Source organism: Neospora caninum, chromosome IX (genome assembly GCF_000208865.1).
Source record: "Neospora caninum Liverpool complete genome, chromosome IX".
NCBI classification, from domain to species: domain Eukaryota; phylum Apicomplexa; class Conoidasida; order Eucoccidiorida; family Sarcocystidae; genus Neospora; species Neospora caninum.
Window position 1 is genome coordinate 2,017,294 of NC_018390.1, and position 239,833 is coordinate 2,257,126.

The 239,833-nt window shown below is 54.7% G+C and overlaps 33 protein-coding genes and 1 non-coding gene across 34 annotated transcripts; 14 read left to right on the forward strand and 20 right to left on the reverse strand.

Annotated features, from left to right (window-relative positions):
• Positions 1-2,150: 2,150 nt before the first annotated feature.
• On the reverse strand, positions 2,151-11,975 carry NCLIV_040910 (conserved hypothetical protein; the record flags this gene model as incomplete). Its single annotated transcript, XM_003881000.1, has 7 exons — positions 2,151-3,524; positions 3,929-3,984; positions 4,519-4,596; positions 5,216-5,284; positions 5,587-5,668; positions 6,057-6,133; positions 6,977-11,975. 7 exons carry the CDS (start codon positions 11,973-11,975, stop codon positions 2,151-2,153), a joined length of 6,735 nt encoding a protein of 2,244 aa, XP_003881049.1.
• A 4,117-nt stretch (positions 11,976-16,092) lies between these two features.
• On the reverse strand, positions 16,093-17,268 carry NCLIV_040920 (conserved hypothetical protein; the record flags this gene model as incomplete). Its single annotated transcript, XM_003881001.1, has 1 exon — positions 16,093-17,268. The coding sequence occupies one exon, from the start codon at positions 17,266-17,268 to the stop codon at positions 16,093-16,095; it is 1,176 nt and encodes a 391-aa protein (XP_003881050.1).
• A 5,720-nt stretch (positions 17,269-22,988) lies between these two features.
• Positions 22,989-37,498, reverse strand: NCLIV_040930 (putative NEK kinase; the record flags this gene model as incomplete). The annotated part of the gene is made up of 10 exons (XM_003881002.1): positions 22,989-23,403; positions 24,697-28,173; positions 28,697-29,235; positions 29,576-29,697; positions 30,491-30,565; positions 31,150-31,161; positions 31,276-31,398; positions 31,752-31,911; positions 32,329-35,076; positions 36,092-37,498. The coding sequence occupies 10 exons, from the start codon at positions 37,496-37,498 to the stop codon at positions 22,989-22,991; spliced, it is 9,078 nt and encodes a 3,025-aa protein (XP_003881051.1).
• A 2,733-nt stretch (positions 37,499-40,231) lies between these two features.
• NCLIV_040940 (putative aldehyde dehydrogenase) lies at positions 40,232-45,674 on the forward strand (the record flags this gene model as incomplete). The annotated part of the gene is made up of 9 exons (XM_003881003.1): positions 40,232-40,450; positions 40,850-41,047; positions 41,556-41,680; positions 42,090-42,239; positions 42,564-42,943; positions 43,485-43,648; positions 44,069-44,257; positions 44,654-44,922; positions 45,614-45,674. The coding sequence occupies 9 exons, from the start codon at positions 40,232-40,234 to the stop codon at positions 45,672-45,674; spliced, it is 1,755 nt and encodes a 584-aa protein (XP_003881052.1).
• A 3,258-nt stretch (positions 45,675-48,932) lies between these two features.
• NCLIV_040950 (conserved hypothetical protein) lies at positions 48,933-61,052 on the forward strand (the record flags this gene model as incomplete). The annotated part of the gene is made up of 15 exons (XM_003881004.1): positions 48,933-49,888; positions 50,401-50,686; positions 51,306-51,371; positions 51,986-52,663; positions 53,113-53,885; positions 54,309-54,522; positions 54,922-55,277; positions 55,607-55,934; positions 56,536-57,030; positions 57,315-57,902; positions 58,470-58,588; positions 58,912-59,154; positions 59,427-59,535; positions 60,189-60,314; positions 60,921-61,052. 15 exons carry the CDS (start codon positions 48,933-48,935, stop codon positions 61,050-61,052), a joined length of 5,469 nt encoding a protein of 1,822 aa, XP_003881053.1.
• Positions 61,053-63,675: 2,623 nt separating this feature from the next.
• On the forward strand, positions 63,676-68,328 carry NCLIV_040960 (conserved hypothetical protein; the record flags this gene model as incomplete). The annotated part of the gene is made up of 1 exon (XM_003881005.1): positions 63,676-68,328. One exon carries the CDS (start codon positions 63,676-63,678, stop codon positions 68,326-68,328), a length of 4,653 nt encoding a protein of 1,550 aa, XP_003881054.1.
• Positions 68,329-71,414: 3,086 nt separating this feature from the next.
• Positions 71,415-75,639, reverse strand: NCLIV_040970 (putative malate:quinone oxidoreductase; the record flags this gene model as incomplete). The annotated part of the gene is made up of 7 exons (XM_003881006.1): positions 71,415-71,578; positions 72,051-72,183; positions 72,627-73,040; positions 73,301-73,387; positions 73,723-73,884; positions 74,164-74,483; positions 75,264-75,639. 7 exons carry the CDS (start codon positions 75,637-75,639, stop codon positions 71,415-71,417), a joined length of 1,656 nt encoding a protein of 551 aa, XP_003881055.1.
• A 2,791-nt stretch (positions 75,640-78,430) lies between these two features.
• NCLIV_040980 (conserved hypothetical protein) lies at positions 78,431-82,929 on the reverse strand (the record flags this gene model as incomplete). Its single annotated transcript, XM_003881007.1, has 7 exons — positions 78,431-78,555; positions 79,072-79,206; positions 80,160-80,532; positions 80,808-81,487; positions 81,542-81,611; positions 82,350-82,555; positions 82,908-82,929. 7 exons carry the CDS (start codon positions 82,927-82,929, stop codon positions 78,431-78,433), a joined length of 1,611 nt encoding a protein of 536 aa, XP_003881056.1.
• Positions 82,930-88,016: 5,087 nt separating this feature from the next.
• NCLIV_040990 (cell division cycle protein, related) lies at positions 88,017-89,956 on the reverse strand (the record flags this gene model as incomplete). Its single annotated transcript, XM_003881008.1, has 8 exons — positions 88,017-88,169; positions 88,245-88,347; positions 88,410-88,441; positions 88,497-88,571; positions 88,632-88,738; positions 88,809-89,165; positions 89,224-89,272; positions 89,330-89,956. The coding sequence occupies 8 exons, from the start codon at positions 89,954-89,956 to the stop codon at positions 88,017-88,019; spliced, it is 1,503 nt and encodes a 500-aa protein (XP_003881057.1).
• Positions 89,957-91,083: 1,127 nt separating this feature from the next.
• On the forward strand, positions 91,084-96,782 carry NCLIV_041000 (ribosomal RNA small subunit methyltransferase F (RRNA(Cytosine-C)), related; the record flags this gene model as incomplete). The annotated part of the gene is made up of 12 exons (XM_003881009.1): positions 91,084-91,506; positions 91,992-92,142; positions 92,340-92,641; positions 93,195-93,286; positions 93,621-93,811; positions 93,945-94,083; positions 94,343-94,478; positions 94,657-94,781; positions 95,215-95,288; positions 95,584-95,780; positions 95,935-96,030; positions 96,297-96,782. 12 exons carry the CDS (start codon positions 91,084-91,086, stop codon positions 96,780-96,782), a joined length of 2,412 nt encoding a protein of 803 aa, XP_003881058.1.
• Positions 96,783-99,186: 2,404 nt separating this feature from the next.
• Positions 99,187-101,895, forward strand: NCLIV_041010 (conserved hypothetical protein; the record flags this gene model as incomplete). Its single annotated transcript, XM_003881010.1, has 2 exons — positions 99,187-99,994; positions 100,604-101,895. 2 exons carry the CDS (start codon positions 99,187-99,189, stop codon positions 101,893-101,895), a joined length of 2,100 nt encoding a protein of 699 aa, XP_003881059.1.
• Positions 101,896-102,813: 918 nt separating this feature from the next.
• NCLIV_041020 (conserved hypothetical protein) lies at positions 102,814-105,960 on the reverse strand (the record flags this gene model as incomplete). The annotated part of the gene is made up of 4 exons (XM_003881011.1): positions 102,814-103,718; positions 104,193-104,304; positions 104,909-105,059; positions 105,848-105,960. The coding sequence occupies 4 exons, from the start codon at positions 105,958-105,960 to the stop codon at positions 102,814-102,816; spliced, it is 1,281 nt and encodes a 426-aa protein (XP_003881060.1).
• Positions 105,961-109,537: 3,577 nt separating this feature from the next.
• NCLIV_041030 (conserved hypothetical protein) lies at positions 109,538-111,460 on the forward strand (the record flags this gene model as incomplete). The annotated part of the gene is made up of 4 exons (XM_003881012.1): positions 109,538-109,574; positions 110,053-110,127; positions 110,343-110,419; positions 110,570-111,460. The coding sequence occupies 4 exons, from the start codon at positions 109,538-109,540 to the stop codon at positions 111,458-111,460; spliced, it is 1,080 nt and encodes a 359-aa protein (XP_003881061.1).
• A 3,924-nt stretch (positions 111,461-115,384) lies between these two features.
• On the reverse strand, positions 115,385-117,631 carry NCLIV_041040 (conserved hypothetical protein; the record flags this gene model as incomplete). The annotated part of the gene is made up of 6 exons (XM_003881013.1): positions 115,385-115,477; positions 115,710-115,900; positions 116,122-116,282; positions 116,430-116,802; positions 116,940-117,348; positions 117,626-117,631. 6 exons carry the CDS (start codon positions 117,629-117,631, stop codon positions 115,385-115,387), a joined length of 1,233 nt encoding a protein of 410 aa, XP_003881062.1.
• Positions 117,632-118,386: 755 nt separating this feature from the next.
• NCLIV_041050 (histone methylation DOT1 family protein (Precursor), related) lies at positions 118,387-119,709 on the forward strand (the record flags this gene model as incomplete). The annotated part of the gene is made up of 6 exons (XM_003881014.1): positions 118,387-118,502; positions 118,602-118,664; positions 118,749-118,761; positions 118,870-118,928; positions 119,042-119,100; positions 119,195-119,709. 6 exons carry the CDS (start codon positions 118,387-118,389, stop codon positions 119,707-119,709), a joined length of 825 nt encoding a protein of 274 aa, XP_003881063.1.
• Positions 119,710-119,993: 284 nt separating this feature from the next.
• NCLIV_041060 (hypothetical protein) lies at positions 119,994-120,927 on the reverse strand (the record flags this gene model as incomplete). Its single annotated transcript, XM_003881015.1, has 3 exons — positions 119,994-120,182; positions 120,420-120,448; positions 120,810-120,927. The coding sequence occupies 3 exons, from the start codon at positions 120,925-120,927 to the stop codon at positions 119,994-119,996; spliced, it is 336 nt and encodes a 111-aa protein (XP_003881064.1).
• A 1,097-nt stretch (positions 120,928-122,024) lies between these two features.
• Positions 122,025-124,383, reverse strand: NCLIV_041070 (hypothetical protein; the record flags this gene model as incomplete). Its single annotated transcript, XM_003881016.1, has 3 exons — positions 122,025-122,102; positions 122,211-122,477; positions 123,505-124,383. The coding sequence occupies 3 exons, from the start codon at positions 124,381-124,383 to the stop codon at positions 122,025-122,027; spliced, it is 1,224 nt and encodes a 407-aa protein (XP_003881065.1).
• Positions 124,384-130,200: 5,817 nt separating this feature from the next.
• On the forward strand, positions 130,201-131,748 carry NCLIV_041080 (putative ribosomal protein L21; the record flags this gene model as incomplete). The annotated part of the gene is made up of 3 exons (XM_003881017.1): positions 130,201-130,446; positions 130,865-131,077; positions 131,530-131,748. 3 exons carry the CDS (start codon positions 130,201-130,203, stop codon positions 131,746-131,748), a joined length of 678 nt encoding a protein of 225 aa, XP_003881066.1.
• Positions 131,749-133,539: 1,791 nt separating this feature from the next.
• NCLIV_041090 (hypothetical protein) lies at positions 133,540-135,163 on the reverse strand (the record flags this gene model as incomplete). Its single annotated transcript, XM_003881018.1, has 3 exons — positions 133,540-133,701; positions 134,110-134,208; positions 134,801-135,163. 3 exons carry the CDS (start codon positions 135,161-135,163, stop codon positions 133,540-133,542), a joined length of 624 nt encoding a protein of 207 aa, XP_003881067.1.
• A 1,878-nt stretch (positions 135,164-137,041) lies between these two features.
• NCLIV_041100 (novel protein (Zgc:66430), related) lies at positions 137,042-138,345 on the forward strand (the record flags this gene model as incomplete). The annotated part of the gene is made up of 2 exons (XM_003881019.1): positions 137,042-137,461; positions 137,926-138,345. The coding sequence occupies 2 exons, from the start codon at positions 137,042-137,044 to the stop codon at positions 138,343-138,345; spliced, it is 840 nt and encodes a 279-aa protein (XP_003881068.1).
• Positions 138,346-145,236: 6,891 nt separating this feature from the next.
• NCLIV_041110 (putative radical SAM domain containing protein) lies at positions 145,237-149,633 on the forward strand (the record flags this gene model as incomplete). The annotated part of the gene is made up of 5 exons (XM_003881020.1): positions 145,237-145,723; positions 145,979-146,203; positions 146,759-147,053; positions 147,912-148,151; positions 148,403-149,633. 5 exons carry the CDS (start codon positions 145,237-145,239, stop codon positions 149,631-149,633), a joined length of 2,478 nt encoding a protein of 825 aa, XP_003881069.1.
• An 847-nt stretch (positions 149,634-150,480) lies between these two features.
• Positions 150,481-152,202, reverse strand: NCLIV_041120 (conserved hypothetical protein; the record flags this gene model as incomplete). Its single annotated transcript, XM_003881021.1, has 3 exons — positions 150,481-150,901; positions 151,070-151,426; positions 151,814-152,202. The coding sequence occupies 3 exons, from the start codon at positions 152,200-152,202 to the stop codon at positions 150,481-150,483; spliced, it is 1,167 nt and encodes a 388-aa protein (XP_003881070.1).
• Positions 152,203-154,442: 2,240 nt separating this feature from the next.
• On the reverse strand, positions 154,443-158,773 carry NCLIV_041130 (conserved hypothetical protein; the record flags this gene model as incomplete). Its single annotated transcript, XM_003881022.1, has 3 exons — positions 154,443-155,753; positions 155,965-157,007; positions 157,339-158,773. The coding sequence occupies 3 exons, from the start codon at positions 158,771-158,773 to the stop codon at positions 154,443-154,445; spliced, it is 3,789 nt and encodes a 1,262-aa protein (XP_003881071.1).
• A 3,025-nt stretch (positions 158,774-161,798) lies between these two features.
• Positions 161,799-166,349, reverse strand: NCLIV_041140 (putative endonuclease V; the record flags this gene model as incomplete). Its single annotated transcript, XM_003881023.1, has 8 exons — positions 161,799-161,973; positions 162,409-162,538; positions 162,866-162,905; positions 163,297-163,434; positions 164,050-164,460; positions 164,721-164,776; positions 165,045-165,797; positions 166,283-166,349. 8 exons carry the CDS (start codon positions 166,347-166,349, stop codon positions 161,799-161,801), a joined length of 1,770 nt encoding a protein of 589 aa, XP_003881072.1.
• Positions 166,350-169,506: 3,157 nt separating this feature from the next.
• NCLIV_041150 (putative DNAJ domain-containing protein) lies at positions 169,507-172,903 on the forward strand (the record flags this gene model as incomplete). Its single annotated transcript, XM_003881024.1, has 7 exons — positions 169,507-169,788; positions 170,555-170,631; positions 170,868-170,964; positions 171,739-171,807; positions 172,207-172,262; positions 172,436-172,496; positions 172,814-172,903. The coding sequence occupies 7 exons, from the start codon at positions 169,507-169,509 to the stop codon at positions 172,901-172,903; spliced, it is 732 nt and encodes a 243-aa protein (XP_003881073.1).
• Positions 172,904-177,531: 4,628 nt separating this feature from the next.
• Positions 177,532-189,924, forward strand: NCLIV_041160 (xenopus 14s cohesin smc1 subunit, related; the record flags this gene model as incomplete). Its single annotated transcript, XM_003881025.1, has 16 exons — positions 177,532-178,342; positions 178,840-179,029; positions 179,588-179,872; positions 179,989-180,154; positions 180,477-180,710; positions 181,648-181,986; positions 182,650-182,814; positions 183,796-184,068; positions 184,647-184,865; positions 185,127-185,393; positions 185,964-186,179; positions 186,593-186,982; positions 187,461-187,919; positions 188,227-188,660; positions 188,946-189,200; positions 189,669-189,924. The coding sequence occupies 16 exons, from the start codon at positions 177,532-177,534 to the stop codon at positions 189,922-189,924; spliced, it is 4,959 nt and encodes a 1,652-aa protein (XP_003881074.1).
• Positions 189,925-191,731: 1,807 nt separating this feature from the next.
• On the reverse strand, positions 191,732-195,589 carry NCLIV_041170 (conserved hypothetical protein; the record flags this gene model as incomplete). Its single annotated transcript, XM_003881026.1, has 7 exons — positions 191,732-192,034; positions 192,606-192,849; positions 193,450-193,632; positions 193,928-194,021; positions 194,325-194,429; positions 194,815-194,890; positions 195,404-195,589. The coding sequence occupies 7 exons, from the start codon at positions 195,587-195,589 to the stop codon at positions 191,732-191,734; spliced, it is 1,191 nt and encodes a 396-aa protein (XP_003881075.1).
• A 2,629-nt stretch (positions 195,590-198,218) lies between these two features.
• On the reverse strand, positions 198,219-200,701 carry NCLIV_041180 (60s ribosomal protein L10, related; the record flags this gene model as incomplete). The annotated part of the gene is made up of 4 exons (XM_003881027.1): positions 198,219-198,461; positions 198,786-198,889; positions 199,454-199,550; positions 200,480-200,701. 4 exons carry the CDS (start codon positions 200,699-200,701, stop codon positions 198,219-198,221), a joined length of 666 nt encoding a protein of 221 aa, XP_003881076.1.
• A 1,917-nt stretch (positions 200,702-202,618) lies between these two features.
• Positions 202,619-207,134, forward strand: NCLIV_041190 (conserved hypothetical protein; the record flags this gene model as incomplete). Its single annotated transcript, XM_003881028.1, has 3 exons — positions 202,619-204,882; positions 205,202-205,455; positions 206,278-207,134. The coding sequence occupies 3 exons, from the start codon at positions 202,619-202,621 to the stop codon at positions 207,132-207,134; spliced, it is 3,375 nt and encodes a 1,124-aa protein (XP_003881077.1).
• Positions 207,135-209,146: 2,012 nt separating this feature from the next.
• NCLIV_041200 (putative asparaginase) lies at positions 209,147-211,563 on the reverse strand (the record flags this gene model as incomplete). The annotated part of the gene is made up of 2 exons (XM_003881029.1): positions 209,147-209,418; positions 209,838-211,563. The coding sequence occupies 2 exons, from the start codon at positions 211,561-211,563 to the stop codon at positions 209,147-209,149; spliced, it is 1,998 nt and encodes a 665-aa protein (XP_003881078.1).
• A 3,152-nt stretch (positions 211,564-214,715) lies between these two features.
• NCLIV_041210 (putative Ubiquinol-cytochrome c reductase complex 14 kDa protein) lies at positions 214,716-216,884 on the forward strand (the record flags this gene model as incomplete). The annotated part of the gene is made up of 4 exons (XM_003881030.1): positions 214,716-214,932; positions 215,679-215,828; positions 216,110-216,229; positions 216,661-216,884. 4 exons carry the CDS (start codon positions 214,716-214,718, stop codon positions 216,882-216,884), a joined length of 711 nt encoding a protein of 236 aa, XP_003881079.1.
• Positions 216,885-218,960: 2,076 nt separating this feature from the next.
• Positions 218,961-219,031, reverse strand: NCLIV_t110002. Its single transcript has one exon. It is a non-coding gene; the product is annotated as a tRNA-Gly (tRNA).
• Positions 219,032-221,182: 2,151 nt separating this feature from the next.
• NCLIV_041220 (hypothetical protein) lies at positions 221,183-228,561 on the reverse strand (the record flags this gene model as incomplete). The annotated part of the gene is made up of 10 exons (XM_003881031.1): positions 221,183-221,210; positions 221,532-221,652; positions 222,102-222,198; positions 222,942-223,166; positions 223,721-223,806; positions 224,077-224,227; positions 224,504-224,604; positions 225,859-225,990; positions 226,376-226,797; positions 227,351-228,561. The coding sequence occupies 10 exons, from the start codon at positions 228,559-228,561 to the stop codon at positions 221,183-221,185; spliced, it is 2,574 nt and encodes an 857-aa protein (XP_003881080.1).
• Positions 228,562-234,423: 5,862 nt separating this feature from the next.
• Positions 234,424-236,835, reverse strand: NCLIV_041230 (hypothetical protein; the record flags this gene model as incomplete). The annotated part of the gene is made up of 1 exon (XM_003881032.1): positions 234,424-236,835. One exon carries the CDS (start codon positions 236,833-236,835, stop codon positions 234,424-234,426), a length of 2,412 nt encoding a protein of 803 aa, XP_003881081.1.
• Positions 236,836-239,833: the final 2,998 nt, after the last annotated feature.

The window sequence follows — 239,833 nt, forward strand, 5'->3', positions numbered from 1 at the left end:
GGGGGGGGCTCGCTAGACTGAGACGAGGTCGTGAAGGATAGAGCCGACTTTGAAATGAGAAGAAAGGAAACTTGAGAAGGAAAGGAGCACAAGCGAACGCAAACACTCCGCAGGAAGACTGAAACATGCAAAAGCGAAAACCAAAGTGCTTCTCTCCCTTTCTACGTCCTACCGCGCTTCCTACGCTGCCGTGTACGCCTGCAACGATTTGTGCTGCATCGCGTGTTCTCTCCCTCTCTCTTTTTGTCTTTCTCTCTCTGTGCCTCTCTCTATCGGCCTTCCCCTTCTCTTCCTGTAGTTTTCGCCTCTCTTTTTCTCTCTCTGTATCTGTCGACGGGCCCCGCAGCGCCGTCCTCTCGTTGCTCTTGACTCATGTTGCTTCATGGTGCTTCAACTTGTTCTCTAGAGCGCTCCGACCTCACTCCGGTACTCCCCTCAGCCCCTTTTTCTCTTCTCTCTGAACTGAACATTCAATAGAACATGCGCACCCAACATGTGTATATGCAAGCATCTCCGGTCGCCTTGTGTGAAAACTGGATCAAGTCGATCCTACGAACGCACTTGTCGCGTTGGTAAAAAAAAGATTCCGAAACCACACACCTGCTTCTCGGAGAAGGTTGAGTACGTCTTCAGGCTCTTCCCACTGAGAGACTCTCCTGCAAAGACAATTTTAGAAAAGTGAGAATATTAGTTTTAACAACCGACGCCACCCGACCCCCCCCCCCTCCTTCGGCACTACACCAGGACAGAAACGAAAACGGGAAAACCTGCCCTGCGCATCTGTGGAGTATGGCCTTTCTCTGTTTGGCTTCGTGTATATAGAAGTATATATATATATATATATATATATATATGTAAATTTCATATACATACCGATATCTACTTATTCATCTTGTTCGTGTGTCTCGGATGGCGGTGAAAAGCTGAGCGTTACTGTGAAAACTTCCGCTCTCTACCCATCTCCACATGCATCCATCTCGCTCTCCCCGTGAACGTCCCGTTGCGTGTCTATTTCTCTGCGTCTGCTCTCTGCTTCATTTCCTTTTAGACTCCGCCCTTTCATCTTCGGTCTGTCAGGGGATTTCCAAGAGAAAAAACGGAAAAGACGCCGGCAAAAGGCGCCGCCGAAGGCAGAAACGCCTACTCAACAGCCGCGTTGCGGCGGAAGACTCGAACTCAGATCTGAAGCATCCGGTTTTCTCTTTGAAAAATAGACAAAAAATTCGCAACGAAGACGGCAAGAGGGGAGAGGCAGGGGACAAGTCACTCAGCGCGGCGCGGCCTTCGCGTAAAGAGAGTCAAATCGGCGAAGGATTCGACAGGAGACATCGCGACATTCCATCTGGACAAAATATATGACAGCGTATATACTCCTCGTGGTTCAATGCGGAACCAGATACACAGCTGTCCCTACTACGGTGGAAAGACCGGAAAAGACTTGAGGGAAGAGCGGAAAAAATTCAGGAGCGTCGTGGTCTCCTCTTTGTCGCATTCAGTAACGAAAAAATCCAGATAAGTCCCCCCCAAAACGTATACAGAAAAACCGACGGATCCCCGTCGCGCCTCCCGGTGTATGTACAGTCTAGCGAATTGGATCTACGGACGGCTACGAACACGGTTCCTTTTCGGTCAACGACGAAACGATCGAGGCGCCCTCGACGCACTGCGTCGCCTGCTTCGGGCGTCTTCGTCTCGAAACTTCCGGCTGGACCTCGGCGGCACAGGAGACGGCAAAACCTGACTCTCCGCCACACAAGCCTGCAGAGAAGCGTACGTGTTTTTGGGGTGCATTCGCACCGGGCTCCGTCTTCCGCAACTCCCCTCCTATATCGAGGAGAAACCTCTCCGCGGGGAACCTTTCAGCGGCTCCGCTCTCCGACGGATGCCAGAAGGAGAAGAAATGGGACTCACTTCATCTCCTTTCTCCTCTCACACGCCATATCTCCATACAAATACACGATCAGGTACAAGGTTTTACGCATTCATATGCATGTACATCGCATATAGAGATACACAGAATACACACATCTACAGATATCGATAGAAACTAGGGGTGACGCGTTTCTGTATGTACACACGTGTATCCCTTTTTCCGTTTCGTTGCCTTGCAACTCCTGTTTCGCCACCAAAGCTCGCAGTCTCTTCACGGTTTAAAAGCCTTGAAATCCCGAGACGGCCGCAGGGGAGACGAGAGATCCGCGGCGGTAGACTCGCTGGCCCAGGGGACTGATGTAGAATTGCACAGGCGCTTCGTTTCCTCTTCGCACAGAGCCGTGATCTGTTCCTGCGAGCTTATCGAAACCGTTTCGTTCCCCCCCCTTTTCGCTCGCTCGCCCCACACCCGCGTCGGTCTGCTCCAACGCTTTGTTGCGGCTGCCATTCACCATTCCGTTCTCGCGGTTCTCGTCGCCGTCCACGTTCTCGCTTCCGGTGTACGTACACCCCCCCTTCTCGTTTCCAGCTGCCTTGGGAAGGTGAGAACCGGAGAAGGCCGAAAGCCGCCCACCCCCCGCAAGCGCGCTCGAGGCGGCGCGCGACGCCTGCGTCTGCAGGGAACTTTCTCTCCCGTTTCTCTTCTCCGAAATCGCCTTTGTCTCCACGCGGCCGGGCGAGGCTCCGAGCCCACCGAGACCCGCAAAGGGCGAAGACGCTGCGGAGGCCGACGGCTTCTGCATGCGCACCGAGGGCGCCTGTTGCTGGTTTCGCAAGTGCGCGTCCCGAAACGCCTTGAATGAGGGGACGGTTGAGACGACTCCCCTCGACGGAAATGTTGGCTTCCCAAATACGCTCGACCTCTCATGCCTTGAGAAAGCTCCGGGGCACGAAGACGCACAGGGCGAGACGGACGACGCCAGGGAAGTCGCGGAGCCTCCAGAGACAGCTGAAGGATCTGAGCCGTGAAGGAGCTTGAACGACGGAGAGGTTGTGAACGGCAACTTGCTTTGGGTCGCGACGGCGGAAGAGAATGGGCTGTCTTCGTTTCTTCTCCAGTCGACTTTGCCGGAGTCCTTTACGCCGGGAGGCATCGGCTGCTTGCTCTTCCCAGGCGAGTTGAGAGGGTGCGAGAGCGAAGCGCCTGGAGACGGCGCGTCCCCGAGTCGGGGCCCAGCCAGAGGCGCCTCCTGACGAGAGGAGAAAGAGAAGAAGTCGCCGGAGATACCAGAGGAATAGGGGGGAGTAGACGCCGAGACGCCCCAGCTTGCCGCATGCGGTTTCTGAGCCGGCGGTGGAGGCGTCGAGAACTCTGCCGACTGCGGAAAGGGACAAAATGCCTGAGCGGCTGCGTCGTTGCCGCCCTGATTCTCCTTCTCTTCGTCCTCGTCTTGTCGCTCCGTCGTTCCCTCGTCACTCTCGGCGTATACGTCGAATCGGGAAGACGAGGAAGAGAAAGGCGAGAACGACGCAAGCGCGTTCTCTCGCTGCCTCTCCAGAATCATCAGCTGTTGCTGTTCGTTCTGGAAAGACCTCTGCGCAGCCTCTTCTTTGCTTTGCCTCTCCGTCTCGTCGAGCGTGTACAATTGCACCTGCGCAAAGCGAACGGAGAGAGAACGCAAACCGCATGCCTGACGCACGCAAAGACAGAAAAAAAAAGACAGATCCTCGCGGTACACAGAACCAACTGCTTCCCCACGTCACACTTTCTCAGGCAACCTGGACCACCTACATATCTACATACGGAATGAATACAGATACACATAGGCAGATAGATCTTCTTGTGAGTGTAGATCGGAGAGCGTTGGAAACGAAGGCGGACGGAGGAGGTCGTGGACGGGAGCTTTGTCGGAGACACCGGAAGCGCGGGCACAGACGAGGCTAGGTTGATTGTGTACACCGCGGAACACCGAAAGTACCGAAGAAACGAAAGAGGGAAAAGGCGACAAGGCAGCGACTCGGGGAAACATTCAATGTCAACGGCTGTCTCCCTCACTTTATTGAAAGGCGAAAACGATATCCTGCGTCGCTTCAGTCTCTCTTGGTTGTCGCCTGAAAGCACACACGTGCAAAGAAGCGAAACGGGACGAAAGCGGCAAAACGATGACGACACGGTTCCTGCGCAGGCAATTCCCCGCTCCGGACGGTCGTCTTCCTCGTCCCTTCTCCATCTTCGCCTTCCTCTTCTTTTTACTGTCGCTCCTGTTTCTCCTCTTGCCGCTTTCTTCCCTTTCTGCGTCCGTGTCGAGATTCCACACGATAGCTGCAAGTGTAGCAGTCGGGTTTCTGGTCCACGTACAGACAGAGAAGAGACGAGGCAGGGAACAGACGAGGCAGGGAACAGGCGAGGCAGGGAAGAGACGAGGCACAGAACGAGGAGGGAGAACAAGCAAAAAAGCACGAGAGGGGAAGATCCGGTTTCAAAAGAGACTCTTGAAACTGAGAGCAACTGCGGAGTGTGGAGGAAACTGCGGATGGACAGAAGCGGCACCCTGCCGCGTCCTTTAGCATGCAAGAGGGGACGGTGGACTCCGTGAGAAGAGCGGGAGAACGAGCGCAGCACGAATCGGATTTTCTCGTCCTCACCTTGTCTTCCGTCGAGCAACGCGCTGCTGCTGCTCCGAAGAATGGAATGCCGTCGCCTCTCCTTCGGCAGTACCTTGCCTAGAAAATCGACGAAATCAAGAGACAAACGCGAAGCAAATCAGCAAATGTCAAATGCGACACATTTGATATTCGCTTAGACGCCTGTAGCGCCACCCGGCGCCAGAGGCACGGAAGGCCCACCGAAATGCAGAGAAATGCGCGGTACACGACGAGCCCTACACTTCATCGCTTCGTGCTTCTGAGGCACGACAGAGTCCTGTTGCCTCTCTGCATGCGTATGTCATTTCTCAGATACGGGTCTATCAATACACTTGTAATACGTAAAGAAACACATCTACACCACCGCAGGTAAAAACAGATAGCTGGGAGCATCGGCAGAAGCTTACACGAGCATTTACCTAGACAGATGCCACTGCCTACCTATATATATATTATGTATGTATATATGCATAAGATAGATAGATATCTGGGAGGGGGTGGCCTAGGCAGATGTAGTGGGTCTCAGGGACGCTTGTAGAGTTGCAAACAAGTGCCCTCTTCCCCTTTCCAGAAGAATGCCAGCATTGCCCTGCTCGATACGGCCCTCGAAGCCCCGCCTTCTCACTCCTCGGAGGCACCTTTTTTCATTTTCTTTTTCGTCGACGGCGACGGCTTTGCTGATGACCAGCAGGCCTACCTTGGAACCGTCGTGCCGCTTGAGGGACGAAGCGCTCGCCGACATTCGCAAAGTTCATTCGGGAACTCGCTGAAGAAAAAATACTCGGATTTCCCGTTCTCGATTGCATGCTGGGGAGGACGGCAACATCAGCTGTGTCTTGGCCAAGTTAGTCTGACTCACGGGCAGAAAAAAAATTTTCCAGCCTCCGTCCCAGACGCTAACGAAGGAAACGTGCACCATTCAATGGGCCTCTTCTTGCTCTTGATCGCCAGGACTTTATGTGTCTTGCCACCGCTCCTCGCTTTTCCCTTTCCTTGTCCGTTGTTTCTTTCTCGTCCTCTCTGTACTGTATCCCTTTCCAGTTTCCAAGTATCCTTCACGAAACTTACGAACACCGGTCGACGTGTGGGTTTGAAGACTCCACGCCTTCGCCATGTACAGCAGCGCCTCTCGCGACTTCCCGTGGAGGTCCTGAAGAAAAAAGTGAAACACGTTCCCAGTTCTTCCGTTCGTCCTTTTCCACGAGAAAACCACGGAAGATCTGAAAAACCAGAACTTTGCCGACCCGCCGCTGTACAGAGCCGCCGTCCCCCCTCGAAGCTCGCGTTCGCGAGAAGCCAAAGGCTGTGTAGGCACGGGGCCGGTTTCTCGCCCTTGAAACGGTCGAAGCGGAACGCTCCACTCGAACTTGTACTTCGACGCCGCCCAGCCACCAACCAGGCACGAGTGAGAATACCCCATTCTCTCTTACAACACAAGTGATTCCCTTTCTCTCTGCTGATCCTGTCCTGTCCCTCTTTCTCGTGACCGGAAACGGGGGGCGATACTAAGCGAAACTCGACGTCGAAAGGAGACGTACGCCGGTGATGATGGTGGACAGGTACGTGCGCAGCTGCTGCGTAGTCAGAAGTTTCTCATCCGCCTCGTCCACGAGAACTGCACGCGCGAAACAGAAGCGATAGAGCACACAATGCAGCCCAGAAAAAAGATGAAGAGCACAGGAGGTACATGGAGCGTCGCGGCATGCGCCACAAGGAAACTCTCAACGGCAGAGAGCGATCTTTCGTCGCACAAAACAACATGCGCTGAAAGCCACGCAGTTTCAACCTCCACTGTTGGATGTCTCCTTACACTACGTTCTATTCATGGCTCTTGCGAGACGCAGAATACCACTCTCTTCCTCTCAGACAGTCCCATCTCCTATAAGGAAATTGGCAAATCTCTCGCCTGTTGTCGAAAGGCGAAAAATCCTGTCGCTTCCCCCCAAGTGATCGATGCCCACACGTGCCCGTACAGCACCAGGGCGTGAGCGAGACATTGGTCAACTTCATTCTCGCACGCTAGACCCCCCCCCCCCCCAGGCGAGCATAACTCCGCACATTCAACTCTTCACAGTATACATGCACCTCTAGCGTATACGCATGCATGTATATATATTATATATATATATATATATATATATAAAGGCAGAGACGCCGGGGGTGCGGAGAACAAGACTGTTTTGGAGGCCCATCGCCCGTGGCGCATTCCAGAGAGACGCGAAGTCGTTCTCGTGCGAATCCGGGAGAGAACAGGGAACGGAGACGAAGAAATGTATGTGTGCATCTCTTTATGCATGCACGTGTGTAGAGATTGTATCGTGGCACCTTTTCTCGAGAGCCGGCGTCGAGAGCGCGAGTCCAGAGTATCGGCTAGGAACCTGCGGACGGTCTCACACCGTCGCTTTCCTCCGTTTTTTCTCAACGGTCCGACTGCTTCACCAAATATCGCTTGTCTTACACGGGTCAAGAGCGAGGAAACTCGGCGTGTCCATCGAGAGGTCCGCGCGTCTTGAGGCGATCTCTGCATCGTCACTGTCGTCTCTCTTCCGCTTCCTTTCCTTCCTCGAGGCATCGTCGCCTTCGGGGCCATCACTCCCTCCCACCCTGCCGCCTGCGCCCCGCGATTGCCGCATGCGTTCCACCTGAGCTTCCAGATCGTCGTCGAGCGCTTGCTGGAGGTCTCGTGCATGTTTCGCTTCCTCCTCGGCGCGCTTCTTTTCCCACTCAAAGACAACGGGCGTTTCTCTGGAGCCGCCGGCCGCGCCGCCCTGGCCTGCGTGCGCACTCGCTGCAGACGACGCCGAGAACCGAGGGCTCCGCAGAAGCGAGGGCGCCGAAGAGAGACAGCTGCTGCGCGCACTGACGGAGCGGGCGTCGAGGGAGGCCTCCGAGGAGGCTCGAGGACGCGAGGCAGAGAGATGCGACGCAGGCGACGCCGAGAGGAACGAGCGCTCTGTCGAGGCATCGGAGGAGGCGCGCCGCCGAAAGGGCGAGGCAAAGCAAGACACCCCAGACAGCAAGCCCAGGGAAGAGAGCGTCGACGCAGTCAACGGGCGCCGTGGTTGACGCGGCGAGGGACCACCTCGCTCCGACTCCGACGAGCCTCGAGGGGCCGAAACAGCAGACGACTCCTTTTCTTGCTTCGGGCTCTTCCTCTCTCCAACTGCAGCGTTTTCGAGACCTTCGCCCTTCTCCTCTTCCTTCGCTTCCGCTGCTGCGTGCGTTCCAGAGACGCCTCGGGAGCGTTCGGACCGTACCGCCGGTGCCTGCTTCTTGCCTACCTCTCGGCCTTCCTCCCGCGGGGCTTGTCCTTCACTGCCCGTCGCGTTCTCCTTCTCGCCAATTCCGGAGACCGCATCGCACGACGAAAGCGAGGTATCGCGAGATTCCGCTGCACTCGGAAGAGACTGCCCAGCCGGCGGGGTCTCTGCGGGCTTTTCCTTCGCCGCCGGCTCTTCCTCCGCCTCCCCGTTAGAGAGGCATTCTTCCTCGCCTGTCACCCGGTCTCCGCCCTCAATCTGTGCCTTGTCTCCCTCCGAGCTCCTGCTGACCGGGTGTCTCACGGACACGCTCTGTTGGCCCCCTTCCTTCGCCCCTCTCCCACTCAAGCCCTCTTTCCCGCGGGTCGAGTTGGCGGCGCCTGCGCGAACCCGAGTTGCCAGAGGACGTGAAAAACGCGAACTGGAAGGATTGCGATCGTGGCGTCGCGCCTGCAAATGTGCAGAACGCAACGCCCGAGGCGGCACAGAATCAGCAGGCGACACTGCCGACAACGGCATCCCTGCGTGGCGTTTCGGAGCTGGTCGCCTCCCAGAGACAGACGAACGATCTTGACAAGGGGAAGCAGTCGCTGTGGCAGGAGAGAGAACGGTTCGGAGTTTTTTCGTCGCGCGATTCTCCTTTTCGCCGGTGTCGGTCTGAGGCGATCCAGAAAGCGCGCTCCGGAAGGAGGAACAGGAGGACACAGACGCGTTGTTCGGTTCCGTTTCTTTCGTCTGGTCCTTGGTTTTTTCCTTGCCGCGGCTTCCTTCTTTCCCTTTCGTCTTGGAACCTCCGCCGCACGGTCGCTTCTTCGGCAAGGCTCTGCCTCGGCTCGCCTCTGTTCCCTGAACCCGAGCAGTTTGCGTCTTTTCGTGCGCAGGGGCGGCTGCTGCTTCTTCCTTCTTTGGCGAAGAAGAGACAATCGCGCGGCCTGGCGTCGGTCTCGGAGACGTCGAGACCGACGCCGCTGAGCCTGCAGGTCGCTGAGCGCCGAGCAGCGAAGCGCGACGGGGCGAAGCAGCGGCTTGTGGAGAGGGAGACGACGGGGACTGAAACGGCAACTGAGAAGAAGAGGCGAAGAGACGGGGAGATCGACGAAGAGGAAGCGTGGAGGGAGAGCCAAACGGTGTGGCAGGTTCCGGGGTTCTCTCGACTCGTTCTTTTTCGCGGGAAGCAGACCGAGGAGAGGAACACGACGAGAGAGAAGGCGGCGGAGACAAAACGGGACAAGGCGAGCGGAACGCCCCTGGCACGCGAGGCGGAGACGACGGAGACATGACTTCAGCCAGCGGGACGCTCCAGGCTCCCGAGACTCTCGGGGGGGAGGCCCTCGCGAGCGCAGGTGCACAGGACAGAGGGAAGGAGAGAGACAGACTCGACTCTGAAGAACACGAGGCTCGGCGTGTCGGCGAACGGCGTGGCGAGGCCAACTCCGGTCGCAGGGGCGAGAGAGACGAGACACAAGTCAAACGCGAGGAGACACGGGACTCGGACGCTCGAGGCTTCTTTGCGTCGCTCTTCAGACTCGCAGACGAGGCACTCCCCGAAGAGGCAAAGGCACAAGAAACGGAAGAGGACCGGGTCGGGCCCAAAAGACCGCGACCGCTCTGGACAGCGTCGGCTCGGCCTCCCTCGGGTGGGTCTCGATCCTGTTTGTCCTCGCGCCGTCCACTCTCCCTTTCGAGCACCCTCCCCCGTCGGCTCCGCTCGCCCCGGTCCACCTGGAGATCGTTCGACGGCCGTCTTCTCTCTCGTCCCGTTTGCACACGTTCTTCCGGCGTCGCTTTCTCTCTCTCGGCGGACGCGTCGCCTCGCGTCTCCTCTGCCTGGCCGTCCGCACTCACACTGCGGCTGCTGCTTCGGCGGCGCCTGCCTCGCCCCCGAGACACACCAGAGAAACAAATGGTCTGCGAGGAGACCGCCTGTGAAGCCAGGGCCTGCGAAGAAAGGGCCGAGAGCGACGCGACGCCTCTGCCGTGCTCCTGCAGACGGTGGAGCACGGTCACAGAGCTGCGGCGGCGGCGCGCGCGCGTCAGCACATGTTCTTCGTCCGTGCAGAACGGGGCCATCCACTTTAGGGCTTGGCGGTCGACGATGTAAATTTCGTCTTTGTCACTCGAGACGCGCTTCGCTTCGCTCCTCGAAGCGTCTTCGCTCTCGTCAGCCTCCTTCCTTTCTTCCTCACGAGGTCCCCTCTCACAACACGCCGTTCCAGCCGCGCGCTCCTCTCCCGCAACCTTCACGGGAAACACGGGAGAAGAGGGACAAGACTTCCGCGGCGACGAGACGTACCCCAGCGACCGGTCTCGTGGCGCCTTCGGAGACAGCAATCCCCTCTCCCACAGATCCGTGACAGCGTCAAAACAGGCGGCTTCATTTGCGCGGTCTCCTAGGCGAGCACGCGGCTTCGGAGATGTCAGATGCTCAGCGTCTCTCTCGTCTACGTCCTTTGCGGATGCAAACGCTCCGGTGGGTCTTCGCTCCTGCAGCGTTGCCTTTCTGCCTTCGGCGCCCGCCTGTCCTCGAGTGTCCCCAAATTCCAGAGGCTTCCTTCTCTTGGGTGTCCCTCGTCCTTCGTTCTCTCTCGCGTCTGCTTGCTGCGCACCCTCTCGGCTCTTTTTCCCTCCTCCCTCTTCTCTGTCTTTCTCAGGATTCTCTTCGCCCTCCTCTTGTCGATTATTCTCTTTTTCCTCTTCTCCCAGCTGCGTTCGCGATTCTGCCTCGCGCTCTCCCCGCCGATGAAAAAGCCAGGAGACTTTGGGCGCTCGCGAGCCAGGACTTCTTCCCCTCTCGAGGCTCTTCTCGGCCTGGGGCTCTCGCTCTCTCTGCACCATTGTCTCCACGGCCGCCTTTGGGTTCGAAGCACTGTAGAACAAGAGTGGCGACATCGACGTTCCCGGCGGTTTCCCGTCCGCGCCGCTGCGCCTCTCCCGGCCGGACAGCCCCTCCTTCTTCGCCCGCTCTTCCATCTCCTTCTCGAACGGGCGCGGCGCGAAAACGGGCGAGAGGAAACTCCGTTTCTCCTCCTTCCCCAGCGGGCAACCCGGCCCCGCACTCCCTCCGCTCTCTGGAGACGAGAAGGCGAGACGCTTCCGACTGAGGCTCTCGCTGGCGCGTTGGATACGCAAGGAAAGGTAGTCTCTCTCGCGCCTCTGGGGAGACGCAGCGAAAGACGGCGGCAGAGTTAAACGCGCGAGGTGCTCGGCATCTCGCTCTTCTTCGAACGGCGCGCGCGGCGTCCGATACCGCGACGGACAGAGAGGGACCAGGACGGACGAGATGGAAGAAAACAAGGACTGGTCGTCAGGCCCTCCGCCCACACCGTCGCTGAGAGCTCGACTCCACTGTCTCTCTCGCGCCCGGAGAGAAGAGGGCCCACAAGGCAAGGCGCAGGGATCCATCGAGGTCTGTGGAAACGGAGCCGGGGAGGAAAACGAGGCGCGGAGAACGGGCGAGGACGGCAAAGACGTTTGCGAGCGCTTCTCTCCACGGCCGTCGTCGGCGCGCGCTCCTGCGTCTTGACACGCGACTTCATTGGCGACTGCTCGCGAGGACAGCGAGCGAGGCACACAAGACAAGAGCCTCTCTCGACAGGCTCTGCCGACACTGGCGGGCCAGGACTCGCGGTGAGGGACGTCAAGTCTGCGGGAAGGCGACAATAGCGCAGCCAAAGGAACCGGAGGCCGCTCTTTCGCACCGTTTCCGCGCACGGGCGAGGCAAAGGGCGAAGGCGCCGACCCGCGCGCCTCCGAGAGACACGCGTTGCCGTCAAACTGTGACGAAGACAGAAGGGGTAGGCAAGACCCGGAAGAGCCAGACAGCGAGATGGGAACCGAAGAGAAACAAGACGAAGCAGACGAGGCAGAGGAGACTGACGCCAGAGAGGAAGGCTGAGAGGAAGGATGTGCACGACGGAGAGGCTCGGAAAAAGGCGGTGTCTCTCGCGCGGTCGCTTCCCTTGGACTGCTCTCAGCTGCCGTGGAGAGCTCGAAGCGCGACAGCCCTACAGGGTTCTTGCGTGGCCGTTCGGAGGAAGACGAAGAGGACGAGGAGGCGAGCGAGGGAGACGAAGAGGGAGGCGCAGAAGGCGGGCCAGGAGCGGAAGGCTGAGACGTTCCCTCCCGGCCTTCCGGCGAGGAAGATACAGACGACTGCACTGCATTCTTCCGTCTGTTGCGAAGAGACGCGCGGGGCATTGTCGCCTCGAGAGTTCGAGAGAAGGGCGTCGCCGTGGAAAATCCGGAACGTGGAGAAGGGAAATGTGACGCCGGCGAAGGGAAACAAAACCAGAGCGGGGCGGATCTGAGACAAGAGACGAAGCCACGGAAGGTTGCGCGTCTGAAGGAAATCAGGTTGACTGAAACAAACGAAGGAGAGCAAAAAAGGTGCGCGACCGGAGGCCACGGGGGGTGATCGGGAAGAAGCGCAGTGACGCAGAGCAGGGAGAGAACAGGCAATGAAAGGGAAACCAGAAAAAGAGTACACAAACAAGACAGATCCCGAGACGCGTTCTTCGTCGAGGAGAACCTGCGTCTGCTAACGGATTTGCATTTGGGAGGACGGTGGAACGGGATTCCTGATCTCCCTTTGTCTCGATTCGTACGTCAGATTTCCCGCTTCCGTGTGCCCTTGCCGTTTCTTGGTTGTTTCCACCTTTTTCTCTCTTTCGTCGTCCACCACTCTCGTTTCGACTGCTTTCTTCTCTCGCGCCTCTCCCCGTCTCGCTGGCCTTCTGTCTTGTGTGGTCCTTGTCAAAAATTGGCTCGTACTGTCGCCTCTCTTACCTGGCCTTGTCTTCTACTGCCCCGTGCAGAAATTCAGTTCTTTGCTTCTTCGGTGTCTCCTGGCGTCTTTCTCTAGCCGGAAAGCCGTCTCGCTGCTTTGTTTCACGCAGTCCTCGCGTTCTCGCCTTCTTTCTCTTCCTTCTTGCCCATTCGCTGCTTGCTCTCTCGCGCGCTTGATTGTCACCAGGTAGGAGGTCGGCGGTGGTGTGTCTGGCGTCGAGACTCTCCGGCAGATCGCTGGTTGCTTTCTACCGGGAAAAACGCGTCTTATTCGCGGTTCGTCTTCACATGGCCGCAGTTTCGACAAACGCCTACCGGCGGAAGAAGCGGGTGTTCCCGAAACGTGGGAGGTAACCGCGCAGGTGGACAGAAGACAACACCTGGAGCTTGTTGAGCTGTGAAAAAGACAAAACGCAATCTCCACTCTGCCGGTTTTAATGGCACCATCAACCACCCCCACCAGCTGGGGGGGAGGGTGCTCGATTCGAGTGCCCAAACACGGAGGAAAAGGCGCTTTTCCTCGACAGGCCGGCCGCTTTGGCACTTGTGCCCAAGCCAAGAAGACGAGAATCTCCACGGAAAAGACAAAAAGAGGAAGGAAAGACGAGAAAAGGCTAGGTCTCAAGTTCCCCCAGCCGCCCATCTGTATATACACTCGCGCGCTCGAGTGAGAGCTCGCTCTCAGCTACGTGTGAAGTCGAGGGGGTGAAGCGTGTGTGTTCAGTTGTGCGTTTTTCGAGGTCGAGAGTGAGAAGGCGCCGGAAACGCGGCCAGCAGGAAGGTAGCAGCTTTCGGATGCCAGAGCGCGTCACGGGGGGAGTGTCTGTTTCGAAGGTAGAAAAGAAAAGCGGGAAAATTGGAGAAAGTGAAAGACTGTGAAACCTACATATCTCCTTTTTCGTAGACAGTCACTCACTCCCACCCTCACCCCGGGTAGTGGCCTTCGAAAGGGTCACTTTCTCCCCTCGACGCCCTCTGTCTCTCGCAGCACGCGCACTTGCTTATCAGTGCCCTCCACCGCGTTGTACGCCTTCCCCAGTTGAGCAGCAAAAGAAGGAAAGGAAAGAACACAAAAAGGGGAAGAAAACACAGAAAAGAAGAAAGCCTAACAGGGCACGGTATGGGCGGTTTTCAAGGGAATGTCGCGTTTCTTCTCACAGGGGTGTCGGTCGATTCTCTCGGATTCCCTCCGCAACTGTACGGCCGTTCCTCGCGCCTCATACAAATCGTCCGGGCATGGAAACTTTTCTTCTCTCTTCTCTCATCATCGGCCTTCGCTACTCTCTTTTGCTCTCCCCACACTAATATGTGTGTACGGATATATGTATATAACAACGCGATAAACGCGCTTTCCTAGAGTGAACATATGTCAATAGATGCAACAGGTGCTTTATGAGGTAATCTGTCACACAAACTGCCACCGCAAGCTTCCCACCGCCACGCAAAACCCTATGTCAGCGTAAGGTAAAGAAAATGTTTCTCTACTGGAAACATTCTCAGCCAGTTTTGAGGGAGTGCAGACCGTGTGTCAGAAGTTTTGTTTCGTCTCGGAAGAAATCTGTACTTTGAACCCTGGAAGTCGCTGGTGCCTGAATGCAGTGCCTTGTCGTTCGACCGTTTCACAATGGAGATAGGCCACAGGTCTTTACCCGGGGACTCCTCTTAACGGCGGACGGGAATGTATGGGAGGTTCAGTGGCACACGAGTGCGAAGTATTCCTGTCTTTGGAGAAAGAACGACAGACGAAGAAGAGACTAGAGCGGGAGCATAGCCGACTGTGTCGTTAGACACCTGTGGAAAGAGGACATAGGAATGTAGAGAGAGGATCAGACGCTTAAAAGAAGGCAAGAAAAAAATGGGCGTTGGTTCTATTCACGAAAGTTATCTCTGCAGTGCGGTGTTTACAAGTCGACACGAAACAGCAGACCGTTGCACACACAGCAGACCGTTGCACACACAGCAGACCGTTGCACACACAGCAGAGACCACCGGGAACACCGTGAACTCTGTTACGGCGGCAGAGAGAAGAAACACAGAGAGGCTGCGAGAGAATCCACACTACGCGGAGGCGAGGGAAGACCTAGAACACGGCAGTGGCTAAGTGACACACCGCGGTGGGTTCGCACGACAAAATGGAGATGCCCGTGAAAGAGCATCGATACCGAGGGGGAAAAAGACAGTGGAGCCTCTTACGTTTAACGGGAGGTGAGCCTCTCCGAATTTTTTCACAGCTTTTCCTCCAAGTCGGAGCAGACGGCCAATTTAGCTACGGACACTGGATGGGACACATGGGGGCTCTGGCTCCTCTCTCAACTCGCTTTTTCGACGATGCAAAAGTAGCTACTGTAGCAAGTTGTTCGTCGATGTCAAACGAACATGTGTATATTTCTGTCCATATGGATATATATATATATATATGTCTGGGCTGAGTTCTAAAATAGGTGCAGAGAGTCGCTAGTTCCAGCTACAGGGGTGGAACCACCCAGAAAACCACAAGTGGCCGTTCTAGGAACTGTGCATCTGGACATTCTTTATGCCCAGGTCTTGACAATACAAGTTTGTGGATGGTGACTGGAATCGCCGCCCTTCTTCCACAGAGGCATAGCCTTGTGACTCCAATCTTCTTTCGTAAAAAGCGTCAGGTGGTCTTCGCTCCGGCAGGTTGGTTCGAGACTCCCACATCATTCGACAGTCGAACACACGCATGTGCCGCTGTGAAGCGAATTGCGAACCTTTCCCCCTTTTCGTACCGGGCTCCGTTCGATAGAGGCGGGTTCGGTTCACAAGTACACACACATTTTCGACTTGTTCGTGGGCAAACAGGAGATAGAGGCGTGCTGTTGTAGGCCTACGATATTTCCTCACCGCAAGCTGGCCACGTTTTATTCATACCTTCCTCAGCAGGAATGCCTCAAAGAGCGTCCCGTGTTTTGAGGCAGGTGTTCTGAAAGGCACGCGTACAACACATGAACCGTTTCACCCGTATCACTCGGATGTCCAACGCGGGACTGTTCTTCGTATTCGGAATCAAAACGCAAATCAGTTATTTGTCGACCTCCACGGTTATAGATTCGCATTCGGGTTGAACGCAATCTCCAGAGTCAACCACATCATCAAGCGTCATTGAGTTCATTTCACGTGTTACTTTCCTCCTCATCTCGACTTTTCACTGTAGGATTCACGAACCCTCCGCCTGTCGTACGTCAACTTCAGTGACTTGTGATAGCCTCTGTCTTTCCTTCTTCTCTGATGTCGCTCTCTCGGTGTCCGTGGCTTATCGACACTTGATTCCCTGCCTTCATGTTCTCGCGCTGATGGTTTCCCCGGCTCCGTCGAGGATAAAAGTTTCCTTTCGTTCCTAGTCCATGGCCTCTCAGCACTGTACACGTAAAACGTACCGTGTGGCCGGGTGGAAAGAGTTTCCCTCTCCTTCTCTATACGTTTCGGTTGTGTCTCTGTCGTTTTGCTCGCCATCGCTCTCCGGTTTTCTTTCACATCATTCGGGTGCGTCTCCGAAAAACCTCGTGTATCAGCCGATGAGTGCTTTGTCCTCGTACTCCGTCCACTCTAGTGTCCCCTGGAATGCGTGTTCAATTAGGGTTTGTGCGAATAAAGGGGAGACTGGATCTCCTGTGTGGCGTAGGATCCAACCTAACAGGCCAAGCTCTCTGTCTCTGCGTTCTTGGTGGTGGTGGCCTCCTCTTGCGCAGCTTGGCGACACACGTCCTGCTCGTCCTTTCTCCCCTTCTTTCCATGCGCCTTTCCCTCGTATGCACATGCCGCTGCACTCGCTCTCCGTTACTTCCCGTCTCTTTTGTTCAACGTTCTCATGCCAGAGGCGCCACACATTCGGTCCCCTTAAGCCCAGAAGGTACGGTGCCCAATCGTTGCCGTTGTTTCCGAAGGAAGTTTGGTTCCCAGTTGTTTGTCTGTGCCCGCGGATCGAAGCACACTGCCAGCAGCGCCGACACTCACATGTTTGCGCTGCCTTCCTCTCGTTTTCCCTCTCACGAAAATGCATACACTTGCCGCACATGCGGCGACACTTTATTCTCGTCTCTTCGTTTTTGCGAAGCCCGTTTCTCTCGTTTTCCTCCCCTTCCGTGAGACCTCCATCGAGAGTCCAGTTCCCGTGAGTCATCTCGTCACATCGCATTCTTTTCCCCCGACGCTTCAGTTCCCTCCCTGTCGCTCCGTTTTCGTCTGCGCGGCCCTCGCTGCCTCCGCCTCGACTGCGGGGTTTCGTTCGCGGTGTAGAACCCTTGGACGGCGAGCAAACAGATGGCACGGATCGATCTTTCTCCTTTTTTGGCGACAAAGAACAGGCCAGAGAACCAACTGACCCGGACGGCCGCGAACGGGAAAAGGAAGACGAGGCCGAGGAAGGCAGAGGGCCGACAGCGGCTGGACATGGCTGCAGGGAGAGGGCTGGGGAACGAGACAAACGTGGCAGGAGGCCCTGGAATAGAGTGGCTGCTGGAGAAGAGAAGTGCGTCAGAGCCTCCCACAGAGGCGGCGAACTCGGGGAGAGAAGACGAAGAGGTGGACAAGCAAACGAGGGGCCAGAAGCGAGGTGCGAAGACCAGCCTGACAATGCCGATCCGCGAAGCGAGTCTCCGTACTCGGCAGACAAGAGAGGAAGAGGAGACGAAAACTGAGAGTACCGAGTCAAATACGCGGGCAGCGTAATAGACCGTTCCGACATGCGAACGGTGGCGCGAAACAGGCGCCGGGTTAAGGCCGTCAACTGCCGGTCGCACGTGTGCCTAAAATCGCAAACGGCAAAAACACAAAGGGTACCTTTTAAAGATTTCGTACGATCTGTGAATCTCAATCACTTCGTTTCAAGTGTCGCCCCAAATGCCCAACGCCGCGCTTTCTACAAAAGCAAGATGCTATCCCGGGAGACAGGTCACAACAAAAAAATACACATGGTGGAGTTCAACGCCGACGACCACGCATTAAATCGGGTATTCATATCCGACTGCCCCCGGCGATCTACTGGCCTCTATGTACATGTCAATTCCTCCACACGAAAAAACGTAAATGGATACGTACATAGCTAAGCGTACGTACGGATGTATGGATATGTGCACTTTCAGATGACCAGAACGAGATGCACAAAAAGATATAAATAATGAGCGATATTTTGCTGTCAAGCAGCCACAGGGCCCCCGTCGTCTCTCTCCACGAGCGACAAACGTTAGGATAAGACCGGAGAGAGCCATGGCTCGAAAAGAACAAACAGCACTGTCACCGTTACAACGCGAGACGGGGCATCCCAAAACCGAACTGACACTCAGACACACAAGTACAAACAGACGAAAAAGCGAAGACACAGTTGGGTCTCCACTTACGGAAGGAAAATGGTCAGCGGGCAAAAGGGAGCGAATTCGTGAAGAAGTGTAGCCGCTCGCGGGTCCAGCACCTGCCACACAAAAGCCAAGGCACCCAACCACGCGAACAAGTCAAAGAATCTCCACAACAGTCTGAAACTCTAACTTCTCTTTCCGAACACAAACGCGTGTACCATTCGTGCTGAAGCTGCGAGACGATGCTATGTATGTGATATTCGTGGGAGTGCAAGGCAGCTTCTCTCATCTGACTTCTTCGCCCTGCAACGCCTCGGGGACTGAAATCGATACAGTGTATACATAATTATAGACGCGCCGGTGTTTAACCTGAACCCTTCTCTCCACTCGCTGCAGATGTCACCCTAAAATGGGCCTTCTGCAGCGATCTTGACATTCCGGTTTCTCACCTGCGGTCGGCCCCCACTCCGGCGCTCACACATATGCATATATATATATATATATATATACGTATATGTATATACTACAGGTTTATATGCATGCATGCATGCAATCGTACGATTATGTGCATCAATATATGTATACAAGCGTAGACTGCCCACGTAGATATTCATGTATGCGTGGATATATTTTTCACAATTTTCGCGTTGTGTGTGTTTGTCGGCTGGGGTTTCTCGCTGCCACTGAATTCCTTTCTCGCGCATACGCTCACCCTCTGTGCCAGTACGTGCCAAATGTACGGCGCCCACGGCCTGTGTCTGTCGCATTCATCCAGTGCGGCCTCCTGTTCTCCGCCTTCGTCACTTTTCTTGTCCTCTTCATGCGTTTCGTCTCTCTTCGTCTCGTCTTGTTGTGTGTTTTCCCTATTCGTGTCCCCAGTGAAAGAGACTCCACCGTGAGGAAGGTTACCCAAGATAGGACACGAGGGGAACGCGCAGGGCGAACAAAATGCAGGCGTCTGTGGAACGGGGCTTGCGGATGGTTCCTCTCTTTTCGCAATAGGCGGTAAAAGGAAGAGGCGCTCGAGAATGGCAGAGGACGAGAGGTCCTGTCCTGCGATACGGTAGACAGGAACAGCCTTTCGCCTGCAAAGCAAAGAAACCACTCGAGGCAATAACGTGACAAACGCAGCAATACCCACGTGACAAACACACCACGCAGACAGCTGGAATGCGCCGTCATGAACGGCCGCCTTTTGCCACTCTCTTTTGCCTCAAATTGCTTCTCAGCAACCACCCCTGATCAAACCCTGCCCTTAAGCCGCACGCACATTTCCTTTAGATTTGCATGTAACCACATCCGTCACAGGGATGCTGAACACCGTCGCCCGTCCAGTTAACGGTCCCTGCTAAGCAGACAGGAAAAGTTCCTTTTCGCTCTGGTAAACGCTGTTCCTTCTCCATCCCCTCGCCACTGCAAATCTGTCGATACAACTCGAGCCCTGTTCTTCCCGTTCATTCCCTTCCTTCTCTCTTTTCCCGCCTCCCTCCATCTTTCGCTTTCCTCTCCCTTTCCTCTGTCTCCCTCCCTGGCGGTTTCGTCTTACACGTACCGGTGAGAACGCGTTTCCTCTGTCTTTCCTTCGCTCGCTCCCTTTCGCGGTCCGTCTCCCCTTGTTCCGCGTGTGTTTGGTTTCCCCTCGCCTCGCGTCCCTGCTGGGTCTTGGTCGGCTCGCCCCACTGCGGCAAACAGTCGGCGAAGACACCACAGACGCCTTTCTCCGGGATAGCGACGCGCCCCCTCGCAGCGTCTGTCTTGGTTTTTATTTGTGCTCTTGAGTCTTTCGCTCGCGCCATGCTTAGAGCCTGCATGCACTGCGGCGACGCCCTTCCCCCTCGTCGTGTCATGCGTGCCTGACGCAGGAGGCAGAGCGCCCGCAGACCCGAAACAGAGGAGCGAAAGGAGAAACAACGCTGCAGCAGAAACCGTGAATGCGACGGGAAACGAGAAAAGGAACAAGGCGAAAAAGATAAGGAGAGAACAGGAGTTTTCGCGGGCAAAGCACTCGAAGCGCTCTAGAGTTTCACCTCCAAGGGAAGAACTTCTGAAACAGATTGAACTGCCGACGCTCGCGGGGCGCCCTGCGTTTCCGTTCGCTTGTCCTCCCCTCTGCCCCCCCTGCGGCGTCCATCCGGCCGGTAGCCTGTCTTCTGTCCCTGCCCGCATGTCTCTGCCAGCTCCTTGCACGTGGAGACTGGGCCGGTAGACTGCCGAGGGAGAACACCACGACCCTGCAGATGAGGGCGACGCCCAGCGCGGCCGAGCAAGAAAACTCTTTTCGGGCGCGGTGTGTGAGGTAGCGTCCAGGATCCAGGCCCTCTGGGGTTTTCTGCTGTTTTCTGCTTCCCCCGTTCTGAGGGACTCAACAGGAGACCGCAGCAGTCCCTTCATAAACCCCTCAGCTGGAGGCGCCGACACATCGGCGGGGCCAGAGGAGACAGAGGAAGATCTTCGCGACACTCGGGAAGGAACGGAGACGGGTCCCAAAGAGCTCTGGGGGGCGGAAGTGCACAACGTCAAGAGAGCCTCGTGGCGCCGCAGCAGTTGAGCAATGTTGAGGAAGAAGGCTTTCCGCTCTTCAGAGGAGAGGCGAAGAAGAGACACAACAGGCAGAGTTGCCAAAGCAGCTACTTGCGCTTCGAACCTGCGAGCAAGAAAAAGGCGGAGAACGATCTCTGCTGTAGCCTGAGACGCGCGCTCTGATACGGCATGATCCTGCCATCACTCCTGGTCGCTCTACTCTTCAGCAGTTCACGCAAATATGCATTTTAATCTCGGATTGTGACACCATGCAAGTGGCGCGCACACACACTTGCTCATATACAGAGAGAAAGAGAAATGTAAAGTAATACAGAGACCACGCCTTAAAAAAAAATATGCAGCTACCGCCCACGCGTTTTGAGTCACGTGACCAGCTGTGTGTGAATTCTCACAAGCATATATTCACCTGTTTTGCGAACCGAGCCATTCCGTGTATATACATAGTATACATTTGCACGTAGCAATCTGTATGTATTTCGATACTTTTAGGTTGGTGAAAAAATGAATAACGGCTTTACACTTACGCTCCAAAAGCGTCTCCTGCACGGATGGCTGCTAGGTCGGTTCCCAGCGTCTCAGGCGGGCAACACCAAACAGCAAACTGCGAGCCTCCCCTATCTCGCCCGTTCTTCGTTTTCGTGTTTTCGCGGCCCGGCCTTCGGTCTGCCTCTTCCAGAGGGGGGCTGGAGGAGCGTGTTCGCTCCCTCAAAGAACCCGAGGACGAAGAAGCGTACAGGGACGGGAAAGGCAGTCTCGATGGGTTAGTGGCGACGTGCTTACAAGGCAAGTACACCAGTGGCGAAGCAAGGGCACTCTGACACGGTGGCGCCGTGGAGAGAGGTGAATCACCGAAGATGGAGAGGTATGCATCGAGGAGGCGAACGGACAGCTGGAGAGAGCAGGAATGAAATCCGACAGGGACACGTGAGCATCTTAAACTGTTTCCCCCTGGTTGTCCACGGCATCCGTCAAGGAGTACGACACCTCGATGCAAAGGCGAAACAAAGAACACCTGTGAGATGCTTGCATGTGAGTTCACTCTAGTGGAGTTTGCAATGTGCCTGCTTTGTCTCGCAGTCGTCGCACCCCTTCCTTACCTCGACAGGATGTATTTTTGAACTATCTGCAGCTGCGGAGAGCAACTCGCTCGGATGTTGCACGGTCATCTGGGGGCGCCGTGGTTCGCACGATTCTCGCCTGGGTGCTTCGTCGCTTGTTTGCGAATGGTTTTCTGCATCTCCGTTTCCAGCGTTCGCTGGCGACTCGCCGTTGGCATGTTTCGACGTAGTGCTTGCCTTCACTTCGTTCCCTCCCGTCGCGTGAGAGAGGTCCGCCGCAGGATCAGGAGTCGAGAGAGAGAGAAAAGAGAAAAGCAGCCTTTTTTCTTCCTGCTGGCGGAGGGCGTAGCCGCTGCAGAGACGCGACAGTAACGAACGGCGGAGGTTCAGCGGAACTGCGGACGCTGCCCATGGAAAGCAAATGAAAGTTCGGTAACTGTCCAGATGGAGAGGCGGAAGCGAGCCTGACGGGGAGGAGTCGCCACAGGAGGAGATCGACGATGCGCAGGGTGAGGCTGAAGGATCTTGCAGGGCCGATAAAGATGATTTGTCCACAGAAGCGGCGAGACGACGGTTCGGAGACGAAGAGAAGAAGGAAGATGGGAGAGGATGTGAGAGAAAGGAAAGGTCAGAAAACAAGTGAGAACACAACGCGGCGGGCATGCATTCGGGACAGCACGGAGCCGGTCCAACGTCGGCACGCGATGCCGCGCATATTTTGGACTCCAACAAACCTGAAAACTCAGACAAGCAAACAAAGAAAACGTCTCGGCGCCTGGAGCGGATTCGTTCTGCCGGACTTCCAACGGCTGCGTACATACAGATAGAAGGGCAGATGAACCTACAAAGCCGTTGACGCGCTCCGAACATATATATATATATATATATATATATATATGTATATGTATGTATTCAGGCATATACACTCAGGTGGACACGTTCAGAAAGGAAAGCAACCAAATATATGCACGCATATGTTTATATCTGTATACACACCTTTAGTTCTACACTTGAAGAAGAGATTGGCTACGCGGGTTCCGACGCATTTATCAATGAAGCAGTTTAAATGCCACAACATCGCCGAGACTCCCGAAACGTATCTATTCCTACCGATGAGAACATCTATCGCTGCTGGCCGACTAATGTCGAGCGTCGCTTGAAGGAGGTCGAGGACAACCGGCGCTTCCATGCCACATAGCTGCAAGGCATCGTGGCCACAACAAAATGGTAGATAGTATGCAATGAAATGGAAAGTATCCACGCTGGCAAGCACACTCACCGATACATCGCACACCGATTGTTGAGCACTCCATCGGCATTCCTTCATTCCTTCGCTGATAGAACATAAAAAAGTGTGTGAGCCCTTCTGACCAAAGCTATCCACAACTACACAGATTCACGCATGTGTCGGAATAGAGGGATTCACGAACATTCAGTGATCGGCTCACAGGTTTGTGTCCACATGCGGCGTTTTTCGCCACCTCAGCCACACACAGACACACACACAGGCATATCTATATCCATTGTTGGCGTCGGAAAAATCGGATCCTTACGTTCGCCTCGACCTGGCGACCTGCCGCCCGGCTGCCTCTGTCGTCTGGATCCTTCTCCGCCTCCGCGTCACCCCAGTCACCCGTGAGATGTTTTCGTTTCTCTCCACATCCTCCGTCGCTGCCGGTGAGCCATGCGCGGGCGCACCACAGAAACAGAAGAAACGTGCAAAACCACTCGAAGCGAAAGGAGCTTCCCTCTTCTACAGATGTGTCTTCTCCGTCACTGTCTCCATTCTGCTCGCGTCCCTCGCCACGCATCGTGTCGAGTTTCGCGTGCGCGCCGTCGCCGCTTGCGTCTCCAATCCCTCGATGGTTTGCGACCGGAAGAGAGACAAGTCGAGATTCGCCTCTCGCCTCTCGGTCCCCCGTCGCTCCGCTGCGAGACCAGTAACCCGGAGATGCAGACGCGGAGAAGAAGCGCGACAAAGTAGACAGAAACAGACAGAGGCTATTTGGGGCCTCCCCGCCGTGCGTTGAGTAGCTCCTAGTCGGCGTGCGTCGCCTGTGCCTGGCAGCCACTCGCCGGAGGGGCGGAGCAAGGCGCAAAGTGTGCAGGAAAGGCGAGAAAGAGTCACACGGTGGAGGCGAGGTATGAGACGAACTGGAGAGCGGCGGAAGAGATGATGGGGAAGGAGTGCGCGAAGAGGCATCCCAGGAGGACCACTGAAACGAGCACGCGTTCGACACATCGTCTGAACCACAGGGAAACTGGGGCGGGCTGGGGAGTGATGACAGGAGCGAAGCGAGGAGAAAGACAAGCACGCAACACGTGAACATTGTCGGCAGGCAGTGCCAGCTTCGATGCATTTCGCACGTCCGGCTTCCCCATCGGTGCAGCGTCCACCGGAAATAATTCGAGATCCGCGCGACGCGAGTCGGTTTATCGTTCCAGAATCCTCGCGTCAACGGAGAGCGAACAGATGGAGACAGCAGAGTTGGCCGTGGAGAGCTGCGATGCAGTTGAAAACAGGGAGTCTTTCTACCTTCCTCTCGTTCACGTTTTAAGGCCTCGTGAGACCCGCGCAGAGCTGGCAAAGGTACTGGGATCAAGGACGGGAACGGTCCCGCGGACGAGGGAAGAAACACAGGATTCTCAGGGAAGACACTGCGGATACAGATGGCGGCGCGTTCCAGTGTCTGTGCACTTCGAAGCGTGTCATGGCACACTCCGTTTGCTTGCACGAACACTGGACTTTCTGAACCCCATACCACGCCACCGCCCAGTGTCTCCTGGCCTCTGGAGGTTTCCAGTGGTTCCCCATCTCTGGAGCGGCGTCTGCAGTCTTTGCTGAGCGCGCCTCGAAGCCGCCCCGACCCCGGCAGCAGCGACCGTTTTGCCGCGTTTCCTCCACTGTCGTTTCCTTCCTCTCGTCGTCCTTCTCCATCGTTTCCCCTTTGCTCAGAGGCCCAGGCCTCCCGGTCTCTCTGACTGTTGTTTCGCCCAGGGGACATGGAAGCCGGAGACGAGAGAGAAAACACGCGTCGCTGGGAAACCGAGCCACAAAAAACAAGACTTGATTGTGGGACCAGATCTGCTTTGCTTGTCTCAGTCGACCCCTTGCTGATGTCGCGACTGCCACCGTCGCCACCGTCTTCCGCAGTTGTCCTATCCTCTCGGCCAGCGACCTCGTCACGCCAGTTCACTATTCTCGTTTGTGGAACGACCCACTTCGCGTTCGACCCTTCCACCGCTTCTGCGTCGGCGCGCCCGCTTCGTCGATCCTTCCAGTTTTCGCGTTTCAAGTCGGGGAGCGTCTCAGCTCGCTCTGTCGCTTCGGAGGGTCTGCCGGGGAAGGCCGACGCGAGGAGGCGCGGCCGCGCGAGAGCCGACGAGGAAGCCGAGAAGGCGGCAGAAGAGGCAAACCTCGCGAGGAGACAGAGAGCCGAAGAAGCGCGAGGCGGAACCGAGAAAGAATCACGCGCGAATGGACGAGCAGTAGCACGCCCGGGCGACGCAAATGAAGAGCATGATGCAGACAAACTGTGGAAACATCCCGCTGGGCCTTTGTTCCCAGGCGCGAGAGCCATTCCGCCTGTAGGGCGACGATCCGCGCATTTGCGCATCCAACACAATGACGCCCGCGCAGCTTTTTCCCTCACGCCTGAACGGCAATCGCCCTCCGGATCGCTTCCCGCACCGCGCCACCGTTGCTCCGCGCCTTGCCTGTCTAGTTGGTCCAGTCTTTCCTCTTCTTGCCGCCGCACCACGGCTTCCTCAGGATCCCCTGGATCCCTCTCGCCACTGCTGCACTTGCCCGTTCGCCGCCGGCAGTCCAGCCCTTTGTCTCGGCGCCGCTCGCTCCCGTTCGCCTTTTGGGGCCCGCCCTCGGGGTGGCTTTCTCCGCCGCGTTCCGCCTCTAGGCGCTCCAGTGTCTCCTTCCGCTGGCGGCGGCTGGGCCGCCGGAGCCGCGTAATGCGTCGGATGGCGTGGGCGATTGCTGCGCGCGATGTCGAGCTCTTCACGCAGCAAAGCCGAGTCTCGCGCCGTGGTTTGCGGGCTACCCAGGATGCGCCGCTGCTTCGGCGCTGGGAAGGCGAAGGTGGACTTCCGGCAAGATGAGGCTGGCCTCGAGCCCTCAGGAGGGAGCCCGCGGTCTCTGCCTTCAGCCGCCCTTCGCCAAATCCGCGAAGAGGAGCTGGAAAGCCTCCGGCACTTCGCGTGAGTCCTAGGCTCGGAACGAGCTTCTTGAGAGGCAGCCCAGGAGACGACTGCGTGCTGAGCGAGGCAACGGGGGAAGCAGGGGACGTCAGACACGGATCTGGCGTCGAGCCCTGCGAGAAATGCACGGGAGAGGAAAGGGAGGAAACGGCAGCCGCAGGCGACAAGCACGCGGCAGACGAAACGGACGCAGGCGACGCAGGACACAAGGAAGAAGGAACCAGAGGAGGCTCGGGCGACTCGATGTAGTTGGACAAGGTGTGTGCAGCTGAAGCACGACCAGGGAGGATGGACGAGCCCGACGAAGCGTGAGAGAGGCGAGGAGCATCGTTGCAAGAGGATGAACCTGGGGGCGATGCAAGGGCTGTGAGACGAAGACGAGAACACGACCGATGAGAACAGAGAGGGACCATCCAGCGTGAGGAAGGCGACGGACCCACGGGTGGGGAAAGAAGCAGATCCCGACTATCCGTCTTCGGAGTCGGCTTGTCGTCGCTTGGAAAATTTGTTACGTTTGAGCGTGTGCCGTTTCCCGGTGCCGCTGATGGTTCGTTCTCCCGTTCCGAGCGTCGCTCAAGCACGTCCGGGACTCGGCCGCCTCTTTCAGTGTTTTCAGCGCTGTCACCACCAACCAGCTCTTCCGCTGCGTTTGGCTTCCTCCCCACTTCCAGTTCCCTCTTTTCGGAGTCATTGATGCCTGCAGAAAACGATCGGTGTTCTCTCGCTACCGCCTCTCCCCTGTCGTTTCCTCGTCTGTCGCTGCGGTCTTCTTTGCGTCTTCGCCTGCTGTCAACATCTTGCCCCTCCCCGGCTGGAGCGAGGTCTGACGAGCAAGTGCGTCCCACAGGTAAATAAGCAAGAGCAGTCACAGAAGGCCCCTGCAGGCACACAGATCCCGCTGGACCTTCTCCAGGCTCTCGCGTCCCTTCACCGCCTCCCCGTAGTTCCGCAAATCGCCCCTCTTCCTGTTTCGCGTTATCGCGGGAAGGCACCCAATCGGTCCCAGGGTCCAGCGGGAGTTCCTCCCCTGTTTGCATGTCCGTCCTGCCGGGTTGACTACGCGCGCAACGGATGCCTCGGCGAAGGGGACAAGGCTTCGATGCATGTGAAAAACATGCATGCATCGAACGCGAAGGTGACCGCGGTGAGGAATCCAGAGTAGAGGAAAGCGCTGACGAGGGCGAGGGGCCGCCAGCTCGGTGCGCTCCGGGGGCGGCGCGCTGATGAAAAAGCAGGCTGGCCCCCTCGAGAGACGAAGAAGACAAAGACGCAGAGGAAGAAGACAAAGAGGAAGATGAGGACAATAAACATGGGGAAGAGGAAGCAAATGGCAGCAGGGGCCGAGACGAAGTACCGTGCTGAATCTCGACGCCAGCGTCACGTTCCCCATAGTCTCTCAGGGGCTCCTGCTTGGCGTCGGAAAACTTAGGATGGACACACACGGCTGCATCGTCCTCGCGCCCTGTGTCGCCGTCCTTCGCCGCCAAAGGTAGGCAAGGCAACAATGCCAGAGACGACGAAAGACCGCCTGCAATCGCTCCTGAATGGCGACTTGGATCCAGTCCTGCAGGTTGTGCATACACCCGCTCGAGGGTCCCTGTGTGTCCCTCACACAAAGTGTCACCAGAAGATTCCTTCCGTCCTTCTTCACTCAACACTGGCGGCGGATTCTTGCCAGCTTCCGCTTCTCCCACGGCCGCCCCTCTCAGCCGTTCCCTATCTCGTTGGCCCGTTTCGCTTCCCTCTTCTTCTTCCTCAATGCCGACTTCCCTTCTCACCGTCCTCGCACGCGTTTCGTCGCCCGCCTCTTCCACGTTCTCTTCGTGCTCGTCGCCTTTGTCCTCTTCATCTTCTTCCTCTTCTCCCTCGTCCACTACATACAGCTCTCCAGGCCCCCGACGCGTGTTGACGGTATTGCCTCCCGCAAAGTATTTCGGGCGTTTTGCGGAAGGCGTCAAATGAGGATAGAATTCCATGACGGACGTGGAAGCGTTGCCTCTTTTCCCATCGCCCCCCTTTACTCTGCTGTGTTCGACCTGCCGTCCCTCTCTCTCGCAATGTGCGCATTCGCCTCCTGTCTCCTCGTCGCTTCTTGCGCCACCGCCACTCATCCCTCGACCTGCCATCTGAAGGCTTTCTTCTCTCGCTTTCTGCGCGCCGCCGCTCGCAGAAGCCACCATCCTGCTTTCATCTTTTTCGACGCGTCTTTCCGCGCTTGCCGGTGACACCGTGTCAGTCAGAGGTCTCGCCGGCGACGCCCGGTGAGGCAGCGCCCGTAACCGGCCCCCTGTGCTCGCTGGTGAAACTTCGGAAAACGCGAGAGAGCAAGGACGGGACGCGTCGGAACGAAGAGGGCTTGGAGACGCCGTGCTTCGCTCGCGTGCACGGTGAGCCTCCAGGAGGCGCAGAAAGTGGCCCGCGTCGCTCCGGCGGTGGTTACGAAGAAACGCGCACACGTCCGCATACAGGACTGAGCTGGTGCACATGCTGAAGACAGACACACCAGGAAAGAGACCCGATGGCGACACGCGAGGAGACAGGAACGGCGTCCGCACACAGAACGAGGGACGACCGTTGCGAGACCACAGAGAAGCCAAAGGCGACACAGAAGGCGTGATGGATGCAGCGCCCACGGGGGCAGAAGAAACTACGACGAACGTGACAGCACGCCAGGTACCCGACAAGCCGACACAACGTCCCTACGCGGCACAAACAGTTTCGAAGAGCGATATACAACCCCTTTTCGCTGTTATCTCGCCGCTAGTGCAACTTCTGGACTGCCACATACGACGACTGAGAGAGCGATGGGAGCATCTTCAAAAGGGAAGTTTTTAACGTGGACCACTAGAGAGAACGTCGGACGATCCTCGTAAACGGAGGCGTATCGGCGGCTGCCTGTGTTTCTAGTTGGAACTGTCGAAGGCCACCTCGTGTGCACAGGTCACTTGGCACTGAGACTCAGCCTTGTGTTTCTATCAAGCGCCTAGGAAAAAGAGTTTGGCTTTCGTACTCGAGTGCAGAAGGGCGTTCGGCTGGGTCCTTCTTTAGGAGCCTCCGGCAGAGTTTCTTCAATGCTTCTCGATCATCCAATGGTTCTTCCTCGTTCGTGCCTCCGCGCCCTGCATCTGTCTCAGTCTTCCTTCGTCCATCTCTCGCGTTCACGTTCACCGCCCTTGTAACTTGCTCCTGTTGCCACGCCTCGTCCATCAGCTGCCCGTCCCACCCCCGTTTCCGTCCCTCTCTTCCTGGCTCTGTTCTGCATTCGTCCTCTCGTTTCGCGCCTTCATCTTCTCTCTCTCTCTTCCTTTCGCTCTCCACCTCTGGATCCAGTACGGGGACTGGGCGGACCGGCCGGCGCGCCAAGAGACCGCCGCGAGCCTGCTCGGTGACGCCCGTCGGTAGCGGATGCGCTTCGCGACCCTTCAGAGTCTCGCACGCTGCCCCAAGACACTTTGCAAGCTCTCCGCCCTCAGAAGGCCACCTCTGTGCGGAATTGTCCTCGTGCTCCTCGAAGGAAGAACGGAAGCTGAGCCCTTCCGTCTGAATCGCCTGAGATTCCGGGAGCGAACAGGCGAGCAACGAAACCACGAGGTGAATCCCAGCGAGGAGGCCCATACAGAGGGACGTGCGCGCATACAGGTCGAATACCATTTTTCGTTGTCCTGCTGGACATTCCGCATGTATTCGTGTCAGCCATGTTCACGCATGCCGCTCTGCGTTGTTGCTCTCTTTCCGCGACACGGTCATCGCCTTCTGTGGTTCCATTTTAACTATGAGAGGTTGTCCACAGGATGGACAAGTGCTGGCTGTGTGCATGTCTGCGACCGGTGTTCGTGTCGCGCATGCACAGCAGCCTTCGTGCTCGTGTCAGGCTCCTGCCTGGCCTTACCCAGAATAAAGAGTGAAGGGAATCGCCGCCAAATGGCCGCCGCAACTCAAGCATCTCGAACAGGATTACTCCCAGCGCCCAGGCGTCACTCGACGCGTTGTAGGGCTTGCCCTGACAGAGCTCTGCGACGAAAAACGTAGGAAATGTGGTTGACTCTATTGGCAGTCACATGCGCCCTTGTAAGCGGTTCGACATCATGGACTGCAACATTAAACTACAGAAAAAAGGGGCCTGGATCTCGGGGAATCTGCCCGCATAAGCGAAGTCACACATCCCACAAACACGCCGTCGCTTTCGCCCAGCACTTTGAGCGATGCCGGGCCCAGCCGAGATAGCTATGGTTCACTTTGTGCCCACCTTCCTATCAATGTACACGCACCGACCAGCCAAAGTACAAATAAATATAAATAAATATATAAATATATATATATATATATATGTATGCATGAATATGTACATGCATGTGCACTCTCCCGTCAACCTGTGCATGTTCACATATCGCCACCGGCATCGATCCTTTCACACGGTTTTCTTTCCCGATCTCATTTGGGCACGTTCGAAGTTCCACCTGTCATATTGTTGGTGATACGTATCTTGCGACGGTGTTTCATGCAAATTCAAGCGCACGAGTATTTGTGAGGAGGCCGCGCTGCACGCCCCTGTGGGCAGCTCACCACTCGCGTAGGTCAATGCATGACGACGTGAATCTTCTCTTATTCAACGATACGCATGTTCCTCTATTCACGTCCACGTTCCAGAGGTCCCATGCTCGACATGCGAAGCAAGAGTCACAGGCGGGAAGAGACCAAGAAACACACCTAGGGAAAGACAGGTGTTTTCACCGTTTCGCCGCTACCTCATGCCGTTCACCTCCGCAGACACGTGCAGGCTGATGTGGGCGTTCGGGCAACCTACCAGGGCTCATGATGAACGGCGTGCCAACGGCTGTCTCAGCCATCTCTTCAGCGGACGTCAAACTCCGGCTGATTCCTGCACGCCGACAGGGAGACGGACGCGAACGCGAGAGGCCACAAACGGCAGTTGTGACGACATGCCTGGGCGCGAGTGCCTTCCTCCGTAATCCTCAGACGCGCGCCAGAAGTTGCGCTTTTCCCCCTACTGTTTCCTCACGTCTCAGCCAGCATCCCCGCGGAGCAACACAGGTTTAGTCTTGAGATGTCTAAAGAGGTCGAGCCCTCCCGACGGCGAACGCCCCTCATGGGGAGACGTGACACATTGCCACAACCGTACAGCCGCAAATATCCACGTCGAACGAGAAACGGAAGCACAACGACGTGCGTGTAATGTGGTAATTGATTTTCCCTTTTCGGAAGGGGAAAACGCTCACGCCGCTTCACGGCACGATTCGTCTCAAGCTACTCGCGCTCTGAGCATGCAGCAGACACAGCGAAGCAGACGTATCAAGAGGCAGGAGAACACACCGGATGCACGCCTAAAAACGTCAGTCGGTCCTGGAGGTCAGATGCACCCGAGTGCAAAGCAGATCGAGAGGGAGAGAGACGAGAATGAGGAAGCAAATTGTTGGCCGAGACGAGAAGGCCAAGGAAACTCACCAGAGAATCGGACTGATGAAATCACCAGAGCAACGAGACACACAAAGAAAGCAGACGACGAACAGGAACAGGTGAAGGCAAACACAGTCACACTCCTCAAACGGGAACACACTCGCCTCGCCGTACCGAAATCGCAGAGCCGGACGTCGAGGTCTTCTGTGAGCATGATGTTGCTCGGCTTCAAATCCCGATGAAGAATACGGAGATCGTGGAGAACCAAAAGCCCGACAGAAATCTGAGCTGTCCACTCTACAGAGGTGCATGGATACACGCAAAGCGAAACAACAAAAGTGGCCTGGCGGTCCCTCGCCTACGATGATATCCCCAAGTGTCTCCTAGCGTTGAATCCATGTACGTACATACAGGGCTCATCTGAAGATGCAGATACCTGTACTCCGTCATTTCGATGTATCATTGTATCGATACGGTTAGAAGGCTATGTATATTGGTACCTATACGCTTGTATGTCACAGGTGATATTTGATGCGCTTTTCGAATTGGCATGGATTTCCCTCCCCTGACGCTGTTCCCTCCCGATGTTTCGGCGACTTTCTCTTCGCCGCTTCTTCCCCACGAGTCGCATGTCCGTCCACAATCCTTACTTCGGACCAGCGGAGTGGGCACAGGGGTGCCGCCGAGTTTTGCTCTCTCGAGGTACGTCTGCAGGCTGCCGCCTGGCGCATATTCAATGATTATATTCAGCGTATGCCCGGGTTCGATCCAGCTGTCCACATAGGCAATCATTGGCGGATCTTTGACAGCCTGCAGTCCACAGCCGCCGAACAAACAAAAATGAAGTAACGCGGAAACTAGGCAATCAATCTCTACCTAGCACGGGGCAACACCGTCGCAGCTGTTACCAGGATTCAAGGGCCCGCCTTTACCCCGCGCGCACGGTTCCGCAAGTGGACTCGCGTTCTAGGTCGGTGCCTGTCTGCATTCGACTCGTCACGCTCGTGAATGTATCACCTTGCTGGAGTATGAAGTTCCATCCTTCAGCCCCGCCAGCCGCTTTGAGGCGTCAGAGATCCCGCGCCCATCTTGACGGAATGCCAACGAAGCAACGCACCCGAGACAACACTTGGCACGAATGAAAAGCTTCCCTAACCTCTCTCCTCGTGTACGTCGAATTTCGTGTCTTTGCCTTCGTTGGTTCCCCACAAGTAACAGTGGACCTACCTTGAGGACCCGAACCTCATTCTTGGCGAGGTCCTGTTCTGCTGGGGTCATGCATTCGAGAAGGATTTCCTTGTGAGCAAAGGCCTTCATATCCGGGAGGCGCTTCACGAGGTGCACGTTGCTTGTTGCACCCCTGTCAATCATCGACACTCTCTCGTACACGCAGAATCCCTTTCCCTCTTCTTCAGACAGTGACGCGTCTTCCCCGTCCGACTCATCATCGCTTTCTTCCTCGCTGTCGAGGCTTCTCCTCGTCCTCTCGTCTGTGTCGGTCCCCACGCGATGCTCCCCAAGCTCTCGGCCAGTGTGAAGTCCGTCCTCGTCTGTTGTCGGTCCCCTTGGTTGCACGCGTTGTCTCTCATCTCTGCTTTCCCCGTCGCTTCCGCTCTCCTCCGCATGCTGTTCCGGGGTCCTCGAACTCGGCCCCATCGCCTCCAGTGGCTTCCGTGCCTCTCCTTGTAAATGGACTGACTGAGGTAACACAGGCGACGGGGACGCAACGGCCCCAGCCGCACGGACCACTTCAAGCTCTCTTTGCCTCGAGACATTGGCGGTGTCCGTGCGACTTCTCACGGGCTGTGGCAACAAAGCTTGCTTTGCAAGAAGTGCTGCTGATACGACTCTTCGGGCTGTTTTTTCATCTTCGCGAGGCTCCCAGGAAGGCGCCTCCCTGACACTGTCAGTCACAGAGTTGTCACTGCGGCCGAACGAACTCTCGCCACCCGACAGCCTGTGTTGAGATAAAATGCGGACGCGTGGCGTGCGATCCATACCATGGAGTAGCGACGAAATGGAGGAATGCCATGTCTCCTCAACTCGCTTTTGTCGAGTGTAGAGGAGGGAAATGCGAGACGCCGGAGTCTCACTTTCAGCATGGGGTGCTCCTGCAGCTGACGGCAGGAGGCGGGCTCGAGGAGAACGGAGGCGAGGCGCGAGAGACGCGTCCAGAATCCGTTCACGCTCTCGTCGCGGTTCGAGCTCCTGGAACAATGCTGCACAGAATCCGTTCTTGATTTCGAACGACGAGCTGACCGACGGCTGGTGTGTACGCACTCCGCAGGAGGAGGGTGACGTGGCCGACGATTGACTCCGAAAATCCTTGACGTTCGCCTCGCGGCCTGCAATTGTATCGCAGTATAGGTTTAGTATTCTGTCAGGGATGGAGCACGGGAGCACCTGTCGGCATGCCATTCCTTCACGCAGATTCACACTTGGTTTTTCCGCTGCCACGGACTCTCTGTCGTGCCATTCGCCACTGTATCTTCCGTCACCCCCGTGTTTCTTCGCTCCGCCTTCCGCTCTCTTCCAGCGAACCAAGGGCCCCTTTGGACCTCTCTCTGCGGTGTCCCGGTCCATGCACGGTGCGCCCATCTGATGTCTTTGCCTCTCGCCCTCCCCTCGTTCCCCTCCGAAGCCAAGCGGAGGCGCACAACGGAGATCGAGGGAGCGGAGCAGGTGGGCGGGAGGAAGCACGCGCCGATCGCAACGAGACGCATAGCTCTCGGATAGTGACGATATGTCCTGTGGGGAGCTGCCTTCGTATTCAAAATTGCTCTCACTGTCGTCTTCTTCATGTCTGGGGTAGACGAACTGGAGAGAACGTGCGGACAAGCGGAGAGCGGACAGCGATATGACAACACTTGGAGATTTCTCTGGCTCACAACATCCTGCTTGCCTCCCCGAGGAAGCCAGTGGCTCCTCGCGATACTGAGCGTCCTCGGGTCTGGATGACAACCCTTCCTCTATCCTCGGGATGGTCTTTCGCCTTGCATTCTGCTCATATCCAGGAGCGGATGACGCATAGCATCCGTGTAACCACTTTGGATGCTCCTTTTCCCCACGGCAACAAACAGATTCGCCTGCATCCCGTTCTATAGGGTGGTGTTCGTTGCGCCTACGCGCGTCTTCGGCCTCATGCTTCTCACGCCCTCTCTTCGCGACACAGAGGCCACCCGCGTCAGTTAAAAGGCACGCCCTGTGTTTGTGGGTGGAGATACACACAGAGGGAGGAAGCGACGACGAGGACGAGGAGGACGAGGAAAGGCGACCCGCCGTCCAGAGAAAAGCGGACTGGTCAGAATGAGGCAACGAACCCTCACGACAATCTCGGCGCTTCCAATCAGGCTCACGGACCCCAAGGTTCCTCGGTGGGGGCGAATAAGGAGAGGAAGCTGACGTGGACAGTGGACTTGATGCAGCTGTGTCGGAAGTTGTGAGAGACACTGGATCTAGACAGGCTCCCCGGAGCCTTGATGAGCAGACGACGTCCCGTCGTCGATGTCTTGAGTCGCTCACTCTTTCGTGAGATGCACAGTCCCATTGTTCTTTCTCTTCGCGTTCTTGTTCCACAGGCTTCGTCTCCCAGTAGCCATCATTCCCCTCTTCCTCACTGTGCACGTCTCGCTCAATTTCTCCCCTGTAGGCGGCGTCGTCGTCATCATCTCCTGGCTTTCGCTGGGCTGTTGCCTCCGAGCAGCTGCAGCGGGCAGATGAAAGACGCCCGTTCTCGTGACTATATGATATGACCGTATGGGACGCCGGTGAAGACTGGTTGCTCTGGAAGGAGTTTTCGTTGCAGCCTCGGATGTCCACATCACCGCTGAAATCCGCTCGGCTTGTGGACGGCAACCCGGACAGCGTGGGCGTGCGTCCAACATCCGAGGAAGACTTCTTCTTACTTTTCCGCGAACTACGCTTCGAGACGTTGAAGAACGTAAACAAGGTCTTGATCACAGGAAGTGTCAAGGGCTTTTGAAGACAGGCGCGAGCTCCCAAAGACATACACCTGGAAAACGTGGAGACAAAAGAAGTCGTTTACACAAGCCTCGCTAGACAGGCATCGACTGCCCAGGAAGGCAGACAACCGTGTACATGCGATAGGCATTGTATTGTGCAATCCACTATGTGCAACGTGAACACGAACAAACGTTTTCTCAGGAGTCCCACACAGTTCGTGAAACGCATGTAGATTTGCATGTCTGGATGTAGGCAAATAAGTTTATATGTTTGAGGTATGAATCAAAGCCATGCTATATTTGTTCACATACACGCATCTGCTCGGAAGTATAAAGTCACTGCATAGATAATGGAGACCACTTGCGACCAACCTTGCAGTAACGAGTGTTAAGACGGACCGGAGTGCGTTCAGTGGTACGCTGCGAAGATCTGATACAAAACCCGATCTACCGCGCCGCAGCTACACGGTTCCAGAGGTGAAGGAATCTCGACATGTGTACCAGAGAGATGACCCGAAAAGGGCAAAGGGGCAACATTCGCATACGCGACCGGAATACACAAACGTCAGATGATGGGATAAGCTGCAGCGGCCAGTACCACTTACATGGCGCGTGTTGCCTCATCAAGCGATGCTCCAATGACGACCACCGGAAGAGATGCCAGCCACGGATCTTTGTTGCCGCAAATGAAACGAAGAAATCCGAAGTCCTCCTGAACCATACACACGTCACGTTTAGTTCCATGATCTGGTATATGCAGGAACCTGTGTGCTGCATACGGCATTCTGGCAACCAACGGGGGTTGTTGGGGAGACGTTTGCCGGTGGAACAAGTAGCGAACCTCCCATAGTAGTGGAGTAGGATCCAACGCCGGCGTCAACATTATGTTCAAAGCGCACTCTTACGCTCCTGCGACACTAGAGCGTTGAAGCATGCACAGAAAAACGTCCGCACACGCAAGTACTCTGCGGTTTCACGACTAGAATGCGTGGCTCATAAAGCGTCGACTTCTATATCTCGCCCCCTACCATTCCAGGCGCATTTCGGTCGCACAGCAGGAGCTCGACAGTTTCCTCGGATCTTATTTTTAGCCCGTCTTCTTGCTCAGCTTCCTCCCGTTTTTCTCCCGGTAATGCGAGGTCGGAGTCGTTTTCTCCTGTGCGACTCGTGTCTCGATTGGAAATGCCCTCTACCTGTGGGGCTGTCTCTTGACCCTTCCGGTTCTGTTTCGTCACCTCCCCAGCGCGTCTGCCTTCTGCGCTTGCCGGCTCCCTGCAGGTACATGCATTTTCCTTGCTGCGTCCCATAATGCTGTCCAGACACAGAACCTGACAACCCAGTCTGCTGCGCCGACGATGACCTGCATCCATGCACAGGCCTTCATTTGGTGGCTCTGAAGTGGTATCCTGCAGCATTGCCTTGGCTTTCCACCCACGAAGCCCGGCCGTTGCTTGCTGCATACCGAAATCGTGAGCGGACAAATTCATCATCGAGTCCTGAAGACCGTCCATGTGGTTCGCTGTTTGTGCGTTAGCAGAAAAAGGTGAAAATGGCGACACAGAACTGTTCTTAGCGTAGTCGGGGCAACGGCTGACATCATAGGCTGACGAAGCGTCCACTGTCTGCGCGCCCTCTCTGCGGGGTTCCCCATGTCTCCCGTCATCACTCGACCTGTGACAGTTGTTTTCTGCCACAGCAAAGGATGTGGCAACAGGAGAGAGCAGATCTCGCTTCACGCTTGCTTGGGGAGGGCCGAAATACTCTCGCGGATGTGCACCGCGAGGCGCGAGAGAGAGGCGGTGAACGCCGGACGGGTCACCCTCCTGTGTGAGAATCGAAACACCGCTCTCTGGGTTGAATGCAGTCGAACCGGTGACAAACGGATTCCCCTGGTCAGCAGTGTGGACGGTGCCTCCTGCGTCACCAGGCATAGAACGGTGGATTGGACAAGAGGAAAGAGGCAGCAATCCCGTATGGGTCCTCGCTTCCCCAGATGGTCGCGCATGACCATCGTTATCTGTCGAGAGACTCTCCAAAAGGCCAGCGGTTTCGTCTCGACTGTTGCTCGGCGGATTAAGCGATCCCGTCTCTCTGTGTTCACTTCGAACCGAGAGCGGTGAAGCATCACAGTGAGATGTGTGGGGTGGCTCTGGAGTGCCGTACTGAGACGGGGGCTTTGACGTCCCGGTAGAAGCAGCGGAAGGGTTGTCCAATGGAAAATGCTGGGAATGTTTTTGCAGTCTTCGGCGAGAGTTGGAAGGCGGCAGAGATGCGGAGACGCTGATGAGATACGCCTCCGCTTTCTGTGTTGTTTCAAAGGCTACACAATTATATTGGCAAAGAGTCAAAATGTCAACTAGCGCGAGACGCTGAAACATGTTGCCTTCAATGAGGACAACTTTGGACCTCGTTGCTCCAGGGAAGATCAGCGGCATTTTGATCAGTGACGTGGCATCAAGTGTACGCTCTCAAACACGCGATGAAAAAAAGAAATTGACCGATGACGAGGTCAACGGATATTCACAGAAGATGACACATCGAACTCGTTGTCGCCAGTCTCTCACTGCCCATTGATCACCCTATATAATCTCCGAAGCACGTGGCTTCCGGAGGCGCTTTTCCCCAGCGTGGTACTCGGACGCAAACGCACTGTGGTTTCCGAATAATAAAAGCATATGCACATGTAAACATGCACACACGGGTAACGTTTTGACCTTACAGCGTTACGCGTTGGGCAAGACTAAAAAGTGTACCGCAAGTCCACATGAGAGATGACGGTCATGACAATGAACAAATTCCGAGAAGAGATTCTCTCATCTATAGGCGAGCGGAAGGCGCAACTACCGGTTCACGCCCCCATCCAGAATGTGTACCCCTCGAGACACAAAAAGCACGACAGTTGGACGCAACGCCGTTGACAACACGGTGACTCGACATAAATGGCCTCACTTACTGACGCGGTGAAAGGATACCACGGTGCGAAAACTAATTTTTTTCCTTGTGTGAATGGGAGCCGTCTGTGGGTACAGGGTCTTAGCTGTTTTTGCGCATAAATGTTTATAGAGAGAAAATAGGTCCCATGCGTATTTACGCATATTCGGAAGGCAGCACGTGGTACGCGATCGGCAGCATACGGATCCTAAAAGCGTAGCTGACGGGGCAGCCATCCGAAGATGAGGACAACTAACGCAGTAGAAGCCGGCACACCGACGGCGAGCAGTGAGCGTCAGGGCTTCAAGAAATGTCCATTCCAGCAGGCGGATGTACCTGAGGCTCTCTGCAGGCCAACGGGTTCTCTACCTGTTTTACCAATTCTCGCAGACGGGTATAGCGATGCGCGAGACATATTGCAGCCAGCGGTCGGAAAGTGTATCGAGGCAAATTAGTTCGCAGAAATCAACTAACCCCCGTGACACAGAACTCTAGGCGACCTCCGATAAAATGAAAAACGGAGGAAATATTGGCACTCAAATGGCGTAACGCAGAGGGGGGAGAAAACAGATATTCATGTCTCTCCCAGACACCGACACTCTCAATGGTGCCAACCGGCCACAGATATGCGAAAGCGTGCAGATAGCCCGAAGATTTACTTCCGATAGGGGAGCCTTTGTGCAGGCTCACGCCCATCCACTCACAAGGAGGTGACAGACACAAGGCTTAATATACATGAGAAATACGGCAAAGAATGTTGGGGATCGGGCGTTCCCAATGAGTTTGGAGAACCCCGGTTGATGGGGTCTTGGGAGAATGGAGTAGCGGCCGACTACCTGTTCATTTCTTACTTTACAGAGCACAGCCATGACGAAATCCCATGCGAAAGACACCACACGGAAAAGCCGTCTCCCGTTCCCTACACTAGGTCGCCGCGAAGTGAAAAAACTGTGAAGGGTTAGCAGAAATCATCATGTCCACAGAAAGGAGAGGGACGCTAGTCTCTCGCCCGGTGGTGAGTTATCTAGACAGACCGGTGGTCTCCACTCACGGCCGGCCTTTGCTCGTGTTTTTGCTCAGCCGCAGGTCCCCACGCGAATCAGACTCATTCTACTAGTCAGGTATTAAATCCCACTAAACCGAAGAGCGGCCAGTTGCACGTGTCTTTGCATGAGCTTTCGCGTTCTTGAAACGTGACCCCAATTACCAACTAGGCCGCACGGCCTTATACGCAGACCTCACCGAAGGCTTCTACCCGTGACCAGCGAGCACCCGGGTGGCACTCTTTCGACTCAACAACGGCGGAAGTACGAGTGGCTCAAGCACCGGCATCTGATCCTCTACCGGGCAGGCAAGACACAGAATACTCTTGCACGAGAGAGGGAGGCGTTACTTAGCGGAACAACGTTCCGCACAGAACAAAGGGTTCTTTGATGCACTTCAGCTTTCTGTCGCATCCGCGCGGAAAAACAGCCGCGACTCACTCCCTCTGAGCCTGGCCCAAGAGGCCTACTCTTGGCAACCGTCTCCTTTCCGCCTGACGCGATCAAGGTCACTTGCGCGTGCGACGTTGATTTTTCGTCGCGCAACAACGCTGCGTGCCCCAGGCTTATCATCCCCAGCTACCACCAGCTAGCGACATGTGCACATTGAGAGAGATTCGCTGCCGTATTGCACGTGCTGCTGGTGTTTTGTGTGTCATGTGTTCCTGTTGTTTTTAATTTCTCCCGACTCTAAAGGGATGTCTAGAATCGTGGCATGCGTCAATCATCTGCCGGGACGCGATCTTAGCGCGCGATTGAGGTGGACGGTGTGCTGTCAATAGAGAGTCCCGTTCACGTGCAGTTGCCACCAGTTTTTTTCTGTCACACGCGTGTCGAAATTCTCCTACCACGTCTGATCTGGATCCTCATTTTCCCGTCTCTCGAGGATATTTCGCCTCCTTCCTTGTCCGCCCCTGCTGCACGGTCAAGATGACGAGGAATTTTTGTTCAGCTGTCTCGGCGGTGGCGATCCGGCTAACTGGACTTCACCGGACACTCCGTCTCAGTTGTGGTTCGCCACAACGAAGCAAAATCTCTGCGGACGAAGACGTATTCCGTTGTTCACGCTCCATTTGTCACCTGGTTTCCTCTGCCATCCCTTTTCGATGCGATAATGGCGTGCAATCTGTCCCATGGTTGTCGTTGGGTTCCTCTCCGCACCATATCGGGTCTCCGTCCAGCGCGTGTGCGCCGATGTTTTGGACGGGCGTGAGAGGGGGCGGGCGAGCATTGAGCTCTAGTTCCTCGAGTGTCGTCAGAGCGTTTGCAAACGTGGACACGGAGAAGCTGAGCGGAGCTTCGCCCCACACTGTCCGCAATCTCGTAAACGGCAAATGGTCGGGGACCCGTGAGACCTACGACGTGGTCGATCCGTTGAACGGTGAAGTCTTCATCAAAAGCCCATGTACGAAAGTAAGGAAGCCCCACACCTTGTTGCTGGGCAGAAAACGGAGTGGAGAAACCTGCGACAGAAGTACATAGTTCATGTCCTAAAAATGCAGCGTGGTGGCCTCGGGGATAGAAGGCTCATGACGTCGGAAAGGCCTACAGGGGTGCATCGCGCCTCTTGGGTAATTTCATATTGCAGTCAGCGTCCGAGGCATCACAGCGGGGATGCTGGGAAGGCTACTTACATAACTTCAGCAGAGGCAGTGAAGAACAGGAAAGGGGGTCCCGAGTGGTTGTCCCCAACGCACGACATAAGAGACTCCGAATTCGTTCCCAGCCCCTGACTGACAAGCCTAAGAGCGCCAATCGCGACGCACAGCCTTCTGTCGCTTACGGGCCGTACCGATCTCTTTGTTGTCGCAGGGCGATGAGCTCGAGCCGTTCATTGCGTCACTGAAAGCGGTGCCGAAAAGCGGTCTGCATAACCCACTGAAGAATCCGGAGCGCTACGTCCTCTATGGCCAGGTCCTTCAGAAGACTGCCGCCATGTTGCACGACGAGAGAGTCTTTGACTTCTTTACGAGATGTATTATGCGCACCTTTCCCAAGAGCTACGCACAGGTACGGCAAAGAAGCAAGGGAGTCGGTAGGAAAACAGGACCAAAGGGTTCCGCTCATTGATGATCGTCTCCAAGGCGATACGTGTACGAGGTTTGGACACTGATACACGAAGACGTCTGGAAAGTAATGTTTCCACCTATGCCGCCCTCCTGTTGCCCGAGAGAACGGAGAGATGGGGAAGATGGCACACATCGATCGACATATCCGGATCTGCATGTCGTGCATCTGTAATCAGTGCGGATATCGCGTGAATGCGTATAAATGTACGGTTGTGTTTGCTCACACGGGTATTCCACGATACGCATACTGAGCGTGTAGAATAGAATGAACCTTGAATCACTGCACGTCCAACCGCATGCGTCCCCTGTAGCCTGGGCCCATGCCCACGTCGAGGAGAGACTCTTCTGAGTTGCCCCCGTGCTTCGGCATTTCGCTCACAGACCCCTAATCCCTTGCAGCGAAGGGCGCCTTTACAATGTTGGTTTTTTTTTGTAGGTTTCCTTTTCAGGCTGCCGGTGAAGTGCGTGTTGTGCGGGCCTTCTGCGAGAATTTTTCCGGCGACGGGATCCGATTCGTCGCTAGGGGGTTCAGTGTGCCTGGCGACCATCACGGCCAGATATCAAACGGCTTTAGGTGCGTCTTGGCACTTCTTGTCCGCAGAAAGAGTCGGGCAACTGGCGATGCAGATCCAGCACACGCACGTACGAATAGTAATTCCTGGTTCTGCCTTGGCAGGCATACTGTTCTCTCCATCTGTTGGTGGGTCCACATCCGTGTGTCTACATGTATGGAAACATATAGAGCATATTCACATGTTGTGTATTTGAAATCGTCTTTGGGTTTCTTGTCCGGGGCACCCACGGACTGCGGTTCTCCCTGGCCTCGCTGTGCTCAGGTGCGAAATTCGCGCCGCCGCTGTGTTCGGTTCGTTCTCTCATCTCTTCACGCGAACCCACTGGAGAACGCAGCAGGCAAGAGCCAAACCGAGCACCTTCAGATAACGGATGCGATTTATCACACACTTGCGTTCATTTCCTCGTAGGTGGCCATTCGGTCCGGTTGCCGTGGTCAGCCCGTTCAACTTCCCTCTGGAGATTCCGGTGATGCAGTTCCTCGCTGCTGTCATGATGGGAAATAAACCTTTTGTGAAGACAGAGGCTACTCAAGCGCTTCCTGTAGAACAACTCCTCAGGTGTGTCCCCTGTGGCTGGCGCCTTAAACTCCTCGCCCTGCTCCTTTCCTCACTCCCTGGTGACGGATCCGGGAGCACGGAGGATCGCTGCGTTCTTTTGGCTGCTGCTGTTCCCACTTGCTGTTGCCCACTGTCGCGTCTACGTATCTCTTCTTTTGCCTGCAGTTTCACTCTTTATCTCTACCGTTTCTGCCTCTCTCTCTGTTTTCCTCTTCTGGCTATCCCTGCGCCGCTTCTGCCTTCTGTCCCTTGCCTCCTTCTGGTCCGTATTTGGATGCGAATCTGAATGAAGGCGCGAGGGTTCGAATTTGGTACTTTTTTCAGACTCCTGCATTACTGCGGGATGCCAATGCAAGATGTCGACTTCCTAAACACGCGCGGGCCTATTGTCTCCGAGCTGCTCACCAAGGCGCCAGTCCGTCTGCTTCAGTTCACGGGTAGAGTGGCGAGCAAACGTGATGCCGGGTTTGCGGCTGCTGAAACAAAGGCTGGCAAGAAACATGAGAGTATGAGGTCTCTGCCTGGTGAATGCGGTTTTTTCACAGGAGGATCGGCGACAGCGGAGCACCTCATTCGCCTCATGAAAGGCCGCGTTAAAGTCGAAGACGCAGGCTTCGACTGGAAGATCCTCGGACCAGATGCGAAGCCTCAAGATCTCGACTACGTCGCTTGGCAATGCGACCAGGATGCCTACGCGCTGTCAGGTACGACCTCAGTTTTGCATGCGAAACGAAACTCGCTGCCACCCAGTGGCCTTTCACCCTGTTCGCTGCAACTGCAGGGAACATGTTTGGTGTCACGTTGTTTTTCATAAAGCTTATTCACCACCTGGTGACGGGGAAGGCGGTGCAAAGAACACGCTTCTTCCTGTGCGTCCCCGCAGGTGGAAAATGGGCTTGCAAATGCTCCGATTCTTCGGATCGCCCCTACCCCCTGCCTATCGCCAGAATGTCATTTATGTGCGTCTAGGTCACCGTATCCCTCCAGCACCGCATCTTTGTCGCCCCGTCTCTATATATTCAACACACTGGGTTCGCGCTCACACATACTAGTGGATCTACGCATATATGTATGTGTGTGTTTCAGTATCTATATTTGTGGACACGTATAGGGATGTGTTTGTATATTTGTCACGGTGTATGCCAGCGCGTTGGCGTCGCCCCGTGAATTTTTGAAGGGAAGACCAGTCTACGACGTCAAGAGGACGCAGGAAAAAATTTGTCTATTGTAACCGCTCCTGCGCAGGGCAGAAGTGTTCGGCGCAATCTCTGCTAGCTGTCCATACGTCCTGGAAGGAGCTCGGTTTGCTGGAAAAGCTCAGGAGCCTGGCAAGCAGACGGAGCTACGAGGATCTCACTCTAAGCCCCGTTATGTCGCATTCCAATGAAGGAATCCAGAAACATGTGGATGTACGTATGCCAAAGGCCTGTCCGGTGGAGTTGCTGTTCCAGTTAATGCGCCAGAAATGTCTGAAAGAACGGATTTTGTGCTGGGCGGAGGTTGCTCTTCACCTTAGATTTCGTTTGTCATGACCTCGCTTGTTGCGCGTTGCATGACGGCAGTCTTGGTCTGCGGTTTCTGTCTTCTTTTTGCACAACCTGTAGACCCAGCCGGTCTGTTCGGGACATTCGCTGAACGACCAACACACTCAAACCGGGACAGGGTTTTGCCTTCTTACCCTGCTTCGTTTCCGTAGTGCTTTCCTCGCCTTTTTTGGTGCCCCTATCGAAGTTGTGGAGGCCTTTCACCCTCTCAGCGTTGTTGGTTCGTCTCTTTCCTATATTTGGCTATCCGCGCTTCTCCCCTCCACCCTTTGGCGCGTTTGTCAGGCCCTTCTGAAGCTGCCAAACGCCTCACTTCTGTTTGGAGGAAAAGCCGTAAAGACAGCTCAGACTTCCTCCATTCCGTGCAAGTATGGGGCGTACGAACCGACTGCGGTGTTTGTTCCTCTTACGTCGATGCTGCTGAGCCAAGAAAACTTGGACCTGGCGACAACAGAGCTCTTCGGACCTGTGCAAGTGAGTGCTTGAAGGATGGATATGCGCGTGTCTGTGTTTACCTTCAACTCCACCATCCACAGGCAGCAGTGCGCATCTACAGAAACTCACGGCCACATGGATTTCTGAACCGGCAAACTCGACACAGAGTAGTGGCTAGTCCAGGCGCACCATGGTGATTCGCGCGTCCTCTTCCAAACGCGATTCATCGCATAGCGTCACCTCCCTCTCCCTCTCACTCTCTCAGACCCTCTCTGCTGTCTGTGTTTCTCCTCTGTCGTCCGTACCCTCTCTGGCACTCAGTCGCATTCTCATCTGCCTTTCCGCTTCCTCTCCTTCCCCCCCTTTGGCCGTCCCTAACTTTTGTTCGGCCTTTCGCCTCTGGTGTCTGCGCCGTATGCGCTGTGGGCCTTTTAGGTCGTGACGGAGTGGCGAACGGGAGACGAAAAGGATCTGCTCCGTCTGATGGAAGGCATGAAGCTCCACCTGACAGCTGCTGTCGTCGCGAGAGACGTCGAGTTCCAGAACCGAATCCTCGCCAACACCGTCAACGGCACCACCTACGCAGGCATCCGCGCGCGTACCACGGGCGCACCGCAGAATCACTGGTTCGGACCGGCAGGCGATCCTCTCGCTGCCGGAATCGGAAGCCCTGAAGCTGTTCTTTGCACGTGGACATGTCATCGGTAGGCCACGCTTCCTCATGGAAATGCGTGTCTCCGGAGCAGAGAAAACGACTCATTTCGCCACCACACACCACACGCGTCTCGCTCTAGTCTCGCTAGGTGTATCGGGCGTGTCGTGTTTGTTTAAGAGTGTAAAAACACTTGGAGACAAACGTATGGCTCTGCATGCAAGCTGACGATACTCTCCGGTTGCGGCCACTGTCCGGCGGTTGGAGAAGGGTCTGGCTACTACTTGGTTGGCTTGAGTGTATTGCGGTGGTCCCACATATTTGTATGCAGCCACACCTCGACGATGGGATATACCTACACGTATCCTGTTACAGAAGTCGACACGCACCTTCCCGCAGGCACATAATCCCTTGTTCATTATTCTTTATTCCGTGCGCCGATCGCTGGAAGCCTAAAATGGACGATCCCTCAAGATATAGACACGTATGTGGGCATCTTTTTTACGTAATTATGTGTACAGGCGTATCCGCGTGTGGATGAATATATTTATATATGAATATAATAATATGTATATACGAATATCTGTGCGGATGTGTAAGCATATGTGTTATATATATATATATATGGATGTAGACCCCAGGCGTATTTTTTTCTGCAGTTGTAAGGGGCTTGCGCGAGCCTGGATAACGGCGAGAGGGGCTTTCCTCATTTCGTGCTCACTCTGGCTTTGCTCATTACGCAGGGAAATTGTTTTCGATCACGGGCAGATCCCGGAGTTTTGGACAACTCCGCCACCATCCTAACTGCGCAAAATTGAATCATTTGTGACCGAGGAAGGAGGCAACCTTTCCAGTCACCTCTCCTTTCGGCGAAGGCCACATCTCGGCAGCCAAAGCATAGAATACAGTGACACGAAACGAATGGGAAAAGTAACTCTATTCTGGGGATCCGTTTGGCATCTGGTGTGACGTTACACGTCGCATTTAGAGAGCTTTCGTTAACTCGAAAACCGTCACATCTCAGAAGGGTGCGAACAAAGGTAACGGAAACGGACTTTTCTACCGTGGTGCGTTCCCGCGCCCGGGCAAATATTTTAAACTGACAAACCTGGCCTCAGATGAACAGAGCGAGAGACACTTTCCGAAAAGCAGACTCAGCTTGACCTCTCGTCGTGTTCTTTCTCTCGCATCTTTGAGGTACCGACTGGCAGCATCTACCCTTTGAGAGAGGAGAGAGAACGGAACTGATTCTTCGGCGTTCCGTTTGTCCCCGCTGCCTCTAAGCAAGCGCTGAAACAGTCGATAATATAGAATGCTCCCCACCGTATATCGCTGCCCACCAGGAGACGCCACAGCTCAAGGTTGAGAGTGCCGATTTTGCTACGTTTGCTGTAGAAGCCTTTGGCACTTCATGTAAGATGCACCACGCCTCAACCACGAAGCCACGTTGTTCTGCCGAGCAGCAGCTTTGCCTACGACCATTTGTCTCCCTCTCTTGTTTTCGGGTTCTACGGTGGAAGCGCAGTCCGCTTTATCTGCGGTGTTGTCAACACCGGGAGGTTTACCTGTCAATAATGCGCTACATATCGCTCCAATGCAGGAAAGTATGGCAAAACGGTGTCATGTCAAAAGCTGGATGCCGTCTCACTGCCCTCTTGTCGCTTGAGCTTCTCTTTCTCCAAGCCTACTAGTTCCGGTAGCAGGCGGAAAACTTTCATGCTTTTCCTTGACCCTAGCCACAGCTCTCTTCCCTCTCTTCTCGTGAAGGGCGTTCGATTCTAGGAAGCTAGAGGGGGGTTTGCGTCTGTGTCGAGTGTCTAAACGGAGCGATTCGGAGAGAGGAAGAGACAGAACATCTGAGGACGGTGAATTGTTTCGGGCAGCAGACGGCTGACGGTAAGTAGTTTCAATATTTTCACGTGAGTACACGAAGAGAACAAATAAAGCGAGGAAGCCCCTTCGTGCCTACCAAACCAAACGAATCGCTCTCGAAAGAGAGACGTTTAGGCGGTTGATTCGAGTAATACGGGAGTGTGGAGCATATGGACTCTTAAAGGACTCTTTCCACCTGCAACCCTACCTCACACGGTTATCTTCTTCAAGCAGCGTGAAGGTCGATACGGATAGGAGCCAGACCACTGATACTTGTCGGCGGCTGCACATTTACATAATGCACGCACATACAGGATGATACGTATGGAGAGCATGTGCATGTAAATACAAAAGGCCAGTGAGTGCGTGTTGGTTGTGATCTTCGTGTTCTGTGGATTTTATCTTGTGGAAATCGCAGGCCAAGCTGGCAGCTCATGATGTCGGCAAGAGGCACGAAAGGCGAAGCACACCGACATACATTAACACACGACACCAATGATAAACGGTACACACACAAACACACACTGTTTATATATATATATATATATATATATATACAGATATGTATATATGCATGAATGGGTTATTATACATTCATAAATCGAAATATTTGAAAGAGTTTATATTCATACATGCACACACACAGAACGACACGATCTGCTGCAGCATGTATATATACCAAGTCAGTAGCTCCCGTCATTCCCCGCGTTGACCTTCGGAGAGAAAATGTTGGGCAGAGCGATCGAAGCCCCGCTGTCCGCGCGATTTTCCGTACTCGACTGTTTCGGACGAGCTGGAAAAGCTCCCTCACACCCTAAACGCATCCTAGGATTCGCGCCAGAAAATTGCCGCCATACAACAGGTCACCTTCCCGTGCTGGGCTTTCCCCTCCTCTTCCCCTTTCCCATTTCTTTTTCTGGCCGACATCTTTGAACTGACGAACCGAAAAGGGTAAAGGAAGGAGGTGTCGACACACCGTGTCACCGCGCCTTCTGCATGCAGTCGCGGAGAGCGCTCGGACAAGCAGACACGCTTTTCCCTCCCTCTGAGTCTACAGTTTGATACGCTGCGCAGCGACACGGTCTTTTCGACTGCCGAATCCACTTTTTTTCCCGAAGAAAGCGGAGGGAGAGCTGCGTTCTGTACTTGGTTGCTGGTTTCCACCCTCAGAGCTGGTTCGTTCTCGTCTGTCATCGTGGGTAGCATGCTCTTCATGGGGCAAAAAGGCGGTCCGAGAAGAACGCGCAAAAAAAGAGCAGAAGGAAGACAATTCGCGGTTGAGGGTAGACATCAATCGCTTCTTTAGGTGTTTTTCAGACAAAGGCAAGCCGTCTGCTGCGGGAGGCTGGGGCGTACATACACCGAGTGCTGGCGGAGGAAGTGGGACGAGACTCCATCCGCCCCTCAGCGGAAAACGGGTTTGTCGGAAAAGGGATCCCAAGAAGGCAAGGAGAAGGGAGATTGTCGCCTTTCTGCTGGATCTCCTCTCAAAAGGGCGACGGGAAGAACGTGGAACACTTCTTTTCTTCCCTCTCAGCGGCGCCAACCCTGGTTCTGGTGGCTTCTTCTGGTCCAGTGGTGTGCGTCTTCCCCTCTACAGAGGGGGCTGGATGCTGCAGTTGTCCCCGCCTGCTGCACACAAGCCTCGCCCCAGCCCCCTCTTCTTCCTCTTTTGCCTCTTCCAGAGCCTCTCATTCGTCCCTTTCCTCGTCCCCCCCCCCCCCCCCCCCCCCGCTCGAAATCCCTTGCATATCTTGTTCGTCATTCCGTCTGGGCGTTCGTGCGTTACCGGTCTTCTCTGTCTCCCTCTTCTGGCTTTTCTCTCTGTCGTTACGTTCAGTTTTCTCTCTCGTTGCTCTGAGTGGCTGCAATGGTTCGCGCCTTCTTGCTGTCTTCGTTGTTGTAACAGTCGTAGTTCGTGTCATCTTTTCTCTGTCAATTCTTCCCGATTTCCTGTCTCTGCACGCACTGTAATTCCTGTAATCCCGGATGCCTTTGGTGCATCTCCCCGCATAACTTGTTTTCTGGGCTGATATATTCATTCGTGTGTGCACTCGCGCTGAGAGACGTTGAGCACCGGCATTGTTGTTCTCCGCAGTGCTCGCTCTGCAGCGGCTTGTCTCCTGTTGGGCACGCGTTTTTTTCTGACCGGCATTATTCGTCTCTTTTTGCTCCGCGCTCTTCTCGACGATGGCGGGGGCGGACGCATCGCTCCAGCAACAGATTGTGAATGCCGTGGCGTCGTCGCACGACGGGACGTACAGCGCAACGGAGTTTCTTTTGTCGACCACGAACTCCCCGGCATTCGAAAGCATCGTCCAGTGGCTGTTGACAGGAACTCCGGAGTTCCCGCCTCTGACGCTCTCCGAGTCGCGCGCGTTTCCGCTCCTCGTTGAGGGCTCGCTTGAGCGAGCGAAGCAGCAGACGGCGGACCCGAGCCTTCTCTTTCTGCAGTACACCCAACAGAAAGAGGATTTCCTGGCGGCCGCGCAGTTTGTCGGCTTTAATATTCTGCTCCAAGGCATCCAGGAGAAGTGGGAGGGAGCCTGGAGCGAAGAACAGAAACAGACGCTGAAAAGATCCATTCTGTCCGTCATCGTCGGGCCCGACCTCGCGCCGCTCGCGGAGCTCCCCGCCGAGAGCATTCTGTCGGGTGTCCGTACACCCCAGATTGGCGATTTGGACCGCGGAGGCAAGGGCAGCGTTCTCGTCCTGAAGACGCACGCTTCGCGCATGAAATGTGCGCAGGTTTTGAATGCCATTTGCCAGCGGGAATGGCCACAAAAGTGGCCCGGAGTCCTGCCTTGTCTCGTGGTGAAAGCGACACGCGTGCCCTCGGACAGCCTCGCGAGGCAGTGCACGGGTGTCGAGAAGGACGGAGACACTGGAGAGACCCAGGCGCGAGAAAACCAGACAGATGAAGCCTTCGCCGCCGCCTGCGTCCTTCTCGGACTCGTGCGCGAGCTGTCACAGGAGGCGAAGGAAGAAACACGGGCGAACATGTCTCTGAAACGAAGAATTCAAATCGCTCAAGGCCTAGAAGGCGCAGTCCAGTACTTGCTTCGGCCTCTCGGCATCTTCCTCAGCGCGTTCCAGCAACACCGACATGTGAGCCACCTCCGGCCGCTTATCGTCGAATTCTTGAGGTGAGCGGGAGTGACGCGCGGCAAGAGAGTGGACAGACAGAGCGTCCAGGGCACTCGAGGCCGACGCGTCCTCTGCCGGGCAAAAGCCCCGCTGGAGGGGTATCCTGCATTTGCCAACGTTCGTGCTTCTCCGCCGTCTGCTGCGGCACTGCCCTTAGTCGAAAGTTCATATCTCTCCCGAAGGAGGCGAGTTAGGCAGATCTGTGGAAGAGCCGGCACATGAGCTTCGGCGCTTTTTTTTCCTTATGTGGAGTCGAGCCCTCGGACGCCTGTTTCGGTGCCCTCTTCTCTCTCGAAATCGCCTCGCGGAGGGAGACACAGAACCCGCGGTCCGTGTCAGCTACGTGGCACTCTCCTACTACAAGACGGAAACCCAGTTGAGAAACCCCGTCTTGCGTGGCCTTCTCACCTGTTCGATTCTTTTCTCGTGTCCCCCTCCTCTAGTGCCGTGGACCAAAGAGCGTGGGGATGTCCGACGTGTGCTTTGTCTCTTCCTTTGCTGGGCGCTGCAGAGAGTTGGCAGGCGTTGTCGAGGTCTCGCTCATTCTTCAGTTTCGCGACATTCTTCTCTCGCTGGTCAAAGAAGGCGGCGAGGGCGGGGCTCTGGAAGACTGCCGGCTTCAGATTCTCCAGACGTTCGACGTGTTGGTGGGCGGCCTGGCGAAGAAAAGAAGCAAGAAGCTCGCCGTCGACGCCGTGCCGGAAGATGACCTCACTTCTCTCATTCACTGCGTGATCTACTTGGTCGCGTCTGCCATGGCGCAAGCAGCGAACAACAAATTCGAAGTGGACTCTGAGGTGAGAGGAGAGAGGGAAAAAGATGGGGAAGAGAAGAAACGACCGAAACGCAGACGCGTGAGATGCCCTCTTTGTGGAACGGGAACGAGTTGTCTGCCACGTGTTAACATAACAAGGGGCGAATCAGGGGTATCTGCTGCGACTCTCCGCGGTGTAACGGTAAGCCCAACAACACATGAATTGGGCGATCGCAGGTGGAAGGAGAGAGGGAACCGAGCAGGCCAGGGCAGCCAGGTGGGCGAAGGAAGGAAGTGTCGTCAAGTGCGGAACGATTTGAGGACAGGGGGTTTTGAGCAGAAACGAGAAGGAACAGGGCGACAACGCGATAACAGCTGAGACCCGAGAGAAGACACAGGAAATGCAAAAAGAGGACCAGCGTTTGCGGGATGGGACTGCGCGGCGCCCCCAGTGCGTTCTTCTTTTCCGCGTGCGTCGCCGGTTTTCTCTCGACGTAGAGTGGAGTCATAGTTTGTCTCGGATTCGATGCACTTTCGCAAAGACCTGGACAGTTCAGGTGTCGGCATCCTTCGTGCTTCGGTTCTCCCTGAGTCGCTCCTCGCCTCTGTGGTTTTCTCTCTTTTCCAAAACAAATGTCGCTCTTCTGTGTCTCTTTTTCTAGGCCTTTGACCTGGACGTCTCCCTCGCCGAGATGGTCAAGCACCTGTGCGAGTCGTGTGCGGACCAGGTACGTGACGCGGCGAAAAAGAAAAACGCGAGGCAGCGGAGACCCGCGACAGGACGCACTCTGAGGCAGAAAGGCCGAATTGCGGGAAGAAGCGACTGCGTCGTCCCCCGTGGACCTTCCAATCCGTGTTCGGTTAGCGTTTTTCGTATATCCAAATGTCCTGGCGTCTTTGCAGTCTTTCATCTCTCTCCTCCATAGTATCGGCGGACGCGCTGGGGCGTCTGTGGCTTTCTCGTTGGCCGTCTCATCCATCTCCACCTGTTCCTTGTCTCGCCTCTTCTCCGTGTCTCCTCGCTTCACGTTCGCGTAGCGCGCTCTGGTCTGCACTTTTTCGGCTTTTCGTTTGCCCGTCCATCCTGGTTTTTCGCGCGTTTCCCTTTTCCGACTTGCTGTCGGCTGCCTCCCGTCCCGGCCACGTCCGCGTGAGACAGCTGCCCGGTACCTGTCTCTTCTGCTGCCGTGCTCGCAGTCCCTTTCTGCGTTATGTCCGCATCCGGCTGTCGCGTGGCGCCGCACAGGCCGTATCTTCCGCCGGTGTGTCAAGTGTTCCCTCTTCTTTGCTGTCCAGCGCTCTGCTTTCGGGCCCTTGCGTCTCCGCCCCGTTGTTTTTGCAGCTGCTGCGTCGCCTCGATCCGCTCACGATGTCGCTGCTCTGGCACGGCGCGATTTTGCCTTTGATGGCGCACCCGTCGTTGAAGATTGCGATGGCCGGCGTCGCGGCCTCGATTGCGGTGGTCAAGCGCTTCCAGTTTTTCTCTGCAACCTTCCCTTCCGCGCGCTCGCCCAGTGAAAAGGCTTTCCTTCAGCTCCAGTGCGAGGCTCTCGCGCGGCAGCTCGGCCCCTGCTCGCCCCTGCAAACGGTGTATCAGCAGGCCGTCGAGCAAGTCCGGGAGCAGACCTTTCCGATCTGGTTCGACTTGAAATCTTACCTGTCGCTGCTTTTTCTGCGAACGTTGCGGGTGGGGGATCCTGCCCTGTTGGCGCCGCTTCTTCTCGCCGACAGCCCGGCAGAGACGCCCGCGTCGACTTCCTTCGCTGCGCTCCTTGACCAGCTCGTTGCGTCGCTCCTGCAAAGCACGGAACTGCCGGCGGCCCTCGCGCGCGCCGGCTGCATGCTCGTGCGCCAGGACGAGGCCAAGAAAGTCCTCAGTGGGTGGGCGCAGCAGAGCGCGCAGGGCGACGGCGAAGGCGAGAAGAAGAAAAGCGACTGGCAGTCGCCCCTCCTCGAATCCATCGCCGCACTCCTCCCTGTCGGCAGATACCCGCACGCAGTCAAAGGCTGGTACACCTCGGTAGGTGGAAGGAAAGAGCAGAGACAGCGAGAAAGAGGAGAGAGGAAGAGGAAGAGGCGCAGCGAGGGACAAGGGAATTTACAACGGACCGGACGAGAGCAAGTCGGAATTCCGAGGCGCGCAGGGGGGGATTGAAGTGGAGAGGGCGAGAGAGAGACAGAGGTTAAGCAGCAACCAGCTGTTTCGTTTCTTGTCTTGTGTCCAACGGCGCCTGCCGTCTGCTGTCCTCTCTCGTTCAGACGTTCTGTCTCTCCGTTTCGCTTCTGATATCTATTTCGTTTCCGTTCCCTCTCCGTGTCTTTCCGCCGCATTCGTGGCCTCTCCGGGGCCACTGGGGCCGTCCCCTCGCACCGTGGGCGTCTCTATGTTTTCTGCGCCTCGCGTCGGTCTCCTCTTTCAGCCTGGTCCCTCGACAGTGTCTGCTCTGTGCGCGCGTGCTTCGCCGGCAGGTCGCAGACTTCAGCGTGGCTGAGGACGAGCTGGGGACGGATGCGCTTCAGGGCTTTGCGGCGCGGTACGCGGGCATGAAGTCTTCATCGCTGTTGCCCATGGGTGTGGCGCTCTCGCTCACGCCGTACAGCGCGCGCCGAGTCGCCGAGGAGTTGACGGCGCTGGCGCAGCTCGCCTTGGGCCATCCGTTCTTTGCGCGTCGAGGCGCGCTGCCCGACTTCTTGCTGCTGCTGCAGGCGCGCAAGCGACCGCTGCTGCCTGACAAGCAACAGCCGTGGGTCTGTCCGGCGTACCTCGTCCTGGATTCGGCGCTGTCTTTCTTCGAGGCATGCACGCAGCGACTCAAGTCCGCGTCGCTCACCTTCGCAGCGCTCCAAGGCTCTTCGCTGTCCTCCGCGGGGTCCACGCAGATTTCCGCGGTCGAGTGGCTGCTGCCTGCGCAGGCTGCGGAGGCGCCCTGGGAGGCGCAGCTCGCCTCTCTCTTCGAAGCCATCTTGGATCTGAAACTCGTCGACCTCGACGCCATTCTCTCAGGCAGACTCGCGTCGCAGCAGCAGGCTGCCTTCCTCAAGCAAACGTCGCCGGATCTCACGGGCACTCAGTGGCCAGGCGGCGCGAACGCTGGGGGCGAGAAGGACGCGGAGGGAAAGGATTTCTGTCTCTACGAGTATCTGCTCGAAACGCGCAGGCTAGACTTTGTTGCCAGCTGCGCATACTTCCTCAATTACACACACGTCAAGGTCGACGCCGTCCTCGACCTCCTCTTCCGCCGGTACGCGGCACCGCGTTCGAGAGGAACGTCTGAGAGCGGTGGACAGCGGGAGACGGGGGAGAAAACTGAAGAAGGGAGGACTCGAGGAAACAGAACCGAGAGGCAGCCACGGGGAAGCGTTCTAGGGAAATCTGTATTTTTCAGGATGCGCTGAAGGATCGACGCTCACACGCTGCCTTTGGCGCTTTGCGCTGGACGCCTGCGGTGCCGTGAAGGGAAGAGGGCAACATGTTTGGTCTCCCGTCTTCGCATAGGGTGCCTTGGCGACTCGCGGTTCCGCCCCGTCCTGTGTCGACAGCCAATCGAGAAGCTAGAGTGACGCATGTGGCTATTTGGAGTACAAAGGTCTTTGCAACTGAAAATGGACTCTGCCTCTGCCCGAAGGACATGCGCACTGTTCTGGACGTCCCTTCGTTTTTCCAGGATTCTCGCTGAGGCGCCGCCTTCGACATCAGCGCCCGCCGCATGCAGCAGTGGAACGTACCCCCTGACCGGCGAACAGCAGATCTACCTCTGTCGACGCCGCGCACTCTACACGCTGATTTCTCTCTGCACTTCATGCCCCGCGGTGCTCAAAAACTACTTGCAGATGATGCTTCAGCATGTCCAGGGGAGGCTGCAAGCTCAACAGGCACAGGTAGACACAGAGGAGACGCAGAGAAGGAGAGGGGAGCGACAGAGAGAGAGGCCCAAGCGGGGACGTCGGTCGGCCTGTCCCGCCGTGTCTCTGTCTCGAGAGATAAATATGGATGTGCACATGTGAACCTATCCTTCAACGCTACGCATATGTATGTATATACATATATATACTTATATATATACTATATATATATATATACTATATATATATACATGTGGATTTGGATATACTTGCATATATATATATATATAGGTAGGTTAATGTAGATCTGTGTATGTAGGTGTTTGCAGATGTTTGCAGGTGAGCCCGTGCGCGACGTAGCCGTGAAGGTTTTCTCCACGAAGAGCCAACATGGGGGTGGGTGTTCGGTCTTCTCGTGTCGCTTGGGTGTGTTAGGTTCAGGACCCGGAGAAGAATCTTCTCGTCGAATCGCTCGTCTCGCTCATTTCTGCAAGCCAGATCTACACGGTTCAAGAAGAGCACACGTTGCCGCTAGTGCGCCCGTACGTTCACGAGCTCCTCCTCCTGTGTCAAAAGTTGGGGTCGGGAGACTTCGCGCCCCGGGCTGACCTGGGCCAGGGCGAAGCGGAGGCGCGTCAGCGCGAAGAATCCAGGCAGAACCGCGTGGTTGGCCTCTTGCTTTTCCTCTTGGGCGAGCGACGCACGCCCTGCGCAGAGGGCGAAGCGCAGCAGCGAGCCGAAGACGGTCGGCGCCTTACGCATAAAGAAGAAGACGTTCTCACGACCCAAAGGTGCGGGCGATGCCCACGAAAGACGCGCGACGCAGACATGTCAACCTAGAAAAAGATATAGAGACGTAAAACAAAAATCCGTTTCTACGCGTGTGGAGCAAGCGTGAAGCCTGTTACACTTTCTCTCGTTTTGCGGGTTCTCTCCGTTCGCTTATTCCGTCCTTTTCTCTAATCTCTCGTTCTGCGGTTCCTCGCCTCTTGCTGATCCTCTGTTCGGTCTCTCTGCCTTCTCTCTCCGTTCTTCGCTTGCTTCTCTCTCTCCCTTCTCCGTTTCTTCCTTCATCCTTTCTCCTGTCTCTGTGTCCAATTCTCTCGCTGATTTCTTTCAGGCGATCTTTGGCGCGAGTGTTGTCCGCGCTGGAGAGCTGCATCAAACGCACGACGCTTCCTGCAGACCCTGCGGCGGCACGCGCCGGGGGCTACCTGGTTGATGCCTCTTCGTCAGTGTCTCTGGCGTCATGTCTCTCCCCGCAAGAGGAGCAAAAACCGTTCGGAAAGGCGCTGGAAGAACTTCTGCTTGCGGCCGCATCGCGCATGGGGACCGACGAGCCCGCGCCGCTTCTGCCCAAGCGTCACCCGCTGGCTGCGCTCGTACGCGAGTTGGTTCCGGTGCTCTTTCAGCTTCTGGAGGCCTTTCAGCATCTCTGGCGGCCCGAGGTAAGAGCGGCAGTGGCCAGGACGACGCGGCCGAGAGACGCAAAAGCGGGTGGGAACATGCGCGAGGAAACGCGGGGCGAGAAAAAAAGATCGGAGGCTTGGCAGCGCCAGGCAGACAGACGCATATGCACATAGAGAGGCAGGAGCCAAGACCCATGCCGGAGGGGAGATCCCAGAGACGCGCGAATAGGGGCGAATCCGATGCAGACTGATCCAGACACAAGGTCGACGCGAACGATAACGACACACCGCAAAAGCGGGAATGCACGCAACCGAGGGGGTATTGAAACTGTTTTCAGCTGCTTGAGAGACGCCTTGCCGTGTGTGCGTGTGCATACACGCGGGGCGGTCAACGGAAGGAAGAGGGGACGGTACATAGCGGTGTTTGAGCCGAGGCGTATCCTTCTCTTCCTGTCTCAGAGTGTCATCTCTGTGTTTTCCCTATTTGGGCTGACGCGGAGCATGTGGCAATTTTTACTCAACTCTTTCTTTTGGTGCTAGCTCATCCCACCAGTGGCTCGTCTCTGTGCCGCTCTCGCGTCGCCTTCTCTTTGTTGCTCTTCTCCACCTGCTTCGGTGACGCTTGTCTCCCCTCTCGCAGCTCACACAACGTTGGCCAATGTACCAGCCTCACTTGACGCTCGGCGAAGAAGAATTCCTTTCTCTCCACGGTCACACGCCTCTCTCGTTCACCCCGTCTGCTCTCCTGGATGCCGTCGCCCTCACGTTCCCCGCCCCCTCTGCTGCTGACTTCAACGGCGCTGCGGGTTTCGAGCCTTCCTCGACTTGCAGTGTATTGACGGCGCCGGCGGATTTGACTCCCGCGGGCAAGGCGTACGCGAAGAGCTCCACGCGTCTCATTCGTCGCCACTTGTATCATTTGCGCTGTCTCCTGTATCGCCTCCTCGGCACGTGCTGCTCTGTTCCTGATGGCTTCTACTTGCTGCCAAAACTCGACGTCTACCTCGAAGAAACTTGCTTCGCCCCCATCGCGTTTCTGCCCCTCCAGCAGCTGGAGCAGGAGCTCCGGCTCTTCTGGACGCCTCTCCTCGACTCCCTCAACCTCCCTCCTCAGCCTCCGTATCCTTCGAAACAGGTACGAAACGCGGCGAAAAAGAAGCTAGTTGGAGCGAGGGAAGGCACGAAGCGCAGGAAAGCGAAAGTAGCGCCGCACCTGCGAGGTGAACCCGGGAAGATGCATAAAGCCCCGGCGGTCTCGGTTGTGCCGTCGTGTGTCTCTTTGTTCTTCTCGATCTCCTGTATCGACTTCTCGTTCCGCTTTTTTTCTCTCCCCTTCTCGCGTCTTGCTGTCTCTTCATGCCGCCTTGCCCATTTCTCGCTTCTCGCCCGTCGGCGTCCCTGCGCCGTTTCCTGCTGCAGTTGGTCTTGCTCTTCCTCCACCGCGGCGTCCAGATGATTGTCGCCCGGCTGAATCGGGAGTGGGAGGCGATCAGTCAAACGAAGCTCTCTCTGGAGAATCGCAGCACACAGAGACAAGGCCGCGAGGAAGAGCGGGATTTGAATCTGTACATGCTCCAGGTGTACGCAGCAGACGCTCTCGCGGACTCGTTGCTTACTGTGCTCAAAACCGTGCTCCATCTCACGCGGCCGCAACAGCCCGTCGGCGGCGCGCTCTCTGGTGGCCAGATGAACGACGCAGGAGTCTCCGATCCCCTCTCGCAGGCGGCGTCGGCTGCGGGCCTGCCGTGTCCCGCGGGGAAGCGAACTCGGGAGCGAGGAAAGGGCGTGGAGGGCGCACTGGGGGAGGCAGACGAGGACCATCTTGGAACAGAAGGCGACAGAGGGATCAGGAAAAAGAACGACGAAGAGGCAACTGCGGCGTCCGCTGCTCACCTCGCGGAAATGCGCAAGAGTATGTACTCCTCGGGGTTGCTGCTGACCGCCGTCGTCGCGGCGCTCTTGCAGGCTCAGCGGTGGCCGAATCCAAACACCATCATGGAGGCACATGTAAGCTTTCTTTCTACAGCGAAGCTGAGGATAAGCGCGAGCGCCGTTTGCGGGGAGGCAGGATTGCGGAGAGACAAACGAAGCTCGTCTTTCTCCTGCGCCTTGCTGGGCAGAACGCGCGCCCCTTTTCCTTTTGTATGTCCGCGCGTCCTATGACGTGTCGCGCGGGCTCAACGGGCCGGCGAAGTTTTACATTCCCACCCGAGATGTGGACACACCCGCTTGTGCACGTACCTGTGGGGCTCTCATTCCAGGCGCATGCTTCAGTGCAGTTGCTTGAACCGGCAGAGTGTGAGCAAGGAAGGCCAAGCTGAGAATTAGATGCACGTCGAGGCTGGGGCGTGTGGCTCTCGGCAGATGACTATCTGGGCACGCATCTGCCGCTCCGCCAGACTGCTGAAGACGAAGCACGCAAGCGCATATCCCCTGTCGCCAATCTTTGGCAAGACCCGGATGCTCTGCTGTTCTTGCTTTTCTCTGTGTTTTCCACGGGGTGGACCGTCTGCTCAAGCATCTCTGTCGATCTGAAGGAGTGTGTCGTTCCACATGGTATTCCTGTGTTATCAGAATGTCATGAGGACCTACGTCAGATCGGCGACCAAGCTCTTCACGCCGATCCCGCCGTGCACGGCGGAAATCTGTGCACTTATTCTCCGAGGGGTTATGACAAGCTTCTTTGAAAAGAGGTAATCTCCGAGCCAGCGTGGTGGACAGAGCACCCTTGGATTTCGAGACGCTCACGCCAAAAGCCGAATCCGATCGATGCACATACGCGTGTAGAGTGTGTAAGAGGGTACGAACACGGCAGCAAAGATTCAGAGGAAAGTCGGTTTTCGCTGGTTTTTTAATCTCCATCTTGCAACTACAGAGAGAGGAGGGGATCCCCTAGATACGCCGAGAGTCGACGTCCCGAGGTCATGCATGTGTGCCAAGATCCGGGGACTGCCCTTGTCTGGTTTCTACTTCTGGGCGACACGCATGTCCTTTCTATCGTTGTTATCCTTCTCAGGCAATTCGATCCGCTCGCTTTCGGCGACGGCAGCGCGTCAGTGGGAATGCCTGCTTTCCCGCGCACAGAGGCCAGTCGAGGGGCGTGCGAGTCTGGCCAGGACCTTGCGAGCTGCACGCCTATGCACGAGTTTTTGTCCAACTCGACACAGCGACCAGGAAAAGCAAACAGTGATGCCAATCGCAACACTCAGGTCAACACATACACGGCGACGGTGTACCAGGTTTTGAAGGGCATGTGCCGGTGAGAAAAACGGTATCTCGTCAGAGGCCAGGAGCGAACGCGAGCGAAAACCGCAAGAAAAGGGGGCACAGAGGTTGCCGCTGGGCAGAGGGGCGTTGAAGCGGAATAACCTGTTTGGCGAGACGAAAACAGAAGCTTATAGTCGCTAGGGTATCGGTCATTAGACGAGAAGGAGGTCTCTTCTTTCGGGGATTTTCCTCCCTGGTTCAGAGTACACATAGACGCACTTCCCTTTGCGGCGGTGCGTGTCTCTACGTCTTCTTGCTGCGCAGCATTTTGGGAGACAAGGTGTCCTCTGTAGAAGGCCAGAAGCTGCAGCCGTCGTCCCTCCTGCTCTGTCCATACACTCTAGGCGCGTTCAATTTCCTCCGTAGCACTGAGGTGAGCAGGGGAGGGTGTTTGATGTTTTCAGCCAAGAATAGCAACGATATTCGAGAAGTGAAGAACAGAGAATGACTCTCTGTTGGTGATTTTGGCTTGCTGTCTTCTACGCATGAGAGCTCGTTTAGTAGCTTGCCCGTGGCAGCACAGGAACCAGGAAGTGAAGTGAAAGCACATATATTTACGCCTCTTCTGCGTTGACGGATAGCTGAACGTGAAGTGAGAACCAAACGCAATGCCGTCGTGGGTAATCGCCTCGCGCCGGCGAGAGTATGTGCGTCCTCAGCCCTCCCTGTCTGACCTTAAGCTTTCTGACCCTGTCATTGTTGTTTAACGATTCTGTTGTACGACTGTTTGGATAGTGGACTGCGTGTATGCATGCAGGTGCAAGTGCAGAGATTTGAATTCGCTTCCGCTCTGCGTAGAAGTGTGGCCTTGGGGGAATCCGCTCACAGTGGATGTTAAACTCTGTATCTCTGCATCTATGTAGACTACTCCCACACGGCTGTTTGCACACATATGTAGGTGTTTGTCCGTGTGTATCTGGCGTGGATGTTTCTTTCCATGTTCCTGCGGAGGAAGCCAACAACGAGCCCACAGTTTGTCATTCTGCGTGGAGAACAAGTTGATCATCTGTCTTTGTGTTTTCACAGACCCCTGTGCGTTTGAGCGATGACGAGTTTGAACGGTTTGTTACAGCGATGGTCCAGAATGATAGCAAAGAGGGAAAGGCTTTCGTGAAAGAGTTCTTCCAGAAGAACTGGGAGTGCATGCAAAGGGTAAGTCACGCGGCAGAGGTCCACAATTGAATCCGACAACCACTCGTGGGGTGAGCCGAGATCGTCCCGTCCAGATACCCAGAGCTGTTGCTTTCTATACATCAGGCTCGTGCGTTTTTAAGTTTCTACATGGTGTTGGGATGCACGAGCGTATTGGTGTATATTTGTATACACCGTGAATGCGTGTGCTTTTATAGTGGGTTCCGGCTGATCGTTGTCGGCTGAGGAAACACAGAACTGGACACGCCTGTTGCACGCAGTGTGTGTTTCTTTGAATCGTCAGTGTGTGCAGATCTTTGGCGTGAAGGCATAGCCGCGATATGCGAACGACACTCTTGGTTCATTTTGCCTGCAAGATGTGTTGTGGTGGGACTCGGCAGATGTCTGCCGGGCGGCCATGCAGGTGGATATTCATATAGGACTATACGTACACGCATACATGCGCCCGTATGTATCTGTTTTTGAATACAACAGTATATATACAGACATTCGCAAGTTCAAGGAGAGAGATAAGGGTATAGCAATAGAGCGCTTTTTTCGTTTCTGCACAGGAAGTCCCCTGTTTTCGTTTGCTTGTCCGTTTCTTCGTGTGTTGCTGTTCCTCAGGCGGAGAGAAAGCTGCCGACTCTCCAGTTCAAGATCAACGATCTTCCAGACCAACCGAGTGTTTCACTTGCAAAACTTCAAACTCTGGGATCGTGCGACCTTGGCTCAACGTTTTTGTCTTCTATTCTGTAACGAATTTCTCATAGCAGAGGACATTTGAATGCTACACATGCGTCGACGAAGTTTCCCTTGGCATTTCTCTTTTTCCTGCAAAGTGGAAAAAACAGGGAAAGCTGGAAAAGTAGCGGTACGGGCTTGTGTTCGGTCACTCGTATGTGCGCCGTTTTTCCGATTTTGTTTCTTTTCACCATGGCTGGATAGTAAGGACTCTTTACAGGATCGTCTCATTCCTGTCAAGGGCGTACGGCGGCCACTGAACTGAATTGTAACGACGACGATAGGCTTTATTACCCAGTCACTGCTTCACGGCGACCTCTAGCACAATGACAGAGCGTTAGCTTTGTCACGGCGTACGGCACGACAGCCCAAAGGTTTTTTTCCGCAGGCAGTAGCTGGTCCTCAGCGAGGAATTGACCCGATCTTTGCGAATCGGCTTCCTTTCCAAATTGAGGTCGAACTCCACCCCCCTTCGTGAACGGGCAAGAGCTGGTTTCTTTGCCGTCCGTCGCAGTTTTGTATGTCTGGCGATCACCACTGTGGTAGCGTTCGTAGCTGGTTCACAGGCTGATCATTGACGCAGCCGCGATCGGCGACTTGGATGAACAGCGAGCAGAGTGCCTGTCGTGTTTAGTATACCCTGTCGCGCCTGTCGGCATCCACTGATGTATCACATTAGATTTGTTTGCATGTCCTAGGGTTTTCTCATGTACAATGAACGCATCATAGCGTCGAACCTTTCCTCGCCTGAAGCACATTTCTTCCCGTAGGGGTGAAATGGTGGGAAAAGCCCGTTAGTCCGGGTCTCTGGATCACTCGTGGCATCGGCCGGAGAGAGGTACCTATTGCTAATACTCAAATTGTACAGCCGTCACTCGCCGATACATACTGTTGCCGATATACATTTTGGGCTGTGTTGTGGATGAACAGTAGATTCAAAATTGGGGACATACCCCGCCACACTTTGGTGGGTACCTCGTCAACCAACTGGAAGACAGGAGATCGCAGAATCGGAATTTGGTGTGCCGGCGGCAAAACGATAAGTTTGTCGAAGTTACTACTGAAGACGTGACGAGCTCGCACACATCTCGGACCCAACATTGCGAGGTCGATGAGTGTGACCTATAGGAGAGATGAAAACGCATTAAATGAAGAGATTTGTGGCCACGATATTTTCAGTCGGTGACTCCAAGAGCTGAATTCTTCCACGCAGCTAATTCAACTGTGTGTCGTCATAGCCCGAAGGAAAAAACATGACGTCCACGCAGCGTTGTGCATGACCGAGTGTTCTCAAGACACTGCTGTCGGGTGTGTTGGATACTGTCAAAAGACGAATAATAGCGAGGAATCTTTCCTGTCGATGATTCAGTGCACAGGCAGCGGTCAAACGGTTTGGGATAGACAGCTGGGGTGTGATACCAAAGCGCGTACAGCTGGGGTGTGATACCAAAGCGTGTCCTTCAAGGTCCCGTGGGTAGTACTTCTTTGCTCGTTTTCTTATCTCCAGAACACGACCAGCTTGTTTCATTCTGGCTTGCTTAGAGTTCAGTGATATATGGGAAAAGGACGAATTTTGTCTAATGAATGGTATTTCAATTCACCAAAGTATGCAGAATCAAACGGTACTATGACTGGAAACAGGAAAACAGTAAATTGTCGATCTTTCCTTCACATTTGTTTGTAACGTGATAGTCCGTCGTTTTCTCTCTCTGTCTGAGTCATGAGGAGAGCGTTGAGCATTTTTGCAGTGTGACTATCATTGTCGAAGGCCAGCTGAACACCGAGTTTTTCAGAGAGGGGTGCGGACTCCGGGAACTGACAGAGCTTTTTTTCAGTCATAGAAGAAAACTCCCCTTTTGTCTGCCGGGTCTGCCCCTGGATATTTTTGCCAATGTCCGTAGCTCCTGCGTCTCTTGAGTGTAGTTCATCATTTAGTTTTGTGTGGGCCGGGTTTTTTATACCACGGGCATGGGTGTGGCCCCTTCGCTTTATCACTGCGCTGCTTCAGCACTGCCGACCAGGTGTTTTTCATTCTTCTTTCCGTACAGACTTGCAAGTCCCGTGCTTCCTGGGGGCAACATTCGATAGGAATAGCATTCACACGGCTCGATCCTGTTTGTATATTTTGAGCCGCCTGCTGCTCCCAGGAGCGCGCAGCAACCTGCCAAAGTCAAAGTTGTCCACCGTGAATTTTGTGTAGGCAACGCGCCGAGAATGCAGTCGTTGCTGTGTTTCTTTGGCGAAGTCTACCTGTCGATCTTGTATGGCTGATCTGGTGTCCAGATAGGAAAACGCACTAGCCACCAGCCGGTTCAAGAAGACAACTAGAAACTCATCGGGCTGCCTCCCCATTTGAAACGAGTACTCTGGTCTACTGAACAGAACAAAGGCAACTTCAGGCCGCTGCTGCGTTTCATGATAGCACTGTGTGGCATGTGTACAGTTGTACGGGGCGTTGTCTGCGTATTCCCTGTTCCCGAGGTCCTCCTTTCACCTGACTGTCTCGTGCAAACCAGAGCTGGATTGGACCCTTTGTCGCATAGCTGCTACCGGAGAACGTCCCTGCACAGAAATTAGGGGGGCGCTGTATAGGAGGGGCACTTGGTTCCATGTATCATGCTTGACTATCTTTTTCTGCATGTCGGCCGAGATGGGTGGGGAAAATGCAGGTTTCAGGGAGAATTCGTGGCTGCTGCGCGTGGTCAACTTTGACAACCTCACATACCGAGACATCATCGTGCCTCCGTCTTTGATAGCTCTTGCCAACCATCGGAAACCTATATCCTGCTGCATTGGTTGTATCCTGTCTCTGGCGAGTTTGTCGACGGCACAGACCGTTTCTGTACACGGCGAGACTCGGGATATCAACGCGGATGCATCAAACCGCGCAGATTTACCACTGTGTGTCTTTGCAAGTCGGCGAGCGGCAAGTAAAATCAGTAGGGCCACAGGGCATACGGAAGAAACGCCCGGTGCGGCAGACGGGCTAACTCCCGGAGGTCACACTTCTCCCTCACATTTTAGGAACACTGCTGGCTCACCAAGCGGCGCAACGGCTAGCTTTGCCAGAGACTACACTGTCGTATACGGGGGACGCGTAATCTACTGCGGATCAGGGATGCCGCAAGAACCAGCGACGGACTCAAGTATTCACAATCGAGTTCAGCCGCTGTCAACCAACGCCCTATCCCGATCGCGTAAAGTACCAAGAAGCAGGTTAGAAGTGGAGCAGCTGCCTCAGGCGGAACAGCAGGTATGTTCCGCAGTACCCAGTCGGCAGAGCTGGCGGAAGCGAGTAGGCGCGAGCACGTCTCACCCGTCTTGTGCACAAATCTTGTCGCAAGACCGGAGTGCGGAATCTGAGGCGCCTTCTGCCGCACAATCAGAGTTCACGCAGTATGGTACCAGATGCAAGGATGGCTCAACTGAAACAAGATTATCGAGCCGGTCCGGTTGTGGCGTGTCTCACATTTCCGAATCCGGGTCAACTCGAGCTCAGGTTTGGGGTTTCTCACGAGATTACCGTGATTCTGTCCAGGACGAAGGAGAATTGATTTCCGGGATTACGGGGGGAAGAACAAAAAGCGGAGTAGCATGCACCCCGAGTCACGTGAGTGCGTATCCGGTGAGGCACATCAAGTTCCCTTTGGAAACCCGGGGGAAAAGGGCGGAAAGCAGCAGGGTAAGAGCAGGAGCGGTCGACTCGTCTACAGGCAGGGTTGTGACTCTGTACGTCGGCGCAACTGACTACTCCAACAGTGGTGAGCATACTAATTTCCTAGCTGGTGTTGTTCACAGGCTGCAGACCCTCAAGCGTCAACAGCAGGTAATCGTGGAACGGCTCAGAAGCAAGGCGGAAGCTCGAGACGGGGACACTAGTTGTCTCGTACGCGGAGGGGCTTCAGCTGTGGCAGCGCTATATCCAAAGAGGATCCATTCGGCGGACGGGAAACAGCCGGATGCGCCGGATCTACTGTCCTGCGAGGACCAGACCCGGTTCGTTTGCCAAGCGAGAGCTGCAGCGCTCGCCTGGATGGTTTCGACATACAGTGATCTGATACATGCTTTCTTTGCATGCCTGCTTCCGTCGGTAGCAAACGACGCTGTTTCCATTTTGCCGAGAACGTCAACAAAATCGCTCCGCCTCTCGCGCGATGCTCCCCGGAACAAACGTGAGGAGAGTTGTGCCCCGGTCGATGCCACCGGAGCAGCTACGCAACCCGTGTTTCACGATAGTGCCGGATCGGTCACCAGTCCTGTCGATGCTCGGCGCAACGAAAACGTACCGTCGGCCGGCTTTCTTCCACCGATCCTTACTGGAACGTCCTGGATGAGTCACCGCGTCACGACAGCTGAGGTTGCGTCGTCCACCCGCCGGCCTTTTTGGTATTCACACTCTGGATGCGGCGATGCACAGTCTGAGGTTGGCGAACCCTTGAAAGCGACCTTGCTATTCCTTAACCGTGGCGAAGGGGTCGTGGATTGTTCTCGTGGAACCATTCCTTCTCACTCCTCCCTTCGACTCCCCGTAGCTCTCGAATTTGCTCCAGTCAGACGTCCTCATAGGTTGGTGCTGCCACCTTCTCGAAGACCGGCAAGGACGTGCTGGCAGCCAGTAGCGAAAGCTCTCGGACAGCTAGCATCTGCCTCACGCCAAGGTCACCAGCTGTCGATCAAGTTGCCAGTGGAGTGCGGAACATCACAGGAATGTAACTCTGACTATGCTGTGTGCTATCAGCGATTTCAGAAAGGATGTTCATATTTTCCCGACCGTCCACCATCTCTTTTCTCCTTGTGCGTGGACAGCTGGAGCCGGATGCTCATTGCTGTTTTACCCCAAGTCTTCGAGTTTCTGCGCTCAGCAATGAACGGACAGCTCCTGTGCTCGCTCATCGACTGGTCGCGACTGCAGCGGCCACCACGTGTTGTCCTGACGTTCCTCCTGGTCGCCTCAAGCTCCGAGCACAGTGCCTTGCAGGTAGACCCGCACGGCGCGTATCTCCCCCAACCTCGAACCTCCTCGTGGGAAGGTAATCTAGCTGCCACACTTTCAGCCATCGATAACTCGTCTGGGTTGTACTGGTCATGGGAAGCTGCGCAACGGGAATGTCAGGCGTCCCAGGAGGAAGCAGCCCGAAATAGTGCCGGGTCAAGTACACGCAAAAACTGGAGTTTGCCGCTCGACGATGTGTTGCCTTTCCGACAGCGCTTCCCCTTCATTGATATGTTGCTCCATCGCGTGTATGACGTTGAGCATCTGTTCCCCTCTTTACCATATTTGTCGGCGGAGGTGCTGATGGCAGTATTCTGTTCGCGGACAATCAATAGGATAGATACGGAGCAACGCATGGTTTCTCTCTTTAAGTCGTGGCAGCAGATTCAAACGTTCAAGAGACGAGTTTGCCAGAGTAGACGTCAATGCGGGAGCAGTTCGGCCTCAAGACTCCGGTGGCCTGCTTCCGGGTACGACACAAAGGGGACACCGTCACGCGTGTACATTCGCGGTCAGGCAGCACTGATGGAAGCCGACTCTCAGCTCCCAGACACTCCAAGCATGAATTGCCTCCCTGGGAAAAGGACTGGAATGTTCAAGACAGCTCGTTCACATGCTTCGAGGTTTGATGGGAGCGAACAAAGTAGTGGGATGACCGTACCGCTTGAGAAAAATGCGAGAGCCTGGCGGTCTCTCCCAGATGTTTGTCTGCCGCTGGAGCGCTCAGGGTGGCTTTCAAACGTTCCAGGAAAATCTCCGCTTCCTTTGCCGAGTTGCCCCGGATCGGACGGAGACAGCGGAAGTAGAACAACGCGCCAACGAATGAGGTCTGAGGCCGCGCCATGGCTTCATCTGTTTTCTTGCGACAGACCAATGGCGGCGCCTTGGTCTCCCGCCGAGGATGGAGCGTTTTTCCTGCCACGTCGCTTGGCTCTGTCCCGGCCATGCAAAGCGGCTACAACGTGCCAAAATACAGACTCATGTCTTATTGACAATCGACTCGGGCTTGTTTGCGAGCAGGAAATGCATTGTGATCCAGGAGGCGAGAAGGCAAGAGACTCCCTCGCCTCTGAGGGAACTGGACTGGATGAATTGTTGAGACCACGAATGCTGCTAGGTGCACGTCACCTTCGAAGAGGACCACGATACCCTGCCTCGAACACCGTGTCCACTCCGGCAGGTAGTCGCTTCGTCTACAGCCCAGAGGCGCCTCTTTCGACGTATTTCAACGCAGGAGAGATTCTTGTTTGGCTTCACAAAAGGTGGCGGCTGGTCTTTATTCGTCGAAAACGCGTGCTGCCCAAGGATGGAAGCAAGGGTGGTGTCAAACAGGTAACAGGAGACAATACTGCAGCAGATTGCAGAGATGGTTGTTCTTTCACGCTGTCGGGTCCCAGCCATGAAGACTATAATGCTGCAGAAGCGCCTTCACATGCTCAGGCTGCAGTTGGCCGTCGGGCGTTTACTGATGAAATGTCCCTTCCTTCCGACGTGCGCGAACCCAGTGGTGACGGTTTCGTCAGCGAATCTACCCATGGAACCACCGAAAGTGTCGCCGCGGACAGCACACAATCACAGGCCAGTCGCCTGGCACCAACTCTCAGGGCTTCCTCGGGCTTCCCAGCTGTTGGGGGCAATGGGACACGAGACGCAGCAGTTTCGCTTCCTTGCGGCAACACACGTAGGGCGGCAAGAGTCCGTGAATGCCCGCAAAGACCAGAGCGGCAGCATACCCCATCGCCTCAAGGTGACGCATCAAATGAATCGACAGCGACAGGGGAACCTAACTCTCTGGGTGAAAATGAACACAGCAGGGACTGGGGTTGTTCGCCACATGCACGGCGAGCACCCAGCGTGCAAGGGGACTGCCTCGAGCGCCCCGGGCGCTGGGCCGGGAGTAATACTGACGAGACCAGTAGAAGCGGTATGCATCGGTCAGAATCTCCAGTAAGCTTGGGTGATTTATCGCACATCTCCCTCAGTGATCTACCTGATCCTCTTCCTCCATCCGCAGAACGTCACGGAGGCGCACCCGTTCCAAAGCCATCAAAACAGCGGCGTTTTGTCAATCGCCTCGTGTACGCGTCTGACGCTAGGTGGCTTGAGGTTCTGAGCAAAGGACCGCAACACTGCAGGCCTGAGCAGCAGGTGAGAAGTCTTCTCTTGTTTCCCTCCCACCAACGCTTAAGACGATCGAGTAAGCAAGTCTATGTGCATGGCTGCACAACAGCAGAGAGGAACGAAGCAACTCAAATGGCGCGTCTGAGTGGTTGTAAACATGTCATACCACGACAATAGCAGGCAGCCTGAACGCGATTGCTCAAGGAACCAGCCAATCAGTACTCGTTGCACAGGTGACGCAAATACACTATCCAGACCCAAAACGGAGATGGGCGACCATAGGTTTCCCAGAATGTTTGCCAATTGCCTATGTGCTGTGCCGGAATGCCTTTTCAACAAAAGTTCTGGCGCCAAACTACTGCGTAGTTGCTCTATACCGGCGACAATGAGCCCGTGTCTGTCACGTGTCACTTTACCGGTCGAAGCGCGTCGTAGACAGGCACGTGCGCTGCCTGTCACTTTGGTTTAAGTTGCATTTTTAACGACGTGCTGTCGCCATATCGCATAGGCCGGGAATGCCTGTGGTAGAGAGACGGACTTGTGTATCTGATGAGCCCGTCAGCGTGAGCAGATCCTGGGGCGGCGGAAAATTCACATGCCTCTTGTGCGGTCACTGCTCCTTCATGCAGCCGTACGGCGGTGAGGTCTTCTTCCGTCATATGCGGGATGCTGAATGCGTGGCTCTTAACATCGCAGCCCGTCTTTCGCTCCTGTCAGCGGAAGACCTACCCAAAACTCATCGAGCACTGGAAGGAGTCGTCCGTCACCTTCTGTTCAAGACGTCGGCCGTTGCTGTTTTCAGCAATTTGTGCCCTGAGCGTTCGGCTGACACGGCGGGTGATGTCGAATTCCAAGGCGAAAGGGTCACGCGCTCCCTGATTGGACGCCTGGATACGCCGAACGGCCGTCATTTCGACTCCGATGTTGGCTACGTCCCCGTAGATACCTTCCCGCTTGGAAGTGTTCTGTGTACAAGTCAACCAGGCCGACAAGAAGTCCATGAAAGCGGCCGTCCCCTAGGCTCGCTTACTCCTGTCAGGATACATGCCACCACAGAAGCAGAACCGCGGATGGCGACACACGAGGCTTTTCCGCAAAGAGGGGGGAATGCGAGCTCGAACGTCCAAGACACTCGAACGCCCAATCTGTGCTGCAGTGTAGTGTCTGACACGCACTTTCGTGCTCACCCCCCGCGACGGCCGTCTAGTTGCGCGATTCCTTTGTTGACCGCAGGTCTAGGTCGTGAACCACGTACTGGCATCGCTGAACGGATACCTGATCCCAGCAGCGGCAGTCATATCTACTCAACAGAAGACTACCAGGGAGCCTCACGCGCGAGAGCTGTAGCTTCATTTGGGTTGCCCGCCACTGAATTGTTCCTCGAGGGCCCGCCTGCAACGGTAGAATCCGACAGAAATTGCGTTGCCACAGGCGGAATGTCACCTGCAGGAGACAGCTTCAGTGGTGCAAAAGTCTTCCCCTCTCCATCAATAAACATAGCTGGCAATTTGCGAGTCAATGACCACGAGATTACCTCTCGCATACCGTTAACGCACCTTTTCGATTACAATAACACACCGCAGCCTCCTGGTTTCTGTTTCAAGAAACCAAGAGCCGGGCAAGTTCTCTTCCGATTAAGACTCGCGAAACAGGCGGCTTCGGGTGAAGCTTCCAGCAACTGTGGGAAACCGCAAACTCCACTGTCAAAAAATGCTCGCCCAAAAGAGCAATCTCCGGACCGGAAGGGGAAAACCAAATGGGAAAGGGTAGCTCTTCCGGTTGAAGGGGGAGTCACAGGGTGGATGTCGGATGCAGCACCGCTCGGCATCTTCCTGCAGCGACAGACTTCCCTCATTAGGCTGTGGGAACGGCGACTGCTGATCGACGCTGAGTGTGAAAGTTTCCAGTCTAAGACTGTGGCTATGGAAGCAACTATTTGGGAGGACGGCACGCGATCTGATAGCGACACACGGAGCAAAATCAGCACGGTGTGCTCTTGTCTTCCTCTTGGAGCTGACTGTCCATGCGGGTGCACGAGCGCCGTTCGGCAATTTACGCGAGGCCTGATGCACGAAGATATATAGATGGAGTAATTGCCGGACTCAGGCGGCTGCACTTCATGCCGCTTAAGTCCACGCAGATACAGATGAAACTGATGACACCCGTTTCGTGCTTCGTGTCATACAGGAGTACTAGGGGACACGACCCAAGGTTCCACTGCCGTCCAAATATTCGTCATGTGGGGTAGTTAGTTCTCCCTGGGAAACACTCTGGGAGGCGGTCTCCGCATATGTGTGCGGAACGTGACGTTCTCCGACATCTAAGTGTTGCCTAGCGAAGCGAAAACACATGGTATATATGTGGCCTATCACCTCATCTGCAGTTGTGGAAGAGCAACTCCTGAACCTTCCGGGAGTGGGCTGAGCATTCCTTGCTGTTCTCGTTCTCGACGCACGGCCTCGAGTGATGAGCAAGGAACTACCTAATCGAACGATCTGATTCGACTGAAATCGGGTGGGGACACGAGTGTGCTGCGAGACGTGCACTGAAGAGGAATGATGTGCACATGGTGAGGATCTGCGATGTCGCTGAAGCGCTAGTCACGAGGGCCGCGAAAACATATGGGTGTTTGTCTCCTGTTTGAGAGTTAAAACAGCAGTAGCTGGCTGCCGTTTACTTCCGCGAAGAAGTGCTTTCTTCCAGCATTTGCAACCGCCTTAGAGAGCCAAAGTGGTTGAGACGGTAGGCACCCTATGAGGCTACCCACGGGATGTGAGAGGGGATGCCGGGCAATATGAAATCCTCGGGATGAAACTCTTTGTAAAACACCTCAGCACTGAATACGGGATTTCGCAGATGCGGGTGTCACAAAGGTGAACAACAAGTTTCGTTGATTTGATAAATGGCTCAGTTTTCCTCCTGCCATCTCCGCGACGGACCCGAAAATCGCTAGACTCATGTGTGTTGAAGAATATTCACTCTTCTCCACACAATTGCTGTGGTACGCGGTACCGCGAAAGACATGCGCAAGTCACCGTCACGCTCCACGAGAGGGTCACAGAAAGAAACAAAAGCAACGGCTAGTCACGGCAAACCTGCCAGTCCCGTCTTCCTCTTAGACCAGGCTACCGTTCGTCCGCGGTAGCATAGACCGATATGCGGGTGAGACCCTATGGTTCCACTTTGCCATCCGGGACGCAGGAACCATATATCCACGAAACAATGTCGACACGTCGTGCAGCGATTACAAAAAAGAATGGCTCTTAGTGTGTTACGGAGTATTCACCCTCCAGAAGCGTTTGTCTGAAAAGCTTTTCATCAATGTTCGCTCCCAGTCTCTTGCAGATTGCACGCATGTCCATCTCGGCATTGCCCAAGCACGTCGTACCTCCAGGTGACGGTGTAATGTTGAAAATAATTCCGGTGCCTGCGTGGACAGGAAAACATTTTCACATTATCGCATGAGCCACTCGTAGAGTTTCCTCGTCTCTCTGCACCAGGGAACTTATCCGTGCTCGAGTATCTGGAGTGACCATTACAAACACCTACGACGCCCTTGGGTGATATAACCACCAAGCTACTGCACAACTCATATTCGCGGCCTGTACACGGTGCGATGGACCTACCCATAACACCGGTTCATCAGTGATTGAGTACACACTTCCACTCAGGATAGTCTCGAGATACATCGGATCAAAGGGAACATTCTGGCACTCATTCTCAGAGGTCAACGCAAATGCGAAGCACCAGGTGCGAAAAACAGCAAACCATTCCTCGCGTGATTTCTTGCAAGGAAGGCATAGTTGCGGATAACCTACAACGCCTACTCGTGCCCCATCAGCCTGCCACGGTTGTCAAAGCAGAAGCTCTGCAAGTGTTTGGTTACAGCGCCAGCTCACCTGGATTGATTTTGCCTTCTCCCAACAGCAATTTCTTCTGTTCTTTATCAATGAGTTGAGGTCGAACGCCGCCGTAACCTTTTGCGTATGTGAGATCTTCAGGCATGATGGACGGAACAATTTTCCTCACATCCTGTAATCACAACACCCCAGAGGCAGCAAACGGCAGCGTGTTGGATTTTCGCTGCATGAACTTGGAGGAAACACCAAGGCAACATCGCAAACCACGGTGGCCCAAAATGTTGCCTGTGTTGGTTCGCCTGCACCGTGTGACGTGGCCGTCCCCAGGACTATGATATGAGTCGGCAAGTTCCGTTGGTGCATCTGTAGCTCCACGGACACCGACGAACGACTGAAAAAAACGTCGGCGAGACAGACGCCATTTGTCTAAAATCTCTTGACCGAACCGAAGCAGGCCAAAAAGTTTCATCCCCCGTCAAGCTTCTGAGACTCGGACGCCGTAGTGCTACCTGCATATCGTTCTGACTACGCGAAGGGTATTCCCGCACTTTCCGCAGTGCATCAACCCCCTATCGACAGCGCCTGCGCGATGCACGATCTCCTTTGGTCCCTTACGTTGGCGAAGAGTGTGGTGTTCAGCTTCGGGACTTCGAAGAGGAAGTTCCTCATGACGTAATTTCTCATGTGGGACGTGCCAAGGAGATCCAAATACACCTTGACGAGATTCATGTCGGGGTTGATTACACGCAAGAAATCGCTGATGGAAGAGGCATTGTATCGTTCGAGCATGGGCAATGGAAGAGCGGTAGGACCGAACCGTGTCTTTCCCACTGCAACGAGATCTGGGTCTCCGTGCACAGCAGCAAACGGGAGTCGCGGGTCTTGGCACGTATACACTTTCCCATTCAACATCTCCGGCGCAAAGTAGAAACTACCCGCCATCGGGAGACAGCTGAAGTTCAGTCCGTAGCCCATACGCTGTGCCAGCAGCAGCGACTGACCGCACGCGCTGACAACGACGAATCGAGCCTGAACCGGAAACGACAGAACTCCTCAGCAAATAGACGGTATGGGCCATGTTGTGGAGGCATTGTCGGCTGTCGTGGTCAAACCTGCTAGTATAGACACGTGTGATCCGAGAACTTCTGTTAAAATTCAAGCACCGTTTCAGGCCCTCAGCGGCCCCAGCAGATCTGTTCAACCACAACGTTGCTCTTCCTTCGCATGTCAACAGAGACAGAAGCCAAAAGCGTAGGAGAGAACACACGGGGCCCCACACAGAATCTTACTCTCTCTGTGCCCCGGCTTGTTTTGATGGAGAACGTGTCGCCGTCATGCTGAAGGTCAAGGAGTTCCGTCGAGGTTTGAATATCCACCTACAGCGCAGCAGCAGGGGGGACACACACTCCAGAAGGTTCATTACACAGAGTAACTGAGTGTACACAAAGGAAACCAGCTGAGCGAAATACACACACGCTGCGCGAGTTTCCCGCCTTCCGTTGCTTGCGCTCCATCAGCCTGCACTTTACAACGCTGCACCACGACGAACAAGAAAAGACTTCTCAACGGCACGCCGCCCCGCGTGGTAGCACGGCCATGAGCTGCGAGCCCTTTGAGACCCAGGAAAACGTTTACGTCTGCGCATTCGGAAAATCAGGAGAGGCGATCCGGAGTCTCAGACTGATGCACAGACAGTTCGCGTTCGCCTGACCTGTTTGCCGTTGGCGTGCTTCTTCGCCTGGTCAACAAAGGAGGCAGCCAAATGGTAGTAGTTCACCGCCGAGTGCTCGTCCGGAATAAAAATGGCGCATGTCGGGTCTGGTCGCAGAGAATGGGAATTCTTCATTCCGACGCGTGGTTCGACATCGGCAATCTGCAGGGAAACGGAGCAGAGGGGTGTCTGGGCGCTGGCACGGGGGAGTGCGTCAGCGTCTGCTTTGCCGTGTACAAAGCCGTCGTATACCCGTAGGCTTCACTCTCTTCTCGCTCACGCACACCTGCCCTAAATGCCGCTTGCTCTCCCCGTGGAACCCGACTGGCACATCACGAAACAAAGATCACAATAGGTGCGTCTGACGGGGATGCCGACTTCGGGCATCCTGTCTCCCGACCCTCCTGCAGCTGCCTCAATCCTGGTTGATCCGGGACGGACCTTCTTCTTGTCGATAAACTGCATGCGGGTGAACAGGTTTTTGAAGACGTGAAATCGCTTCTCCATGAACTCGCATTCTGCGTCTCCAACCGCAAGCGCCATCTTCTGCATCTTCTGGACCACCATATCTCTCTCCGCCGGAGGCAACTTCGTTGCGTAGTTTCGGAGCATATCTGCCTGACGCTTCACGATCTTTGCTTTCTCAACAGTGTAGTTCGTCTCGATATCGCCGCAGTGAATCGTCTGAGAGTTGTTTCGTGGGCATGAGGCAACGACCGCAAAGGAGGGACGCCGCTCCACTAGTCCGATCTTCTTCAGATCTGCACACCAGTCACGGACAGGCGATACGGGTTGGGGCGTTCACGGAGAGATTCCTCAGACCGGTAGGCAGGCAGCTGTTCACACAGATACACACGTCTTGCCTCTCCACAGCGCACAACTGCGCAACCCAAATGACTCCCCTGTCGCGCGTCACGGCCGCCGCTTGTCTCCTCCGACTCGCGCGACCGATGGGCAGACCAGCCAGACGGGCAACGAGGCAGGAAACCTGCATCTGCCCACAAAGTGGATGGTCGCTCGGCGGCACTGTGAAAAACGGAGATTTGCGAAGCCGGGCTCTTACGCCTTAGGGAACACGCACCCCTGGCAGTGGACGAGCAATGAGCAAGGCTGACCCGAGGGAACCTCTAAAAGCGCGACGCGATCCCCTCGACTCATTTTCATTTCGAGCCCTTCTCCTCTGGACCTCTTTGTTCTTTGTTCAAGGCGAACGTACGGTTCAGATTTGAAGCAGTCGCCACACTCAGTTTCGTACTCTCTTTGCCAAACGCGCACGTGGACGAACGCATGCAAATGGACAATTGGAAAGCAGAGCCACGCACGCCAGCAAAGGACACTCCCCCTGAAGTTTTTCCGGCGATGTGAAAACAGTCCCCGAGAGGCGCCTCCCTGTTGTTTCCTTCCTGGAGAAAACAGCCGCTGCAGCACCTCTCCAAATTATGCGCTCACTTGATGCACACCATAAGGCAATGCTTGCTTGTGGCGCTCGCCCCTTGTCCTTCTGAGCTTCGTCCACGAAACTCGGAGGGGAAGAACCGTACCTGTGAACTTGCAAAGCTCATACAGCAGCGCCGTCCCAGTGACTCCGCCGCCAACAACGAACACATCGTAGACGTCGGCAGCATGGCGACCCGTAGAAAAACTGTAGCCTGTTTCCCGGGAAGGAGACGCTGGTGTACCCACGGCCGCTCCAACTGATGCGTCTGATCTCTGTGACGCCGGTGCGGCGGGCTTCCGCGCGTCTGCAGCGGCTGCTGTGGGGCCTCCGGCCGCAGAAGAGAACCGCCGAGAGCATGCGCCACGCAGCCGAGCATTCTCAGTGAAAAAAAGAGGCCCGACCTGTGTTCGCCTCCCAGAAGCGAACACCGACCTGGAAGGGGTGAGTGCACTGTTCAGAAAGCGGAGCGCGGCAGCCATTTTGGATGGCAACTGGAAGGGAACTGTGGGTTGGGCGCTCAGAAAGGACAAGGAAAAACACGGTCCAAGCGCTGTGCAACTCGGCGGTTATCTCCGAAACGCAGGAATTTTATCAACAGCTGTCTTGCCGCGGGAGTGTCGCTGGCATCCACGCGGGGGAAAGCCTGTGGACGTTCGGAAAGACGACCGGCAGTGGTAAGATCTCGCCCCACTGTACGCACCTTTCACTCCTTTGCGTAGGCGGAGAGCAGCATCAGATGATGAAGGAGAAACAGAGATTTTCCTGCCACAACAGCCGCGTAGCGGAACAGTACGACTTCAGGGACGACCGGGTCTTGCCAGGCGCAAGAACGGAACACGACAAAAAATTGTTGGGGGTAGGAGGGGGTAAAAGAGTTCGGAAAATCAAACCTAGGACGACCGCGAGACAGCGCCTTCAGAGTACGAAAGGAAATCTTTTCGCTGACGAGCGGAGACAGCAGAGGCAACAGTAGAGAATGAAACGGTTCGCACGGACAGCAGCGAACACTGTGGAAAGGTGCCCCAAGGGTACGTTCAATGCAAAGCGGTCTGGCAACTCCCGTACAGAGCGAGGGAGAAGAACCTTGCGAGGACTGCTTTGAACCCGGAGGCAGAAGTCAGAAACAAGAGGTGCTTCGTCGTGAACGCCAAAAACGCGTTTCGTCGGCGAGGCTTTGATTCGCGAAAGGTAAGCGACTCGCCTGGAGTTGCCGGCTGAGGGGGACAGCTGCAAAGCCGACTGATTGCTCTTCTATTCCGTGAGCCTCGATGTGGCATGCGTGCATGCGACAAGGGCCAGTCTCCTCTGGCTACAGCACACAGACGGAAGTGCGGAAGGTGGGAGGGTCCGTAGCCCCCTTTAGGGGGAACTCAAAAAGTTAGCAACTAGTGGAGGCCTTTGGCAAACAATTTAAGAGTCGTTCCTGATGCTGGCGAATAGAAACGGGCTGTGAATCCGTGGCTCCTCGATGCGCGCAGCGGCTAGTCCCCCGGAGCTACATTTTCGAGAGGGGGGGGGGGCATTCGGGGGCAGACGGTGCTGGGTTCAGTTACGTCGCAGTCAACAGGGAATGGGCAAGAGAAACCTGCACAACGGAAACGTCTTCCGTATTGACCGCAAGCATGGCAATACAAGTGCTAGCACTTCCTGATGATGATCTGCGGCTGTTGCTCTACCACACACCTGCTCTGTCTCGACGCGCGGAAGGACTTCGCAGACTTTATATAGGAGTCTGGTCGGCTGCGGGCGCATTCAACTGGAGAGGCTTCTCTTTCAACAGACCTTTGGAAGAGTGGTCTGCTCCACGGTACCAGACAAGTCACTGTGCATGCATAATCGAGATACCGCCTTCAACTGGTTTCCGCGACCTTGGAAAGTTGATGTTGGCAGTTCCGCAGGCCTGCAGACGGCACTCCCCAAGTCTTCCATAGGGTGCTGAGGGAACTCGTCCCCCATTCTGGCGCATTTTTTGCTCTAACATGCACCTCTTTGGACGTTCTGTTATAGGAACAGCTTTCAGTTCAGGACCACAGGTGTGCTTCCTTTTCCCGTGCATTCCAAGCGAGAGGCAATAAATCAACCCGCCGTGCGGACAGATCATGACACTCCCTCGTAGGGCGTGTCTCCTGTAGCGGCACTGTCAGAGTTGTACCTGGGAAGGTACGAGTTGGACTACTGGTTTAGATCTTGAATGTCTTTGTTCACCGGATCCAAGTTCCATTGTGCTTTTCATGGCCACCGTGTTAAGTGCATTAAGTATACTGGTGTCCAGCGTATATTTGAAAAACCAACATTTGCATACAAGCTGTACGAATATCATGGTATTCACTTTGGTACGCCTAGAACATAACCGATGTGGAATAACCTTAATGTAGTAGGATATTGAAATCCAACACTTTTAGCTGTCTTAAGCAGTCCAGTGGCGTAAACTGCCTCTTTCGTATTTTCGTGTGTATTTTAATTCACATGAATCGAGGATTGAATAACTGGAGTTATAGTTAGTTAACTACCGATTAACGGGCTACTCATGGGGCTTTGACTCCAGAGATGGTCATCCACTTTTTCACACCCATATCTCGAAGGCGACAATATCGGCAAGTATGTAACCAGCGAGCTACAAAAACCCTGATAAAAGAAACCCAAGATATCGCCGACACTAAACAGGATGGCCGCTACCAGCGGCACAAGCACTGCGCTCGTGTCTGAGTGTGTGTACAAGCGAGTGCTTGTCTGGACGCCTCGAGTTTGCAGCAAACTTGTCACCATAGCATATCGAAAACAAATGCTGCCTTGGTATGAATGTTCTATCGATTTGATTTATCTCGAAGCCAATATTTGTTTCGGGGAAAAGGAGTTCGTGATTGTAACTTGGGGCCTGAGAGACGTATCCGATACTCGAGACGAGTCTGTGGGGGGAATGCGCAGTTGACGCGTTCGGCGGATGTAGGACAAGTCGGGTTCAGCCTTCGCTTGCTAAGCGGACAGAGACGCCAGACGCCACGCGCAATAAGAGGCCCCGGTCTGAGTTTTCTTGATGAAACACAGTGAATCGCAGACGAAGATCCGTCTCGCTCACGGGTGTAGCAAACCCACTAAACTTTTTCCATATACAAATACAACTACCGGCTGGAGTTGCAAAGACTGCCCGTTACCAAAACAGCGAAAACCCACCGAAGAAGTCCTATTGCATGATTGTCAGATAATAAGCGAACATCATTTTCCATATCTCTCTCTTCAAAAAAAAACAAGGGTGCGACACATCGCAAGAGATCAAAAAACAGCCGGAGAGGCAACCTGGTAGAACAGAAGGTAAGGCGCTGTCGCCATGACTTCGTCCACGCCGACAACCCGAACGCAGGAATCCGACACTCGAACAAACGACGCAGCTGATGCTCCTGCAGCAGAATCAGGGAACCAACAAAAGCGCAAAAATCAGTGTAAACCAGTAGATATGAAAGCCAGAACCTGCGTCCATGCCGTGGGGCTTCCATGAAATGTGTTCCACTGAACGGCACTGGGCCACCCGGCCCAGGAGCGAAAAAATCCAGAAGCATGCTGGCTTCCCTGATGTAGTTGGACGCAAGTCTGCACTGGTCGTCCGGCAGCAATTGCGGTGAGCTCTAGTACACCTTCCCATCTACCGTCTAGAAATAAGGAAGCGTGATTGCGCACGGGGTCAAAACGATTGCGTATTCCAGGGGACAACTCTGGTAGTGCACACCGAGCGTACATACACCGGATCAGAAGCAGGCTCTGCAACGTGGCGCCAACTAATGGCCGGAAAACCACAAGACTCTATCTCAACCGACTATGAATGAAATGGAACATTACTCAGGGTAGCAGCAGGCAAAGCTGCTAATCTTCCCGTGGGGCCGAAGACGTCGCCCGAAGTGAGGTTTTGTCTGTCTCACCGAGAATGGTGCTCTGGCGCAGCCACATATCCTGCCTCGCCTTGGTCCACGCTGTACGAGCGCGAAGTGCCTCTCCTTGCTCAGGACTACCAGGCTTGTCGCACTGCGCAATACCCTTGCGTTGGGTCGTTTCTTCTGAACGTCTTGCCGAACAGCTGAGGCAAAAAGAATCACCCTCCCCGCCTGCTGCGCATGTATCTTGGCAGCGAACGGCATCGTCCGTCCCCCTAGAAAATCTCTTCGCCTCAATTTCGGTAGCCGATACGAGAACCCGGGCCGCGCTTTCCGAATCCCGTCTCCGTGAACCTGATGTACCAGCATGGTCCCATGGTGAATTCATACTGACCGCTCGGTTTGCACCCTGCCTCATCTCAAGCTCGCAGCCACCTGCATTTCCATGGTGCCCCGCAGCATCTCCCGGTGGACTCGAGTCAATTACAGCACTTGCATCTAGCGTTCGGACTCCCGGGGTCGCGCAGAAATTCTTTACCAGAGAACGTGCGCCGGGCCCCGGCCCGAATGCGCGCGCATCCCAGCGGCGGTAGCATACAAAGTGACCACTTGACGCGGAGCATCCTGTTGCAGACCAAACGGCAAGTAGACCACATTTTACAAAGGAACCCGATTCAGAATCTGAACTAAAACGAACTTGAACAGAGAGACATCACTCAAATTGAGAAGTTGGTGTGCTGTGGAATCAGAGCCAGTACGTGTGAACGAGGGACAATCCGCACACGCCCAAGAAGCAATGAAAGCAAATCCTCGTCGCAGCCACACGAGCCCACGTTTGCCGCAACCCACTACACCACGTGCGCCCAGAAATGGACCGTCCACACCACCTGTTGCGCACGGGGGACATGTGCACGAAGAAGACATATCGCTGAAAGTGAGTGCATTCCCCTTCTACTGGATGGGGCGGCCGAAAGGATGGTCACCTCCCGAAAGGCGGGAAATCGTGCGGGAAGTTGGCATCGAGAGTCGACGAACACGGTGAGGTACTTATAAACTGAACGCTGGTAGGATGCTATCGAGAGCAGCTTCGGAAACGCAGGTGACGCAGCTGCACATGGTTTACTGTGCGCCCTTACCCAGATGACTGATGACAGCCCTGAGCTCGTACAGCGGGCCATTAAATCGAGTTCTCAGCTTCTCCTGCTGGAGATCGGCATTCGTCTCCGCCGCACTCTCACACCCCCATCCTGCAGCTGGGCAGATTCCCCGGTCGCATGTCGTAGAATTGGTTACCACTCCTCGCTTCTGAGTTTCCGAACTCAGCATTCCCGGGCTGGTCTGCGGGGGTAGCTCACAGACGTCACTGCTGTTAAAAGAATGGGCATGACTGCCGTTCACATTATCCCCCGCAGGCCCAAGAAGAGACAAGGCATCAAGTACAAGAGGAAAGGTACAGCGCTCCAGCTGCTTGTAGACTTGACCGTACGCCGTGACGCCTAATGAACTGATCTGCAAACCAGAAACAAAAAATAGGACGGCAGACACAACTATGCGGAGTGACGTTACATGAACGAGCAAAAGATATCCATCGCCATTTCATCGACGGCATCACGATCCACGACCCAGCAAACGAAACATCGTGAATGCGACCGATCCGTACGCACATCACCAACCACCGTTGCGTGACGCACTTTTAGCTGAAACTCATCAAACGGTTTTCGGGCCATCGACACGCATGTTGGCCAAACTGTCGTGAACTCAAAAGTTCCAAGACAGTCTCGTACCTGAATAATGAGGACTTGAGGCAGCTGTTGAAGGCGTTGAACCTTTTCCTTGGAGCGCCGAACTGCGGCCCACAGCCCACCGGCGCGAAGTTTCAAGGCATCGAGAGCCCTCTCCTCTATTTCAGCGTGTACCGTATGGGTCTTTGAGCCCGGCTCCACCGCCTCTGAATGGCGCAGCTGCGGCATCCCCTGTGATGCGGCTGGCGGACGGCGCTCTTCTGTCAGGGCGTCCGTCGTTTTCAGGCCTCCTCGGAGGGCGAAAAACTTTGTCAGCTGCCCGACGAGAGCCCAGCGGTGTACGTACCCCCGGATGAGCGACGCAGGCAAAGACCATACAGATGAAAACAAGCCTGGGATTCTTGGTTCGGACAAAAGCCGTTTGTCGAAGCTGAAGGGCATCCCAGGATCTGCAGACCCGGTGGTTGCCGATGCTGGCCAGCTGTCAACGCACGGATCGTCCAAACTCCCTAGGATATCTTTGAAGCCAGGGGACGTGGACTGGCGCGTGAGCCGATGGACGGTATCTGCCTCTGGTGTACCGCCTTCTCGGCCGTCTCTGGAAAGGCCGAAATCGCCAGCTTCCGCGTTCTGTCGCCCACTGCATGCGCCGCCAAAGCGGCTAAACGCGACCAAGAAAGGGTCGCTTCGGAGTCGCAACTGAAGTCTTTTCAATGTCGCGACTGCCGAGCAAAATAGGCACTCAACGCTTTGCACCCGTTGCGGTCCCAACGTACTCCGGAGAAGCTCCTGGATGGAAGGCAGATTCGAGATAAGTCTAGATTCGCAGGCGGAACCCAAAGAAAGCTGCAAGCATGAAAATGGAAGGACACGCTCTGGTGTGCAGTAGCCACAAACGAGACATCTCGTGAATTCAGCGATTGATCCCGAGAAGACGTCGGTCATTCGTGGAGGAGTCAAGTGAGGCAAAGCCGCTTCTGGGTGGCGGCCGTCCGCCAGAGTTGCCTTCTGTTTCTGAGGTGATGCGGACGGGCCGGAACCAGATGCCATGTCTCGTTCGGTAGCGAGCCCAGGTGTGACGTCGTGGATTTGCTGTTCCGCTCGATGTGCCCCCGATTCGTCTTGTAATGCCATGTCGTCGTCCTTGTCCGTGTGCAGTCGGGTGTCTGGCGTGCCATTTAGAGTTTTTCGGCCCCGGCTCCGCGACTGTCGGTGGGCGTCATGCCGCCGTTCTGTTCCCCGACAGCCCGGGTCGGTGGAGATGTAAGCGAGTGCATTCTCAAGGATCCCTGAAAGCTGAGAGCATAAATCTCCAGCGGCGCGACAGTTCTCGTCTAATTCCTCCAGCAGCGCTTGAAGGAACTCGTGCGCGTCTTGTTCTCGCATGAACATATCATTGCTGGTTGCTTCCCCGAATATCCCTAGGTCACCTGGAAGGCGATGACGCGCAGCGTTGCATATTTCCCTGTACACTGCAGCAGCCATGCCATGCTGATTCGTCGTTGCCTTGCCTTGGTGCGCCCGCACAATCTGAAGTCGTTCGCGTTCCAGAGTGGCTGAGCTCGACAAAGAGGCCGCCCTTACTCTTGCGAGGGCCTCGTGGATGTCAACACATCTGCGGCACTGCACCAGTCCGTCGCGGCACTCGCTCGTCTGTTCCAGGTGGGCATTCTTATCCAGGCTATTCGGGCAGGCCTCTGCCGGATCAAGAGTCTTAGCGCTCGGCAGAGCCGGTGGAACGGGCGAAAGTTCGAGCCTTCGCAGGAGATCAAGCAAAGACGAAGGTGCGCCTGCGGAAGAAGAATCCAAACACCACTCCGGCACCCTGGACTGCCTGCCAACAAAGTTGTCTCTGGCTGCGCACCCCTCCTTACCCTCGCGTGGGTGGCTGGCGAGCCCAGTAGTGTCCCCGGGAGTTGTCGCAGCGTTGCCAGCAGACTCGCACTCGTCTGCTGGATCCGTAGCTTCGCCAGAGCTTCCCGGTCCTTTACAAGGACGGAGGTCGTGTGACGCCAGCAAGGCCGACAAGGATGGTACGAACAAGCCGCGATCGAGGTTCAGTAGACAGGCCAGTAAGATGTGGGGAAGCTGCCGAGGACCATCGACAAGCTGGCTGCGCTGTTGCTGAAACGAAGGGGATACGGCGCGAGCACGTCTCGAACATGGTGTCGGCGAAGGATGCGAATATGCACTTTGTCGCGTCGCATGTGCCTCGTCACGAAGGCGACCCACATCAACGCCCGACTGTATGGGCTGGCAGGCTGGTGCAGGCAGCGAAGTCGGAAATGGCGATGACGTGCATGAGCCATCGAGGTGTTGGCGAAGCAACCTGAGGTACGTGAGACCATGAAGGAGATGGAGTAGAGGTGTCAGCGAAGCCAGAGCTTGAAGCGATGCGGAGAGGAAACAGAATGACGAAGGATTGTGGAGAGGAAGAGGAAGAAGGCCCTTGTCAAGAGCAGCCTGTTGCAGCTGCAACTGTCGGGCCCACAGCGAAATCAGGAACGGTGGAAAAGGCGTCAACAACGAATACCACGGTTCCTGAATATCCTCACCTTGGCCGCTCCTCACAACGCCAGCAGCGTCATTCTGTCGATTTACGATACGCTCTGGCGATTTACCGCCTTCTCCATCATCTTCATGCTGCATCTCTCCGGTGACACGGCTAGATCGCAACGCGCCGTTAGGCTCCGGTGACTTGGGCGAACACACTCGCGTGCGTTGATAGTTCGTGATGCCAGTATCGCCCCCACAGTCGTCACAGTCGACGTTGGTTCGACGCGCTGGACGAGATCCCAGACGCTCCTGAAGTGTCCTCACTGGCTGTCTATACCTTTCTCTGGAGTCGACAACAGTAGGGGGCGTGCCGTTCGCGTCAGCGACAATTTCAGACGAATTATTTGAAAGGTCTGCTGCCACATCTGAGCCTTCGCATGTGAGCTTCCCGTTCCGAAGTTCACCTTTCTGACCAATTCGAGACTCCATCGTCTTCGCCCTTGCCGTAATCCACAGGAAATGCGTGTCTCACCGTCACCTCAGGCTCCGTCTGCCATCCCACCAGCCGGAAAAGATCACACTTCAATACAGTGTTCCGCCACTCTGTCCCGCGAACGATAAGACTTCGCAGGTGTCCGAGTAGAGCCGTGCGTAAATCTGTCGGCCGCCACCGTTCCAAAGTTAGGGCCGTTCACTCCACATGCGGAAGGGACAGATGCGAACGGTGTCTGGTGTCCATGGCAGAAAATCTCGGTATGGAAGACGTTCCTGTGTTCCAAGCAGGGGGGTTCGGCAATGACGAACACTGTCTCGGTGCATGCCTGGACATCACCGCGCAACAATACCGGTCGGGTAGTTGCAATAGGCAGATGATATCTGCGTGGGCTGTACCGTCGCTTGCTACTGCTTTCGAACGAGATTCACTTTTATGCCCTGTTTGCTCGCTCGAAATGAACGCGATACGGCCACCTGTGCACCCGCAATGGCCAGCTCGGAGGCGCTTCTGAGACCCTGAATCACTCTCTGCTGCTGCCTCTTCAGTCACCAAAGATAGCGTCCGTGGCGGCCGTGTATCCTATTCTATTGAATCCACCGGAGTTTTTCGCACGTACCAGAACAGCGTTGCCCAGCTTCAACTCACCGTTTTCCGTTGCCAAGGCATGTCCAATTCTCACGCGAGCTCCAACGCCTGACAAAGGAACCCTGCCCCCAGAATGAGGGTCAGTCGATGGAGCTGCAGCGGCATTCGTCGATCTGCAACCCGCGGTATCGAAACCTGTTTTGCGGATCACACCTCCAGTTTTTCAAATGAAAAGGGCTATGCTTTCATACCGTATAGCCGGAAAAGCATGATTTCTTGGGTAATAGGGGCCTTTGATACCCTGGTGTCGGCGCCTACGTTGACTCCCCTGCGTCAGCAACCTCGTGTCTATGACACCATTAATCGGTTCACCTCGAGAGTTATTGGAGTCCTGCAGGGATGTGTCTCTCGAGAGGTTCTCGTCAGAGTGCAACGTAGCGTGGCGAATGAAGGAGCTGAAGGGGAAATAATGGTGGTACAACCGTTTTTTGTCGTAGAGGAAAATTCCATCAACGCGTCTGCTGCAACAAGCAGGTGCGCGCGCCGGCCGAAGAAGCAGGAGGTTCAGGAAGCGGCACGAGGCGCGAAGCAGCCTCCCCTTTTCGTTAGCGCCACGCAGCGAAAAACACGACTAGATTTGAGAAGGCATGGCGCCGGACATTTGACAACTCAAGCAGACGAAGTCTCCTGTGGAGCGGACGAGAACGCACATGGGCCTAGACGGAAGATGTGCAGGCACGTACGAAGGTGCCTTTAAGAAACAGGAAACTCAACATCCGGAAAAGGGTTCATGAAGCACGTCAGCCACGCGAAAACCTGATTGTGTAGTCCCGGTGGCGAGTCTGAGGAGTAAGTCCACTGCAGCTGACGGGAAGGAGTGCACTGCTTGTGCATGACGGGTCGTCCACAAATAGTTGGAGATATGGAGCAGCCCTACCATGGCATGGAGAAGAAACAACTCGCCGTGAACAGGCACAGACAAATTTGTGACTTCCGTAGTAGGGCTCGAACCGTCAGGCCCCCCGGAAACGTCACAACAACCGACGGCGCTAGCGGAAAAGGCAGTTGCAGCACCATATCTATTTTTGGTGGAAAAAGGAACTCTGTGTCTTGAAAGATGAGCAATGTCGGAAAGGGGACACTCTATGTCACGCGCCATTGACACCCCGTACGGGCCAGACGACGATTTTGAGCCTCAAATCTTGCAGTTTGCATGTTGACCAGAGCTGACTTGCATGTACTTGTCTCGCTACGAATCGATGCTACGGTTGAGCGTGCATGCAGCTTCGCATTCACGTCAGCAAAACATGTTTTGGATTGCAACTGGTAAATTCTTCATCACAGTTCACTCCACTCATTCCTCACATGCATTGTTGCGACGTCTCTATTACTACAGGAGTGTTGGTAACGTTTTCTGCGGACGGGTTAAGCGGCGAGTGTTGTACAGTTCTCTGCTCTGACTAGGGGTGGTGTCTGCCAAAAAAATTGGGGGGCTTGGCCGCCACAGAATCAACACTTTAGCGAGTTAGTAGTGGTCGAGTTACTACGACGCGCTTCTTCTGGGGGTAGTATATATTTGCTGTTCGGGGTATCCATGAGAAGGGATGCATGCGGGCTGATTCGGAGGTCACAATATTAGCTACCATGAGTGTGTCAAAAGTACACACACATGCATGCTGTCTCCAAGAAACAGGTGTCGCTGTGTGGCGTTGACTCGCCAGTAGAATTTCCATGCCGAGGCAGAACGGCGTAGGACCGTTCCTGACCATAGCTCCAACGAAAACCCGGGCCGGATACAATCGAAGGGTAGTTAACCGGGTCGTTGCGGTAAGTCTGCTCAAATTCAGGTGAAATAAAAGGGAGATAGAAACGGTTTTTTCTCCTGTCCCCCCTGTAGGGAGTACGGTTTTCTCACTTTTGAAGCGATAATTAAATAGATATGAGCAAACTATGCCAATTATTCAGCCCCCGAGTCTTCCTGTGTAGTTGTAGATACAGGATCTAGTAGAGACTTGCGTTGGAGGGAACTGTTTAATTTCATAATCCTTCATAGCACGTAGCATCCGACGTTCCCATCCTACTGCTACACCGACCGCAAAATACGCTTGAACATACCCTCAAAAATCAATGTGAAGCTGTGTTATGAACAGATTGACTGGTGTGGAGATATCTGGGTGTGAAAGTTTCATCAAAACAAGAACCGCCACCGGATCCAAGTTCTGTTGTGGTAGCGTGGTTCCGAGACCAATGGACACTCTTGTGAATTCCATAAGCGGATGTACATAGTAGATTGGCTTCGCCATCCCCTGCAAAGTTCGAATTGAATACAGATACGGCAGTTTTCTACAGTTTCACCGCTACTGCTAGCACATCGTTTTAATGTCGCATCACTTAAGCAGTACCCTCCGAGAAAGCGATCAGTTGCCCCACACACTTGGAATGCGCATAACTCCAGTGTGTCCGCTTAGTCGCCTTCTCGATCGGTTGCTAGGCAAAGATATGGTTGTCTCATTTTGCGTCCGAGCTTGCCACTGGTTGACTGGGGCTAACCAGGGGTTAGAGCCTCCTTTGAACCACCTCACTTCATTCGACTGGGCCCGCCACCCAACATTCATTATCAGCTGGTTAGCAAAACGGCTACTGATGAACAGCTTGAGGAGTGACCATATGGGAACTGGGGTAACCGGTACACTCTCTTACCACTCCCGTATGATACCAGCGCCATTCCACCGGACAGATAGCATGGAGAAAACAACGAAATTAGGAAGAAATGAAGAATTACTCATGAGGTTTGCATGACGTCAACGAGGCACAAGTTGCTGTATCTTTTGAAATGCCGGAAGCTATAACCAGTTGGTAGAAGTAACCCATACCGTGGTGCACGTGTGCGGCCGCCACGTGTCCAAAATTCAGGCATCCTCGTCTGACTGACGTCTGTACCGATATTGGCATGACCCACTCTCAAAACAGTGAAGTACTTGTCATAGAATAGTGCCGTCAAAATGCTAAATCTACATGCGTATATTCCGTTGTAATGGAAATCTAGCACGCTTAAGGTTATCAGTTGGTCCTACGCTGACACCAGCCGCAGGCCTTCGTGGGTCGAATGATTTTATGCCTTCGTGATGCACTTGAGAGAACTTTACGGAAGAGATTAGCAGCGTCACCTCGGCGAAATACCCGGTGTAAGATTGAACTGAACAGTCCTGCGGCAGCTTTCCTCCAAGACAGGGGCAACGCTGCTAACACGCTACGACGATCTGCTTGACCAGATCAACCCATTCCAAACAGGGAGGATGACTGGCTGTCATTCCTTGATGTGCAACATGAATCTTCCGTGGGAGCAGTGATGCCATTATTACGAATTCAGCAGTTCTCTCCCAGGGGTACACCTCATTTGGTTTTGTGAAGAACGGGCCACGTCTGCCACACGGTGTTGCCTCTGTTAGTCAGGATTCCCGGCTGCCCCCACCATAATAGCTTTTGAGGTTTCGGATGTTTGATATGATATGCAGACACGCAGCGCCTGAATTACAGCTAATACGTTGCTACTGTACGACGGTGTGAATACACACGTCTGGCTGGTGTATAGGTACGGTTTGGCTAGGGTGTGGGCGAACTGTTTTTTCCCCGGTCCTCCGCAAATGTGTTGCAAGGGAGTGAATGCTTCCGTTTCACGGGAACAAGTTGGTTCCACTTGACACATGAGTGCGGGCAGCTTTCTCTGATCTCACTGAACAAGCTAGTTCATGCAGATAATCAAAGACGCTTGGAATCCGTTGCTTCCCCGGCAGTCCAGCTGGTGGCCCATTGTCGTTAAAAGAAATCTGACACCGTCGAGCAATCACCATGGGTTTTGGTCTGATGTTTGTTCAAGATCTGAGAGAGGACGTAAACCTTACTTGGAATGCGAAAGGTCCAAAGGCCAGAAACGGGAGTTTCCGTAATGTGCGGCCAGAGAAATCTGTGCATTGCTTGGCTATCTGGAGCAGCTCCGTTGAGACCCTGAATGGAACTAACAGCTGCGACGAGTGGAAGCCTCGAACTGGTTAAACCTCTGAGCATACCGGAATTCCGTGTTCAAAAGGTTACTCGTTGACTATAAATGATTTTCTTCAGGAGCCTCTCTTCGATGTTTGGGCGCACCCCCTTACCGCCTCATCTAAAGCTCCACAAGCGGACAAAAACGAAGGAATCTGAATGTGGGGCTGAATGAGGTTTCTGCGCATCTGAAGCGGCATTCACATGTGTTCGCTGTTCGGCTCGCGTATTGAACCTGACTGTGTTACCATTTCTTGAACGCATTCTCTAAGAATATCATAGCGGGAACGCTCGCTCGGTGTTGGGATAAACTGCTTCAGGTCAACCCGGTCCATAAAAGCTGGATCTACCGCCTCTGGAATGACCCGAGCCCCCAGAGGGGATTGAGAGGTTCTCCAGAAAGGCAAGGCTATCCGGTTGCGTACCTGGAACGTTAGACGTCGTTAGTACCATTACATTTGAGTATGACTTCAGAACATCAATCTGGGTCAGCAGAGCGTTCACTACCCGCACGGCGTCTGAAGGTTCATTGCCTGCTAGCGCAGCTCGCCTGGCAGTACTGAGTGATTCCACTTCGTCGATGAGAATACACACAAAGCACGATTCATCGTCCAGTAAGTCCTTTATTGTGGTGAACAGCTTTAGGACGAGTTTTCCGGACTCGCTGAACCATCGTGAGAAGAGTGAGTGAGCATTGATTTCAAGAAGTTGGCTGCTGAGGTATCTGTCGCTCATTCTGATAGACAGCTTTTGTGCCAGCGCTCTACACAGCGACGTTTTGCCTACGATAATCGGTGGTAGTTCCGCCAGCATGAAAGATGCATGAATAAACTTGCTCACCTGTGCCAGGAGGGCCATGGAGTAGCAGGAGTCTGTTCCAGTTAATTAGCTGCAACGAATTCCATGGCACTAATTCACTGCACACGGTCGACGGTGATGGATTCACCTTGTCATTCACTTTGTGGTCGGAGAATAACATGGCAGAAGAAGCGTATTGCAGCAGGGTTTTTTTCACGTTGGTGTCGTAATGAAGACTATCCCACAGTCCATGAAAATCCGCATTCGGCAAGGGCCAGTGCTGACACGCAGGAACCGCTTCCTCTTGCCCGTCGTCTTGCATTTCGGTTTCTGGCCTCTCTGAAGAGAGGTAATAGACGACCACTTGGACTGCAGCCTCTATCAATGGGACGATGATTGGTGACTCATCCATGCACGATGATCTGGCTGACACAGATGTCTCGGGCAGAGGGAAAACTCCTCCACGGGTGCCCACAGATTCCACATCTGGAAGAGCATATTCTACATTTATTGCTCTGCATGTTCGGGACAATATGGCGTTTTCGACGAGATTAGGATCGTGGCGTCCCAAGGCAATCGTAAAGCCTGATGAAGCCAGCCAAGCATAGCCCTGTCGGCGAATCTCCTCTGCATCAACAAAACATTCGTCTTTTATGCACAATTCACAACAGAGCTGAGCCCCTCTATTCGCCTCGAAAATGGTGTTGTTCGTCTTCTGCTCAGGCGTTGAACTAGCAGTGCCGCAACTGTCAACAACACAGCAGGACTCATCCATATTGGTGTCAGTGTAGTGTTTCGTTCGCCAACGCTTGAAGTGGCGTCCTCATAAGCGGAATACTTGGAATATGCAACACAAATTCAACCGGATCAGGAAGTGGAGTTGGGTAGTAATGCCTGTACTGACCGCAGGTAACCCGCCGTGTACAGACACCGGACCGGTAAAGGGTTGGTTCATCGTGTGGAGTGTAACATGAGGAATCACAAGACGTTTATAGCTTAGCATATACCGCCGATTCGCGTCTGTACTTTATGCGTGCCGGCTGCTGGACGAGTTAACCCAGTCCGCGAGGAATGCAGGCACCTACACTGATGTCAGCTACCGCTGTTGCGCGGCTCGGCAAGTTCTGCCAAATCCTGCCCGCATGTCTATAACTCGCTTGAAAATTTGGAGAGTCCGCTTCTGGAATTCAGCTACCAACAGCGCTTTCAATTATGTTTTAGGGGAGTCCCAACGGCCGATGTCCCTCAGCGGCTGCCGCGAACTCCAGTGTGCCATATTGCTTGAAATGTGGCCGCGGAATCCAGCAGACGGCAACAAGTGCAGCAGGATGCTATCCCACCAAATTATATAAGCAGTATCTATGCAGAGACCGGGAACAGTAGGCAAGTAGACAATATCACTGGTTAGGCGCCAAACGGAATGCTGGCGCGCTTAGGCTTTCAAACGACATGTCGACCAGGCCGCCGCAGAGTGACGAGCAGCGAACACGGAAAGAGGGATCGGTCATCATCGGCTTGTGGGGAGGCGCCTCAAAGAAAATCCCTTCGCGATATCATGCAAAATATCTTTAAGCAGCGTAATACAATGTCATTTTGTATTTCTTTGATAAGGCTGGTTTTGTGTAGTGACGCCCGCAACAAGATCAAATACTCATCGAAAGGCATGCACCGACGAATTGAGGTTGCCGCTTTCGTTGCATGCTCGCTGGTCGTCAGTGGCCCATTCGATTCAACTGGATTTTGCGCATTCTTGAAAATACACGTGATCGAAATCCTGCCATACGCGTGTCGGCATGTGTGCTCGAGGCTGGTGAGGTGAGCGGTCACCCGGCAGTGTACGAGCGTCAACTTTTCCCCGCCCCCCCCCCCGTCAGATGAACTCTCCCTCATCGTAAGGGCAACATGAAACAGAAAACCGCTTCGCGGCAGCTGGAACAGAAGGGAGGGCTGCTCGATGGAAAACCAGCGAAGCAGGGACGCGAAACGTTGCCGACCAAAACCCTTCAGAACCAGAATGTGGCAGACCTAAAGGCCCACAAGCGGAGGCAAGTGCCCGAGATCGGGAGGACGAGTACCTCGGCCAACGTATCGCGGAAAACGCAGCCAACTGGAAGGCGGAGGGCTGCTGACACCGGCTCGGCGGAAAATGCAGAAAGCAGAGACTCGACACTGGACAACGAAAGCGAAGATGAACTCAATCTAGAGATGAACTCAAGCCATGAAGGCAGTGATCAGGACGAAGGGCCTCAGGACGGAGGCAAATTTCTGCTGAGTGAATCGTCGGAAGATGAAGATGAACCTGAGCTCGATCAGCGATTTTCGGAGGTAAGATTCAGTGATGGGGCCACTGCATGTTCACAGTTGCTCTGCGTGTTTCGTCATGCAAGGTCTGCTGTAACAACCTTCATTTGCAGAACGTGGCCGAAGATGATAGTCAAAATCACTTAAGACGTCCTGTTTTCCATACTCGACAGCTCCACGATGTCTTGTTTCTTGCTCGTACTATAAAAAACCCTTTCACTCCAACCAGATTCTCTGTTCATCCGTTCGCAGTGTCATCGTGAGCTGACAGAGGACAAAGATAAATTCGCTCCGCGTGTGATGCCAGATAAGGAAACTCGACGGGCGTGTTCACCCGCAGTGTGTTCAGGCGGAGTCATCGCGACCGCAATGTCGTTTAAAAGTGCCAGTCGTTTCGACACTGCCGAACGAAGTCTCTAAGTGAACATACAGGAGCGCCTCGTGGTGCACTGTCCACCCAGTGTTGCCCACTTCTGATCCGTAAAAAAATCGCACGCTGTTGTTCTCAGGGATTCGGAAGCGATTCGGAAGAGGAAGAGAACAGTACTTCGTCTGAGGGAGACGAAGATGAAGAGCGCCAGCAGGATCCAGTGTTAAAGAGGAAACGGAAAAGGTTTGCCGCCGGCAGCGAGGACGATGATGACGAAGATGAACCAGAGAGTGAGCCTAACAACCCCGCGAACGATACTCCCAGAGGAGGTGGTCGCTGCCAAGAAGGTTTGTTCCAGCAGTTATGTTGACAACCCATCCGATCGATGCGCTTGTCGAGCTCAGTGAATGTCATGCTTACTGGTGGCATTGTCTTTTTCCCTCGGCACATTTTCCCTCTGTGAATGCGGCTTCCTTCCCCATCGCAGGCCGTGGCGGGAAACCAGGAGCAGGCCTCAGTCTTTCTGGTGGAGTTGTTCTGGACCCGTCTTCAATGGATCTGGCCGCCGTCAAACAGCGCATGGGAGAGACGCTTCACAGTCTCGCGAACTTTGTCCAGTTTCGAGTCTCGCAAGAAAACAAACGGCGAAAAAACCTGGGGAATCAGCGATCTAAGGATACAGATGCCGATGGAGGAGTTGTCACGCGGCGACAGCTGATGGACAAGTTGGCTGCGGACATTGTTACTTACTATCAGTATCGACCGGAGCTCGTGGAATATTTTCTTCAGGTATAGCGAAGCAGGCTACGTCAGAGTGGGCGAGCAGTCTGCGTCAATGGAACTCGAGTACTTGCGTGGTGCTGCGTTTTGGTTTCGCGCTAGAATGTAGCAATCCCCTGTATGCGTAAACCTTTGCTCGGACGGAACGGGGTAACCTCATAGTGTGCTTTTCGGTGAGAATCGTCTGGCGAGTGTAGCGCGGTACAGCCCAACACTTGCGGGGGGGCCAAGGTATGCCCCCTTCATCGCTAGCATCTGTGATTATACCGGGCCATGCAAAAGAGTGGTGGTTTCTCTTGTTGAAACCAGATTTATTCTGCATGTCGGGATGCCAGTGTGCGATAGGTTAAACGTTGTGTCTTTCGTCCTCAAGGTGCATGCCCCTGCAATGGTAAAGCCAAGTGGCGCCACTGTGAAAAGACCGACTGTTTTGTTACCACTCAGCGGGTTTGTGGCACCCGGTTACTCGTTGCAACGCGACGTGAAGTGTCTCAACATGCACGGCCGCTGACGTGGCACTAGACACAATCTTTTCTCGTTTTTTGTCCTTTCACGTTTGCAGCTTTTCAAACCCCAGGAGGCGTATGCTTTCTTCGAAGCGAACGAGGAAAACCGCCCTATGACGCTGCGAACGAATTCGTTAAAGACCAGACGGTAATACTGGGGGTCATAGAAGTTGTTGAATCTCTCCGGGCAGTTAGTAGAATGATCAGTTGCTGGCATTCTATCAACAGACAAACCGATCCACCAGTGGTAGTGTCATCTCAGGATGGAGAGGGCCTCAGTAGTGAAACTCCCGTCTGCGTGGATACTAGTCGCTTAGTAGTCGTGACAGTTCAAGGGAGAAGTAGTGCGCGGGGGTCCATATGAGAGCCCGCCAATACATATTTTTTAAACACAGATCCCCTTGAGAACTCTTCCTTCTCTTCGGAACTCCTGTACACAAATTAACGTATCATATGCTTTCTTCTTGCGTACACATTGTCAGTCGCGACCTGGCAGCTGCGCTGATTGCGCGTGGGTGCAATGTTGATCCCCTTGGCGACTGGACGAAAGTTGGACTTAAAGTATACGAGTCCTCAGTCCCTGTTGGCGCTACTCCCGAGTACTTGGCCGGGCATTACATGCTGCAATCGGCTGCCTCCCTAATTCCCGTGATGGCTCTTGCTCCTCAACCAGGTGAGTTGTAACGGTTGTGATCGTCCAGGCCTGGCTGGGTAGCGGTGTAAGAAGTGGGAATTGGATGAATCACTTTTCATCGTGCAGCTGTTCACAGACTGGTGCCGTATCTGTGTGCATGTTTTGTTGGCAGGTGAAAAGGTCGTGGACATGGCAGCCGCTCCAGGTGGCAAGACTACGTACATTGCGCAGCTGCTCAAGAACGAAGGTATCCTCTTTGCAAATGACGCAAAAAAAGAGCGATGCACGTCCCTCATGGCCAATCTGCATAGGTACGGACAGGCAAGGATATAACAAATAAATATGCCAGTGGCGTGGAAACGCGGGAGCTCGCCGGGGATCACCGTATATTCCATGATGGCGTCCAAAGCCGACAGCAGTTCCATGCTTCCGGTCGGCCTCTTCTTCGCCTCTTCACCGTGTGCGGCGGATCTGATCGCCTGATATCTGAACGTTCGGTGCTTGCGTCGTGAACCTCTCCGGGAGGCAAACTGTCGTGTTGGTGCGTTTGTGGTAACATTTCACTTGCAGGCTTGGTGTGACCAACTGCATCGTCAGTTGTGTGGATGGCCGCACTCTGCCGACCATTTTGCCTCCTATGGACCGTGCCCTATTGGATGCACCGTGCACGGGAAGTGGCATCATCGCGAGAGATCCCTCTATCAAGGTAAGGATGGGTGATATTCTTGGCGGTAAAAAGAAACGCGGTGGAGGACGTCCGGCCAGCGAGTTCTGTGCTGATCGGAAGGCGCGACGGGTCAACGGCGCCGCAGGACGTGTGTCCTTGAAGTGTGCCAGAGGCAATCTTTTCTGCTTGCGACTGTCCCGCGTGTGTCTATCTGAAGGTGAAGAGAAAACCGGAAGACTTCGCGGAACATTCCAAACTGCAGAAGCAGCTTCTGTGTGCGGCCGTAGACGCCGTCAATGCGGACTCCCCAACGGGAGGCTACATTGTGTACTCCACGTGCAGGTGAGCGTCCACACGAAATAACCTGATCGGTGCAGTCTTCGCGGCCCCAAAACTCACCCATCACCCGTGCTAGAGAACAAAATTGTTCGGCTGGCAAGCCTGTGTCGTGAGATTCATGAAAATGTGAACTAATCGTTCACAGGCAGGAAACCTGGCGCACGCGAAGCACTCGACTGTCGATCGCTTGGAGAGTCAGGGACCGGGGGGGCGGGGGCGGGAGCGGGGGGGAGAGGGGGCAGCCACTGGGCGACAGTGGTCGACGTTTATGTGCAGGAACCATTGTCTGATGAAGACAGTTGCTTCCCAGTTCCGCGGATCGCATTGTGGAGTGGTCCTGTAGGTGCCAGGCACGTAGTGCAAGCGGCGAGGGGCTTCTGAAGTTTTTGAGGTCAAGAGGAGCATTGGCAGTGTGCATGTGTGCCTTTGTCCTCAGTATTTCAGTTGAAGAAAACGAACAAGTTGTGGACTACATTTTGACGGCAAGAAAGGTGAAACTCGTTCCTCTCGGTACGTCTCGCTGGTACCGCATCCGACCACCATTTTAGACATATTCCAGGTCGTCTTCCAGGTGACCTTGTCCTTACCGCTCTTGTCGCCGACTCGCTCTGGCTCGAGGAAAGCCGTTAGCGTCTGCACATGTTTCCACCCAGTATTTGTTTGGTTGAGCGAATCGCCACGTGCCGTTCGATATGTCTCTCCGTGGTTTCTGCCTAGCACCCGGGGGCACACATTCGAGCCCATTGGTTTCAATCGCGAGACTCACCACCAAGTGCTGCGGTGATCTTTTCTGTGGTTGTACCAGGCGTCGATATCGGCGTGCCTGGACTCTCCGGATTCCGCGGCCGGCAATTCCACCACTCGATCCCGTTGTACACCCGGCGCTTCTACCCGCACGTGAACAATTTTGACGGCTTTTTCGTGGCAAAGTTTAAGAAGCTGTCGAACAAGAAGCCAGAGCGTGTGCAAAAGGATCGACGCAAGCACAACCCTTTCGTCAAAGTGAGCAGTGCGTCAGCTCCACCGAGCGTATCGGTGACACGGGTTAAAGTAACGCGGTAGCGGCAGGAAAGATAGAGTGCTTCGATGGGGAGACTGGCCCAATATGCCACCTTAGAGGATTCGGTCCTGATCCTTTTAACTGGCTGCTTCTCAGGTGTGGGATAAAGAGCACTGGACTCCAGAATGCATGGATCAGCTGATGACTTTCCCGGAGGATGATAAGACAGAAATGAACAAGCCGAACACGAAGGTAGGTTTGTTTCTTGACGCCAGCATGGAGACCCTCCTCGTATAGCGTCTTTCCGTACTCCCTTTAAACTCAGTTTGCAAGTGCCTCTAGGGAGGCCTGCCTCTTCTGCGCAGATTGCTAGCTTCATTACCAACTGTCCACGCGGTGCCCGCGACCGTGTGTAGGCGTGTCAGCATGGAGGTGTGGTGCTATTTTGACATCGTCGTTAAAACGTTTTTGCGTGATGAAGTGATCACTGTTCGTATCTTCCCGTTGCGTATTCGCAGGCGACTAACCGCAACGGCTCAGCGCCGCCGCCCAAGAGGGAACGAGGACATAAATCAGGGCAGGACAAGGCAATTCCGAATTCGGAGTCGAAAAAGAAATCTTCTGCTCGGAACACTGCCGTCGGAGGAAAACCCAAGGCGCCGAACCCTCCAGGCGTCGCCTCTAGGAGTGAGAGTAGTGCGAGCTCAGCGGCAGCCGAAACAGCAGCAGGTCCGGCCAAGGCGAAGCGGGCGCAGCAGACCGCAAACGTCAAGGGGGAGAGAAGCCAGTCAACATCCAATGATTCGTCCAACGATATTCCTAGTCGTGCGGCCACAGAGGATATCGGTGGAGGGACGGGATCCGCGGAAAGGTTAGTTAGCAAAGGTCAAAATCACTCCGGAAGAAAAGTCGGTGCGACTAAACAAAGTACTTCCCTGAAGGCACAAGCCAGAGGAGGGATTTCTAAGAAGCGTGCGAAGGTTGAGGGTGTGGGGACGCAGTAAGGCTTGCGTCGTATTTTTCTCTTTAGTGCGCTGCCTTTGCCATGATTTTACTGTTCTCTGGTTCACCGAAGCAAGTTGACTAAAGCCCGCTCTTTGCCAGTCTGTTGACTCGTGCTTGCCTCTAACACCGCAACGAAGAGAAACCCTCTATCGGTACGTGTTAACGTGGAATGCGGAGCAGGCTCTTTCGAAGGACCGAGCAGGCAACGCGTGTGGTTCCCGATCCCTTTTATCACAGGAAAGGGGAATGTTCAGCGATCCTGCCGACAAGACAGAAGCCGTTGCACCGAGGGTTCTTGTGAAGGACGACCCTTAAGTGCTTGAAATTTTACTCTTCACAGCATTGGAGCGGGATGCAACTTCGTACGGGTCAGTTTTGGCACATTGCGAACATTTTGCAGACATATTTTGAGGCACAAGGAAACACGTATTTCTCGGAGCGCTGCTGGTGTCGTTTGGGGCACGTTTAGTGCTTGGAGAGAGCACAATGCCGGCTGGGTAGATACGTCTTGCGTATGGTAGAGAGCTAGTGGATGCAAGAGCAGAAGCGGAGTTGAAACTCACACTGATATCCTGACAAAGATCTGATTCTGCCAACAGCATTTGTCGGAATTTGCGGGGGACACTTGGCAACCACTGAAGAAATAAAGAGAGGATGCCGCCTGCACGACACGAGAAACTGGAAGGAGACAAGCTTGGGAAATGTCAACCTCTGTGGCATTCTGCTGTTTGTTTTGATTAAAGAGATATCTAAATGAACACACTGGCTAGCAGTGAACCCGCTGCGAGTGTGCGTGCCTTGCACTCTCCTGTAGCAAAGGTGCAGTTGCCAGGGCGTATTTCCGTTCTTCGCGCTGCTGTTGGAGCAGGGGCACAGTCAAAAAGTGTGTGATGTCTCGGACTCAAACACCCTGTCGGGCGTTTCGGTCTGGATGATTGAAGCCTTGCCTGCCCTCCCCCGCGCGCCGACAACATGCAGGCACCTTGGACAAGACTCCGATGTGCACTGTACAGTTTTTGGGGACCGGAGCTTTTTTGGCCCCCGGTCGTAAGTAAGCTGTCATTGTGATGTCACTCCACGTTCCTATAAGTTGGGGGAAGGGAAAAGGACGGTGCAGGCCGTGCCGCCGAAACCTGCTTGAGCGCCCCCCTTAGCCATCCGGCGAAGAAAGAGTGCGGTTCCGTACCGAGTCACTGGAGGGAACCGCAGGGCACCTCCCGCTCGTTGGCACTGGCGACACTGCCTCTGAGACCAGTGCCGTAGAGTGAAGTTTGTTGGCCGTAACTCGTCAGCAACAGAGAGAGTTCTCTCCCGCTTGAAAATGGTCTTCCTCCATGTCTGAAGACGGTTTTTGTTACTTTCGCAAGCCACGAAGTTCCACTTTCTTGAGTTGCATTCGGCGTGTTTCGGCGGCCGTTATCGAATCCACACACACTGTCGCATGTACTGGGAGGCCGTGCCGCGAGCTCTGTATGGACACCGGGGATCTGCCTTGGTGCCGCGGTGCTGTGGGCTCCTTGTGGAACATCTGTGTTGGACTCTATTTTGAAGAACTTTCTTGGGTGGCGTTACGGCAGAAACGAATGGGCCCTGTTGGCTGAGAGAAGCATCGCTCTTTGGGCTGGACACCGCTCGTTCCCACCCCCCCCCCCCCGGAAAGGCGAAAGTCTCGCAGGTTAACGGCGGCATTGCTCCGTGTTCCCCGTGTCTTCTTTGGCAAAACGCGGATGTCAGCAAAGCAGGTTTGTTTTTTGTCTCTCCTTGCGTTCATACCTAGGAGTGTTGCCAGTGACGTGAACGAATTTTGAACTGTCGAATTCACCCTAGTGTGCGGGTTTGTTCACCCACGTTTGGCCAAAGTTCCTGCAGCTGTTTAACAAAAAAATTCTCGCCAAGAATCTTCTGCCTCGCACGTGCTGTCAGCGACCTTCCACGCCAGTGCATAGGCCTCTCGACGTCGCCATCCACTTTTTGACTGCGCGTGGAAACTGTCTATTTCGAGTGATCCAGAGTGATTTTTCTTCTTACCGTGCTTTTCGCTCGTCAAAGGCGCGGCACGTGTGCCTCGTGTCTCTTGTCTCCGGCCATGAGAGATATTTGAACCGGCTCTGATCCAAGGGAGGCGCATTCTGCAACACTCCACTGTGTACAGGAAGTGGACGTGCTGCTTGTTCCCCCCCGTCGGCCGGGTCTCGTTGTTACTGTTCCGTTGCCCCCAGCGCCCCCGAGCAGCATTACGTTTTGTGAAATGTGGAAACATTTCGGTTCAGCATGCCGTCGATAGTTAGAGTCGTCTTTGAGCGGCCAAAATCTCTCTTCTGTCCTTCCTCTTTGCCCGCTTTCGGATGACCAACGCTCAGTTCGCCTCCCGAGCCCAGGCTATATCTCAGCGCAGTTGCAAACATGGCTGGTCTGGACGCGCTGTTCCTCGAGGATGTCGACCTGGATGGGCCTCTGAGGGCCTCTGCGGCGGGCAGCTCCACGCCTCGCAGCCGAGGCGACTCGGCAGTCGCAAACCAGCAGGATGCACACCCTCCTGCGTTTAACAAGGTTGCCTTCCTGCACTGTTTGACGCCCCCCAGCTTGCGCAGCAGTTCCTGGAGTGAGGGGGTCGAGGGGCAAGATGACAGTTCATTGTGCTCCAAAGTGCTGCGGAAGGCCTCTAGTAATCTCTCTCTGTATCGAACTAGCGATGGCAAGGAAAGCGCGCTGGGCTCCAGCCAGTCTCCTGGCCCCAGGGGCCCGGCTTCTGGAGAACCGCCGTGTCATGGCGTGGAAACGTCATGCCCATTCACTGCACGAGACCACTTCGCTGGGTTTCTCACGTTCCTCATTTGTGGAGTTTGCTCGCTGTCTTGCTGGCAATTTCTCCTCTCCATGACGCCGTACATTGAAATGACTTTCTTCGATTCGACACCGATTGGAAACTCGCTCCTGGGTGTCTACCAGATCGGCTGCATTTGTGTACAGTTAGTCCTCATGTTCATCGTGGACAGCATGCAGCCGTGGATTGTTATTGCGGCAGCCATAGTCGACGCTGGCCTCGCGGTCCTCTTTCCCCTCGTTGTCACTGTGGCTCCAAACAGTTCCAAAGCTGCTCTCATGCACGTTGTGTCGCTGCTCTTTGGAGTCAGTGCCGGGGTCATCTGCGGGGGCAGCATCCCCGTCGCCAGCGCCATGCCGTACAACTTCATTGGGTCTTTCTCAATGGGTAAGAAAAGGCTAACATGTCAAAAGAGAATTCAGTCTGGTCAGGAAGGGCATTATGCCATATCCGCGGGCCTTCCGTAACGCGTCGCTGGGTCAAAAAAAACCAGTCCAGGACCACGTACGGCTATGCAGTGCATCAGCCGGACAAGGAAGTGTCAGCCGCCTGGTAGTCGCAGCGAAACCAAGGTGATGTGCCTCTTGCGTGAAATCCCTTTTCCGAAGGCAAGGGACTTTTTTTTAGTGAGTTGAAGAAGTAGTGACAGGTCCGTCTTCCAGCTTTCTCGCAGGTGGCGGCGGCGATGTGCTCATAGTCGAATTCGACGCTCAGAAACCGGATGAGATTTCTTCGCGTATGCGGGGATGCTGGGACGGGAAAGGCTCATGCGTTGCGTCGGCACTGTCGCTGTGTCTCCGTCTCTGCGGGGAAAGGAGACGATCCGTAGTGGCAGTCTCCTCCCAGGGGTATTTAATAGCCCTTGAGCAGGGATCTCGGGGCGAGAAAAGGCGTAATTCTGTACCGGGATTCCATGAAGGAACTCGCGAACGACACCCGCCGCGAGCACCAGTGAAAATCCAAAGGCCCTTGCGGTCTTCTGTCTTGTGTCTGCAGGCCAAGGTGTCGCGGGGATTCTCAGCTTCGGTGTGAATCTCATCTTCTCCACGTACCTCTTCGACCTCGGGACCACGGCGGGCGTGTCCTCGATGCTCTGGCTGGTGTTTGGCATCTCAGCAGTTATCTCCTGCATTTCCGCGGGGCTCCTGTTCTTCGCAGTACGACAGCCGTGGGCTGCTCGGCAGCTCGCTCGGTACTGGGAGGCGAAACGCGGCCGCAGGCAAGGCAGTCGGTGGGCCGAGATCCAGCGTCGATGGAGATGTCCAGCAGTCGAGAGAGAGCTCCCCGTCATTCGAAACGAGGCATTCGTGCACGATCAAGGAGACCAGAAGGGGCCAACTGACCCGGAGAAGAAACGGAACTCGCCACGCCAAAGCGAGAAGAAATCGACGACGCTGGACTGTGATGTGGATCTGTCTGGGCACGCGACGCAGAGAAGGGAAGGTGCATGTAGCGTCGCTGTTTCTTTCCCTGCATCTGAGGTCGAGTTCGCATCCACAGCCTCCAAAGCACAGAGAGAGGAATCGGAAGTGGCAGAGGAAAAGTGTCCCGGGACGCCGTCTTTTGTGGTCGGGAAAGGGAAGCATGTCGGCTGTTCGAGGGTTGCCGGCAGCAACGCGCAGTCGGAAGAATCAAGACGCGGGTCCGCACCTGCACAGGCCTTTTCTCCAGGGATCGACAACGAATTGTCCGTCGGAAGCCGCGAAGGCACAGAGTGCGAAGTCACTCTCGATGCGATGAACGATGAGCGCAACTGGCCATCGCGAGGATGGCGGTTTTTCTTGCGAGACTCTGGCGTTTTCCTCTTTTGCGTCTTCTTCAACTTCTTCGTCACTCTCAACCTCTTCCCGCGAGTCGGACCCATCATGTGGCACTATCCTGGTTTCGCTAAGAACGGCCCGCAGTACATTATCCTCTTCGGCCTCTTCTCTATCGGGGATCTCTGCGGGAAGTCCATTCCAGATCTCGCTGCGCTTTTCCCACGCTGGGGTCGGTGGTTTACGATCTCGGAGAAAATGCTTCTTCCCGTTGTGTTGAGTCGGACGCTTTTTGCAGTTTTCTTCCTCTTGGGTGCGTATCTCGTGAACGCGTTTTTCAATGCTTTCGCTCTCTACGTCATTCTCATCTTACTCCTCTCTGTGACTAGCGGCTGGTGTGCGACAGCGTCGATGATGTACGCATGTGCCTCCGTTAAGCGGTTCGAGGAAAAGGAGATTGTCGGACCGATGTCGGTCCTGATGCTTCTCGTAGGGATCATGACCGGGGTCTACTCCGCCCTAGCGTACTAGAGAGGAAATGAAGAACCCTTTACCGGTGGCGGGTTCCAACCTGTGAATTTTCATACCCAGACCTGCGTTCTTGGACGCACAATCGTCCCGACTTCATGTGCCGTTGCACAGCTTCAAGCCTGTTTACCCATACGCGTGCGTCGGCATGCACGTACACGGGGAATGACGTGGGCAAGTACTGTCGTGAACAGTCCAAGGTGCTGCCACGGGATCTGTCTCTATGTTTGTGAGGCTTTTTTACAACGCAACGTCCGCCGTGTTCTTCCCGTTTCTCTGCGTCGGGTAGTCTCTACAGATTTTGTGGGTTGCCTGTTCTGCGCGAGCAGTTCCCCAGTTTTCCCCGCCTGATCTATGGCCCACAGAAGAAGCGTCCACGCGTCTGGCAGTTTGTTGAAAGACATGGGGCGAAACAGACACTAAGGAAGATTGGAAAGACTGTATCTTGTTTCCTGTTTTCTGTCGATACACCAATGGCGTTTGTCGCCAAGACAGGAGATTTTCTGTCTGCTGACGGGCAGCCGTCCACCCGCAACAGTTGAACGGTCACGGTCCACGCTCTCGAGACGTTCTGTAGAACACAACCCTTCTTGGCACGCCTGGGCTGTTCTCCACGGCTTACACTTGGAGACAAAACGAAATCCGCGCAACTGAGGCGTTTTCCCCGTGCAAACGGCGTGGAAACCGTAGAACTCCCTGTGAAAATCTGCTGCGGAGTTGCAGCAGGCAACGTACTCAGACACGGCAGGTAGCAACACCGAGAAAATAAGCGTGTAAGTCGCATCACACACACACACACACATGACAGCACCCCTGGAGGCGTGTTTGGACGAAGACGCATCTCCGCAACGGAGTGTAACGCCTCGGAGAGGGTAGACTGAGGGGCGCCGAGGCAGCTCGCGCTCGGCAGCCTCGCCTCTCTCAGTTCTTTTTTGAGTTCCGCTTCTTCTTTGGGGACGACCTGGGTCCAAGAATATCAGCAAACTGCTTCCTGGCCTCTTCCTTGTTAAGGCGAAGTCCCACCACGCGTGGACCTCCGTCGGGGGGAGGAGGTTTCCGCTGCGTTATTTTCATCTCAATGGGTGGCGCTGTGGGGTCAAAGAAATTCTTCAAAATCTCCGGATCAGGCTTTTCGCCCTCTTGTGTGTCATCATCGGTGCGTTTCTCTGTTTCCTCTCTCACCTCGTCCTCAGGGCGGTCCTCTGATTCGCCTGATTTGGCGCCTGCCTCTGAAGCTGCAGACTGTTTGCCGTTGCTGTGTCGCTTGGCAGAATTTTTCGGTTCATACCGAGAAACGTTTTCTTCCCCGTAAACCGACTTCATGAGGTCATTCCACTTCTCGACAGCGTGCTTGCCTTTTCCCTTTGCAATTTTCTTCGTGGTATAACCGACCCACTCTTGACACAACTTGCCGTCCTCTCCGTCGTCGCCCCATTTATCCAGATACGTTTGCAGAAGGTATAGCAGATCTTCTGCCTCGTCAACCAATTGCCAAGGATCATCCATCTCTTCATCCGACGCGCAGTCATCGTCGGAGACACCCGGCTCACTAGAGACAGAACCGCGTCGTTCCTGTTGCGTCCCAGACCGTTCATTATCGGACGCGGCTTCAGCTCTGGGGGACGGAGGCGAGTTCTGCGCAGCGGTGCCGGGAGCGCTCCCTTCAGCTTCTTTTTCTGCTTTTGCTTCTTTCGGCCGCTTCGGATCTCCTTTCCTTCTCACTCGCTGATGCACTGCGGTGGTGCCCGCATTTCCGAAGAACCCCTGAAGAGACGCGTCACGATCTTTCTTTGTCTGACATCCCAACGACTGCAGGAGCTTGTATTCTGCGCGCAGGAGAGCACCCCAGGCGGTCAACGACACCGTCAGCAAAAAAACATGTCCAGCACGCAACATGAAAACGGCGCCCTTCTATTCCTGCCTAGTACGGCATCGTTCTGGGGTGTTCTGCGGGAATCACGATGATCCTACTTATACAGGATGTGGCTCGGATGGCCAGTAGACCAGACCCGAACTCTGCACCAGAGACAGCCAACCGCAGCGGGGCACAGCGCCTTCCAACACCGAAGATTCCACAGCTTTCGACTGTTCAACTCACTGATCAGGAACGCGCGGAGTGTATACGCCTCCCGATCAGGCGGTTACTCACAGCGAACAAGAGAAAACGTGGGCCGTGATGGCTAACCCGTGCACTCTCAAAAGTGGGCATGGAAAATGTTGGCGTTCAAAGAGTGTCCGTTCACGCACCAGCAAACTAACAAAGTGATATTTGGATATAGGGGAAAATGTTTTCTTCTTACGCGGGGTGTTCGGCTCGCAGTAGTCCAAGGCTGTGCAACCTCCCGGATCGAGCTCATTTATTGTTCTCAAGTCGTATCTCTCTAGAAGTTTTTCCAAAACACTGCAAGGCATCTGTATTCAACAGGATAGGGCAGGCAACACAAGTACAGAATGGTGACTTCAGTTCTGCGATTGTCTGTGCTGAATTGTACGGAAATGTCCAAACACGAGACGGGAACAGCCGTAGGCACTGCCGTAACCGCCTTTCAACGCAGCATCCTCTGAAACACGCCACTCTCATTGCGCGAGAAAAACCAGGATGCCGCGAGTGAGACACCACAAATCCACACACTTTCAAAGGCCCTGCGAGACAAAAAGTCTGGTAAAAGGCAGAATTACGCAAACAGCTCTAGGCCGCCGAGAAACCAAACCCGACCTTCGAACCACGAGGGGAACACTACACAGGCAGCACAGAGGGACAAAAAGCAAGACGATACTCCACAGCTCCCGCTCAGGCTGCAGCGGAAGCTACGAAGAGAGCTCAATGAAGCCTTGCTCTGTCGAAGACCTGCCAGGGCCCGTGGGATTCCTGGAACCAGTGACTTCCCACTCCGCATCATTTAAAAAGATGCAAAGTGACGAGTTCTTGCAAAAACAAACGCCGACAGGAACGTGGCTGAGCGCGGGCACACCGGAACCAGCGGATCCTTCCTTTACTCAAGTGTACGAGGCCTACCCGAGCGATGACCGCGACCATTAACGTCGTTTTGCTGTCGCTTGATTTCACAGCAACGTCAACAGCAGGATGACCGACAAGGTACTTTACAACTTTCAACTTGTCCAGCATCATCGCCGCTTGAAGCATCGTGTATTTCGTCCCGGTTCCGCTGCGGCAAAACCCCGAGAGACATCGGCGTTTCGTCATGGTGTTTTGGCAGCATGATGGCGCGGTTCGGAGGACAGCGAACTCATTACGACTCAGCGTGCTGCATAGCCACAGATGTACTCCCACCTGTTACAGTGGGTGATCCGTACATCGTGTTTGGGCAACAGACCTGCGCGCGCCCCATTTCGTTGCGAGCAGATGCTGATGAAAGGGGATATGCATTTGTTACGAAACTCTGACTTTCATACACCACACAATGTCGCGAGCATACGCCTCAGCATCCGGCACCAACTCCCCCAACCTTGCCTTAGCACATGCTCGATCATTAACCGGAAGCGAAAACGGTCGCACAGTACCCTGAAGGTGCGGCAACGCTTTTGGGATCTTGAACAAGATGGTTCGGTTTGCTCAGCGGTCACAGTTGAACTACCGTTGCAAAACAGAGCTGGTGATCTGGGTACAGGTCAGAGTCAACGCGAAGCATATCACCCCTGCCTTGCGACTAGGGACCAAGCCAGAGTATGATGTGCATGAACACTACAGCGTCATGAGCATGTTCAAATGGAGATTGCGTGGAATTTCACGCAGTCGTCAGGCAAGTCACTTCAGTCTTTTCTCCAAGCTTCGGCTTTGTGTCTATGTAAAAGAAAACCTATCTTACGTACTGTTTCTCGAAGCACTGACCATCTGTGCGATGAGTGCCAAACTGTGACTTCCATGGTTACGTAAGATTTCTGTCCTTTTTGTGCGTACAACGTCTCTTGACAAGAACGGGTGAACTCCCCTTACCTTGCTGTGACGGGAACAAAATTTTTGTTCCAGTATGGCTTCTCAGATTTAATTTTGTCCATATTCTGCGCCACGATGGACAAGTACATCCGCTTGCTGTCGGGGCCCGCCATGATGAGTCTCCGGAACGCCTCCCCGGAGGAAACGTCTCCAATGGGAACTGGGAAACCGACCCGTTTCTCCAGAAGGAAGATCACCAGCTACACCAGCTACGAAGACGTGACGTCACTAATGTCCTTGGCAACACCGTTGTCTCAGAATTCCCTGCATCCCACCCGCCCTCCGCACTTGACTACGGAAACCGAAAAATATCTAGTCACACACATAGGAAAATATGAGTATCTTCGCTTTGGCTGTAGACGTGGCAGTCAAAATGGCGACATCCTCCGGTCACTGGAGGGAGAGTCTCGCCGTAGTCCTCGGTCGGTTCTCTTGCAGTTCTTCGTGCGCCCCAGTCAACCTGCTATTCGGGACGGGTGAGGTTCGAACGCTCGAGAAGCATCGTGGATGTGGACCCGAGCACGTGAATCACACAAAAAGGTTCTCCTCCAGTGGAGCGGAACAGACTCAGCGGTGAAGGAAGCCGGCATTCGCGTGGCATCTGAACAGTCCGACCGTCTTCCGACAGCTTTAGTTCAACGTGCCGGCGAAGGAATGGAAACTGTCCAGCGACAGGCCAGATAGACAAAGCTGAAGAGAAGTCCCAAAAATGACAAGATTGACGTAAACAAGCGAGGTTGATCCAATGGTAGCGATAGCAAACCGACAGCTATACACCAAAAACATACGTCTCTTCAATAGAAGTAAAACTACATTGCCCGGTCGACTACGCAAAACTCGGCGTGAACGGGGCAGTACCACTCGAAAAAAACGCTACAGTTGCACTAAAAAATGGTGTGGAGTGACATGCGAAACATCTGTTCAGTCTCTCACGGTTGGCAACGAAAATTATAGAGATTTAACGCGGACAAAGACCTCCAGGCTTCGGGGTGAAACCACAACGCGTGCCGTCACAAAAAGGTTCTCAACCGTGTCAACGAAAAAAAATCTGGCGAGGAAGGGCGTTTGTTTTTAATGTCTCAAATGAATTTGGTCGGAGGAAGGTGTTTCCTCGGGCATGCTTGTCAAAATTCGCGAAAAGACACGACGGATTCACAGTAGACGCAGTCGATGCCGATGGAAGCCTTAGCCGGAACGAGACACGGTTTCTGCCAAAGACGTGTCGTCCTGGTCCATTGTGTTTGACGCTCCCTTCTATGTCATGATCTACGTCATGACGAGTAAGAAAGGGATCCTGGGACGTTTGTTAATTAGGTTGCGAGACGGTAGATGTGTTTCGCGTTGCGTAAACCCACCGATGTACAGCTAGTCGAAATTCAGCATGCCAGTTGAGTTTCCTGCTCTGGCCCAAGACCTCAAAGTTCGGGGCTGTAGAGCTGTTTGCTTGCAGGTCGATTCGTCAGGTGATTTAGATTGTTTATCTTGTCTAGAGGAGAAAAGCAAAAAAGCGCAACCCCGGAACAGCTAGGGCGTCCGAGCGTTTCCGCGGGGCGGCGGTGACAAAATTCACACACTACTCTGTCAGCACGCAGCCAGCCGACGGCGGATTACACATGGCATGCAAATCTGATACAAGTCCCAGTGAAGAACCAGTGTTGCGCTGCAAAATATAGGCAGAAATTCGTTTCCTTTTCTTGGAGAGGTGCGCGCCTCTAGTGGATCGGACGTGTATTGACGCGAATGTCTGATGCGGAAAAATATGGATACAATGAGACCGCATCTTCGCCGCAATGAAGGTTGCCACGCGTGCCCCACTTGAGCGGCGGAAAAACCAGCAGACGTCGTGAGCGCTTCCACCGCTGTTCCGGCTGCGCTGACGTGATGTTCCTTTGTCTCCGACGAGTATTGGAGACCAGTTTTTGTGCTGTGCTGTGAATCACGGTCAGATGCTCGTTTTGTTGTTTGGTGGGGGTTGTGTTCGTATCCCGCTTGCCGTACAACGGGCGGCGTCACCGAGACCACTCAATCGCAAATCGGAACGTAGCTTTTGCCGCTCGAATTTTCACGCGCAAATAACAGAAACGAGTACGCATACACTGCTGATTCTCGGCGCCGCTTCGTCACGGCACAACAGATTGAGACTCGATTCTTGTTTCGGTGGTTCACTTCAACGTGCCGAAGGGGGCCGAAAGTCCGAAACGATCCATTAAGTCGCTACGCCTGCGTATCGCTAGCCATATGTGGAACTTGGTTCCGAAATTATGTGGAACTGTGCATCCGCACATATATGGAAACGCGAACTGCTTCCGCCGCTCGATCCGCTGACCTGGCAGCGTCGCTCCTTCGACGGTTCCTGCATTCTCCGTTTGGCTTGCAAGTACTTCTACAGCGATGCTACCTCACGACTGCCTCAAGTCGGCGCATCCAACACGGTTAACTGTCACCGTCAAACCCCCCGTCCCTTCTGCACAACTCTAGCAAGCAGCCTTGTCTCGCCTCGAGGGACGGGAAACTCACGCGACGGAGTCCAGCGGTGGAGCTTGAAAAACGCTTTGAAACATGCGCGATCTTTCGCAGCTTCAGAGGAGACGGCGACAACCGACATTACACGCCAGGAATCAAAAACCGCCCTTGAAGCCTTGTTGCGATACTGTCGGAAAACCGGAGAGCCTCCCAGCAGTTTACTGTTCCTATGGAGGTCGACAGTGTATCCCCGCCTGATAAGGGGATATGTGACTGACGCAGAGACCCTGGAGATATTGCGTACATACGTGACAGGACTGAACTCGCCGAGCAATGCTGAACGCAAACAAAACGACAACGAAGCAGAGAAACGGCTGTCAGAGGCAACTGAGGGGTTCCCCACCGAAGAGGCCGTGCTCGGCGCAGTGGGTGACGGCCTCGTCAGACGCTATCGGCGCGTCTCGCCTGAGTTATTTCCGCCAGCCTGGATGACTTGCCAGTCGAAACCTGGGAAAAAAGGAGGCGTCTGGTCCTGTACTCTCCCGCAATGTGGCCATGGAGATGCGACAATTCCTCCGAAGGTCGCGTCCTCTGGGCTAACAAAGCTTGCTTTTGTATGCAACATCTTCGCCCACCGCATGCCAAAGCACCGAACCTTCTTTGAGTGAGTTAAAACCTAAAACGCGTGCAACTATCACTTTCAGGAGTACGCCGTTGGGCATTCTTGTGTACGTATATATGCACATCCTCGTATCCGTACATGTCTATTTGTATCAGGCCTGCAGCCGGTGCCGCAGGGAGGGAAGACATGGAGTGCAAGGAAGCGCTACGTGTTACGGGATTAGGGGGTGTACCGCGTAGTGGTGTGGGAGAACACGCAGTGCTCGCCATGGGAAATGGAGTGTCAACGAACCCCGGACCATCCACGGCGTGAGTGCGGAGACAATCCGCCTTGAAGATACAGTCCGGCGCCTGCCGCGATGATGCCCTGGGCAAAGCCTTCTTTTGTGGAACGCAAGGTAGCGAGGCTCGCCTTGCTTACGTCTCTTGCGACTTGTACATACAGTGCGACAGATCACACCTGCGAAGAGAGCACGGACCTTGTCCAGTTGCTGGCTGTTTGTATGTGGACTCAGAGCCACCGCGAGGCGTCTGGCGAGCCTCGACGGCGAATTGAAGGCGCTTCCTGTCCAGTCGCTGGTCGTGTTTGCTCATGGTTTCTCGAGGATGGAGGGGTCAAAAGCGGATGTCATGCGACAACTGGGTAAGACCTCTATGGAGATCAGTGTTTTCCCGTGGTCGAGTATTCCCGCTTCAAGCGTAGAGGAAGTCGCCACGCAGTCCCTGGCGCCCCCGGTGGCAGCGCTGCGCTCTGAGCACCGCGAGTTTATCCCGCCTCAACGTGTATGTGCAGTGCCTCATGCTCCCGCTGAGCGTATTTGTCAAAGCCTCAAGTGGGCAAGTCTTTCAATAAGACGAATGTTCGGGTCAAACGGCGGAAGAACGCGTCTCGTCAATGTTGGATCGATCTTGCTGGTACGGACGGCCGCGCCTGAAACACAACCTTTCTTCGCGGTTGCGTCGAACGCGTTTGAGTTATGTGTCGACTGAAACAACCGTGCGAGGGCCTTGCTGCACCATCTACTTGGGCTCAGCACTCGTAACGCAGTCTCCGTTCCGGCTGAAACGTAGAGTCTTTATCGTACGCGCCGTGGCATGCAATATCCGTTGTCCATCTACAGGCGACGCCATTCTTAGACATGTCCACGAGCTTCAACCGCGCGACATGAGTGTGACGTGGAACGCGTTCCGTCGAGGCGGTACGTGGGCGAGTCCGAGGGAGTTGCCACCGGGTCAACAACCGGCGATGGCGAACACAAGAAAGAGCGAGCAGAGATTGGGATGTTGCCGTTCGTCTGCGTGGTGGCTAGCACCGTCCATTTCCGGTACTACTCTCCTTGCAGGCCAACGGGGCGGAAGTGAGAGAGTGATGTTCCGTGTGCACCTTCGTGTCGGGTCTCCTTTCTTTCAGACGTCATGCATGAGCGGCTTTTCCAGGGTCTCCTGAAGAGGTTGCCTGCCATAGCCGAACGCTTCTCGGCTGTTCAAGTAAGTGCATTCACCAACAGGAAAGGTACTCGGGGCACCTTACCTCCGCAAGCACCACGGCAAGCGCAAAGATGGCAGGGAAGCATGGCCAGGGGTTTTGGTTTCCGCTGGCATACTGGGGAGCGTGAGGACCGTGTCTGTTTTTTGCAGATCGGGATGACGTTGAACGCTTTGGGCCATTTTCGGATAAGACACGAGCAGTCCATTTCATCCCTCATCTCAAGGGCGAAACTCCTTCTCGGGACGGGTTCTCCTGTCGATCACGTCTCGGCCCTTGGTGAGGGAGTTCCCAAAGGACGGTCATCGATCGGAGACACCTCCAGATTTGGCGTCCACAATTTGGCCATGCTTCTGAACAGCGCCGCACGCCTGGATTCAGTCGACTCCTTGTTGGCCTCCGACGATGGGTTGAGCATTCTGGTCCTGCAAGCGGTAAAGCGCACGGTCACCCAAATTTTCGTCTCTCGGGGCGATTGTCACGAGGTCCAAAACCTCTTTTTCCGAGACAAGTTGCTTCCAGCCGCAAACTCGCGCTTCCGTTGCTGTACGGCTGTTCTACACCGCTCTGGGGAGCCCCAACCGGTGCGGCAAGAGGAAGGCGGCACCAGCATGCGTGGGGGGGGCCCTTACCTTCATTCAAAGATTCATTTCAAGGAGTGTCCTCAGGACCTCACGCCTCAAGCGTTAGGGAATATTGCGTTGGGCTTGGGCTTCGTGCTTGCGAACTTGTGCAGCTTTCCACTACACGGCTCGGGGTTCCACGAAGGGGTTCGCAGTGATCTGCAACAGTATATTTCCCTGTGCAACAGGTGTATCGTAGTTTTGTCGACACTTTCAGTTCGAATCTTCCCCGTAAATCCACGCCCGCCGCCAGCTGTAGTGACAGAGGTATCCTCAGGCTTCGCCAGTCTGTCTCGCGACGCCGTCGAGGAAGGCTCAGCAACTCAAGTGCTGGAACCGGCACACAGATTCCAGTTCCTGCAAGCTCTGCTGTGCATGTGGCACTTCCGTGGTGGACTAGCGCCGGAGGAGCACGGGTAAGCTTTCGTTGAAGCTCCCGTCGAGAAGATACAGGCGAAACAAGGAATTCCGAAGCCATGAAGCGTGTGGCATTCCGACAGCGTAGACCGTCCGCTGCCCGTAACGCTTCAGACGCGTTCGTACGATTCAATTATCGCCCCAGCGTGCCCTGGAGGAACCGCCCACAGAGGATGTACAGCAAGGTTCGGCTGTGTTTCCCTGAATGCATGTGTCACCTATAACTAAACGGAGGGGAAGAATATTTTATTCCTCAGATTGTTAAAGGACTCCAAGCTGTTCTCTCTTCTTCCCAAGAGAATCGTAGTCTCAGTAGATGTACAGTTGTGTCGCTGTTTTTCGCGTAGGATTAAGGGGCTTGCCACTCTGGTGGACGTTGTAGGCGAATTGACAGGCAAGTCACTGAGAAAACCACTGCAGTCTAGTCCGTGCAGAAACAGGGGGAAGTGCGTCCTGGTTGAACCTGTCAGCACCCGAGAATCCGGCGGTTATATCGAGCTTCCTGGATGTTGTGTATTTGCAGGAAAGGAAGTGAATGTGGGAGCAGCAAACCGGCAAGTGACGACGTCTAAGGAGCAGGGCGAGGTTGAACGCGCGCTGCGATCTGTTCTCATCGAATCCCAAGTAGCTGGGGCCAGCCCTGTGGTCTCTGCGATTATTGGGAGGGAGCAATGCTGTAGCGTCTACAGCATAGACATAACTTGTACGTTAGAAGCAGGTATTTCAGATATGATGTGGAGGAATCGTCCAGCTGGCACTTCGCCGGAAACTGAATCTGTGTGAAAGAGCTTACAGGTCCAGAAAAGGGTGCTGGGACCAACAAAAGGAGGCTTCTGCCCTTACAGTTCTTCGTGACCTGTTCTTGTGGCAGTGAGCAACAGCAGTGCATTAGCTTTTTTCCCGATTATATAGGGTTGTGCCTGTGGGGTTCAAATCCCACAAACGGCCGGTTTACGCGAATACAAACGCCCATATATGATATGCGCAACACCATTGATGTTTTTTTACCAGAAGGGACGACGGGTTTTTTTTCCACAGGACTATCAATGCCGCAGTACTCTGATGCATCCGATGTAGACTATTCTCAGTGTCACCATATGCGTGTTTGCCCCAAAGATATTGCATGAGGCACTGTAGTATGCTTCTTAGTAAATTCTGACGGGCATTTTCCATCAGGCAACAACAGGACTCACGTTCCGCTACACGTAGCTCGTTTCTGAGCACACGCAGGAACCTGTCTGAGATTATCACTCCCCGTACGATAGTCCATGTCACACTAGAATCTGAGTCACGTGTTTTTTTCATTGACCTAAAAGACTAGCACCATGTCTGGCGAGATCTCGAAACCTGGTACCAGACTGTGGGGCAACCGGGCGGTTTTGGAAGCGGTTTGAGGTAAAATAGCAAGGACGATGCCGGTACCGGCCAAAATGGTTGATGAAGTGTGGTGCGCCCTTGTATATAATCAGGAATATGGTTCCGCAGCATCAGCTATACACTAGATTTGAATCGTAGAACAAAGAAGATTGTGAGACGAGCTGGTGTGCCTCGAAGTGATCAACGTCACTGTTACTGACGACCTGTCCTTGACCACGAGAGGCCCGGAAGGTCAGCATAGATTAGACTCACTAACAAAACGAAGCACCATATTTCGCCGAGCAGAAGCTTGATCAAACGAAAACTGGGTGGTGGCGGTGGATCAGAGGGGAATCAACTTTCGTAAATACATAGCGACGTTGCAAGAGATGATGGCGCCCGAAAGGAGCAAGATCTGCTGGCTTTTGCATGACCGTGCAATGGCATGAGGGAACTCTCGTACTGCATCTGTGTGTCTTCATATAAAGAACGAAGAGAATAAGCCGAAACTAAAGGTACTTCTTCCTGACACTTGACTGCGCATAGGCCTGGTCCACCAGTCACACGTGTGCAGTAAAACGTTGCCTGGATACAACGAACTCAGAAAGGAAACTCATGCAGCGACCAGCTCCTTTTGGACACCGGCGCAGCCGTCGCCACGTGAAGACTCCAGATTTGGACTATCTGGCGCCAGTCTACCTGTCCCGTGAACCCCGACCTAAATCATTCAAAGCGACCGAAACCCAGTCGGTGAGTAGCCCACACACTGCGGCAAAAGCGTGGTAGCCACCATGAGCTCTGAGATTTTGCCTACTTTTCCGACAGCCAACAAACATTTCTGCACTTTCCCCAGACTAGCGAACGAGGGGGAAATAAAAGTGCCTCCGATGCAGGCCGGGGGCACCGGCTGCACGTGCGTGTGCTCAATATCGTAGCCTTCAGCGTGCCTGAGTGTTTGTCCACGAGTGCAGAGCTGACCGATTCGCGTTGACACACAAAAACTAGTGACCGTGGAAGTCTCTGATGGATGCTGGTCGCCACCGAGCTTCAGGTGCTGCGAAGAGAGCTCCGTGCTTGTCGGCGGGGAGCATGCCATACTTTGCCCAGCTGGAGAAGGCAGGTGCATGCACCGTGCACGAAGAGTTCGGGTTCCCTGCCTGCAAGGACTACTGCTGACATGATTCACTTTATTTATTGTGTAGGGGCGTGTCGCTTAGACGTTATAAAGTACACGTGTACGTATCCGCTTTCTTTTTTTGCCTCTCATCATAACACAAGAGTGTCATAGTACATGTGGGGAACTGTTGAACTCTGCACCCTGTGGGTTGACCGCCATCGGAGCTGGCGTAAAATCATCGGGCTGCACTGGAGTTTCAAATAGTCTTTTTGGCGAACGGTGTCACCAGAGTGTAGACAATAATTGTAGCACTCAATTGCCCCGACTGTACCTCCCTGGAAATGTGTCGTATCCCGGACCTTGATGACGCGCATCACGCAGATCGTGGGAGTAGAGAAGATGCCGCCGTCAATGTGTGTATTCCTGGGGAATGATTGACATATAGAAGCCAGCTGAGTCTAGCACCGGATTAGGCAGGGGCACGCAGCCGCGCTCTTCCTGCGGACACACTCCCGCAAAAAACGATGAGTTTGCCCGCTAAGGATAAGCGCGAAAACCGAGAGGACACGCATCAGCGGCCACGAGTCTAGGTGAGTGGACCAGCTTGACACGTGTCACACAATACAGTTTTACGCAAAAAGCAAAGCTGGTGTGCAGTTTATTTTGGTGACGGGCAAACGGGGTGGGAGGGGGTGGGGGCGTGTCCCTTGGACTAATAATACAATCTAGACCCGTTCGGGGGTGATGGGGTCTGTGTTAGCACGTCGGATTCGTCGAGTTTACGAAAGGGGGGAAAAGTTGTTATGAAGACTCAGCTCTGTGCTCACGCTAAGTACGAAGGCGGTTGCGGTGGATAGGTCGCAAAAGTGAGAATGCTCTCTGTGGTACCCCGTGTGCCGCATGTTGGGCCAGTTCAGGGTGCCGGTACAGTTGCTTTCTGCGTTGCGCCGAGCTAAGCAGTCCCAAGTTTCTTGCTGTCGGAAGGTCGTACCAGAACAGCAGCAGCTAGGTTCTACGAAGCACGTTAAATAGTTAGCAGCTGCCCAGGCGGCGCAGTGGAAACACATTCTCTTCATGCACACAGCTGCTAGTCTCGCAACTTCGTAGACGCAGGTAGCAAAAAAAAAAACCTTACACGTGACACGCATAATTGTAATCTTCTGGAAGAAACGGAACACCCCAAAGCAACACGGGGTCCTCCCCTTAACAGGTTAAGAGAAGCAAGGGGCACATTACACAAATGCTCCGCAAAAGCTCGATTACGCTGTTACACACCCGGCGTGTCCGCAATTGCCGTTGCTTCCCACAATACTGTCGCCGGTATTGTTGCGCGATCTAAACAAAAACCATCCCGGCAAACCCTCATCACGGCTCAGGGCGGGAAAAGGAAGCCGCTGGATCACAGTTCACCGTTGACGCCTCACTCTCGACATAAGCATGGATACAAAATCTACCTAAGCGGTCTTGCCACTAACGATCTTCTTGGATTTCAGCATGTCTTCTCTCAGCCGATGGCGCTGCAGCTCCTTTGACACTTCCGAAAGCTCCTGCAGAGTCAGGAAACGCAGGAAACCAGGAACATCATATCCAAAAGCAGCTGTTCGGATCTGATCATTCAGACTAGACACCCGCCCCTGTTGGGCTGCTCCAGTTTACCCCCGACAAATCCCATTTTTATAGTGTGAAGATTTCACTCGGTGAGCAAGGTTCGATCACCTGTGGCTACCACTGACTGGATTAGACTTTGCCCGCGCGAGAAAGCATGCACTTCCCCCTTACTGCTTGCAGCTTCTTATGAGTTCTGCGCTCATCGTAGACAGATTCCTTCAGCTTCTCAAGTTGATTCTTGATCGCCGTCTCCACGAGCTGAAGCAGTTCGTATTCACTCTTCTTGATGAAGTTGCTGTAGCATGGTCGTCCCTCAGCAGGCCGTAAATCTATAGCTTTGCCATTTGGGTCCCGGAAAACACCTGACGACAGGCAACGGGCGAGGCCCCGAACAGGGTTGTCCAAAACAAAGCTGTTAAGCATCGACTCCCAAAGTTAGGGGTCACGGCGTCGGTTACGCCGAAGGAATCTCCCAGTTCGCTACTAGCCGCTTCGTTACATCGCGCTCCATCTGCGCCTAGAGATCAGCATAAAGGTGTATTGCTCTGAGCGGTCATTAAAAACTCGAACGCCAGAAACGCACCTGGGAAAGCCGATATCTGATACACCTTTGTGAATCCTTGTTCGTCGACGTCATCGAGGTCCTCATATTCTTCCAAGGTTACCAGCTTAAGACGACGGTTTGTGAGCTCAGTCACGTAGTCAAAATCAGCTGGGGGCCAGTCAGGGAGTACGTACCACCACCTGAACGAACACCACCGGAAAGAAGACTCACAAGAGTGTAGATCCCTTACGAGTAACTTGTCCCAAAATATTTACTCGGGTCTGCGGGCTAGAGCGCGTGGCAGCGGACAAAGGAGAACGCCAGGTGACGACCACGATACAACTCACCTGCACAGTAACTGGGCGACCAGCTTAGCTCTAGTCGTTCGATTTCGTGGATCAAACGTTCCCATACTAATGTCGGCACCATTTTCGTCGTCGTCTGACCCGTCCCGACTCTTGGACCGACTCCCCGAATTCCCCCCCGCAGAGCTGGGGCGCTGGGGGGCTCTTTGCTTCTTTGGAGGAGGCTGTTTACGCTTTGGAGCGGCGCTTCTTTCCTTCTTCCGCGGTTTCTTCAGTTGGTCATCCTCTGAGTCATTGCCGGAATCAGATGACAATTCGTCGGATGAATCCGATGATCCGCTGTCTGAGGAAGAGACGGAGCTGTTAGACCGACCAGAGCTGCTGCTGTCGCTGCTGCTGTCACTGGCACTTGAACCTGGAAACAGACAAACAGGAGAATGCGTCGGCGGAGAGTCAAACGTTCTACATCTGTCGTCTGACAACGGGTATACAGATTATTCAAGACCCCGGTGGAACAGCGAATGCCGGCAATGACGCATCGAAGTGTCTTACTGTCAGACATGTCTCCTTCACGCCCTGTGGAACCTGCGAGCGTGGTACTTCTGGCGCGTTGCCTGGGAGGACCCGATGACGTGCCATTCGGATATTTCCTCTCCGAGGGTTCTGCTGTTTGCGAGGCCAGTGGAGACCTGGACGGTTTCACAGGCACATCGTCATCACTGTCCGAAAGCAGTTTGCTTTTTGCAGCTGATCTCGGCTTTATCGGCGAATCGTCATCGCTGTCTGTCTGCCTCAGACACGATGACCCCTGGGTCGCCTGAGAGACGCTGGCCTGCGACATGAAAGCACCGCTCGCCGAGACCGAGGCAGGAGCACCCGCCGCTACCTGCGGCGCAACACGCGCGACCGGCGACGGCGTGTCACTTTCCACGGCTTCTGAAGAGCCTGTCGGCCCGGTGGACTGTAGGCAAATAAAAGACAAAAAAAAGCTTGATGAGAGACAGCTTCGTAACCGACCTAAAGGACGTGGTTCGTGAATAATGCCAGAGTCATGGGGCAGTCGGGCAGGGCGCCTGGCAGCTGCTATGTTCACAATTTTGGACCCTTTGCACATTCACGCACTAACTAGAGGCTCAACAAACGTACATTCGGTTGTCCAAAAATAATGCAAGGGTATGCGAGGCCACGTTCAGCAAATAACACGTGCAATGAAGGAGTTGCCAACCACCGCGGCTCACCTCCATGGTTGGATCACGCCCGAAATTGGAGCAGAAGTGGAGGAGGGAATAAAGAAGAACGCTGCCGCGAAACAACGGTAGATCCTGGTGTTTTTCGTGTCCGCATGACAAAATCAACTTTATTTCATGCCTCCTTGTGACAAGAGGGCTGAGGCACTGTCTTTCACGGCCGTCCTGCCAATCTGCAAAGGAGGGAGCTAGAAACTTTCCACAGAAGGATCCTGTTTCTGACGCCTATTGTCCGTGCATGCGTCTGTAAAAAAGTACGTTGCTTGCTCCTATTAGAAACGATCTGTCATACAGAGAAAAAGTGGGCAGCTCAGGCATGGGCACCGGATAAACGAGGTAAGTTGGGTGCATGCATCACTCCACCCGGGGACAAAAAAGAGCGAAGAACGGTTCCAGTGCTGCCAGTCACGTGCCAACACCATAATACGAAGCAACTTGACGATGTATCATAGATGCACTTGTTTGGGAGGTCACAGGCATTCATTCAGTTTTCTCCTGTGGCGGCCAACTTTGCCGGCCCGGCACAGACATCAACCGTGTTGGCTAGAGGGCAGAAGAGCGGTGTTTCTGGTCGCATGCACACTAGACTGTCGAGGGCGAGGATGAGGACACGAGTGGCACGGAAATGTTCGATCAAACGGCTCGACTATAGCGAGGATCATGACTCAACGGCGATACAGAGGTGATTTCGTCGAAATACACGACTGTCCTGACCAATTAAGTAAAGCTTCAAAAGATTGTTGCCGATCGAAATGGCGGACGATTGTGGGGCTTCGCCAAACGCGGATGCCGAATATTCAGAAAGCGACTCAGAAACAGACTGGATGCCTTTTACCGGAACAACTCCAGATCTGGTGAGGAACAACTTGTAGACGTGCCTGCTTACGCTGGCAGCAAGCCTCATTCAAGTCCTTTGTTTCCATGTGCACAACTACTCTCTGTGGCTGTCCGCTGTTACGGCATGCAGCCACACTCACAAAACTGGGACAGCGGCGGCTTCGTATCTCCTTTCCAGTAAGAGATTGCCAGCGTAACAGAGAATAGCACAGGCACATCAGCCGCCTGCTGCAGACACATCGTGTCTGATGTGCTCTGCTGTGTTGTCTTGTTGCAGAGCAACTCCTGTGGTGAGGTTTAGCCCGTAGGTCCTCTCTCGTGTCAGCGAGGCGTTCAGCTGGAGAAGCTTCTGCTGCGCCCTTCACCAAGTCTGTCGATGTGCTCCTGTACAACTGCAGAATAAAATAACGCGTATCTTGGCACATCTAAATCTCAGCGAGGCCGACGTGGTCTACGAGTAAGTGGCTGGCCAGCTGAAGCTGGAGATTCCAGAGCATATCGGAGCGACAGCCTCGACAATCCGGATCAGGTTTGCGATATTTGTGGCTCGACTGTGTGTCGTCCTATCAGTTTAGGATGTGGCGACGGACGAGTTCTTGTTGAATGCGCCCGAAAAAATAATTGTTCGGGTAAGTGTCAGCTCAAGCAGAACAGACCCTTGTCCCGCATTACTGCCGGTAACAAAGACTATGTTCGAGTGCAGTGTCAACCGTTCTGGTGCAGGCGTCGGCATCGATCTGGATGCACGCCTGCTGCAACGGGCACGCGCAAATGCTGAGCGTCATCAGGTCCACCGTCGCGTCATATTTTTGAAGGAGAACATCTTGGATCCCCAGCTCAATCTTTCTGCTGCAACCGTCGTGTACGTCGAAAGAAAACACAGTAGGAATTTGTTGAATCACTGGAATATCGTTGCACATGATGGAATGCATATTTGTGACGTTTTTTTCTCAACAGGTTTTTGTATCTTCTGCCAGACGCACTTTCTGTGCTGCTCCCAACCCTGGAAAAGCTCGCAAATGACAACAATTCACAACTCAAGAAGATCGTATCCGTTGGGTGGCCTCTTCCAGGGGTCCGAGCGGCAGTTAACAATCTGGTTGAGAAATTCTACATATATGAAGCTGGTGATCTTCGTTCCCACGCAGTGGCTTCCGCATGATGATATTGCAGGAAGAACTAAGATACAGAAGCTCCGCATCTGGCCACGGCTGTCAGCCAAGGGTTTATACTTTTAGTGCTTGGTCGTAGACCATGTTAGCATTTGTCAGGCCATTAACAACCCCGCATGGTGAGGTCCCTTGACCTTTCGAAGAGCTAGGAAAAAGCTTTCAGCATCTTCCGCTTCCTGCTATTGCCAGGGGAATGTCCCTGGGATACGAAGTTCGACATCGGGGTAATCTTACTCTGTTGGCCTCCAAGGCAGCGTTGTCAACTTCATGTTCGGCGTCTTCAATCGTTCTGGCAAGTTTTTCCTGCAGCATGGTGAACTAGGTTTTGATTGTCTATATGACTGGCCATGTTACTCACGCACCTCCTCCGCAACAAGCTTTTCTAAGTTCGCCTCCTCGTGCTGGAGGAGATTCTTCGCAGTGGCCACCCTTTCCTGACTCAATGCTTTGGAGAAGATGACAGGTTTATCGTAGGTTGAACGCATTGTTTCGTGACACTTGCCTGACATCTCCGCCTCCTCATGCTTGTCCTTCTCTTCCTGACGCGAGTGAAATACAATACAGGTTGAATGAACTTTAACGTATCGCAGCTACTGGCCACGAACCTCCTCTCTCAACCTGGAGGAGAGAGAAGTTAGGGGTATGGTAAAGTTGGTTGAGGTCCTAGTTCCTACTCATGCTTTGCATCTTCCTCAGCTTCACGTGCAAGTGCATCTTTCTGTGAGTTGTGTCGTAGTTTGATTGGCTCGTTCAAATCCGTGACTATCAGTGGCTACCTTTTCCGCTGCTACTAGCTTCTTATCTTCTGATCAACAGGAAAGGTCAGCGGGAAAAGGAACTGCGCTCTGTAGAACCCTTACCTTCCTTATATTGCTTTGCATCAGCTTCGTTTGCCTAGACGTGACACAGGTTTAGAGGTGCGTCTGAGCTGTTTGGCTGCCTGGCGGTCTTACCAGCTCGCGCGCCAAAGTTGCTTCGGCATTCAACTCATGGCTGCCCTCAACGACAGCAGTCCGAATAGCTGTACGTGTACCTCTGGTGCATACACCTCATGAACGGCACGGGAGTGTAGATTGCCGTACCCTTTGCGAGTTCCTTTTCCCCAGAAGCTGAAGGATTGTGCAGCGGTCACTACTATCGACAGATCGTCGGTGTAGGAAACTGACCATCGTGGGGCACGCAGCAGTGCTGTTCCTGAGGTATCGGCTGCTCTGCAATCACGGTTCCGAGTCGAACAGCTGCCGCGCACACGGCGAAGGCCACAGTGAGCGTTTTGGTCTTCATGCTGAGGAATGTGACCCTTGACTACCACTGCTTAGTCAAACTCCTTTCAGCAGAAGGTGGTGAATCAGCTACAAGTAAAGAGAGACGGAAGTGCATATTCACAGGCGCTGATCTCCAGTGTAAGCATTCAACTCAGCAATAGCGAACGGCCTGTCCCGATCAACCGTTGCTCTGTCATGGCGACACCTCGATGACAAGGTGTCTGAACACCCCCGCCAGCCGCTGCCTCATTAAACAAAAGTACCGTCAGTTGGAGTATCACCTCTGTTCAGATTGTCCTTTGCGCGAACTGTTCCCAATTCGGTTGGAAACTCACCCGTCCAAAATTGTGGGAGTCTGGTCATCGAAGATCTAGTGAGAATTCCACCGTGCAACCCGTGCGCAAGGTGCTGCTTTCATAATTAACAAAACAACAACAGCTATTGATTCGTGGAAAGCTTAAAGGCGATATATTTTTGTTGCCCCTGCCGTATTGCTATTCTCGCGTGTATCTTTGTTGTGAATGACTTGGCGCAATAGAGCCAGCACCCGGTTTATTGACGTCAACGGGGGACGTGGCGCACATCTCAGTGTGCTGTTAGACCATCAAGCTCGACAGGTGGTTGAAGCATGCCCACGCCAATTGCTCCAAAACGAGAGCATCCTGCCATTGAAAAGGGTGAGGATGTGTTCTGAAGCCAGCGAACTGGATACTGACTCGAGTTGCGATGGATAGAAGGCATTAACGCAACGGCAGGCGGGAGAACTGTATCATGGGGCAACGCCAAACTCATCGCCTGCTTGACACCAATGAAGCTGACAGTCAGTTTAACAAAAATAAAAGTATGCACGACACAACAAGAAGCTTGCGCGGGACTCTATATGTTTACGTTCACCGCCCCAATGTTTTTTACAACAGGGAGACGCTCCGATATTCGCCAGCAACATCACCGCTCGTACTACGCCTCTATCCACACCTGATGCTAATTTTTCATTCTTTTAATCGGTTTGTGATTAGTCTCTCTTCCCGCAACCATATTCGGTAGTGGATAATTTCACCTGATGTCAAACGGCTCCTGTTGCAATTGTAAAAAAATCACTCGCTAGGAGGCCTCTTGCTACATGACGATCTGCCAGTCGTCACCTTCGTGACCTCCTTCAAGCTCGGATGGAAGAGAAGCTGATTCGAAACGAGACTGCGAAGAAAAGGAAAGACATCGAAATATTCTCCGTGGCTAGGGGTGCACAACTTCCTTGGTGGATTCGCGAGTAGCCTAGACGGCAAATTGCATCGTGGAACATACCTGAATCTGGAAATCTGCTCTCGGAGCGAACCAGGTTGTCGCTGTCAGAAGCGTGCACTCGTCTCCATAATTCGGGTCAAACCGGAATTCATAGAACACTCCGTTAGGGTGGAGCAAGTACAAGTGATTCGACCGCTCTCCAGCAAACGCGCAAAGGGGGCCGACAATTCTCGAACCGGGGGTTCTGACGTCAATCGATTGTTGGTCGGTTGGTACATGGAACTGCGCGAAGCTTCGGACCGCACTGAAATAACGGGGAAGTACACCCTGCATGCCACTCATACACAGAGACATTATTGCTTGATAAGTCACTGATGGCTACTGTTGCTTTGTTTTCCGAAGTGAAGATTCACCCTGAGCGCACTCACCTTGATGGCATCATGAACTATCTCTTTGGACGCATCGTACACGACTGCTGTTAGCTCTTTTCCAACGGAAAGCGCCTGTTGAAGAGGTACCCCGCTGGAACCACCCCGGTACCCGTCTCCCTCGGAAACATGCCGGAGCGTGCCTCCTATGCAACTCCCCGATTTACTCTGCCCATATGTACTTTCTGAATGCACGTCTCCCGATGAGTCCGCAGAATTGCCGTGAGGACACCGCGAGGCATTCATGCACTCCTCAAAGCTACATTCTGCCTGAGAATGTTCGGCATTAGTCGACCTCGTCCTGGCCAGACGGGTCTCAGCATTACCACAGTGGTCCAGTTTGAATATATGGACAGTCGGAGACGAAGACGCGACAGCAAGAAAGAGACCATCGGCACGCAGTGCAATGCAACTGATAGCGTAACTGTGCGTTCCTCGACGCAGTTCGTGAAGTATCTGGCCATCCAGCGTGGAGAAAACACGGATTACTGTTCCTGTTTCGCTCGCAGTTGCGATCCAAGTTCCCTGGTCATTAAAAGACAGTGCTGCCAACGCGCTCTGATGTGCTTGAAAAACATGGCTTTTCCGTTCCCCCTCCGAGGTCTGTATTCTAACAGCCCCTGCGGCAACAGCTGGACACCCGACAATCCACTGTTCTCGTTCCCGGCCTGCAGCTATGATGCAGAGACCACGTGGATTCGCCCCCGTGTGGATAATGTTGAAGGGCCGCATTTGCTCGCTCTGATAGATATAGATCTGAAGCGAACACAGGAAGCACACCAGTTCCAGAGAAGTTCTGTGTCAATCCAGGAAATCATCGGAAACCTGGAACCAAGTGACTCCACGCAGCCTGGTGCCTTGACTAAGATCTACAAGTCTGTCTCCATCGGTGCTATTGTACCACTCACTGCGCATCGCAAGCTTACCGAATATTCAGTCACCACAGCCAGAATCTCCCGTCCCAAACAGATGTTTTTCACCGCTTGACGTGCCCGGACCTCTCCTATGAAGTGCCGTTTTTGGTCGTCCCAGAGTTTGACCTTCTTCGGGTCTGCTCGACTGACTAGAGCGAATACATTTGTTCTGAACAGCATTCCTGCCACCTCATAACATCCTTCACCCCACGCTGGCAACTCGCGGCGCATAAACTCGGAAAGGGGAGCGCATGTGAACACGCGAAAGCCCACAGACGTGGCACACACGAAACAGGTATTGTCTTGGTTGAACGAATATGACTGCAAGTACACAGGCTCCACTCCTCGATTATTTACTTGCTCTGTGACAGGCACCTCCACCTCCTGGAGTTGGCAGGAACTCTGAGGAAGACAGTGATGATGAAACGATGAAACACGACAGCTTGGTGCTACAGTGCTCTGCGAGGTGCCAGGGGACTGCGCAGGATCATCGTTGTTGATCATGCCCACCCCTATATCCGGACTCTCAGCCTCTCCCGTTTTGCCCTGTGAGAGCCCTGCGTCACTCCCTTCCTGTGTTATTGGCCCCTTCTTCACGCGTCGATTTTGCGGTAGGAAGTCAGCGTCCTCAGTTGAGGGGCAACCGCCTGAGTCTGACCCATAGTCCTGTCCATTTTTTGCCCGCGAAACCGTGAAAATGTACGTAGCCGGGGTCTCCTGGACGTTGCCGTCCACCACTGTATCGAGACTCGGCCGTGACTTCGCACTAGCTTCCGGAACCTCAACGTTCGTGGCTGCTGCAGTGCTCATGTCGGCAGATACATCCACGCAACATTCCGCGGTTCCACGAATCTCACAAGAGAGCGGTTCCCGAAGCCGTTGACGACTCATGCTTGATCTGTTTCAAAGAAACGCTACAGGTAGTCATATACACTCAACGGTGAGAAGGGGAAAAGAAAAGAACAGTTGCACCCGTTCAGAAAAATTCGGGTGAATGACTGCAGGTCTTTCTTGTTGCTTCGAAACAGATCGGGTGGACGGGAAACCGCCACAAAAAAGCGGGAAGACAAGGCAGGATCGCGAGGCTATACACGATAACCGCCAAGGCAGCAAAGAAAAGCTCCCGCCAGTGAGTGAATGGCAGTCGAGCGAGCCAAAACACACGCTGACCTTAGAACGATGGAGTGAGCCGACATGCAATGAGACAGAGACGGGTCATGTGCATGCGTCTCACTTGCATGCCGCTTACCTATGCCCCCTGACTCAAGACTACGGGGCAGTCAGAGTTCCCAGATTTCCATCGGAGCAGACACCGCTACGCTTTTCTGTAACGAGTACGTGGAAAAGTACCAACAGCAGCGCTTGCTTGTGGCAGTGTGTATTCGCTCCGGCGAGGTCTGACATAGCCTTGCAGAGCACGGCTTCCTACGGGGAGTTGCGGTTCCGTATGCTCAAGACAGATGGCTGCAGGATCATGAGTCAATCTCAGTGAGGCAGAGGCAGCCGCGGCTGGTGCGATACCTTCACTGGTCTCACAGAGGCAAGAACCAAGCATGCGTTCAGGTAAACTATTCCGATCTTCCATCGTGAGACTCTGAGTATGGCTGCGTTACGAGGGAAGCCTAGGCCATGTTGGTGTGATAAGAGGAAACTGCAATTGACATATTTCAGTCCTGTTGGGATTCCCTCTCCCGCGCTGTGCCTTTCCGAGTTAGAACGCCAGCAGTAGCATGTGACTGCAAGTTTAAACGGCACCTGCCGGCTGCAATGTTTGCATCGCGGCACCGTGGGGCGAAGTGACCATGTCCCACTCAATTTTCTTCCTGTCTCCGCATCTTGCACGTGATCGCGTCACAATGCATCAGCACCGGTGAAACGCTATAACTGGAATAATTCGTTGTGTTGCATGTGAGTGATTTCTCTCCTCGTATCAGGCTTGAAATGAGCTGGATACTCAACTCGTCCACAGTGACTGCTGCGCCATCCGACTCCTTCACGTGGCCTCGTCACCGACAATGAAAGTACTTTACAGAGCTGATAAAGGTCTCTGATTCTCCTACCTCACCCGGCCAGGGAAGCGGGCAGACCAAGGGTAGTGACGGACCGAATCTCTTCGGTCCTTCCTGCGTTTTGCATGCACGAGTAAGGAATGCACCGTCTGGTCCACAAACGCTCGTTCCAGTCCTCGCGATGCGTCCTTCAGAGTACACGCAACCACTTAGGAAATTGTACTTGTTGTCGTAGCCAAGATTCCCTTCTCGAGCAATCTCTGTTTTCTGGCATGTCTATGGATACCTTAAGCTGCCGGATGGGGTGTGGAATCGCAGGCACCGACTCCACCGCTACTTCATCACTGGTTTCGCTGTGCTTCCTGCCGAATGAGGCATTGTCAACATACATTATTCAAGTGAATGTGCCTGTTACCTTCGCCTTAAAAAACGCGTGCTTAATTGTGACATTACCTATTTGTAGACAGGGACTACGTAGTCTTACTGCCAAGCGCCACGCATGCTCCTATGCTCCTACACACAAGCAGCTACAGCATAACTAGTCAGTTTTTTTTCTAAGCGGGCAGCGCAGCTTGTGCCGGAACACATTGAACTTCCGACTTTGTGAAGTGGCCTGCGACGCGGCATTAGGCTCTAACCTGACCCAAATTGAGGAACCCTTCAAGGAGGAGCACGATCTAGTTCAGGTGATGTTCTTCACCAAAACTGTTCCAGCTTGTTGTCAGCCGGCCTACCGCATGGCGCGATCGGACAATCGTCGTAATCCCTGATATGCGGGGTGGCCTTCAGCCATGCCATATCGAGGTTATTCGGAAGTGGCCGAGAAACAAGACCACGTCTCCAAGGCCGCCCCGAGCAGTTTCAGTTCCTCAGCAGTAGCCGCTGTACCAGAGCACCCTGGGGGCTCCATTTGGTCCCCAGCATTATTGTCTACTTCCTCCAGGATACACAGCATCTCCTTCGCAGGCTTAATTTCATCCAACAGGGCACACGAAAGGGTCTGTCACTGAGCCACAAAGATCCCACTCAACTGTATGGCATATTGTTTCGCTGTGCGCGTCTTTAGTTGAAACAGATAGGCAACGGTTACGGTGGCCCTCCGACTTTTCTTATCGTTCCTGAAGAAAGTGGTCGCCACAGAGTGCATGTCTTGGGGCAGCGCGGTCTGTAGCAGAAAGCTTCCGAATCGACACAAAACAGACTTTTGCACTGCATGAAGGACGGTGCTAAGCAGCGCCTGCTTTCCTAATTTCCACGATACGAGGCGACCGCCGGGACAGGGCTGGTTCACAAGGGGTTGGCGAAAGGGGCGTTTGTGAGACTTGCGGGGAAACAAGATGTCAGATAGAGCACACGACCGCGACACAAGCGACCACCCTCTGTGATATCCCCAGGCCACAGGCATGTTTAGCTTCAAATCGCAATCTATTCTGACTTCTTCCCCCTACTCCCCCCCCCCCCCCCCCAATCAGATTTGCGCTGTGGATGCTAGACGACGCGCCTCTTTTCGTTGACACATCACTATGTCATATTTAAAGAAGTGCCCTAGTACGTTTTTACCCTGAATAGTTTTCCACAGAGGGTATCGGAAAGGTGTTTGAGCGGCGTTGCTTGCCGTCGGCAGAACTGGCAACTCCAGAATTTCGACTTTGAATTTCACTGTCCATGCCGAGGAAATGCCGTCTCATATGACATTTCATCGTGTTTAGGACACAGAAACCCCTTGGGAAGATCCGGAGTGATTCACCAACAAGCGTCGTCATTTTTTTTACCAGGTGCCCCCTCCCACCGTTTCCACGTCGCCGCTGGACATCTGCATCTCTACTGGTGGCGTCGAAAGCACCGTCTACGTTTCCTGCATCACACTTTCGTATTCTCCTATCCCCTGTCTCTGCTAGATTTGGAATCATACGGCAGAAATCTTTCTCTTCGTATGTTCCGCAGCCGACCGGGCTTCTTACCGCCCAAACGCATGAAGCAGCCGAATGGAACACGGCGGTACGCCGGAACTCACATTTTGCGTCCGTAGTGTAATATTTTGGACTACTTTACTACTCGAATAACCAATTGTGGGGTTTAAGACGTAATCTATCTGCAGATATACGCAAAAATCTCATTTCCATGTTGCGTCTGAAAGAAGACACAGACCGGTCTGCGATTTGCTCTACGGAGACACAGACAGCCTGCCTGTGCTGCGCCAGTTGGCGGCGAGTAGAAACACTTGCAAGAAAGAGTTCTCTCTTCAACAGGAAAGATATAGACCAGAACTTGCGGACAAGACGAAGGTGGGGCACCACTTCGCGACTAGAAGTGGGAGGATTCGCCAGTGTCATGCGATAGAAGCTTGCAGCGGAGACGAGGCATGCACGAAACGTGTGCGACTACCGTTAACACATACAGAGATGGGACTGTGGAAAAAGGTAGCAGTGGCACAAAAACAACTCGTGACAAAACTTCCGGAGGCCGGAAGAAGAACAACGGAAGAGAGACGATTGCGAACCATTAACGCGAAATGAAAGGAATTGCTCAGCAGAAACTCTTGAGGAATAGAAGAAACAACAAAGCCGCGCTGGCGACTTTTCGACACAAGCGCCTGGTCACGTCTAACGTAAAATTGCGGAATTCCCGTTTCATTCATGTCTCTGTCTCTGTATGCGTCATACCTTTCCGTGAAGAATCCTGTTTTTTTTCAAACGGACCATAATCTTCGCAACACGGAATGGGTGCACTTCTGCTTTCTTCTTTTTCACTTAGGCTGTGTATTTCTCACCCCTCGCCTACGAGTTCTGAACTCTTCCCCGTGTCAAACACCTGCGCGTGAAGGAGAAGCCTTAACAGGGAAACGACACAGACACGCCATCTACGCTCCACCACTGGAGCAGTTTGTGAAAGGCATTAGGAGCTGCTTGGCGTACGAGGGGGGCACATCAGCCGTCGAGTCATTCCACGTTCGAGCTTCCTGTTTCTGCCCGAAAGGAAAACAGAACGAGAGAGAGCGATGGGCTGTCTCCTTTAGAGGGGTTCGACGACAAAGGAGCGACACGAACAACGTAATTCTCTTGTTCTCAGCCATCGTACCGTTTCCCCATCATCTTCCTTTTCTTGAACGGTTTCAGAAGGCCTCAGTAAACTTGCCATGTCTTCGTCTTCTCGTCATCCCGATGGTCCTTCGGCCCCGCTCACGCGAACAGTCCGGTTCTATGCAGCAAAGAGTCATGCTTCTGTAGTGTCTCATTCCTATTCCTTTTTGTGTCTTTGCCACAATGAAACAGCGGCATGTCCTGTCCCTTCTAGCCGCCTCGGTGTAGTTCGCGCAGGGGTGACAACCGGAAAAAGAAATGTGAGGGAAGGCTTCGAGAACGGGGAGCTACCAACAAAACCCGTCAGTTTGGGTAATGCCTCCGCTTGCCAGGGGACAGTCATCCTTTCTCCCGCCATGGGATTCCCTTTTTTCCGTGGTTTCCACCCTCGTCATTCTTCAAACGCTCTGCCACGCCGTTTCCTCGGACCTACACCAGGACAGCTCTTGCTGGCCTTGATCGTTTGTGGCGCTCTCGCGTGGTTTCCTGCTACCTGTCACGACTTCCCTTTCTCGTCTACAAAGGGTCTCCCGCTCTGTCTTTCTCCCCCGTTTCCTTCCTCCATCTCTCCTGTCTCTTTTCTCTCCGATGGTCGGCCGTCTCGGAGGTCTCCTGCCTCAAAAGCCGCGGCCTCATCTCTGCTTTCGCAGAACCTTTCCGGTCGTGTCCTTCGCATCCGAGGGCGAAGTAACCTACCAGAGAACTTTCCTGGAGACAAAAGACGAGCCTGTACAGATGCACAGAGCGACCGTGTCTTTTTTGCGAACCTAACGAAAACTCAGGATGACAAACACACACTTCAGACGCACACGCACGCCCATCAGAGGGACACCACTCGTGCTTTCGTGTCTGCCTTTGTGTTTTGCAAAGCTGGGGAGCAAGGAAAGGAGCTGTGCTCGTTTGGACTTTGTGTGACAGAAGGACGACACCTCTCCGCCAGCCGTTTCGTCCGATGGACTCGTTGCCTGTCGGACCCATTTCGACTGCCTCCACAAACTGATCCGTTTCCCTTTCGCCTTGCCTGTGCTGCCTCGCACTCGTCGCCTTGTTCTCTCCGCGCATCTGGTCACCCTCCCGTTGGGCTGTCTTCATCCTCATCTTGCGGCGCCTCCCCGGGGTCCTTCGTCTTGACGTCCTTCTCGTCTTCTCGCTCTTCCTCTCCCCCTTGTGTGCGTTCCTCTCGCTTCTGGGCGAGTGATTTTCTTTTGTCTCCTTGCCCCCCTTTGTTTTGGGTGTCTTGCTCTGTGTTTTCCGACAGCGGTGACAGTCTCAGTTGCGACTCGCTCGCTGCGTTATCTTCATCCCGCTTGCTTGCTTCTTCCTTACCGTCTGCATATCCGTCTTTGGTGTCTCCCTCTGGCCCGTCTTCCCCTGCTCTTCCTCCGCCCGAGACTTTCCCTCTGTTCCCTCCGACCCGCCGATTCAATCCCGAGAAGCGGCAACCTTCCCGGGAACACGGAGAAGTGGAGGAGACGGCGACAGAAGACCAGGGATGCCAGCGGTCGAGCCCCCGAAAGGGGGCTGAGCCAGCAGACGAACCAGGAGAAAGAGAGGCGGGCGAAAACCAAAGAAAGGCAAGACCCGCGTCTCCCCCCTTCCTTCCCGCTCAGCACAGAACCATGTTTCCTGTGGTGTCTCCTGCACAGCAGAAACTGCTAGACCTTGCGGATCATAAAGATCGGAGTGGATCTTTCTTTGTTGCCCACATAGGCGGCACACAGCTCATCATGGAGAGGGGAAGGTTCTACGACTTGAACCGCATTCATCAGAGAGTCGGCGGCCGCATCCACCTTCACAGGATCATCTGCTACCAAGCCCCTGATGGGGAATTCTGGTTGGGAAGACCCTACCTTGAAAACGTCCGGGTGAGAAGCAAAAAGGCATCGGGAAGTTTGTCAGGAGTGACGCCTACCCGGGTGTCGAGATACACGTACGGCGCAAGGCACGCGACGCGTGGGCTCTGGGTAACGACAGGGATGAGAAACGCCACCTGGATGTACATCGGCGTCAACGATTGTACATCGGTCCCCGAATTCGCCTTTACGCCGATGTATATATATATATATATATATATATTTCAGATAGATACAGATACATATATTGGCGTCTTGAGGGGCACTTGTCGCCGCGCGTCTACTCCTCAGCAAAGCAAACGCTTTGCGTTCTTGCTGTGGCATCGCTACTGTCTTCCGTGGGTTCGACGCGAGCTCGTGGACGATCGTATCGGGGTGGTTTTGGCGGCCTCGAGGGATTGTGCCGTTCCTGTTCCCGTCTGTGTTTCAGGTAACGGCGACGGTAGAGAAGCATTTTCGAGGACCGAAGATGTATATGGCAAAAGCCCGGCCAAAGAAGTGGCGGAAGTATTTCTCGCATCGACAGGACCTGACGCGAATTCGAATTAACGAGGTGGAGTTGCTGCGAAACCCTGGCGAAGCGGAATCGTCCAGTGTGCCTCCCAACTTCACGACAGACAACCCGATTTACACAGCCCTGATGGTATGCGGAGACCTACGAAGGAAAGAACACTTTCCTTGGTGTGATAGTGGGCCAGTTCCTCCGTTGACGAATGAGGCACCGCAGCAGTTGCAGTGCAGCTACGAGCTGTGCATCGGAATCGCTCGACGTCGCGCAGTTCTAAACGTTTTATGGCCAAAAGTAGACCAGAGATGGCGTGCTGTTGTATGGATTTAGTCTCCGTCAAGACGCTGTTTCTACGTTCCACGATGCGCGCGATCGTCGCGCGTGCAAGGCAGACCCCTCGCAATCCTGCCGGGGGCTGTGCGGGAAGCAACGGTTTCATCTTTTCAGGACGAAAGAAGAGCTGACTCTCTTCAGATGATGTGCTGATAAACACCAAGGGGATAACCGATTCGTGAATTGCACACCCGGCGTTTCGTCTTTCTGCTCCGGGCGACTTGCGGTCCTCTCTGTGTTTCTCTTTTTTGCAGGCGAGCAAACTGTTTCGGAAACCAAGTACCGTGCTGCCACGCATGAAGCGTACATTCATGCGTTTGGCGCCAAGGGAAGAGTTCCCGCTCGTCGGCGAAGACCCGTTGATGAATTTTGACCCGGTCGTTAACCGCCTTCTTATGGACCGCCTTCTCGCTGGCCACTCGGAACTATTCCCCCTCCTGCGCCCCGACAAAGACATGGACAACTCACCATAGGCTCCTCGAGAAGGGGAAAGGCCGCGAGAAGTGTCTTCTGTTGCACTGTAGGGAGACAAGACCAGCCCGTGAACTGTTTGTCCCAAGGGGTGATGAGTCATCATCCGTTCGATAGGGGAGACGGAAGACAACTGATCTGATCGACAGGCGCTTTTCGCAGTGACGGCTAGGGAGACGTAGGCAAACACAGGAGCGCGTGGTTTTTGTTCATATGGAAGACAAGTCCGAGACACTCTTCACTCCTGTAGAAAGGGTATTCTGTCTTTCTTTCCTACGCCGTCAACGACAGGTGAACCGTGAAAAGTTTACTTCTCGTGGAAGGGCTAGCTTTTGCTCCATTGAGCTGTTTCCTTGTGACCCGTTTTCCCGGGCGTGGAATCCGAGACACCGTCGGCGTGAAAGGCTCCGTCAGAGGGAAGCAAGCAACCTTCTACATCCACTTTTGCGTTCCATAGACGATGGTATATAGAATTATATATTTTATGTACGTCTTATATTTGGCAGTGTATACTGACGCATGTGTCTGCCGGTGTGTGTGAACTCATATACACGCGTATGTATATCAGTGGCCTTTTGCAGCTATAGATAAATCTGTTTCCTTTTGAGCTATTGCAGGCAAAAGGAAAACGTTGCCTTTTGCCTTCTTGTCAATTTCGTCCCAGGTACAGAGTTTCTTTCTGTGGAGAGGAAGTGAAGAGTCGTTTGTGACAAAGAAGGGCGCGGTGTTGACAAGAGAACGGAGGTGGACTTGACAGACATGCTCTCCTTGGGTAGCTTCGAGCGCCGAAACACTGAGTCACTTTGTTCCCCTCTGTCTATCTGTCTCCACTGCGTTTTTTCCTGATTCTTCCCCCATTCACTCACGTGCTGTTTCTCCCTCTGCCGCTCTCACTGCGTGCGGCGCCCCCGACGGAGTCTTCAGTACTGGAGAATCGAAGTCACCATCTACCGGTGAAGAAATTCGCATTTTCAAAAGATGGTGCTATGCCAAACGAAAGCTCTGATGCGTCACAAACTGCTTCACGCAAAACGACAACCGGGCGTTTTGCGCAAGAACATCTACTGAGTTGCGGGCCAAGGCGTGGATCCTTGGATAGCACAAGTAGCAAAGTCACTGCCCAACGGATTTCGCTTTCCATGAGCATTTACTTTCCCCGCGCTCTCCTCGCTGATACTTCAAAAAACAAATTTGGGGGGAGCAGTGCGTGGCCAGTGTGTGGAACAGCGTTTCAGGTATAAAATGCAGGGACAGCCAGACCGGGATAACAGGAACGTTTCAGCCCCGATGTTGTCGTTCCTGTCTTGCCCACTAAGCCGCCCCCCCCCCAGAGGAAGGAACGGGGAAGAGGCACTCCACGGCTGACACAGAAATGCTTTAGAAACGAACGTAGAACATATATGGAGTGAGCAGGGGGAGACAAGGAGCAGCAAGGGAACAGCGTGAAGCCTCTTCTACGTGCTTCGTAAGTGGTGCCCGCCTGCGACTGCATTCTTAGTCTCGGATGGCAATAGCACACACCGTGGGCGGGGCGCTTCGAAAGGAAATTGTGGAAGAAAAGCACAGCAACCTTTGTTGAGAGATCTGCGACTAGGGCCGTCTCGAACAGCAGGCAAAGACACACAGGAGAAAGACACTGCTCTCCTCCGAAAGCCAGAGAGACCTTCCTGTGTCTCTCGCGGAGTTGTTCACCTGTCTTGCAGCGACTCGAGGGACAATGACCATACCGGTCGCTGCCTCGAGATACAAAAAGGACGAAATGCCACCAAAAGAGCCTGTCTCGCTCTCCTTCGTTAGTCGTCTTCTGGCCACCGGACGGATGCCCACCGGCGGAGAAGCTGGGCGGAATCACAAGGGAGCGTTGGTCTTTGTAAATATTCATTCACGTGATTATGGGCATCGCAGGTCCACAGCGAGAGGGAGGTTCTCCCGCCAGAGACGACCGGGGGGTGAGTCTGTCGACAGGAAACAGAGGAAGCGACACATGCAAGGCAACACATAAAAGCTGTGCATATAAGAAAGGCACACGCCCCCGCAGTACAAAAAGGCCGGGGAGCACGCCCGCTCAAAGGGTGAAACAGTCAGGTAGGGCAAGATGTGGAAATCCTGCCGTACTGACCAGAGGCACTTTGTGGAGACGACCGACACCGAAGAAGGAACGAGAGAAAACGCCAGCAAAAACTTGAGAAAAGAACCCACTGGATCGATCAATTTGTGTAAGACACGGGAAGTGGACCAGATCCGGGTACGCTAAGAAAATGACAGGAGACACGATGCTGCCACAGGAAGCCTTCTTTCACTGTTGTGCCCGGCGCGCACTACGTGGCACAGATGTAAGGGCCGTTTGCAGCGTATGTGCTTGCCTGGAAGTACGGTGCAAAGTGCGTGCGGCAATGGACGCAGGGATAAAGAGCGAAGAAGGATCTTAACCACTCTCGTCTCTTGTGCTGGTCTACCGTTGACTGAACCACACAGAGAAAAGGAGTACAAAACATCTTGGCGCGGCACGTGAACGACGGCGGAGCGTCGCACGCGAGCGGAAAGAAGAGTCAGGGGAAACGGTACTTGAAAGGAAAAGGCCACGCAAAAGCGACCCCTAGGCCACGGGAAGATCCCACACTCCCGCCGAAAGAGCGGACAAACCCGGGCCGGGGTGCACAAAAAGAAGGGAAACTGCACATGCAGCACACCGTTTCGTGCATCGGAAAATCTGGACAGCAGTGAGGACGTGCGCAGCTCCTGCGCTGGGCCCAAGTCCTCGCCGCAAACGAGGCTCCTCTTGGAGACAACACGCCGTTCGCAGGGAGGGAGAGTTCTTCTGCCCACTACAGCAACCCGTGTGCGGCGCAGCCTAACCTCCTGGAGACCACGCGTCTACGGCCCCGCGCACCGAGGCGCAGAAATTCTTCCCAGCTTGTTCGACGTTGCCTTTACGCTTCTCTCTGGCGCACGCCGCAGCTGGTACGAAGTCGCAGAGAGGCAGAGTCCCGCGGGAACTTTTTGGACGCAAGTGTGGAGAGGAGCAGCGCACATCCGAGTTCGGCATGGACTAACCTGGTCGTCTGTCCACGTCGCGGCGGAAGAATGAAGAAAGCCCCATGCAGCGCGCCCAATTGACATTCGATCAGGGGGATCGTCACCTTCGTCCATTTGCGCGTCCTCTGTTCCGATCCGGTCGCGGCAGGCAGCCTCTACGCACTGGTCGAGTTTCTGCGGAAACACTTGCGAGGCAAGCAACGCAGCAGCTCTGGACGACGGGGCTTCTGACGCACGAGGCGCAGCTGGAGACGGGGTGGTTGCTGGCACGCTTCCGCTCGCCTGTCTCCCGCTTGAAGAATTCAAAGAAACAGCAGTCTCCGAATCTTCCGACAGCGAAGAGGATACGTCCCCCTCCCGACGAGAGGACATCATGCCCATGCAGACTGTGGAATTGACCTCCGGGTACAGGAGTACGGCCCAAAAGAAACTACGCCTTTTTACCTTCCTTATCGCCCGTGTGCCCCCCTAGAAGAGCGCAAAGAAAGAGTCTCTTCGGCAGCGGCTGCTGTCGGTCGTCCCCTTCCCTTCTGCTCCACTTTTGTCAGTGAAAAAGCGACGGCTGCAGTACACCAGACGACGCTCTTAGCAGTTGGCCTCCCATGGCCAGCCTCCTTTTCTCCTGCACTAAACTTCCGCAGCAGTCTCTCTTCCAATGCTTCTTCGCGCTAGCTGGGTTAGCGGAGATAACCGTGTGTCGCGGGGCAAATAGCCGTGTTCTGAGGCAGATGCGAAAAAATGGGAGTTCCCGACGGCACGTCGATGACTGCAGAGTCACGATTGCCTCTGAGTACAGGAAAAGCACCGAACTGATTTCATAAAGGGGAAGAGTTGCAAAGAGAGTCTGACTGGTGAAGCATCATGCTGTGCTGTTGACGCGCATGTACCTGCGCGCAGCGGTAGCCGCTTGAAGGCTCGTCGTCGCTCTAATGGACGCGTCTTGCAAAGAGATGCCACAATGGAAACAGAACACGCAACACGGCGAAAACCTATATGTCCTCACTACGTTCTTTACCGTCTAGCTCAGAGATATCTGGACCTCTGCCGCTAACGACGGCAAACAGACCCAGCGTTGCAGGAGATCCAGCGGTGAGCCGGAGGCTGAGTGTGAAGCGCTGTCGCCTCCGTTCCTGGTCGCCACATCAAAGACCATTCTACACAGCACGTAATCGCACTTCGGAAAGTTCACAGAGCTGGCTTTGAGGATTTTAAACATTCAACCCCTGTCCTCGGGCGGCTGCGATTCGTATAGCCGAGAGCTGTCTCTCGCGCGTCGCTCATCGCGTCGTCGCATCGTCCGCACGCATGCGGCTTATAGTCAATCCCGGATTTTCTGTACGAGCAACTGCCGTTCTGCGCCGCCCTGTGTGTGGCTCTGGAAAGGCGGTCGAGCGAGAGTCACTAGCAGGAGGCGAGCAGAACCACCATCGTGCAGGGTGAGGAATCGTGGCAGCTCTGGCCTCTCTGCTTCCGCCGCCTTCGCTTTGGGAAACGGCGCCTGGTCTGTGTGCTGATGCCGACGGACGATGGTACAGGACGGTCGTCCGTGTACTGCTGGGGGGACTACCCTTTTCCCCTCTCGGTTTACCTCCGTCCTTCCGACGCGAGAGACGTTCCACTGCCCATATACCACCAAGTGCTTAGGACCACCGCGCTTTTTGCGTCACGCCCGGCTTCCGTAAAACCACGCATCCCACGGTTCCTCTGAGGTCCGAACGCCCTCGGGTTCCTCGACATTGTCGCGTTTTCGTCGGAACGGTGTCTCTGTGGAAGACGACTCCCCCGTTGACACTGCCGGTCTTTGCGCGGCAACAACAGTCTGTTCATGCTGCCCCACGCTTTCTGCATTCAACATTGTTCTGCTGTAGACGGGTCTCCACCGGATTCCATCATCGAGGTCGACTGCTGTCTGTGCGTGTTTATTTTACGCGCGCGCGTCCACTGCGGTTTTTTTAACGGCGAAGAGTCTTGCATTGTGAGGCGGGAAAAACAACCGCTCGGGGCCAGAGGTTTGGCGGGGTGTATCGCTGCGCGTTCCGTCGCGAGTGGAAAGAGGATCACGTTGCAGGACTGCTGACTTCCTTTCTCGCTCAGGCTACACAGAGGGCGGGGTTCTACGTTTCGTTGCCCTGTGGCCGGCGCGTTTCTTCTCCTCAGGACGGCCTATTCGCAATCGCAATCGGGTGATCTTGCCTCGCCACTCCCTTCCACCGCAGCGCCATTCGCTTAAACCAACTCCTTTCGTTTGAAGTTCCGAAAATGAAGCGCCAGCAACCTGACAGAAACAACTCGGAGGCAGCGTGCCAAAAGCAGCGGCGACTGGAGGAGAACCCGGACGTTAAAGGAACGGGTTGCTGCTGCTCCTCTGAGGAAGCGGCTGCACTGTTGCAACCGCACATGCAGGATCTTGACGGCATTCAAGCTGAACTGCAAAAGCTCGAAGAGGAGTGCGCGAAGCAACAGATGGTTGTCCAGAAAGAGTTCGACGAGAAGAAGAAGCCCGTTCTCGTGAAGCGCCAAGAAATCATCGACAAGATCCCCGGCTTTTGGTGCCGATGCCTGCGGAACCATCCTCAACTTGCGTACCTTGTCGAAGAGGACATTCCCGTTCTCGAACATTTGAAGCGGATTGATCTGGATGACAACATTGACGAGCACGGCTCGTACAAAATTAAGTTCGTAAGTCTTGTCGCAGGAAAGGCAGAATTCTGGCACGATGTTTCCGCATCGCGTGTGTGGAAGCGGCCCTTTGGTTGCGTAGGTCGACCGCAGTGGTCTGCACAGGACATGCGCGTAGCGCCCATGTGTTGGATTCACGGTCTTTCCTAGATGCGAAAGAAGCGACGCAACGCGTCTTCTGTGAAAGCTGGGCGAACACGTGCAGAAGCAAGCGACCGCGAGCCAAATTCGACCGTAAAGTTACAAGTGGCGAGGACAAGTCAGGCATCGTACCTCCGGTTCGGTCGTCTATGGCGCATGAGGCTTTTTCGCAGAGACAAAGAGATCTATGTTTTACTGCTTGAGCTTGACATGGGCTTCCCGGGAAGGGATTCCAATCAACGGCAGTCTCGGACTGCGGACCGTTCAACGCGTTTCACACGCGGCGCGTGTAGGGCGTTTTTTGTTGTGATGGCTGTGATCAGACTTTCGACGAAGGCGCGAAAGCGTATATGGAGCCTTTGGTTTTGGAGAAGCACGTGCAGTTCCACAACGACCCGTGCTCCGAGGAGGTTGTGAGCGTGACAGAGATCACCTGGAAAGAAGGCAAGTCGCCCGTAGCGGCCGCAGAGGCGAAACGGGCGGGTGATGCGGAGGATGACATTGATGTGGTCTCCTTCTTTGAGTGGTTCACAAAGAAACCAAGCGAGGCGGCCGCTCGCCTGGAGGTAGGCGAAATCATCCGCCGGGAAATCTGGCATGCGCCGGTGCCCTACTTCCTCGATGAGGTGGCCGACATTGACGAAGATGACGACGAGGAGTTGAGTGATGACGAAGATGAAGAAGACGGAAGCGAAAACGCCAACGAGGGAGACGGCGACGAAGACGACGAAGGAGATGAATAGAGCACAGGTTTTGCTCGTGAAAGAATGACTGCGTGTCTCTCGGCGTAGAGTCCCCTTCCACGTTTCACGTGGCTTTTTCGTGCGTCGTCTCAGTTTCTGCATGCTGAGCAGCTGCGGATCTGGACCGAAAGGGGCTGGCACAGACGCGGGAACCAACGGGGCGATGTTACGTGGGTGACGCTAAATCAACGATATGTCGTCGTTACTGATGTTTGTTTCACACCGGCGGTGCAACGGTGGTACTCCGCTTGAAGGCGGCACACTGGCCTTTGCCGATATACAAAGATGCGTTCATGTATTGTGTTATAGGTTCCCGTGCTTGTCGGCATCCGTCACAAATTGCAAGTGTAACTCAATGCCCTAGAAGGCCAGATGCCGCGTCGTGAGGACGGGCGTTTTCTTGTCGGCTACGACCAGCAGACTCCTTCGTGCAGCCGCATGCTTCCGGGACTGCATGTGTTCCCGCACGGTGCGCTTGAATGGCAGAGGGGATACTAGGCTATTCTTTCGGAGTAGGCGCTCTTACGGAGGTCGTGACGGCGACGGATTGGACACGTTTCTGAGGTTGGGTGTCATTCTGCGTCGGCTGTCGAAAGCAACGAGTGCGTAGTGTAAGACTGTTCCAGGGTTTTTGCAGAGAATCGAGTGAAGTGAATGCGTGATATACCAAAGGAGCAGATGCCAGGTTGGAATGGGAAGAGCAACCCCTTGAATTAGGCAGTTTGGCTCTTTCCCCAAACCGTATCTTGTCCACAGTCAACTTTTTCACCCCAGGTGGGGTATTCTGTAATGCAATCAGACAGAGTAAAGTGGTGATTCCCCAACGGGAACCAGGTGGGCCTCCCCAGCTTCCGTTTATCCGGTTTTTCCAAACACGGTCGTGAACCTTACGGTTTCATGGTGTGGGCTGGGTTGCTAAATGAGGGCAGAACACTGAGTGGCAACGAAAGCAACAAACAATTCGGTGAAAGCGTCTCGCGCACTCGCAGAAAGTTACACGGCCTGTCGAACTTGAACAGTTTGCCGGGTGTTTTTCGGCAAAACTACTCACGCCATTCGTCGTTTTACGAGCAACTGGTGGTTTCTCACAGCACGGAAATGAGCAATGCACTTCTGCCGTGTCGTTGATGTCGTTTCAAAGCAACTGATTAGACGTATTGTGAAGACCCTCAGCCGGTTCGCTCGTGCTAGTTTAGTAATGAGGTGTTCTACTGTTAACCTGACGATATCTATGGGTAGGTCGAGTTCCGTGGTGTAAACACCATGAGCTTTGTCCTGCCCTGCGTGCCAGGAGTTCGGCATGCAGTATCCCTTTAAAGTTGACATACGGACGGTCAGTTTCACGTACTCGATAAGCAACTTCCCGTCCACTGCTAACCGCAAGCGCTGCCAGAACACCACTCTCCGGCTTCCACGTGTAACCAGTGCCAAGTTTGGCTGTTGTTAGGGAGTCCGGGCGACACTGAGCTGCTCTCAGGCATGCATGTTCCGATGTTTCCTAGAGGGGCGACTCAAAGTTCGCATAGACAGTGCAGATAGAACACATGGAGCGCCAATGTGCTCCGTGCTAACAGTGGCGTCGGGGCACTTGCTGCATTTTGCCTGGATCAGTTTCCTATCGTTGTTTCCCTATCGTGTTTAAGATGTCTTGCCTCTGTATGTCCTTTCCTCAATGGCACCCATGCACGTGGCGCTGTATATATGTGACCAGTTAAAGCATATACAGGATTGTAGACGTGGCCAACACACGCACGTGCAGTCGCTGCCTTGTCCCAGCTACGTACGAGCCAATAACATCAGGGAGCATTTAATTGACTTTCCGCCGACCTTCCAAAATGCACCAGAGGTCCTTCACTTCCGTGCACCAGAAAGCCTTCCATACTCAAACACATCCATCTAAGGTAAATGCATCCATTTATCACTGCAATGAGGGGACATCTTTCCGCTTGCCCAGTTGAGGCTATAGAACTGGAAGAACTGCTGCAGGCATTCAAGCTGTCACCCGGCTACCAAACCGTACAAGAAGATAATGCAGTGCCCTCCATTGTCTTTTACTCACGATTAGCCTCGTCGTTTCTACGGCCTTGCTGTCGCACCTCATTTGTCACGACGGTTTACTACACTGTATATTCTCGTCCCCAACTATAGACAGTTCCATTTCCCCGAGAACTGGCCGCCTGCTTGACTGCTGACTTTTCACCAGTAGCACCAAAAGATGACCACCACGCAGCAGCTGTACCATAGGAATGCGGAGGGCACGACTACGGAAATGATGGTAACCGCGAAAGACGCGCCTGCGGCGCTGCTCTAGGGCATGTACTGAGCGACAAGTAAACATATACCGTCGAATTGCAAGTGTAAATCGTGGAGGCATTACCAACTGCTGTCGTGCCGCCTCGAGGGTTCCTGCCCAGACGGTAGAGCAAAAGGTGCTAACGAACAGATGCGTTAAACGCGGATTTTCAACCACGGCTGCCGATATTTCAAGGTCCAGAAGGAACTGAGAGAAAACTGACGAAAATGAGACAGAAAGCGAGCAGAAAAATGACACCGAGAAAGCGGACGAGACGGAGCCAAATAAAAAGTGTGAGGACGGCTCGGAAAGGTAGACCGGAGACGTGAGGGCGGAGGATACCAAAGCAATAAGAGATTTTTCAAAAATATCCCCAATTCCTGTGTCCTCCCCTCCGTCCATAACACCTCCGTTAGTTCTATATGCTGTGCAGAACAGGGCTCTAAAAGTCCCTTGCAACGCTGTAGTTGATGTCCGGATGGAACACGAGAATGAATCTTGCAGCGCCCTCACCAGACAGGACGGAAGGCTTGGCTCTTGGCCAGCAGTCCCAACCAGGTCGCTCAGGCTCCTGTTTTCGCTTTCTGGAATTTGCGGAACACGTCTTCGCAAATGAGGAATAAAACAACAAGCATTTCCCTTGCTGACAGCGAGGCTCCCACGATTCCGTTGCCACACGCTGGTGCCACGGCGCCTTCTTGCAACGTACCATGAAGGGGTATTCTGAGGCACGATCTCCTTATGGAGATACCTCCTGATGTGGCTGCTTGCCAATCCTTTTTTCTCGGCGACTATGATTCCACCATAACGCTTACATGTATATGTTTCATGGTTTCGTGGCGTACAAGAATGTGACACGGCCGAACTCAGACAGCGGAAGGCATGCTTGGAGAACTTAGAGTTTGCTAACGGCAACAAAAAGCACTCGCTTATGGAGTACGTGAAGGAAGACAGGCAAGCACGGAGAACTTCGGATGAGAAATGAGGAGCCTGGAAAAAGGACAAACAGCCTTCCAGAAAAATACGGGTTGCCGCTTGAAAGCTTCTGGAAAAAAGAAAAAGTAAAAGGCTTTCGACAAACAGAAAGAAGGGCCCAGGTGTTTTTATATATTCGTTTCTCGTGTTCGGAAGCAATGTTTGTGACGCGCTCCTTATCAGCCCTACCACAAGCAAATTCCCTAGCGGGATGTCCTGGCCTGCGCCAATGAAGCGGGAGAACAGAAAGGAGGATAGGGAGCCCGTACCAACGCCGACACAGTCAGCCACAAAAGATCTCACACTCCATTCGCATGGATGTTTTAAAGCGGCCCGCGATACAACACGTGAAGCGCAATACACAGCAACCGCCGACGTCACGTGGTTCAGAAGCACCACCCACGGGGTGACTACCACGAAGAGCACGCCACAGATCACAGCTCCACACGCTTGAGATAGGAGGAACATGAACAAAACGAAGCCTCCCGAGATCAGTATGGCGGCGACTTCTCCAAGGATGACCACAGGTACAATATAATCGAAAACCACCCGCCACACACCCTCCCGAGATGAAACAACGCAAGTTGATATGTTCACTGTGGTCCAAGGTTTGGCCACGTCGCGAGTCATTTGATCTTTGACAAGAGTTTCCGGAAGACACGGTGCGCCGCCTCTAGCACTGTATGACAGTCCATGAACGGGATCAGTTTTCCGAATCATTTTTGTACTCCAGAAATTAGCACGCACAGTGAGTAAAAGGCTCTACAGGTCGAACGGAAGAAGACGAAGCACGAGTCTGTGGCAGGTAGGTAATGTCACTGGAGAGAACTCCCTCAAAACAGTAGAAGCGTTGTACGCAGCGACGAACAACGGTCGGAAAGGGTCCGCACCTGAAGGCCACAGGGTTGAGGAACGCTGTGAAAATATCGGAAACGTTACCGGAGCGAGGCAGGAACGACGTGCAAGGGACTGAGGCTTGACTGAGTGATCGACACCATTTGAACCGCTGGATACCATTGTGGACGGGGGATACTGTTGTTGGATCAGAAGCAAAAGACACAACCAGACGCTGTTCCGCCGCAAGGCATTCGCGATACACTGACACCCGGAAATACCGAGCGAGTGGACACTATTGGCCTATTCCTCCTATTCCCATGCTAGGTATTCGCCAGTATTATGTATGCCATTACTCAAGAACCTCCAGGTCGTCACTTCAGGAAGTGTACAATTCTTGAAGGTATAGGCAACTGTATCCAAGGCAGTCCATAACTTTGCTTGGCTGAACGCAGCTTCACAAAGGTCAACGCAGAATCACTTGAGAGCAAGAGAAGCCTTAGCTGCAGAATACTTGGTGGCATCTCATCACTGACCGTCTTCCAGCGTCGAAGCGAGCTACTTGTGCTCTGTTGTCCCGGCGTTGGCGCTCCCCAGATGTGTGTGCAGGCACTTGACTGCTAACCCGAATAAGCGTGAGCGGTGTGTGGTGGGGCGTGTGCGTGTCTACATGCGCTTACTGCACTGCACACCGCCTTTCAAAGGGATGGTGTCGAAGTCGGCACACCAAAGATGACCAGGCAGCAAGGCTAGCGCTCGAAGAATATTTGGAACTGCTTCACCGCATAGTGTCGTGAATCGCGTGCATGGTTTTGGCCGGTGTCACTATAAATCCGAAAGACAGCCCTACAGATCGTCAAGGCACGCTCCGGGGGGCGCTGCACCCTTTGGCAAACAGCGTGCACGGCTCATGTTCGAGGCAACAGCTTGTCTCCAACTGATTCGGGTGTTCGGTGCCGTTCGTGTGGTTTGACCGAGGTCTGGTTGGGCCGGAAGCTGCGGGAGCGCTGCGTTCCTCACCCAACTTCTCTCTGCATACGTTTCGCCTTATCTCAACTCCCATGTATCCCGTCGACGGGCGCTCACGCGGATCTCCAGGCAACAAGGACCGAGGAGACTCCTTGCACCGTAGGACCAGCTCTGAGCACCCTGTATCCGGTACCTACCACCACACACACCAGAGAATGCTGATAGACAGCTGGCTTCGCTTCCACAGCATGACTGGCCACAGTCTGCGACACAGATCTCCTTCCTTCGGCACAGCTATCCTGATGTGTACAGTGAGGATGGGGCTTCACTTGCCCGTTCTACGCAGTGGACAATTCAGGCGCCCATAGTGGCTTCGAGGTTTGCTGAGAGAATGTCAAGGTGCTTTCTTTCCAGCGTACAAGGGTGATCTAAAACACTTCAGTCGTTTATGATGCCAATCCACCACGTAAATGACTGCATTCTGATTTTTTCGCATCAGTGTCGCTCCGTCTCTCTGATGGAAACTGAGGCTTCTGATTGGTTGCTGGAGCGCAAACAGTCGCCCCCACCAGGATCTACCAGATGACGAAGGAGGGAGAACGAACTTGCTCGCGTTAACCACGTTTAATATTGGTCTCAGTAAAATTTGTAGTGCCGGTAATATTAAAAGCCTCAGTCTCTAGAATGCAAGTGAGCTGCAATTAGACGGAGGCCCGTCCGCAGAAGAACAGCGGAAGAAATTGTCAGGTAGCAGGGACAGCTGTATTCAAGCTCTCCAGAGGGCCTTCTTCATCCATATCTGACCATTCGCACCTATTGTGAGAGATGCAAAGTTTCCACCCAGCTGTGTTGTCGAAGGGCTGCATGGAATGGACGAAACGATGCTGCTCCGCGTCCGGCAGTGGGTCACCGCCGGTACAACGGGCTCGGTTGGCGGGAGGGGCTAAGATCTTCATCTCCCGTTCTTCGCATTGGGAGTGAAGTCACTGGTCATGTCTCGTTGTCGTCGAAGCGAACGAAGCATTCGGTTACTTTTGCCCCGTTACTTAGTTTGGCTTCTACCAAATATTCCACCCTGGTCGTTTGGCTCCAGCAGTTAATAGAATCCGCAGTCACAATGGGGCCTGAGCTTGTGCCACTACACCTGTTCTCCGAGCTTCCGTTACTAAAAGCGCCCCAAGTTCTTTTTCCACCAATTCCCGTTTTCTGGCCCTTATTTTACCAGTGTTTCTCTCGTGGTCACCGTTCACCGTTCCGAGTTTCAACGCTTCCGTACAATGCCGGCTGCTTGGTAACCGTTGCAGACACCTCGTCTCATCCACTGTGACATTCCATCGCTACAACTTGACTTACTTGGCAAGACTGGACGCGTTCTTTTTTCTTATGCCTGCAAAGCCGCAGGTTTGGTGCGGCCACTTACTGCCGCTACATACAGACGGCAAATTAACATTAGCTGTACACACTCATGCTGCCAAGACAACTTCCCAAATTCCCTGCCGTGCATCCATTCGCGGTTGAAACGTAGGTCTCTCTCGCCGAGAGTTCCAAAAACTCTTTGGGGGAGACGTCCACATGCAAAACGGATCAATCAAAGTAGACAACGGGTAACTGTTGTTGTACATGACACGCGCTGTCATGCCTCGACGACCGCAACGGTTGCAACAAAACCATCTATTTCCTTATCGTCGCGGGGCTCTGCATGCACGTTTACCCGTCGGATTCTGCGAGGCACACGGGGCAGCAAAACCGGCGTTGCCGTAATAAACCATGTATGTCTCGGCAATCTTAAGTTGTTAAATTTGACTTGATTCACAGAAATTATGGGAGGTCACTGGCCAAACCGATTTCGCCCAAGGGGCAATCCCCTGCAGGCGGCGATGCAATCGTGTCGAACTTACTTCGATGGCGGTGTCTCTAGCAGCTGTGCGGCTATCTACTCTGCGAGACGAAACAGAATTGCATCACTTTGCACGTACTGTTCAAAAAATGGTCTACATAGTACAGAACCTCCAAGGTTAGCTCAGCGACCACCCGGCACTGCCGCTGGCAACCACGATGTGAACCGGACACACTCTACGGCGAGCAAACATCCAACTCCAGACCAGAGCGATGTTCAGCTCTTGCCTGAGATGTTCCCCCGTGCCGTTTACATACACATGCCATTCTGCATGAAACGATGTCATTTTTGTGCCTTCCCAGTAACCCTTCTGCCAGCAACTCCTCGGTACCCGCCCGGCTCGGGGTCGCGTCCCCCGGACTCTCAACCCCGAACGGGAAATTTCTGCTCGTTGTCAACGAAACATGACTGCTCAACTCTTTCCACTGACCCAGCTGTCATTTCGCCCCATACTTCCTCAGCCGATCTCATGGAAATTTACGTGGAGACTCTTTGTGAGGACATCGCGCATTCGTTACGCGGCTGGAGGTCTGGTGCCATTGACCACGACCACTACTCCTGGCTGGTTCCCATGCAAAGGAGCCTTCGCACAATCCGTGCGACTCTAGGGCATCAAAGCGAGAGTGAAACATCGCCATTTCACCCTACGCCAGGAGAAACCCGAGCCAGTGAACCTCGTACGACGAGCTTCCGACAGGGCCGGTGTAGGGACGTGTCCGCTGACCTCTCCAAAAGTTTTTTCCGGAGCATTTACTTCGGCGGTGGTTCACCATCGCTCATACCACCTCGCTTGCTGCAGCGAGTGCTTGCCGTCCTGGAGACAGAGGCTCACAGTTTGGAGCGATCAACGACGAGGGGGGTTCCCTCGTCAGCTGTGGCGTGCCGAGGGCGCGCCCACCAGGAACCAGGAAGCTTTGGCGGTGACAGTAGCAAAGGAAGGCTGTATCAGCCGGATGCATGGATACACCAATCGCTGCATGAAACCGACTCACCTGGTATTTGTGCCAGGAGATTGTGCGATGAACTTAGCATCGAAATCGATCCCAGTGAGCGTCTCCTTGGCGGGTGCCTGCTAACATCGTTCTACTCAAGAAGACAGCACACAAGCAATTATAACAAATCTGTACAGTGAGGCGCCCTACTGTCGGCGTCAGTCAGAACACAACTAACCCAGTCCCTGAAACCACCCACTGACAGGATTGGTTGGGCCCAAGCTTCCGACTCCGCCATGCCACACATGCTGGCGGTTACTTGCATCAGACCAATTCGAAAGGCTTCCGGTCAGGACAGTAGAGTCGCCAAGCAGGAGGCAGCTACCACCGTTCACTTCTGAGGACTTAATATTCGTATTTCGCATGCCTCTTGATGGCCATCGCTCCTGTCCCACTGTATTGACTACCCAACCGCCGTACGGATAAGACATTCGCGCGAAGTTGTTTAATGAGGCGTGCAGCCAAATCCCTTGTCCACACGTTTGTGCATAGGCACGATCGACTCCAAAGAGCACCTCGAGGAGCTTGCAGAACTAGGAGTCACACGGTTCAGCGTTGGCGTTCAGACGTTTGACGACACCATTCTGAAACGATTGGGACGCTCGAATGACCGTGCTGCTAACGTGCGTGTGCTTCGCCTTCTAAGCGAAATCGTCCGCGAGTATGCACGACGGGGAAGGAAGCTTTCAGTGTCGACTGACATCCTGCTGTCATTCCAGCGGCGAGACCAGCTTCTGGAAGATCTAAGGCTGTGCACCGAACTCGGTACCAGCCACATATCTCTCTATGCCATGCAGGTGAGATACACGGCTACCATGCTGAAGGCGATCCCGTTCACACCAACCTGCACGGAACTGGTAGCCAGCCAGCGTAGTTATCCACCTCAACTGCCGATTGTAGCAATGCGGTGTTCCAGCGAAGGAGCCCCCTTTTAAACATCGCGCGCTTTGATTAGTTCCTGATCGAGAGAGAGGTAGCAGACAGGTTCAGGTGATGCAAAAGGTGCCCCCGTCTCTGCCTCGTTCAGGTTGAAAGGCATTCCGCATTCGGACGGACGCTTCCACGCGACATAGTGCGAGATGACGAAGGTGCGGATCTTCTCACCGAAGCCCACCAGTACGTATACTACACAAAATGATCCGACTCATTTTCGTGCAACATATATCAACAAGCTGGGATACGGGTCGGGTAGTGGGCAGTCGTGTGGTTTACAAAGACTGCGCGTAGATGCAACTGGGATCCGATAGTCCACCGATTGCATCAGCTACGCGGGACTGATTCGAAATGAACCTATCGACTTTTTGTGCCGGCAGGGAGGACAGGGGAGTCAATCACAGACTTGGACCAGGCGTCGCCCAAAACTAGAGAGGGACGTGAGTACTGTGAATGCCTCTCGCCGTAGATGTCTTCACAAGGGTCTCTGGAGTGTAAGAGCTAAGCAGCGAACGTTTTTGCTTGAGTGGAAGGAGACTCTCTGCACGCTATCAATATTTCAGAGGGGCGTGTCACATCGGCGCTATTCACAGGGAAACTTGTTCGAATGATTGAACGCAGTAGCGTATGCGACGTAAATCAAACTTCTGTGCTCGTGCTATCGGTTGCTCAGTTGGCTCGTTCATCATGAATTCGAGCATTACGAGATATCTTCCTTCGCCCGCATCGATCATCACAACGACAATTCGTCCTACCCCAAGGACACCTGCGATAATGTATTCAAGCGACAAGAAATCGAACAAGGGTACCGATGCTTGCATCATGAGGCCTATTGGCGCTCGGAGCCTTTTTTCGGCTTTGGTATGGGTGCCTCGTCGTTCGTAAACCTGCACAGGTGGACGAGGCCAAACAGGTTAGTCAAGTGACAAAACACAACAGAAGGCTGGAGCGGATGAATGAGCCTGCTAAAGCTGTCCGTGAGACACGCCTATGACTGTCCTGGCCGCCAATGCTGTATGAGTCGAGTTTGAAATTATTCCACAGCTACTGTTCGGCCCAACCCGACCGGCGGTGAAGTGATTTTTTGGTATTCTGAAGAACGTGGTGTCCCACGAACTCTTTGTAACGCATTTACTCTATTTCAGCGTCATTCACTGTTTCCAGGCTTGAGGCATATCTGGAATGGGTTCGTGGCTCTCTGTCGCGAGACGGATTTTTTGCTGCTACCTCGACACCGATAGTTCTGTACAAGGACCCGCGTCAGCACCACATCGCAGACCGGGGGGGCGAAGCTGGTGTACGTCGAGCTGATCTCGGAGAGAGGTACACCATTAACAGGGAATCGAAACAACCCGAATCCAAAGCAACTTCCAATTCAAAACTCCGAAAAGGTATTTCCCAGCCAAGTAAAGACCGCGCTATGACGAGACGTTCAGACACACCACTCAGGAAAGAAGCACGGTGCACTTTTACGTATACAGGCGCCATCAACGTGGAAACACGAGCCGGGAAGGGGAACGAGTCCAATCGCAGTTTCGAACTCGACCGAAAACTGCAGCAGGCTCCTGTTCCACGCGTGCCCAGGACGCATCTTCAGGTGACGCGCTGCAACTCTGTCGGACGCACCCTTCAGCAGATACACTATCGTCTAGCAGTCGAGGCGATTGTGTCAGCTCTGCGCACCAGTGAAGGTGTCAATCTGTGCGCGCTGGCTGAGGTAGACAGAATGTTATGCCTGCCAAAACTGAAACACAGGCTGCGCCTCTGTCCAGAGGAGGCAGTTGACGAATCCGCTATCACGGGAGAACTGCTGCGCGGAGTTACTGAAGGAGTCAAAACTGCCCTGCTTGTGGGAACGGCCGACATCCTTGTGTCGGGTATACACATAGGAAGACCAGACAAAGACTGCCTCGTCGATCAGAGGCTTCATGGAGTGGAGCAGTCAGATGACATAGCAATAGACTGCGCAAATCTGAATGCGAACGAAGGTCTTAGGCTTCTGGTTCGACCCTCAGAAATTGCTTGTCTTCAAGCAACTCCCCATGAGAAGCCGCCAATTTGCCCAACGACAACTAACAAGGAGGTCTCACAAGTCAGGTTCGGTGACTTCAGCACACGCCTGGCTCGTTCGGAAGAATTCTCGTCACGCAGAGCAAGCTGCACGCAAAATGTGGACTCCCTGTTGGCGCCGATACTTGCGACTTTGTTGCGTGGGCGTTCACGATATGCGTCGAACTCCCTCACTACAAAGGAATCGATGACGTCAGAAAGCGAAGGATTGTCAGCCCGGCTACACCTCCGTGCGCCAGATGGCTTTTTAGTCAGCAATGATATCCTTAGTGACATTCTCTGCTCGCTTGATGATTACGAAGACGAAAGCCGGTTCTCAACGTAGACTGCTTTTTGTCATAAGATGCCGGCTTGATTACATCCTTCGGCACATCTTCCCATCCCTGCCGTCTCTAGTTGTTCAAGAAACATGCGACTACTCACGTTATCTTTCTGTAGCCCTTACAGCCATCACTACCCTATCGAACACTGCACAAAGTCCTCTCTATCCGTGCCCATAGGCTTAGATTTGCGGAAATGTCTCTGTTCCGGGATGCGACACGGCCGGGTGGCGTGAGGCAGCAACCGAAATGTGTGCGTGAAGAAATCGTCGGCTCAAACAGGTCGGTGGTGCGCTTAACGTGGTGCCAGAATTGTCACATCTCAATCACCGTCAAAAAGCAGCCGAGTTTAAGACGTGACAGTTTGTACATACGAAATGTCGGTACCACACGTAGCATTAACACACACATTCGTTGCATGAAGTCACCGTAGGGGCTCGACAGTCTGTCGCTTGCCGCAATTCGGACCTTTCGAACTTCTTGTCCGCGGTGTGATGAACGTTTTGGAGCTGTCTACCGTCAGTTTCCTTCCGCAATAGGTGGTCACGCAGGAAGAAGACTTTCGATGGGAGAATGATTGTAGATCTGGGGCACTTGCTGATAAGGCGTTTCGCAGCATGGTTGTGAGGATGGCCAAGTGCACCGTACCTCCGTTCCTGTTCTTCTCGACAAATATGGGTCACACTCTTCCAGAATACAGACCACCTCTTGCGTTGTCGATGTCGGCCTCATCCTTACCGAAACAGAGTGCCAGCCCATGAGGTCACCAATTCGAAGCGAGCAATGGCTTCAGAAATTGCGGCCACATATTGCTTCGCTCGGCCGACGCGGTACGAAGCACTGATAGCGCGTTCAGCGGGGACCGGCGTTTGTAGAACCTCGCATCCCTGGTGCCGTTCCATGTGGGTGCTCGCCTTGCGGCTTCGCCTCTCTAGCACGATGTACGAAATTTTGAACAAGAGCTGCCCCAGCTTGGCCTACTTGGATCGCCGTACTGATACTTCTCGCGGTTTCGTATTCGTGCGTGAGCTGGGGGTCTGTAGTTAAATACATTCTTATCGGGATTAGTGAGACTTGATTAGTGATTTCGTCGAACATATCTGCGCTGAAAAGTGGTGCTGCATACTGAAAGAAGTCCATGCCAACGACCCGGAGACGCACGGTACTGATAACGGCTGCGGCCAAGTCCGCTGCCGCTTTCTTAGCGTTGGATTTTGCAGCCATATAATCGCATACACTGACGTCGACGCGACTCCAGCGAACAACCAGGCGACTGAAAACATGGCACACGTGGAAAGAAAGGAACACTCGCTCCATAACGCGTATGACTGTGTACTCTGTGTTTCTATCAGCGCTCTACGTCACTGTTGAGTTGTCTTGACGCTGACTGGGAATTCGAAACGCCATTTACGCCGTCCCTCTGCGAACCTTTTTCACGTACCTGCCGAGCATGCAATCGAATCCGCGCACCCAAAAATCCGCACGTTTCACATGAAATGTGAAGGCCTTGTCTCCGAACATGAAAGGAACCGCCCATGCAGGGAACGCCGGCATAATGGTGGGGATATGTTGCCGCTGCAACATCTTGCTGGCTGCTGCTTTGTGGATTGCAACAGCTGCTACTTGGGTAACATCGGATTGAGTTGTCTCTATCGGCATGTTGAATGTAGGCGCAGGGGCCAACAAAAAGAAGACTTCCTGGGGCAAGGTTCCCGTAAACATCGTAAAAGCGGACGCCAAGTGGTCGAACAGGTTGTACGCGTGCCTGTCGGAAGGCGGGATATAGTGGATTTCCCCGCTGAACCACGGAAGAGGATGCCCATAAAAGTCGTTGTGCCACAGATCGAGGTAACTCACAGAAACACGAATTTCGAATTTAGGGAACGAAGATCTCCAATTGGAGAAGCGCCGCCAAAGATTCCACCAGCCGGTTCTGTCCCTGAATTACATCCAGAGCAAAAGCAGGCACAGCAATCATCACATGATTTATCTAACAATGCGAGGCTGACCAGTACCCCCCAAATCGTGTGCCCATGCATGTCTTCACACACACGGCAGTCACTGCCCGCCAATCAACGAAAGATTGTCCTCTACCTCAGTGAAGCCGGCTGCGATTCAATCGTGTTTACCTGCCGCTGGCGCGGGACGCCGCCATCTCGAAGAACGATCTGAAACGTCGACTTACTTCTCTTCTTGGTGACGCTTCTCCCACGCGGTTTTTAACGCCTGATGTGCGGCGTACTTGCTGTCGAGCCACCTGCACAGAGCAGTTCCTACGGTAGTGACATCGAGGGGCTGAGGACTGGGGTATGGGGGACGGGGAAGGGGGGTAACAACGAGATTCCTAGCTCTTCCAACAAAGCAGGCCCCCTGTTCGAGTCCCCAGCTGCCGCCCGGGATCGTCATGAGAAACGGCCCCGAGAAACCCTGGCCATGATGCTGCCCAATGTCGGCGGCTGTCCGTAAGGCCGATGCCAAGGCAACCGCCACGAAAAATGAAAACCCCCCCAAAACATGACGGCGAACGGGGAGCAAAAACGCCTCCAATTGCCTCACCGCCACAACAACCTCCATTGTGATCTCGACTGAGTAGCAGCAAGAAGGGAATTTAGGATGCTGCACGCTTCAACTGCTTCTTTCGTATTTTTTTGTATTTGCATTCATATGACTCCAGACTGCATATCTGGAGCTACAGCAAAATCTAACAAAAACGCGCGACACTCTTTCCGAGACGAGCGGAGTCGTACGGATGAAAAACAAGGCACACAACACGAGACACCGTATCACCGAACCGTCGAACACGTAGCACCCTCAATTATCCTCCACTTGCACCGTCGACTTTGCGGACACCTGTTCTGAAAAGACACGATCGCTTTCTTGGGTCGAGGCCCTATATGAAGGCACCTTTTACCCCAACTCTATAAAAGACTATTCTGCAGCGTTAAACGTTTACAGGGCCAGCTGAGAGTCTCATGTTCTTTCAGGTACCTGTAGCACAATCGATCGGTAGCGGAAAGAAGCCGATACTGATTCGCTGAAGCCGGAAGAGCCTACCTCTACCGCAGCCCACGATGTCGAGGAGGACTAAAGCGTAACAACGAAATCCACACCGTACGTGATTAAGACACCACTTCGGCTCACATGAATCAGGGCCGAGAGAAAAAGTTCCTTGTTTTTCTGACCAGTGTTAAGCCAACCGTTTTTCTGACATAGGCGGCAATGGATTGGATGGGGGGAGCGACGCCGCCGCGTCGTAGAGACGCGTACGGCGTCGCTAAGTCCTGGACATTCACCAGCTTCGGCCAAAGACCTAGGCATCAGCGGTGCCTGAATCCGGTCCAGTGGGTTGCTCTGCAAGACGGGGGGAAGGGGATGTGGTAGGTTTTGTTGCGGCCATGGTGGTGTGGTCGTAACCCAAAACGCCGACAGAGAAACTCTCAACACACACGCCGGCTTATCCGGACGCCCAGAGGCAGCCATGCAGCTTCGCTTCCTGAAGCCATCTCGGGATGAATGGACGAAAAAGCAAGAATCTGCTGCAGTGGGCTGATCGCAGGTCTTTTTGGGTCGCAAACAATTCTTCCGGTTCCAGACAAACGTCATCATTTAAGTACCACCGCACATTTTTGCAGGAGTGAAAAAGCATCAGTTGAACTCATGTTCTGTCTCCGAGCTACAGTGGAAGAAAGCTACAGAAACGCCATCAGTGGCTTCATGCAGTCGACTCGCCCACCGCGACAGCTGAATTTCTGCTATTTCCCTCTCACGGGGTACTCAACGCTGCGAGTCGTACCCTTCAAAACGACAGGCAACGTGGGCCAGATGAGGTTTACGCCCGTACGTCACAGGCCGAGGCACCCGTTTTGTGAGAGGTACTCTGCTCTGAACTTGCTACCTCCCGCGGAAGGGGACGGAAGCCTTACAAAAATGAAGGTCACGGCCTCGACCTGAAGCATCGCGCCTGTGGAGAGATAGTGTCGGCAAAGTCAATAATGGCGCTGGCCCGAACAGGCCACAATTTTTTATTGCTGCCCAGTTTTATTGTTACACTCCGTGGCCCCTGCCTGTGCGCGGTGACACACTCTTTCATGCCCAATGGAGACCCCCTAACACTTCGAAGCATGCAGTCCATCCTCATCCTTTGGATCGTAATGGCTCTGCTTTTGACAGCAAGGATAAAGCAAAGACAAGCTAAACCCTGCGGCTCATCGTCTGCACTAGGTTCAACTTAATGTCGGAGAGTTTGGAAAACCGGGGTTTGGAAACAAAAAGATTAGCGAGCACCGTCATTACGTTATTAAATAGCCTTGCATCCACGTTACAGGTATAATCTGCAGATATCAGCCGGCAGAAATGACTGACCTGATCACACCTGCAGGGTAGACAGTGTGTGTCTTGCACGACCAATGTGAAAGGGAAAGAGGCAAATCCTCGGTTCCACAGAATTTGCTCCTCTTCGAAAGCAAGGATCAGTGTTACGAACTCGAAACACAACTGATAATTTCCGTTCCCTCCCCCCTTCCCGCCCTTCACGTGATGGACTGATGATGTATGCCTCTTTGGAAATACTCATGCCTGCAGAGAGTGAACGTCGGCTTGTGACCTTCCGCAGCCGACAGTTAAACACTCCTGACTACTGTCCAATTACACTAATGCGACAACGAAGGCCAGTAAGAGAGACAAACCACATCCGCGAATCCACTGGGTCTTTCACAACCAGGGTGCACGGCAGACTCTCCTCACGAGGCCGCTATCGGGTTCTCCACGCATGGAAACAATCTTGCAGCAAGGACGTTGGCGGTGTTGGGTTTTGCCTACCGCATTCCCTCTCGGTCTTCGTCAATATCGAGTATCCAACCCAAGACGCGAAGTACCTCCGTCACTGTAGGCTCTCGGAGTCTTGGCCGGCTGTCGTTTCCATTCGTATGACAGCCACCGCCCGTGTTCATTGCACTCCCTCCAGTTGTAGCGTTCCCGTCCCTCTCTTTGCTGTCTAGAACATCTCCCGGTGTTCCCGAGAACTTCCCCGCCTTTTGTAACAAAACAGGCTCCTCGCTGAGGCATTCACAAGCATAGAGGGTTTCCTCTGCGCCACTCTTATTCCAATCCCGCCGCCCCTCATATGCAGAGTAACATTCCGAGGGAGCTTTTCTTGACACTGCAGCAGTCGCGTCCGAACCCGATTGACATTGAGTTGCTTCCCGCTTTTTTAGCCGTACAGTATCCGCGTCGGAGCCGCCAGATGCACTTCGAGACGTTTGCCCGTTCTGTGGGTTTTTTGCCCCGCCCTCCACCTTTGCCTGATCCTCAGGCACGCAGGCCAGCGGATCGTCGACGCTGAGGCGATTCGCTTCCCCGTCAAGAGGTAAGCTGGCGCTAGGACAAGACTCAGACAGACCTGCGCTTGTCAACGGTCTCGGTCTGTTGCCCGAGGAAACGGTGTCTGAGGGTACACGGCCGCTGCTTGTGCAGGTAGCGACGTGAGCCTGGAACATGCTGTGCAAACGCCGGAAAAAAGAGTCGTTCTCCTTCTTCGCGAGTGCCCTCAAAATACGGCTTATGAGGACGTAGTTTTCGAGAGTTTGTTCACGCTTTGCAAGCTTATGGCACAGGTCTGCGGTCGTATCCATCTCTGTACGCGGGTGGCCTGCATGCTGCGTGGAACTCGTCGATGGCCGAAGGCTTGTTTCCAGTGCATTCGGGAAAACCACCTCGACGACTTTGGCAAACGCACTCCTTCCAAGAGCTTCGCGTCGATCCGGTGCACAACAAAAATGACAAAACAACCTACTCAGCGACGAACAGGGCGCAGGAGGCAATGCCATGTGTGGCGCGTCCCGCTCCCAGGGATCTTTCTCTGGAGGCAGCACCTCGCGGCACCTCGTTCTCGCAGGTGGCCGCATCTCCTCTGCCGTGCTCTGATCCGTATCGTTTGTGGGCAAGACGCGACTGGAATCCGCATCCCTGCCGGACTCCCGATGGAAACACTCCCCGTCTCTCTCGTCGTATCGGGAAGGAAGGGCAAAAGACGAAGCTCGTGCTTGCGAGGCCGAGGAGGGGTCTGTGGACTTGGAGTACGGGGCCGGAGCAGTCGACAGAGGCGAAGCCAACGGCCACGGTAGGAGCTGCAGCAATACAGAAAGAAGATGCGCGATATGAAAACGAAGCGCCACGGCCGGGTTTCGCCAAAACACAGCCTAGAAGGGTGCGCGAGAAAACCGGCCTGCTCGTGATACGAACAGCTCTCAAAAAAACATGCTCTGGACGGCTACACGCAACTTGGGGAAGTCGGACCAAGGCGTCAGCGCCCCGTGGTCTCGCATGGTCTGGGCTTACTGCCTTGCTCCACGTGGCCATACACTCGGGGGGTTCCTCCTCCACCTGGTCGAGGATGAGTTGCCGCAGCAGTCCAGTTTCGCCGTCGTCCATATCTCCGGCGCTTTGCCCACAAACCCAGCCGAAAAGAGCCCCGTCCCGCGGGTCGTCTCGCCTTGTTTTTTGACGCCCTCGCCCGCCAAGCGGCGGCTGCGGGGCAGCGCCGAGAGGTTCCTGCCTCGAACACGAGTCGCCTGACGCGTCGGCCTCAGACCCGTCCGGGGGATCGCTGCTTGCACTCTCGTCTGCCCGATCAGAGTCGTCACCTCGCCTTCGCTTTCGCGCTCCGCCGTGCAGCCGAAAGGCTGCAGCGGCAACCGACGCCGCAGCATCCAGCAGCCACGGTGACAGCCGAGGAGAGGCTCGGCCAGCGGCGGCCGACGCCGAGGCAGCGCTCCCTGTAACAGAGACTCGGTGCGACGCCGCACACGAAGCGTCACAGGCGACCGTCAAGGGTGTCCTCGAGCTCGCGGAACGCGCATTAGCCAGGCTTGTACCCGTGAGTCTGCCAGCGCCCCGCGCAACCGGCAATTCGGCGAGCAGCGCGTCGGGAGGAGTTTGCAGTTTGAAGCTGCACGAGGGGGATCCGAGAGGAGAACCGTGGGGAGTATCCCCTGCTAGGTCCAGAGGTTGCAACAGAGGAGCCTCCGCTCGGCGACGGGGGCGACCCGGCGCAGCGGGAACGGCGGAGCCAGGCGGCGCAGTCAGCGGGTACGGGTGCCGAGAAAGAGAAGGGGGATAGTGGTACCAGGCGGTTCCCTCTTCAAAGTCGGCCGCGGTAAAGACACGGCGTTTGAGCGGACGCCCCTGCGGTCGCCGGTAATCTGTGCCTGTACAGTCCCACGGCATGAGATTGTAGGCCGCAGCAATGGCCCGGAACCTGTTCACGCCATCTTCAGGAAACTTTCGCGTCACAGTGCGCGTATCAGAGCCTGAAGACCTGAAGAACTGCACACACCATTCCTTTGTCTTCTCCAGCTGGTAAACCTGCCGACGGATGCCGCCTGCACAGTCAGGAACAACGGAAAACACGCGAAGCGCCTGTTCGCACGTGGGGCTTAGAGGTGCTCTGAAGGCACTGCGTCGTCAGCGCGATCTGGGCTTATGAAGCACCGCACTCCGTTTCCCACCAAACCTGTTTGTCGACACTCCTGAGGTGGGGGGGGGGGGGAGCTCGACCAGAAAGTAAAATCAAACATGTGGAACTCACTACAGAAAAAACGGCCTGCCTGATGAGAGGAACGAGGGAGCGTGTACGATGAGCTTTCGCCCGACGCGACTCGACATGGAGCAGAGCGGATTCGCGCACGCAAACGCTTTTAAAGTCGAACTCACCCACAATCTCGTTGACCCAAACGGTCTTCTTGAACGCGCCACCATTCCCGGTCGCCTCGGCGACCGGCTTCCTCACTCCCCATCCGATGGGCATCTCTAGTGTGTGTCTCCGCTTCACAGCGTCGGATGCATGCTCGTCTTCGTGGTAGCGGTAGACGTCTTCCTCGCCGCTCCCGGACGACTCGTCCTCCTCCTCGTCTCTCTTCTTTCCGTTACCCTTTTTCGGCGGCGAGCCCTGTAGTGGCGCTGCGTCTTGAACCGCCTCGCCAGCTTTCTTTCTCGCGCCTTCCCCTCCAATCGCTCCTGCCCAATTGTTCTCGTCGCTCCAACTGTCCCCGCCCCCAGTGCACACGCTCGGCGCCGCTGGTGGCCCCGCTGCGTCGGCTGCGCGTTTCTCTCCGGCTTCGCCTTCTCCTTTGTGTCCGTGCTCCTTCTTTACACTGCTCCCGCCGCTTGCCGCTTTGCTCCCTGGCTGCTCTGGACGGCCGCTCGCGCTTCGGCTCTGGACCCCAGGGGCTGTGGCAGGCGCCTGTGTTTCTCTGCAAGGACGACTCCCGTTTCCGCTCACAGTGCAGCTCTGATTTGGACTCGCCTTTGGGCGTTCGCCGCCCGGCACGCCGTTTGGCGCGGGCCGAATGGACGGCGGGCGAAGAGCCCAGAGGGAGCTGGCGGCCAGCAGCGGCGCGACAGAAGGGACGCGTGCAAAGACGGGCCCTGGCGCTTTTGGCAACGCTTCCGCGGAGGCCACCGACTTGTTGCTGGCGCCGCCCGCGGTCTCCGCTCGCTCGGAGTTTGACCCCTCGGGGATGGCGACCGGACCGGGAGGTTTGCTCTGTCCGAGGTTCGCCGCCGGCCGGGGCATCAGCAACAGCTGCAGAGCTCCCCTGCGCACAGCTGCGGCGGCTGCGGCTGCGACGGCCGGTGGAGGACGCAGCGGCGCCTCGCCAGCCGCCGCGGCTCGGTGCCGAGCGGCCGCCTGGAGCAGCAAACGCTGCTGGAGGTGCAGCTGGAGGAGCCTCGCAGGCCCGTGCAGGGGCGGCGAGGCCCGCCGCTGTCGCTCCAGTTCCTTCTGCAGCAGGTCGGCGGCGCGCTGTGGCGCGGCGGGGTCTTGCGCGGCGTTCTGCAGGCCGGCTTGAAAGAGCTGAAGATGTTGCAGCTGTCGCTGCCGGAGATGCTGCTGAAGAAGCTGCTGGCGTTGCAGCTGCTCGGGAGTCAACGGACGGAGCGGCGGAGGGAAGAGCGCAATCGGAAGCGCCGCCGGAACGACCGGCACGGCGTCCTTCTCATCGCGCGGCTGCGGAGACGCCTCGGCCGCAGGCGAGGCCTGCGCCTGACGCAGCTGCTGCGCAGCCAGCAGCTGCGTGTGGCGCTGGAGAAGCTGCAGCGGGAGCGGGCACGGGCGCTCCGGCGGATTCGCAGGGGTTTGAGGCTCCATGGCGCCTACGTCTCCATGCCGGCCTGAGACCCGCCGACGCCGTGGTCCACTGATCCAGTGGAGCGACTTGGACGACGAAAAGGACGAAACGAGAGAAAGCACTGGCGCTGGTGGCTCGTCAGATCATGGCGACGGGTCGCGACCAGACGAGGGCCGGAAGACCCGGCAAGGCGCGTTGCAGAAAATCGAGAATTCCAGAGAGAACCGTCCGACAGGGAAGGACCTCGGAAGAGGAGGCTTCAGCCTAGAAAGGGTACGCCTGCAGCAGGTTGCGCACGCCAAACGACAGGAATGGATAAGCAGGTGCTTGGAGAGCCGGAATCGCGGACCAAAGAACTGTGTTTGGACGTTCGCTACCGGCGCGTCTCGCACACGACCTCGAAGCGCACTGAACAGCTGCGTGTTGTCGCCGCAGATGCAAAACAGTGGTAACAGTATGCCCAGACGTGAAAGACATGCGAAGAGTCTCGATCCAGTTTGAACTAGAGGCGCATCGGGAGGCGTGTCCCATCAAGTTTGTCTACCGCCTGGAATTCCAGCGCGAGGTCACTTGCTGTCTTTCCGCGAGACAGACGAAGGAGGCCAGGAGTAGTGGCAAGCACGGAACCGGTTATTCACGCGTAGAGTGGATCCCCTCCAATGACAGCGAAGACTTGCTGTCTCACCGTGATTACCGGCTGAGTGACGAAGGCGAGGACGCCTGCTACAGAAGAGAGGCAGAATCCTCGGAAACACAGACATAAAAAGCCGGCCTGTGCCTCCTCGGGGAAAACTGGAGCTCAGAAGACTCTCTTTCTCATCCGGGGGAAGAAACTCCGGGCAAACAGGCTCTCGCTAGCCTCCAGTTTCGTGCCGCAAGCAAGGCTGCGCCAAAAATCCAGAAGGCCCGGCGCTTGAGGGGCTGCGCCGTCGAGAGTGCACGCAGCGTGTGCGTGAGCAAAGAGTGGCGAATACCCGGCCTCGCGCGGCCAGGCTCACGGGTAAACCAGGGCGAAAAAAGGCCGAGGTGTGGTGTGGAGGTGAAACAACTGGATGTAAAAAAACGCGGTCACATGATAAAACCGAAAGGGGATATTTCAGTCAGTGTTGGAATCAGCAACCGAAAGTGCAGCGGATGTGTACACCGTATTCAACTGAGGTTTTCTATTCGAGTCTCCACTCATGAAACTCGACAGAAAAAGGGTATTTTTGGGATAAGCGGTGCGTTAAAATAGCCGCTTCTCAAAAGGAACTTTTTTTTTGGAAGAAGGCCGCTAGACATGTCAGAGAGCATGCAAAGAAGAACCTCCGCATGCAGTCAGAGGTCCATCGAAAAACGTCCCTTGCACTGAAGTGACACTGCCGTGCTGGTCCGAGCACACTTCGTAAAGTAGAACGGCGAACAGCAATGCAGTGGTGGAATGGAGATGAACCTCCACACCCAGCGAAAACAAACACCTCTGCATATGCTTACGAAGGTGGGATTCACCAGGAAACCAGGCGGGTTTAAAACTAGAGCTCACCATGGAAGCCACAGCATCTAGTAGTGTGTATGTGAAGTGCAGTAGGTCCAGGTGACGGGTTTCGACAAGCGCGAGTTCAGCCAGCAGCCGATGGACTGTGGAGAGGCATCGTGCTGTTTCGGTGCATATCGCACGCCGCACCAAGTTACAGCACAACTTGCTTCGTGTCAAGTTCTTTGGACAGCGAATTTCTTCGCGGCACAGGCGTTTACCACTGCTTTCGGGTTAGGCGTTAGACTACATACTCAAAACAGCTTTAGAAGTGATCTGCCGTTGAAGAAGTCGGATACGAAAGTGATAGCTTCGCCAGCCCTTGAAAAGACTCAGGACCGAGCGACTGACTACTTTTCGGTCATTGTGGTGCGATGTTCTCACACACCACCAATTCTACCACCCTGGCGGAGCTGCCAGCACTGAACGATCGAAGTTTCGGACCACGTTCATCACTGCACGTTTAGCTCTACGGGTAACAACATAGCCCTTCCCTCTGGTGGGTTCCTGCATTGAGCAGGCTCTCACGTAAGAGATACAGAGGGGGCGACTGCAAAGTACTCGGTGAGAACGCAGCGTCACACCGTGCCTCAGAAGCTCCATATATACGATATCTGCCTACAAGACTGCAAAACGAACACTTCTTAGACGTAAAACAGCCACTAAGTGTTCCGGCACGTGAGCACCCCGATGCGCCTCTCTATTCTGCCAGTACGCCGCCTGAAAAGGGAATTTGGTCTCGAATCGAGTCCAAGGTTTCAGTGCTGAATCAAATGACGGATTCCTTGCACCTGGACACACAGTCGCCTTGGAGAAGTGCGAGGCAATGACGTCTTGAAACAGAGTGGGGTTTCCGCTGTCGCATGGCCGGAGAAAAACATTTCCCCGGCGAGCCTGGGTACTTCACGCACGGCGACCAGCAACAAACCCACCCGTTTCTCCCGCTGGCGAGCGACCGCCGGAGGAAAAGGCGACCTGGAAAAAAGGCGGCGATCGCTCTCGGTGGCCGTCGGTTCTGATATCCAGGATATATGACACTGTCACGCACAGGAGTATCACGGCCCCGTGTTGTTCAGAGGAAACGGCCCGAGTGCCGAACATCCAGGATGTTTGGAGGCAGCCTCATACCTTTTCAGGAGCGTGTACACCACGCACAGAACGTGACATTTCGAGTACGTCTTTGTCGCCGGGCGAATGTGAACTGACGCTGCACGCGACGCAAGCCTAACGAACGCTGTGGGGCTGGTGGCGTGTACCCCTCAAGAAGTGTCTTTTTTGCGGTCACCTACCCACGCGCTGACAGACTCCGCCGCCCTTTTATCTGAGTAAATCATGCGCTCTCAACCACGCAGTTTGAATGCGTGTAACATCAACTCGTGACTTGCAACCAGAGGCTGGAACCGCAATCCACCGTACGAAGGCGTGAGACCCCCTACTGTACAGCGTACAGACGGAATCAAAAGAGTTCGACGCCACTGGGCGCCTCCTGAACAGACGGACTGGACTGTCGTTTGTCGGCACTAGCCAGTGCATCACTCTTCAGTGAATTTGTACATCATCTCTGTCTCTTTCCGCCACAGTTTGGGACCGTTGTCGTCGACTTCCGGTGTCTCTAGCACCAGAGGCATGTCCTTGAACCACGTTGGGTGTTGCATAATGAACTTGAACGGGGCCAGGCCGAGAGTGCCCTTGCCGATGTGCTCGTGCCTACAGAAACCACGGACACGAAATCAGCCAGGTGACGCCAGTGGTGCAGGCGCCAAGTCTTTTTCGCGACTGCTCTGAACAAACGGTCACCTTCCTCCGGCCACGAGGCAGGGATTAGCTGATCGAGACAGCACTGGAAAGACTCCTTAGGGCGATATTCGCACAACGCATCCGCCTCCTTGTGTGTCCTAGAAACACGGTTCCACGCGCCAGGTAATCGCCGACTTCATCACACTTTTTCGCGTGCCTCGTTTTTGCACGCAACGCAGTCCAGGATCAAGGAAAGAACGGAAAGCAGATCTGAATCCGTTCACGACCGCGACAACTCCAAAACATACTGCGCGTCACACGCGTATCACTGAACAGTTGAACCAGTCGCAGGATCGGCCGACACGTATCGTTAGCGGCGATCGGCGAGCACTCAAGTGAACGTACCTGTCCAGGCCGCTTCCTAGAGGAGCTTTGGAATCGTTGATGTGCATGGCTTTCAGATATTTCATGCCGACGATGCTGTCGAACTTTTTCATCACAGCTTCAAATTTTTCCTCCGTTCGAATATCGTGGCCTGGGCATCAGAAAAAGCGGAAAAGTCTCGGAAGATTGTCTCGCTCGTTGAAAGGAGAACGCCGGTCAGTCCCCGGAGGCCTGCTGCTCGGCCTGCCTGTTTATCTACTCCCCGAGCACTGCCTAGTGCTAGCCGTGGGGTGGATTGCGCCATCAACCCATGGCCCGGGGAGGACTTACAGACCGCGAAGTGCGCGCCAAAACCAGGGGTTTCCGCGTCATCGCTTAGGTGTAGGGTTCACTGTGTGTGTGTGTGTGGGGGGGTGGGGGGGGGGCCAACCGAAAGCTGAGAAGTCGAAAGCATTGGCGACCAGCAGAGGAGACTCACCAGCAGAAAACAGATGGCACGTATCCAGGCAGACGCCGATCTGCGCACGGCAGGCACAGAAAGACGGAGACGACCCTCAACGCGAATCCCTTTATTTGATTAGGTCGCGCGATGGGGTATGTTTTGTCGCGCAAATAAAAATGCGTCCGGCATGCATACTCTTGGACAACGTCGGGCTTCTGCATACCGACGCAGTTCCCAGGCTACGCAAACATTGGAGTTCACAACTTTAAACTACATGAAATCCTCAAACTGAGCAACGGATTCCGTTCGAGCAAATGAGACTGGTCTGGCCGCGTCGCGCGGTATCGCCGGGCAGCGTCTGAGAATCGCTCATGGCGAAAAATCGTTCCGTTCGCAAAATCAGGAACGGATCATCATAATTGGACAGGTTAGATGCCGTGGAAGAACGCCTCCCCCGGAGACCTCACGCGATCTTTCTTGTCCACGAGGGCGATGATGTCTCTGAGGTCCTCGAACTCGCTGCACAGTACGTTCTTCTGGCCCGCCATGTTTTCTAGTAGAATCGTCACACTCTTGGTTGCAGCGATTGCCTTGTTGAGGCTTTCCTGAAATCCACAAAGAGACACCACAGAGATGCGCCTCGATTCATAGGTGACGCCTTCAAGAAAGCAGCCATGTGTCCCTTTCCAGCATGCTCTCTCTTCTGCCTCGCAGTTCCGGCAGCTTTTGGTGGCAGTATTTAAAAACTTGTCGACTGCGGCAGCCCGTCTTGTTTCTCAGCTGCATGCATCCCACAGCTGCGTGTCGCTGTCTCGTAGCGGCCTTCGTTATTGTCAGCACCCCGCAGTCTGAAGGCTTCGTAACTGCAGACTCCGAGACGAATGATAACTGAACCGACCACACCCGCCAGCACAAGCTGCGCGACCGAGTACGAAAACGTGGCCTTGTCCAACACATCGCACGTCGTAGCACTGCTCGTTCCACGAAGCCGGAGAGCCTATCTCCGCGTTGGGTGAGCGGAGACACGCCTGGACTCACTGCAATGTGTCCGATGCTTTGTTCCTTCGTGCACTGGCCAACTGTCGATCCTGTGAAAGGCATTGCGGGTGGACAACAGGTTTGCGGATAAAACACGCTCCAGCGAGCGCAGCCAGACGTTCCTTCCAGGATCAGCGTGTCCTGAGCTCAACACAAGAGAGGCAGATTCGGGAAACACTTACCTGGATGGAAGACGTATCGATGAACTCCAATCTGCTCGCACCTCTGTAGGTCGTCAAGAAACGCGGTGTACGACACTTTCCGTTTCGCCGGATCTGATGCAGCACAGAAAAAGGCACATACTGTTCGTTCACGCGTCTGAAAAAGCCGACGACGCGTCTCGGCCGGGCACACGCAGAAGCCGCCTGCTTGCCTATAGAGGTCTGGGGCGCGGGCCCCGTCACGTCCCTGTCTGCGGTTAGAATGTTCACCAGACTGCGAGGTCTCGACACCGGAACTCGCAGATGCCCGTGAACAAACTTGCCTGGGTTCGCCAAGTTGATGAGGTACGATCCGTGAGGCAAGACATGCTGCGGGCCGTCGAGCTTCAGCTTGGCCACTTCGGCTTTGAAACCCTCCGCCGATTCCGCGCTCTGCCGCACAGCAAAGTAACCACACCATGCTCTCTCGGTAGCCGCCGGAAGGTCGGCGGCCCACGAAGGCACCGGGTCAAGATGCCATTGCGAAAAACAAACCAGCGGACTGCGCGATACGCACACGACAGACTGTAGAAGGCAGCACGCAGCTCGTGGGGCGGCCAAACACGTGGCGACGCCTCTGTGCGCACAGAAAGCGTCAGCTGTATCGTCGGCCCAAGAATGTGCCACTGTGTAGTGTCTCCTGGGGGACTCACGATGGGGGGGGAGTCCCAGCGGCGCTGATTCTTCAGGAAGAACGCGAACGCTTGTCCTGCACAAACCACGAAACAGACTGTGGCCTTTTGCAAAAACCGCACAAGGAATTCCGACTCCATGGTCACGAGGCAGCGCGAGTGCGCTCGCCAATCCTTGGGAGGGCGAGACGTTCGGCACGCCGAATCTCCTTCCTATATAGCTCCTATTTCAGAGTCCTCTGTGCGTCAAGAGGTCTTTTTTGAGTGGGACCTCCACGAGGGGGGCCAACGAGGCAGGCCTAGCTTTCAGACGCACAGACAAGGACGTGCCGGAATGCCGCTCACCTCCAATGGCCAGGCAATTTAAAGGGGCGTTCTGAACACCCCCAGAAGCCGAGATATGGGCGCCGAGAAACTTCCGCGTCTTTCCCGCCAACGCTCTGTGCTTGAGAAAAAGTTCGTCGATCTCCGCAGGCAAGCTGGGTGCTTGTTTCTTGCCTGCTGCACGCTTAGCTGCGTTGCCTCCCTTCTTGGCTGCTCCGTCCTTCTGCATGTCATCGCTTGACTCGTCGGTACTTCCACCCTTGGCTTTCCCCCCCTTCGTCTTGAGTTTTTTCTTGGCTTCGCCCCCAGTGCGAGTCTTTTCTCCTGCGCGTTCCACCGTTTTCGTCGTGTCTTTCTCACGGCTCTCTTCGTCGTCACTACCCTTTTCAGCACTGGGGTCGTGGCAGTGCTCTTCCTTCTCGTCGTCCTTGTCCGTCGGGGGCGTCGTCTGAGCCGTCTTCTTCGGCGGAGCCTGAGAGACGAGAGCGCGGGCCTTACTGTTTCCAGAGGGTTTCTCCGCTTTGTCGGCTGCTGTTCGCTTCTCGGACTCAGAGAGCGCGTCCCTCAAGTTACGTTTCCCCTCCGCTTTTGCGTGCGATGCGACCTCGCCCTGCGGACCGCGCTCCCTCTTCACGCGTTTCGGAGCGAGGGACTTCTCATCCGACACCGAGTTGCCAGGGGACACATGGGAGCTCGGACTCGTAGCCTGTGTGCTCGGCACCATATCCTCTGGAGAGTCGTCCTGGTCGCGCTTTACGCCGCGCTGCCGAGGCCCTAAGAACGCAAACCCATCGACAACAAGAGAAACTAAAGAACAGCCTCGTGCTTGCGGCCCCTGATTGGCAGTAGGAAATCCCTCGATTCAGGCCTCCAGTTAGGGAATGCGGTCTACGAAACTGGTTCTCTATGAGTGCCGTGGAGTTGTCGCCTCTTGTGCGTTACAAGAGAGACTCTCGGGCATGAACGGGAATATCACGAATACTCAAGAATGAAGCTTGGGAGTCAGCGGTGGTAAGCCGCGCGAGTTTTTCTCCAACTCAGACGCGCGCGCTGGCCTAACTCAGCAGTACGGCCCCATACACTGTGTCTCTGACGATCTCTTTCTGAGCTGCGCGCCTGTACGGCTTTTCAGGCGGAAGCTGTGGAATACCTCACTCCGGGAGGAGAGACACACGCGCTCTAACCTTTTTTCAGACCAGCAACCGCTACGTGTTGGAAGATTTGATTTTTTCTGCACACGGTCGCGCACGCGACCTTACCGACGCGCTCTTGGGACGCAGCAGCGTCGCCTCCTTTGCTTTTTCTCGGGGATGCTGCGCCTGCCATGGCTGTCCTGCCGGCACACGAAACGCCCGATAACGGTGGTCCTATCCTCGTCGCCCCTCTGCTTGCAGTGCAGCGGCACGCCGCGAACTGCGCCAGGTAGGCGTGTTTCCTGGGGAAAAACCGGAGCGCCGACGCTGGCTGTGGCGTGTATGTCAAATTCCGGTCGTGCGGGGGGAAGAGCCGGGCACGCACACTTTGGGGGGTCGGCAGAAGGAAAGCAGCCCTCCCTTGTCGTCCCCTAGCACCCCAAAGTGTAGATCTGTGAGATGACGCTAAAGAAACGCGGCTGGGCAAAGGAAAGGCCACGAACCAAACACTGGGAAAGGCGACTGAAGAGGCCGGTTGGCGGGTATCCGTCGCCCGAAGCTGCGCCGCCGGTGTAAGGGAGTATGCAGGCTTCCTGCTTCGAACGCCGGTGTTTTTTCTGGAGGTGTTCTCTCTGGCAGCTGGTCTCAGATCAATGCGTCGATGTCGAGGGAAGCGCGAAAAAATGACACACGCGGCTTTGGAGGCGATCGGCGTAAAAACTCCACACTGGCCGGGGCTGGGCATCAGCGGAAGGCAAACGGATGCAAGCGCAAGCATGAACAGGAAAGACGGCAAACGCATGGTTCGCCTTTTCCCCACCTTGGCAAGAAAACGTCTTAGGTTTTCAGCTTCGGACAAGAACGCATGCAATGCAGAAATAAGTCAAGTGATCAAACTCACGTGAGACAAGGACACAAAGCGAGGAGACGTGGCGGATCCGACGACTCATCGCTTGATTCCGGCCGCGCGACTTACGGGGGGGGAGGCGTCTGGTTGTGTCATGTCCCAGCAAGGGAGACCTTTTGCATACCGCCAGTTTCGTCTTTTTTGCCAGCACATTTCGAATCTTTCGCGATCCTGAGACACTCCAAAGTCCCCGGGTCTCTGACGCCTGGCGAGGGATGTTGCATGTGACCAGCAGCCCTTCGCCGCACCGGTCGGCCAGGGAGACTTTGGTTGTTTAGAGCGCATGGTTCCTTGTTTGGGACTTGGGGACTTTGCGCGTCACCTTCTGGGTGACACGGTGAGAGACCCGCGACGGCCAGTACTCACCTTGAGTGAGCAGTACATCTCCTGCTGTCTACTGCGGTCTGCACCACCTTATTCACACTTTTTACTTGGTGGCTCTGGGCAAAAATTCGTCATTTGGTGTGCTACCTATAACGGGTTTCCATTACGCGCCGCTTCGTGCTTGTGGCAGCACGTGCTGCGCCTATTAGACTGCAGGTTTGTGAGGCCGTGACTACGAAGACAATAGCCTTAACGACAGCATCTCAGTCGCTGGTACGCTTTGTCAGCAACTCACACCTTTCCTTTTGCCCTCTCGGTATGAGCAAGGGACGAGTGCACACGCGAAAGCATATTTGAATCTGCTGGGCACGCGCTGCTGCGCTTTGTGTGTCTACGGTTCCCCGTAACCAGGCCGTTTTTACTTCCAACAGTGTGTGCCCGCAAGCCAATCAGACTAGGGGCGCTTTGCCGCAGTCCTTCCACAACATTTCATACGGGATTCGTTTCTCCCGTTTCGTTTGAACAAAACGCAGTGGCATGTTCTGCGCTGGGGGCTATGTGCAACAGCACGGGGGCGAGTCATCGAGCATGCGCGGGTTGTCGTCTGGCGGCTCGGGAGTATACGGTACTCAAGGATTCGCCTTTTCTGTTTCGTTTCCAACAAAGAGAGGGGGCCAGACGGGTCCTCTCCAAATTAAATTTTTTCGAAAGGTCGGTGGCATGCAAATCGGCGCTGAAGACTTTTCCGCGTGGGCCAGCAGCGGCCGCCGGTGTCGTTGACGGACTCATTTCCAAGAAGAAACGGGTACACCCAAATTACGCGCCGCAAATGCTGTTTCGTTCCGCTTTCGCGTCGCTGTTGCTTTTCCTAAGAATGCAGCGCCCATGACCTGCTGTGTAGAGAGTTTCCTTTGTTTCTAGGCCGCCTTTTCGCGGTTCGCTGGGTCGCCGGACACTCCGATCCGGCTTTGATCTCCATTCATAGTTTTTCAGCGGTTTCACGATGACGTGGCCCAGTTATCTCCGCTGCGATGGATTAAGGCCCTCTCTATCGAGCGTCATTTTACAGCAGAGGGAGCACTCTATTCCATGGAGCTCTGCTGGAGCACCGGTCTCCCGAGGTCTTCTCCGCACTCGTCGCTGCGGGGAATCCAACGATGGAATTCGCGTCGTCTCAACGGCCCATGGAGCCGTCGCAAGCGTAGATGCCCGCACTCGTGGTTGCCAGCAGACGGGCGGTCGCCGAACTCTGTGAGTGTGCGGGATCAGGCTGACGCAGGCGGTGCGGTGGCCACTGATGTTGGGAGGGTACACGGAATTCGTCGAAACCGGTATACGACAGTTGTGACAAGCTGGGGAATAAAGCGTCGTGCGGTGCTTGTGAATTGTGTGTCATCCCGCGGCGTCTCTACTGCTGCGACATAATGGACATCGGAGGTTGTGCGTTGGATTCAGAGAAATTGGAAGACATCCGGTTGGGCTAACGAAGTGCACTTTGTAGGGTCCACACACCGTAGAGGGAATAGGCGCACTGCTGGCTTCGAATGACTTCCGTTGTGTGTTGGAACTTCGGCCGCTTGTGGGTGTCGGTCCTTAGGTTGCGCACGGAACTCTCAAAGCGCCGTATTACCCGAGGCTTTGTCGATCACTGGATGCACGCGTGTTCTTCCTATTCTGGTATGCATGCCTACGTTCTTCTCCGGGCATTGTTTGGACGCCCCGCTTTGAAAAGTGCCCGTTCGGCGTGTGCCAACGCATGACCAGTCTAGCCTGATACTGAGAGTGACGAGTAGGGGTTCACCCACATGTGCCTATCGTCCTTGGTTTGTCTGTGTGCAGGCGTCCTTCCCTCGATTCTGTCTCGGCACGGAATTCTTCCTTTCTGAGCGAACGCGCTGCGTGCACCACACCAATCAGCACAAGCACACAAAGCTGTGTCCGATGCTGGCCACACACAAGAGAGCACGGGCTCCGCGGCGGAGCCTTTAAATGGGGCGCCGACGGCGCAGAAGGGGACAGCTCGGAGGGGACAAGAATGTCGTGTTTTAGACGGAGAGAACAGCCTTCAGCATACGGCGGACATTGTCGCAGTCACTGCAGTCCGACGTCCATCTGCACTATGCTTCCACTCATGGGGGAGCCAGAGTCTGCCTATGGCGGTCGACTGTTTTCTCCGACAAGGCGCTCGTTCCGGACGCCGTCAGGGGGTTTCCTCATCTTCGCCCAGCGGGGAGTTTGTGCGGCACAGGGTGGGGGATCCTCTGGAGAGGCCACGGATCTCAGGCAGGCGAGCGGCAGCCTCGCAGAGAACCAGCAACAGGGGCCGTCAGAAGAAGAGGCGGGGCAACCGTGCACTCGCTGCGAGGCAGCCCCGACGAGAAAATACCAGATTTTTTGCGAAGTAAGCGAATGGCCTGGTGATCCGCGGCGGGAAGACTGGCAGCCGATGAGTGAATACCGTGTTCCGTCTGCCTAAGCAGTGAATGGAGACAAGGGTTCTCCCGGTGTAACAGACAAATCCTCCCTGTCTTCTGATGTATCCTGGGTTACACCAAATAGTATGGTTTTGTCAGTGATATCTGTGACAGGCGGGACTACCTGGGTGGTCAGAAGTTGCATCGCTTTCAAACCCAGATTTCCTTGGTACATACGTGTTTATGGGATCTTCTACAGGAGGTAAAAACGATATCTTATCCATTTGCTTTCTCCTCTTCACTGCTCGTATGTTAGTAGTTACTCTACCAACTCTTACACTCGCGTTTAGAAGTACATCCTGCTGTCCGATCTGGTTCGAACTGACACTCCGTGCCTTCGTGGATACAGCGTTGTTTCTGGAAAGAGTACGAGCAGCTAATCGGTTCGGCGATGGCAGCATAAACGCGCATGCGTTTCGCAGCAAAAACATCCGTAGCGGGGGACCCTGTGAAGAGTTCGGGGGAATCGGCAGGATCGTAGCAACGGAGGGACGAACCATCTGGTGTGTCGGCTGAAGGCGCCATGTCGGACACAAGTGCGCAGAAGTTACTAACAGAGACACTGGTGTTCAGGAGTGTCTAGCCGAGCGATATAAGCTTCACTTCATGCACACACGAGCAGTTTCCCTATACCTGTCACTATACGTGTGCTGGAGAAAGAGCCTCTTTTTCTGCATGTTCGTGGAACGTCAGAACTGCGGCGACGTGCTCGTGCCGCAGTATGGAGATGCGGGCAAGGCCGACTTTTCCTACTTCGATTTTCTGCAAATGTAAGTGATTTGGCTTCATTTCGACAAGACTTTCAGCAACTATTTATCATTCGAATTGTCCCTTTGAAGCGTACGCCCCCGAGCCGAATGTGCTAGAAAAAGGGCGTTGTGTCGTTGATTGTGTTCTTCGCGTCGGAGGCTATGGGCGCCTCTGAGATTCTAGGACTCCCTATGGATAAAAGGGAACCTCTGTCCATATAACTGGTGATGATTTGCGTATTTCACCCGTGTCGCAGGGCTCCCACATTCGACATCGATCGCGCTGCGTTGGACACGAAATACAAGCAGTTCGAGAAGCGATTGCATCCCGATAAGCACGTCCTTGCTAACCAGGTACATCTCGATCGTAACTTTTGGAGGACCGGACGAAGGCGGGTTGTGGCAGAACCCGTCGCAGCAATGCGTCTCACCACGGGAACTGAAGACTGCGTTCGGCCCTCGGCACCAGGGGGTCTGTTGCATGCGGCGTGCGAGCCTCTCAGAACGAATGGCGCCTTTTGAGCAGCTCACGCGTGGACCGTCGCGGCGCTGCTGTGCGACGCCGTTGCTTACGGGGCCACTTCTGGTTCGATCCGACCGCTTAGCCGAGCGTCGACTGGAGCGGTAAAGTGGGACTGTTTAATGTGGCATTCCGGAGATCGCCTCTGCTCTCAGAGCCTCTTCTCTTCCTTTCTTTCTCGGGAGAGCTGTCGCTGCTCACGCACACTCGCCAAACGTGAGCCTAGAGCGAGTCGCGACTGTGCGTGCTGAGGCCTCGGACCGTCCGCTTCGGTTCATGCAGTTCTCTCTGGTTGGTGTGGTGCACCCCTTCGTGCGGATCCAGGAATGTCAAGACCGACTGGCAAAGCACCGAATGAAGGTCGTCGAGGCAGTGTCCGCGCTGAAGAACCCTGCGAAACGTGCACTGCACTTGCTGGCACATCACTCGCGTCATTCCAGTGTACGTGCTGCACTACAGAGGTATCGGTTGCTGTCCTAGGTTTTGGAGAGTATAGCCCGTGAGCGACTGCACTCTGCACTACGAAACGCTGTGACATGCAGGTTACCCACAGCGGCCAGGTCCCTTGCACGACCGCGACTGTGTGTGCTTGCTGCTTCCGAATTCAGACGCGCGTGGACGAAGGGCTTGAAGCTGATCGCGTGACCGACAGCGATCTTCTTCGGGAAGTCTTCGAGGTACACTTCCCACCTTTACACACCCCGATCTGAAAGCTGTCCAGAGGAGGGGCACACTGCTTCCGCGGTGGTACTGCTGCTCCGCGGGCCTCTGTGTGTCACCTTTAGGAGGACGAAATGGACACACGGGGTTGGCGTGTTTCGGAAATCCCAGGCGCGCCCGCCAGAGCTCGCCGCAGAGATGCGCTGTACCTTCGACGTGGGAAGGAGGGAGGTCCAGGTGGAGGAACGTGGAAATGAGAGGGAGGGTTGGGAGGCGACCATGGCTGAGAACGTGAAGTCTGCAATGCTAACTATCAAGTGGCCTTCACCGCCACAGCATAGGTACCATCGTGTGCGCTATGCATGCGTGCCGGCAACAACGCGCGTGGAGTGTGCAGCTGCTTGTGTGACGTACAGCTGAACGAAGCGTTGGAAATGGTGACCTCGCGAGCGGAGCTGGAGGAATTTAAAAGGTGAGTCTCCAAGTTGACCGACGCAGGAACTGAACGGTTCGCTGGGAACGGGGATAGACGTCCGCAGAGTGTTGATGACCTTGGGCATGCAGTGTAGCGTTTACGAGGGGATTGTGGCATTATAATGCCACCATGCAATTTCATTTTCGCCCGGACTGTGGATGAATACGCAGGCGAGTGGACGCGCTTCTAGACGAGGATGAGAGGGATCTGTCGAGCCGGTTTCGAGATAAGGTAAGAACAGAGCGTGCCGTGGATCACAGGTTCGGGATATCAAACGGTGATTCCGATACAAGTAGGAAAAAAGCAACTGGTGCAACACACATCTATGGTACGCGTGTAGGGGGAACGGCGAAGTACTCTTCGACCTGTACACTCTGCCGGGTTACAGAATTACGGCATGCACCGGCGCGGACACCTCAGCCGTCCCAGAATCCACCCGCGACAATTGTTCTCCAATATTCGACGTGTGCAGGCAGGTATGGTGCCTGCAACACGTGCTGTGAGAGGCCAACGGCACGTTGATTGAATGGTGTGTTTTTGATGCTCAGGATTTCGACGGAATTCGCAGCCTCATACACAGGTATCAAATGCACGCTAAGCTTCAGGAGAGCATTAAGGACTGGAGTCCACCTGAATAGTTGGGGGGACCCACGCGCACTGGCACCCTGAGTGACAAGTTCTTTCTCGCGGGGATCAAATCCGCTTGGCATTTTGCAAAATTGGCATTGTCCATCTCGGTCGCCGCGCCAAGGGATAGGCAGTTCTTCGAGACACACGCAGAATTTGGTTTAGTGAGTAGAGAGTGTCCACAGGTATCGAGTAAACCGATTTATTGCCTTTCCGGGGCGTTGCGCATGAACCATTTGGACCTCCGAAGACATCGAGGAACGCTGCCGGCGGCTTTCAAATACCTTAAAGCGTATGTGAGCCTGGGTATGCAACTGCGCAAACGCGAGCATTGCAGCACATGCACCGGCACGGCGCCGGTGCATTATATAATTCGTTTGGATGTGCATCAGTTGGAGGCCAGGCAAGCGTTCCGAGGATGCGTCTGCTTCGGTTGTCACTGACTTTCCTCAGAGGGTGCGATTCCGTTAACAGGAAAACAGCAGCACAAAGAATTTGCTGAGACTGGCGCCAGTTAAATCACTCCGCTCGGTTTCTGTAGCAGGGTTTCTGTTCTGGTGTCAGCCTTGTGGTGTCGTCGCGTAACCGTGTGCTAAAAAAGCTAGTTCAAAGACAGGAGAATTTTCTGTGATGATCCTCGAAACGCATCGGTCACAAGTATATCCTCCTACGAAACGTCCAAGGACGATATACCCAGCGCCAGAGCCGAATCGCTCCTTTCGACTGTGTGTACTGTCGAATCACAAACCCAGCGGAGCATATTTTTTCCGATTGATACCACAGAGGAACCATCGGATGTCTTAGTGGTGCTATGGTAAAATATAAGGGACCAGAATGGCTGCAGTGACATTTGTGCAGCGGGTGCTCGAGTTCCTTAAGGGATGTGGCGCTGGTAACTGGGTCGATTGCTCCGAAGCATCAGCGGCACCTGCGGTGATGGCTGACACTGAGTCAGCTCACCACAATCGGTGCTGCTGTTGCCGTCAGTCTTTTGAGAGGCTTTTCTGCCTTCATTTACTTGCGACAAGTGCAAACGTTTCTAGGGAGAGTGGCGTATGGGGTGAGCTACACGTCTCAAACTGCATGCAGCATTTGCAAGAATCAACATTAGATGTGTACTTACTAATACCAAATTTGGAAAGCACCTCAACCATAGTACACCTCGACGCGTGTATGTCCATGGGCCACTAAACATCCTATACCATCCGCCATCCCTTGACTGGGTGGAGAAACGGGTAGCCTGTGCAAGCGAGATCGTGGGAAGCTCTCAACGCAGCTTTCGAACACGGAAATGGTTCCTCAGTCTTCGTTAACGTGTTTTTCCTTCTCCTGCAAGTATTTTTCATACGTTGCCTCGAGCGCGCGCGCTCTACTGTCGTGTTGCCTCTGCTGCCGTCCACCGCGACGTGCATGAGGCACCTCTTGAAACCGGAATGATGTGTGAAGTCCGTCGGACCTGCAAATCAGGGGAAGTACGGCAGCATTATAATACAGCCTGACGCCCGGTGTTGTTTGGAGTTCCGCATCGCCAAAGGAATATAGAAGGCTATCGCCTGAAAAAAACATGCCCGAATGGACTGCGGTACAAAATGGCTATACGCCTGTGAAGCAACTGAGTCTGTCGGCTAGTATCGACAACTGCCAGGATCTATGGAGGCAAGCTTTGCGATAACCATGCATTCCGACGCCCGGAAGATGCAGAACACAGCAAGCGCTTTGCCAGCGTTCCAGTCACGTAAATAAAGCACAAACGGCGTTATTGTTTACCTCGTCTCATCGGGGACCACAGCCCTCTGGTCCTCTTCGTTCGGCATGGTTTTCCTGGAAGGTTGCTCGTACAGGGATGTTAGGAGGTGGGAAAAATCGTTGCAGAAACCGACGCGCAAGGAGCGCTAAACAGCGTTCAATCGTGTCAAAAAGATGAAGGTCGCGATAATTGTAGATACGAAGCAAAAAACTTTTTCTTCTGGTTGCTTGGGGTGGCGACGGGGGCCGGGGGAGCGTTAGGGGAATGCCCCGCCGCCGCAGGACACTCGAGATCGCCACGTGCTTCGGGGTCGCGTCTCACTCTCGTCGTTGAACCGAGAGACGCCAGCAGTAACAACTATTGCGGGTATAGCGTAGATTTCTCGTGAATAGCGACACGATAGGCCTGGTCGCTTGTCACAGATTAGATTCCTGTGGCAAGAACATCTGCTACTGCTGTCGTGAAGAGGCAAGCAGGGAAGCAAAACACTAACAAGGGGTTATCGTCCTCTCTTTGTTGACGTACTAATGCTGTTGTGCAGAGGCAAAAAGGGAAACAAAACTATAACCACTGGTTATATTTCTCAGTGTGTTGCCGTTACGGCGCTCGTTAAAACTGGCGCCATGGTGCGACAGAGATGATCACCATTCCAGAGGTAAACGGCTCACTGTTGCACAGGCTGATTGTACCCATATCTGTAGGCAAATGTATCTCCACGTTACGGAGAAAATAATAACATTCCGACTCAGTCAACAGCCTTTGATTGCCTTGGCCCCTGCCATTCAAAATACGTACAGCTCTTAGAGGCACTCAAATGGCATTGGTGCAGAATGAGCATGTGCATATGTTGAAAGTGGCCAGCTTTCGGCCGTTTGAGGAAACATGAAGTGTCGTACACTTACACCGTTTATCGAGCGTTCATCCGTGTAGGGGTTTTTAGTAGCTTCGCCGGTTTTAGCAGAACAAATCTCTACTGTGGGTCAATCCCATGATTTGAGGCTTCTCTAGTTACCGAGCTCAACAGGCACGATACAAACTGTGTGCAATCTATTGGAGGCGCCACCTGAGTTTCACAGATGCGCTCCCCCCACGTAGCGTGCCGTCAGGGCGCTTCATTCTGGTACGGGCTTCAGTTCACTGCTTACACAATGTAGTCACATACGGCGCGGATGTGCTCAGGATCTTTCACATGCTGAGGTGCCAAGTTTCCGGACAGTTTGCTGCCAGCAACAGCGAGGTCATACAGACTGTTTGCTGACAACCAGTACGCTGGCGCCACCGAGCAGCAAAGCTGGAGAAATCCTGTGCCGCTTTACAAAGCAGTGTTGCACTGGCATATGAACAGAATCTGAACAACGTGATCTAACCTTCGTCGCCGGAAGCGCCCGCTTGCGGTAAGAAGTGACTGCACTTGGAACATGACCTTTCCTAGCTTTTCGGCGGGACGGGGGACATTGCTCCACATCCACGGAATACCACAACGCGAACCTCAAGACGTGACAGGGTGAATCCCTTGTGGATGCGTGGTTGCTTTTCTTATAGGCACCGCGCTTTCCCGAACAACAAGATTTCAGATTCGATCGGGTTGTACGCCTTGAGCAACGCGGCTCCACGATCCGGCGTTGGTGTCCCGTGTGGAGTTAGCACCGACCCGTGCACCGACGAGACATGAGAAGACCCCGGAAACTTTGGGTTCGACGCTGTTCGTCCAGCGAGTTCTCCCCAGTGCTTATGAACAGCCAGGATACACGGCACGGAAAATTTTCTGTCGCGAACGCGTCTGAGGCGCGCCGACTGCGAAGTCGCTCGAGAAAGGAGTTGACTGCCTTCTGCTAATGTGTACTGTGTATACGTGCATGGAGATTCAAACAAAAGAACCCTGTTCCTTCCGGAAACAACAGCGTGACCAGACTTGCACATACTTTTGGGACTGGGACTGAAGATGAGAATAATGATACTTTCCGAAACGTGACTGTCGCACACGTGTTCTCTCGCTGTGCTTCCCGGCTCAGCTGTTCGAGCTCGCTCTATACTATTGAGGGCGGGAGGCAAGAAAAAAACAGCGTTAAAGCAGTTTTTCGTGTCAATGCTTGCTCAACTTGGACCGGCTCTTCGAAGCCCCAGGGGAGCGCGCCGTTCCAAAATTATCCACAGCACAAAAGGACCAGGAGTACTGATGTTTTTTGGGGCATTGTTTTCTGTGTCTTCAGCGGTGGAGACACGCCATTCCCATCCGTCTCCGACACCCCCCCCCCCCCGCCCTCCTCCCGTATATGGACGCACACATGCGCTCAAGGCACTGACACAACGACTGTGGCGTATCCAAACGCCTCACATTGTTTCAGGATGTACCGCCATTTCGCTTCGACACCTATTGTTCTCATTTTGTGACGGATGCTTGTTTAATGGAACGGATTTCATCTCAACGTAACAGGCGTTTTGTGTATCTTCCAACCACGCACAACACAGCGGGAGTGTCGCTGTGCATGCAGCTCGGCTTGTCTCATAGCCAACTCGTAGAAGTCCTGGAAAAAACACTTCTCATACCGTTCCTGGTCGATGCTTTTGCGCTTCTCGTAGACAGTCGATTTGCCTCTCAGTCGCGACTTCCTTTCTGTTGTTGCTGCCACTGCCATACCGTTGCGCCTCTCGCCAATCAGCACGGATCCGCGGTACGCTCTATTTCGCAGCTCGAAATTGCCCATTCCATCAGTTGGGTTTTCGAGAAGCTCAACGCTTCTCAAATCCTCTTTAACGATGCACAGCTGTCCAGTCACGCCGTCCGGGCTGGCTGCTTCCTTCTGCAGACTCTGCTGAAATTGGAATGTGTATACTGGAGCGCTTTTGCTCGCGTAGGCGCTTCGTTTGTCGAGGAGAGAGCGCGCGGAAAAAATGAAACGCACTCGCGCCATCGGGTCCACCGCAGCGCAAGTGCCTCGGCCCGAGTACGGGGAAAATGCACATCAGAAGAATCTGGCCAACGGTTCACTGGCGGGGGCTTCAGGCAACGGCTCGAGCGAGTTCCAGAACGATGGCGACTTTCTGTCTTCCGTTGGAGAGGCGGCTTCAGAACCTTCTGGGCCGGAAGTGACAATGTCCGACGGTGAAGAAAAGGGTACGGACTGGAAACGCGACGACGCACAGAATCCTGATCACTCCTGCCCGGGACCGGGCACTCGGCGCAGTGTATCGACAGACGGAGGCGCCCTCTTCGAGCCTTCCCCGGGTACACCGCAGCAGCTGGAGCAACGCGAACCTGAACACGTTTCAGAGACCAGTGGTAATGGCGGAACGAGCGACGCGATCGTTCCTGTTGAAGACGTGGTGCGGAAGGGGGATCCCCAGTTAAGTCTTTTACCAGTTAACGGCAGAAGCCACCCGACGGAAACCAGCGCTTCCCGCCGGCGGAAAGATGCAGGTGAAAATCCCGCGCCGAGTCTAATGGAGCTTATGGAGCAAGCTCTCGAAAGCCGCAGAAGCGGAATGCCATTTATTGGCGGAGGAATTTGGTCCAAAGACAGCATTGCCCCCCCTGACCCGTTTGCGGCGACACTCGATGTCGGCGCCGTGTTCCGGAAAGGGGCCAAGATTGGGCGTCTTCGGCTTCGCTGGGTTGTCCTTGAAAATTTCAAGAGCTACAAAGGCACCCATGTGATCGGTCCGCTGTATGGATCCGTTGCTGTCATCGGCCCCAACGGCGCAGGTACTGTCAGACGCGATTCTCTCGCGGAACGAACTGGGGTGTACGTACAGCCAGCCGTACCCCAGCTCTCCGGCTCCCCTGTCGTGCTACATTCAGGAAAATGTGAACTCGCCATTCACCCGCTGACAGTGGGGCTCTAATTCTTCACGGGGTGGTCTCCTGTTTACAATCGGTCACCTGTAACACGCACCCATTTGCCCCTTTTGTTTCCGGTCTGTTTGCGCGCTATTGCGCTGCTCTGGTGTTCCACATTTGTCTTCGTTTTCTTGCCTGGCGTTTCTCTTTACCACATGCTAAGGTCTTGTCCCCGCGTACTGGTTGTCCGTCAGTTAATGCCAGCTAATGCCTAGCAGACACGCCTACTGTGTTTGCTATCTGTTCACGTTCTGTGAGGACTGTTTCTTTTTTCTCAAGGACGAGTCCTCTGACAGGCGCCCATATCGCGGCTCTGCCATGTAGCCAAACATCGCCGAACTCTGGTCTGGTTTGTCTCTCAGGCAAGAGCAACCTAACAGATGCAATCTGCTTCGCGTTGGGCGTGAACGCCAAACAGCTCCGCTGCAGTCGCCTTGTCGAGCTTATCCACGCAAGCGACTCCAAGGCCCAGCGTCGTTCTGGTTTGGACGCGCGAGAGGAGATGGAAGGCGAATTTCACGCGGAAGACGGTTCACGTGTGGAAGAAAAAGCGTGAGTGCTGACGGGAGGCACGTGCCTGCATGCTGCAGTGACACACCACGTTAGCCGGATATGCCGACGGGGGGTTCTTTTCGTGCCTTTTGCTATACGCTCGCACAACTGACCAGCAATACGGTTTCCGCCACTCCTCATTTCTTCTCTGTCTCACGTCATCGCGAGACCGCTTCCAGGTTTTGTACGCAGAGGGCGGGTCCAGCGGAAAGCGACTGCATCTTGCTTTTTTCTATGGAACAGATTACCGAGTAGCCACACAGCGCCCGCGCCTCTTTGCATGGAGGCGTTGCATACTGTCACTCCATCACTATCCCCGCTTGGTCGTTTTCTCGTACCGGCACGAAGATACGCTGCCCGTGTTCGGCTGCTGTATGCCAGTCCTGTTGTTTCTTGCGAGCCGCTTTGCCGAAGCTGGTCCGCCTTCTCAGTCGTCGGTGGACGTGCACTGCTAGAACGCGACTTGCACCTCGTCTTCGGCGTGTGCGTCCCCCTCAGTCTCTGCATGTCCTGTAGTTGTCCACCGACGGCGGCCTTTGTGTGTATTTGGGTTTCCAGGAGTGCAGCTGTCACTCTGCATTTCGTGCGCGGTCCCGTGCCGGCGTCCTCTCCCCTCCCAGAGCGAATTTCGTTCACTCGGCGCATCAACCGCTCTGGCGACTGCAGCTACCTTCTAGACGGCGTCTCAGTCCCGCTCGAAGACTACCGGGGGGCGCTCCGGAGACACTGTGGCTGCACTGTACATACACTCCAGGCGATGCTCATCTTTCAGGGGCACATCGACGCGCTGGCCACAAAGAGTCCCCAAGGCCTCGCCAGTCTTGTTGAAGAAATCTCGGGCAGGTGAGGGCTGGTGAAAACGCCTCATGTCTCGTTTTGCGTGGCGCATGCGCGATCCAGCGTCCTGTGTTTCGGCAGATGGCAAGCTGCCTGTCTTCGAATGTCCCTTCTGCATGCAGTGCCGAACTGGCGGAGGCCTACCAAGAGGCCCAGGAGGCGGTCCGCGACGCCCGCGAGGAAGCGCGGCGCCTGCTGTTTCGCCGGACGCAGTTGGAGCAGGACATGAAAGTTCTGAAGAAACAAAAGCACGAGGCGGATGCGTATGAGAGAGAGCAGCAACTGCAGGTGGGCAAAACGCCGAAAGGACGGAGAGACAGTGTTTGCACAAGGTGTTGAGAGCGCGATCAGGTGACGCGCATGGAATGCCACCAGGAGCGGTGCCATGCATCCGGTGCGACACAGAACGTTTCCATTAAAGACCTGAAAGAGACACTGCGACGTCAGGGGACATCACTTTCGCTGTGCAAGCCGCTCATCCGCTCCACCTCAGTCGCTGCTTCGTGGTGTCTCTCGCCCCGTTTCCGACTTTTGGTTTCCCCTCCTTGTCCTTTCTTTTCTTGCGTCTCCCTCTTGTGTTTCTCCCGACGCGTCGCGCGTTCGACTCCAGAAGGAACAGCAAGACGAGCTCTTTCTCTTTCGCCTCCTCGCCACCGAGACGCTGCGGGCTGAAGAGGAAGCGGCCGAGCGACGTGCCCACCAGAAGGAAGAAGAAGAAAAGGAGAAGCTCGACGGGCTCCTCGCCGAGGCGCAGCAGGCCGACCGGGGCCGCGTCGGTGCGCTGCTTCGCGTTCAGAAAGCCAAGGCGGCCCTGGCGACGTTTTCGCGGCGTGGCAACCAGTTGGTGAGACATGCAACCGCCGCGCAGCCGCGAGAGACGAAGGGGCGGCTCCATTTTTTCGCTTTGCTCCTTCTCTCAGACGGAGCACCGATCCCAAAGATAGCCGCGCTGAGACACACGCAGCCCGCGCATAGCTAGAAAGTCGCGAGAGGAAGGAAAGGCACCCAAAACGGAACGGCTCGCGGGAACACGCCTTGCAAGCAGCCGGGCTGGGACTAGACTAATGCGCTGTAGAGAAAGGAGATAGCGCCGAAGGACAAGACGGATACGCTAACGCTTTTTCGGCGGAGGAGCTACTGCTGAAAGGCCTTGTCAACGGTTCCTCGATGACGCTTCCTACGCAGACAGTTTGAGATGGGAGTGGGAAGATCCGCTCATATATATATATATATATATACATTCATCTTTATGTATGTATATATATATATATATATATATTCGTCTTTATGTATATGTATACCTTTACGTATATATATATATATATATCTGGGCGTGTCCAGTGTTTATGTCCCTGACTCACTGCCCCCAACTATTTGTGTACACACACGTATATACATGTGTATACATGCGTGTTTTCGTGGTGTATATGTATCTGACTGCGTTTGGCATTGCGCCTTCGAGGTGTAGAACGGATGTTTCTGCTGGATCGCCCTATTCATCTTTGACTCTCTTGCCCAAGTGCGTGGTCTGTGGCGGAACAGATTGGTGGAGTTTTCGTCTGAGTCTGCGCGTGTTTGTTTTGTGCAAACGGTCGTTTCACGACAGGTTTTTTGCTTCCGCTGCTGACAGGGCTGCGCTGTCGCTTACTGCAGTGTTGCGTTTGGAGGCTGTATCGCCTTCTGGGTTTATGTACGCCGGGAGGTGCGGTTCGTCCACGCGGTTCACCTAGTCGCTGCACTGTCTGGTTCCTTTTCTCCGTCTGTGTCCGTCGCCTCTTCAGCGAGGCGCGTACTTGGCGATGATGGAGCGGCTGAAGTTTCTGGAGAAAGAACGCGAAGCAGCTGCTCGACAGAAGGCGATTGACGAGTCTCAGCGTGAAGACTTGGAGGCGTTTGAGGAGGCGCTCAAGAACCAACTGATACACGCGGCGCAGAAGAGACGCGAAACGGAGGCGCAGCTCGAGGCCGAGAAGGAGAAGGAGTCCCAGGCGCTGCTGCCCGAGAACCGGAAACTCCTCGAGACACTGGAGGAAGAATGGGAAGAACTGCATGCGCTCCAACAGCAGAGAATCCGAAACCACCAAGAGCAACTCAAGGCGCTTCGGAACTCACTCGACCTGGTCAGACTCAACCAGCCGACGCGGCACCGCCTTGACGCGAGACAGCCAGGCAACACGAGACACCAGCACCTGCATGCAGAGAAATGTCCACCTCTGCATTTGTGGACCTAGTTTGTGGGGGTGTTTGTGTCGCCTTCGTAAATGCAGAACTGGCGCTAGATCTCGGCGCGAGGTTTTCCGATGTAGAGACGTCTCCGCCATTGGGTGTTCCTTTTGGCCCTTCCCTGCCGTCCACCGGGTCGACTCCGTGGCAAATCGACGATGGCCATAACTTCTTCGAATGGCTCGTAGTGATTCTCACCTGTATATATATATATATATATGTATTTACACATATAAATACATATATATACAATATACAAGCATGTATATATCTATATATATATGTATTTATTTGCGTGTATCTACGTGTGAGCATTTGTGAATGCCACTTTTCACCGTCACGTTTAAATAGCGTGAGCAGAGACAGGCCTCTTTGGTTCGACACACCGTTCCCTTTTTGCTGGCCTCCGCAAGCACACGTGGCGCATGCGAGGCTACGTCTGCATGCTAATATCAGTCTCTGGCTGTGTGCCTTGTCTCTGAGCGTCGCGCGTGTGTGTGCCCGGATTCTTGCCTGACTGGAATCTGCCTCTTCCGCTTGTGTCTCTGGTGTACGTACAGCTGCAGCGCGAGGAGCGCGAGATGCAGCGTACCGTTGAGACAGTGCGCGATCTGCACGGGGAGGCTGCGACAAAGGCCGCCGAGGTGGCCGAGTCTCTCCAGCGGCTTCTCGCCCAGGCCCAGGACGCGAAGGAGAACCTCGACGACCTCCGCAATCTCGCCACAGTACGCAAACCAGCGCTTGTCTTGGCCCAACCCAAGGCTATCGTCGCCAGCGTTTTCGCCATATCGTTCCGTGCTCGCGCCCCTTCTTTCCTGTCTCTCTTCGTTCCTGTCTCTCTCTTCGTTCCTGTCTCTCTCTTCGTTCCTGTCTCTCTCTTCTTTCCTATCTCTCTCTTCTTTCCTATCTCTCTCTTCTTTCCTGTCTCTCTCTTCGTTCCTGTCTCTCTCTTCGTTCCTGTCTCTCTCTTCTTTCCTATCTCTCTCTTCTTTCCTATCTCTTCTTTCCTGTCTCTCTCTTCTTTCCTGTCTCTCTCTTCTTTCCTGTCTCTTCTTTCTCACCTGTCCTGCTCGGTGGATGGGGCGTTTGGAGACGCCACACCTGCCTCTCCTCTGGAAATCAAAGTTTCTTTTTCCCTTTCCTTGGAAGCTGCGCATGCGTGGAATCGCGACGGCTTTCCTCTAGCGCACGTCGTGGGCGTAACTCGAAGCCTGAGTCTGCTGCCAGTCGCTCCACTTTCCAGGCGGCGTCTGCGCCCACAGAGGCATCCGCCCCCACCGCGTCTTTCGTGTCTCGGCTACTGGTGTCGAACAGGCTCACCAGCCCGCAGTTTTGAAATGGCCGACCTGTTTTGTCCCACTGGTTTCTGAACCCGACGGCCGCTCAGTCCGAGTATGCGGGTGCACGTCGTGACACACGCGGTCCAACACATACATGCACGCACACGCGGATACATCCACATATACACGTATCCCCGAATATATATATATATATATATATATACATACATACAAAAACACAGCCCTGTTTCTGTGTCCATGGGAATTGCCTTGTGGCGGGTCCTACGCGGCTCACGCATGCCGGCGTGGTGGGCAGTCTCTTTCGAGGGAGCGCGCGCGCGCTTTTCGAAAAGGGGCTTCGCGCTTCCCATGTTTGGCGTTCGGCTTAACTTTGTGTTGGAGCGTCTCTGTCGCTCGGTGCTTCAGACGAGTCAGGCGCAGCGGGAGTCGCTGCTGCGCCTGCAGGAGGAGTTGCACGACCGGTTGTCACAGGAGCGGAGTTTGCAGATGGACGTGCGCCGCGTGCACCACGAGCGGGAGGTCTGTAGGCAGCTGCAGAAGCACGTCTCGCATGCATGCGTCCACGGCTCGGCTCTCGACTGCTGTCGACCCGCCAACAAACGGCTGACGCTCGCCGTCGCGGCGGCGATGGGCGCAAAGGCCAGCAGCGTCATCGTGGACTCGCAAGCAGTCGCTGTGGTGGGTTTTTTGCAATACGAATCAGAGAACAACTGAAGCTAGACTCCGTAAACGAGGAACCGAGGAGCAAGAAGCGAAGGGAGACGCGAAGCGACAAGGAACAGGAAGCGAAAGAAGAGGAAGAGAAGAGGAAGCGAAAGAAGAGGAAGAAAGGAGGAAGTAGACACAGGGAAAGATGATGAATGCGCCACGAGAGCGAGGCACGTGGAGGGGCAAGAACCCACAGAGGGACAGAAACGGGAGCTTGCACGACAGGCACGACACCTCTGAGAAGAGTGGAGACGAACAGGTTGAATCAGGAAACGTTGGAACGAAACGCGCCGTTGAGAACACAGCACCGGAGCTCAGCGATCGCGAAGTGCAAGACGAGAAACCTGTCGCGTCATTCGCGTCTCCCATTCGCGTCTCTGAGGGCCAGGCCGGTCGTCTGCGTGGATGAGGGTGTGCGTGACAAGCACAAAAACGCGTTTGTTTCGCCTCCACTCCTGCCCACAAAACGATAAGCGTCTTCATGCTGTGCCTCGACGTCCCCGACCTGCACGGACCCTTCGTGTTTGCTCTTTTGCGTCTCTCTGCAGAAATGCATCGAGTATTTGAAGACGGCGCGACTTGGGACTTGCGAGTTCCTCCCCGTCGAGACACTGCGGCAGAAACAGCTGAAGGGGCGACCAGAGGACGCGTTTGACGACGAGGAAGGCGCGCTTCTCCCGCCGCCCTCGACAGACAGCTTGCCGCCGGGCTGTCGCTGGGCGGTCGATTGCGTCTCCTTCGAAGATCGGTTTCGTCCAGTCTACGAGGTGAGCGCGTTGCGAAGCGTGCGAGGGAGATCGCGGAGTCTGCAGAGAATCCCGGACTTGAATCCGCCTCGCCTCGTTTGCACGCGTCTCGTCTGCTCTCTCTGGCGTACGCCGAGGCACCGGCACGCGACCCGCACACGCCATCGGAGGTTTTCTTGTGACGCGCGGCCGCCTCTGTTTTGTGTCTCTCTTTCTCGCAAATGTGCGCCGCACCTTTCACTCCCCCGCTCGGCGCTGCTTGTTGTGCCTTTGCGCACGCAGTTTCTTCTCTCCGACTGCGTCGTCGTTCCGTCGCTGGCCGTCGCGCAGGAGCTGAAGTTCGGGCGCGGCTCGGCAGGCGCCGCGCTGCACAGATATCGCTTCGTCACGCTCGACGGCGAGAAACTCCAACGCGGCGGCGTCATCTCCTTCGACCTCGGTGGCCTCACCGGGCGCCTCGCCGCGCGGTGGGAAGCGCAGCAGCAGGACCGCCTCGTCGAGCGCGTCGAGAAGGTGAAGGAGCAGTTGCGGACGCTCGAAAACGCCGAGGTAAAACGAGAGAACAGTGAAGAGAAAGAAGGTTGCGGAGACTCGCGCGGACTGGCCCGGAAACGCAGCGAGCGAGGTGGAAGAGGACGAAAGGCCGCGTGCCGTAAAAAGAGCGGACGGACGTTTTGCGCCTCATGTGCGAAAGAACATGCGTGTCGTCAAAAAACGCGCTCGACTCACGAGAGACCAACGGCGAACCCGTTGAGTTTCCTGCGGCGCCGCCTTTTGGCGCTGTCCTTCCCTGGTCCTTCTATCTTCTTGATCATTGTATAGGCAGTCCTATCCCACAGTCCACTTTCATCTTCCAGATTCGCTCTCCCCCACCGTGCCTCTTTCCTTCGCGTCGTCGTCTCGGCGCCTCGTCCCCTTCGGGCGCTCGTCTTCGTGTCCTCCGCTGGCTTCGCCTTCTCAGCCTCCTTCGCCGTTCCTTCTCTCTTTTGCTCTCCCATCTCCCATTCTTTCCTCTCTTTCTTTCCTGGCACTCTCTTTCCTCTTTCCTCTCTCTGTCTCCTTCTGGCTCCTTAGACAACCAGTTTGTGGTTTGGGCGCTCCGTTTCCCTTGCTCTCCAGACGACGACGGTGGAGCGTCTCCAGCAGCGCACGGCGCACTTCAACCTTCTGCACAGGCAGTGCGTCCAGCTGCAGGCGAAGGCGCGCGTCTGGGAAGAGCAGGCTGAGGAAAAACAGAAAAAGCTGACCCGCGTGCAGGCGCAGCTCCAGGCCCTCCGCGAACGCGAGGCGGCTCGGAAGCAGGAAATCACAGCCAAACAACAAGACCTCGACGAGGTGCGCAAACGCCAAAACGGGGGAAAACTCACCAAAAGACGTCGCGCCACACTTCCCGCCGTTGACATACCTATTTCAGAAAACGAATCTCTCTCTCTGTGTATCTATCTATCTATATGTATATGTATATGTATATATATATATATATATATATATGTATATGTGTGTGCGGATAGAACTAGTTGTCTACATGGATGTGCATCCAGCTCTGTTTGACAGTGGATATACGCACTTGCATGGTTGCCTCAGTACGCGCGGACGTAGGTATACGTATCGTCTTTGAACTGCCTTCCTTTCTCTTCCTGCTTTCTTTTCTCTTTGCCTCCTTTCTCGCGCGTTTCCGCCAGTCTCGCGTTTCTCTGTGCGGCGTTCTCTGCTGTCGCGCACGTTGCCTTTCGTTTGTGTTCCTCCAGATTCACGCGAGTTTGCTCCAGCAGCAACAGCGCCACTTTGCGCGTCTCGACGAGGCGGTCGGGCGCGCGCACGTGCACCTCGAGCAGCGGCGTCGGCGGCAGCGCGTGGAGGCTCTCAAGACCGAGCTCGCCTCGCTGCATGCGCAGGAGAGTCAACTGCTTGCAGAGCAGGCGGACTGCAGCGACCGTCTGGGGCAGCTCCAGCGGGCGGCGCAGACGGCGGAGGCTGCGCGCGGGACGGACGGCGAAGCGGATGAGAAGCGTCTGCTGACGCAGCTAGCGCTCACGGAGCGCGACGTCGAGGAGGCAGAAAAAAGGCGCGAGGAGGCAGCCGCCGCCGCCCGCGAGGCGCAGCAGGATCTGCAAACGCAGGAGAAAAACGTGCAAAAGGTAACGAGAGAAGAGAGATATGCTGCCGCATATGTTTCGCACATATTCCGATGGAGGCAGCACATAGCGGCTCGGTCATCTCAGACACACATCCGCGGTCCACGTTCTGTGATCGACGCATCGTCGGAAGGTTCTGATCTGCTTCAAGAGGAGGCCTTTGTCGCCTTTTACACAGATGCATATTCCTGTAAACTCTCGACCAACGAGTGGAAGTTGATGGCTCTCAGCGGGGATGCCGGTGGCCCTCGCTTCCGCATGCTTGCACGAAGGGAGATGTATCGTTATAAATACATCGGTACAGCAAAATAAGCAGATCGAGAGAGACGCAGAGTTGGATCGACAGATGCAGATAGACGATGGACAGAGAGATAGATCGATTGATAGATATATACAGATAGAGACACAGGTTGGCGCAGACGGCTGTATGTACAGCTAGATCGACGGCAGGCGGACGTGCGTTGCGTATTTGTTTTTTTAGATTCGGGAGCGCGTGGAGGCGAGCCAGCAGGAGCGGAAGCGTCTCTCGAGAGAGGCGGAGGCGGCGTTGGGAAGGCAGAGACAGCAGACGGTCGAGACCATGCAGATTTTGAAGCAGGCAGATCAGCAAGGTCTGCGTTTGCCTCTGGCCCGCGGTTCGTGGCGGAGCGTCCGGGCGTGGATTTACGGCGAAGATGACGCCGAGCGGACAGCGAGCGGCGAGGGAGACGAATGTCGAAGCGAAGACGCGGCAAACCCCGAGGACGACTGCGGACAGGGGGGAACGGCGCCAACGACGACGACTGGGAGGAGGCATGAGATGAGAAGCGACGATTCTTCAGACGGAGAAGACAAGGCAGAGGAAGGAGATCGCGAGGGCAGGTGGAGCGGCTCAGACGGACTCGCTGACGAGAAGTTGTTTGCCATCGATTTCTCGAAACTCGCAGCGGAGAAACGCGAAGTAAGAACTGGCTTCCAAAGGAGACGCGTTCCAAGTTGAAGGGTTCCATGAATTCTTTGAAACGGAACAAACGTTCACCGCGTTGAAAGTTTGAAAGCCCCGCTGGATTCGCACTGGCGTTTGCGACACCAAATCCCCTTCTCGACACTCAGCGCGTTTCGAGGTTTCCGAGGTTCGCTTCCGTCCCTCCCCCCCCCGCCCTGGTCCCACAGCCTCTGGTGTTCGTTTGATCGTCGTTGACGCCTGCACGTTGAATTGGGACTGCGTCTGAATCCGGTGGCGAGTTTGTTGCGACTCTGGCGTTCAGTTCATTTCCCAGCACAAACACACACCTGCGCGGTTGCTCGAGGCGGTGGCCACACAGGAGGCAGAGCTGCGGCGGCGTGCGGCACGTCTCCGCGCGTTGTGCCCGAATTTGAAGGTGGGCGAGAAGGAGAAGAAGACGCACGAGCAGCTGGAGACGGTTGAGGAGCAGATCGAGAAGGTCCAGCGCGAGGGGCGGGCGGCGTCCAGTCGCCTGGCCCAGTTGCAGCGCGAGCGGAGCGACCGGTTTCTCGCCTGTTTCCATCACTGCAAGATTGCGGTGGACTTCTTCTTTCGAGAACTGACTGCTGTCGGCGTCGGAGACGACGAGACGCCGGACGCCGGCGCGAGACGCGCCTTCGAGCGGCTCGGCGGAAGAGCGTACCTCGACCTCGAGGGCTCCGCCGGAGGCAGCGCCGAAGACGAAGTCTTCTTCCGGTGAGGCATCGGGGTTTGAGTGAGGAGGGAAGGAAACTCACGCGCGAGCGCGTCGCCGCGCAAAAACGGCGAGCGCTTCCAGGCAAAGCCACGTGTGCAGAAGGTCGAGTCGCTGGGGAGGAAACGTTGCCGTGGAAACAGGGAGGAAACGTTGCCGTGGACACGGGGGGGAAACGTCGAGCGCGAGCGCCGCAGAGGGAAGAAGGGATGGGCCACTGCCCCGCCTCCTCCAAACTTCTCCCGTTTGTCGAGACGCGGACGCCGTGTGAATCTGATGCGTTTCAGGGGCGTGGCGCTGTTGTGCATGCCTCCTGGGAAGCGCTTGCTGCCTCTGCATCTCTTGAGTGGCGGCGAGCGGCTCGTGGCCGCTCTGGCTCTGGTCCTCGCGCTTCTCTCCTTCACTCCGCACGTGCCCTTTCTGCTCTTTGACGAGGTCGACGCGCCGCTGGATGCGCACCGGCGGCAGGCACTCGCACGGCTCTTGAAGCTGCTCCCGAGACATGCTGGACTGCAGGTTCTCTTCATTTCTCTCAAAGACAAGTGAGGCCGGAGAGCGAAGGCGAGACGCGCCGCATGCGCAGTCGTGGGGTGGGAAGCGAACCTCGGAACCTGTGCAACGCCGCCGACCGGTCTGCAGTGCATGCCCACATCGCCTTCGCTTCCCTGCGAAGAGCCGTCGTGCACGCGTCTTCAGGTCTGCCTACTCACCATAGACTTCTTTCGAAGAAGAGAGCGAAAGAACGGCTCCATTCGCGTCCACGTGCTTGTGTCCATCGCTTCGCGAATCGGTACTTCTGTTTCTATCTGCACGCCCATCTGAAGAGGCGTATGTGTCTATCTTTCTGTGTGTCCGGATGTGTGTGTGTGTGTGTGTGGAGGAATGCGTGAGGACGTGTGTTTGACGACTTACCCTTTCGCGTCCGGGCTGTTCTGATTGTTTTGTTCTCGCGGCTCTCGGCAGGTGTTCTTTCAGCCTTTTCCTGGCTCTGTGCTCGTCGGTTCTCACAGGATGTTTTCCTCTGCGGATCTGCTGGTGGGCGTGGCGAAGGCCCCGCCACTGGGCGTCTCGCGATGCTTCTTCCTCGATCTCCTGCCCTACCGTTTGCGGCCTTCTCTGTCGCGCTCGAGGGCCACCTCGAACGCACAAGACGACCGAGCCGCATCCACGGAGAGCCGAGACCACGGAGACGAACTGGAACGGCTGCATGCGTTCGCGAAGGAAACAAAGGGTGCACGCGCTCTGGACGGATGGCACGAGGCCTAGCTCGCGCATGCAGGAAGCGAGGGAGGCGATCGGCGTTTCGAGTTTCGAGAGAAACGCCCCCAAGCATCGATCGTGCAGACCATCGCGCGCTTGCGGGGCCGCCAGCATGCAGCTGCGAGACGGAGAGCAAGGCGAAGACGAGAAGGGGAAGAAGAGTGGGAGAGGGAGTGAAGGACCGAGGGGGAAACGGAACAAGGCAGAGAGCGGGAGAGATCGAGAAGGGTTCTGGGGCGTCTTGTTAACAGGTAGGAGAGCACAGGTGGACGTTCGTGAGCACGCAAAGAGGCTGCTGTCTGTGCTTGTGTTCAAAAAAGGTGCCGAAACAAAGTCGGATTTGAAGAAGAAAGGGGGAAGGCGCCCTGCGTCACCTGCCGACAGAGAGGTTTCTGCTTCAGCGCCGAGGCCTGTCTCGTTCCTCGCGAACCCCCATGGAACAGGGACATATATAGATATATATGCATATATATATGTATATATATCTATATACATCTATATATGTATATATATGTATATGTATATATACATGTATATCTGTACTTGTACATATTTGTGTAAGGAGAGAGGGATTGTTGGTGCTCGATGTATCTGTGTGTATCTGTGTAGGCGCATGCATCTGCGTGTGTCAGGGTGTTAGCGATTCATGCCCAAATGCAGTTCCGGCGTGAACGTTTTTCGTTCGATAGGCCAACGTCGGTGGAACGTGATCACTTTGCGTGTGAATCGTACGTTTGAAAATCCGATGTTTCGGATGTCGGGACCCGGTTTTTGCGGAACGAGATGAAAGAGCAGCGCAAATGGCACGTCTCTCCCACGGTCGAGTCACGCGCACACGAATGAACGTCAGGCTCTGAGTCGATCGCGGCGCCTTCTTTAGAGAGAGGCGACTGAGCGATCGGTTCACGCCACAGACTGCTTTTTCCCAGCAACGGGTTCGCGCCCCACCCTCAATACCGTCTCGATGAACAGGTGTAAATGCGAACCTCGCTGCAGTCAGGTGGCCGGGGGAAAGGAGAGGAGGCTTGCAGCGCCAAGCTGCTGCTCAGCACACGTGATACATAAAGGCCCACACATTCGCGGATACAAATTTGATATCCATTTGTATACCTATTTCTGGACGTGAAAATACCTTTGCATCAAAGTTCATGCCGCTGTTTCTCTCTCTCTCTCTCTACATATATATATATATATATATATATATATGCATATAAATATATCAGGATCGTTCTGTACACAATTCTCCATACTTCTCTGCATAGCTTCGTGTATCTCCGCAGCTGGTGACGTCGCTATATGTGCACGGGTCTCTTGTCCTCATTCTTTCCGTACTGCACATTTCTATCGCATGCATGCCCTGGATGCACCTAGCTTCTGCCACACAGAAGGGGCGCCTGGATCAGCGAAAAATGCGAGAGGAATCGTGGCAGAAAAAGGCATCCCGCGACTCTGACAAAAAGACAAGGCGACCCTAGAACAGGGCCACCGATGGAGGTGACAAAGTGCGATTATTAAAGCGGCCAGGGCGTCACGAGCATTGTCATCCGAAGGCAGAGAAACGTGTCCAAAGAACAAAGTGCCCGAAAAACAACTCTTCCACGTGTCTCCATTGCCGCTTCTGCAGCTGCCTCGGCTCCCTCGCAAGACTCGAGATGTGCCTCCTGGTCCCTCACAACCCCCCCCCCCCCAAAAAAAAAAATCGTCACCAATATATATATACATAAATCTGTAGGAATCTCTCTCTCTCTCTCTCTCTCTATATATATATATATATATATATATGAATTGTTTCGTCAAGATGGAGCATGTGTGCTCACAGGGTTTGTTCTTTGGTTCCCTGCGCTCGGAGTTTCTCTCGGGCATCGCTGCACTTGCGGAGCGCCTCGCGACCGCTGTCTCCTATCAAGTTTAGCTGTTTCACTCTCTCCACCGGATTCGCGCCTTGCGACGTTCTGCTTCCGTCGGGAGTCTTGTGTGATCCCTCGAGAGACCCAGACGCCGGCTTTTCAAAAGGAGAGGTTGTTCTCGCCTCCTCGCCACAGCCTCGGGTGCCTTCGTCCACGAAGGCCAGCGAAAACAGGCAGTCACTCAGTTGCTCGGAGACATCGTCGAGCTCCTGAAACCCCACACAGAGGAGACCGAAGGACAAAAATCAAAGCGGTGTCGAAACGCTTTTAGAAACGCCCTGCATCCCTTCTGTCCCCTTCAGAAAAATCAGCAATCGCATTTACACAGAAACCTATATATATATATATATATATATATATATATATATATATATGGGGTATACAGATCGATGCAGAGAAAGATGGATACCTGTTTGTGTATATATGCCAGGTTGCTCCTGAGTTCACAGCTTTTCTGTGTTGCGTACGCGTGCCGTTTTTTTTGGTGACGCAAAAAATTTGTTTCTACGGATCCTGTCCCTCTCGCCCCCTCTACTCCCAACTACATCTCTCTATCTCAATGCATGCATCCATGCGCCTACACGTATTTACCTATATATATATATATATATATATATATATACATACACACACATATATATACATATATATATGGACGTGTCAATGGATACCGCCGAGGCGCGCCCCTGTCAGTCTCGCCTCCATCCCGGTTTCCCCCCCCTCTCTTTCGCCCCTGGGTCGCCGAACCGTCTCTCTCGTTTTGCTTTTGAGTTTTCTCACCGCCGCCGGCGCAAGGGCGGCCCGCGCGCTTGGAACTTCTTCCGCTACCGCGCGGACGATGTCTGAGGCGTTCCAGGTCTTCGCCGCGAAGTCGAGGACGGCGGGCTGCTGGCCGCCGAATGCAAATGGCAAGAGAAGCTGGCCGTGCGGCGCGAGCGCGGGGGGAAACTCGCGATGCATGCGCGGCGGCATCGCCGGGTCGGACAAGTCGACTAACGCCACTTGCGCGCGCACGCCGAGACGCCTGCGTGGCGCAAAAAACAGCCACGTGCGCGAGGGTATCAAGCGCTTCCTCTCAGAGCGCGAGAGTGGTGCGCATGCACAAAACAGAGAGCGGCGCCCACGCACGAAAAATAGAGAGAGGTGCGCATGCACAAAACAGAGGACGGGAGCTAGTGAGAAAAGGAGCGAGCGAAGGCGATGTGGATGCACGTAGCTCTGCGCTCCAGGGAACAACTGCGACGCTCGGCATGCACGCCGAGAGCCAGGCTCAGACGTGACCGCGGCACTGAGACAAGCTCGCATGACCGTGAAAGGAAACCAGGCAGCTCTTCGCACGGACAAGACGCTACCCATCAGCATGGCGACACACATACCTCCACCTCTTTACGAATACGTGGGCATCTGCATCCATAGATGCGTCTATGAATGCATGTGTATCTATGCATATATATATATATATATATAAATATATATATATATATATATATATATATATATTTGTGTATGTATTTGTGTATGTCTGTGTGCAAAGCGAGAGAGATGTGGATGGGATTCGGAGAGTGTCGTGTGCGGAGGGTGACGCGCGGGCGTCAGCGTGGAACGCCGCGGAGTGTCGACTGACTGGAAAAGAGTTGCGAGGTCTCGAAGGAGAGGCGCGACGATCTGGGACGCGAGTGTGTCGGGGTGAAGGTAGCACAGGAACGCATGCAGCGGCTGCTCGACGACCTCGCGCAAGTCTCGGAAGGTGCATAGGCGGAAACCGTCCGCGTCGGACTCTTGGATGAGTTCCTGAGCGACGTCCCACCTAAAGAACGAAAAACCAAAAACCGAAAAGCTGCATGCACGCGAACGCGACGAAAAGGCAATCGCGCCAAGACCAGAGCGAATGTGCGAAGGAAAACGAGCACGACAAAAGAGAGAGTCCGAGACACAGAGGCGCAGTCACGGCACGGAGTCGCTTCTCCGCGGGCCGTCGCTGTGTGTGGAGAGTCGGCGCTCGAAGGAAAACCACCGGCAGCTGCGCACTGCCCGCGAGGGGAAACAAAAACGCGACAGCGCCCTGGCAGTCCTTTGGAAAGCGACGGGAGAAAGAAACCTACGAGAACGCAGCTCGGTCGTTCAGCTTCGCCACGTGGTACTTTGCAAGGAGGACCGGTGCCGAAAGCAGGAAGAGGAAGAAAACCCAGGGCAACGCTGCAGGGGGAAAAGGGGAACGGACAACGCTTTCGCGGTCTGAGGAGAGACGCTCTCAGCGCGTGGCTGTCGCAGACCAGAATCCCCGGGTAGGGAGAAAGTCGCCCCTCTCGCGTGCAGGCGCAGCGCGAGAAAGAACGACGGCGAGAGAGGAAGGAACGAAGGCGAATAGAGCAAGGGAAGAGAAAGAAAAACGAAAGGGGATAGAGCTGGAAACGAGAGAGAAACGAAAAAGGATAGAGCAAGGAAGGCGAAACGGAATGGTGGATGAGGAAACGAGCGCGCTGCTCCAAAGCGACTCACTGACAAACAAGATCTGAAAGAGACGCTCCTCCTTCGTCAACTTGTGAGGCTCCAGTAGCAGCGCGCTAGGATCCCGCGGCGGGCCGTACCGATCGACTGGCCCACCTGCAGAAACACACAAGTCAGAAAAAAACAAAGGAACGATTACAGTATGTACAGATCTATAACACAGTAAATATGTATATATCTATATATGTATATGCGCAAGTGTACTCAAGAGAGGGTAGGATGTGGAGAGCCATATATGATTGTATCCGTCTAAATATATATGTACAAACATATATATATATATATATATATAGATATATATTAACGACAGAAACATGCATGTATCTCATATACAGATCTGTGTGAATCAGTACATACAGTATACATGTATGTGTGCGCAAGAAGCTCATGAATATATATATATATATATATGTATATTTATGTATCTATATGTATGTTCGTATAGATGTGAGGCCGCTCATATGGAAGGGCGGAAAAGCACCTGGGTAGAGCTCGATTCCTTGATGCCGACGCGCATGCAGTGTTTTTTCTTCCGCCTCTTTAAGAGACTGATCAACCTGCACGTGAGCAATTGGAGTTCACACACAAGAAAGCACGGGATGGTGCATACGGAAGGAACGCCTCTTCAGCAAGGGTAGTTCATGATGCACACGGTACGAATCCACATGCATATATATATATATATATATATATATTTACATATTTGCTGGAATGTGTATGTATTTGTACAGATATGCCTATATATATTCGCATGTGTTCGGACTGCAAAAAGTGCCTCCGCCTTCTTCTCAATCACCAGGAAAAGAGTCCCACGGTAACAGACACGAAAATGAAGCTGCAGAAATAGAGGTGTCTCCAGGCCTACACATGTCCAAACGCATCTTCATATACATATATACATATATAAGTATATGCATATATATATATATATACATATGATCACATATATTCAACGTTGACCTGTATACTCTCATTTATATCCGTAAATGCGTAGACTCGCAGTGTTCAGCTCCTTCGTCCGCGCCCGAGCGTGGAGAGTTTGCGAGAACGAAAGCCTACAAAGCTCTCACCATGGCTTCGATTAAACTTTCGCCGGCGCCGACTCTGACGGCCATTTCCGGGCGACTGATGATCGCGTCGCTTCCCGCCGCCTTGGAGGGAGAAGCGGAGGCGGTGCGTTGAGTCTCTGAGGGAGCGTTTGCAGGATCGGCTTGCTTGCTCGAAGTGAAGAAACGAGAAACAGGACTAATACCCATCGCGAAGAACGGGCGCGTGTCGCCACGAATGCGAGACGGCGAAGAAAGGTAGAGAGAGCCGCAAGCATGCAGAGCCGACCGGGGCGCTGAAAACCTCCAGCTTCTCTGTGAGTCCAGCGACGCGTCTTGCGGGAGTCTTGGTCCCAGATCTCTCCGAGGTCGCGCGTGCAGAGGCGTCAAGCGGAACGTCGCTTCGACCTGTCTCCCTCCCCAGTCGGATGCGCCGCTCGTCTCGGCTCTGGCCTCGCGAGGCGCCGTTGCGCGCCGCGGGGCTTCTCCTGTCACCAAAGAGCGAAAGCGAAGAAATGAGGCAGCACGCCCTCCAAGGGAAGGGAAGGGAAACCGCCGGGCGTCTGTACAGAGCGTCGCGGAGCCCGAGGGCGAAGCGCGCAACGCGGCAGGCGAGGAAGGCGGCGAACGCCGAGAGGCGGAAGGAAACAGAGACAAGGAAGACACAGAAGAAAACGGAGGCAGCGACGCAGCAAGCGCGGGGTTGTCACCTGTGGGGGCGTGCGTCGAAAGCGAGAGAGAGGAAGAAAAGACGGAGGGAAGAGCGCCTCTCCGTCGCGGCGGATGAAAGAGCCGGAGAGCCATGGTTTTGGCAGACTGAGAAGCGGGAGACAGCGCCGAGACAGCACAGAGAGGCGGGCGGCGACGGAGACGTTTTCGAAGGGGTGGCGCAGCCCTGAGGAGTGGTGGTTCACGGCGAAGAACGCACGTGCAACGGGAAAGGACTCAGAAATGAGTACGGACGCGCAAGAGGCAGAGAGGAGTCTTTCACATCGAGGTATCGGCCAGGCTGGTGCTGCCGGCGCGCATCCCTCGATGAAGCAGACGTTGTGAAGGGCACTGTTTGTCCAGTCGTTTGTCTTTCCCTCTCGTGGCTTTTCTTGGCCGGAAACGTCCCCAGCGGTTCATTCCCTGGACTTACTGTGCACACTATTCCTCGCGCGCGAATTGCATCGGGATCGTGTAGAGAGAGGCGCGCAAAGACTCGACGCATGCCCCCGATTTCCACGGGCTTTTCCGGCCGCGCAGAGGTCACTCGCTTCACTCCATTCCAAAGCTTTCGAAAAAACGGGCTTTCCGTTGGAGAAATCGGAGGGAACTGGGCAACGTTCGAGGAAGCCAACAGGGAGCGGAAACAACGCACAGGGCACTGGCAAGACCGGGTGTCTATACACCTCGAGACCTAGCCGGCAGTGCGAATTGCATGCCGCCCGCACGGCTCCGAAAGGGATGAGTCGTTGCGGCGAGAAAAAGGCGAATTTCTGGAGAAATCGTTGGGAGAAACGCAAGCAGTTGAGGCGCAGGAGGCAGGAAGAACTGGGGTACCGTCCTGGATCAGCGTCAAAAATTCTTGCTGGTCGACTGCGTTATCGTGCGCGCTGCGTCGAGACGGGACAGCTGCCTTTATGCGGCTCTTTTCGTTGACCGTCACGCCCTCTGTGCTGTACAAGGCGGAACGCAACAGAAAATGAGACAGCCCCGCAGCGTTGTGAGCCCGCTTCGCACTTCAGCTGGACATATTTTTATAGAGATAGTCATTTGCCGCATGCAGAGCCTTCTGCAGGTCTCGCGCTCCAGAGCAAGCGTTACACAGCGCGGTTGACTGGGGAGTTCACGTTGTGACGGGGTCTCCATCGTGCGTGTAGGGCCCCTAAACCGACTTGAAAGCAACGAGCCTTGCTCGCTTCCCTCCCATGAGGTGCTCATAGAGACGCGGCGACGACAAATGTTCCCACGCAATTGCATGTCTTCAGTGTAAAGCGAATGTAGCTACAGAGTTACGAAACATACTCAAGTGCCCATACATAGACATATATACATGGATGCCGTTATAAATGTGTACGTGAACATCATGAGCGTTGGCAGCAGCAGAAGCTTCGTTGTTCGAACGTAGATCGGGAGTGTTACTTCGCATGCAGGTATCGCCTGCTTGGTCTGTGCCGCGCAGTCCTAGCCACCGGCAGAGCTGTCGCATTTCCCTTGAGTGATGCCATTTGAGAGCGAGAAACAAAAACTCTGAAAGCCCTGACGCCCGTTCGGGTGTGTGTATATCCTTGCACGAATCTATCAGCGTCTTTTTTGCGAGTATATACAAATTGGACCACTACCTTAGGCCTCGAATGTCCGTGACTATATATATATATATATATATATCCCTATGTGTCGTTTGTGTAACTGGCGGTTGCCGTGTCCCAGTGTTTTCTATTCCTCGTGAGTCCGTTTCTGTGTGCGTGTGTCCCTCGTGCCTTTAGTTCGTCGCGTTCCCTTGGAGTATATCGGAATCGCTCGGTGCGATTCCTCTCTTTTCTAGTTGTCGCGTTTGCTCCCACAGTGTGCTTGGGCGCGAGCTCCCTCAAGGCGCGAAGCCTGCGTCTGAAGGCCAGTCCAGGGTTTCACCGAAAACACGAGTGACACATCGCGTTTTGCTTTTGAAGTGTCGAGCGCATCGCGCACGTCTCTGTCAGACTCCGTCACGCACAGTCCGCACTTCCCGAGAACACTTCTCTCCCTTACATTGCCACGCACGCTTCTTCACTCTTTTTGGCGAACGCCCCAGAGAGAGCCGAGGAAACTGTCACGCGCAAAGGTCCAAGTTTTTGTGTCCTCGCGTTCCTAATCTTTAGGCGACCGGGATCGTAATGTCGGCGGCGCTGGGGAAGGTGTTGGCGAGCGGCCCCTTGGTGGAGATCCACTTGGCGCCGACTCCGTCCGACACGATGCGGCCCTCAGCTTGCCACTTTTTGTACTCGACTTTGGTGAACTTGGTGAAGCCCCACTTGTTGGAAACGAAGACCTTTTGGCGTCCAGGGAACTTGAACGCGGCGCGGCGGAGCGCAGTCACGGCAGTCGCGACGCTCGCCTCCTGTGAAAAGAAAAGAAGCCGGATCGACACTCAACTTACGGTGCGGACGGGCAGGCCAGCGCGTGAGGCCAGCGCGTGAAAGGCGTCGAGTGAGAACCAAGGCATCCAGAAAAACCGGAACGCGAGAGCCGACGAACAGAAAAGAACGCGATGCGGACTCACGCGCGTTCTGCCTTTGGCGGCTTTTCGGATCGTCGCCTCGATCGTTGTATTTTTTTATTTTAAGAGAGTGAAAGATGTGACACGTTCCCTCCGCAGGTTCGCCCCTCCCTTCTCGCGACTGGGAGTCTCCGATTTATTCCCGTGCTTTTTGCTGAAACTCACTCTGGTGCGAATCGACATGAGGATTTGGCCGATGTCAACGCGCGCGACCAAACCCATTGGCTTTCCGAACGCGCCACGCATACCGGTCTGCAGTCTATCGGCACCTGGAGAGGAAAACAAGAGAAACAAGAAGAGTCCAAGCACCGTTGTGCCTTTTCAACGCAACGCGCGCATGCGGTGAAGGTTTACTCGACGCTTGCAGGCACAAGAAGAGAGGAAGAAGGTTCGCTCCTTCTCCGCAAGCGGGAAAGACGAGACACGCAGGCGAGTGCCCATGGGAGAGCAGGCATGGCAAAAAAGACGACAGCAGGCGGCCAAAGATGCGGCAGGGTGGACAGGACGAGCGACAGGGGGTCGGAGTTCCCCCGCCACCGCAACCCCGCACAGAAAACTCAAACCGCTTCACCACCCAAAACTGTCAATTGAGTCGTTCTTCGTAGGGGAGAGCACGACCTTCACAAAGGCTTGGTTGGAGCGTAGCTACGCCGCTCGATTCAACCCTCGAGTCTTGCACGCGAATCAGATATCTAAAATTTCTACGGGACGGAACGCAAAAGAGAGAACTGGGCGAGAACGCTTGGGAAGACAACACGAAGGCCGTCGTCGCCATGACTCCATGAAGCGCTCGCGACAACTGGGACACACAGGCGCACTTTCGATCTACGTACCGGCGCATGAAAGCATTTTGTTGATTCGGAGGACGTGGAAGGGGTGAACGCGAATGCGGAGGTGGAAGTTATCTTTACCGCAGTTCTTGATCATGTACTGCAGACACAGGAGGGAATCGCAAAAAGCAGTGGGTAGATACACCGAGGCAGAGAAACGACAGGCTGACGCCCTCCGGGAACCCGCACCCCGACGGAGCAGTAGAGATCACCTTACAGTCCTTTCCACTTTTTGCCGGGGCAGAAACGTAAAGAGTCTCGCGACGGCAGACACTTCCGGTGAAAGGCAGACACTTCCGGTGAAAGGCAGACACCTCCGGTGAAAGGCAGACGCTCACGGGCGACATGCACTGCGCGATGCGAGGAATCGTTCGCGAACGCGCGCGAGAAACCAAAGAGCAGTTCTCGCGGTTAAGGCCGCATGCACATTTCTACAGATACAGCATTTCGGAGGGAGCAGGTTTCTGGGGTTTGCCGGTGAAAAAGGAGCGGCGTTTTCTCCTGCTTCGATCACACGGGACCGGAGTGAAACCGAGCGTCTGTATATACACTGCTGCGTGTAAAGTATAGAGCGATCGCCGTTCGTGCGAACCGCTGTGGCAGGTAGATATGGATACGCCCGGGCGGTATCGAAGCGTCTCCGTCCCTCTCCCTAACCCGTTACGTCATTTGGGACATGTCTGTGAGCGTTTGTGTGATTTTTGACGCCCTCAGCCAGCCTTCCCGGTCTTCTGGAGATCGCGGCCGCGCGCCGAGGCCGCTCGCTGAGAACGTATCTACACGCGAACGGCCTCGCGTGAGTTCCCTTCCCGTCTACCGTTCTCCCTTGGCACGTGCGGGGTTGCTCAAACCCGTCGAGAGAAAAAAGGAAAACTTTCGCGAGAAAAAGTTTCGAGCTCGACGCCAGCACATATTTGCGTTGCTCTCGACGAGACCCCACACAAGCTTTGCATGCAGAAACGCGTCCGGTCCAGAACGGAAGCAAAAAGATTCCGAGGGAAACGGGGGACGAGAAAAGGGAGAAATTACCTTGTTCGCGCAAACGCGAGCAGCCTCCAGAGCCTCTGAGGAAATCTGTTCGTACTCGTCGGAGACGAGGTGAGCGACACCAGGGAATTCGTCGACATCTGCTCTCTTTCGTCCCGCGTCGTAGATTCTGATCTTGGCATCCGGAACACCGCGGCAGAACCGCGACTTCGGGTACGGCTTGTTCTTGCAGTACCGGTAGCAACGTGCAGGACGGCGCCCCATTTTGAATCAAAGAGTGAAAAACCGGAAAAGCACCCCAAAAAACACGAACCTCTCAATCCACTCGGGTGTACATACACGAGTCTGCTGTGCCCAGAGACACCACGCGTGGACGCGCCCCACGACAAAGGTTCGCGAAAAAGCGAAAGACGAGAATCGAAAGAGAGGTTGTGTGTCTCCACTTCCGATAGAGCGGAAAAGCGACTCGCAGGCCGACCCGAGGAAAACCGCGGAAATTCTGGGGACTCGCCCCAGAACCTCCATTCCCAGGAAAACCTCGTGGCCGCGCGCGCTTGCGCGAAAAATAGCATGCACTCTACCGCCCCCACACAATTTCGCGCCGACCCCAGCGGTTGGCGGCTTTTAAACGGGGAGCCTTTGCAAAAAAGGGGGGTGGGAGAACACGAGCTGGACACACCAGCGAAAGCTAGCGCTCCCTCTCGAGAAGACAACGGCAAAATTCGCGCGTTCTCACGATAGAGAGGCAAAACGAGCATGCGATAGTGGACCGAAAACGGGAAGGAACCCTTTTTAAAGAGCGGCGGAGATGTCACGGACGAGAGTACCGCCAAAACATATAGATATAGCAGACAATGTTTATATAGTGAATGGTGGACTGTAGAGACAAAACTACAACTATATGTATAATTGGATGAGAGGACCAGCAAATACTGGGGTGACGCTCGTGTGTCACACGCGGCGCTCGTCAAAACTGCATAGCGCGGTTCACGGTTCCCTCTTCAGAGGGAGACCGGCTGAAGACCCTCGATCGCAGAGAAGCGACTGAAAACCTCTTCATTTCTCTGTTTATTTTCATAGCGCAACTGGAGTTCTTCTGGGCCGGCTAGTTCTGTTTTCGACGCTCCGTTGCTGGAAAATCCAAGAGACGAGACGGCGCGCCGCTGTGGACAAATACGGGGGAGGAGACGGGATTTGTGGACCGACACAGATACGCAAAAGCGTATTTACAAAGGGCGTTAAACGCTTACAGAGGCAGGCGTACGTACACGTGGCGAGGAAACGAAGAAAAGGAAGAGGAGAAGTAGTGTGGAAATGCCTTTTTGACCGGAAGGGTGGTAGCGGCTGCTGCTAGTTGACCTCTTCTACACGCACAGCTCTGAGCAAAGTTCTTTTTTAAAAATTAAGTATTCCTACATATATGTATACGGCTGGAGTTGGGACGAAGAGAGAAAGCGGTTTTCTCTCTGCATTTTTAATTTTGGTTAGTTAGAGTTGCATCTACAGTTGTTGCAGTGTACCTCCAAAGGTGCTTCTCCCCCCGGTATCTGTGCTCGCCTTCGCATTTTAGTGCTTTTTTGCCAGTCGGTTTTCTTCTTCCTAAAACGTTGTCTCTTTTCTTTTTCCCTGTACGCGGGAAAGGCATCGCGCATGCCATAAGCCGGGTGTCCCTGTCAGGTTCCACGAGGAGTCATAGGTCGGCGGAGCGAACTTTCCATCATTTCTCTTCTCCTTTCCCTTTGTTTCTGACTTCGAATTCCTTTTAATCGCTCTCTCCCTTGACAGTGATGCCGTTCTCCTTAGGCTGTCGACATTGGTCGCTTTCTCTCCTCTAGACCGTTTCTGGCTTCTTACCTCCGGTGCGATATCGATCTACCTCTGGGCATTCCAAAAAGATCTGCGTGTTCGTCTTTCTGTCTCGCGCATTCGCCTCTCCCTGTTGCGTCTTCCACGCTGAACGTCGCCTGACATTTCGGTATTCTCCCGGCCTCTCGCTTTCTGGCTTTCTCTTCGGCGGAATTCTGGCTCGAAGGACACTTCCTCGCCTCTTCTTGTCTCCTCCCTCGTGAAAGGCCACATCCTCCTTTCCTCTCTCGCCGTCCGCTCCTTTCCTCTCTCGCTTTTGTGTTCCCTTTTCGTGTCTCTTCTGGTTCACATCCACTCCTAGTCTGTTGACTTGCGATGGCCCTACGGGCGGCTGAGAGCGACAGAGAGAACATCTTCGGGAGAGGAAGGAGAGAAGATGCAGAAAGCCAAGCGGTCAGAAGCAGCCGGAAAGCAGCCGTCCGCGCGTGGGCGGGAGTCGGACAAGAGAACGAAAATGAAGGAACGAAACCTACGCATGTTAAATCAGACAAAGATGACGAAGAGCTGGAAGAGAGAGATGACCGAGCAGACGAGAGAGGAGAACAACGTCAAGAACGAGATAAAGAACGAGAAGAAGACAGAGAAGGGAGGGCAGAGGCTTCAGATAGCGATGATGGCGTTGAGGTAACGGCCATCGCCATTCCGTTAACAAAGGTTCCCGGAACGGTGTTTGAGAGTCTTGTCCCGTCGCCTTCTTCGCTGTCTCTCGCAAGGTCGCCGCTCTGTCCGGGTGCGCCCCGCAGGGAAACTGAAGAGCTGCGCATCTATTTCGACGCATGCAAAGCAACGACCGATCTGGGAAGGCAGCCCCACGCAGTGGCGAGGAAGCAGCAGCGTGTGGAGGACTCGCATGCACGCGGCGAGGCCGAGAGCGAGGAACAGGATGCAGAGACCGAAGGAGAAGGCGCAGCCAAGCCGCGAGAGGCTGGGAAGCGGCACGTGGCCGCGCAGCATGCGGCCGAAGGGAGAACCGATGAGGGAAGAAAGGACGACGAAGCAGATCTTGTTCTCCCTTCCGCCTCGGATACGGATGTGGAGGAACTTGAGAAAGAAGGGTGGTGGATTGGTTCTTCTAGAGACCCCGGGAGGGGATCTATTCCTGCCTCTTCCCCTGCCTCGCATTCGTGCTCGGCAAGTGCTCCCTCGGCGTCTGCTTCCTCTTCTTTCTCGTCGTCTCGCGCTGCTTCTCACGCAGCATCTGTCTCCCCGGGCGGCAACGCAGGGGCACCAGAGACAGGCGACCTCACCGACTTTCTCGTGGAACGGTTGCTCTTCCTGTCGAGCAAATACGAGGAGCACGGCGAAGTGTGGAGGGCGACGGGTTTCCGTATTGCCTCGGGCGTGATTCGCCAGTGCAGCGGCGCAGCCTTCCGAGCCGCCGAGCAGGCGAGACGAGCTTCCCAGACACACCGGCGCCAAGGCAGCCATGCGGCTCCATCCTCCCCGGCAACCCAAACGTCGGAGAACACTTCCCCAGGCTCTCCCGCCTCTGCTGCGTCTGCCACTGCTGCGTCTGCCACTGCTGCGTCTGCCACTGCTGCGTCTGGTTTGTCTCCGCGTGCGCGCCTGCGCCGCGAAGGGATCACGCGTCAGAACTACGTGCTGCTGAAGCAGGAGCCTGGGATCGGTTCGTCGATTTTCCAGACCATCGACGAGTTGGTTTCGACCGGGACCACCCGCCGGCTGCAGGTGCTGCTCCACGGCGAGCGCGCGGCTGCCCGCGAGGAGTTGCAGAAAGTCTGGGGCGTCGGATTCCACACTGCGGAGAAGCTGATCGCTTTGGGGGTTCACTCCGTCGCGGCCCTGCGCAGAGTCGTGGCGCAAGCGGCGTCTCGCGGGGGGCGAAGCGACTCACCGGCCAGTGTACATACACCGCACGCGTCGCCAGAGGAGGGACTTTCAGAGGCCGCGAAAAAGGCGGAAACAGACGGGGCCGCACCCACGGGACAGACGCTGCTGCACAGCGTGTTTGGCGCGGACCACGTGGACACGTACCTGTTGACGGGCGAAACTGGGCGCGGCAGAGGCACGCCGCGAGGTGTACATACACCGCGCCCTGAAGTGCAGAAGACCGTGGCGTCCCCAGGCGCCCGTTGGGTGCACGGTCCGGCGCGCGCGGGGGTCCGGTTTGCTTCGAGGAGGGCGACCGAGGGCGAGGACGCCGTCGCCGCGAAGAGACAGAACGAGGCCGCCCGTCTCCTCACCAGGCCGCAGCTCACAGGTCTTAAATACGTCGAGGCCTTCCAGAAGCGAATTCCTAGAGAGGAAGTGGCTGCGGTCGCCGACTTTATTCGTTCCGAGCTGGGTCTCGAGAAGGCCAACGAGGAGCGGCCAAGCATCCGTCTCCGAAAGCGCGCGAAACGCGAACAGAGAGACGAAGGAACGAAAGGCGATAGGGGAGACGCTCAGGAGTCGGCGAAGGACGAGAGAAGAATCGAGGGAGCGTCTGTCGAATCCTGGACGGACGGCCTGCTCATGCTGGACGTGTGCGGCAGCTATCGACGTGGAAAGGCGGAATGCGGAGATATCGACATTCTCCTTATTCGCCGAGACAATGTCCCCAGGGGGTGTTTGAAGAAGTAGGCGTAGACGAAGGCGCCGTGCACTTAGATTCGTCTTTCTCTGGATGACGTTCTCAGCCTTTGGTTCTTCATGCCCTCTCGCTTTCTTCCCTCGTTGGCTCTTTCTGCGCGCGGGGAATGTGTGTTTGTCTCCAATCACTTGTGTCGAAAAAAGGCGCGATCTGTCCTTCGTTTCCCAGCGAGTCTTTATCGGTGCCTCGCCGCGCGCGCCTCGGCGCCCTCGTCCTTCGCCTTATGCCGGCTCTTCCTTTCCGTCTCTCACGTCCTTCTGCTTCCTGCTACCTTCTCTGTCTCTCTGCCGTCGTTTTATCTTCAGCGTCATCTCACGTTTGACCTCTTGCGGGCTTCTCGTGGATCACCTACTCCTCAACGCACTGGCGACACCCGCCGACCCAGACGGCCGCGCCAGGCTCGAACGTGAATCTTCGCCCCTCCGCCGACGCAGCGTCCAGGAGGCAACGCCCGCGGAGAGAAAATTCTCTGAATCCACACTCTCGTCCCGACACTCAGTCGCCGAGCTGTACTGCGGAGTATGCATCTGGCCTCCCAACCCTTCGGGAGGACAAGCGCGTAAGCGACGAAAGAACAACATGCCAAAGGCGCCAAGGATAACGACTGCCCGCACCCCTTGCATCCGCACGTCTGTGGCGTGATACATACATACACATGTATACACATACCTACTTAGACATACACACGCACCTATACATATATATATATATATACTACCCAATGCGCATATAAAAAAATAAATATGTATATACACATGTGTGTGTAGTGTGTGTACCAAGTCATGTGTCTAAACAGCCATGTACAAATATGCGCATGCATATGCGTGTACACCTATACATGCTTTCACCTGTCTGTATACATGTACAGGCCTCTGAGAGTGTGCGTATACACACATATACGCCTTAATCCATGTCTACATATATAGAATTACGTATAGACGTGTGTACGTCTAGGTAAGTATGTGATATACGTGTATGTATATGCATGCATGTCTATCTATCTACATATATGTATAGGCTTGTGTGTGTCTGAGTAGAAATGCGTATATACGTGTATGTATATGCATGTATATATATATATATATACGTATATGAATAAACACCTCTCCATATATGCTCGTCTGTATACGTCTAGATGTATGTTTATGTAAAATGTGTAGTGCTTGTTTGTGTATGTACCCATCGCGGGCGTCTCGTATCCAGGTGTGTGTGTCGTGTAGAAGTCTTTTTTCCAGTGTTTGAGCATGTGTGTGTGGGTTTGCGTCTATGGCGGTATGTCTCTCCCTCGCATGTTCATGTGACGCTGACACTGTGTCGCTTTGTGCGTCGCGGCGTCTGCAATCTCTCCACCGTGTGTGGATTTTTCGTCTCCGTCTGTCAGTTTCGTCTCGCGCGGAGTGTGTCATTACTCGTCTGTTTCTCGCCACTCGCCTGCGGCTTCCAACCGTCGATATCCCCCCGTCCTCTCAGAACCCCTCAGTGGGCGGGTTTGCCGGTGTCGGCCTCTGCGTGTTGGCCTGGGTTTGCTCATGCTTTAGCTCTTTTCGCGTGCGTTGGAAGGCTGCGGTGCATGCGCGAATTTCTCTCTCGATTTGCGTCGGACCGGCAGGCGCGTTCGTCGGCCCGCGACTGCCAAGGCGCATTGACATCAAAATATATCCGGCTCGGTGTCGCGCCTACGCGCTGTTGTATTTCACCGGCTCCGCGCAGTTCAATCGGAGCATGCGTTTGTGGGCAAAGCGCCTGTCTGTCTTGCTCGACGACACTGGCTGCTACCCGCGACTGACCGTCGGCGCTCGTGCCATGCAAAAACCGGAGATTACAAGCCCGAAGGAGCGTCAGCACGACCTGAGTGACGGCGACTTAAAACGCGAACGGGTGAACAAAGACACCGACAAAGAGGCGGGGTCCGACAGAGAAAGCGAGGGAGCGCCGGACGCCTTGGAAGACGCAGAAAGACCGAGCAGCGGCGAACGAGAGAGATGGGGAGGAACCGCGGTTATTGGAGAAGAGCCGGAGGGCCGGGAGGCGGAGGACGCGGTTTACCAGGCTTCAGAGATCCCCATCAGGGGAAAAGGGGGAAACGCCGTCGCAGGACGGCTGAAGCACTGTGCGACAGAAGAAGAAATTTTCGATCTCCTGGGTCTTCAGTTTGTGCAGCCCAATGACAGAGAAGTATTTGTGCAGCCCAAGGACGTCGCGAGTCCGTCTTGTCAAAGCAGTGAAGGCAGTGACTAGTCAAAGCAGTGAAGGCAGTGACTAGGAGCCGAGAGTAACGCCCGACGGAAGGGAGGCTTCAAGACACAACCCCAGAACAGAGAGACCACAACCAAACTCGGCCTCTGAGGCTTTTTCCAGAGGGTGGAGCTGCTCCGTCTTTTGTCACCAGTTTTCGCGTCTGTGCTGGTTGCGGGGATTTAGTGAAGCGTCAAGGTTGTCGCCTTTCCGGCCAAAGGCGTCGTGAGCGTCCGAGAGAGGCCCCCGACAGCAAAACGCCTTTTCTGGTTATCGCCTTGTCATCGTCTTGCTTCTTTTTAACCGTTTCGTCAAGCTCAGCGCGCTTGCAACCGCGCACGCTGGCAATCGTCAGCAGGGCGATATTCCAAAGACACGTTCACCGCCTTATGCCGACGTCTGTCGCCGCTCAGCCCTAAAACTGGCTGTCTACACAAACACGCATGCCGGCACACTTACATATATATACACACACAAATATTTATGCATAGTGTTTGATACGATCCTGCGTACGCGTTTTGAAAACGAGAACTACGGGAGAAGAGGGACGCGTCCACAGATCGATCACCTCCGTGATTGCCTTCGACGCATACGCAAGTGTGCCAGGGCTGCTTTCCGTCCGGTCTGCTATCCTTGTGTGGGTATTGTTTTGCTCACACTTTCGCTCGCGTGGCAAGCAGAAAGACGCACGATTCTTATCTGCGTGGCAAGCCGCTGGAATTCGGTTTCGCTCGGGCGACCCGCTTCCTTGCGCACTTCGCCCAGCTGTGTAACCGGCGTGCTGTCCTGGGGTGTTCACCTGTCAAGGTGACCGCAGGTGCGTTTCAGCTCTCGCGTGTTTTCGTGAGCGATGCGCCGATTTGACGCACTTCTGTGAGGGGCTGAAACGTTTGTTTCAGGTGGGACCTGGCGCGGCAGCCTGATCTGTCCTCTGCCGCGCGATCTCGAACGGCCTTCCGAGATGTGCAACTCCTTTTTGCGAACCTGCTTGTACCCGGCACATCGCAGGGACGCCTGACGACTCTTCGCGCGCACACCCAAAACAAGACTGCGACGGAAGGGTGGATGCGCTCTGTATTTATGCTCTGTATTTATGCTCTGTATACTCTATCTCCTGAGCGCTCGATTCCCCGTGTCACCGAAAACGGAAGCACTGAGACCAGCACACCGAGACCCGTCAGCTCCGTCCACCAAGGGGTACAAGTGCACCACAAACGCTTAGTTCCTTCGTCGCGCTTTCGGCTAAGCGCGGAAACGCAGCGTCTCTTGTGGATGCCTGCGCTGGGTATGCAAATGTGTTGCGCACGCGCTGCTGCTGCGCAGTATCGGGGAGGCGCGCGCGTGTGTGTGGCGGGGTGTTGTTAGCCGACGACGTGTTGTTAGGCGACGACGTGGACACCTTCCGAACGCTCGAGAAACAAAACGGACAGGCGTCACGGCCAGGACGGACAACACTGCGGTCGCGCTGGACAGCTGCACGCCGCAACGGTAGCCATGTATACAAAGTACAGTCGTGGATATGTACACGCTTTTCTTGGCTAGGATATACTCAACTGCGGATACACTCAAATGCAGAATTCCATCTCCCACTGGAATTCTCCGCTTCTTCAGCGGACGAAAAAGTACCACACTGGCATCGATGTACACACAGACGACGGCTGCAGGATGCCTCCACATATATATTGTAGGGGAAAAACGCGCATGCGCGAGCGCACTGATCTCTGTATCTCTATAGTGCGACATGCATTTCCCAGAAGCACAATTCGAAATAAATTATAAGTAAACACGCGTGTAATAAAGATTGAAGCGATTTGACGACAGGGACTGCGTTCGCGGATGGTATCTGCTGGAAAAAACCACTGTCCCCAATCTCCCTGGGGCGTACCTCACTGAACGTTCGGTACCTGCGCGTCTCTCCTCTCCGGTTTCCGCTCTCTCGTTTGCTGTCTTTATCCGGCGGGGTGAGTGCGGCGCGCCGCCCGCTGTCTCAGCTACCAGGCGTCTCCCCACCGCGCCTAGAACTCGGCGACATCTCTCGCTCGGTGGCGATACAACGTGCACGCCCCGAGGTTCTGCGAGACGAGCTTCACTTCGTCTCCAACTGGAGAGGCAGATTGGCCAAACAACTCGCGTTTCTCGTCCCGAACGCACTTTCCTCTCTCCCCCTGAGCCTCCGCCAAATCCAAAACATGGCTTACCCCGCCAACTTTGTTTGGCGACTCCGTCAGTTCGCCGCGAATGTCGGATTCCATCAGATCCTTCAAAGACGCCCCAGTGTACCCTTTTCCTAGAGACAGAAACAGACACGCAGAGCCGCGCGTGAAGAAAACGGACGGCAGCAAGCACCTCGCTTGGTTTCGGAGATCCGCAAAATCGCCGCGGGGTCTCCGCCAAACCTCTCTGTCTGCAGCCAGTCGCGAATTACACGACACGCGGACGCACAGACTCGTGCCCAGCTACATCTCGTTTTATCGATAAATAGAAGTAAAAATATACACAAATATATATATATATGCACATATATATATATATATATATATATATATGCACATCTGTACATATATATATATATATATGCTTATATATACATTTATATAAATATATATACATAGTTACGCGTGCGTGTATACATTCCGATATGTTGACGTGTGTGGTTCTATGTGTGCGCGTGGAAATGGATGTTCCAGAATTTGAGTTTCGTCTCACCCATGAGGTACGCGAGTTTCGCGACGCAGGCCTCGAGCGTCAAGTCCTTGCCGTTGATGACGCCGAGGTTGGATAGCCACACGCCGCTTTCGTACGCGAGGAGGTTTGCAGATCCGCGTCGACACTGCGTGGTTGCGACGATGTTGATTCCGTTTTCGATGCCTTCCTTGATGGTTTCGAGGAGCTCTTTGGTGCTCGGGGCAGTGCCGGAGCCGTACAGCTGCAGCACGACGGCGAGCGGTCGCTTCGGCTCTTCGAAGACTCGGCGCAGCCGGTCGACGGGGAGGAAGGGTGTGATGGGGACGACGGCGACGTTCAAGCAGAACTGCGTGAAGATGCGGAATCCGCGAACGGGCGGTTTGAGCAGGAGTTCGTCGTGGAGCACGACGTCGACGCCGACGCAGCCGAGGGCGGGGAAGTTGGGCGACTCGAAGGCGTCGATCCGCGAGCAGTCTACTTTGCTGACGCGCGTGCCGCGGAGGACGCGCGAACCGAAGATCACCACGAGCTCAGTCAGTTGCGAGTAGCCTGCCATCATCATTGAGACCGCGAGGTTCCGCTTCGCGTCTGTGGAAATGTGCATCATAGGCAGCATGGCCCCGGTCATCACCACCGGCTTTCCGAGGTTCTCGAGCATGAAGGAGAGCGCCGCCGCCGTGTAGGCCATCGTGTCGGTGCCGTGGAGGACCACGAAGCCGTCGTAGTTCCCGTAGAAATTCAGAATCTGCCGCGCGAGGAGTTGCCACTGCGAAAGGGCCATCTCGCTGCTGTCGACCAGAGTGTCCCACTCGAGCACGTCAAAGTACGGCAAGTTCGGGTCGTGCATCTCGGGCAAGTCCTGCAGGCGCTGCGCGAGGCGCGTCGGCCGCATCGACGAGAGCTCGCCGCCGTAGTCCATGCAGATCGTCCCCCCCGTGATGATGATCAAAATCAGCGGCTTCTTCGGGAGTAACGTCGTCGTGACGCCCGAAGTCGCCAGCGGCGACGACGACAAAAGCGTCGCGGCCGTCGCGACGCTCGGATCCGTGGTCGGCGCGAACGCGCCAGGCTTCGGAGGCGCGACGCCTGCCGCCTCGCCAAAGTGTGCAAGGCCGCTCCGGGCATCTGTTCGACCGCCCGACTTCACACTTTCCTCTCCGCCTTCGCTTCCGGGAAGCGGGATACCTCCTGTGTCCAAACACGCGGCCCCAGCCGCCGAGGCGCCTGCCGGGAGAGACGCCCCGGCGGACCCAGGCTTGGCGATCTCCTGCCCGAGGGACAGAACTGCCTGCGGCTCCAACGGGGGGCGAGCCGGCGCGCCTCCAGCTGCAGCTTGCATCGCGTCGGGGTATGCGGAGGTCGGGAGCGACGCTGCCGCCTCGAGGTCGAGCAGGCTCTGCGTGCTTCCGCGCTTCGACTTGATTTCGTGCATGTCCAGGCGGCAGTCGGTCACCGCCGCGCTGAGGTGTAGCGGCGTGACGTCTGCAGAGAGACACACGACGGTGTGGTCATTCACAGTCATCCGCTGGGACATGGAGCCGAAGCTGGAGGGCGTGCGCGGCTGGCGACCGCCTGCCCGATGAAAGCTGTTCGGCAACGAAGTTTCCGTGAGGTGCGGCGCGGAGGACGACGCATGCAGAGGGTAGCCAGTCCGCGGGGAACCGGGCGGAGCGCCAGAAGCGGGCAAAGAGCCTGGCGATGGGTTCTCGCCGCCCGCGGAGGGAGTGACAAACGCCTGAGGATTCATCTCGGGAACGCGGAAGAAACGAGATGCGGAACGCGAGAGGGGAAAAGGAAGGCTGGGGAGGAGAAAAACCCAGAGGGCAACGAGGAGGAAGCAGAGGTCGCAGAGAAGAGACGAAACTGGGCTACAGGGGGGCTGCGGGAAACGCTGGACACGAAGAAAAACGAGCGAACGGGGCACGTTTTTGTGTCCCAGACTCAGTTGGGGGTATGGCGAATCACGGCCTCTTGAAGACAAAACCGTACATCATGGAGAGCCCCTCCCGATTGTGCCGCACAAAGAAGAGGTGTGATGTAAAGGAAAGCCGCAGAAGACCGCTTTGCATCACGCCTCTCCAAGAGGAAAAACTCGGCACAGTGCTGAGGAAATCGCGGTTCACCGTAGGACAACACATGCGTAGTTTGCTGCGGCGGCCACACGCAGTAGCTGTCGCGTTCTCTGTTCTAGGAGCAGGAACAGCAGTGGAGACCGTCGGCGGAAAAGAGTGCGAGGGGGAAAATGGAATTCTCCCATTCCGGGGTTCACAGCCTGACGCGCCGGCAGCACGAGGGCGAAGGAAATGTGTCGTCGTTCTCGTCTCAGGAAGGACACAAAACAGCGAACACCACCCGCGCGCATATACGGGCGATTGCGCTTGCTCCCGAGCAAAAGCGGTGGTGTGTGTCTCGCAGCGACTTGGTTCCACCGCAGGAGCACTTCTGCCGTTGTCTGCTTGGTTTGACGGTTCCAGAGAAAACCTCAGAAAATCGGGGAAGTGAAGCACAGAAAGCGAGACAGCAGCCTGGCGGGTGGTGTTGTTCCTTTTCTGAAGGAGGTGGCTAGCGCAAACGAAACGGCGACGGCGCTCGGAAAGCCGGGCAAATTGACGGCGTTCAGGAAGGGAGACACGTGTACATGCAACGAAAGCGCGACGAAAACGGACCCCCCTTGGCGCTCGACGGCGTTCTTCCCTCTTAGCTTTCGTGCCACGGCTCTGCAGCTCCGTCTTTCAACATCCAAACACTCCACTTTACACCTTTTCCTGACGGGATAGACACAGACTATGTCTCCGGCGCCTATCCTTGGGCGGGGGAACTTTTGGTCCGCCGTGGCCCGAACGAGCGACACGCTGGCACCAACAGCACACCCCTCGGCGTGTGCATCTACACTTTCTCGCACCTGACCTAGCACGTCTTCCTACAGACCGAGAGCCTCCGACTGAAATGCGCTCTCAAACATAGGTTTTTCAGTGTCCATACAGATGTAAATTCATTTGCGGACAGACACGCGTCCTTAGCCGGGCAAGTTCCGAGGCCTCGTGACTCTCGCACGAGCATCGTTGATACGTTGTCTTTTTTGGGCGGTTGCTTTGTGTTCGCAAAGCTGAGAGGGCCTTTTCGCTCAATGCTGGTCCAGAAAAAAGGCTTTCCCCAAGCACTCCAAAGGCTGTGACAGTCACTTTGTGGGAGGAGCTACCGGTACGGCAGAGCGCTTCCACACAAACTGCATCAGCTCGAAAGAGACGAGCTTCTGTTTCTCGACGAATTTTGATACCCTTTCCTGCCGACCTCGATTCCAAATTGGCCTTGTCAAGAGTCATTCTCTTTCGGCTGAGCAGCCGGTACTAGCTGCGGCGATCCCACGCTCCTTGTCAGAGCCCACCACTAACAATAGCCCCCACAAAGCATAGGTTTTCTCACATTTCCGTCCCCCCCCTAGCGAGCAACTCCCATCTGTTTCCACAGTACCAGGTGAAAAGAACGGAAAAAGAGGTCTGTCGTGTCTCGTGGTACATACCAAAGTCTAGTGAGCCTGTCACTGAAGTGGACTGACACTAGGGGTACACCATCGTCCACGACAACTACAGATACATTCGCGAATCCAATTGTAAGGGGGGAGAGCGTGGAGCCGTCTGCGCCTGGTCGACCTGATTGAATCATCGCGTTATTTTAGTCTGATAAACCAAGAAACCTTGTGGCTCTTTTGCCGGTCGCCGCAGTCACAGAGTGTGTCCCAAGTACCGGGGCAGGGAAGTGTCGGCTTATATTAGAGAACTGGCGGGGGGTAAAATCGTGCAGACAGCAATAGGGGGCCTGAAACTTGTGTAGTCAAAAAGGGGGATCTGTGCTCTGACAGGTAGAAAGCGTGGACAGAACTTCCACATCCTTGTGGCTATATTCAGAAAAAGATGCAAAAAGTGGGCATTCGTTTGGAAGTAGAGGAGAACTTTTCTGAGACGGCCTCAAGGATTGAGCAGCGGGAATCACCGCTTGACAAGAAGCTCTCCGGTGTATATACGGAGCACGTTGCGTGTGGCAGAGACGGATGTAGGACATACACGAGTGGTGAAAGGGTTTTTTCGCTAAGTACGGATGTGTCCAGCGTGACAGCTTCCTGGGAAAAGAAAAGCGAGGCGTGGTTTTTCTGTGGTGCCGATGTCCCTTTTTCTTCGACTCTTCGCGCCGACTTTCGCATTTGTGTCCCCTCTTTTTCCGGTAGAGCCAAATCGAGTTGCGAAGGCGCAAAACCCTCGGTTGCTGATTCCTCGAACTCGTGACTGACTTTTTTCTGCGTTCTTCACGCCCCAAACTTCCATCGAACAAAAACACACTGAAGAGCGAGTAGGGGGTAGAAACGCCATTTCTGTCCAATGTCCAATCTTCGTTGCCGCGTCCTCGCTGTTTGCCTCTTGCCTTCGTCGCCCCGGAGATCTCTCGTGCATCGCCTGTTCCCCCGGCACCCGTCCTGTCAAGATTACGTCCCTCCGAAAAAGGAACTCCTCTCTCTTTCCGTTCACAAGCGAGGAGAAAGAGCTGCGCCTTCTCGTTGCCTTTCTCGCCCTTGACCTGTGGCCAACCCTCTGCCGACGACGTTTACGGTTCCGCAACTCTGCTTCTCGATCTTCGCGTACTCTCCACAAAATTACATCTGTACATGCATATCGTGCATGTATTTAAGTAGTGCTGTTGAAGCATTTCCTGCTTTCACCCGTGTCGTCTCCATTATCTGTTTTCCGCCCCCTCCGCAACGCGGCCGGTCCGCAGTAAGAAGCGGCAAGGAACTGCTGTTGTTCTTTACACGTCACAGCCGCTCTTCTCTTTGTGTGATTTTCCATCTCCGCCCCTCTCGATCCCCGTTGTTTTTTCTTGGTTCATGCGTTGCCATCTGGAGTAAAGATGGCGCAGTTCCACAGAGAAATCGGCAAGCTCTTTGCCTCGTACTCAAACAAAATCACGGGGAATAGCCCGGTCCAGTATGTCCCTTCTCCTCCGACCAAGGGGAAAGTGCGCCGCGCCCTCTCCTCCGCGCTCATGCCCGTTTGGTTCAAATTTTTCCGGGGACCGTTGGATCGGTGGAACCTCGCGGTTATGGCCAAGTACCTTCGCGATCATGGTACGCAAAAAAAAGCTGTGTCCACGCCGGTAGAAAATCGAATAAACAAAGACATTAGAGTACCTACGATACTGAATATGCCTCGTGGACAGAGTAACTCTGCGGAGGGTTTGTGTGCCTATGCGGCGCATGATTTACTCCCATCAAGACTCCCTGCACAGATCGAGATTGATACACCGGCATTTCTGTAGTTTCTTAGGTGGTTGTAATAACGACATATATATATATATATATATATATGGAATATGTATATCTATTTATGTGTGTTTGTGCGTTCTGTGTTTGTCTCTGTATGTGATGCATGGAGTGAAGGAAAGAGATGATTCGAGCGGGCGGGTGGGGAATTAAGAGGGATGGAGTGGGAGAGAGACGCTCAGCGGGAACGAAAGGGGGGCGTAGGCGACGACTGGAAATGAGAAGCGAAAAGTAAAGACAGGCTTGGCACGGCGAAGTCCATTTCATCAAAACCGCGAAAAACGGCCCTCTGGGGGAGGCTTTCCCGTGCACATTCCCGTTATGGGGGCTCTCTTTTTGATTTTTGAAGGATTAAAAAATGCAGAGTGCGCAGGAGCATATCTGCAGTAGAGGGAAGGAAATGTATAAGGGACTTACAACGTAGAGAGAAAGGTCCGCAACACGCGCTGCGAGACAATGTCAGGGACCAAAGGAGATGAGGGCAGTAGCGGACAGAGAAGGTACTCTTATTTGTCCCGTGTCCTCTGCTTCTCGGCCCCGTGTTTCTACAGGTTTGATGTACGACGATCTCTACAGCGACAAAGAACCGGTTTTCGCTCGCGCCTTGGAGCTCCTCCCCCCCGATATCCAGGCCGCTCGCTTCCGTCGGCTTATGCGCGGAGTGTACCTGAATCACCTCCGCATGTACCTCCCTGTCCATGGTACGATCTTGTTCCTTTGTCGCGTCCTTTCGGAGTGTTTGTCGCAGGAGTTTTCTTCCTTCTCTCTGCTCGTCTGCTTCCCACTGTGAAGAGCAGACGTCAGCCTCCAGTGCGTTTTTTCTTGCCACACACAGCTTCCCTTTCTCTCCTTTTCGTGTCTGGGCCTTCTCCTCGCCGCGGATGGGAGACGGCCGTGGGTGTCCGAGGCCGACACAGAGGGCTGCTTTCGGATTTGTATGAAACGGAAGTGTTTGGTTCCGCGTTTTGCCTTCTCGATGCAGAACAAAACTACGATCCTTTCATCCCCTACATGGCCCCGTACGTTGAGGAGGCAAAGTTCCAGCTGCAAGAAGAGGAAGAATTGCTCGGCTACCACATGTGGGAAGGCGTTTGGTATTCCGGTAAGTGCGCCGGTGGAAAGAAGGATGGTCAATACGAAGACGAGGGGCCGTGAACGCGAAGGGTTGGAGTCTGCTGTTGTTTCTGCTTTTGTTTTCTTTCCACGGGGCAGATGCGCGCAGGGAGTTTGAAGGAGGTGCGGTGTTTCCCCGTTTTGCTCGGCACGCCCATGTGCTGGCGCGCAGCGACTGACGAGGATTCAATATGGCCCTCAGCAGCTTGTTGGGAGCGTAACGCATGCGTGTTGTAGCATTGGCAAAAGAGCGAACGAGCAAACGATGGGGCTTTTGTTTCCCTGCTTATTCCCGTTGTCGTGCGTCAATTCCTCCCGCTCCTCGTGGACTCTCTCAGCACGCAGGAATGCGGTCTTCCTACTTTCCTGCGTGCACGTTTTCGGTGGGTCTTTGCTGCGCTGTCTCCTCAAAACACTCAGGTGGCGTCACTGGTTTCGGAGACAAAGAGCCCGGCGAGCATTTCCTCCTCGCTCTGCCGAACTTGTACGGGGCAGGAGGCAGCCCCATGCAAACCGGCGGAAAGCATTTCTCAACCCGCGCCGCTGCGGCCGCTCGCGCGCGGCTCGCTACCCTTGCAGAGAAGAGACTTGAAGAAGCGATGAAACAGAGACAGGAAGTGACCGCACTGGGGTCCGAGAACTAAACGGAAAGCGGAAGGCCGAACGGAGCAGCATGGGAGAACAGTCCAAGGCAGAAAGGGAAGCACGGGTGCGAGGAGGGATGTTGCTGAGTAGATGCGTGCGTACGACGGTCTGTGCTTCCGTAAGCACGTCCCGCTACTCTATGCCCGGGAGAAGAGACGGGAAGGGGTGTGAATACGTGTGTGTGGTTACACCTGGCACTAGCTGCCTAGCTCTCACTACCTCCACAAATATGTGAATATAGCCTTCCATGAGACAACATGAAGACGAGCCGCTGTTTCATCTTTGATGAACTGGGCTGTCGCTACTTTTTTATCGGGTTGCTCTGTGTCCTTGTGCTTCGACACCCTTCACGATTCACTGTGTGTGTCCATCCTTTCATTCGCATGCCGGCGTGCACGTTTTCTTTGTAACTCAATGAAACGGGGATGCGTACACTGAAATTCCAGCAGGCAAGTTTCCATGCGTGCATATATTTCTCAGTCTCCCCGACTTTTCTGGTCTGTCGCTAAGAGGCAGCTGTTTGACGTTCGGCTCCGGTCAGGGGTCTGCTGATCTGCCACGACTTCGACGTGGATCACAGTGTTCGAAGGAAAAACAGTACGCCGTGCGGAAATAACAAGCGTCTTTCAAACGGCGGCCAGCCACAAGAAGGAGGATCTCAGCTTACACTGCTAACGGTTGTTCCCACCCGCCGAATATAGTGGAGTCGGCACTTTCTCGCCGTGTAGATATTCATCAATATGTGTTCTTTTGTGGTGACACGCTGTAGATGAATAGCGAATTCGTAATACCCTCGGGGTTGTAGCTCCTCGCAGCGGAAGGAAGAAGAAATTTTCTGGAGTGCAGCGCGTTTCTCACTCTGTGAGACGTGACGGCTGGCCCAACGTATCGATAGGTGTGCAGCCCTGGGCGGTTTCTTCAAGCAGGCTGTGCAGCAGAAAAGAGAACCGCGCGGTGGCGAAGCATCCTCAAAAAGCGATATGAGGACGGCGCACTCAAACAGTCCACGGGACGTGCCGTACGTAGACGGGGAGACCGCTGCCGAGTCGTTACGCGATTGGCGTGCGAGCTTTGTACGTTCCCAAAGATCGCCTAGAAGCAGGAGGGTCTGCATTAAGATTCCACGGCGTGTTTACCATAACCCGAGCGCGCCGTTTTTTCGTGGAGAGGTCCGAAGGTGATCGAGGCGGCTCTACCGAAGCGGTACGGCCCACGACTGCCACATATGTCGTACATCCATTCTCCTGCGTAGCCATTTCCCGGTTTCTGTTGCGGTGAACATCGACCAGATCAGGGAAACAAGAGCGCTTCGTTGAATGCACCAGATAGCTGCGTTACGGTAGGACGTTACGCGCGACTCGAGTCGGCCCGCGCGAGTCTCGCAAAGGCGCCTGTGGTCGCTGCTTGTGATCCTCCTGCATAACGAGGGGAACGACGCTTCAACGGAATTAATCACGTAGCATCGTGTGTGTGCTAAGGCTTTTGTCGGCCACATACAGGAAGATAGAGAGGCTTGTACGCTCGATAGCAGCAGTCGGGGACCAGAACCGACGTTATTTTTGAGGAAAGGTAGCTTCTCGTGCTTCGACACTCCACCACAAAATGCAGGTTCGACAGAATGTGCATACATTGGAGGAAAGAGTGTTTTTCAGTATTCGGTGCTCCTCCCCTGGCGTGAGAGGGGCCGCAGTGAGGAGTATGTGCCACGTCATGACAGGCTCCTAGTTAAAGGTCGCATGCTAGTTCTGGTGCCCCGTGTGCCAGCGTATTTAAAACGGGCCAGGACGGAAACGTAGATGCCTACGCCTCCTGTCCATCATGGTCAGCAGATGCAGAACCGTTGTGCTTGTTCGAAAAGCGTTCTCTGCTCCACTGAAGGAAAAAGAATATCTAAATAGTGTGTAGTGTCGTCGGGGTGCAAGAGCACGGGTCTCCCAGCAAGTTACCGAGGGCATACTCGCAGGGGCTACGAACGCAAAATGTAACGCATCTTTCTTGAAAGAAACGTTCATGTCTCTCGCCCCCGAAGGGAAAAGAAATCCAAAACTGAAAAAGTAAACATCACGTGAAAAAAGTGCGTTTGCCGGGAATCGAACCCGGGTCACCTCGATGGCAACGAGGTATTCTACCACTAGACCACAAACGCTTGGTGTACTTGTCGTTCTTCTTTGCGATGCCACAAGTTCCGTTCTCTCTTTGCGCAAGTTGTCTGATTCCCTGTCCATTGAGGATGCTACGACCTTTTTTCACTGGATGTCCATTATGTCAGGCGTCCATGTTAAGGTGGTAGATTTCACATCCGCACAAACACCACGCTCAGTCCCTGTGGTTGGCTACTTCGGGCACGGCGCAGATGTAACTGTGCGAGGCTCGTGCAATGCCCACCGAGCAGCAATATCACCAGTGTCTTAGAGGGATACTTTCGCGTGGCGTACACATTCGTTGATGCAGAATTAGGTAGACACATCGAGGTGACTCTTGAGCAGACTGCGAAGGGCTGTAAAGTGCGTGAGAAACCAGTGCGCCAGGCTTTTGCCGACCATGCAGACCCCGACGTGGTGATTCAGCGTTGAGAGTCCAGTTCCGTTAGTTTCATCTTTGAAAGAATCAAGTGCGGGTTAGTCGTTGTTGTTTGCAAGGTCGGAGATCACGATTCCACGCTAGACAGCACGCATATATCCAATAGAATGCCCGGAAGCTCTCGCGGTTTGCGATAAGAACAGAACTTCTTTTTGCGGATCCACTCCACTGTACTTGCTCGTCTTCCTTTCCCGATACTGCGCGTCCACAAATTCGAAATCTGATGCAGTGGCTGCAAGCATCCATGCATCGACACCTTTGTGGCGTTCCATCTTCATGTATTACTTGCGCAAAGTGTCTTATCTGGGTAACCCCGGGTAATCACCGCAGAGACACCAACCGTTGAGTTGACGAGGGTCAGTCCGCATAAGGATTCAAAAAAAACGGGCAACACCAGTGTTCCAGTGCCCGGCACGTGGTACCACCAACTCATATTCGTTCAGCCAGAGTCGTTGAATTTGCCAGTGCACGCGTTCGCTGGTACCTTGTGCGCAGCGTGTGTCTTCTCGGTGCACAGAAGCTGTATTTCTCTATCTAAGTGAGATCCGCCGAAACCCATAATCAGTTCTGATTCCATATAGTTATCGCAGGCTTTCTGGTCGGCACGAGGAAGTCCGGAAAAACACTGAGCCTTTCTTCTGCGGAACTGAACTGGAGCCTGACGCTTTCGTCTACAGGAGCCCTAGACACATCCCTGTCGCGGGAAAGACAAACGAGTGAGAACACCCGCTGCTCTGGTCGTTCATTGACACCAGCATCCACTCCAACACCGCGTCTCTAATCCGAGAGAAATTTGTCGTAATTCCTACACTGTCTAACTGCATCGACTCAATATTCTCATGCAGTGTTCTGGAGCCGACGGAGGCGCGTCTCCCAAGAGGCGCACCAGCTGCTACATCTTTTTATTGCCAGTCGGAAACAAAGATCTGTGCCCCAGGACTCCAACAGCCGCGTGGCGAGGCAGATGGTACAGCTCCCGCGCACACTTTGGAGCATATCCGTGAGCACTCGCGCTCACAGTGTCCACCTCCGGAACATGAATGATCATCGTTCGGGTTTCGCTTCTCGGCTTCAACACAGTTGCAGGATGTGCGGCGACTACCGTAGGTAATCCACCGTCACGCTTTCTGTGACACGGACAGAGATACGACATACCGAAAAAGGCACGTCGAATCGCGGCTGCATTTTCTGCTTCCTTCCTTGGAAGAAACCGGCGTGTGGCGGCAATCAACCACACGTGACCGACTTTTGAACACGCCAACATGAGGCACGGAACGAAGAACGGCAGCGTACCAACCCAATGAGGACGAACAAAGGGGAACGACCTCCTTGGGTTTCTGACTGCAGAACGCTACCAATTGTAACATTTGCACCTTTAATCTCCTTGGCGGCATCACGTCTTTATTCATTGACAAACGGCGGTGGCGTGCATGCACTGCACTGCACCACTGCGGTATCGGAGCGCCCACAGAAAACAAAAAAGAGTGAGAGAGAGTCCTAGAGGGTTTCCGGTCCCTGTCACTTCTTGCGGACCGCGTCGATCTTCAAACGTGCCGACTGACAGACGAAATGAGCGGAATGTGCCTTCGCCATCCGAGCAGCAAAGACAGCAGCATATCCACCGAGCTTCCGAAAAGCGTGGGTATGGACGGCAAAAGTGCCGCCGTGAATCGGTACAAGGCAGGCTGCCCAAGCGACGACTGTTGTTTGACCTTCATCACTGGGCCAGTTTCCCAGTCGCTTTTCTAGATAACACACACAAGGAAGAAAAAGCTTTCCCGGTAAGACGAAATACATATTCCCTAGAACAACAAGAGAGTGTATGCCGAGGACGACCGCAAGTCCCTCTACAACTATCGAACGGAAACGGGATTTTCTAGCACGTCCTGCAGTGCCAAAAGCAACGCCATCAAAAACGCGCTGTTGGACAGTATTTGTCATACCCGAGAGTGTGTGCCCTAAATCTAAATTCATCTTATAACTTTGGTTTTTCGTTGCCATACACGGATTTGATTGTCGGTGGTCCAACCACAAGGGGGAGAGTCAAGTCTGCTCTGGTAGCTTACGTGGAAGTTGTGTCCGGATTCGCAATATTCATCACTGAAGGCAAGGCGTAATTGAAGTCGAGAGGGAACATATCGAGCCCAGTGCCTACAGGGCTGTGGTCACTCGCATTCAAGAAGCTGTCTGAAAAAAAACAGAAAGAACCATACGATGAAACCAAAAAAAAACGTATCGGTTCCGACTCCAGTCCGCGTGGCAAGCAAGTACCGATTTCCACGATTCATAGCGTTGTCCACGTCACATACGTATCTGCATATTTGCCGTACTGCTACAGGGTACGACTACTAGTATGTGATTACTTATGTACGTATGGAAGCTATCAATTTTTCTACGTTCAGCCTCAGTTTATCCCCGTCAAGGTATCCCATCGTCAGCTTCGGTGTCAGGCAAGGTTCCTAGAAGGGTGCACGACACATTTCCACTGTGAGCTACATATCTGATGCCCAGCAGCAGTCCCCCACCGGAACTTCCCATTGGAGAAGAGATTCCTCCGCTTCTACCCCTGCAAGGCCGCGGCCAGTAACCACACGCGCGTTTACCACCCCAAAGATACGGGTGCAACGTTTGCTTACTCGGTCGCGAGGGCATTGCAGCAAAATAATTGTTGGTCTCCAAACGGAGAAGCGACGCCACTTCCGGAATGGACCACTTGAACACTCGGTCGGTCCACTGCATGCAAATAGCCGATAAACCAAACTCTCAGCACAAAGAAACGCTGTTCCGTCGTCATGCACCTGCTTGATTCTAGAGGCGCAACCGGGCGAGAATTCAACGGTGCCGTCCACTTGTTTCTCGCGACCGCATCCTTTTTGCAATGGTCTCGGCGACGCAGCACACCTTTTCTACTTCTCTCCCGCGTCATACGTATTCGTGCTGACAACAGGTTAAATATGCAATACAAAAAGACGCAAGTCCTCGGGAACCGCTGAACTTCTGTCCCTTTCGCACACCAGTGTCGGGATCCACCCAGTAAGGTAAATCATTGACGTGTTTTGAATTGCATTGGTTTTACCGCAGATCCGAACGGGTGCACATGCGCTCAGGATTGAATGAAGAGACGCGAGCAATTCGTGTCCACTCCCGACCGTTGTCTCCCAACCAGAGAGGGCCATTGATCAGCGCAGCGTTCTCAGCAAGTGCGCGGTACCCGTCCCGAGTGGAATTCGAAACCATCCGTAAAGCGAGAATACACGGAGCACTGATCTTCCTCTCTTCTCAAATCACTGATACGGGTCATCCTCGTCAAGGCAACCTGCAGGCGGCTGCGTTCGTTTGACACGTGCCATGTTTCAACTGCTCACCGGTGCAAGAATCAAGATACACTCGGCACTACGGGCTTTCAATCTCAGCTGAGGCGCGCTGTTTCTGGCATCCGCGGAGCCCCCACGTCCCTGTTTTGCTTTTTCACCTACCGAGGGGATGCGATCTTCCTGACGCCCACCCTTGTACCACTTCACCGTGAATTTCGTCTGGTACTCCTTCGCGGCCCAGTGCGGATCAGAGAAGTCGACCGGCGGCCGACCGTCCACCTTCTTGTACGTGGGAGGGAACGTCACCGGGCTCTCCTCGAAACCCTTGGCGGCGAGCGAAACACACAAGAAACGCGCATGCGTCAAATTCCCAAACTCAATAATGCACTGGTACGCACACAGAGGCGTCGCGCAGATGCGAGCGAATTCCAACGAAAATCTCGCGCTCGCGCGCGTCCGCCCGAAAAGCGAAAATCAACTTAAAAACGCAGACCATCGCCATTTACCAACCTGCGCGAACTGTGCGCGCGTGCAAACACGCGCATACATGGGCACACCTACGCTCTAAGGGACCATGCATAACCATTCATGCATGCGTATTTCTACGGGGTCAATATTTTGCATGGAGATATATACGGGATGCTTCACAAAGGCGAGGGGAAATACCACGCGAAACGAGAACCCAGAGCCAGGCACAAGCGTCTTCGGTCTTGTGAGCGTTAGCGCCGTGGAACCGGCGTTCGTTTTCGGGCGCGATGTTTTCTGAGACCGTCGAACGAGCGACGCACACTCTTCTGCAAGCCTGGATACTGCATGTCTCTGCCGCGGGCACCCTGTGTGGCGTCTCACATCGCACGCTTTCACGCCGGCGCAACACCTAAGACACTTTGAAACCACTTTTCTCCGGTCGAGAGAAGCAATCCGCGGAACGAATTGCTCACCTGTCTCCGTAGGTCGTCGCACTGCGCGCCGTGGCATTCGTCATACTCCAGCAGCGTCTGCAGGTTTCCCGAATCGAGAAGTTCCACTGCAAATTCAGAACACAGACCGTTGTAGTGCCCGCGGTCTCGCACGAGATGTTCGCGAGATGCAAACACAAAAACACCCGACCTGGAACGACTCTCTCCCCCACAAGAATCATGCCGCCTTGTGCCTATCCGCGAGCTCGTGCGGCGACCGATGAGCTGGAAAGAGGAAATGCCGAGACGAGCTTCACAAACACCGCTAGAGAGCCTGGCAGAAACGCGGCCGCTGCCCCGGCTTACACACGAAGAAGAGCCCACGTCTGTCCACTCACCAGCCTTGGCTGCTGAAACGTTTCGAGTTCGGAAATTGAAATCTCCCATCCACACAACGTGATGGAAGACGCCGTCCAACGTCGTCCGAGGCACTCCGCTGTAGAGCTCGCACAGCCTCTCGACGATCCACGAACGCGCCCTGATACGGTCCTGGAAAAACGCGACAGGCCACGAAGGGAGGCGGAAAAGAAGTGGGACGGAACGTTCAGGGACACTGTACCTTCACAGAAAAGCCTGAAGAGTCGTGCAGACACTCGGGGATGTGCTGTCTCGCGTGCACCTTCCACGCGCCGACACAAGAGAGACGAAGGAATGCGTACACCGAACGGCACAGCTAGCATGCGGACGTACGTTTTCTGCCCTCCGTTTCGATGAACAGTGGTTTCTAGAAGACGAACGGGAAAGGTGGAACGGCAGTCAACGCACCTCCGTAGTTGTCGCGGGCATGTGACAGCCGAGAAAGCATGTGAACTGGTCCCAAATTCGCATGAGGAGGGAGACTGCGCCCTTGGAACCATTGAAGAAGCCTGGGGAGGAAAGGAGCGGCAGCCGCGATCGCGCATCTGCAGAGCGCTGAAGGAAACGACGCTGTCAGGGCCGGTCCCCCCCCCCCCCCCCCATGAATCGACGTTGGACTGCGCAACCGGCGCCGCAACGCTCGTGCACCGATGTCTGGTCCGCTCCATATCTACACGTGAACTTTCGCATGCACCGGCCGGGTTCCTCCTTTCGATTGCTTGGACAGAGCCCACACACAGTCGCACCCCGGCCCCGCTCAATGTGTGAACAGTCGCGTATGTCTACAAGCAGCATTGTGCGCTTGAGCGTTTGCATGAGGACCGACGAGGCCTGCGCGCGTCTACCTGTGTGTCCTCCACCGGACAGGTAAAGCAAAACAGAGAGTAGAGCAAAGCAGGAAGCGTAGGAAAACAACCCATTTCTCAGTCCTCGCGAAAAGGAGCGAAAAGGCAACGATCGCGGAAGAAATGCATGCATGCAAACGGACATACTCAACGGAATCGCCTTTGAGGAGAGGAACTCGATCGGCCCTTTTGGCCGGAGCAAATCTTCACGCGCCCACGCTGCAATACCTGCGGATACAGCGCACGTGCGGCAAGCAGCAAGACACCGAAAATAAAAAAATCGTGGAACTTTAGCCTCGCTCCGTTTCGGAAGGACGCCGAACGAAACGAATCTACGCCCTGGTCGGCATACAACTGCCTGCTGCCTGAAGACGCCTGTGCACCCGAAAGTACTTGGACGCATATCCACCCGGGACTGTGCCTCCGAGAAAGACGCTCTGGACGCAACGACTCGAGCTAGCTCCCCGACCCGCCGTTGACGCTCGCTCGGGTCTTTACGTAAATCTCAACACGAGGCAAAAGAAACACAGCAAAACCACGTTTCTTGCCAGAGTATACAATACAACCATTGTCTCGACGACCGCGTGACAGAAGCGAAAGCGTCGTCCGTCGCGCTTGGTGAACGCGCACGGGATCGCCTTTTTCAAAAACGTCTTGGCGACTCGACACACGCCGCAACACCCAGACGCAGCCTTCCCACCGAAGGACCAGCCGCACATATCGCGACAGACGCAGGGTCAGCCTTCTCCTGTTTTCGGATGCATGCATCGCTCTGTCGCAGTGTTCATTCTCTCCCAGCTGACACACTGGAGACGCGAACGTCGCCGCACCGAAAAGCGCCCTCCGGTGTCGACGGTCGGTGTGACACACGCTGGAGCTCCAGACCGCTCCCTCCAGTCACGTCTCTCCTGGTCTTACTCGTGCTTTTGAACTGCGTCCAGGCGCCGTCTCCCAGGCCCGAAATCTTATCTTCAGTGGCGTGCATGCGGATGTACGGCCGCCCATTCACGTTGCAAAGGTATGTCATGATGGCGTGAAAGACGCTGTCGGCTGCAGAGAAAAGGGACAGAAATCCGCAAAGCGCCGCGCGCAGTCCACGGGGAAGAGGCAGAAAAGGTGGCGAGGCACGACAAAGCCAAAGCGCCGACGAGAAAACAGTCGAACCGCTGACGATCTCCTGACAGACGAGACTCCGGAACTGCACACGAAAAAGGTCGAGTCCACTTGGCGCACCGGCTGGGTGTTTCCGCAGCAGTGCGGAGCGTTTTCTGTCTTAGAGATCCTCCGACGCGGGACGCCATGGCGGCGGGGCTTAACACATTCGTACCAGCGAGCTGGGACCGAACCGAACACTGCGTGTTTGCGCCGCAAGAGGGTGTCTGATTCGCGTTCTCATTCATTCGCACAGAGCGGGAGAGCCGCGTGCGGAACTTACAAATCGTCTCTTGAAGCGTGATCACGTACACATCGTATCCAGGGAGAACCCAGTCGATGAGCGGTTGCTCCCCTTCTTTTACAGCTTTGAGATTCAGCGTACTCGCCCTCAAGAGGCTTTTGCGCTCAACCATGCGGCTGCCTTCGAAGGAACGGTCCCCAGGCGTCGAGATCCAGCTGCTCCTCTCCTCAGCTTGTTGCCTTTTGGGCACGTCTCCCGAGTCTCCGGTGTCGCTCCGCGGTCGCCCTGGCCACTGGTCGAACGCGTCAGCGTCGCCAGTCGCCCAGGCATCTTCGTCGTCCAAAAGTTCCTCGACAACTCGCTCCGGGAGGTGTGCAGGCAGCACGCTCGTCGCCATCAGCGCGTCCGGACTCGCGTCGGGAGTCATCGTCCCTTGCGGAAACTCTTGGTACTCGGAGTTCCTGGAAACACAGACGCGAGAGGTGCAAAAGCGAGTGATAAAACGCACGCATGCACGCATGCACTGGTGGGACTGATCGTGTTTCACACTTCCCGACACAAACCCCAGGAGCGTGAGAGCGAGAGGCAAACGCCGAAAAAGCGACTCACGCCCCACGACAGGGCGAACGCAAAAAAATCCGGTTTTGGCGCACGCTGCGACTGGCAAAAAGACGAAGGCTTGCCCGTGGGCGGTGTCGGACGGACAGGCGAGACAGAACTGAGAAAACAACTGAGAGTTCGACCGCAAGTCTCAGGCAAGACGCGTCTCCAGCGAACGGGGCGGCAGAGAAACGGGATGCCGAGAAGAGAACGAAACGCACAGCGCAAGTCACCCCGCCCCTCTCTCTCCCGCGTCCATCCGCATACTTCGTCGTCAGGTGGACACCCACTGTTTTTTGCCGTCCTTCCGATCGTCACACGGCCACCTCCCCGCTGTTTCTCTCTGTTTTCCGGCGGTTTCGTGTGCGTGCGCGGCTGCCGATTGCGTCGGCCGAACCCGCAGTCCCCACGTACCACGTCCCGCAGAAGATCCGGATCGGTTCGACGCCTTTAAAGCTGTTGTCCCCGTGCACGGGCGGCCTGGCTTTCGCTCGGCCCTGATTTTTCAGTCGCTGCAGGTGCTTGTAGACGACGTGCACGTCCCTGACCTTGCCCGCGGCCGTCGCGGAGCTCCTGAACGAAGGACAAGAGTACTTGCCCCAGACGGAGCCCTGCCGAGTTGACGTCAGAGAGTCGGAGGGGCCGACGAACTCGCGGTTGCTTCGCGCCGCGGTCGGCGGCAGAGGGTAGCCTCCCGCAGGTCTGCCGACGACCGCGGAACTCCGCCGGAGCCCGCCGGGCGACAGCGCCGCCCTCGCTTGGCGCTTCTCCAAGGTTGCCGCGACAGCGACACGCGACGACGGCAAGGACGGCGGCCGCGAAGCTTTCCCGTCCAGACTCGCCGCAGCGGCGTCCGTATCCGTCCTCTCGAACTCGCACCCGTTGGGATCTGCCATTACCAGCGTTTCGTACCGTCTCGGCGCCGACGCCGTCCCCGAGTCTTCGCCCTGGGCGTTGCTCGAGCTCTCGTAACCGTCGTCGCAAAAGGCGACGATGTCTGTGAGGTTGTGGGTCGTCAGGTCGAACAGCTGAGCCATCTGCGGCTGCACGGTGGCGCTCGAGCGCCGAGGCGCGCGCCGCGCGTCTGAGGCCTCGGACCCCTCCGGCCAGCGACTGGGGAACCTTCGGTCACTGCACGCGCCGTCCTGTCCCTCCTGGCCAAGCGGGCTGCCGTCGCTCTCGGACCCGGGAGCGCGGAGATCGCCTGGCGCATCGCCCTTCAAAGTTACTCGGGACGCCGGGTGAGCAGGGAAGGGCGGCCTCGCCGCGGAGACAGCGGGCGACTGCAGACGGTCTCCGTCGCTTTGTGCACCGGCCTTGGCCCCCCGAGTCCCGTGGCGGTCATCACCGGCGGTAGGCGAGGTGCCGGAACGCGTCGGCTCGTGGGTTCCGTCTGGCATCGCGACAAACAAGTGGCCTGGAGAACGATAGTGTCTCTTCATCTCGTGCCTGCTGCCGCCGCCTGAAGTCGCGCTGAGACCATCGACTGAACCGTGACTGACGCTCTCCGCCGGACGGCAAACCGGCGACACGGAGGGCGTACGGCTGGATCTCTCCCGGTCCGGCCCGCGGGGAGCGGGAGCGCTCTCCGGAGCGGCCGCTTCATCCTGTCGCTTGCCTTCCATGCCTAAAGAACGGCGGCTCCGGCTGGCAAACGCAATCCGCCCACCTGCGTAGGCAGACCTGTAGGTTGCGGAAACGCACTCCGAGAAAAGAGGCTGTCCCTTTCGGAAAGAAGGAGACTCGGCACGCAAAACCCCCCAGAGGCCAGGGGACTGAAGCCAGCCTCCGGCGGACGGGGGCCGATCAGGCTTCGCCGCTGAGCGGACGTATTCGCGAGAATTCGACGGCGCGCTCTCTAGCAGCCCGCTCAGAACAAAAACAGTTATGAAAAGGCGCGGTCCGATCGATCCCTGGAGTCCAACGGTGCGCAGGCAGCAGAAAGGGAACCGGAGACAGCCGAGTCGCCTCAGGTGAAACGCCAGCAAAGCGCCTCGGTGCTCTCTCGTGCCTGGAAGCGCACGAGCGTGAATCGGAACTTGAAAACGACGCGAGACACGAAAAACGAGTTACGACGGGGAAAAAACCCGTAGGTGTTTCCTCGAGACCAAGGAAAGTTAACGGCGAGAAAGGAGCGCCTAGCGAAAACAGCGGCCGCCTTCGCATCCTTTGGCATGTCAGGTGCCGGAGTCCGAGTGCGCAGGAAAAGGTCTTTTTTTTAGAAACACGAGGCCCAGCCACGAGGAACCAATGTGCCTTCCACTTTCTCGGCTGTTTCACTCCGATGATTCTCCTGTTTACCCCCTTGTTCACCTGCAGCGGCGGTCGCGTCGTGAACACCGGAGAGAAACTCTGGAAATGGAAGCAGGGATAGAGACGAGCTTAGTGCACAACAAGGCGGAAAAAGGAAAGCGGACGAAGTCCGAGGAAATAGGGACGAACCCGCTGAGGGGGTACGTCGATTGCGCTCCTAACGCGTGTGTCAATCCTGCGTCCGATCCCACACGGCCGCGCACATGAAATTCTTGGAGAGGTATGTTGCGGAGTGCTGAAATTACAAGTGTGGGGTCATGGGTCAAAAGCGCGAAGAAAAAACGAGGAGAAAGAGAAACGCGAGCGCATTGTCGATTAGGTACGGGTCGGCAGATGCGTTACCACGAAACCCAGCACACACGCACGTGTAGGCAAAGCATCGACGCATATAGAGATGTACAGGTGTATCGGTCCTGGTATCCACTTCTCGAATCAGGGTTTGCGTGCCCGAAAAAAAAAGCCACGAAGAAAGAAAGCAATGAAGATCCTTTAATCTTCGCGTCGTAAACGTCAATCCACAAAAAGCGAGACTGATGCTCCGAACGGTCCTTCACGGCATCCACGAGGAAGATCCTCCATCGTGCACCGCGTTCAACGCAAAACCCTTCCTCGGTTTTTTCCTTGAAAAACACGAAACGGCCTGGCTTAAAACCATCCCTCCGAATTCACAATACCCTCGGCGCGTCCGGGCTTTCGATCCTGTTCAGCGGTCGAGCGCAGCAAGCGGCCAGACGGTAGCCGAGGAGCTTGAGGCAGCAAACCGCCACGAGGAAAATCTACAAAACCTGGAGCCAAGACGACCGAAAACCGAGAAAGCAAACAAGAGGGTTAGAGACGACGGGAAAAAAGTAGCGGCTTCTTGACGCGCAGGGACCATCGACGCGACACTCTTTCTTCGCGAGTTTTCGGCTAGGCCGTCGGCGTGTAGTCTACAGCCCCAAGGGAAGGGACTCGGCGCGAAAGATAAGTGGAAACGAAAGGCACACACAGAGCAAACTGCAACAAAAAACCTACGGTTGCCTCAGGAACGGTGGTGAACCCTTTGGGCGCATCGACCGTTGAGTTGAAAAAAACCGGTTTGCATGCTGCTCTGGAGACAGGTGAAGAAAGGCAGCGAAAAGAGAAACCTGTTGCAAACTGGCGAAATAGCGATTATCGTCGAGATAAATACAGGGAAATCCACTGGCAGTGAAAGTTGTCGCACAGGAAAGTTTTTGTAGGAACGATCCAGAAGAAAGCTCATCCTATAAATAGCGCGGAACGTACGCTCATTCAAAACAATCCGCGCACGGGCTCTCGGCACCCCATGACCCTACACTGTGCCTGGGCCAAACCTCCGACGGTTTTCGTGGAAAACAGGAAAGGAGAGACCCTGGAGAAAAGCGTCTGCCTCCAAGTGCAAGTTCGTGTTTGGAAATTGGGGAGAAAACGAAATCTTTCGCTCAACTTTTCCACTCTCAGCGACATGCCACGGGAACTCAAAGTTGACGGCGGACCGTGACCCTACATGGCTAGGAAGCCTTGGCACGCGTTCCTAGCAGGAATTGCGAGACAAAACGGCTTAGTGGTGGGGAGAGAGAATGGAGGCCGAGCATTTATTTGTGATGGGATGCGCCACAGTTTTTCGTTCAGCGACAGCCTAGTTCCTCCTACAGAGATACATAGATTCCGCGAACAACTCACCTATTCGCCACTGCTGTATTGCGCTGTCGTTTGGCGCTTGTGCGTACACATTGCGGAGCTTGGGTCACACGTGAAGAGCACTATTCGAACGGCCTTCCGGCTGTCTGGTTTGCACGAATTCTGCAAGAAGATACTGTGGCAGCATCTGCACATGGAAGGCATTCGCGCTTCATCGAGCTCACTTCTTCCTCGACTCTTCTGATTTCCATGTGGCGCAGAGGAACAGAATGTTTGCAACGGCAGCACGTGGCGACTGGGGCGTTTGGGTCTCGACACTTTGTGTCACGAGTTCTTCCGAAAGACACCTTTTCTGGATCACAGCGCAAGACCTCATATTGCCTTCGTTCCGGCATGCAGCCGGTTCATGTTTCCTCTTTTTAACTTTTGAAGACGTAAAAGATCTCAGCCTGTCGAGGGCCAGCTGATCCCCCTTCCCCCGTCGTCCAACGCCTGGAAGTTCTCGGGCTCACAATGCCACTGGCGTGTGTTTTCACAGCAGCACGAGAAGGAAGAGTCGGTAGAAGTCTTGCTTTCAATTCTTGTTCTGTAGGAGAGATGCGTTTCGTCGTAGGATGACACGCAGTGGTGCTAGCGACCGCAGATCCCTTACAGGCATTTACACCCTGTGTAAAAACACAGACTTCGTATCAACCATTAACAAGTGGATCCGAGATGCGGGTTAACATGCTACAGTCTCTCTTCGTGGTTTAACTCCTAACTGACTGATGGAGTCGGGCTGGTTAATGAAACGTCGTGTGCGTCTCCAGGTTATCCCATACCTTATAGTGGCAGGTTTGCCTGGAGCCGATTGTTCCCTTCTAGGCTGGTGAGAAGCATGTGCAAGGAATGTGAAACGACTATCCACTTAGAAATGGTGGTGTTTGGAAACAGCTGCTCTGTTTCCATGGTGGGGGTTTCGCGTTAGAAAAAAAAACGGGGAACATCCAACGGTACCCAAGTGACTTGCTGAAGAACTCAATGTATGTACAGCTGGCCGCTCACGGCAGTGACGAAGAAGACTTTAGTAAAGCACTCCTTCCCGTTTTCCCGCGTGTTTCCTCAGGCCCCAAACAAGACTGAACATCAGGAAAGAACCCCTTGCGTAGTTTATGAATGCGCATCCATGCATGAACGCTACCTGTTGCTCCAGTAGGGCAAACATCAGGTAATCCGTCTACACCATGCGGAAGAGACGGTTTCACTCCTCCCTCGGAGCTACCGTCGCACCTAGCTTAGCATTGCAGTGACTTGCTTGGATCCAAATGGAACTCCCTGCAGTACAGCTACTTTGCGCTTCTGCACGAAATAAAAAGTAAGCGTTTCCGTGCGTGGCAGACTGCTGGAGAAATGCGTCATTTTTTGCAAGCGCGTTCTCTCAGACGCTCGCCGTCTCCAGCACACTGGGTCAGGGTCTCTATGCTCCTCCAAACAGGCCACTGACGAATTTTGTTGCAACGCAACGAGCTTCCATGCCAGTGTCTTAGGCTGCATCCTCCAGAAGAAAACCTCCGTTCACGGTCTGAATCTGAACGTGACTCGGCCCCTGGCTGCAGGTGCAAGAAATCATCGACGCGGGTGCGCGTTCTCTGTGTTTGTGTGTGTGCACGCACTCAAAAGAGACTCGACAAAGTCGAAGAACTGCACGTGGATGTAATCGCCTTGAGTCTCGCCCACGTACACAGAGACGCGGGAAGTTTGTGGATCCTGTGTATAGCGCCCGCTCTGAAAATGAATCAAACAGGCGAAAAAGAGTAACTCCGCCATCCCTCGCCTTTCAGAAACAACGGTACAATAACTTCACAGGGACGCTATCTAGAAAGGACGTGACACACGAGCAAAGATGCGACAGCTCTCTGAAACCATCAGGATGAGAGTGAAACCCAGCTCCCGCGCCACTAACACGGACGGTCCTGGCAAGATGCGCGTTCCTCCACGACGGGAGTCCAATCGAAAATCAACATGCCTCTTGCCGCTTGGACTGCGCTGGAATGGGGCTGTTCTGGATCGAAACCGCACACACAACGAACCAGGATTCAAACAGCCTTCTTTCCCGCAGCCTCCACACGCGAAACCCCAATTGCACGCCTGTCCCTGTCTTTCCCCGCTACGCGCGAATTGGCTCTGTGGTTCGTTCAACCCGCTCCCCTAGCCTAATGGCCGCGATTCCTCCCCTTTTCCATGAACGAAAAAATCCTCTTCCATGTCCATGCGAGACAGCAATATCCTTACAGACAGACACAACGTCACGGGCATGAATGCGTTTCTGTTGCCATGCTGAAAAAACCAAATAGCGGTACGAAAACTCGAGAAAATCATATCCGCACACCTTCTCCCTGTTGCCTCTCGACACTGCGCTGTCGAGTTCACAAAACGTGACGAATCCGCCTCATCGCTCAAACTCAAAGCCCTCGGGGATCCACAGAGCCAGGCTTAACGAAGTCTTCATGTTCAATCCTCAGAGGGAATCGCGGTTCGCGTCTAAACAGACTTCCAGTGCAGCTCTTCAGCACTGCCTCTCAGCTCTCCCCTGTCTGCACAGAGAAAGCCCAGAGACGGAATTTCTTTGTCCGCCAGCGCGCCCCGCTCCGTTAGTCCTCGTTGCGAAAAGCGTGCAACGGCGGGGGAAGGGGTTGGAGTTAAGTCATTCACACTAAACGGATTCCTTTCCGAAAAAATCAAAATCCGCTCACGTGTTTTCTTCGAATGCACAAGATACCACAGCCCAAACAGCTGGTGTGTTGTGTGCGTCGACACGTGGACACGCGGAACAGAACTGCAAAACTTCAAGGTAGTTCACCCTACCGGGCGATGCTGACACACACATGGACGCGTGGGAGAAGTCCTGTGAGAGACGGACTTGCTCTACTCAGCAAAGTGTTCTCGGTTGTCCCGCTAAGGGGAAAAACGCGGAGACAGACATGGAAGAGCGGTGAAAGGAACATCGGCTCATGATGGTCACGGAAAAACGCACTTTTAAAACAGCACATTTTTCCGCCCCTGAGAAAAAAGGGCCGAATCGACGTGTCCCTTCCCCAAAATTCTCTCCAAGAGAACCTCCCCAGGACAACTAAACTCGAATGCATTGAGGTATCTTTCCCACCAGGCAGGCCGTCGCAAATCCCTTTCTCCGCAGTTATTCCCAAACCACGGCGAGCAATCTGAAATTCGCTTCAGTTCGAACCGGCCTCAGATGATCTCAAATTCACATCTGTCTTGTGCTCGGTGTGTCTTCCCTTGCAACATCCGTGTTATCCCTCGACCCCAAAAGAGCCCGCTTTCCACGGGGACACTGGGCCCTCCTCCGGCCCTCGCTTCTCTCCTGATCCCTGCTGATGCACATGCACGTAACATGTAAAACGCACAATGTAGTCGTTTGAAAAATTGAGTTACGATGCCACGGTTCCAAGTCTAAAACGCTGCGAGGACGCATGCAGAAATTCTGCATGCCGTGCAAGGGAGCGGTGTCCCTGTTTTTTCTGTTGCCAAAATCCTCACCGCGGCGCGACGCCTCCCCTTGGCGTGTATCTCCCACTGTTTCCTCGCGTCAAAGAGGACACAGACTCGACACCGTAGTGGTTTTCGGCGTTCCTAGACGCAGAGCGTAACCTCCTTCCGCCGCCTCCAGCATGCGATTGCGTTCCCCGAAAGCCACCATAACACTCTCGACTTGCGGTCTCTGCTCTCCAGTCTCCGTCAAAATCTGTATAAACACCCCCTGGATTGCTGGGCGGTGCCTTTCTTCCGTGACAGCCTTCGGTCTCCGTTGTATTGTGTCTTCGAAATCTGTCCAACGCGAATGCGGGTAGTCTTTCCCCGGAGACACTTCCCCGGCCAGCGAGATCCTTCGTGCTCGACGACGGCCGTCCTGTCTCCACCTGCTGTCGATCTTCCGGTCCCCGGTCTCTCCCGACTTCGTCCTGGACTCGATCTTTTCGTCCCCTCGCTGGGCAGCCCCACGTCGCTGCAGCTGTCGAAGATGGAGCCTCCGCTGCGTCACTTTGCTTCAGGCACTTTGAATGTCTGGACCGACTGGAAAGAAGTGGGGAAGTGGCTACTCCGCCCGGCGCAGGCTTTTCTCTGCATCTCCTCTCGGCTGGCTGTCTAGACGCCTCGTTCGGCGCCGTTCCGTCTCCACATCCCTGCTGCGCCCCCGCACAACACTCGCGCGTCGCCCCACGGAGGATTCGCAGGGAAGTCGGCGAGACGTCGCCGTGGTTGCACTGGCGAAGAGGCGACCCACAGCGCGTGGTCGGCACGAGCAAACCGTCGGAATCTATCCTCGCATCTCCTTTCTTCCTGCCTGAGGTCTTGGCGCTTGCCGCAGTATTCGCCTCAATCCCGTCTTCTTCCTCAGACGAAGACGCCACAGCCGCCCCTTGAACGAGCGGCTGATCTCTGCGGAGAGCCGCGGGGACGCTCGCTTCTTCATCATCGGCACCAAACGCGGCAGACTCGAGATCTTCTTCCTCGTCTCGGTGTCTCGCTCCGGCGATTCCCCGGTCCGGCGACGCCGCTCGTCCCCGTCGCGTCTCAACCTCCTCCAGCGTCCTCTCTGCGAACTGAGTTCTTCTGGGTGTCTCTTCGCGTGAGCACTCGATGCCGCTGTGTCCCGGTTTCCCCGCTCCGGCCTCGCCTCTGTCGTTCCTCGAGCGCGTTTTACCCGGGTCCGCGGACTCTCTCAGGGACACGCTCCGCTGGTCCCCGGAAAAACCCCGTCTCTCGCCGGATTCGAGATGCACCGGCAGGCGCCTGGAGTCCTTGGACTCGTAGGCGTCTCCTGCGCTGCCGTCGCCAAAGGAAATGAAGCTGGCAAGGCGCACGAGCTCGCCTGCTGCGATCGAGGCCTGCAAGCGCGGTCCGGAAGGCCCTGAGGGGCCAGCTGACCCGCCGCCGCTCGTCGCCTTGCTCCCCGACAAGACGAAGACACCGCAGACCACGAGGGCGAGCCCGCAGAAGAAGGCGGCCCAGTTGTCGGGGTGTTCCTGGAGGATGAGGATGCCGCCTACCGAACCGGACGCGATCAAAAACGAGTTGATCATGGGAACCACGTAGCTCGCCTCGTACTTGCGCAGCGCCATGTTCAAGTAGTACAGCTGGAAGAGGCCGAGGAAGGCAGCAAGAAAGACAATGAGGTAAGTTGACCAGGACGAGAGAGTCTCCTTGGGGTGGGCGAAAAAGCCCGTGAGGGCGATGACGAGCGCCTTCGCCCCGATGTTTGTCGCTCCCCCCACGATGCCCGATGCACAGGAAAGGGCCATACGTTGAACAGACACGCCGAGGCCGGGGTACCGCGCAGGCGGGAAGAGGCGCGCAATCGCGCTGTCCGCCGACAAGAGGCTGGCGACGAGCGAGACAGAGCTGAAGATGCACATGTAAGCGATTGCGCCAGGGAGAGGGAGGTAGTGCGCGAAATCCGGTACCGAGGAGATCACCTGGTCTTTCCCGGAGAAGATGACGATGAGCGTAATCCCCAGGATGATCAGCGCCGCCCCCGCGACATCGCACGGCCGCATGCGCTCCTTCAAGTAGACGACCGCGAGCAAACAGCCCCAGAAAATGTGCATGCCAGCGAAGGGCGCGACGATCGTTGCTGGCGCAAAGAGGAGGGCTACAAAAGTGCTGATGGGGTCCAAAACAGCCGTGAGAAGCATCCCCCAGACCCAGCCGGGGTTCTTTACGACGCTGCCGAGGCGGAGACACCCGCCCATGCGCAGGAAGGAGCGGCGGATCAGGATGTCGCCTACGGCTCCTGCAAAGCTTCCGACGAGGATGACGCACACGCCGACAGGCCAGAGCCCGGACAGATCCGTGGCCTCTGCCTTGATAGACAGGGACGCGGAGCTCGAGGACTCGGGGACCGATATCTCCCCTGCCCCGACGGGGACACCGGGTACACTCGCCATGGCTTCGGCTGGGGCGTCTCGTACGATGAGAAGGCGCGGCAAGAAAAAACCGAACCCACGGCGACGCGGAGTGTAGGGGCGAGACACTCCGCGTGGCAAGCGCCGAGAGATCACGCGGCCAAAGGGTTTGGATCAACTTAAGGGAACGAGCGACACGGCGAATCATGCAGGCAGCAGATGGCGACAGGACGGTTCAAGCGAGAGAAACCGCGGGGACGAGGGGGTCACACGCGCGGCCAGAACCACCCCTGGTCGCATGGACCAAAAACGCGAGGGCCGTGGCACGGATCTGCAACAGCAAATGGATTGAAGGAAAGCAGACCAAACGCCATCTGTCGAGAAAACGAAAAAAAGCGCAGCGCCCGGAAGTCGGGATCCACGCGTTGGGGAACCTAAGCAGCAATCACGATGTGAAGACACAGAAACGCGGAAAGTTACGCCACACATTCCGTCGCTGGAGCGAGTTCTGGGTCACGTTGGACATGACTAAAACGAATGAAAAACGCATCGCAGGGGAAGAAGCTGCGATCCAATTTGCGGACACCTTTTCCAGCGGTGACAAAGAAGTGAGGCTTCTGTTCTGGCGAAACATACGCTCTGAAAAACACCGTGGCTTCATTTTACATACGCTGCGTTGCACAAGTTGTGGTTCACGGGAAACATCGCGGTCCAAACACGAGTCGGCGCACTGTCGTTGAAACGCATTTAGCAGTCCTGCGGAAGGAGCTGCGCGTGGACCAGTCAAAAGGTCAACTATTTCGTCGAAAAAAAGACCAGGGCACAGGCAATCAACGCTCTAAGCGCTTCCGGCAGAAAGGAGACGCACGAGCTTGACACGCTGCGTCGACAGGTAGTAGCTGAGCCCGGCTGCCTTTGGGCACAGCCCGTAGCAGCCGGATCTTCCAGGCCTAAACACTAGTTAATGGAGGCAACGCAGGCAAATCTCCAAAATGGGGAAGACCGTTACGCAAGAAGGCGCGAGTTTCCATTCACAAACGAACCAACGACGGCGGAAAGAACGGTCGAGGTCGATCGCGAAGAAATGACCTGGACGGCGGCATCCGCTGAGCCCCCAGCGTTCTGCATCCTGTTTCTACGGCAAGCGCAGATGAAAAAGAATGCGTCCTGGGGGTGGAAACTTGAGCGAGACGAAAACAATTTCGAGAAATGCAAAAAAGGACCTAGGGCTGTCTTTTCGCAACGAACACGCCGTGAGGAACGCGACACGCAAAGCCAGCGCGCTGGAGCGCGGGAAGTGAAGACAGCGCAGACACATCCGGGAACGAGTTCCCCGGCAGCTTTTTAGAAAAAAGACCACACACAAGGCATCAAAAAGTGACAAATTTTTGTGTCGCAACGTGAAACCGTTTTCCAGAGACACATGCGGAGCAGGGACGGGCACTTGCTTTGCGTTTAGATGCATTACAAGCCGCGCAGGTACCCAGGGGAAAAACCATCCCACGCGGCAGCCCGCCTCACTGCGGCGCGAGTCAACACCCCCACGAACGCTTCTCGCATTTCGACAGTTTAATGGCCGCAAGAACACGCGTTTTCGCCCGGATGTTTGCTTAGCGCAAGGAAGAGGTGTGTACGTAAACCTAACAATAGACGGAAAACAACGGTGACGCCACCCGATACGATCGTCGCGAAATATAGTCCGTGGTGCATAAGCCATGGCAAGTGGTCAGTAACCGTTTGCGCCACAAGCGTCTGACTGACCGAAAAATGGCAGTTCCTTTTCAAGAGAAACGGCAACAGAGGGGCGTACCTCCGCAACTTTCCAACACATGGGCAGCCGCTTCACATACATGGAATCGCTGGAGCTGGCGGCTCGAGGACGGAAACCCGTGACACAATTCAACCAACTACCCACAAGCATACGCACACTAGCATGTATGTACCTGGCGCTTAATAAAGATTCGTCTTCCAGCTCAGAATAAATGTGCCGTGTACGTAGGGGCGTATACGTAAGAGTATATATGTTCCTGTGTGTGTGTCGTCGCAGTACACATTCCAAATACAGGCGGGTTACGTTGGAGCGCCGAGAATGGCACGTGGGGAGCGAGGAAAGAAACGGGGCACCAACACTTTTTTAGCCAAGTTTGGAAGATCCGGGTACGCGGTGGTGTGACTGGCGTGCGAAGAAGAGGGGGGAAGAAAATTTTTTCTCGAGTGTCGGAGGCAGTCTTCGTGACGCCTTTGCCGTCGAATGTCGACGGGGGAGTGCATGAGCATGTAAGAGACCACAGAACGCCTTCCCTTTAGACGCTCCGCACGTCCATCCTGGCTGTCCGTCTCAATCTTATCCAAGTGCTACACGCACAAAATGAAACTGAATAAAGAGAGAGCGAGTCGCCCTGTCTGTTCACGATTCATAGACGAGCGCGTTCGAACGGCGTTCCGCCTCTCGGGATTTCCGAAAAGCGCTCTCGTAAGGCAGATGGAGAGTGGACGAAACCTAGATGTCCCCTACAGACGGAAGAGAGAAGCGGCGCAAGAAGGCTCAGGATGACCCGAAGTTGCATATCATAGAGGGGTAGCGAAATACCTCTGAGCGAGAAATTATGTTTGAAACTGTCAGTTTAACGGCCCAAGATGTGCCGAAAACTGGGGCATGTGGCGCTGTTCTGCTACTTGGCGTTCTGTCACCTCGCGCTCCCACTAAACCACGAGTTTGGCGCTCCTCGACGAATACCGCTCATGAAGATAGTCCGGGCACAGCCTGAAACCAGTCAATCTTGTTGTGCCGTACACAGTTGCTTGCCGTAAGAAGTGGTGCTATGACCGGGAAAATAAGGAGCTTCGCCGGGGAATTGGTTTCGTCGAACGGAGCCAGGCGCACGCACACTCGAGCGGTAGCAAAGACAAAATGCGACGACTTGCAGTCTTTGTCGCCAAAAGGAAAGCTCCTTTTCCATCACACCTGGCGAGCCCATGCCCCAGGCACTATCTCCGAAATCCCCCAATAACGCTGTCCAGCTTCGTACAACTCTTGCGT